We start from the raw sequence: 285,218 nt of genomic DNA, 5'->3' as shown, positions 1-285,218 counted from the left end.
GCCTGGCCTCTGATTCACTTTTTGAGGAAATACCAAACTTTTCCACGGTGGCAGCACCATTTTACATTCCCACCAACAGTAAACCAACGTTCAATTTCTCCACATCTTCACGTTCTTTACATCCTTGCCAATGCTTTTATTTTCTGTTGTTGGTTTTGCTTGGCTTTTTTTGATAATAGCCATCCTAATGCCTGTGAAGTGGCATCTCATTGGGGTTGATTTGCATTTCCCTAATAACTAGTGATGTTGGGCATCTTTTCATGTACTTCTTGGCCACTTGTATGTCTTCTTTGGAGAAATGTCTATTCAAGTCCTCTGTCTATTTCTTAGTTTTTTGTTGTTGAGTAAAGTTATGACTTTTCAAAACGTATTTTACCTTGATTTGTTTTGCCACCTATGATGTTTTATTTTGAACTTTAGAAGTGGAAAGAAACTAATAAGTCATATTTAAAGCCATGTTGTTCTTCCAGTCAGTACCATAATTCTTAACAAGAAAACTTGACATTTCATTTAAGTGATTAAATGTATAGAGGTTGGAGATTTGCATTTTCCTCTATAATCCATATAATAATCCATGGAAAATCTTTTCCAATAGTTAGCAATGCAGCAGAAAACAGCCCATACATAACGACAAAATGAAAACTCCCAGATCATTTGCATCCTGCCAGAATCTTAGCTTCCCTCACATTACTGCTATTCATGTACTCAAGCCACACGTTCTTATAAAGATGTGACCCTAACTTTGATAGTAAATGAATGGTTATCAGATCGAGGTCTCTCTCTTCCTCTCACAGCTTCAAAACAGTGACAGGAAATGGGAAAAGGGAAAACACCTCAGAGTTTGCAAACGGGTGACTGTGCGCCTCAGCAGCACAGGAAGGAAATGACCACGGGACACCTGTGCAGTGGCTAGAGCCAGGCCGGCCTCATTCGATGTCATGTGACGGGTGGAGATGGGGGAGCTGTGACAGCGGCAAGCACATCCCGGCCAGGCCCGGGAGAACATGGGCTCCACCAGCTCACCCCCTCCACAGCCTTTCCTTCAGAAGCCTCGCTGTGGACACAGACTGAAACAGGCAGTGAGATATAATGTCTGGGGTTTGCTTCTAATTCTTCCAGGGGTGGAGGTAGGGGCTGAGCATACAAGACTGGTGTGAATAGAGGCCTGTTGGAGCTGTGTGATGGGCCGTGTGGTGGGGGGAGGGGTGTCATTATATTATTCTATTTGTGTATACATTTGTGTGTTTTCATAATGAAGTTGGTATTTTTAAAAAAGAAGCCTATCCTCCCTTTTTTCTCCTTGGTATTTTAAACCATCCAAATATTAAGAATGCTCTCTAAAGACAATCAAAACAGCAAGCATCTCAACAGTAATAACTTCACCCCACTGAGCTGAATTAGGCCAGCAAAGGTCTCAGAAATGAACTCTCTATCTTCGTTCACTCAACACATCTTTGACCTTCGGGAAAGTACCCCGTGCCAGTGTGCCAGGCCCTCTTCTACCTCCAAAGAGCAGTGGAGACTGGGCGTCCTACTGGGCAGTAGATGTGGGCAGAGCCCCACAAAGAGCAGAGTCTGGCAAGGGGGGTCCAGGCCAGCCGGGGCAGAGGCCTTGCAGGCACTGGGACAGACTGTGGCCTGCACACAGGGAAATGGGACCCTGCCTGCACACAGGGCTGACTCACCACACACCAGCCACAGTTTGCTATATGACCAGAGGGTAAAGAGAGACCCCACCCAACCGGGGCCTTCGGGCACCAACTAGAGGACAGGAAGAACCCAGCTGGAGGCCCTCTTGCCTCAGCCAACAGGCGCCAGTGGTCAGCACAAGGAAGACGGAACACAGGCCATCCCCAGGGTGGGGACAAGGAGGAGGAAGCTCAGCCTCCAGCCCCAGGGACAGGGCCCCTTGAGACCCCAGGAGGCAGCGACCTAGTCTCAGGGTCCCTTTTCTTCCCAATTCCAGCAGTGTCAGAACTGCCAGGTATAAGAAGGAGCCACGCAGTCCTCTGGGCAGCAGAAACCCGAGGCTCAGTGAGAGCAGTGACCCAGGAGAGCCAGCTTTCCACGCGCAGGCTGGAGCCACTCGCTCCTTCTGGCCACACATAAGTTACTGAGCATCTGCTCACCAACAGCTTCCTTTTGTTAGGAAGTGTGGAATGGCATCTGAGCAGACTTGGGGGAAGTGAGTGGGTGTGGGGCCTGTTCCAGACCCAGAGAGCACCCAGTGCAAAGGCCCTGTGGCGGAAGCATGCCTGGTCTCCTGGGGACCGAGCAGCCAGGGTGTGGAGAGCGGCAGCAGGCCGCACAGGCCATGGCCACTTTGGGACCTTTGACTGTGAACAGAAGCCACAGCACGGTGTGGAGCAGAGGAGCAACATGATCCAGAGAGGTGGTTTTTTGTTTTTGGTTTTGGGTTTTTTTTTTAAGAGACAGGGTCTCATCTGTCACACAGATTGGAGTGCAGTGGTGCAATCATGGCTCACTGCAGCCTCGAACTCCTGGGCTCAAGCAATCCCCTCCTGCTTCAGCATCCCCAGCAGCTGGGACCCCAGGCACGCACCACCACACCCGGATATTTTTTAAATTTTTTGTAGAGACCGAGTCTTACTATGTTGCCTAGGCTGGTCCCAAACCGCTGGCCTCAAGCCATCCTCCTGCCTCAGCCTCCTGGCTACACAGAGTCACTTCTTATCTTGCACACAACTGGAGAGAAAATCCTTGACTGAAAGATGCCTGGCTTTGCTCTGTCTCTCACAGCGCTTCCCTTGCACAGCACCTGATAGGACGAGTGCCAGGATCAGGGTTCTTGTGACATTGTGAGGCCAATTATGAAATCTAAGGAGATTAGGGACTTCCAGTTTCATTAACTTGATTCTTCTGTTAGGAGGAAAGTACCTGGATTAAAATAATTCACCCTAAGATGTGAATGAATGAAAATGAATGTCAAAACCCTCTAGAGAACTTTAACAAGGCATCAATTCACGGAAAGCCTAACTGGTAAAATTAGTAGAATATATCTCAGACTGTCTACAGCATCAAAGGAGAAGCGTGTCTGTATTGAGGGAATGGGTTCAGGAGAGACACCAACAGGGGAGCTCACATTCCGGGTCTCTCTAGATTACAGGATCCAGAGGTTCTATGAGTGGCCATCCCTGATCACCCCCAGTTCCCAACTGACCCGGACCACGGCTTCCCAATCCCTGCGTTGGCCCTTGAAGCTCCCAGGGTGGCTGTGACTCCTTGGGTATCAGCTTGCTCGGCGTCCTGCCTCTGATGCCCTCCAGATGCATCCCTGGGGACCGCGGCTCATGGGCCCCACGGAGGCAGGAGGAACTGACCTCGCCAAACCCTAGCCAGGCTGTCACCTGGCCCAGACCGCCTTGGTCTGGATGTCTGCCGCAGCCTAGGCTCTGCTCGCCACTCTAAACACAAGTGGCCACATACCATCTGATTCCACTTACATGAAATGTCCAGAAAGGGCAAATCCATAGGGACAGAAAGTAGACTGGTGGTTGTGAGAGGCTGAGAGAGGAGGTAGGTGAGGGGGAAATGGGAGTGACTGATTCATGAGTACTGGGCTTCTTTTGGGGCCATGCAAATATTCTAAACTGGATGGTGATGGTTACACAATTCTGTGAACAGACTAAAAATCATGGAGAACTCTACTAAGGACTCTTCTTCAGAGGGGTGAATTGTAGGGTATGTGAATCATATCTCAGTAAAGCTGCTGCAAAGCAAGTAGAGAGAGAGGAGAGAAGTAGGAGAGGCTGGCGGCCCCAGGAGTAGGGCTCAGGAACCAGCTACGGAGGCTGGGAGGCGGGGCCAGAGCCAGACGGAGGCACAACCAACTGCAGGCAGCTTGGACAACCCTGAGGGCGCTTCCAGCTGAACTGTGGAGTGTTTGGCAGAAGCAGGAGCAGGGGGCCAAGCTTCTGGTGATGGCCTGGGCCCTAGACACCCCCTCCCCTAACAAAACCCATAAAGGAGTGACTGGGAGAGAAGGCATAGTCAGGAGCATCACTCCCACGCCTGGCCTCCCCACCACCAAGCCCGCCTGGCCTCCCCAGCACGAAGCCCACAGGCACGGCACACTAGCAACCACCCAGAATGACTCACACCTTCCTGTGACATTGTCCAATATGAACTGCCCAGGATCTTGAAGCACCGAGCACTGGGATATCCCTGTGTCCCCAGGAACTGTACTCTGCATTTTCAAACAGAACATTTTCATGATATGTTGATGGCCACTCTTTTCCCTGACTGGCCATCTGAGAAACTGAGCAGAGGTGAGGTTACGGCACCCCCCAAAGGTGACCAGAGAAGCTCACCATTGACAGCCCAGGGGAGCCCTTTTGGGCCCGACACAGAGTGTCACCCTCTGAAGCTGTCACAGAATCAGAGACTAGGGCTCTGTCACCTCACACCTCGGGAACACTGCAGGGGTGCTCTGCAGCAGCATGTTTCTCTCTCTCTCTCTCTCTTTTTTTTTTTTGAGACAGAATCTCACTCTTGTCCAGGCTGGAGTGCAGTGACATGATCTTGACTCACTGCAACCTCCACCTCTTGCGTTCAAGCAATTCTCCTGCCTCAGCCTACCAAGTAACTGGGATTACAGGCACCACGCCCAGCTGTTTTGTATTTTTGGTAGGGACGGGGTTTCCCCATGTTTGCCAGGGTGGTCTCAAACTCCCGACTTCAAGTGATCCGCCCGCCTTGGCCTCCCAAAGTGTTGGGATTACAGGCATGAGCCACCATGCCTGGCCTGCAGCATGTCTCTTTTTTTTTTTTTTTTTTTTGAGACGGAGTCTCGCTCTGTCACCCAGGCTGGAGTGCAGTGGCGCAGTCTCGGCTCACTGCAACCTCCATCTCCCAGGTTCACACCATTCTCCTGCCTCAGCCTCCCAAGCTGGGACTACAGGCGCCTGCCACCATGCCCGGCCAATTTTTTGTATTTTTAGTAGAGATGGGGTTTCACCATGCTAGGCAGGATGGTCTCGATCTCCTGACCTCGTGATCCACCCATCTCGGCCTCCCAGAGTGCTGGGATTACAGGCGTGAGCCACTGCGCCCGGCCCAGCATGTCTCTTAAACGCAGGGGCCACGAGCAGAGCTGTCAGAATGCTTCAGAGGAAAACAAGTGGGGCCTGGTGACAACTCACACAAGACACTGGGGGTGACAACTCACACAAGACACTGGTGGTGACACGGAAGAAGGGGACTCTCCAGGGCTGCTTTTAAGTTGGGGGCATTCTTAGAATTAAGAAGCTGTCAATCAGCTGCCAGATCCTGCAAAGAACTGTTTCAACTCCATTAAGGAAAAATAAAGGAAACCCAAAAGAAAAACAGACAGAGGATACAATGTTCTCATGAAGATTACCTGTAACCAATAAACATTTTAAAAGATGCTTAAAGTTGCAAGTCATGGATAGAATGTAAATTAAGGCATCAATAAGACAACCTTTTTCACCCAACAGATTAGGTTAAATCTAGTGCTGGTGAAAGTGTGGGGAAACAGGCATCCTCAGGCCACGGGGCAACATCTGTTAAAACTCTAAAAGGTTGGGCAGGCGTGGTGGCTCATGCCTGTAATCCCAACATTTTGGGAGGCCAAGGCGGGTGGGTCACTACAGGTCAGGAGGAGTTCAAGACCAGCCTGACCAACATGGTGAAACCCTGTCTCTACTAAAAATACAAAATCACCTGGGCTTGTTGGCGCATGCCTGTAATCCCAGCTACTTGGGAGGCTGAGGCAGGAGAATTGTTTGAACTCGGGAGGCGGAGGTTGCAGTGAGCTGAGATCGCGCCACTGCACTCCAGCTTGGGCGACACAGCGAGACTCCATCTCAAAAAACAAAGAAACAAAGAAACAAAGAAACAAACAAAAACCTCTAAAAGGTACATGCCCTTTAGCCAAGCAATTCCACTTGGAGGAGCCCAGCCTGCAAAACTACTCACAAATGCACACAAGTGAATACACACACTCAAGAACGTTCACTGTAGGGCTGTATTTTAACAGAAGAAAACTTACAGGCACCTAAATGTTCTTCCACAGAGGAATAATTATAAATAATGATTCATCTATATAATAAAATACTATATAGGTATAGAAGAAAACGTTCAAGGACTATGTTAACTATGATGTTATCTCTGGAGAATGGGATTTTAGGAGAGGACTCCCATTATACCTTTGCATGACATTTATAATCAGAAAACAAACCTTCAAAAAAATGAGTTGCTGGGATGATGGTATGATCTCATTTACATAAAAAGGAAAATAATATATATGCATATGTACATACGTGTAGCTGTGCTGTCTAGAAAAGTGTCTGCAAGTGTCTGCACCTGTATATAGTAGCCATGGCTTCACATCTTTACAACAAGCACACCTAAGTGTGGCTTGTTTAATTTTAAAAAGAAAAAACCCGAGCTGGGGCTCAAGAGTCTGCTGGAGCCACCTCATGTGGTCCCTGGGCTCATACCTCTCCCTAAGCAACTCCTCCACACTCTCAGTAGCGTCTGCATGCGGGCGAGTCCCTCAGACTCATTTCCCGGGGGCCTCCTCTGAGCCCCAAGTCTACATGACCAAGTTGCTTTGCAAAATCTCCCTCCAGATCCACCCAAGTCAGACACAAGGCTTCCCTTCCACATCAGGTCCTGTTCTGGTGTTCTATCTCTGCAATGGCTCCATCACCGTTTACGCTGACCCCTCCTCCCCATGACCCACGCCTAGACCGCCACTATATCCTCCATCTCTCTCAAACACACCTCTGCTCCCACTCCTGCCACCACACACCCCCAACAGCCTCAGTCTGGGGAGCTGTCATCTCTCACCTGGACGCCAGTGCCTGCCTGTGCCATCCATCCTCCAAGCCACAAATAAACGGTGGCTGGAAAACAGGAGCCTGATTTGTGGCTACTCCCTGCTTAGACGCCTCAATGGCTGTCCATAGCACGAATACCAAGGCCGATCCCCTAACCAGGCCTGGAACACCCCTCACCTTCCACTCCTGCCTCACCATCCTCCCCTCCCTCTGGGCTCCATCCTCTGGCCACCATCAGGCCCCAGGGCCACTACACAGGGGATTCCCACCATCTGAGACTCCCTCTCCCTCTCCCCCAATCCCAGTCCCACAGCACCCAGGAGGTTCCCAGTCATCCTTCGGGTCTCAGCTCAGTCCTCGATTCCTCAGTGAAACCAACTCCGACCCTCCCCTCAGTTCAAGGTTTCCATGATACCATCACTGTGCCTCAGAGATTTCATCTCTGTCCCTGCCCCTCAGCTCTGCATGCCAGGAAAGTGAAGCATTGTTGAACCCAGATGCCCAGCTCAGTGTGTGCACCAGAGCAGGAGTACAGCATCTGATGGGTCCTACATAGGCAGAAAAATGTTTGAAAACTGTCATGGCCTGGATGCCCCCAAAATTCATGTGTTGAAACTTAACCGCCAATGTGACAGCATTAAGATACAGGGCCTTTAGGAGGTGATTAAGTTCTGGAGGGGGAGCCCTGATAAACAGGATCAGTGACCTTATAAAACGGCTTGAAGGAACCAGCGAGGCCCGTTTTGCCCTTCTGCCTTCTGCCCTTCTGCCCTTCTGCCTTCTGCCCCATGGGGACACAGCAAGAAGGCCCTCACCAGACACTGAATGCTGGTGCCTTGGTCTCAGACTTCCCAGCCTCCAGAGCTGTAAGAAATAAATACCTGTTGTTTATAAACTACCCTGTCTCAAGTATCTTGTTACAGCAGCACAATAGACTAAGACAAATACTGTACATACTTAAAAAAAGAATCCTTTTATTCTGTCCGGGCATGGTGGCTCACACCTGTAATCCCAGCACTTTGGGAGGCCAAGGCAGGTGGATTGCCTGAGCTCAGGAGTTCAAGACCACCCTGGGCAACATGGTGATACCCCATCTCTACTAAAATACAAAAAATTAGCTGGGTGTGGTGGCGCGTACCTGTAGTCCCAGCTACTCAGGAGGCTGAGGCACGAAAATCGCTTGAGCCCCACAGGCAGAGGTTGCAGTGAGCCAAGATCGCACCACTGCACTCCAGCTTGGGCTACAGAGTGAGACTCCATCTCAAAAAAAAAGAAAGAAAGAGAAAAGGCCAGGCGCGGTGGCTCACGCCTGTAATCCCAGCACTTTGGGGGGCCAAGGCAGGTGGATCACGAGGTCAAGAGATGCAGACCATCCTGGCCAACATGGTGACACCCCATCTCTACTAAAAATACAAAAAAAATTAGTTGGGCATGGTGGCACGCACCTGTAGTCCCAGCTACTTGGGAGGCTGAGGCAGGAGAATTGCTTGAACCCAGCAGGCGGAGGTTGCAGTGAGCCTATATCATACCACTGCACTCCAGCCTGGCGACAGAGTGAGACTCCATCTAAAAAAAAAAAAAAATCAAAAAACAAAATAAAACCTCTTATTTTGAAAATGTTCAAATATACACAGAAGTAGAGAGAAGAGTAGAATGGATGCCCATGTGCCCAGCATCCAGCCCCTGCTGTTTTATTTTCTCTATTCATCCTTCACATCTTTTTTTCTCTTGTTTTACTCAGAAATACTTAAGTATGTAAGTAGATACACTTCACCCACATAATAGAGAATACTCTATACATGTATTCATGGGTCAAAGGGGTCCCTGAGATACACACAATTCATACTCATCCCTCTGAACACTGCAAGCGTCGTGTGGAGCCATTTGCTTTCCCACACACTCGCTTTCTGCCGCAGCAAGGCTGGACCCTGCTGGAGTGGTGATGTGCAGGAACTGCCTCATAGCTCAGGTGGTAAAGTTATTTGGCTGGGAACTGAGTCTCTCCCCACATGCTGTCACACCCTTCCCGGCCCTGACAAACACAAAGAGATGCATCCCATCAAGTCACCCACTTGGCTGAACCGTGTACCTGGTAACCTCCTTGGGAGGTTCTTTGGAGGGTATTTTTCTCCTCTACACAAAGCATGCCTGCGAAGTAAGCCGAGAATGACAAAAACAGGAAAGCCCAATCTTGCAGAGACAGAGGGGCCAAGGCCTGCATGATAATGCGGCCCAAATTCATAGCTCAGACCCAAAAGAAAACAAATGTTCCATTCTTTCTATGTCCACCTCTAAACTAAGCAATACAGTGAGGGCAGTAAATTGCAATTACAAGTAAGAACTTTAGCAGTTGCTGATCATAAAATGAAAAGGGACAAATACGTTTATCCTTAACAGGGTCACAAATAATTCCACAGCTGTTAATTTTGGCAGCCACGACTCTGCAGGCAGTATGGGCTCATGGTATACTATCTTCATTGTCACCTCGGACAAAGATCCTGTTGGCCAAAGGCACACAGGCATCTTCAGGAAAACTAGATTTAAATGGTAAGATTAAAAAACACAGTCATCATTTAAAAGCACAAGAAAGGTTTCTTTTTTAAAGTTCACTAACAAATCCAGAGAGTGATGAAAGCCAATGCTTTATCCACTTATCAACCCAGATCACATGACCACTTTCAGATGACTCACTTGGCCAGATTTACTGACCAGGACCCTGCACAAAATACTACAGAGAAGACCAACGTTGACAGAGGATGTCTATGTCCTGTGTTCTGCCCACATGAAACCAGCTACCTCCAACCCTCCCTGTCCCTCCTCCAAGGGGTGTGTCTCCGAGTCCCCCGAATCAGTCACCTTTGCTCCATCTCCACCACCATCAGACCTGAGATTCTCAAAGGTCAGAGACGGGCAAGCAGCAGCCACTCAGTGAGAGAGGGAAAGGGATGGCAGGCAGGCCCCAGCCTCAGACTAAGCCAGCATTGGAGAAACTCAAAGGTGTTCAGGTTACTGTCACTTATTTTTCAGAAAAAACAAAATAGGATTTAGAAAAGCTATCATCTGTGCACATACCAAATCATTCTTCATGAGCAGAGTTTTCACCCCAATCACCACCCTGACTGTGCCCTCCTCTGCTCGCTGTGAGATGCCATCTCAAACAGCTCCCAAATGGCCCTTCCTAGGACAAACACAAGCCTCAGCTCAAACAGGGCTGCACAATGTGCGTGTTCCCTCAACTTCTCCAGCAAATGCTCACTTCAGTTAAATTGAGGAGAAAAGCTGCTCCTTACTGAACAGCAAGAAGGGAAAGACAAGGCGTGCAAAAAACAGTATCACATCTTAAAAGTTACCCTCCACCTTACCCCAGCCTTACCCTAACTTTACCTCACCTTACTCCAACTGTAGGCCACCCTACCCCAACCTTACCCCACTTTACCCCAACCTTGTTCTATCTTATCCCAGCATTACCCCACCTTACCCCACTTTACCCCAACATTGCTCTATCTTATCCCAGCCTTACCCCACCTTACCCCATCCTTACTCCAACTTTACCCCAACCTTACTCCAACCTTACCCCAAGCTTACCCCACTTTACCCCAACCTTGCTCTATCTTATCCCAGCCTTACCCCACCTTACCCCATCCTTACTCCAACTTTACCCCAACCTTACTCCAACCTTACCCCAAGCTTACCCCCACTTTACCCCAAGCTTACTCCAACCTTACCCCCTTACTCATCTTACTCCAACCTTACCCCAACTTTGCCAAACCTTACTTCATCTTAGCCCACCTTACCCCAACCTTACTCCGCCTTACCTCAACCTTATCCCACCTTACCCTAACCTTATTTTACCTTATCCCAACTTTAGCCACCGTACACCAACCTTACTCCACCCTTAACCTCATCCTTACTCCATCCTACTCCACCTTGCTCCAACCTTACTTTCAGTAAAATGGCAATGATAATCATATCTAACTCATGGGGATGTTGTGAAAATCAAATGAGAAAATACATATGAAGCACTCAATAAATATTAACTATTTTAATTAGCCTTTGAAGATTTTAAATTTGGTGAAAATTTATAAACAAAAACTCCATGTTTATTTGTAAATTAAATCAGAGTAAACCGTTATTGTTACTTCACTTAAAACATTAATTTGCTATTTATTTATTAAGATGGAGTCTCTCTCTGTGACCTAGGCTGGAGTGCAGTGGCACGATCTCAACTCGCTGTAGCTTCCGCTTCAGTAGCTGGGACTACTGGCGTGTGCCACCACACCTGGCTAATTTTTTTGTGTTTTTAGTAGAGACAGGGTTTCATATATTGGCCAGGCTAGTCTCAAACTCCTGACCTCAAGTGATCCGCCTACCTCGGCCTCCCAAAGTGCTGGGATTACAGGCATGAGCCACCGTGTGGGCTTAATTTGCTATTCACATTGATCTGGCTAGAGCAATTAAACACCTCTGAGATGAAGCTCAGATAGCCAAGGAAAAGGCAGAGTCCTTCTGGCCACTGTGTAGTCTCTGGCAAGAAGCTAATTCCACCAGGCCTTCATCTTCTCAACCATAAACAAGGGGTGTGGTTGTTTATGGTTGAGAACAAAGTGAGTGTTGTCAAAGGGGTGTGTATTCTGAAGAGTAGTTATAAGGCATACCAACAACCGCTGTTCTTCTCTTGTGCAGCTAGTGAGTGCAGAATACATGCCCCTTTGATAACACTCATTTTGTGCTGAGAGCACCACTCAGCAGAGGAGGAGGCTCCAGGCTCCAGGCAGAGCTGTACAGCGGTATGAGGAGGCCAGTTCCAGCCCTGGGTCCTCCCATGAGACCCTGGGATCTTGGATGCACCTGGCTGAACACTTACCACCAGCTCCCTCTATCCACACAAACACTGACACATAGGAAATCCCCAGACGTTATGACACCAGTGCAAGAGCTTAGAGGGCCTATTCTCGAACTGCCACTTAATGATGGTTTGGCCAGACAGGATACGTGCCAGCCCCTGGCTCCTGCCAGCCAGCGCAAGGTGACTCTGCAGCCTACTCTTGCCTTGCAACTGGAAAAGTCTCTCTCTCTCTCTCTGCTCATCTCCCTCTTTTCTGGGAGTGTTAATATGGATGACAGTCAAATCTGTTCTAATTGGGCCCTTGATTTTTAGCTCAACCCATATTTCCTGTGTATTTTCTGCTGAGGCCATCCAGCTGAATCCCTGGCACCCAGAACACCAACAGATACTCAGTAAATACTCATTGAGTGAATCACTCCAACATTATGAGGTAGGTCTTGTCATCCACATTCTGCAATATGAGGCAAATCGCCAAGGCTAAGTGAACTGGTCAAGATGACTTGGCTAGTAAATTGCCATTAGGTACCTCCATGGAGATGCTCCCCAGGCCTCATGCACCTGGTGTGCAGCACTGACCTCACCTCGGCCCTCCCTCCTCATCCTGCACTTCCCCACCCCACCGTCCCCCAGCCCACTCTCCTACCTGAACTCCCTGTGTCAGCTCTAGCTTCCACTCTCTTTCACCAGCACTTCCTACAGCCACCTCTCTCTCCTAGCTTCTCGCCTTTACGACCGTTCTCCACGAGGCACCAGGGCAAGCTGCCCTAAACCCAAATCTGACCAGGCGCTTCTCTGCCTAAGGCTCTGCAATGGCTCCCCACCCTCTAGAGAATAAAAGTCAAGTTCCGGTTTTACACTCCAGCATCTGCTTCTAGTTCTCCAAACACATCACAAACTCCCTGGCCTTCCTGCTTGCGTTCCTACTGTACCTAGGGGACCCATCTCACACTGCCTGTGAACTCCCATTTCTGCCAAGCTCAGGTCCCACTTCCCTAGGAAGCCCCCCTGCCCTCACCCCTAGGTCCAGGTCAGGCAGGGACAGCTGTAATCCTCAACATCACAGGGTATAGATACAATTACCTAGTTATGTGTCCACCTGCCCTATTCAAGTAGAACCACCTGAGGGCAGAGACTAGGTCTTTTTTGATCTTTGGATGCTGAGTGCCTGGCACAAGGTCTGCACTTGGTGGACACTTCAGTGTCTTAATGATTCAATTCACCCAGTTTTCCAAACCTAGGCATCATCTTAGATTCTGCTCTAATCGGGAGCCTGTCAATTACTCTGCCCAAAATCTCTCTGGAATCCTTCTTTCTCCCTCCCCACTGCACTCCTGAGCTCAGGCCCTCATTATTCCCTGGACTGAGACTAACTTCCTTCCTCCGAAATCCCCTTTGTATAATTACAATTCCTGTCTGGTTCCTGTAAGTCACTTTACTGAAACACACATCTTATGTAAATTCCACGCCTAAAGACCCTCTGCAGCGTTTCAGGACCTGCAGGTGACGGGGGCTTTCAAGACACTCTCCATGCCTTTCCCACCTCCCGCTCCAAGCCCACCTCTTGCCTCCCTACGAGCCCAACACCGCTCTAGCGATCATTCCCAGAACTCTCTAGACACATCTATGCCCTATGCAGGCTTTCAGGCACCTGCTGTGCCAGGATGCTCCTAGGGCCATCTCCCGTCTCGGCCATCTCCCGTCTTATCCTTCAAGTTCTGGTTCAGAGGTCATCTACTTGATGAAACCTGAGCTGCCCCCTCCTCCCACTCAGAACTCATCCCCTGCCTCTCCTCTCTGACCCCAGGCACTTTCACCGCCACTCCTTACACCACAAGGTCCCTGCCCCACCTTCCTGGCACCAGGCTGCAGCACCCAACGCAAGCGCGTGCAACCAGTCATTAAGCGGCCGCCCCGTTTCCTTCCATTTAACCTTGCTGCGTCGAACATATCGTGCACCCTCTTCATCTCAACAATGGGAAGAAAGAGTTCCAGGGCTATGACGTGCCTGGCCCAAAGCCACGGTGTGGGGCAGAGCTGGGACCTAGGCCTTCTAATTGGAAATCTTATTTATGCGCAGCACTGAACGCGCGGGTCGGCAGTGAGGACCCCAGGGGTCCGGGGTTGAGGGGGCCGTGCCAGCTGCTTCCGCACCATGGCCACCCTGCTCATGAGGACTCAAGTCCGTGCATTTGCTGAGCATTTGGTCTCCTTCCACTCTCGGTTGACTAGAACGATTCTCTCCTTCCCGCAGCTCATACGAGAACTTGGGGGGCAGTTGCTGTCTCGTGATCCCCACGTCGGAGCGGAAGCCCGCGGCGCCACACACGCACCACGCACGCCTCGCACATGCGCAGCCCTCGCTCTCGCACGCAACTCGTGGCCACCTAGCCTAGTGGCGGCTGCCACGCGTCCTGGCTGAGGGATGGCGGGACCCCAGGCGGCTGGAGTGGCGAAAGTTGACCACCCCCGTCTTTTCTGCCCCGTGGGTGGCTACTGCGTGCCCCCAAGTAACCCAGAGGTTGAGGGCCCCCCAGTGCGCGGCGGCCGGGGGTCAGGATGCGGGACTCCCCTCCACCTTCATGATCTCGCAGTGTGGGGGAGCGCTCAGGGACAGAAATGAGGCCCGAGATGTGTGCCTTCTCCTTGCTCCTGACCGCTGACTTCGTTATTCCAAATACGCAGCCGAAACCATCGCTCTTGCAGGTGCAGCTTTTCTCTGCCTCTCCTATGTGGAAAGCAGCGCAGCGTGGACTCCAGCCAAACTCCCTCAGTTGGATTGCAGCTCTCTGGCTCTCTTTCCCTGTGACCTTGGGCAGTTTACCTCCTCTATGTCTCAGTTTCCTCAGCTGTGCAAAGGGGTTACTGATCCTGCTTAACGGGGTGGGTTGTTGTGAAGAGGAAATGAGTTAACATAAGTAGAGAAAGAGACTGGTGCCTGGCAAGCACTATGTGAGTGTTTTGATGTTATTATTGCTGTTTTTATTAGAGCTGTGTGTAACGGGACGTTTAATGAGCCTTTTCCTGTTACCCTGGAATTAGTGAGTCAGGGCACAAAGGTGAGTACCCAGAGGCATTCGGTATCCCACACTGTAAAGGCAGCACAACATGGCAGCACCCAGAGCTTATTGTTAGAGGGCTGAAGAGCCAGCCCTGCCATTCCGAACCACCACCACCCTACCCTCAGGCTTACATAACTGGGCAACAGGGGAGGGATGGGGCGGGAGGAAGGGTAAGAGTTTCCCTAAGCAGCCTCCTGGGTGCAGAAATAGGGAGGGTGCGGTGCTATTACTAAAGCCAACAGGGTGTAGCTCAAAGAGAGTTACCATAATGACTTCAGATGCCTAAAAAAGAGAGGCTGGCATCTTCCCTGATTGGATGTCTGCTTGGACAGTGTGAGCTTGCTAGACTGCCTTTATACCTGGCTTTGAAGAAATCTAGAAAACTCAGAGACCTCTGGGCAGGGGTCTTCAGGGGGCTTCCCTGTCATTGCTTGTGCTGTCCAATGCCAGACCCCATCCACTAGGCAAGAGGCTGTGGAGCAAACAGCAATAGGGAGTAACACTGATGGCAAAGCTAGTTGGAGTTGGGAGTGAAGGAGGTTGGGCTAGAGCTCGTTTCCCATACCAGAACACTCTATACTGAAGATACCCTGCAGAGCCTCTGGAAAAACTTACATGAACTCCCCATGAAAGGTCAGTGGGGCTGGGCGCGGTGGCTCATGCCTGTAATCCCAACACTTCAGGAGGCCGAGGCGGGCAGATTACGAGGTCAGGAGTTCGAGACCAGCCTGACCAGCATGGTAGAACCCCGTCTCTACTAAAAATACAAAAATTAGCCAGGCGTGGTGGCACTTGCCTGTAATCCCATCTACTCAGGAGGCTGAGGCAGGAGAATTGCTTGAACCCAGGAGGCAGAGGTTGCAGTGAGCCGAGATCACGCCATTGCACTCCAGCCTGGGTGACAGAGCGAGACTCCGTCTCAAAAAAAAAAAAAAAAAAAAAAAAGTTAGTGTACAGACTGGCCTCACAGAGATCAAAAACAGCTAGTTGGAGAATTTAAGTTACCTGATTTTAACACTGTAGGGAGGGATTAGATCGTGAGGACTCCAACTTCATGAATAGATTAGTGCCCTTATAAAAGGGCCCAAAGGAACCAGCTAGCCCTTTTATGCCTTTCCATCTGTTTCACTGTGAGTACACAGTGTTCATTTCCTCAAGAGGACACAACAAGGCACCATCTTGGAAGCAGAGAGCGAGCCATCACTGGACACCAAACCTGCAGGTGCCTTGATCTTGGACTTCCCAGCCTCTATAACTGTAAGTGATGAATTTGCTGTTTACAAATTATCCAGTTTCAGGTATTTTGTTATAGCAGCAGAAACAGACTAGGACACATAATTTTAAAAATTGATTAATCGTACTGCATCAAATTTTAAACTTTGACCACTTCAAAAGACACTATTAGACCAGTGGTTGGTTGCCAGGGGTTGCATTTGAGGGGAGGGGATTGACTAGAAGAGGGTATAGGGAAATTTTGGGAGGGTGATGGGAAAATTCCATATCTTGATTGTAGTGGTAGAATTCACAGAACTCTGCCTAAAAAGGGTGAGTGTTATTAAATGTAAATTATACTTCAATAAACCCAGAGAAAATTAATTTTTAATAAGACCTCATTTAGACAATGAAAGACAAGCTACAGACTAGGAGAATATCTAAACACGTATCTCATAAAGTATTTCTACTCAGAATACATAAAGAACTCATTTGGCTCTATAAGAAAATTGCAAACAGGCTGAATGCAGTATCTTAGCATTTTGGGAGGCCGAGGTGGGCAGATCGCTTGAGCCCAGGAGTTTGAGACCAGCTTGGGTAACATGGCAAAACCCAATCTCTACAAAAAAAAAAAAACAAAGAAGTTAACCAGGTGTGGTGGTGCATGCCTGTAGTCCCAGCTGCTCAGGAGGCTGAAGTGGGAGAGTCGCCTGAGTCCAGGAGGTAAAGGTTGCAGTGAGCTGTGATCACACCACTGCACTCCGGCTGAGTGACAAAGTGAGACCCTGTCTCAGTAGATAGATAGATAGATTGATTGATTGATTTACAAACAAAATAATATTTCACCAAAGAAGAAATACAATACAGATGACACATAAGTACATGAAGGATGCTTGGCCATCATCTGTTAGAGAAGCACAAAACCACCAGTGAGACATCACTAAACTAGTACATGTCCACTTGAATGACCCAAATTAAAAAGATTAACAATAGCAAGTGTTGATGAAGATGTGGAGCAACTAGAATTCTCACATATAGCAGGTAGGAATCAATGCAAAATGATTAGGCCAATTTGGAAAACATTTTGGTAATTTCTCATGAAGTTGTAACTGCTTAACCATTCAGCTCAGCAATCCTACTGCTAGGTAGTTAGCCCAGAGACATAGAAACATGTCACCACAAGACTTACCTATAGCAAAATGTTCATAGAAGCATTATTAATAACAGTCAAAAAGTGGAGGCTGGGCACAGTGGCTCATGCCTGTAATCCCAGCACTTTGGGAGGCCAAGGCGGGCAGATCACCTGAGGTCAGGAGTTCGAGACCAGCCTGACCAACATGGTGAAACCCGTCTCTACTAAAAATACAAAAATTAGCCGGGCGTGGTGGTGCATGCCTGTAATCCCAGATACTCAGGAGGCTGAGGCAAGAGAATCGCTTGAACCGAGGAGACAGAGGTTGCAGTGAGCCAAGATCGCACCACTGTACTCCAGCCTGGGTGACAGAGCGAGACTCCGTCTCAAACAAACAAACAAAAAGTGGAACAGGTAGATCCATACAGTGGAATAACACTTGGCAGAATAAAGGAACAGACTGCTGCTGCACACAGCAAGGAGTCTCACATTTGTCAGGCTCAGCAGGAGAAGCCAGACACCAAGGGCTGCATACTGTGAAATTCTAGAAAGGCAACACTGTGGTGAGAGAAAGCAGATGAGTACTTAGGGGCTAGGTGTTGGGGGAAAGGATTGACTGCATGGAGCACAAAGTGGGCTCAGCAGTGAAAATATTTTGTATCATAATTGTCGTAGTTATTTGTCAAAAATTGAATTGTGTGCTTAAAATTGGTGAACTTTGTTGTAAGTAAAGTATACCTCAATTTAAAAAAAAATTAAATTAGTGTTAGCCTGAGAAAAATACAGCCAGTGTACCCTGTACATGGAAAGACTTTTGCCGTTTTCCCTAATTCATTCTCCATGACCTGACATCAGAGAAGGGAGACCCTAAGGAGAGTGGTGGGAATTCAGAGGCAGCACATCCCACCTGTTCTCTTAAAGTGTCCTAAGCCATAAACCCACGTGGTGATGGGAGTGGGCAAAGGCTTACCCTGTATTTGAGATTGAACTAGCTGGACTTTGAATAACTGCTTGGGAACTTACGGGATCTGCCCAAAGTATTGTTAAGGGAAATATGGGAAATTTGACAGAGATTCATTGAAGGTAGCAATTAGAGAAAGTAATTTATACCTCCTGAGATGAGATAGCTCAGTAATTTGCATTTATCATTAAATTAGTATAACAGAGCTTCCACAGAGCATGTGGACACAGTACTGTATTTTCCGAATATATATAGATGCCATTGCAGTTAATAAAATACAGACTCAGCTGGGCGCGGTGGCTCACGCCTATAATCCCAGCACTTTGGGAGGCCGAGGCAGGCGGATCACGAGGTCAGGAAATCGAGACCATCCTGGCTAAAACAGTGAAACCTCGTCTCTACTAAAAATACGAAAAATTAGCCGGGGGTGGTGGCGGGCTCCTGTAGTCCCAGCTACTCGGGAGGCTGAGGCAGGAGAATGGCGTGAACCCAGGAGGTGGAGCTTGCAGTGAGCCGAGATAGCGCCACTGCACTCCAGCCTGGGTGACAGAGCGAGACTCCATCTCAAAAATTAAATAAATAAAATAAATTTAAAAAAATTAAAAAATAAAATACAGACTCACTTAAGATATTGCTGAGCTCGGCCTGGCATAGTGGCTCATGCCTGTAATCCCAGCACTTTGGGAGGCCAACGCAGGCAGATCACTTGAGCCCAGGAGTTTGAGATCAGCTTGGACATGACAAGACCCTGTCTTTAAAAAAAAAAAAATTATAAAAAAATACCTACATTGCTGACCTTATAATGCGCTTTTGTCATTATATATTTTCTTGATCAGCAGATACTGAAAGTGCAGCTGTTATACCAAGGAGTCCTTGGTGTTTGAGGGAGTGTCCCTACAGGGGTGATAGTACAGCCGATACAGTCCTTTGGAAACAAGAATGGAAATGGGGCTGGGCACAGTGGCTCACGCCTATAATCCCAACACTTTGGGAGGCCAAGACGGGTGAATCACAAGGTCAGGAGATCAAGACCATCCTGGCTAACATGGTGAAACCCTGTCTCTACTAAAAATACAAAAAATTAGGCAGGCATGGTGGTGGGTGCCTGTAGTCCCAGCTACTCGGGAGGCTGAGGCAGGAGAATGGCATGAAACCAGGAGGCAGAGCTTGCAGTGAGCCGAGATCGCGCCACTGCACTCCAGCCTGGGTGACAGAGTGAGACTCCGTCTCAAAAAAAAAATTAAGATATGGGCCGGGTGCAGTGGCTCATGCCTGTAATCCCAGCACTTTGGGAGGCTGAGGCGGGTAGATTATGAGGTCAGGAGTTCAAGACCAGCCTGGCCAAGATGGCAAAACTCCATCTCTACTAAAAATACAAAAAATTAGCCAGGCCTGTAATCCCGAGTAGCCTGTAATCTCAGCTACTCGGGAGGCTGAGGCAGAGAATTGCTTGAACCTGGGAGGCAGAGGTTACAGTGAGCCAAGATTGTGCCACTGCACTCCAGCCTGGGCAACAGAGCAAGACTCTATTTAAAAAAAAAAGAAGATATGATCACATGTTATTAACCCCACCCCATCTCCTCCCTCAATTCTCTGCCAATTACCCCCTGAAAACCCTAATTCCCAAATCTTTTTCTTCCATTAAGATCTCTCCTAAATTCCAGATGTCTAGCGCACTGCCTGCTGGACTTCCTCACTTGCTACCTCACAGGCACCTCGAATTCAGCATTTCCAAATTCTAGTTTATCACCTCTCCCAGTGCCCCGATTGGCTCCCTGACACGGTGTGATGCCACAAGTCGCACACTCATGCACATGCACAGAACTGGTAACCAAGGCCAGTAGCTCTTATCACCTAACTTTCTTTTTTATTTGTATGAATTTATGGGGTACAGGTGCAGTTTTGTTACATCCATAGATTGTATATTGGTGAAGTGTGGACTTTTAGGGTATCCAACACCCAAATATCTGTACCCATTAAGTAACTTCTCACCAGCCACCCCTCTCCCACCCCTCACCCTTCAAAGTCTCCATTGTCTATCATTTCACACTCTAAGTCCTTATGTACACGTTATTTAGCTCCCACTTACAAGTGAGAACCTGTGGTATTTGTCTTTCTGTGTCCAGCTTGTTTCACTTAAGATAATGGCCTCCAGTTTCATCCATGCTGCTGCAAAAGATATGATTTTATTCTTTTTTATGTCCAAATAGTATTCCATTGTGTATGTATACCATGTTTTCTTTCTTCATTCTTCCATCCATGGACACTCAAGCTGATTCTTTGTCTTTGCTATTGTGAATAGTGCTGCAGTAAACATACAAATACAGGTGTCTTTTTGATGTAATGATTTCTTTTCCTTTAGATACCCAGCAATGGGATTGCCAGATCGAATGGTAGTTCTATTTTCAGTTCTTTGAGAAATCTTCATACTGTTTTCCATAAAGGTTGAACGAATTTACATCCCCACCCATCACCTAAGTTTCAAGCTCATCCCCAATTTCCCCCCACACTACTTTTGCCTGCAGAATCCTTGCAAATAGCTGCCTGTGCAGTCCCCCTGCCTCCAGTTGCTGCCCCCTCCCCAAAGACTGTGGCTTTGTTTGGATGAGTCTGGCATACCCCATCACCCTTCCCACCCTGCAACGGAAGCTCTCCAGTGGGTTCCCACTGCTCTGAGGACAGAGTCCAAGGCTCCTAGCCAGGCACTGAAGGTCCTGCCTGGGCCAGCCCCAGCAGCCCCCACCCCCCACCCCAGCTCTAGTTCCTTTGTCATCCTGCGGCAGTTCAGCTGTACCCCCACACGGAGAGCACTGGAAGGTGCCCAAGGTATGCTTGTTGGGTGGATCAGTCCAATGTTATAAGGTAGGTATTGCCATCACCATTCTGTATATAACTAGATGAGCTCACTGAGGTTAAGACAACTGCACTTAGCTAGTAAATAGAACAGGTCTGGGATGAACCTAGGCCCATTGAACTGGAGAGCCTGAGGTCGTAAACTCTGTGCCAAAGACTTCTTGAGCATGCGAACTCACCGAGATCAGAAGCACACAGCAATGGCTGCACTGCCGTGTTGAGCGGGTGTGGAGATGTGCTTAAATGCCGCAGGGGCAAGGGCCAGAGCATGGGAGAAGCCACATGGTGATGGAAGGTGACTGGGGTCACATGGTGATGGCAGGTGGCCAAGACCAGTATGCAGAAAAGGAAGGCAGCACGTGGCATTGCCGGGGCTATGGACAGACTTGCAGGGGTGGGGTGCAGTTCTTAGTCTTCCAAGACAGGAGGGCAGCTGTGGGCCTGGCCCTGACAAGATTCCTTTGACTCAGAGAGGAAATCAAGCTGCATGGCCATCAACCCATGCGAGACAGAAACTGGCTCCTCCTTAGCGCCCTGGGGAACAGCACCCCACCAGGCTGAGCCCTTGAGCTGCAGGAGGAGGAGCTGGCCCAGGTGAGCGTGGAATACTCACCTCCCCGCAGTTTGAGGGGCCCGGCTCTTTCCTTCTGAGGCTACTTTGGGGCCTCACAAATCAGATGAAAGTTCAGCCGTAATCACACATGTGCTTACATGTAGTAGTTTGTGGAACATTTGCCCTAAACTTGTCCTGGGAACAATCTTTAGAAGAGTTTATTTGGCTGGGCAAGGTGGCTCACGCCTGTAATCCCAGCACTTTGGGAGACCAAGGTGGGAGGTATTGCTTGAGGCCAGGAGTTTGAGACCAGCCTGGGCAACCTAGTGAGATTCCATCTGTACAAAAAAATTTTTTTTTTTTTTTTTGAGACAGAGTCTCACTCGCTCTGTTGCCCAGGCTGGAGTGCAGTGGCACGATCTCAGCTCACTGCAACCTCCACCTCCCCAGTTCAAGCAGTTCTCCTGTCTCAGCCTCCCAAGTAGCTAGGACTACAGGTGCGTGCCCCCATGCCCAGCTAATTTTTGTATTTTTAGTAGAAACGGGGTTTCACCATATTGGTCAGGCTGGTCCTGAACTCCTGACCTCAAGTAATCCACCCGCCTCGGCCTCCCGAAGTGCTGGGATTACAGGCATGAGCCACTGTGCCCATCCCCCAAATTTTCTTTTTTAATTAGCTGGGTGTTGGCCAGGCGTGGTGGCTCACGCCTATAATCCCAGCACTTTGGGAGGCCGAGGCGGGCGGATCACCTGAGGTTGGGAGTTCAAGACCAGCCTGACCAACATGGAGAAATCCCATCTCTACTAAAAATACAAAATTAGCTGGGTGTGGTGGCACATGCCTGTAATCCCAGCTACTCTGGAGGCTGAGGCAGTAGAATGGCTTGAACCCGGGAGGCGGAGGTTGCAGTGAACCGAAATCATGCCATCGCACTCCAGCCTGGGCAAAAAGAGCAAAACTCTGTCTCAAAAAACAAAACAAAAAAATTAGCCGGGTGTGATGGCATATGCCTGTAGTCCCAGCCACTCAGGAGGCTGAGGCAGAAGGATCGATTGAGCCCAGGAGGTTAAGGGTGCAATGAGCTGTGATCCCACCACTGCATTCCAGCCTGGGTGACAGAGTGAGACCCTGTCTCAAAAATAAATAAACGAATAGTATAAAATTAAAAAAAGAGTTATATTTAGAAAACAAAAATGAGCAATTATTAAAAATAAGTTTTTACTTCTATTTTCTTTACTATTAACAATTCTCTAGACCATGGTTCAACAAAACAAATTTTTTTTTTTGAGACAGAGTCTCAAAATTTTTGTTGTAGGGGGGACAGGTTGAGCGATCACAGCTCACTGCAACATCTGCCTCCCAGGCTCAAATGATCTTCCCACCTCAGCCCCCAGAGTAGCTGGGACCACAGGTGCACACCACCACGCCCAGCTAATTTTTGTATTTTTTTTTTGGTGGAGATGGGGTCTTGCTGTGTTGCCCCCACTGGTCTCGAACTCCTGGGCTCAAGCAACCCTCCTGCCTTGGCCTCCCAAAGTGCTGGAATTACAGGCATGAGCCACCACATGTGGCCCAAATGGAGATATATATATATATTTTTTTTTTAATTTATTTTTTTTTTTAGTGTTCTGAAGTTTTAAAGTTTATAAATTAAGACTCTCTGGCCAGGCACGGTGGTTCATGCCTGTAATCCTAGCACTTTGGGAGGCCAAGGCGGGTGGATCATCTGAGGTCAGGAGTTCAAGACCAGCCTGGCCAACATAGTAAAACCCCATCTCTATTAAAAATACAAAAATTAGCTGGGCGTGGTGATGCATGCCTGTAATCCCAGCTACTCAGGGGGCTGAGGCAGGAGAATCGCTTGAACCAGGGAGGCAGAGGTAGCAGTGAGCTTAGATGGCTCCATTGCACTCTAGCCAAGGCGACAGAGCGAGACTGTCTCAAAAAAATAAAAACAAAATAAGCCTCTCCAAATTGTGATTCAATTAAGACCACAAATCTAGAACCTGAGAGCATTGTTTCTTGCCCATAATTTTCTGCACCCTCATCTCTTCTTTACTTTGGATTGCATTCCGCACCCTCCACCTTCATCAGGTCAGTCCCTCAGTGCGTTTTCTACTTTGCCCCAGTTGCGATGGAGCGCTCCTTGTTTCTGTGATCATATTGACATGGAGGTTTCCCAGGCTCTGCCTCCACACTCTCATCATGTGCCCTGCCAGGATCACCCTGCACCTTCCCATCGCTATGAAATGCCACCTTTACCACCCGAACTGGGCTTTGTTGTTGTTGTTAGAGACAGCGTCTCACTCTGTCGCCCAGACTAGAGTGTAGTGGCTTGACCATAGCTCACTGCAGCCTCGAATTGCTGGGCTCAAGTGATCCTCCCACCTTGGCCTCCCAAAGTGCTAGGAGGTATTAAGTTGCTAAATTTATGGTAATTTGTATGTCAGCAATAGAAAACCAGTACACATACTTTTGAGAAGAAGGAGGTGTGTGTTTTTGCCCATTCCTTTGGTGCATCCACACTGTTGTGGAATGTTCTGCCTCTTCATTTTGACCACCAGTTACTATGATTTGGAGACTAGTAGGTCATACTAACTTGGGTACTTGTCACTATTTGTTTTGTTGGAATTGCTGAGGACATGTCAGTGTCTATTAATTTCACTCTGTCTCTTGCAGTTATAATGACAGTCTGTTGTAGGTACCTGAGGTATGTGGGTACACATTTTCATTCTCTCATTCAGCAAATATACACTGGAATTAGGAGTCTCGCACTTTACTGGCCCCTGCAGCTGCAGAGATGACTGGTCACATTCTCATGGATGAAGGTAACGGCAGAGTAGCGAGGGGCTGTGAACCCCCACTGGAGCTGACTGCCCGCCTAGATCCTGACTCTGCCACTCTCAAGTCCCATGATGTGTCTCCATGACTTCCTTTCCACAGGGGTACGTGGATGGCTGGGGTTGCGGGGTAGCGTTGTGTGTGTGCATCCCTGGGAACCATGCCTGTCACTCAGCAGGTGCCAGGTGATGGTATCTGTTGCTACCATCATTGTGACTTCACTGGCTGGGAGCTAACACCAACTAAGACAGGAGTTCTTTTTAAAGAGCAGTGTTCATCTTGTGGACTGGGACCTGTCATGGCCTCCTTGGTGGGGTCAAATCTGGTGTTGCCTGTGGGGTTCCCTGGGCCTCCTAGAGCTGGTTTCAGAAGGCCTGCAGGGCCAGAGGCAAGATGGGCCCAGGTGGGGCATGTCACATCATTATATTTTCTGCCTGTTACAGCAAAGGATATGCCACCACCCTCCTGTGTCTGAAGCTTGCCCAGCCAGCAGGTCCAGCTCCAGTGCTGCGTCATGTGAAAGCCTTCCCCACTATCATGGCCTGCCCTGGATTCTCACGGAATTGTGAGAAAACCTCCAAACACTAACTCCCTACCAAGTCAGCCACTCAGCACATCAGAGTAGTGTCACCTCGGGCTGGGACTGTCCAGAACGCTGGAGTCCCACAGCCTCACTTCCCACTAACAGCTGCCTCCCTCCTCATCCCTGCCCACATGGATTCCAGGCACGGTGGAGTGGAGGAGAACGTTCCATGCTAATGCAGGACGCCTTGAGAGAGGAACGTCTCCACCGTGGGAGGGACAATGAGTCTCTGGCACTGGGGCTTTGGCCTGAACGGTCTGGATCACCTTCACCCAGAAAACAGCCCCCCAGAGCCCAGGGGTCGGGGGAGCCACATTCCCCCACAGTTCAGAGGGCACAGCTGTGACATGCCCATCCCTCCCTCAGAATCAGCCATCCCCACTTGGTTGTTCCAGACCTCTGGTTCCTGCTGGGCAGCCCTTCTGCCCAGACCTCTGAAACAGTTGGCAGATGAATTCATGGTATAAGCTAAGCCTGAGGCCAGCTTCCAAGCAAAGTGTTTTAGATTTATGCTTATTTATTTTATTTTATTTTTTAAAGACAGAGTCTCACTGTGTCACCCAGGCTGGAGTGCAGTGGCACGATCTCGGCTCACTGCAACCTCCGCCTCCCTGGCTCAAGCAATTCTCCTGCCTCAGCCTCCCGAGTAGCTGGGACTACAGGCACACACCGCCACGCTGGCTAATTTCTTTCGTACTTCAGTAGAGATGGGGTTTCACCGTGTTCCCCAGGCTGGTCTCGAACTCTTGAGCTCAAGCAATCTGCCCGCCTTGGCCTCCCAAAGTGCTGGGATTACAGGCATGAGTCATCCTGCCCGGCCTATGCTTATGTTTTTAAGCTCCAAAGACTACTGGTTCTGGGAAGGACTGGGTCACTATGTGACCTTGTGTAGGTCTCTTTTGGCCCTGAGTCCAGGAGGGCTCTGTGACTCCAGGTTGTGGCTGCGTCTGGCAGCTAACAATTGTTTAGTTTACAGTGTCCTTCCTCTTCATCTTGTTTGCATTCAGTTGCCCATGCCTGCCTCTGGGGGGAGGTGGGAAGGAATGTGGCTCCTGGGAGGAGCCCAGCTCCATGTGCCATTCTGAGGAGCCAGGCTGCACGCCCCTGGGCCATAGCTGCTGGTGGATGGATGAGTACACTGGCAGAGGCACTGGGAAGGGAAGACAGAATTGTTGGCCAATAGTCCCCTTTTACTGATTTTCTTGTCATTTTTGTGTTTGTTTTATTATAAAGATAACAGCTGTATTTGAGAAAGAAAGCTCAAACTATAAAGAAAATTTAAAATTGCCCTGTCTTACTCCAACTCCATTCCCTGAAGGTGGCCTGTCTTAACTATTTTTGTTTCTAGTTCTTACAGTGGTTGCCTTCGTAATTCTAAAGCATACAACTCACATCTTGATTTCTCAACTGTGTAGTTTCTTTTGGCTCTATTGTATGAAATCAATGTGAAGTTAACATATTTAGACAACCTCTCCTCCTCTCAACCTCTCAATTTGTTCATTACTTTTAGATCTTGTAATCCAGTGCTTTCAAAATGCAGGTTCCCAGGCCGCAGACAAACTCATTGGAATTTGTGGTGGGACCTAGGAATGTGTATTTATAATAGTCTCCCCTAGTTAATTGTGTTCACTAAAGTTTGAAAACCATCATCCTTATAACTAAATAAGTGTCTTAGGAGTTGGGGCATTTTTGTCTGCCCTATCAGAAACCCAGCTAAGGAAGGACATCAATGAAGATGGAGGATGAAGAAATACAAATTTCACCCCTCCACAAAAACAATGAAAAAAGGGAAAAAACTCAAAAATCAACTTTTTAAAAATAGCTCTGCATGTGACATGTTATCTCACTGTTGTTTTGTTTTGCATTTCTCTGGTGACTAATTATGTCAAGTATTTTTTTCATGTGCTTATTGGTCATTTATAGATCTTCTTTGAGAAATATCTCTACAGGTCCTTTGCCCATTATAAAATCGGGTTACTGATCTTTTTATTATTGAGTTGCAAGTGTTAAAGTGTTCTAAAATGGACTGCGGTGATGGTTGCACATATCTGTGACCACACTGAAAGCCATTGGATGGTGCACTTTGGGTGAATCGTGGGTATGTAAATTATATTTCAATAAAGCTGTTAAAAACGAGAAAAAAAAAATAGCTCTGGACATTAAAAGGCTTGCAGCAGGCCAGGCATGGTGGCTCATGCCTGTTATCCCAGCACTTTGGGAGGCCGAGTCGGGTGGATCACTTGAGATCAGGAGTTCGAGACCAGCCTTATAGTGAAATCCAGTATCTACTAAAAATACAAAAAACAAAACAAAACAAAAAAACAAACAAACAAAAAACAGGCATGGTGGTGCATGCCTGTAACCCCAGCTACTTGGGAAGCTGAGGTAGGAGAATCGCTTGAACCGGGAGGCAGAGGTTGCAGTGAGCTGAGATCATGCCACTGCACTCCAGCCTGGGCAACAGAGCAAGACTCTAACTCAAAAAAAAAAAAAAAAAAAAAGCAAGCAAACAAAAAAAGGTTTGCAGCAACATGAGGAAAACATTCAAGAGAAATGCCTCATTCTTAGTAAGAAATAAAGGCTGAAATCTTCCCAAATTTGATGAATTTGGAGTTAGTAGTTAAAAAAAAAAAAAGAAAGAAAGTTCTAGCAAGAAAAGCCTAGGATCAGACGGCTTTACTGGCAAATTCCACCAAATGTTTAAAGAGGGTTTAACACCAGTACTTCTCAGATGTGTCCAAAAAACAGAAGAGGAGGGAACACTTACTGACTTATGCTGTGAAGCCCGACAAAGACATCACAATAAAAAATACAGAGCAATATCCCTTATAAACTTGGATTCAAAAATCCTTAACAAACAACTAACAAACCAAATTCAGCAACATGTTAAAGGATTGTACACCATGACCAAGTAGGATCTATCCCAGGAATGCAAGGTTGGTTTAAAACACAGAACCTAATCAATGTAATACATCATATTAATAGGATAAAGGGACAGAACCACAAGGTCATCTAAATAGGCACAAAAGAATTTGACAAAAACCTTTAACAGGCAGGGTGTGGTGGTTCATTCATGCCTGTAATCCCAGCATTTTGAGAGGCCAAGGCGGGTGATCACCCGAGGTCACAAGTTTGAGACCAGCGTGACCAACATGGTGAAACCCCATCTCTACTAAAGATACAAAAAATTAGCGGGGCGTGGTGGCGGGTGCCTGTAACCCCAGCTACTCAAGAGGCTGAGGCAGGAGAATCACTTGAAACGGGGAGGCAGATGTTGCAGTGAGCCGAGATCACACCATTGCACTCCAGCCTGGGCAACAAAAGTGAAACTCCATCTCAAAAAAAAAAAAGAAAAAAATAACAAAGTCAGGATACCCTTTAGTGATAAAAATCATGCAGCAAACTAGGAATAGGAGGGAACTTGCACAGTCTGAAAAAGGGAATCTATGAAAAACCCACAGCTAACATCATACTTAATGGTAAAAAACTGAAAGCCTTCCCCCTGAGATTAGGAACAAGACAAAGATGGCCACTCTTGCCACTTACTTAACATTGTACTAGAAATTCTAGGCTGGGCAACTAGACAAGAAAAAATAACAAAAAGCCATCTAGATTGGAGAGAAAGAAGTAAAACTCCATTTGCAGATGACATGATCTTGTATAAAGAATACCCTAAAGAAACTGGGCATGGTGGCTTATGCCTTTAATACCAGCAATTTGGGAGGTTGAGGTGGGTGGATTGCTTGAGCCCAGGAGTTCAAGACCAGCCCAGGCAACCTGGCAAAACCCCATATCTACAAAAAATTAGCTGGGCATGGTGGCACACACCTGTAGTTCTAGCTACTCAGGAGACTGAGGTGGGAGGATCACCTGAGCCTGGAAGATTAAGGCCACATAAGCCATGATCATGCCACTGCACTCCAGCCTGGGTGGCAGAGTGAGACCCTGTCAAAACAAAACAAAACAAAACCCTAAAGAATCTGCACAAAAACTGGTAGAGCTAATAAGTGAGTTTAGTAAAGTTGCAGGATACAAGATTAATATACAAAACCAGTTGCATTTCTATCTACTGGCAATGAACAATTTGAAAATCAAATTAAGAAAATACAGCATCAAAAGAATAGTCTTGAAATACTTAGAAATAAATTTAATTTAAAAAGTGCAAGGCTGCTATACAAAATCTACAAGACATTGTTGAAAGAAAATGGAAAGATATTCTATATTCATGGACCAGAAAACTTAACATTAAGATCTTCAGATTTAATGCAATACCTATCAAAGTTTCAACGGCTTTTTTTTTTTCCAGAAATGGACAAGCTGATTCTAAAATTCATATGGAACTGCAAGGGACACAGAAGAACCAAAGCAGTCTTGGACAAGAACAATGTTAGAAGACTCACTTCTCCATTTCAAAACTTACTAGAAAACTATAGTAATCAGCCAGGTGCGGTGGCTCACGCCTGTAATCCCAGCACTTTGGGAGGCCAAGGTGGGCAGATCACTTGAGGTCAGGAGTTTGAGACCAGCCTGGCCAACATGGTGAAACCCCATCTCAACTAAAAAGACAAAAAAATTAGCTGGACATGGTGGTGGGCACCTATAATCCCAGCTACTCAGGAGGCTGAGGCAGAAGAATGGCGTGAACCCGGGAGGCAGAGGTTGCAGTGAGCCAAGATCACACCATTGCACTCCAGCCTGGGCAACAGAGCGAGACTCTGTCTCAAAAAAAAAAAAAAAAAAAAAAAAAAGTTCATAACAGCACTATATTTACAACAGCCCAAAAATGGAAACAACACAAATGACCACCAACAGATAAATGGATAAACAGAATAAAGGAATATTATTTAGCACCACAGATAATGAGGTGTTGAATGAGGCTACAGCGCAGATGAACCTGGAAACACTGTGCTAAGAGAAAGACACCTGACACAAAAGCCCACATACTGTGTGATTCCAGTTCTATGAAATGTCCAGAACAGGCAAATCTACAGAGAGAAAGATGCCAGACACAAAAGCCCACATGCTGTGTGATTCCAGTTCTATGAAATGTCCAGAACAGGCAAATCTACGGAGAGAAAGATGCCAGACACAAAAGCCCACATGCTGTGTGATTCCAGTTTTATGAAATGTCCAGAACAGGCAAATCTACGGAGAGAAAGATGCCAGACACAAAAGCCCACATGCTGTGTGATTCCAGTTCTATGAAATGTCCAGAACAGGCAAATCTACGGAGAGAAAGATGCCAGACACAAAAGCCCACATGCTGTGTGATTCCAGTTCTATGAAATGTCCAGAACAGGCAAATCTACGGAGAGAAAGATGCCAGACACAAAAGCCCACATGCTGTGTGATTCCAGTTCTATGAAATGTCCAGAACAGGCAAATCTACGGAGAGAAAGATGCCAGACACAAAAGCCCACATGCTGTGTGATTCCAGTTTTATGAAATGTCCAGAATAGGCAAATCTACGGAGAGAAAGATGCCAGACACAAAAGCCCACATGCTGTGTGATTCCAGTTCTATGAAATGTCCAGAATAGGCAAATCCACGAAGACAAAGTAGATTGGTGGATACCTAGGGCATGGGGTGGGGAGAAGTGGGGAATAACTGCCAACAGATTTGCGGTTTCTCTTGGGGAAATGGAAATGTTCTGGAATTACATCGTGGCGATGCATGTACAGCATAGTGAATATACTAAAGCCACTGAAGTATAAACTTTAAAATGATTAATTTTATGTTATGTGAATTGTATCTCAATAAAAAATGTTTTAAAAAGGAAAGAAACAGCTGGGCATGGTGGCTCATGCCTATAATCCCAGCACTTTGGGAGGCCGATGTGGGAGGATCACTTGAGGCCAGGAGTTCTAAACTAGCCTGGGTGACCATATCACGACCTCGTCTCTACAAAAGAAAAATTTAAAAATTCACCAGGTGTGGTGGCACGTGTTTGTAGTCCAAACTACTCAGGAGGCTGAGGGAGGAGGATTGCTTGAGCCCAGGAGTTTGAGACTGCAGTGAGCTATGATTACACCACTGCACTGCAGCCTGGGTGACAGAGTGACACCCTGTCTAAAAAAAAAAAAGAAAAAGGAAAAAAATCCAACTAGAACGGTCTTAATATAGCAATTTATTGGCTCATGCCAGTGGATGTTCAGAGGTAAGGCAGGCTCCAGGGCTGTTCAGCTTACAGGCTTTACGGAACCATCATAGAGGCTGGGCGCAGTGGCTCATGCCTGTAATTCCAGCACTTTGGAAGCCTGAGGTAGGCAGATCACCTGAGGTCAGGAGTTCAAGACCAGCCTGGCCAACATGGTGAAACCCCATCTCTACTAAAAATAGAAAAATTAGCTGGGGCCAGGCGCAGTAGCTCACACCTGTAATCACAGCACTTTGGGAGCCCGAGGTGGGCAGATCACTTGAGGTCAGGAGTTTGAGACCAGCCTGGCCAACATGGTGAAACCCCATCTCTACCAAAAATACAAAAAAATTAGCTGGGCGTGGTGGTGGGCGCTTGTAATCCCAGCTACTTGGGAGACTGAGGCAGGAGAATCGCTCGAACCCAAGAGGCAGAGGTTGCAGTGAGCTGAGATCGTACCATTGCACTCCAGCCTGGGCTACAAGAGCAAAACTCTGTCTCAAAAAACAAACAAACAAAAACTGTGATAGAGACCTGAGTACCTTCCATTGCTCCACCCCTCAGCTTTATCCTAAGGCTGGTTCCCTTAGTGATGGAAGGATGGCTGCCAAGCAATAGGACTGCGGAGTTTCCCTCTTTGTGTGTTGCTAGGAGCCATTTTTTCACATGGCTGTATCTTGAAAATAAGGACCCCGGTCCCAGAATCCCCAGCAATCTTGCACTGGCCAATTGCTGGCCCACACAGGGTCACATACGCATTCTGAGTCCATCTCCAGCACTAAAGGAAATGCATAGCCAGTAGGCTGGGGCCTAACCTCTAAACCTGTCATTGTCAGAGCAGTGGAGATGCTGTGATTTCAGGGACTAGTGACACCAGTGACTCGGGTCAGTCCAACAAGCCACCTTACAGCCACCTAGTGGAGCCTGGACCTGCCCCAGACCTCTATTGCTGTAGATATTTTATGACGGACCCCACTGTGCAAGATGAAGAAATCTTCCTGCTCTACCTCCCCGTTTCCATCAGCTTTACTATTATTTCACATCATCAAGGTTGCTTACGTTTTCCTTTGTTCTCGCATTACTATCTCCCATCTGGGACTTCCTGGTTGACAGGGTGGCAAGCTTGGGCTTCCTTTATGGTCATTTTGGCCTGCTGATCCTGGGGTCTCTGGTCCTGTGTTTGGAGGTGGCTGTGGGATGTGGGGGGTCCCATCCCAGGGCAGACTTCTTTGTAGGGTGCATGTAGTGGTTGCACTCCAAACACCCCAAACCTCAGTGGCCTGAAACAGCAACAGTCATTTCTGTCATCTCTCATGGCTCTGGGGTTGACTGGGCTCGCCTGGGTGGTTCTTGCTTAGATAGAGGCTGGGGTTGCTTGGAAAACTCTTTCCCTCTATCTGGTAGTTGATGCTGGCTGCCAGCTGGAACATCTACATGTGGCCTCTAAGTCTGGTCTGAGTTGCTCACAACATGGTGACTGGGCTCCAAGAGTGAGCCACTAAAGAGGATGAGGAGCAAGTTGTATCACCTCTTATGATCTAGCCTAGAAGTCACATAGCATCATTTCTGTCACAACCTTCCCAGGTGCAAGGAGAGGGAATATAGACCCCAGCTTTTGATGGGGAGCACATCAGCATTGTATCATAAGAGCAGCACATGCTTGTACACCCATGTTCATGGCACCATCATTTGCAACAGCCAATACAACTGTATTTTTAAAAACATTTTTTGAGGCAATCTCACTGTCACCCAGACTCAAGTGCAGTGGTGCGATCACTGCTAACTGCAGCCTCAACTTCCCAGGCTCAAGCGATCCTCCCACTTCAGCCTCCCAAGTGGCTGGGACTACAGGCATGCATCATCATGCCTGGCCAATTTTTTTTTTAGAGAAGGGGTCTTGCTATGTTGCCCAGGCTGGTCTTGAATTCCTGGGCTCAAGTGATCCTCCCACCTTGGTCTCTCAAAGTGTTGAGATTACAGGCACGAGCTACCATCCCTGGCCCCAAGTGGACTTTTGGTTGATGAATGGATAAACAAATGTAATATAACCATATAGGGGAATTTTACTCAGCCTTAAAAAGGAATGAAGGGGCCAGGCGTGGTGGCTCATGCCTGTACTTTGAGAGGTTGAGGCGGGTGGATCACCTGAGGTCAGAAGTTCAAGACCAGCCTGGCCAACATGGTGAAACCCTATCTCTACTAAAAATACAAAAATTAGCAGGGCGTGGTGGCAGGCGCCTGTAATCCCAGCTACTCAGGAGGCTGAGGCAGGAGAATCACTTGAACCTGGGGGGCGGAGGTTGCAGTGAGCAGAGATCGCGCCACTTCACTTCAGCCTGGGTGTAAGAGCAAAACTCTGTCTCAAAAAAAAAAAAAAAAAAAAAATGGAATGAAGGGCCAGGCATGGTGTCTCATGCCTGTAATCCCAGCATTCAGGGAAGCAGAGGCAGGTGGATGCTTGAGCCCAGTAGTTTGAGACCAGCCCAGGCAACATGGCAAAACTTTCTCTACAAAAAATACAAAAAAATTACCAAGGCATGGTGGCGTGCACCCATAGTCCCAACTACTCGGGAGGCTGAGGTGGGAGGATTGATTGAACCTGGGAGGTTAAGGCTGCAGTGAGCCATGATCAGGCCACTGCACTCCAGCCTGGGTGACAGAGCCAGATCCTGTCTCAACAACAACAACAACAACAACAAGGCTGAGTGTGGTGTCTCATGCCTGTATCATCCCAGCACTTTGGGAGGTCAAGGTGGGTGGATCACTTGAGGTCGGGAGTTTGAGACCTGGCCAACATGGAGAAACCCCATCTCTATGAAAAAAAAAAAAAAAAGCCTGGTATGGTGGCGCACACCTGTAGTCCCAGCTACTCGGGAGGCGGAGGCAGAAGAATTGCTTGAACCTGGGAGGTGGGGGTTGCAGTGAGCTGAGACTGTACCACTGCACTCCAGCCTGGGCAACAGAGTGAGACTGTCTCAAAAAAAAAAAATTCATGAAGTACTGATACATGCTACGAAATATATGAACTTTGAACTTTGAGGCCATTATGCTTAGTGAAACAAGTCAGTCACAAAAGGGCAAATACCTCATGTATGATTCCACTTACGTGAAGTACCTAGAGTAGTCAAATTCATAGAGACAGAGAGTAGATATGGTTCCAGGGACTGGAACAGGAGGGTACTGGGGAGGTAGTGTTTGGCGGGTATGGAGTATCAGTTTTACAAGATGAAAAGAGTTCTGGAGATGGGCGGTGGTGATGGCTGCACAACAATGTGAATGTACCTATTGCTACTGAACTGCATACTGAAAATGGTTAAGATGAGGCCGGGTGCAGCGGCTCATGCCTGTAATCCCAGCACTTTGGGAGGCTGAGGCAGGTGGATCATTTGAGGTCAGGAGTTCGAGACCAGCCTGGTCAGCATGGCAAAATCCCGTCTCTACTAAAAATACAAAATTAGGTGTGTGTAGTGGTGTGCACCTGTAGTGCCAGTTACTAGGGAGGCTGAGGCAGGAGAATTGCTTAAACCCGGGAGGTGGAGGCTGTAGTGAACCAAGATTGCGCCACTGCACTGCAGCCTGGGAGACAGAGCAAAACTCCGTTAAAAAAAAAAAAAAAGTAAAGTGCATGTCATGTATATTTTACCACATTCTTTTTTTAGACACAGGATCTCACTCAGGAGCGCAATGATGCAATCACAGCTCGCTGCAGCCTTGACCTCGTGGCTCAAGTGATCCTCCTGCCTCAACCTCCTGAATATCTGGGACTACAGACATGTGCCACCACACCTGGCTAACGAAAAAAAATGTGTTTTTTGTTGTTGTTTTTTGGTAGAGATAGGGTCTTGCTAAATTGTCCAGGCTGGTCTCAAACTTCTGACCTCAAGTGATCCACCTGCCTTGGCCTCCCAAAGTGCTGGGATTACAGGCATGAGCCAACGCGCCCGGCCTCATCTTAGCCATTTTCAGTATGCAGTTCAGTAGCAATAGTGTATTCACATTGTTGTACAGCCATTACCACCGCCCGCAATTTTTACAAAAGTAAAATGAAAAAGAGAATGTCCAATGGGTGATATCTTTGAATGTCTCTACATTTGGTGGCATCTTTGGAAAATACAATCTGCCACAGAATCATACAGTAGACAGTTCAGGGGCTTGTGCCTCTCACCTGCTGTTACCTTTATAAAATTCATACAAGCTGTGTGTTGCTCTACATTGCATGTATTCCACTGTGTGAATATACCACAATGCATTCATCCAGCCTATTGTTGATGGACACTTGTGTGCACACTAGTTAGCACTGTTAAGGAATTAAGGGCAATGCTCCCATGGATATTCTCGTATCACTACTCTGGCACACATGGGTCCTTGTTTTCTGGCTCATGGGCTACGCACCCGTTCTGCTTTGTGAGATACTGGGGAACTGTTTTCCAAGTGGTTGCGTCACCTCACACTCCCACCAGGTGTGTGGGAGACCTGTTCGTAACCTCCCCCACAACACTCTAGGACCACCAGGAGACCTCCTTTAACTGACTCTGCTTGGTTTCTTTCCTGGCAGGACCTGCCTTTCCGCCCAAAGCTGCACGGTGGAGCCAGTTTGCTGCCTCCCTGACCACTGTGGTGGGCCCTCCCGGGAACTGCTCTGCCTGCCTCACAAAGCTGCTCTCAGGGCTAAAGCTGGCAACTGCAGCCATCCCTGCCCTTGCCGGGGGCTCCTTCAGGGCCGTGGCTTCTGCCTGGGTACCCTTAACTATGCCCTGATCCTATCTGCTTCCTGTCTCCCAAAAATTCTTCAAACTCTTCCAAAATTTCTGGTCAACTGATGGCAGTCTCGAGTATTTCCCCTCTTACTGTGGGCTTATTAGTTTTCACTGTCTTCACAGTTAGATTAAATGGGACTGGGAGGGAGGGGAGTGAGTATGCAGGTTCTGTTTGCTCTCCTGGGCTCCTTCCCTGGCCAATGACCCTGGCCGTCCCCCTGGAGCCCAGCATGTGGCCAAGGATGCTCCCTGCCCCAGCAAAAATACAGGCCTCATGTTTCACTAGTCGTGGCCACCCAGCTAAAACATATTTCACCTTTCCTCCCAGCTAGATGTGGCCGTGCGACTATTGTTTTTTTTTTTTTTTTTTTTTTTGAGACAGAGTTTTGCTCTGTCACCCAGGCTGGAGTGCAGTGGCACAATCTTGGCTCACTACAAGCTCCACCTCCCGGGTTCATGCCATTCTCCTGCCTCAGCCTCCCAAGTAGCTGGGACTACAGGTGCCTGCCACCATGCCCAGCTAATTTTTGTTGTATTTTTAGTAGAGACAGGGTTTCACCATGTTAGCCAGGATGGTCTCAATCTCTTGACCTCGTGATCCGCCCGCCTCGGCCTCCCAAAGTGCTGGGATTACAGGCGTGAGCCACTGTGCCCGGCCGTGACTATTGTTCAACAGCCGCTTCTGGGAAACTTTGCAGCAATCTAGGCTCTAGGCTTTAGTCCTGCAAACTCTCTTCCAGGGCACTGGCTGGCCTCCCGGCACTGCACCCCATCTGACCCTCCCTGGGGTTCTGCTGTTGCCCCCCCTCCCATGCTGGTACTTTTTCCTGCTTTTAGCCAGGTCTCCCGTTTCCCTTCACCCTGGTGAACTCCTGCTTGTTTGTCTAAACCCACGTAAGCGGCAGCTACTCTTCCCGACCTCTTAGCTTGCCAGGTAGGTGGCTGTGTCCCCTCTGTCCCCAGCCCTTCTCCATCGCCTGTCACTTCAGTCTGTGGGGCCTGTCCCCGCCACCCCAGGCTTGGTCCGCCTGCAGGTGGAATGAGAACGGGTGAGCCCACGGTCTGCAGCAGCGCCTTCTGCACTGTGGATGTTCCTTCCACCAGCGTGTGCTACAGGGGCCAGGCCAGCCAAGGCCAGTCACAGGGCAGGACATCCCCACTTGTGCCTTTTCCGTAAAAGAGTGAAGAGAAAGGAGTGTCTGAAGGGGTCCAATGAGGAGAGCCAAGGGCTAGATATGTATGTGTCTGCATGCCCATGCACACTCCAGGCCCTGCCAGCCCCAGAGGGGTGTGGGTGGGCAGAGAGGCACTGCATATCCTCCAGGGTGCCTGGGCTGCCAAGAGCAGCCCCGGGAAGGGCTGCAGGCCCTGGGAGAGTGTCCCCATGCCCTCTGTGTGGTATGGTCTGGTCCTGGATGTCCAGCTCTGGCTCACTACTTGTTTGGACAAACGCCCACCCAGATCAGACCTGGGTGCCAAGTCCTGAGGGCTTGACAAAGGCAGGGTGAGAGCCAGATAGGATCTAAGGACTGGCTCCTGGGAACAGTGTGGGTGCCCGCCCTGTGTTTACACCAGCTTCCTGCTCCTGGGCTCTCCGTCTGGCAAGCTGGGTGGGGCCACAGTCTGAGAGGGCAGGGAGGTCGGGGGCCTTCTCCTAGCCCTCCCGTTGGACTCTGCACACCAGTCACACCCAGCACGTGTGCTGGGCAACAATAGCATGTGAGCTGGTAGCAGGCGACACATGCTAAGGCTCTGGTATTGGGAGAATACCCATTGGAATGGAAGGAGGGAAAAACATTAACCTCAGACATTAACTTTGGAGGGCATCCATGAAATAGGCACAGTAGTTATAAGTGCCAAACAGGCAGAAGGGAAAACAGGGAATAAAAGACACACACATGGCCGGGCGCGGTGGCTCACGCCTGTAATCCCAACACTTTGGGAGGCTGAGGCGAGTGGATCACTTGAGGTCAGGAGTTCAAGACCAGCTTGGCCAACATGGTGAAACCCTGTCTCTACTAAAAATACAAAAATTAGCCGGGCATGGTGGCGTGTGCCTGTAGTCCCAGCTACTCAGGAGGCTGAGGCAGGAGAATTGCTTGAAGCCAGGAGGCAGAGGTTGCAGTGAGCCGAAATTTTGCCACTGCACTCCAGCCTGGTGACACAGCGAGACTCCGTCTCAAAAAAAAAAAAACAAAAACAAAAACAAAAAAGACACATTCTCTCTCTCTCACCCAAAAGATGCAAGAAAGGAGGAATGAGTGGGAGAGCTGGGCATAAAATGTCACAAATAAACCCAAATGGGCTGGGTGTGATGGCTCGAGCCTGTAATCCCAGCACTTTGGGAGACCAAGGCAGAAGATTGCTTGAGGCAGGAGTTCAAGACCTGCCTGGGCAACATGGTGAGACCCTGTCTCTGCAAAAGAAAAAGAAGTTTGGTGTGGTGGTGTTCACCTGTGGTCTCAGCTACTTGGGAGGCTGAGTTGGGAGGATCACTTAAGCCCAGGAGTTGGAGGCTGCAGTGAGCTATGATTGCACCACTGCACTCCAGCCTCCGTGACAGAGACCCTGACTCAAAAAAAAAAAAAAAAAAAAAGGAAAGAAAAAGAAAGAAAAAGAAAAATTGAATGTCAAGGGAAAGAAAGATATACTGTGCAAAGACTAACCAAGAGAAAAATTGTTAATTTGGTCAATATCAGATTAAATAAAATTTAAGGCAGCAAAGTCAAACATTGATTTGTTGGAAATACAAATATAAAGCCAAGCTTCTGGAAGTATTAACAAGAAGAAGAGAGGATGCACAAATAAAAAACACCAGGACAAAACAGATTTAACATGGGTGTGTCAGCAAGTATATGAAAATGTAAGAGGCTCTTATATCAACTTTATGCCAACAAGTTTGAAAACAGATGAACTGGATAATTTCTTAGAAAAACACAGGTTTCTTTTAATGGAATAAAAAAGAAATAAACCTCAATTGTCTTAAGAACAATTACAGAAATGTAATCAGTAATTTAAAATATTCCCCTCCTCCCCCAAAAATGTTAAAACAACTTTGCAAGCAAATTCTGCCTTTCAAAAAACAGATAATTCCAACCTTGTACAAATTATTTCAGAGAATAGAAAAGTGAGAAACACTTTCACTTCAGTTTTACAAAACTAACATAATCTTGACATACAAACTGAACAAGAACAGGACAAAAAAATAAAATTACTGGTAAATTTCACTCATGAACAGAGATGCAAACTGAATCCAATAATGTATAAAAAAGATAAATCAACCAGGCGTGGTGGCTCGCGCCTGTAATCCCAACACTTTGGGAGGCAGAGGCAGGCAGATCACCTGAGGTCAGGAGTTCAAGACCAGCCTGGCCAACATGGTAAAACCCCATCTCTATTAAAAATACAGAAATTGGCTGGGCGCGGTGGCTCACGCCTGTAATCCCAGCACTTTGGGAGGCTGAGGCAGGTGGATCACCTGAGGTCAGCAGTTCAAGACCAGTCTGGCCGACATGGTAAAACCCTGTCTCTATTAAAAATACAGAAATTAGCCAGGCAGAGTGGTGGCACGCGCCTGTAGTCCCAGATACTCGGAGGCTGAGGCAGGAGAATCTCTTCAACCCGAGAGGTGAAGGTTGCAGTGAACCGAGATGGCTCCAGCCTGGGCGACAGAGTGAGACTCCGTCTCAAAAAAGAAAAAAACAACATAAATCATCACGACTAAGTTGGGTTTATCGCAAAAATACAGGGTTGATATAAAATTACATAGTGTGAATCACGACATTAACAGAATAAAACAACAACAGCAACAAAATTTCAATAGATACAGAAAAGCCCTATTTTGCACTCTGCCCCGCCCCCACCCCGGCAATCCCCATTCCGCTTTCTGTCTCCATGAATTTGACTACTCCAGGCCTCTCCCTCATGTCAATGGAATCATACGGTATTTGTCCTTTTGCATTTGGTTTATTTCACCTGGTATCATGTCTTTAAGGTTCATCTATGTTGTGGCATGTACTGGAATCTTCTTTCTTTTTAAGGCTGAATAAAGTTCCATTGTATGGATATGCCACTGTTAGGTTTGGTTATTTGTTTATCTTGCTATTCACTGATGGACATTTGGGTTTTTCCACCTTTGGGGTGTTGTGAATGATGCTGCTATGAACATTGAGGTACAAATGTCTGTTTGAGTTCCTGGTTTCGATTCCTTTGTATCATTGAATTGCTTGTACATGCTTGTCAAAAATCAGCCAGCTATACTTGTATGGGGCTGTTTCTGGGTTCTCTAGGTTGTTTCATTGAACAAATGTATCTATCCCTTCACCAATGCCAAACGTCTATACAAATCTTGAAATTTGGTAGAGTGACTCTTCCCACTTTATTCTTCTTTTTTGGAATTGTTTTAACTATTTTAATTCCTTTGCTTTTTCTTATAAATTTTAGAATAATCTTGCCTATATCTATAAGAAATCTTTCTTTTTCTTTTTTTTTTTTGAGACGGAGTCTCGCTTTGTTGTCCAGGCTGGAGTGCAGTGGCGTGATCTTGGCTCACTGCAACCTCTGCCTCCCAGGTTCAAGTGATTCTCCTGCCTCAGCCTCCCCAGTAGCTGGGACTACAGGCACGCACAACCACGCCCAGCTGATTTTTGTATTTTTAGTAGAGTCGGGGTTTCACCATGTTGGTCAGGCTGGTCTCAAACTCCTGACCTCATGATCCGCCCTCCTCGGCCTCCCAAAGTGCTGGGATTACAGGCATGAGCCACCGTGCCTGGCCAAGAAATCTTTCTAGAATTTTGAAAGGAATCGAACTATTCACATCTTCACCATGTTGAGTTTTCCAGTCCATTAACAGGCCATGCCTCTCTATTTATTTACATCTTCTTTGATTTCTTTCACCAGGGTTTTGTAGTTTTCAGCATACAAGTCCTTATCCATACAAACCCATATTTGGTTAGATTTACACCTAGTTCATTTTTTGAGTGATTGCAAATGATATTATTTTTTATTTTGGTTTTCATGTGCTCATTGCTAGTACATAGAAATAGCAATTGATTTTTGTATGTTGATCTTGAATCCTTGTATCTTGCTAAACTCATTTGTTGGTTCTAAGGCTTTTTAAAAGATTCCATGGGAATTGATTTATGTCATCTGCAAATAGAAACAGCTTTGGTTTTTCCTTTCCGATCTCTATCTCTTTCCTTTTCTCCCCTTTCTGTGATGTCTGGAACTTCCAGCACTATACTGAGTAAGAGTAGTGAAGGCAGAATTTTTGCCTTGTCCCTAATTTTCACAGAAAAGTATTCAGCTTTCCACTATTAAGTATATTTTTTAGCTGTAGGTTTTTTGTAGACACTGTTTATCAAGTTGAGGAAGTTTCTATTACTGGTTACCAGCAGCTTTTATCATGAATGGGTGTTGAATTTCATCAAATGCTTCTTTTGTGTCAATTAATATAATCGTGTGATTTTTCTTCTTTAGCTTACATTGGTATACATTGATTGATCTTTGGAAGTTGAACCAAGCTTGTATTCTAGGAATAAATCCCACTTGATCATGGTGTATAATTATTTTTATATACGGCTGAATTTATTTTATAAAATGTTAAGAATGTTTGCATCTATATTCATGTGGGATATTGGTCTGTAGTTTCCTCTCTCTTTTTCCTTTCTTCTTTTTTTTTGCTTTACTTTTGGTGTCAAAGTAATGTTGGTTTCATAGAATGGATTGAATTCCCTCTCTCTTTTTTTTCTTTTTCGTAAGAGAGTTTGAGATGGATTGGTGCTAGTTCTTTTTTAAACATTTGATAGGGCCGGGCGCCATGGCTGACGCCTGTAATCCCACCACTTTGGGAGGCCGAGGCGGGTGGATCACATGAAGTCAGGAGTTCGAGACCAGCCTGGCCAACATAGCGAAACCCTGTCTGTACTAAAGATACAAAAATTAGCCGGGCATGGTTGCAGACACCTGTAATCCCAGCTACTTGGGAGGCTGAGGCAGGAGAATGGCGTGAACCTGGAAGGTGGAGGTTGCAGTGAGCTGAGATTGCACCACTGCACTCCAGCCTGGGCAACAGAGCGAGACCCCATCGAAAAAAAAAAAATTGGTAGAATTTACCAGTGAAGCCATCTGGTCCTAGACTTTTCTTTGTTGGATTTTTTTTTCTTTTTCCTAACTCAATCCGTTTGTTTGTTATATTTGCTTGTGTTTTTTGTTGTTGTTGTTTGTTTGCTTGTTTGTTTTTGAGATGGAGTTTCGCTCTTGTTGCCCAGACTGGAGTGCAATGGTGCGATCTTGACTCACTGGAACCTTCACCTCCTGGGTTCAAGTGATTCTCCTGCCTCAACCTCCCGAGTAGCTGGGATTACAAGCATCTGCCACCATGCCCGGCTAATTTTTTGTATTATATTTGCTTGTTATAGATCTATTCAGATTTTCTATTTCTTTTTGAGTCAGGTTTGGTAGTCTATGTTTCTAAGAATTGGTCAATTTCATCTAGGTTAACTAGTTTGTTGGCATACAACTGTTCATAGTATTCCTCTAAAATCACTATTTTGGTCAGGTGTTGTGGCTCACATCTGTAATCCCAGCCCTTTGGGAGGCCAAGGCCAGTGGATCACCTGAGGTCAGGAGTTCGAGATCAGCCTGGCCAACATGGTGAAACCCCGTGTCTACTAAAAATACAAAAATTAGCCCAGATGTTGGTGAGCACCTGTAATCCCAGCTACTCAGGAGGCTGAGGCAGGAGAGTCACCTGAACCCGGGAGGTGGAGGTTGCAGTGAGCTGAGGTCACACCACTGTATTCCAGCCTAGGCGACAGAGTGAGACTCCATCTCAAAAAAATAAAATAAAGTAGAATAAATAAATAAAATCACTCTTATTTGTGTAGGCCCACAAGTGATATCTCTTCTTTCATTCCGGATTTAGGTAATTTGGGTTTCCTCCCTCTTTTTAGGTCAATCTAGCTAAAGATTTGTCAATTTTGTTGAACTTTTCAGAGAACCAACTTTTGATTTCATTGATTTTGAGGTTTCTTTATGGCCCAAGATATAGTTGGTTCTGTGGGCACTAGAAAAGAATGTGTATCCACTGCTGTTAGGTAGTGCTCTGTAAATGTGGAGTAAATCCTGTTAGTTGATGGTGTTGAGATTCTGTCTTCTTGTTGACTTTCTGTCTACTTTTTCTATCAATTTTTGAGAGAGAAATGTTGAAGCTTCAACTACAATTGTTCATTTATCTATATCTCCATTTAGTTTTATCAGTTTTGCTTCACATATTTTGAAGCTCTGTTGTTTGGTGCCTATATATTTAGAATTGCTGTGTCTTCTTGGTGAATTGACCCTTTCATCATTATGTAATGTCTTTGTTCTAGTAATTATTCCTTCCTTCCTTCCTTCCCTCCTTCCTTCCCTCCTTCCTCCCTCCCACCCCCCTCCACCCTCCCTCTCTCCATCTCTCCTTCTTTTCTTCCTTTCTCTCTGCCTGCCTGCCTACTTGCTTGCTCTGTCACAGGCTGAAGTGCAGTGGTGTGATCTCAGCTCACTGCAACCTCTGCCTCCTGGCCTCCTGCGTTCAAGCGATTCTCATGACTCAGGCACCCCAGTAGCTGGGATTACAGGTGGGCACCACCATGCCTGGCTAGTTTTTGTACGTTTAGTAGAGATGGGGTTTTGCAATGTTGGCCAGGCTGGTCTCAAACTCCTGGCCTCAAGTAATCTGCCCGCCTCCACCTCCCAAAGTGCTCAGATTATAGGCATGAACCACTGCGCCTGGCCCAAGAGTGCTATTTTATTTTTATTTTTTTGTTTGTTGTGTCTCTTTTTGTTCATTTCTCTTTACTTTTCCCTGCTTTCCTGTGGCTTACTTGAATATTCCTTAAAATTACATTTTGAGGCCAGCCACGGTAGCTCACACCTGTTAATTCCAGCACTTTGGGAGGCCGAGGCGGGCGGATCACAAGGTCAGGAGATCGAGACCATCTTGGCTAACACAGTGAAATCCCGTCTCTACTAAAAATACAAAAAATTAGCCGGGCATGGTGGTGGGGGGGGGGGGTGCCTGTAATCCCAGCTACTTGGGAGGCTGAGGCAGGAGAATGTCATGAACCTGGGAGGCGGAGGTTGCAGTGAGCCGAGATTGCGCCACGGCACTCCAGCCTGGGCGGCAACAGAGTGAGACTCCGTCTCAAAAAAAAATTACATTTTGAGTTATCTACAGTGTTTTTGAGTGTGTCTCTTTGTATAGCTTTTCCCCCATGTTCTTCCTTTCTTTTATTTACTTATTCTGAAGGAATTATATATAAGCTACAACTGTTCATTAAAGAAATAATAATTTTGTAGGTAAGATGTAAATACATTTATGTTGTAAACTTTCAAACAATATAGAAAGTCGTGAAATATAGAAAAAGTACAGAATACAAAGAAAGTAAAAAATCCCTGATGTCTCCCCCAGTAAATCCCAGAGTCTCCTACACATAGGCAATAATAGATATCAATTTGGCATCTATGCCTTAGACTTTTATCTGTCCATTTGTATTCATAAAAATAAACATAAAAGTCCATACTTGGGGCTGGGCGCGGTGGCTCTTTCCTGTAATCCCAGCACTTTGGGAGGCTCAGGTGGGTGGATCATAAGGTCAGGAGTTCGAGACCAGCCTGGCAAACATGGTGAAACCCCATCTCTACTAAAAATACAAAAGTTAGCTGGGTGTGGTGGCACACGCCTGTAGTCCCAGCTACTCAGGAGGCTGAGGTAGAATCGCTTGAACCCGGGAGGCGGAGCTTGCAGTGAATTGAGATCCTGCCACTGCACTCCAGCTTGGCGACAGAACGAGACTCTGTCTCAAAAAAAAAAAAAAAAAAAAGTGCATAGTTTTGGTCAGGTGGCTCACACCTGTAATCCCAGCACTTTAGGAGGCCAAGGCAGAGGATTGCTTGAGCCTAAGAGTTTGAGACCAGCCTAGGCAACATGGCAAAACCCCATCTCTACAGAAAAATACAAAAATTAGGCAGGCGTGGTGGTGCACACTTGTGGTCCCAGCTCCTTGTGAGGCTGAAGTGGGAGTATTGCTTGAACCCGGGAAGTCGAGGCTGCAGTGAGCCATGTTCATGCCACTGCACTCCAGCCTGGGTAACAGAGTGAGACTCTGTCTCACTAAAAAACAACAACGAAATGAAACAAAACAAAAAAAATTAAATAGTTTCATTTTTGTGGGAATTTAAGTTTACACAGTATCATTGTATATGTAATGTGATAAACTTGAATGATTTTTTTTCCCTAAATAAGATCTGTTAGAGATATGTCCAGGTCAGTGCATATAGATCTACCTCTTTTTAAATATACTTTTTAATTTTTAATTTTTATTGTTTTTTATTTTTATTACTTATTTTTATTTTTTATTTATCTTTTTTTTTGGTTTGTTTTTTGAGACGGAGTCTCGCTCTGTTGCCTAGGCTGGAGTGCAGTGGCGCAATCTCGATTCACTGCAAGCTCCGCCTCCCAGGTTCACACCATTTTCCTGACTCAGCCTCCCGAGTAGCTGGGACTACAGGTGCCCGCCACCACACCTGGCTAATTATTATTATTTTTTTTTTTTTGTATTTTTAGTAGAGATGGAGTTTCACCGTGTTAGCCAGGATGGTCTCGATCTCCTGACCTCGTGATCCACCTGCCTCGGCCTCCCAAAGTGCTGGGATTACAGGCATGAGCCACTGCACCCGGCCAAGATCAACTTTTTTAAGCTGCTACATATGAATAAGAACATGTGGTGTTTAACTTTCTGTCTTAGCTGTGTGTGGTGGCTCCTCCCTGAAATCCCAGCACTTTGGGAGGGTGAGGCAGGAGGATCACTTGAACCCAGAAGTTTGAGACCAGCCTGGGCAACATTGTGAGACCCTATCTCTAAAAAATAAAACATCAGCCGGGCACAGTGGCTCATGCCTATAATCCCAGCACTTTGGGAGGCCGAGGTGGGCAGATCATGAGGTAAGGAGTTCGAGACCAACCTGGCTAACGCGGTGAAACCCCGTCACTACTAAAAATGCAAAAATTAGCCAGGCATGGTGGCACGCTCCTGTAATCCCAGCTTCTTGAGAGGCTGAGGTGGGAGAATTGCTTGAACCCAGGAGGCAGAAGTTGCAGTGAGCCAAGATCATGCCATTGCACTCCAGCCTGGGCAACAGAGCAAGACTCTGTCTCAATAAATAAATAAATAAGTGAAAAATAAATAAATAAATAACCTTTCTGTTCCTGGCTCATTTCACTTAACATATTGTTCTCCAGTTCCATTTATGTTGCCATGAATGACAGGATTTCTTTTTTTTTTTTAATGGCTGAATAGTATTCATTGTGTATATGTACCAACTTTTCTTTATCCATTCCTCTGCTGTTGAACACCTAGGTTGATTCCATGTCTTGGCTAGTGAATAGTGCTGTGGTAAACATAAGGGTGCAGATGTGTCTTTGATAAACGGATTTCCTTCCTTTGGATTAATGCCCAGTCATGGAGTTGCTAGATGGTATGGTATTTCTATGTGCAGTTTTTATGAGGACCCTCCGTGCTGTTCTCTATTGTGGTTGGGCTAGTTTATGGTACCAGATGGGTGCACTTTCCCACCAAGAGTGTATAAGAGTTCTCTTTTCTCTGCAACCTCACCAGCATTTGTCATTTTTTTTTCTTCTTGATACCTTTGTATAGCTTTTTAGTGGTTGCTGTAGGATAAATATGTATAAAATGTATATTATATAATCAAAGTCTCCAGGTGTCAACATTTTACCAGTTGGAATGAAGTGTAAAAAACCTTATCTCCCGGCGGCGGGGCGTGGTGGCTCATGCCTGTAATCCCAGCACTTTGGGAGGCCAAGGTGGGTGGATCACGAGGTCAGGAGATTGAGACCATCCTGGCTAACACGGTGAAACCCCGTCTCTACTAAAAATACAAAAAAAATTAGCCAGGCATGGTGGCAGCTGCCTGTAGTCCCAGCTATTCGGGAGGCTGAGGCAGGAGAATGGCATGAACCCAGAGGCGGAGCTTGCAGAGAGCCGAGATTGCACCACTGCACTCCAGCCTGGGCAACAGAGCAAGATTCCATCTCAAAAACAAACAAACAAACAAACACAAAACAAAAAAAAACCTTACCTCCAAGCTGGGCATGGTGGCTCATGCCTGTAATCCCAGCACTTTGGGAGACTGAGGCAGGCAGATCACCTGAGGTCAGGAGTTTGAGACTAGCCTGGCCAGTGTGGTGAAACCCTGTCTCTACTAAAAATACAAAAATTAGCCAGGCCTGGTGGCGGGCGCCTGTAGTCCCAGCTACTTGGGAGGCTGAGGCAGGAGAATCACTTGAACCCAGGAGGCAGAGGTTGCAGTGAGCCGAGTTTGTGCCACTGTACTCCAGCCTGGATGACAGAGCGAGACTCCATCTCAAAAACAAACAAACAAACAAAAAACCTTACCTCCCTTAATGTCTTGTTACCCTCCCCCATTTATAATATAATTATATATCTTAGATATTTCCTCTACATACATTGAGAACCACTTAAGGCAGTGTAATAATTTTTGCTTTAGCCATCAAACATAATTTAGGAAACTCAAGAGGAGGAAGAAAATCTATTGTATTAATATTTACCAGTATTTTGCTTATCATGTTCTTTCTTCCTTCCTGATGTTCCAAGACTCTTATTTTACCATTTCCTTTCTGTTTAAGGAACATCCTTTAGCATTCTTTCAGCATATATTGCTGGCAATAAATTCTCTTCATTTTCCTTCACTTGAAAAAAAATATTTTCCCCCTTCATTCTTGAATAATATGCTCACTAAACATAGAATTCTGGATTGAGATTTTTTTTTTTCTTTCAGCACTTAAAAAATGTGCTACTTTCTTCTGGTCTCCCTGGTTTCTGAAGAGAAATTCTCTGTCATTTGATTCATTTTCTTCTCCAATAGGTGAGGTGTCATATTTCTGTCTAGCTGCATTGTCTTTAGGTTTCAGAAGTTCAATTAAGATGTTTTGGGCCTGGAGCGGTGGCTGCCGCCTGTAATCCTAGCACTTTGGGAGGCTGAGGAGGCCAGATCACCTGAGCTCAGGAGTTCAAGATCAGCCTGGGCAATACGGTGAAACCCTGTCTCTACTGAAATACAAAAAAATTAGCTGGGCATGGCAGCATGTGCTTGTAGTCCCAGCTACTCGGGAGGTTGAGGCAGGAGGATCTCTTGAACCCAGGAGGCAGAGGTTGGAGTGAGCCGAGATTGTGCCACTGCACTCCAACCTGGGCGACACAGCAATAATCTGTCTCCAAAAAAAAAAGATGTTTTAGTGTGGATTTCTTTGAGTTTATCATGTTTAAGGTTCAATTTAATTTTTCTCCTCTCTCTCTCTCGACAGGGGTCTCACTATGTTGCCCAGGTTGGTATTGAACTCCTGGGCTCAAGCGGTCCTCCCATCTTGGCCCCCAAAGGTGTGAACCACCGCACCCGGCCTCACTTAACTTCCTGAATCTGTAGTTTTTTTCTCTCTCTTTTTCTTTTTGCTAAATTCAGGAAATTTCCGGCTATTATTTCTTTGAATGCTTTGTTAACCCCACTCCCTTTCTCCTCTCCTTTTGGCACTCTCATGACATGGATGTTAGGTCTTTTGTTATGATCTCACATTTTCTGAGCCTTTGTTTATTCTTATTTTTTCATTGATTTTCTCTCTCTTGTTCAGATGGGATAATTGGGTTAAAATTTTGTTTTTAATAGAGACACGTCTCACTGTGTTGGCCAGTTGGTCTTTAACTCCTGGCCTCAAGCAATCCTCCTGCCTCAGCCTCCCAAAGTGCTAGGATTACAGGTGTGAGCCACTGTGGCTGGCCCAGATGGGGAAATTGCACTGTTCTAGCTTCCAATTCACCAATAGTTTCCTATGTCCCTTCCATGTTGCTGTCCAGCTGATATCCAATGACCTTTTTATTATTATTATTTTTTGAGACGGAGTCTTGCTCTGTCGCCCAGGCTGGAGTGCAGTGGCACAATCTTGGTTCACTGCAAGCTCCACCTCCCAGGTTCACGCCATTCTCCTGCCTCAGCCTCCTGAGTAGCTGGGACTACAGGTGCCCTCCACCATCGCCAGCTAATTTTTTTGTATTTTTAATAGAGACGGGGTTTCACCTTGTTAGCCAGGATCCTGACCTCGTGATCCGCCCGCCTCGGCCTCCCAAAGTACTGGGATTACAGGCGTGAGCCACCACGCCCAGCCCCAATGACTTTTTTTTTTTTTTAATTTTGGTTACTGTATTTTAGTTCTAATTTTTTTTTTTTTTTTTTTTCAGAGACAGAGTCTCGCTGTGTCACCCAGGCTGGCATACAGTGGCATGATCTCAGCTCACTGCAATCTCTGCCTCCTGGGTTCTGGAAATTCTCCTCTCTCAGCCTCCTGAGTAGCTGGGATTACAGGTGCACGCCACCACGCCCAGCTAATTTTTTTGTATTTTAGTAGAGACAGGGTTTCACCATGTTGCCCAGGCTGGTCTCGAACTCCTGAGCTCAGACAATGCATCTACCTCGGCCTCCCAAAGTGCTAGGATTACAGGCATGAGCCACCATGGCTGGCCTAGTTCTAAAATTTCTATGTAGTTCTTATTTCTTTGTAAGACTTTCTATATTTTCATTTGTTTCAAGCATATCTGTAATTGCCCACTGAAGCATTTTTATCATTTCTGCTTTGAAATCTGAACTAATTCTCACATCTGTGACATTGCCATCTTTGTCGATTTTCTTTCTTTCTTTTTTTTTTTTTGAGGCGGGGTCTTGCTCTGTTGCCCAGGAGGAGTGCAGTAGCACGATCTCAGCTCACGGCAACCTCCGCCTCCCGGGCTCAAGCGAATCTCATGCCTCAGCCTCTGGAGTAGCTGGCACCACCAAGCCTGGCTAATTTTTTGTAGAGACAGGGTTTCACCATATTGGCCAGGCTGGTCTCAAACACCTGACCTCAAGCGATCTGCCCACCTCAGCCTCCCAAAGTGCTGGGATTACAGGCATGAGCCACTGTACCTGGCCAATTTAGTTTAATATCTTACTGATACTTGGTATGGTGACTTTTCTTTTTTTTTGAGACAGGGTCTTGATCTGTTGCCCAGGCTGGAGTGCAGTGGCATGATCTCGGCTTACTGCAGCCTCTGCCTCCCAGGTTCAAGCAATTCTCCTGCCTCAGCTTCCTGAGTAGCGGGGACTAGAGGCGTGTGCCACCACGCCTGGCTAATTTTTTTGGATTTTTAGTAGAGATGGGATTTCACCATGTTGGCCAGGATGGTCTCAATCTCCTGACCTCATGATCTGCTGGCCTCAGCCTCCCAAAGTGCTGGGATTACAGGCGTGAGCCACCCCGCCCGGCCTGATGACTTATTTTCAATCAAAACTTGGATAATTTGGTTATTACAAGACTGTGGATCTTATTTAAATCTTGTATTTTAGCACGCTTCCTCTGACACCATTCTGGCAATGACAGGGGACACTTTACTGCCAGGCAGAAGTGGAAGTCCAGGTTCTCCACCCTACCTCCATTGACACCTGGGGCCACGGGGATCCTTGTGACTGCTGGGTGGGGCTGGGAGTTCCTGCTCCCCACTCGGCCTCTTGTGATACCCCAGGCATGGATGGGAGGAATGCCTGCTGCTGATCCCCACGTGGCCTCCACTGGCACCATGTGTGGGCAGGGAGAGCCTCATCACCTCTGGAAAATGATGAACATCCTTACCCTCTGCTAGGTTCCTCTGACAGTACCATAGTGAGGACCTGGAGGGGGCCCTTATTACCACATTAGGAGTGGAAGTCCAGGCTCCCCATGTGGTCTCCACTGACACTGTGGTCAGGGAGGGGGACCTATTTCCACCCAAGTCCTCCTTGGCCTCCTCTAACACCCCAGTAGGAGGCTGGAGCATCTCATTACAGCCTGGCAAGGGTAGGAGTCTAAGCTCCCCACTGGTCTTTGCTATTGAGGGCAGGGTTGGGGCCACAGTTTTTTTCTGTAGTAGTATAGCTTGAGTAGAGTGGTTATTGTCTAAAATATTTTTGTCTTGTTAGTCTGTCTTTGTCCTGATCTTTTGGCTAGACAGAACCGGCTTCGCTTGGGACTTATTTTTTGCCTGTACCCATTGGTGTTTCTGGGTGGCCAGCTCCTCTGTATGCAGTCTGGGATACATGAGTCAAAAAGATAACCCAGGAGGCTGGGCATGGTGGCTCACGCCTGTCATCCCAGTGCTTTGGGAGGCTGAGGCAGGAGGATCCCTTGAGACCAGGAGTTACAAGATCAGCCTGAGCAACATAGCAAGACCGTCTCTACAAAAATTTTTTAAAAGTATTAGGTGGGTGGTGGTGCATACCTGTAGTCCCAGCTACTTCGAGGCTGAGGTGGGAGAATCACTTGAGCCTAGGAGTTCAAAGTTGCAGAGAGCTATGGTTGTGTCCCTGCACTCCAGCCTGGGTGACAGAATGAGACCTGTTTCTAAAATAAATAAATAAAATAAGAAAAAAAAAAAACCAAAAAGGCAACCCAGAGAAACACCACCATTTCGTCCTTGGCTCTAAGTCTCTAGCTTGTCTGCCTTCTTTGTAACACTTAGCATCTTCTTATGTTTGCTTTATTTATAACATTTAGGGTTTTTATTTGTGGAAGGAATAGGGAAACATATGTTTATCTGTCTTCTAGGAAGCAGAAGTCTATTTTGTCTTTATTTTTAAAATTTTTTTTTGTTTTTGTTTTCTGAGATGGAGTCTCGCTCTGTCATGCCAGCTGGAGTGCAGTGGTGCAATCTCAGCTCACTGCAACCTCCGTCTCCTGGGTTCAAGCGATTCTCCTGCCTCAGCCTCTCAAGTAGCTGGAATTACAGGCACCTGCCACCATACATAGCTAATTTTTGTATTTTTAGTAGAGACAGGGTTTCACCATGTTGGCCAGGTTGGTCTCAAACTCCTGACCTCAGGTGATCCACCTGCCTCAACTTCCCAAAGTGCTGGGATTACAGGCGTGAGCCACCATACCCAGCTGCCTTCATTTATTTTTTTCAGGCTCATCCATGGATGTGGTATTGCCTTCATTTTTGGAATACATTTTTGGTGAGTATAGAATTTAGGTTAAGGCTGGGTGTGGTGGCTCATGCTGTAATCCCAGCACTGGGATTGGCAAATGGATCACTTGAGCTCAGGAGTTTGAGACCAGCCTGCACAACATGGTGAAACCCCATCGCTACAAAAAATTTAAAAAACAAAAATAAAATAAAATAAATTAGCCGAGTGTGGTGGCGCACGCCTGTAGTCCTAGCTATTTGGGTGCTTGGGCGGCTGAAGCGGGAGGATCCCTTGAGCTCGGAGGCTGAGGCTGCAGTGAACCATGTTTGTGCCGCTGCACTGCAGCCTCGATGACAAAGTGAAACCCGGTCTAAAAAAAAAAAAGAAAAAGTTTAGGTTACAGGGATTTTTTTCTTGCAGTACTTTAAAGATATTGCTACACTATCTTCTTGCTTGCACTGTTTCCAACAAGAAATCTCCCTCTTCTTGATTCCTCTGCACACAATGTGTCTTTTTCCTCTCCATGCTTTTTTTTTGTTTTGTTTTGTTTTTTAGACGGAGTCTCACTCTGTTGCCCAGGCTGGAGTGCAGTGACACAATCTCGGCTCACTCCAAGCTCCGCCTCCTGGGTTCACGCCATTCTCCTGCCTCAGCCTCCTGAGTAGGTGGGATTACAGGTGCCCGCCACCAAGCCCCCGGCTAATTTTTTGTGTTTTTAGTAGAGACGGGGTTTCTCCATGTTGGTCAGGCTGGTCTTGAACTCCTGACCTGAGATGATCCGCCCGCCTCGGCCTCCCAAAGTGCTGGGATTACAGGCCTGAGCCACTGCGCCCGGCCTTTCCTCTCCATGCTTTTAAGACTTTCTCTTTAGCACCAGTTTTACGAAATTTAGTTTATGATGTACTTTGGTGGACTTTTTTTTTTTTTTTTGAGATGGAGTCTCGCTGTGTTGCCCAGGATGGAGTGCAATGGCATGATCTCGGCTCACTGCAACCTCTGCCTCCCAGGTTCAAGGGATTCTCCCACCTCAGCTACCCGAGTAACTGATTACAGGTGCACACCACCACGCCCAGCTAATTTTAGTATTTTTAGTACAGACGGGGTTTCACCGTGTTGGCCAGGCTAGTCTCGAACTCCTGACCTCGAGTGATCCGCCCACCTCAGCCTCCTGAATGGAATTACAGGCATGAGCCACTGCGCTTGGTCTGGCTTGCCATTCTATAGACCCCTTGACCCTTCGTGGATCACACCAGAGCTCCCACTCCCTCACCCGCTGGGGAAGTTAAAGCCACAGTGACCTCCAATTCTGACTAACAGCCAGCGATGACTACCCTGAGGGGTGCGGCTGAGGTTGGATGAGCTGTGAAGGCCCAGGGAGCCTGGGTGGATGGCACTCAGGAATGGCAGAAGAGAACCGGGACTGGCATCGGCCTCCCCTGCAGCCTCGCAGCCTCCACCATTGGGGGGCTTCGTTACCAGTGAGGAACTAAGGCAGAGAGGCCACCTCACTAGTTCAGAAAGTTTCTTGCTTGCGGGAGCGAATCTGACTCCATGCCTGTGTTTAACCACAAAGAGTAACAACAATGCCTGCAAAACCGCCGAGTCTGGCACTGTCCACTCTGGATGCTGCTCACATCGTCACAGCCGCCCAGGGGTCCCACACAGGGTGCCTCGGGCACCTGGTGCAGTGGTCAGGGATGCAGGAGGACCCCAGCTGCTGCTCTCGGCCTGCAGGAGTACTGGCTTGTGTCAAGAAAGGGCACCAGGCCATACTGTGCTTGGAGGCTCTGCAAACATTTGCGGAAATAGGACACATCCTTAACGGTTTCAAAACTGAAAGATAGAAGAAACTCTGTTCTTCACTTCCCCTGAAATCAAATCTGTTAACTAGGAGTTTCCCAAACCCAAATCCCCAGGAATCTTGAGCCTAAATTTAGCTTATCCTTGGAAGGTCACGGGATTACCCTGGGGCAGGGTCAGCCAGCAGCTGCTCAAGATAAACTTGGCTTTTCTGCAGACTCAGGCTTTTCTCACACACAATTAATGAGATCCTGCCATACTTCCCCTGGGAAAGCAGAACAATGGCTGGGGGTGAGCAGGTGGCCTTGGCCAGCGCTCTGCCCCAAGGGCCCTTTACCAGAGATCAGGGGTTTGTGTCCCTGCCTAACCAGGACACCTCCTATCTCTACCTGCAGGCCCTGGACCACTGTGGCACTGTGGACACAAGGCCGCTTCTGCCCCTTGGACGCCGAGCCCCTTCCCACCTCTGGGATCTTGCACTGGCTATTGCTTCTGCTCTGCCTGGAACTTCTTCCCCGGATCCCTGTGAAATATCACCTCTTCAGAGAGGCCTTCACCACTGTCTTTCCTGCCCAGTTCTTGGTTGGTAGGTTCCTGTCAGCTCCTTCTAGGCGGGAGCTCCTTGTGCTGTGTGCTCTGCCTAGAGACAGTGCTTGCCACGAAGTAGGTGGGCAGACCCTCCATGAGTGGCAGGAAAGGTGGGTGCACCCTCATGCCCCTCCGGAGTCTGGCCTGGGCCACTCAGAGGCCAGCCTCCATCTGAGGTGGGTTTGTCTGGGGTAGCGTCAGCCCCTGCGGCCCTCTCTGGGCCTCTCTGCATTGGCATTGTTCCACTGCAGCCTGGGGCCTCGACCAACATAGTGGGGTCAGGGTAGAAACCAGATTGTGAAAGGTGAAGACTTAGACTCCTCTGCCACATCCCTGAGATGCTGTGAGGCTGCCGCCAAAGAAACATGAGCTTGCTGGGGCCACCCTAGGGTGACAGCTAGGAGAGAAGAAAAACAGGCAGCCAGGTGAGAAGGGAGAGCCTTGGGCTGGCTGCAGCTCCAAGCTGGCTAGAGGGCGACAGGCAACCTCCTGTGCAGGACAGACGCATGAAGACAGCCACCCTGTGGAGGTTATTCCTGGATACTGGGTGGGAAAGTCGGCAAGCAAAAGGACAGGTCCAGCTCAAGCTTCTAAAAGCAATGCTGGGGGACGGTGCAGCAAGGTGTTCCTGGAAATGACCTCGGCAACACATCTTAGAAGATGAGCAGGACCCAACCTGACAGATACATGCTGCGGGCAGAAGAGGCCAAGGTAAGAGACGGCCCATGTGAGGCCCATAGGCAGGTAAGTCTGCTGGGGCAGAGTGTGTGCTCAGGGCCGCACCAAACCTGGTGGCTGGACTGGCCAGTCCTAGCGCATGCAGGTACACATCAATCCAGCTGCTCTGGGAGTCGGCTCTTCGTCCATGGGCAATGTGAGCCATGGAGGGTCTTAGGTAGGGTGAGGCCCAGGAGAGGGGCCTGGTGGGGTGGCCTAGCTGGGCAAGGGCAGGTCCCTGATGACCTGAGGAGGCCGCAGCAGTCATCCCAGGAAGATGGTGGCATGGAAGGGCTGGGAGTAGGGGGATCTGGGGAAGTTCCCTGGGCTTGGGTTAGGGGGTACTAAGAGTGAGAGGGTGGGTGGGTCAGCTGTACCCCTGGAGTACACAGAGGAGGAGATGTCCAGGAGGGTCTGTAGAGGAAGGGGCATGGCCCATGGGTCTGCAGCAGGAGGAAGGCAGTGACTAAAGTGATAGCTGGGAGAAGGCAGTGGTCCTCAGAGCCATACCTGGTGGGGAGAGGCCACGTGGGGCTGAGCAAAGAGGGTACGATTTCCTTCCAGCCTCAGGGCTGGGCACACTTGCCTTCAGAACCTCCCCACACTAGGTGAGCCAGACGCTGGCCTTATCTCATTTACCATCTCAGAGCCATCTGAAGGGGGAGAAGGGAACCGGGCCCCAGGAGGGAGAAAGTCATCAAACCTCCCACATCTATGACCAGCCTCAGTGCCATACTTTTTCTATGGAGGGCCCTGTCCAATGGAACTGAGCACGGACCAGATAAAAGAACTGGGCACCCAGTGGCCTCAGTCCAGGGCCTGGAGTTCAAACTTTACTGGAAACAAAGCGGCCGAGAGAGACTGGGGAAAGAACTACTAGAAAGGGGCTGGTGCCCCCATGGGGCTGTGGGTTTTGGAGCCTGGTGCCCCCACCTGAGCCTCAGGGGGCCCGGAGTGTCCACCCCAGTGGACCTTTCGAGAAATGGCTGGGCCATTGTGCAGAAGAATGCCCGGAAATCCCGCGCCTCCCTCCTCCAGCAAGGATGGGGGCTCTTCCTCCTGGCCAGGAAACTCCAAGTTGGCTTCCGGAGGGTGGCCTGGGGGCTGGGGTGCCAGGGACACCATCGCCACTGGTGGGAGGGCAGGGCACAGCCCCTCCGTGTCCCTTTGTCTCTCCTGTCTGAAGGCCAGAGCAGGCTGCTAGGCCTGGGGCCACCACTGCCCCTGGGTGTACACCCAGTGTGCTGGGTCACTGGGAACTTCCTGAAGTGGTGTCACCTGAACTGGGCCCCCAAGGATGGGCTGCGGGCAGTACCGCAGGAAGACGAGCAGCCCCTGTGAAGACTGAGAGGTCTGGGAAGCCCCTGCGGCTTGGGAGAGTGGGGGTCGCCAGGCAGGGGGAAAGCCCCTGTGCCACCGCTTTTTGCCAGAGACTCAGGCTCCAGAGAGGCAGTGAATGGCATCGGGGGTGAGGCTGGGGCCCTGGGCCTGACCTCCACACGCCTGCCTGGCCTCTCTGTTTGCCATGGGATGAGAGAGACAGTGCTGGGACTCAGAGCGGGGCTGGAGAGTGAGAGTGCGAGAAAGGGCCTGGGTGGGGCTTGGACCCCGGGGCGGGCTTTCTGGAGAGCCCCCCTACGAGGGCCTCTACGGCGGTGACGGGGTGGGGGGCTGCTGCAAACCTTGGTCAGGGAAGTGGAGCTGGCTCGAGTAGAAGAGACCACCCGGCTCAGTCGGGGATGTGGGAGTGGACTGGGTGGTGCAGGCTGGGGGTCGAGTGCCTTCTGAAGTGACGGGGCCGGGACACGCAGGGAGGCGGCCCAAGAAGCGCGCCCTAGGCCAGCCCAGAATGCGCTCGGCCGCGACTAGGACAACGGCGGGTGGGGCTGGGGGCGGCTGCCGGGCGGGGAGCGGTCCGGCGCCCTCAGCTACCCCTCAAGAGCTGTTGTTTCCCTAACTTCAGCTGCCAGAGGCTCTGTGATTGGCTTCGGGACGACGACCCGCGCACGGATTGGCTGCTTCGGGCCGGGGGGCCGGGCCCGGGGGACAGAACCCGCCCCCGAACCTTCAAAGAGGGTACCCCCCGGCAGCAGCTGGCAGACCTAGGAGGTGCGACAGACCCGCGGGGCAAACGGACTGGGGCCAAGAGCCGGGAGCGCGGGCGCAAAGGCACCAGGGCCCGCCCAGGGCGCCGCGCAGCACGGCCTTGGGGGTTCTGCGGGCCTTCGGGTGCGCGTCTCGCCTCTAGCCATGGGGTCCGCAGCGTTGGAGATCCTGGGCCTGGTGCTGTGCCTGGTGGGCTGGGGGGGTCTGATCCTGGCGTGCGGGCTGCCCATGTGGCAGGTGACCGCCTTCCTGGACCACAACATCGTGACGGCGCAGACCACCTGGAAGGGGCTGTGGATGTCGTGCGTGGTGCAGAGCACAGGGCACATGCAGTGCAAGGTGTACGACTCGGTGCTGGCTCTGAGCACCGAGGTGCAGGCGGCGCGGGCGCTCACCGTGAGCGCCGTGCTGCTGGCGTTCGTTGCGCTCTTCGTGACCCTGGCGGGCGCGCAGTGCACCACCTGCGTGGCCCCGGGCCCGGCCAAGGCGCGTGTGGCCCTCACGGGAGGCGTGCTCTACCTGTTTTGCGGGCTGCTGGCGCTCGTGCCACTCTGCTGGTTCGCCAACATTGTCGTCCGCGAGTTCTACGACCCGTCTGTGCCCGTGTCGCAGAAGTACGAGCTGGGCGCAGCGCTGTACATCGGCTGGGCGGCCACCGCGCTGCTCATGGTAGGCGGCTGCCTCTTGTGCTGCGGCGCCTGGGTCTGCACCGGCCGTCCCGACCTCAGCTTCCCCGTGAAGTACTCAGCGCCGCGGCGGCCCACGGCCACCGGCGACTACGACAAGAAGAACTACGTCTGAGGGCGCTGGGCACGGCCGGGCCCCTCCTGCCAGCCACGCCTGCGAGGCGTTGGATAAGCCTGGGGAGCCCCGCATGGACCGCGGCTTCCGCCGGGTAGCGCGGCGCGCAGGCTCCTCGGAACGCCCGGCTCTGCGCCCCGACGCGGCTCCTGGATCGGCTCCTGCCTGCGCCCGCAGCTGGACTTCTCCTGCCACTAGCCCGGCCCTGCCCTTAACAGACGGACTGAACAGTTTCCTTTTCTGTGCGCGGCGCTGTTTCCATAGGCAGAGCGGGTGTCAGACTGAGGATTTCGCTTCCCCTCCAAGACGCTGGGGGTCTTGGCTGCTGCCTTACTTCCCAGAGGCTCCTGCTGACTTCGGAGGGGCGGATGCAGAGCCCAGGGCCCCCACCGGAGAGATGTGTACAGCTGGTCTTTACTCCATCGGCAGGGCCCGAGCCCAGGGACCAGTGACTTGGCCTGGACCTCCCCGGTCTCACTCCAGCATCTCCCCAGGCAAGGCTTGTGGGCACCGGAGCTTGAGAGAGGGCGGGAGTGGGAAGGCTAAGAATCTGCTTAGTAAATGGTTTGAACTCTCTCCCACCTGTGTCCTGTTCTCTGTCCAGCCATCTTCCGTGTCCAGCAGCCCCATTCATCACCCACCAGCCCCGCCCTCCCAAGGACTCCTGTGGAGACCTCCTCCCAGGGCTGGAGGCTGGAGCCCTTTTCCCCATCCTGCCTGCCACCTTCCCACCAGGTGGGAGACACAGCCACCACTTACTACAGCCCAGAAAGGCGGGATCTGCGGTCAGAAGAGCTGCTGCGTCATGGGGGCCCGGGATGGGACAGGGGCGGGGGCAGCGGCAGACCCCAGCAGAAGATGCGGGGTGAAGCGCCCTCAACACAGGCTGGTGAGTGGGGGTCCTGCGGTGTGGGAAGTGCTGGGGGTGAGCAGCCAGGCCGCTGGCTTCTCCCAGAAAGGGCCAAGCCCCACACAGCACAGGGCGAGGTTTTCCACTGCCCTCTCAGGGCTTGCCTAGTCCCAAGCCCCATCAAGTGGCCACAGAGGTCTGTAGAATCCCCGACCAGGCCCTTTCCAATGGTGGGTGGGGCAGGAACAGGGGTGAATGCAGGACACGCCGGTCAACAGTAGGGTTGCCATGGGAGGAGGTGCTGGCAGCTGGTTGCCCAGAGTACCACAGCTTGGCTCTAGCCCCTCGTCCTGGCTCCTCTGCCAGTCCCAGCGCAGCTCCCTACAGAGCCTGTACCCACCCTGCTGGCCTGGCAGCCTGCCCAGAATGGTGCTCACAACCAGCACCTGTGCCAGCCCCTGCTGGGGGCACTCTGGGTAACCTTCCTCCTCCAGAGGCTGTGTGGCCTGGGAGGGCCTGCCCCTGCCAGGCACCTCGGAATGGGGGTGTCTAGAGCCATCTAACATAGCCACTGAGCTCACTGTTTTTAGCCTTGTTCTAGGCACTTTGAATTAACACATTTTTAACTTTTGACATAAAGCTAGAAGCAGAAGAGAGCAGCTGATGAAGGGGGCACGCTGCAGGGAAGAGCTCTAAGCCCAGCCGGAAGGGAGACTTGGTATCTGCCCCAAACTGGACTTGGGGGCCCTGCCCAGAAATGTCTGGGTCACATCCAGTGGCAGGGAGTCTCCTAGGTCTGGCCAGGCTACCATCATGGAGCAGTGGGAGAACCCCAAGAATGCAGGCTCAGAGTGGCTTAGGGCAGCTGCTGGAATGTGTGGCAGCTTCCTGGGAGCTGCTGTGGAACCAGCCGGTGGGATGAGTTACAGGGAAAGGGGCCCCACGGTGCAGAGGTCCTCAGCAGGCCTGACCTGTGCCTCACCTGGGCCTGTACAACAGGGACCAAGAATAGTCCCCAAGCTTGGGAGTGTGTGATCCCAGAGCTGTGGCCCTGGGCAGAGCCAAAAACAATGGTCCTTACACTCTTGCACCTGGCCACCGGGACTGGGTAGTACCAGGTCTGGTGTGTTTGGTCAGAAGCCGAGGCCCAAGGCTGCCTGGGAGGGCATTCCTAAGAAAGCCTTTTCCTAAGAAAGGACAGGCACGGGGCTGGGCACGGTGGCTCACGCCTGTAATCCCAGCACTTTGGAAGGCCGACGTGGGCGGATCACAGGGTCAGGACATCAAGACCATTCTGGCCAACATGGTGACACCCGTCTGTACTAAAAATACAAAAATTAGCTGGGCGTGGTGGTGTGTGCCTGTAATCCCAGCTACTCGGGAGGCTGAGACAGGAGAACCACTTGAACTCAGGAGGCAGAGGTTGCAGTGTGCCGAGATCGCACCAACTGTACTCTAGTCTGGTGACAGAGCGAGACTGTCTCAAAAAAAGGAAAGAAAGGGCATGGAAAGGCAGCTGCACAGCCTTTGAATTTTCCCAAATGGCCAGGGTAGGCAGCTCAAGGGTCCCGGGAAGCTGTGCAAACCACCAGAGGTGAGGCGAGGGGCCCAGCCTCCAGTCCAGCTATCACCCTTTTGTGCCCACTGCCCTTTGCCAAGGGCTGCACCAAGACCAGCCCCACCTACCTGTGTGCTCTTTTCCAGGCCACTCTTTCTGAGCTTTTCCCCACTGACTTAAAACCTACCCAAATCACTCCTGCCTTCAAAGACCTGGAAAAGAGTGCTGGACGGTGAGACCCACAGGTGGAGGGATGGCTGAGAGGGGGACTTGCTATGTGGCTGAGGCCAGGTGGACCGGAGGAAGTGGTAGGTGGACAGAGCCAGGTGCTGGCTGGCACCACCAGGCAGTGGCCGCTGCAGGTGCTATGAGGAGGCGGGGATGCCGAGGGGTCCTGACCTCTGTCCACTGCCACCCGGAGGGCCTGGAGGACAGAGTAAGGAGATCTTGTCCTTGGGGCCAATCCCCATGCTGATTTCCTGCCAGGCGCTGAGGGCTCCTGGGGCCCAGGACCCACAGAAGGCTCAGGGCACACTCAAGCACTGGCCTCGAGACCAGAGCCACAATGGGGACGGAGCCTAAAATAAGCATTTTATTTAATAAAAAATGGCTTCTACATCTCAAATCATGTCCATAACTTACAATCTAAATGAAAGCCAGTTACATAAATAAGAAGGTCATTCCTGAAGAATCAAATTCTAGAAAAGAAAACAAGAAAAAACAAGTTTCAAACAATGTTGATGTGCCACCGAACTGAAGAAACTGCCCAGGCGTCCCCTCTGGGTAGTGCTGCTGAGTAGCCAGGACTGCTTGTGGGGGTGAGGCCACCCCAGACTCGGAGGCCCCTGCTGTCCTCATAGCACCCCTTGTCTGGGCTGAGCTGTCCTACATCAGAGCTCCTGCCCGCTGGCCCGGGCACCTTCTCACCTCACGGACCCTGCCCAGCTGCTCAGCCAGCCCCCTGGCACCCTCCCGTGGGGGCTCTCCCTCCATCCCTCGGCACTCTGCTGCTCAGCCCTCCTAGCCCAGGCCACCTGTGCCCCTGCCTCAGTGGAAGGACACACAGCAGCATAACATCATCACCAAGCAGGCTGCAGGGGAGGGGTTTGCCTCTAGCACCCACTCCACTGCCGGAGAGCCCCATCTCTGCCTCCGCCCCACCCTATGCAGTCCTGTGATGCTCACACTCATCGTCTAAGGAGAGAGTGGGCCCCATTTTTGGATGAGGAAACAGGCTGAGCCTGATTAGGTGGCTGGCCCAAGGTCACTGCTGATGACCCTACAGAACTTGCCAAAAACCCCGAGGGTCTGACTCAGAGCCCCTCCCCCAAAATGGGCCCCATGTAGCCCAGGCCACCCTGAGAGGAACTGTGGGGTCCCTGAGGCCCCCTATGCTGTTGTCAGCAGAAACCCCCACTCCAGCCCCAACAGGAGAACAGGTGCTTGCCCCTGGAGGGATGGACAGATGGATGGATGGACGGACGGATGGGAGAGTGGGGAGGACCCCAGGCCTGGCCCGAGGGACCTCCTGCAACAGAGTCTTGGCAGGGCCCATCTGCCACAGCCGCAGCCTCCAGGCTAGGGCTCTGGGAGATGCAGGGCTGGATGTGGCATTCCCTGTGGGGAACCTGGGCTGAGAGATGGTTACAAAGACACAAGGCAGGCCTATTTCCTGGGAACCCTTAAGAAAGAGGTAGCACATGGGGCAGTGGGAGGTGTCCCGGGACAGTGACCTGCCAGTGAATCCCAATGGGGCCCTCAGGACAGCTGTGTGCTGGTGAAGGCCCCAGCAGAACCAGCGCTTTGGAATTCCCAGCTAAGCGGCTGCCAACAGCTTTGCTTTCTCATGAGCCAAGCACACAAAAGCCCGGATGGCTGCTCTGCGGGCTCTTGCCCAGCGCCTGACACGAAGGCTGTGGGACAGGAGGCTCCAGGTGGCCTTCGAGGGCAGCACCAGGGAGTCTGTGTGTGACATGTGTCACACACGATGCCCAGCCCAAGTGTGGTCAGCAGAGGGTGAATACCAGCTCTTTCTGAAGGGATCACAGGGGCTTAATGAAATTAGCTGCCTCAAAATGCCCCATTGTGGCCCTGCTGGCAGCCTAAGGACAGATGTGCTTGGGAAAAATGTGTTGGCTCCAATCTCAAGAACCCTGCTTCGGTCTGAAACCCAAGTAAAAGCCTCCGTTGAGGGAGGACAGAGCAGGGCATCAGGGTCGGGCTCTGAGGGGGCTGCTGCAGCCACCCCTGCAGAACCCCTGTAACTCACCCTAGGACAGGAGGGAAATGAGTGCGTCCAGAAACTTGCTCCGATCCTCAGCTTTCAGCTCAATTACTGAAGTAATGAAAGAAAAACAGCCGTGAGAAGGGAGGAGTGGGAACACAAGACAGGGCACAGAACTCCCCTCCGCTGCCTGCGCTCCACCGCATTCCAAAGTGCGCGGCTCCTCCCGGCCTGTGGTATTCTGCACTCAGTGGTTGTGTCTGTCTCACTGTACTTCATCTTCACAACTGCTGTCTGCACTGCTAGAGAGGTCAGGGTTGGGGCCTGCAGGGAGAACTCCCCCCCGGGAAGACAATAGAGGTGACACAGGGAAGGGCCCTACAGACCTGGACAAACACGGGCCTGCCCACCCCAGCTGGCATGAACCCCCGTCCCCAGAGTGGGTTGTGGAAGTCCTTGGGTGGGGCAGGCCACTTTTGGCCGCACTCTGGCCAATTCCTCGGCTTCAGTGTTCTCTTCCACACAAGGGGACATGGTGCAAACTGCCCATATCTCACAGGGCCCTCAGGCTCAGCTGAGCACCCAGACCCTCACCACAAAGCAAAACCAGGCCCCAGGATGGGGCTGGCCTGGCCCTGGGAGCCATCTATGCTGCCAGCCACAGCCCCGAGAGCCCCAGACCCAGCCCACGCAGGTGGGCACTAGACATGGCCCACTCTGCACCCTCACCCCTGGCTCTCCACCCTCAGGGAAACCAAGCAGTTCCCAGCCCGAGTCCTCCCTGTATACTGAAGGCCAGATATTCTGCAGGCCAGTGGGTGTCCATCCACCTCTCCCACATCACAGACACGAGTTAGCAGGGGCTGCTGTGCAGGGTGAACCAATGCCACACAGTGCCACAGCCATGGCTGGGTCTGGCTCAAGGAAGGCAGCTCTGAGATGGCTGACACCACTTCAACAAAGGCTGGATCTCCCATGACAGTGTCTATCATTGTTGAGGAATCCGTGGTGATGAGGCAAGAAAATATCCTTTCTCAGAGGTGCGGGAAGTACTGAGGGTGTTATGAGCTGAACGGTCTCCCCCACATCTCTATGTTGAAGCCCTTACCCCCAGGACCTTAGAATGTGACTATGGTAATTAAGTTCAAATGGGATTGTTAGGGTGGGCTCTAATCCAATCTGTCTGGTGTCCTTGGAAGATGAAACGGTTTGGACACAGACACCAGGGAGGTATGCAGAGGAAAGACCACGTGAGGACACAGTGAGAAGGTGGTCATCTGTGTGAGCCAAGGAGAGAGGCCTGAGGAGAAGCCAGCCCTGCCCCGCCTTGACCTGGGCCTTCTTGCCTCTAGGACTGGGAGGAGACACGTGGTTGAAGCCACCCTGTCTGTGGCACTTTGTTATGGCAGCTTTAGCAAACTAACCCGGGGTGAAATATCAATACGTCTGTTTTACTTTAAAACCTGTCAACAATAATAAGAACGCCAACACAGCCGAATGTGAACCATGTTCCGTGCTGGTGCTGGGGAAGCAGCGGGCGGGCAGGCCCATCCATTCTGGGCTTATCTGACACACAGGTGGGGCCAGTGTCCCAGCCGTCTCACAGGTAGTACCTATCACGACACACACCCCGGCCTGTGGAGAGGGGGCTGGCGCAGCACGGGTTGGTGTCCTGGGTCATCACGGGCCCTGCTGTTCCCTCACCCCATGAAACAGAAACAACCCAACCCTGACAGGTGAGATCGGGGCACACGGGCCCTGGTGGCCAGTCCCCTAGGCTTGCTGGGAAAGTGATCCTTAGCACTGGCTGTAAGGCCACAGCCAGGCCAGTCATTCCCTGGGAAACACTTTTTCCCTCTAAGGGGCCTCAGGTTCACCAGAGCTCCCTGAGCCACCACGAGTAGCCTGTCCCAGGGCCAGATCTGGAAGGTCAAGAGGGCTGCTGGCCAGGCTCCTCCAGCCATGCCAACTTGCTTGGTTCCAGGGCCTGCAGTAGCCTCAAAGGGTCAGGTGGGAAAGTGTGGCAGAGTGGCAGGAGACTCTCACCTGAGAGGTCAAAATGGTTGTGCAGCATCCGGGAGCTGGTGCTTTCCGCTGCCTTCTCAAACGCCCTCCCAAAAAAGCTGCTGACACACAAGACATGTCGGGGGCCAGGCTGCCTGCAATGGACCCTTCCCACCCCCCGCCCCAGGACAGACACTAGAGGCAAATACCACTCTACTCAGCAGGGCTAATAAGCTGACAACCCCAACACCCCCGACCCTCCAGTCCCAGGACGAGTGGAAGCTGCTCACTTCTTCCTGTCCGAGCTGTCGGTCTCTGGGGGGATGCCCACCACGGTCACTGTGCCATGCTCCACGCTCAGGGGGGCAGCCATCACCAGAGGCAGCAGTTTGCAGCGCCGGTTCTTTGTCTATGGAGTTGGAGAGCACCCTCTGTCAGGGTATGGTGGGCCCCAGATCAACACTCAGAGCCCAGAGCTCGACAGCGCCCAGTCACTCCACTCCCCAAAGCCTCCAGGGACGCTGTCACCAGGAGACGCCTTGGTCCCCACCCAGCCACCCCAAGTTAGATGCCCAAGGCCAGTGTCTAACTCCCAGTCCAGGGAGCTCTCCAAGCACCTGTCCTCCCGTACCCACAGCATGGTACTGTGGCTGTGATGCTGTGTCCCTGAGCCTCCTTGTCTACCAGCCTAGCCCCACTGCCCCTTGGCTGTTTGTTGCAAGGAGCCTGCCCTGCTATCCTCTCCCTCACCTCCTTCAGGTCCTGCGGCAGCTGCCACCTTCTCCAGGAGGCCCCAGCCCACCCCGCCTCATCCTGCTCCATCCCCTGGCAGCACATCCCCTCATCTTAACCACAGCTGCCACTCCTCGTCCCCCCTCGCTGGCACGCTCCTTCAGGATAAAGGTTTAGGGTTTCCTTCTCTGCTGTGCCTGCTGCACCCACACCCTACAGCCCAGGTGACCAGTATTCCTGGTGTGTCTAGGACTGAGGGGTGTCCCAGGATGTGCACCAGGATGGGCAGTCACTCCACAACAGGGCCGGGCAGGTGGTGGATGTTCAATACATGTCTGGTGAATGAATGGATCCTGTAAAGTGGGTATGTGTTCACCCATTTCACGGATGAGGAAACTGAGGCTCAGGTCAGATCATCTACCTCACGTCACACAACTGGCAAATGAGGAGGCTGATCTTTGAACACAGCCTAGAGGACGTCAAGGCCCATGCTCTGTCCCTAGTTTATCTTTGACATTACCTGGTTGATAGAACACATGTCATCTGTCATCATTTTACTGGTTAGTTCAGCGGCAAAAGTTCAACTTCCTGTTAGCATATTTTGTTTGAAATAGCCCCCAGCATAAACTCTCATCCTCGAAGCAGAGGAGGACTTCAATTATTGACATGTCACATCTGGGAGGAGCCCCATGTCAGCTAGGTGAGACCCCTGCCCTAAAGCCAGCCAAGTTAGGAGTGTGTTCCACGCCAACGCAAAGAGGGCGTTAGGCCACACAGAAGACAAAGCCAGGCACAGGAAATCAGCCTAGTGGACAAGCTGTCGCTGGGAAGCCAGTTGGTGCTACAACCATCCCACTTTCCCTGACCTGCAACAACAGGACACAAGCCCCCGCCCTGTTCACTCTGCAAGGGCCCCTCCCTATTCGTCTGAGTGACTTAGACAGCCAGTGATGAATCAGAGCTTGAGAGAACTGGAAGGTTCCTAGGGGTTAGCTGAGAAAAAGACAGCTCAGAAAAAGTAATGGTTGTGCCTAGACCTTGCAGCTGGTCAACAGCCACAGGCACCCCAAGGCCAGCATCTAACTCCCCATCCAGGGAGCTCTCCAAGCACCTGCCCTCCTGTACCCACAGCACCCGCCTGGCCCCTCACCGAACACACAAAGGACTTGAGCAGGTGTTTGCTGAGCAGGCTTAGGGATGCCGGCCTAGAGAACAGCATGACATCTGGAGTGCCCTGCGGAGGCGAGACAGATGGTCAGACGAAGCCACTGGTGCTGTGACCAGGCACCCGTGCTCTGTGGGAAGCCTGACCTCCATGAGAGAGCAGTACAGGAAAGGCCCCTGGGAGATGACGAGGTTGGTGCAAAGGCAGCTGGCAATGGTCTGTTGGGTGGCTCGCAGCTGCTTCTTGGCGAGTTCCAGGCCATGGTACAGCTTGTCCAGGTTACTCCTGTAACAGGGCAGACACATGGCTTTGGTGGTGCTTGTCAGGAACTCTTGGTAAAATACCAAAGTCACAAATAGTTTGCTTGGTTCCTGGTTCAGGAAGAGGTTTGGGGGTAAGAATTTATCTTCTTTCCCTCCTGAGTTGTCTTTCACATGAAAGGAAAGAATTTTTTAAAATGTATAAACCCACAGTAATGCAAATGAGAGGTGGGGGGGGGGGGTGCAAGTTTCAGAAGACAGGAGACTAAAAGCCAACATAGGGAAGATCCTGAAGGCCCAGGAGGACTCTGACACAGGGGAGGCTTGGGCAAGGGCTGGAGGTTGGACAAGGGATCCCCTCAAACCCAACAGATAGATTTTTACTCTTCCCCACAAAAAGGGAGGCTCCCCTCTGAGTACATGAAATGTACCGTCTGTGAATAAGTAGAATCCTCAAACAAAGCCTCTGGGCCCTACAGTGGGGAGTCCCAAAGTGTCACAGTTGGCTCCTGCCTGCTAAGGTGAAACGATGTCTTATGACCAGTGAGCTGTGCCCAGATACCCATGGCCCAGCCAAGGGTCCACAATCCCGTTCTTGAATATGAAAGACATCAGACCATTTGAGAAATGCCTACGGCCTGAAAAAATACCCCTGAAGAAACAGATAATTTGGAGAACAAAAGAAAGTTAAACTGAACTCTAATTAGTATCTTCAGAGAGATGTGTGCAACTCTTACATTCCTAAACCAAGAAAAGGATGCTATGAAAAAGGAAGAGTTAAAAACTAGGAAATGTTGATGGAAATTAAAACAGTTGCAAAAGATAAAACATCCACTCCAAGTCTGGAGTCAAGAAAAACTTCCTCAACATAGATAACAAGACAAAGCTATGGAAAATGTAAGGCAAAAAAATAAGACAGAGCATCATCATTCCAGGAAGCCTGAAAAGCAAGAATAAAAAACATGGATGTTTTCTGTGGGGGGAATAGTAAAGAAATAGTAAAATAAAGATATTGTCAGATATATAAGAACTCAGAAAGTTTATCTCACATGCGCCCTTTCTTTGAATGTTACTTAAGAACTGTGCTCTAATTTAATGAGGGAGTAAATGAGACAAAGATGAAGATCCCAAGAAACATTGGACCAAACTAAGAGGCACAGCCAAGATTTGGACATCCATGGGGACAGTGGAAAGCAGGCCTAGAGAGCTGTAGGTCCAGGCTGTGGTGGGAAGACAGAACCCCAGACTCTCCAGCAAAAAGGGGCTCACAGAAAAACAGCTGGAAGGAGTCTGGAGGAGAAAAAAATGGATGTGATAAAGGAGGCAATTAAAAACAGCAGGAAAAACAAAGAGCTGTGCCAGATAGTAATCTATTACTACACATGATTGTCTCTGGAATAGTTTATTAGCACAATAAAGTAAAACTATTTGTTTACTTTCAACTTTTAAAATCAACCTATAACCAAAGATAAGACAATTTATATCTTTTTCTCTAACCCAAGATTGTTATCAGTCTTGAAAAAGTAAAAGCACAAATTTCAGAAAGTACTGAGCAGCACTGAAGAGCAAAGTAAGGCTGTTTCTACAGCTTGGATATTTGTCCCCTCAAAACCTCATGTTGAAATCTGATCCAAGATCTTCGAGGTGGGGTCTAGTGGGAAGTGTTGGGTCATGGGTGCAGACCCCTCATGAATAGATGAATGCTCTCCCTGGGGCTAGGGGGTGTAAGTGAGTTCTTACTCTATTATTTCCCGTGACAGTTGGTTGTTAAAAAGAGCCTAGTACCTTCCTCCTCTCTCTTCCTTCCTCCATTGCCACATGGTCTCTGCACCCACCAGCTCCCCTTCTGCCATGAGTGGAAGCAGCCTGAGGCCCTCATCAGATGCAGATGCCCAATCTTGAGCGTTCCAGCCATCAGAATTATGAGGCAAATACACCTTTTCTCTTTATAAATTTCCCAGCCTCAGGTATTCCTTTATAGCAACACAAAATGGACTCAGAGTGTTTTAAATATCCTTTTCTTACAAAGTAGGGAGACGAGATACTAGTGATGAAAGAAGACATAAATATGTTAAAGTTACAAAGAAGTTAAAAATAGTGGCAAAACTGTACCAACAGGAGGGAAGGTGGACAAGAGTGGGATAAATGCTCCTTTGTCATAGCAGGAAGTTGGTAGACAATGTCTAAAGCCTACCCATCAATGCTGGGATGATGGCAGCAACAGTGGTAAAATAATTTTTGGATTTTCCCAAATTTCTAGATAAAAGTAGAGCAACTAGATTGCAAAACCAAAAACCTAGGACCCACATTTGCAACAAATTAAGAGAACAAGGGAACACTTCAAACCCCAAAGTGTAAGCAGGTAAAAAGAGACCATGAACAGCCAGACAGGTATACTATCTACATCAGTGCGAGAGAAAGCCAAGAGGTAGTGAGACCTAAGAAGACTTAAAACTCCAGGCAACTGGAGAGCAGCGGCCCAAACTGAGAGTTTTGCCCTATGCAAGAGCAGGTGAGTGCAGTGGGCCAAGGGAAAGTTTAAGGAGCCTCCCTGGAGTGCAAGGAGTCCTGGTAATGAGCAAGGGGTCCTGTTAAACAGCAAGGGAGCCTGGTAAAGTATAAGGGGGCATGGTAAAGAGCAAGGGGCCTTGCTGAAGTGTAAGGAGACTGTAGTAAACAGTAAGGGGCCCAGCCTGACCAACATGTCTCTACAAAAAATACAAAAATTAGCCAGGTGCAGTGGCACATGCCTGTAGTCCCAGCTACCTGGGAGGCAGAGGTTGTTGCAGTGAGTGGAAATCATGCCACTGCATGCCAGCTTAAGTGACAGAGTAAGACCCTGTCTCAAAAAAAAAAAAAAAAAAAAAAAAAAAAAAAAACCTCCAGTGAATCATACTCCTAATGTAAGGCTAACACTATAAAAGTGTTAGTAGAAAAAATAATGTGAAATCTTCGTGACCTTGGGTTAGGCAATGGTTTCTTAGATATGACACCAAAAGCACAAGAAACAAAAGAAAAAGTAGGTAACTTAAATGTCATCAAAATTAACAAATCTTATACTTCACAGGACACTGCCAAAGTGAAAAGTCAGCCTACAGAATGGGAGAAAATACTTGCAAATTACTTATCTGATAAGGGATTTGTATGTAGAATATATAAAAGTTTTAGGTTGGGCACGGTGGTTCATACCTATAATCCCAGTGCTTTGGGAGGCCAAGGCTGGAAGACTCCTTGAGCCCAGGAGTTTGAGACCAGCCTGAGCAACATGGTAAGACCTCATCTCTACTAAAAATTTAAAAATTAGTAGGTGTGGTAGCTCATGCCTGTAATCCCACCTACTCAGGAGGCTGAGGTGGGAGGATGGCTTGAGCCAAGGAGTTTGAGGCTGCAGTGAGCCATGACTGCACTCCAGCTTGAGCAACAGAGTGACACCCTGTCTCAAAAAAAAAAAAAAAAAAAAAAAAAAGACAAAGGACTTGAATAGACAATTCTCCTAACAAGATACACAAATGACCAATAAGCACATGAGAAGATGCTCAACACTATTAGTCATCAGTAAAATGCAAATCAAAACCATAACGAGATACCACTTCATACTCACTAGGATGACTGTAATCCAAAAGATGGACAATAACAAGTGTCGGTGAGGATGTGAAGAAATTGAAACCCTCCCTCCTGGTGGGAATGTAAAATGGTGCAGCTGCTGTGGAAAAGTCTGGCAGTTCCTCAAAAATCTGGCAGTTCCTTGAAACCTAGTGTTACCATGTCACCCAGCATTTCCACATGTAGGTATATAACCAAAAGAAACAAAGACATGACTACACAAAAACTTGTACATGCAAGTTCACAGCAGCATTAGTCATAATTGTCAATAGGTGGAAACAAACCACATGCCCATCAACTTATGAATGGATAAATGAAATAGAATATATCCATCCAATGGAATATTATTTATAATAAAAAGACACTGGCCGGGCATGGTGGCTGATGCCTGTAATCCCAGCACTTTGGGAGGCCGAGGCAGGTGGATCATGAGGTCAGGAGTTCAAGACCAGACTGAACAACACGGTGAAACCCCGTCTCTACTAAAACTACAAAAATTAGCCAGACTTGGTGGCATGCGTTTGTAATCCCAGCTACTCAGGAGGCTGAGGCAGGAGAATTGCTTGAACCCAGGAGGCGAACGTTGCAGTGAGCCGAGAGCATGCCACTGGACTACAGCCTGAGCGAGAGTGAGACTCTGTCTCAGGTGGCGGACGAGGGAAAAGACATATAATCCCGATACATCCTGCAATACAGATGAGCCTTGCAAATATGATGCTAAGTGAAGAACCCGGTCACAAAGAACCATATCTTATATGATCCCATTTGTATGAAATGCTCAGAACAGCCAATTCATAAAGACAAAAGGGAGATTGGTGGTTGCCAGAGGCTGGGAGGATCTCTCTGGGGCAATGAAAATGCTCTAAAATTAGATAATGGTGATTGCTGCACAACCTTGCAAAACCTAACTGCAACCTACTAAAAGTCATTGCAGGCTGGGCACAGTGGCTCATGCCTGTTCCTCCCAGCACTTTGGGAGGCTGAGGTGAAAGGATTGCTTGAGCCTAGGAATTTGAGACCAGTCTGCGCCACATAGTGATACCACATCTTTACAAAAATTTTAAAAATTAGCAAGGCGTGGTGGCATGCACCTGTCGTCCCAGCTACTCAAGAGGCTGAGGTAGGAAGATTGCTTGAGACTGGGAGGTCAAGGCTGCTGTGAGCTATGATCATGCCATTGCATTCCACCCTGGGCAACAGAGCGAGACCCTGTCTCTAAAAAAAAACAATAAAATAAATAAAAGCCATCACATTGTACATTTTAAATGGGTGAATTGTATGGCATGCAAATTGTATCTCAATAAAGTGGTGGAAAAAAAAGTGTGCTTGGGAGCAGAACCAGGAAATCCCAGAAAGCAGGCCCCCATATATACATATGCATCTTTACCACTGCACAAAAGCAACAGAAGTGGCAGCTCTGTGAAGCCAGAAAAGCTGTCTGAATCATGCCTCCTCCTCCTAAAAAGTCAGGGAAATGAAATTTATACATAAAAAGCATGAGAGAAGTAGCAAAGTCAAATCCCCTCAAAGTCACTATCAGAAAAAAAGAGAATAAGGGACAGAATAACACCTCTCTGGATAATGAAAGTACACTAATGTGAAAGTTGCAGATCCCAGGATGAAATCACTTTTTGACAGGCCCAAACAAATTAAAGCTGGGAAAGCACCAAGGAGAGCTCCTGCTTGCATGTCTGGAATAAAGACTCAAAGACTTTCTAAATAACCCCACAAGAAATCCCTTCTTTAGGACTGCAACAATTCAGATAAGATGCTCTTAAAATATAACACTTGCCCAGTAATGCATCTTCACCATTGAACTGACGCCAACTCTGGCTTTGAGTCTCTGAAACCAATGAATTGTTTCCAAGCTAGCTTTCGTGAACTTCTCCTTTTGCCAATAAAAGTGTCCCCTTAGCCTCCTCTCTTTGGATGCATATTTCGCTTGCCATAGCTGTGCATCACAGACACTATAATCCTCTTTTCTAATTCCCAAATAAATTCAGTGTATTTGGAGATATTTTTCTCTGATGTCTTTAGTCTGACACTAGACAGATATGCTAAAAAAAAGATCCAAATTGTCACATTCCATTTCAAAACAAGCAAAAAGACATGGAAAAATATAGGACATCTCAGGAAGTGAGATAAGAAAGAATTGGAAAATTAAAAAATTGAGAAATGACAGCTATAAGATTAAACACAAGAATGAATATACATAACAAATAATGCCTTTTGTTAAGAGATACAAAAGGTAAAAAAAGAGAAAATTTTAAAAATCAAAACGAAAAAAAAGCCAAAAAAGATTCAAGAGAAAGTGACAAATACTGAAGAGGGGCAGGTAATGTGTCAGGTGCACACCACTCTGGCACTGTGATTCCAGTTCACCCAAGCAGTTTCTGCAGGACACAGTCACTCCCACAGCCCTGGGGTCCCCGTAACTGACCTCCCTGGGCAGTGTGAGAACCAGTGGTGGCCCCATGAGGCAAACCCACAGCCCTCCTGCTACCTGGAGAGGCTGTCCAGAGCCTGGATGAAGTGATCTGTCCCTGAGCCATCCTTCTCGGGGCTCTCCATCAAAGACATGGTGGCAAAGACCACGTCGCTGGCCAGGAACTTGTGCTTGAACCCAAAATGAATGCTGAAAGTCTGCACGCGCATGTCCTTCATCCTGTCACGGGAGCAAACACAGCTGTCACCCTCAAATTGTGGGCAAGCTCTCACTGCCAGGCAGGCCAACAGATGTGCTAATGTCCCTCACAGGCCCAAGTCAATGCTTCCAGCACAGCCATGCTGCTCAGAGGATGAGGCAGGTCAGAACGTCCAGACATACCAGCCCTGCAGCCCAGAGTGGCCGGGTGCCTTCTTGTCAACAGCTTTATGGCTGGCTTAGGTGGTGTGTGGGGTCCTCTCCCACACCTTAGCATGCCAGCTGGCTGGGGTGGGAGAAGCCAGGGGCCTCCAGGAGTGCCCATGGACTTGGTCGGGCAGAGTTCACCTGAACCTGGCCCTGTGGCCCATTTGCTGTCTCCAGTGAAACAGATGGGGGTCGACCTCACAGGTCCCACAGCAGCCCTAGGATCCTAAACCTCACAAGCTTGAAGAAGTCCTATTTTTAACCCAAAAAGAACTCAAGACTTCAGGAATGGCCAGACTCGGATAACACTCATTTGTACATTCTTGGGTTGTTGTTTTTTTTTTTGCATTATTTTAGGAGCACGTTGTTTTTTTTTGCATTATTTTAGGAGCACAGTTAAAGTACAACCCTTCACTTTAATGAACCTGGATGTAATGAAGCTAAATCCAGAAAAATGTGTGTTTACCCAAATTTATTTGCAGACTCTTCAATCATTTCCCGCAAATTCTCCTTCAAGGAGATGTCCATGGCCTGGAACTTCTGCTTCACCTGCTTCAGGGGAAGACTGGAAAGAGCAAGTCCAAGCCACATGAGTGAGGTCACCACACACCGACAGGGTGGAAAGAAACCCAAACCAAGGGCAAGCGAGGATGTCCCCACACCAGCATTCAGAGGATATTCTGGGATCTAGGGCAAGGAGCTTATGGCAGAACAGGCTGCATTTTATAACTAAGTTGGTCACAACAAAGCAGAGGGGCTTTTCCCTTGGGGGGTGGCCAGGCCTGGCACTGCAGAGGCCCAGGCAGTCACTCACCCCATGTCTGCAAGGAACTCCTGGAGCCGCTTCTGTCCATGCACAGACCACAGCTTGAACCTGGCTGCGGTATAGCTGGTGTTGCACAGGCTGTCATGGAGGGACCAGTGCTGGTAGAGCACCAGGCGGAGGCTGGGCCTGCAGTCAAGGAGCATGCAAGCACCCACTGGCCGCCCTGAGCACTCTCGTAACTCCAGCAGGTGGGCCACTCTGATGGCGGGGCCCTTCCTCACCAGGCCTGCCTGCGAAACCAGGTATCCCAAGGGTGACCTGGAGCCCTTTGACCTTCTTAGCTTAAGCTGACCCATACAGAGAGCCTGTGAAGTGACAGGCATAGACCACCATCCCTGTCTGACAGGCAGAGAATCCGGAGCACAGGGGTCTGCAGAGTCCAGGTGCTGTGGTCACATGGAGCAGTCATGGCCACACATGATGTAGGAGGCTGGGCGTTACCAGCTTGTCGTCCTGCACCTCCTGCTCCACCTAGCCCAGCCCTCCCTACAACCCATTCCTCCGGAGAGCCCTCCACTGGGACCCCATCCACGAAGCGCCCCCATCCTCAGCCCTTTTTTCTTTTTCTTTTTTTTTTTTTGAGACGGAGTCTCGCTCTGTCGCCCAGGCTGGAGTGCAGTGGCGCGATCTCGGCTCGCTGCAAGCTCCACCTTCTGGGTTCACGCCATTCTCCTGCCTCAGCCTCCCGAATAGCTGGGACTATAGGCACCCGCCACCATGCCTGGCTAATTTTTTGTATCTTCCGTAGAGACGAGGTTTCACCGTGTTAGCCAGGATGGTCTCGATCTCCTGACCTTGTGATCCACTCATCTTGGCCTCCCAGAGTGCTGGGATTACAGGCGTGAGCCACAGCGCCCGACCTCCTCAGCCCTTTTCTTAAACATATCCATCACTGCCCCTGGCACCGTGAGCGCAGTTGTGAGTGTGGACTGTCCCCCACGGTGGATTTCCCCTCTACAGGACGAGAGCCTGGTTCTGCCTGCTTCCTCGGCATGCTCAGTTCCCACCACTGCCCCTCCCAACTCCTGGGAACTCCCAGGCCTTCAGACCACCACGCTCCCTGCCCACACTCCAGCAGCTTCCTCAAGCCCCAGCGTCCTCAGCTCCCTGACTCCCTCCCTCCTGTCTCAGTCACACACTCCCGTGGTCCCTGGGTAAGTGAGCCCACCCTGCCACGCACATGATGGGACCGGCTCCAGTACACAGCGGCTCCCCTCCCCAGGAGTTCAGCCAGCTCCGCCCCGCTCCCCAGGCTTTGATGGCCACCTGACTACTGACGTGTCCACACTCACTCTTCCTCCTTCCCAGCCATCACAGTGCAGAGACAGGGCAGCTCCATCCCTGACATCATGCTATCTGACTGCTTACAGTCACTGCTGCAGTCTGGGCCAAGCCACTATTGTGTGGCCTTGGAAAGCAGTGACCATCTCCTTGCCCCCAACCTACCTCTACTGGGCAGCCAAGGGACCTTTTAAAAACCCTGACTCAAACTCTGGTCACTCCACAGCCTCCCGCTGCCCTTGGCTCACAAGGCTTGCTCTGGCCTCCTGACACCTGAACCCAGCCAGTCCCCCAGCCCCTCCTGTGCTCAGTACAGCAGCTGCCACACTGAGTGTGGCTGAGACTGTGTGAGATGTGGTCTCCCCATGGTCTTTCCTGAGCACTCCACCAATGTCCCATGTGCTTCTCAAAGACACATCACGCTGTGTGATTACATGGCAGCTCCCTTGTTTCCTGACTGCATGAACCACTGCCCGCACTGCTACCATGTCCAGAGCCAGGCCCACAATAAGCACTTTACAGGGATGTGCTGGAGAAGGGTGATACTTCCAAACTCAGCTCTGGCATTTAGAAGCCAAAGCCACACAGATGAGCTGGGGTAGCACACCACAGCCCCTTCCCCCAAAATTTCCTGCCCCACCTGCTTTCCCTCCTGGGGATGTGGCCAGAACCCACAGAGGGTGACAAAGCAAACAAGGCCTGCTGAGCAGAACCCTGGAGGCGGGGGTGCTGTCTGTGCCCCTCAGGCTGGGCCACAAGGATACTCATACTCAAAGGAGATCCGTGTGCAGTCCACGGAGAGTGTGTTCTCCTCATCCTCGTTCCGGTGGTTGTGGCGGGAAACGTGGCGCTGCAGGACACCAACATCAGTCACGTATTTCATTCTGGAAAAAAAAGTAGCACAAGCCTCGGCTGGTTCCCTCCAGCTCTTACCAGGCAGCCTAAGCCTAGGCTCCATTCCCGCTCAAGGCCTTCCTCAGGGGCCTGCTCACCACAGGAGCTGTTCCCATGCAGGGACTAAGGACATGCAGCCTGCATAGAAACCAAGCACCCAGGAAAACATGATTGGACGGAGCGGGGGGGGGTGTGGTCTCTAGCCTTGCCCACCTCCAGTCCTCATGGGTCTCACGCCTCCTGAGAATGGGCACCGCAGAGGCCACAGCCCATACAGCCAAGATGACAGACTCCGTAAGTGACAGGGATCCACAGTTAAGGGAAATGTTCCCTATAAACTTTACAAAATTAATGAGGGCAGGGGGAGGGGAGAAATGAAAATGAACCCAGCTCGCAGCACATCAGCATCAGTCACTAGGTCGGCGTGCTCTCTGACTGCTTCCTCGTAGCTGCGTGGTGTCTATTGCCTCAGAAGCATGTAGACCCTGTCACAAGATTGTAGTTCCCCTAACTGCTCCATAGATCACAACTTGAACCTTAGGAAATGCTGTTTTCCCTTTGAGATATTCCTTTGGGTCCTGTATACTGATGGAGCTACTGACTCAGCTGCTCCGAAGGACCCCACGAGGAGCTGACTAAACCAAGAGTGCAGTTTGTACACCCTGATGATTTCATCCCCCTTGCCCCACCAATCAACTATCCCAATTTTCCAGCCCCTCACCCTCCAGTCCCCTCAAAAGCCCCAGCCCAGGCCGGGCACAGTGGCTCATGCCTGTAATCCCAGCACTTTGGGAGGCCGAGGTGGGCAGATCACCTGAGGGCAGGAATTTGAGACCAGCCTGACCAACATGAAGAAACCCCGTCTCTACTACAAATACAAAATTAGCCGGGCGTGTTGCTGCATACTGGTAATCCCAGCTACTTGGGAGGGTGAGGCAGGAGAATCACTTGAATCTGGGAGGCGGAGGTTGCGATGAGCCGAGATAGCGACATTGCACTGCAGCCTGGGCAACAAGAGCAAAACTCCATCTCAAAAACAAACAAACAAACAAAACCAAAAAAGCCCAGCCCAGAACTCCTCAAGGAGATGGATTTGAGGATCTCCTCCCATCTTCTCACTCGGTGCCCTGCAATCATGAAACTCTTCCTCTGCTGCAAACTCTGCTGTCTCAGTGTAACAAGTCTGTTACTGCACAGCAGGCATACAAACCTGCTGGTCCTATAACACATTATGGTGAGTCTAGCCTCGAGCCCCTTGTGGGCATTTGCTTGCCTGCGGCTTGGTGCGCCTTCGCTGTTCAGTGGGAAGGACCCAGAGACAAGCCCAAAGCCCAAGCGGCCACTGGGTTCATTGAACTATATGGGCTGCCACCCGTGCCCTGCCTGTTGACAGGGCAATGTCAACCTTTGGTGCACAGACTGCTCGCAGCAAAGCAAGTTTCTGGTTTTGAAAGGCATCTTAGGTAAGTTTTCTCCGTGCAACCAGCACCCCTTTCTCCTCTGATTTGCTGGCCTCTTTGGAGGTCCTGTGGCCTCTTCAAAGGTTTTGTGGCTCCCTCTGAAGTCTCAAGGACTCTTCTGAGGTCTTGTCGACCCTCCCTAGTAATAGGAAGGGCCTCGTTTGAGGGGACTTCCTCTGCATTGGAAGACCAAGAGCACTGCTTGGGAGAAATCCTCTTGACTTCTGAAATTTGGAACTTGATTTCGGAAGGCCTTTTGTTTGTCTTTGTCTTGTTATGTAGGTTTATGTTTGTGAAAGGGATCCCTGAAGGAATTGCTAGCAGCAGCTCAGCAGGCCTAACTCAGGTTGACCATATACTTTTTCATCTTGCCCAGAGACCACCCGCTGAACTCCTGGTTGGAGGTAATTCCTCCCAACTTTGAGTAGATCAAAGGTGGGGGGCTGACAGGGGCAAGTATGAGCCTCGCCACGTCAAATCTGGGCACGGAGTGGAATGATTAGTGTCTGCATTTTTGTTGTGTGTATATCGTCTCAGCTGGAATGAGAAATATTGATTTGGTTACTCCAAGCTGGGCACTGGGCTGCATCTTGTGAAACTGGGAAGACAAGAGACGTACATCTTCATCAGGTTAGTGCAGTGGGTAACTTACCCACTAAAAGAAGAAATTCCTGTGGAAAAACTATGAGAAAGTTTCTGCCTGCTTTCTTTTTTTAAAACAGGGTCTCACTCTGTTGCCCAGGCTGGAGGACAGTGGTACAATCATAGCTCACTGCAGCTTTGACCTCCCGGGTTCAAGTAATCTTCCCACTTCAGCCTCCCAAGTAGCTGGGACCACAGGCATGCACCACCATGCCCAGCTGATCTTTTATTTTTATAGAGAGGGGTTCTATGTTACCTAGGTTGGATTCCTGCAATCCTCCCACCCCCAACAAAGTGCTGGGATTACAGGCATGAGCCATCACCCCTGTCTCTTTTCTGTCTGCTTTGAATCTGGTATTATTAAGCTACTGGTATTGAGAAAAGACTCACTGTTTATGGTATTATTCAGAGCTACTTGGAGATTTTGTTTTGCTTATACAGCTCAGCCAGTTGTAGCTAAAATGTAATCATTGAAAACTTGAAACTGGAGAAAAAAAGAAAGGGTAAGTTTTTAAAATCAAACTGCTATAGAAACTGCTTTATTCAAAATTTTAGTTCACAGCCTTCACTGAATTACCTATTGGGATAAACAAAGTTTATTTATGTGAATGGTTCCAATTTTGTCAGAAATAATTTGGATCCAGCCCTCTTTTATAAACTGGTGAGTTTGTACTGCTGTCACATGGCTAGAGTTCTGCAGTAAAAGCTGTACCTTTGTGTGTGTGTATGTGGGTTAAAATAAATTTAGATGTATGTACGTGCTGTGTTATGTGTTGTGCCTACATGGTACCAAATTGGCTTATAAATAAATGAGTGCTCATAAACAAAGTAAATAAGCTCAAATATTTTTCAACTTCATGTGACTTAAATGATCTTTAGTAAATAAGCTGGCTTTTAAATTATTGGTAAAATAAAAATAGAAACATCTTCAAAACTATCAGCGTACATCTTTTTTCTGAGTTTATTGACTGAACGATTTTATATTTGTCTCTACTGGATATTCAGGGTGTCAGGACTTTGCATAAAAGGTTTTAAGACTGTAAAACTAACCAAAACCAGAAAGATCTTTGTATGATTTTTTGACAAATAAGATGAATATTGTTGGTTTAATGATAACAGCTGAATCTTCTGAGTTGTCAGCAAAAATACACATGCATTTAACTTTAAGGTTCTTAGGTGAACATCTGATGGTCACAGGCTATAAAAATGATTAAGAAGGCCAGGTGTGGCAACTCACATCTGTAATCCCAGCACTTTGGGAAGCTGAGGAGGGAGGATTGCTTGAGCCTAGGAGTTTGAGACCAGCCTAGGCAACAAAGTAAGACCCCATCTCTACAAAAAAATCAAAAAAATTAGCCAGGCATGGTGACACATGCCTGTAGTCCCGGCTACATGGGAGGCTAAGGTGGTAGGATTGCTTGATCCCAGGAGGTCAAAGCTGCAGTGAGTTACGTTCATGCCAACACACTCCAGCCTGTGAGACAGAGCAAGACCCCATTTCAAAAAAAGAAAAAGGTTAACAATAAAATAATTTGAAATGATGACTAGTTTTGTCTCTCAGTTTTCATAAGTAATCTAGGCAAACTTAAAAATGCATGAAATGTAAATTGTATGAATGCTTCTAGGCAAACGTTCCATGCAGCTTAAAATCCTAAAATTATTTTAGATGCTTGTTGGGTGTCTGGGTCATTTCCAGTTAAGAAAGGGTTATAATATGCCACAAGATTCTGAGGAGGCCACAAGACCTCCAAGGAGGCCAGCAAATCAGAAGAGAAAGGGGTGCCAGTTGCATGGAGAAAACTTTCCTAATGCCTTTGAAAACCAGAAACTGTCTTTGCTGCGAGCAGTTTATGCACCGAAGGTTGACACTGCTCTGTCAACAGGCAGGGCACCAGCAACAGCCCACATTTCAGTGGAGCCCAGTGGCCACTTGGGCTTGTCTCTAGGTCCTGCCCACCGAACAGCGAAGGGGCACCTAGCCGCAGGCAAATACCCATAAGGGGCTTCAGGTAGGCTCTCCATAATTTTTTGTTTGTTTTGGTTTGGTTTTTTTTGAGACGGAGTCTTGTTCTGTTGCCCAAACTGGAGTGCAGTGGCACGATCTCAGCTCACTGCAGCCTCCGCCTCCTGGGTTCAAGCGATTCCTCTGTCTCACCCTCCCGAGTAGCTGGGACTACAGTACAGGTGTGTGCCATCATGTTCAGCTAATTTTTCTATTTTTAGTAGAGATGGTGTTTCACCATATTGGCCAGGCTGGTCTCGAACTCCTGACCTCAGGTGATCCACTCACCTCTGCCTCCCAAAGTGCTGGGATTACAGGGGTGAGCCATCGCGCCCGGCCTCCAAAATGTGTTATAGGACCAGGCGGTCCATATGTCCACTGTGCAGTAACAGACCTGTTACACTGAGACAGCAGAGTTTGCAGCAGAGGAAGTTTCATGATTGCAGGGCACCAAGTAAGGAGATGGGAGGAGATCTTCAATCCACCTCCTTGAGGAGTTCTGGGCTGGGGCTTTTAGGGAGACTGTGGAGGGCTGGAAAATTGGGATAGTTGATTGGTGGGGCAAGGGCGATGAAATCATCAGGGTGTACAAACTGCACTCTTGGTTTAGTCAGCTCCTCGTGGGGTCCTTCGGAGCAGCTAAGTCAGTAGCTCCATCAGTATGTGGGACCCAAAGAAATATCTCAAAGGGAAAACAGCGTTTCCTAAGGTTCAAGTTGTGATCTATGGAGCAGTTAGGGGAACTACAATCTTGTGACAGGGTCTACATGTTTCAGAGGCAATGAGACACCATGCAGCTACGAGGAAGCAGTCAGAGAGCACGCCGACCTAGTGACTGATGCTGATGTGCTGCGAGCTGGGTTCATTTTCATTTCTCCCCTCCCCCTGCCCTCATTAATTTTGTAAAGTTTATAGTGACAGTTTCAGGTACAGATCCTGTACAGGAAGTGCCACTGAGCACAATGAGAGCAGGAAGACCCCACTCTAGGTTCCAAAGGGCCACCAACCAGGACAGTGACCGTGGGGGCCTCACCTGAGAGACTGCTACAGACCAGGAACAGTGCCTATCAGTGCATGCACCATGGTGTTTGTAGCCCCTACATTATCTGTGCACAAATTCCATGCTACTCTTAACACACGAAGGGACTCAGGGCCCAACAGGGCAGTGGGCTGTGCCAAGGTGACCTGTCCAGGCAGTAGCTCCAGGCCTGAAACTTGGGCTTCTCCTGCCTTGTGGGCCTTATTGCAGGACCCAGACAGGAGCAGGGCTGGGGAGGCAGGAAATAGTGGTATGGGGCCTATTCAAACTGCATGAGGAGACCAGCACCCAATTGGAGGCTGTGCCTAGGGCTGTGCCAGGTGACAGCCTGGGGACATCTACATGGGTCCCCTAGGAGAGGACCAGCATGTTGGGGTCTAGGTCCATGCCAATCCCTAAGAGATTCTGCCTGATGGCCACTAGAGAAGGATGGGCCACTTCGTGCATTAACAGGGATGAAAGAAGAAGCCAACCACCGCTTCGCCCTGCAGCATCTGCATTCTGAGGCAGCCTTGCAGCTCACCGTCAGTCTATCAGATGGGGAGCCCACCACTGAGGGCAAAAGGGGTTCTGCTTCACACCAGACCCCTTACCTTTGGAGCCTTCCCCTTACCTTTGGGGTCAAACCCCTACTGCTTGGCAAGATACTCAGGGTCCTCACTAGGGGCTCTCATCCCGCCCCCAAACTGCTCCTGTGTTGTCTTCCCCCAACCCCCCACCTACTGCAAGGGCCACACCTCAGCACCTGCCTCTAAGCCTGGCCCTGCTGGTAGCACCCAGCACAAGCAGGGCACTGGGAGAGAACTGGGGAGGCTGGCTCTACCTGCCAGATGAAGACGCCACACAAGGCCACGGTCACTCGGCTGGTACTCAGTTAGACCTTCCTCAGTGACAAATGCTTGGGCCCAAGGAGGAGGGCCAGTCCTCACTTCTCAATAGGACCCTACAGGGACCCTGCTAAAAACTTAGTGGCTATGGTCAGGCTGTGCACCTGGCCACAGCACAGGGCTGACCCTGCAAGGCAAGGGAGTGTGTCCTTACTGAGTGATCTTGTCTTGCACCCACTGGTCCGTTAGTCCAACGATGGCCCACCTGGAGGAAGAGAAGGCAGTGGAGCCGGCCTATAGCCCACCTGGGCTTAATGAGGCCTGGGGTATGGAGTGAGATGATGGAACGGGCCCAAGCTCAGCACTCTGGGGAATGTCCTGCCAGTGGGGCCAGACCCTGGCTTGCCTCAGTCAGGTGGCCTCTCTCCTTGAGGTGAAGAGGTTAGAAGGGTAATTGGGGCCTCGCAGTGTAGTGTCTGCCACTGTGGGAGCTTTAGGTACTCGGAGGAGGAAAACCTCCCAGGACAGCCATGGCAGCTATAATAGGAGCCAGCACTCCCACCCACTCCTAGGCCACGCTCTGCTCTTGTCCTGCACTCCTGACCCCAACACTCGGAGTGGAGTTGATACAGTATCATGGCAGAGGCCTGTGCTGAGCTGTTGGTGACCCTGGTATCACTTCATCTCTCTGAGCCCCTCATGGCACATGCCCCCAGCACAGGGGGCCCTAGTTGTGTTCACATCTACTCATCCTGCAGCTTAAAGTAGCAGGATGTAGAGTAGCAGTGTTTAGGCCTCTGGTGAGCCTTCAAGGCTCCCATCTTCAGGCTCATCTTTTACCTGAGACCCAGGCAAGGCCTGGCTTCCCCAGCATGACAGCCAGCCCACCGCAAGAGTGACTGGGCCCCACTGGGCTCGGTCATGCCAGGTGCAGCCCACACAGCGGACTCAGAGGAGGGATGGTTCTTCCTACATCAAATTTTGCCACCGTGTGCCAGGACTGCAAGGATGCCTAGCAAGAGCTGCCTCCTTTTCTGCAGACAGCATCTCACTCTGTCACCCAGGCTGGAGTACGATGGCACAATTGTAGCTCATTGCAGCCCTGAACTTCTGGGCTCAGGAAATCTTCCTACCTCAGCCTCCTGAGTAGCTTGGACTACAGGTACACACTATGACACCTGGCTAATTTTTGAGACAGAGTTTCATTCTTGTCGCCCAGGCTGGAGTGTAATGGCGCAGTCTCGGCTCACTACAACCTCTGCCTTCCGGATTCAAGCGATTCTCCTACCTCAGCCTCCTGAGTAGCTAAGATTACAGGCACCCACCACCACGCCCGGCTAATTTTTTTTTTCTATTTTTGGTAGAGACAGGGTTTTACCATGTTGGCCAGGCTGGTCTCGAATTCCTGACCTTCCAAAGTGCTGGGATTACAGGGGTGAGCCACCATGCCCAGCCAATTTTTTTTTTTTTGAGACAGGGTTTCACTCCATTGCCCAGGCTAGTCTCAAACTCCTGCACTCAAGTGATGCTCCTGTCTCGGCCTCCCAAAGTACTGGGATTACGGATGTAGGATTAAGGATGTGAGCCACTGCAAAGGCTGCCTCCTTCAAACCTCACACTCCTCCTGTCACTTGAATTTACTGAGTACAGGCTGAGCAGCAGGAGTGGGGAGGGTGAAGCTGTACTGTATTCTCTTCCTCTGCATTCTCCGACACTCCAAGTCCCATGTTTGTGTGAAGCTCCCAGAGCTTCACAGTTAGGAAAAAGACCAAAATCACACACATACCCAGAAAGGGGCTGCATCTGACACTCCTGGTGGGGACAAGGGAAACACCCTCCCTGTGGGAGGACAGAGCTGCTTATGTGGCACTGACCAAGGCAACAAATACTCCCACACAGCTGCCGCAGGGGCTACGTACCACAGCATGTCATTCAGGTCCTTGGACAGCATCCAAGCCAGCTCAAACATCACCATGGCTGACTGTAAGGAAGCAGAGAAGTCTAAGGCTCATGGGAGGGGCATGTGCTGGGGCTGGGCCATGCAGCCAGACTGGACTTGAGCCAGAAGGGCCCTGGCAAACCCCTGCGGATGGTGGGTCTGCCTGGCCAGGGCATGTGGGTGGATTCCAGCCCAACATGTGGGATGAGTACACGCTAAACTGAGAAGAGGAAGACTGAAAGTAACTCCTTTGCTAGCTAAAATCATTACTGTCTGTATACTTTATCCTGTAGCAAGGGAAGAATTCACTTGGTAGGGGCAGCCCGGGTGCAGCACTGGCTGGGGCCTCTTTGCATCTCCCTGTGTTCCTCAGTGATGCCCAAGGCAGGCACGGAATCCCAAAGGCCAGGAGACCCCATCATTTGCCTGGCTCTGCATCCGCACACTCTTCCTGCTTGGCTGGCGTCCTCAAACACATTCCCAGGAAGGCCAGGTGAGGCAGAGCCCTGGGTCCAATTATTTGAATATTAAAGAGGGAGGGGCCTCAGCACCTCTCTTTCCAACAGGGCTGTCCACATCGGAGCATTTAACTCCCGTAAGCAGAGGGTCTCTATTTGGTAAAAGACCTTGAGGAAGACTGGTGTCTGACCAGAAGACCCTAAGATCCCCTTTGCCGTGAGATGCAGGCTTCCTCCAGGGAGAGAATTTCCAAGGGAACTGGCCCCATATATCTGGAGGGAGTTATCTTCTCTAAGCAAGCATCAGCACCCTCCCCACCAACTGCTTAGAATTTTCCATTAGCAAGGACTGAGCAGAGACAGCAAAAGGATGATCCTTCAAAGGACAATGGAACCTTGACAATGAAAGGGACACTGGAAATACAGTGCTTAGAGTTCAAGGTCCCAGTATTAAATTCTAAGACTAAATACAGGATGTTTTATTGAAACTTATTTTCTAGGGCTCCTTAAGGCCTTCAGCTCTGCTCAACACTATTGACATAGTAGGTTTTCTACACTAAATTCTGTTTTGTAAAAGACACACACTGATGGGCCGTTATAAGTCTATAGCGTTTTATCTTCTCGCACAGAGACTGGTACAAACTCATTCTGTATTTCTGATGAACAAAAATAAACGCTGCTCTTCTTTGATCACCTATTGGGTGCAAACGACCATCTTAATAATTACCTCTGAAATGAGGATTATTCTCTTTACAGAGGAGGAGATGTTTAAGGCTCAGAGAGCTTGCAACACCTGCCCAAGGTCACACAGGGGGAAGACATGGAGCTCAGATTCAAACCAGGCTTTTGTGGCTCTAAAATCTACATTTCTTCTTCACATTTGAGGACACTGACCCCTGGAGTCAGAACTTTATAGTGAGTTCCACCTATTCATACTTACCGATGTCCCATGATATTCATACTGCTCGTAGTCAAAGAGGATGTCTCTTCTGTAATGACATAAAATGCAGGTCTTCAACAGGAAGTAGCAGTACAGGAAGCCAAATATTTTGGAAAAATGCTAAACTTGACAGTATTCAATGAAATGCAAATTAAATCATGGTACTATTTGTTTTCACATATTGACTCTTGGTTTTTTCTTTTTTGTTGAGACAGGTTCTTGCTATGTCTCCCAGGCTGAAGTGCAGTGGTGTGATCACAGCTCACTGCAGCCTTGACATCCTGGGCTCAAGTGATCCTCCTAACTCAGCCTCCTAAGTAGATGGGGCTACAGGCATGTGCCACTACACCCAGCTAATTAAAAAAAATTTTTTTAATAGAGACAAAGTCTCACTATGTTGTCCAGGTTGGTCTCAAACTCCTGGGCTCAAGCAGTCCTTCCACCTTGGCTTCCCAAAGTATTGGGATTATAGGCATGAGCCACAACACCTGGCCACTTATTGACTCTTTAGCAGAATGTATATGCGTAACGTTGGGAAATTAACACAAACTGCCAGTGGCAATGTATGACGTAAAGTGGTATAGTTCAGAATTCCAGTTCAGAGAAATTGTCCCATAATTACAATTCAAAGGAAAAAGCAAGACAAAACTTGCTGTGTGCACAAAGTAATTCACTGAAGCCTTATTTATAATGGCAAAATATTGGAAGTAACCTACATTTCAAAAAGAAGGGAAATTGCCAATTAAGTACTAGGCTGTTTAGAAAGCCTGTTCAGAACTATTTTAAATGGTTATATTAAGTAGAAAGATGCAAAATCAGATGTATCATGTAAAATATGCACAAGTATGTATAACCCAGGAATAGAAACCCAAACCCTTCAGAATCTCTTTGAATTAGGCAGTGTGATTATGGATTATTTTCACTTTTCTTTCCTTATGCTTCCTGAAATGGTTTTATATTACCCTTTTTTGGTTTGTTTTTAGAGACAAGGTCTCACTCTGTCACCCAGGCTGGAGTGCAATGGCACAATCATAGTTCACTGCAGCCTTGAACTCTCCTGGATTCTCATGCCTGGGCCTCCCAAAGTGTTGGGAATACAGGCATGAGCCACCACACCTGTCTTACATTGTCCTTATCCGAGGGGGCAGCCTTCCTCCTGTGGCAGCAGCAGGAGTGCATGCCCTTAGCTGAAACAGGGGGAACATCAGCTGGATGGCCTGGGAGACCTTCCATGAGAGATCCAGCAAGGGCTTCCCCCGGGACCCACCTCAAGGGCACTGCTGCATGCTCACTTCAAGCTAGAATAACCTTTCCAATATTTTCATTTTAGAGCACTTCTTATAAATAATTTGTAAATCAAAGTATCTACATTGGAAAAACTTGATAAAAATAAAGAGCCAGGGCCATGGTCTCTAATGGATGGCATGTACCTGGGAGACTTTGGGGCTGTCCTGTCACTCATGGGACCGGGGAACAACCTGGAGCTCTTCTCCAATGCAGCGGCCACAGGTTCACTCCCAGAGCCACTGGCCCAAAGGTTCTAAACTCAATAAATTATCCTGAGACAGAAAGTCAGAGATATGGGTGGCACCACAGACCCCCAGGCAAGTGGGCTTCTGGTGCTGGGAGCAGCTGGAAGCACAGACTCACCTCCGGGCCTCCCACTCTCGCCGCTGCCTCCTCCGCATGGTTTGCTCCACTATCTCCTGATACAGGGACAAAGAGAACAAAACGTGGAGCAAATGCACCAGGAATTTATCCCCACAGCCCAAGAAGGTTCCAATTTGGCAGAAGTCAGTAGGCCCAGACCCCTGAGAGAGAACACGGTCACACCAGTGCCCCGAGCGCAGCCTGTTCCTACGGAAGAGAGGCATGGAGGCAAGCGATGGCTGTGACCCCTTCTGGCCCCCAGCTCTCCAGACACCATGGGCAGAAAGAGTAGGGGCTTCCCAAGCACCTGCTCCAGGCAAAACTGTGTTCGTCCACCCTAGCTGCTGTCACCCACAGCACTATGGGATCCAAGGTAAGCTCACACCCACTTTGTACCAGCTTCCACATCAGGATTGATGAGAGCTAACATTTCTTATATTCTACCATGCGTTAGGAACTATTCTAATGTTACAGGCACAACCTCGTTTAATCTTCACAACAAAGGCATGGCATAATGTGGTAGGTTTAGAAATCCATGGTCCCGAGACTCCTGCTTCTGGGAAAATGGAGTAGATATATTTTTCCCCATACATTCATTAAATATACCGAAAACCCTTCGACATCATAGATCAAACAAACAAAGTAAGGCTGGGCGCAGTGGCTCATGCCTGTAATCCCAGCACTTTGGAGACAGGTGGGCGGATCACATGAGGTCAGGAGTTAAAGACCAGCCTGGCCAACATGGTAAAACCCCGTCTCTACTTAAAATACAAAAATTAGCCGGGCGTGGTGGCACATGCCTGTAATCCCAGCTACTTGGGAGGCTGAGGAGGAAAACTGCCTGAACCCAGGAGGTGGAGGTAGCAGTGAGCCGAGATTGTGCCACTGCATTCCAGCCTGGGTAACAGAGCAAGACTCTGCCTCAGAAACATACAAACAACAACAACAACAACAAAAAACAAAGTAAGACTCTGAAAGGTAGAGGTGAAGGCAGAGCAGTTAGGGACTCTGGGACATGAGGAACAACACAGTGTTCCTTGAGTTTTCCTTCTGGTTCATATACGCCAGACTTGGAGCTGAAAAGCCAGCAACCTAGAAATACCAACAGGTGCAGACAACAAAACAAAACAAAACAAAACAAAACAAAACAAAACAAAAAAACCCCACAAAAGCTGCTCTGTCTAGTCAAAGGACTGGGAAGGAGCAACCTCCCAAGACAGAAAGCTTTTAGGCAATAGCCCATCTACTCTAGCCAACACCACCAAGAACATCCATATCCACCCCAGCAAAGGCCCAGTGGGAGCCTAGGCTCCCATCCTTGCGAAGCTGTAGCAAGGCACCCCAAGCCCTCTGTCTGGGGGTATCAGAGAGGCCAAGGAGGGAACTGAGACTGCAGCCCCTGCTGGTTGGTGACAAGTCCACACCCCACCTCTGGGTGGGAGAACCAATGGTGGGAGAACCCAGACTTCCACCCCCACCTTCTAGTAATGAGAAATTCCTCCCCTCCCTGCTAGGAGGGTAAGAGGCAGCAAAGTGGGAAGCCTGGACCTTCACTGCCCCAGGTGACAGACCTGATCTTTTACCTCTACCTGATAGGTGGGGAACCTGATCTTTTACCTCTACCTGGCATCACTCACTCTCCTTGCTGGAGCCGTGTCAGAGAAAGCCAACTAAAACAGAAGACTTAAAGAAGACATGAAATCTCATCACATAATACAAAAATCTCCTGGTTTCATTTGAAAATTACTCATCATACCAAGAACTAGGATGATCTCAAAATGAATGAAAAAAGAAAACCCACCGATGCCAACACCAAGATGACAGAGTTGTTAGAATTATCTGCCCAAGATTTTAAAGCAGCCATCATAAAAATGCTTCAACAAGCAATGACAAACAATTGAAACAAATGAAAGCCGGGAAGCCTCAGCAAAGAAATAAGAGATCTAAAGAAGAGACAAGTGTTCTAAACAAAGTTTAAGAAAGAAAGAAAGAAAAAGTATATATATATATAAAGAAGAAAGTTTAGAACTGAAAAATACAACTGGAATATTAACTCAGCAAATACGCTCGAGAGCAGAATGAAGGGGACAGAGGGAAGAATTAGTGAACTGGCAGAAAGACAGAAATTACCCAGTCTGAACAACCGAGAAAAAATAGACCAAAAAAACTAGAACCTCTGGGACTTGCGGGGCTACAACAAAAGAGCTAACATTCACGTCATCAGTGACCTGGAGGAGGAGAAAGAGGGTGCACTGAAAACACACTTGAAGACATAATGGCTGAAAATTTGGCAAAAGACATAAACCTGCTGGCTGGGTGTGGTGGTTCACACCTGTAATCCCAACACTTTGGGAGGCCGAGGTGGGCAGATTGCTTGAGGCCAAGAGTTTGAGACCAGCCTGGCCAACATGGAAAAACCTCATCTCTACTAAAAATACAAAAAAAGTAGCCAGGCATGGTGGCACATGCCTATAATCCCAACTACTCAGGAGGCTGACGCAGAATTGCTTGAACCCAGGAGGCAGAGGTTGCAGGTCCTCCAGCCTGGGAGACAGAGTGAGACTCTGCCTCAAAAAAAAAAAAAAAAAAAAAGACATAAACCTGCAGATTCAAGAAGCTGGGTAATGGGAGGTGGAGGTTACAGTGAGCTGAGATCGTGCCACTGCATTCCAGCCTGGGGGACAGGGCAGGACTCTGTCTCAAAAAAATAAGAGAAACAAATAGGATAGACACAAATCCACACCAAGACACATCCTAACATCCTAATTAAACTTCTGAACACTCAAACAAAACCAAAATATCTCAAAAACAGCCAAAGAAAAATAAGACTTTCATGATAGGGAAAAAGCCTGAATGACAGAGGATTTCTCATGAGAAATCACGGCAGCCAGAGTAAGTGGCACAGTATTTTCCAAATGCTGAAAGAAAATAAGTATTAACCCAGAATTCTACATCCAGTAAAAGTACCTTTTAGGAATAAAAAAAAAAAAAATCAAGAAATTCTCAAAGATGGAAAACTAAGGGAATTTATCTCCAGCAGCTCTCTCCCAAAGGAACGGTTAAAGGAGACTCTTAAATAGAAAGGAAATGGAAAAGAAACCTTAGAATACTGGAAAGGAAGAAAAAAATACAGTAAGTAAAAATGAGGTAAATACAATAGGCTTTCCTTACTTATCCTCTTGAGTTTGTAATTATGCTTAATTACTGAAGCAAAAATTATAACACTGTATATGTGGAGGAAATATTTAAGAAAATTATATTATAAATGGGGCAGAGTAAAAGACATTAAGAGAAGACAAGGCCAGGCACAGTGGCTCATGCTTGTAATTCCAGCACTTTGGGAGGCTGAGGCAGGTGGATCACTTGAGGTCAGGAGTTTGAGACGAACCTGGCCAACATAGTGAAATCCATCTCTACTAAAAATACAAAAATTAGCCGGGCATGGTGGCGCACACCTGGGGTCCCAGCTACTCGGGAGGCTGAGGCAGGAGTACTGCTTGAACCCGAGAGGTAGAGGTTGTAGTAAGCTGAGATTGTGCCACTGCACACCAGCCTAGGTGACAGAGTGAGACTCCACCTCAAAAAAAAAAAAAAAAAAAAAAAAAGAAGATAAGATTTCTACATGTGACTCAACTGGTAAAATGATGATACCAGTAGACTGTGATAAGTTATGGATATGTAATGTAATAACCTGAAACAACCACTAAAAAATCTATACAAGGAGATAGACTCACAAACACTAGAGGAAAGAAAAAGAAAGAAAACAGGCTGGACGCAGTGGCTGTAATCCCAGCACTTTGGGAGGCTGAGGTGGGCGGATCACCTGAGGTCAGGAGTTTGAGGCCAGCCTGCCCAACAAGGTGAAACCCCATCTCTACTAAAAATACAAAAAATTAGCTGGGCGTGGTGGCACGTGCCTGTAGTCCCAGCTACTCGGGAGGCTGAGGCAGGAGAATTGCTTGAACCTGGGAGGCAGAGGTTGCAGTGAGCCAAGATCGCACCACTGCATTCCAGCCTGGGCAACAGAGCAAAACTCCATCTCAAAAAAAAAAAAGAAAAAAGAAAAAGAAAAAAATAGAATAAAAAAACAGAGACCAGGAAACAGAAAATAAAATGTCAGACTTAAGCCCTAACATGTCAATAACTAAAATAAATGTAAGTAAGCTAAGTTTATCAATTAAGAGATAGAGAATGGCTTTAAAAAACATGATTTAAAAATATGACCCAACTGTATGCTGTTTTAAAAAATTCACTACAAATGTAACAATATAGGCAGAATGAAACTAAAGAATGTGAAGATATATCATGCAAACATTAATCAAAGGAGAGCAGGAGTGGCAATATTAATATCAGATAAATCACACTTCAGAGCAAAGCAAATTACCAGAGACAGAGTGGGACACTAAGTGAATAAAAGGGTCAATCCACCAAAAGGACACCACAATCCTAAATATGTGTGCACAAGAGAGCTATGAATACATGAAGTAAAAAGTGATAGAACTGGAAGGAGAAACAAACAAATCTATAATCAGAGTTGGGGTCTTCAATGTCCCTTTCTGAAGAGTTGTAAGTATTACTAGCCAGAAAAGCAGCAAGCAAACAGAACTCAACACCACCACCAACTCTCAGTACGTAAGTGACATTTCTAAAACACTCTACCCAACAGCAGACTATGCATTTTTTTGACTGACTGCAAATGATATTGTATTTTAAATTTTGGTGTCCATGTATTTATGGCTAGCACGCAGAAATAATAAATATTGTTTGTTTTTATGCAGGTATAAATCTAACAAAAACAGAAAATTTATACACTGAAAACTGCACAATGCTGATGGACAAAAAAGGAATGAGCCATTGATACAAGTAAACATGGATGAATCTCCAAGAATTATGCAGAGCGAAAAAAAGCCAATCCCAAAAGACTACATACTGTATAATTCCATTTCCATTTCCATAATATTGTTGAAATGAAATTACAGAAATGGAGCTCTCTAGTGGTCACCAGGCAGCAGACAAGTGGGTGTGGCTATAAAAGGGCAACAGAGGGATCCTTACAGTGATAGAAATGTTCTGTATCTTTTTTTTTTTTTTTAAAGCAATACCCATGGGTTATTTTGGCAGTTTCTGAATGCATAAATGGAATAGACATATTCAGTTTCTGGCAGAACTTTCACAGTGATTTCTAACCTTTAGAGTGCCAACTGAAAAATCACATGATTTATAAATTTAGAAAGGAGACTTTCTTTTCTTTAGAGATAGTCTCACACTGTTGCCCAGGCTGGAATGCAGTTGTGTGCTCACAGCTCACTGCAGCCTCGACTTACTGGGCTCAGGTGATTCTCCCACCTCAGCCTCCCGAGTAGCTGGGACCATAGGTGTGCACCACCACACCTGGCTAATTTTTGTAGTTTTTGTAGAGACAGGGTTTTGCCATGTTGCCCAGGCTGGTCTCCAACTCCTGGGCTCAAGTGATCCGCCTGCCTTAGCCTCCCATCCTGACCGTGATATTATACTACAGGATTTTACCATTGGGGGAAGCTGGGCAAAGTATATAAGTGATCTTTCTATATTACTTCTTACAACTACATGTGAATCTGTAATTATCTCAAAAGAAAAACTTTAATTAAAAAAAAAGCCATGGTCCTGGTGAGGAAACTTTTGGCGGGTAATGGAATTGTTCTCTATCATGGTGGGATGGTGGTTGCATCTTTATACATTTGTTAAATCTCATTGAATTGTACCACCTAGTGAATTGTGTAGACATTATGCCTCAATAAAGTAACAAAATTCCCACAGCCTGAGATTTCTTTGACCCTGCCACAATGCATGGTGGGGTCCTGTCCCCTCCCTTGTGGCTACAGGATGCTGAGGTACTCCAAGGCTGGTCGGGAGAGCCATGCAGTGGCTGCCCGGGTGACTGGAATATTCATGCTGGAAGCCTGAGCAGTCATGTTGTAAGGAAGTCACATTCAATGGAGAGATCCTGCAGGTGCTTGGCTCAGTAGTCCTGGTTTGGAGCCCTCCCAGCAGATGTCTGAGCCATGCTTCCAGTTCTTAGCCATTGAGTCCCCACCTGAGGGCCCAGATATCACAGATCAAAAAGATGTCATCCTCACTGGGCTCTGCCCAAATTCCTAACCTACAGAATCCATGAGCATAAGGAAAAGGTTGTTTTAAGCTGCTAGGTTCTGGAGTAATTTGTTAAACATCAGTAGGAACCAAAACAATTAAGTCTAGTTATTCTCCTTATTTTACAATGGCACACAGAGGTTAAGTCACTCGCCTACAGTCACAAAGCTGTTATAGCAGATACAAAATTTGAAACCCGTGACCTGAGCCACGATATTATAGCACCTGTAGATTAAGTATAATTATGGTTATCTTTATAGCGGAATCTCATCTTTGCTGGGGTCCAGCTCTAACATCCAACCTTTAAAAGACAAGTAAAAATGATTCTCGACCCCATGTCTCCTCTTTTCTTTACAGCAGAACTCTTTTTTTTTTTTTTTTTTGAGACGGAGTCTTGCTCTGTTGCCCAGGCTGGAGTGCAGTGGTGGATCTCAGCTCACTGCAAGCTCTGCTTCCTGGATTCACACCATCCTCCTGCCTCAGCCTCCTGAGTAGCTGGGACTACAGGCGCCTGCCACCATGCCCGGGAAATTTTTTGTATTTTTAGTAGAGATGGGGTTTCACCGTGTTAGCAGGATGGTCTCAATCTCCTGACCTCGTGATCCACCCACCTCGGCCTCCCAAAGTGCTGGGATTACAGGCGTGAGCCACCACGCCCGGCCTATAGCAGAACTCCTTAAAACAATTATTTATAACCTATTGTCTCTAAACCTCTTTGAATGTGCACGCCTATTAATAAAAATATTTCATTCTTTTCTTTTTAAGAGATGAGGTCCTGCTCTGTTGCCCAGGCTGGAGTGCAGTGATGTGATCATGGATCACTGCAGCCTCAACCAACCTCCTGGTCTCAAGGCATCCTCCCACTCTAGCCTCCCAAGTAGCCGGGCCTATGTGACCATGCTACCATGCCTGGCTAATTTTTATTTTATTTTTATGTAGAGACAGTGTCTTGCTATGTTGTCCAGTCTGGTATAAATATTTTCTTTTTTTTTTTTTTTTTTGAGACAAGAGTATTGCTCTGTCGCCCAGGCTGGAGTGCAGTGGCGTGATCTTGGCCCACTACAACCTCCGCCTCCCAGGTTCAAGCAATTCTCCTGCCTCAGCCTCTCGAGTAGCTGGGATTACCGGCATCTGCCCTTGCTCCTGGCTAATTTTTGTATTTAGTAGAGACAGGGTTTCTCCATGTTGGTCAGGCTGGTCTCAAACTCCTGACCTCAGGTGATCCACCCGCCTTGGCCTCCCAAAGTGCTGGGATTACAGGCTTGAGCCACCACACCAGGCTGGTAAAAATATTTCTAAGAATATACCTCTAAAAAGCAGCCGGGCACGGTGGCTCACGCCTGTAATCCCAGCACTTTGGGAGGCCGAGGTGGGAGGATCATGAGGTCAGGAGATCGAGACCACCCTGGCTAACACGGTGAAACCCTGTCTCTACTAAAAATATAAAAAATTAGCTGGGCGTGGTGGCAGGCATCTGTAGTCCCAGCTACTTGGGAGTCTGAGGCAGGAGAATGGCATGAACCCGGGAGCTTGCAGTGAGCTGAGATCGTACCACTGCACTCCAGCCTGGGCGACAGAGCGAGACTCCGTCTCAAAAAAATATATATATACCTCTAATATACATATACTAAGTTATAAATCATGCACAGGTTTTAATTATATAAAAAGTATTCTTCTCAAGAATGCTTGTTATTAAAATCAACGCTCTAGACCTAATTTACAGATCATAGAAAATGCAAGGATAGAGAAGCAAGTTAAAGTACTCCATGAAGAAACAAGTAGTAGTAAATATTAGAAAAGAGGACTGGCCTTCAATGTCATTAAAAACAAAACAAAAGAAAAAAAGAGGTAAGGTATGGTTCTAGGTTAAGACAGTAAAGAGGAATAGCTAAATGTCTTAACCTTGATTGGAGAATAGTTCAGAAATAAAAATAGCTGCAAAATATATTTTGAGGACAATTAAAGAGACCTGAATATGGGCTGAATATTACATGATATTAGGATATTATTCATTTCTTATGTATGACAATGGCATTGTGTTTATGGGGAAGAATGTCCTTATTCTTAGGAGCTGCTTATGAAAGAATGTGTAGAATATCATGGTTTCTGGCTGGGTGTGGCAGTGCATGCCTGTAATCCTAGCTACTTGGGAGGCTGAGGCAGGCGAATCGCTTGAACCCAGAAGACAGAGGTTGAAGGGAGCCGAGATCGTGCCACTGCACTCCAGCCTCAGTGACACAGTGAGACTCTATCTCAAGAAAAAACAAAATAAAAAATAAAAAAGAATATCAGTTTCTGCAATCTATTCTCAAATAATACAGAAAAAAGAATACACAGAAAGAAAGCAAATGTGGCAAATGTGAAAAACTGTTTTTGTTTTTTTGAGACAGGGTCTCTTCATGTTGCCCAGGCTGTTCTCGAATTCCTGGGCTTCATCAATCCTCCTGCCTTGGCCTCCCAAGTAGCTGAGACCACCTACAGTCATGATCCACTGTTGACTCTAGATTGAAGGTATATGGATATTCACTGTACTATCCTTTCAACCACTGTATACATTTCAAAAAATTTCAAAATAAAAAGTTGGTGGGAAATTATGCCTATTATAATCCATGAATATTATGTTAAACATTTACAAACACAAATTCCAAATTGATGTGTTAAGTATGTAAAAGGAAACGCTGATTATTTTCCTGTATCTCATCAAGACAACCTACCTTCTCTTTGCTGCCAAACCCACTGGTCTGTTCTCATTTGCCTGTTCCTTTGGCACTGCTGGCCAAGCCTTCCTTGAAACTTTCCTTCCCACCTCAGAGCTGCAGTGTCTATGGATGCTCTGCCCAGGAATCCTCTTGGCTCCATCCCCTGCTAACTCATGTTTGGTACCTGAAAGCTTTCCCTAATTGTGCTCATTTACATGATCAGTATCTGTCTCCCCCAATGGAAAGCTTTGCAAAGGCAGGACTTTGCTCTCATCCCTGCACCCCAGGGCCTAACTGGTACCTGGCACATAGTAAGTGCTTAAAAAATATTTGTTTATTAGTCAGAGTGGAAAATTCCAAGACTTCTCTGTAGAACATGAATGTTTCCCGGGAAATCCCATTGGATACCGACATTTGGGAACCAATGAAATGCAGCTCATCGATAGTTAAAAGAATGCTATATAAAAAAAACTCAGAGAACAAAAAGGACCCCTCATAAATCAAAGATTAGAAGATAAAGACCAAGCTGAGTGTAGTGGCATGTGCTTAGTCTCAGCTACTTGGGAGGCTGAAGTGGGAAGATAGAGTGAGCCCGAAGTTTGAGGCCAGCCTGGGAAACAGAGAGAGACCCTGTCTGGGGAAAAAACAAAAAACAAAAAGTCTTCCAAAAAATAGAACAAAGAGCTGGGCAAGAGGTAAGAAAATATAACAGTGGGTCCAAGAGGTTCCCTATGAGGCACCCAAACCTAGTGAAACGGGTGACAAAGGTGAGAAAGAAGAGAGAAGCATGCCTCAGTTTGAAGGGCATTACCCCTTCCCCAAATGGAGAATGTCTTGAACATCTCAAATATGGCTCAAAAAGGCTTCCCAAAAGCACATTACCGGGAAATGTCAGGCTGAGGATGAAGGGAAGACCCTAGAACATTACGGGGGCAAATTCTAGGTCACACACCAAGATCAGGAACCAGAGGGCATCTTCAAAAGCATCACGTGGCCCTCCGTGCTATGGGAACAACCACCTTCTGCCTGTCATTTTACATCTTGCAGAAGCCCTAGTGTTGGGTAGGCCACTAGGCCCAGCCCCAGATCACTAAGCAGCTCAGACCCAAGGTCCACATGGTGAAAACCATTGGTATCTTCACATACAAGATACCTCCCCTGCAGTAATTGTCTGGGACTGGGCCTGGCCAAGGGATGCAGACCCACATTGCTCCTCTGCAGTGACTGCACAGTAAGTGATGCTAGAAGACAGTAGAAAAGGAAGGGGTGGGGGTTACACTATTTATTGCTTCTCTACATTATTTTTTTGCTATCTAGCCGCAGAGCTGAGCTGTCCTAAATTTCATTTCTTCTGACAGGATCCTATTGGACAGATAAGCCACTATTTAGGGAAGTCCAGTAACCTGCCTGAGGCCACATAACCAGGGGACAGCAGAGCCCAGGGTCAGCATCCATGCCTGCTAACTTCTCCACTTCCCACTGCCCTCAGTTACACCTCGGCCTGGCAAGCTTCGGGATGACCTCCGACCTCTGGGAGTGCAAGTTCCTCTGGGATGGCTGTGAGAGACCCAAACTCACCTCTTCTAACCGTGTGCGCTTCTCAGAAGGCTCTGACCCATCGCTGTCATTTCCTGAATGCTCTTCATCCTCCTCTTCATCCCTGAAGATGTCTTCATAGGCGGGAACTTCAAGGTCATCATCTTGTTTAATGAGTAATTTGATCTAAGTTCAAAACAAAAAGGAATTAAGCCTCTCCTCTTTCTATGGAAAACTATACAATATGTTCTTCTGCAGAATCTTATCATTTCCTAATAAGCTGACTCAGTTTCCTGTTCATACAAATAGCTACCTATTTAACAAGAGTTCCAGGCTTCTAAGGAATTTTCTTGTTTTCATTACCAGTGAGGCACCAGAGTTACACCATACATGGTACGTAGAAATTATGAAAATCTGAAAACAATTCTTTGAGAACCATCTAGTCTTCTTAAGTCTGGAAACACAGCATCCTCTTACGTCATACACCAATAAAATGAACGCCCCACAACTTGGCCTCTGATATAGGACATGAAGATGTGTAACCCCTAAGTGACTAAAACTCCTGTCTAAAAGCAACTCCAGGCTGATTTTTCTTTTCTTTTTTTTTTTTTTTTTTTGGAGACGGAGTCTCGCTCTGTTGCCCAAGCTGGAGTGCAGTGGCACGATCTCGGCTCACTGCAAGCTCTGCCTCCCGGGTTCACGCCATTCTCCTGCCTCAGACTCCTGAGTAGCTGGGACTACAAGCGTCCGACACTATGCCTGGCTAATTTTTTGTATTTTTAGTAGAGACGGGGTTTCACCACGTTAGCCAGGATGGTCTCAATCTTCTGACCTGGTAATCCGCCTGCCTCGGCCTCCCAAAGTGCTGGGATTACAGGCGTGAGCCACCGCGCCCGGCCAAGACTCCATTTCAACAAAAATAAAAACAAATATTTGCTGGGCGTGGTGGCATGTGCCTGTAGTCCCACCTACTAAGGAGGCTGAGGCAGGAAGGGTCAGTTGAACCCAGGAGTTTGAGGCTGCAGTGAGCCATGATTGTGCCAGTGTACTCCAGCCTCTCTCTTAAAAAAAAAAAAAAAGATGACAAAGACCAGGTTCTTGTGTTCAGGCTGTTCCCAGTCCCACAGGGTAGTCAGACACACACCTTACCAAGAACACCAGGTGAGACATTGTACATGGCATAAAAAGTACAGACAGTTTGAGGGCATAGCACAAAAAGTACCTGGGTATCGTTGTATACATTGACGACATTGACTGGTCTATGGGTGTCACACACAAAGAATATAGTGTCTTCATCAGGTTGAAGAATATCCAGTAGGTCTACATTAGCTCCACAGTTTATGAGAATAAAATAATGAAACTGAAAAAAAGGAAGATATTGTAAAGTAGCTATATCGAGGAGGCCCCTTTTCCTTCATCACTAAGCCTCTGAGTTGTTCTGCTTAAACTCACTCAGTCCCTGACATGTGGCGAGGCCCACGTGGCAAGGGACTCCAAAAAATGGCCAGGCTGGTATGCTAAGTGCTTTAGCATGGTGACACAGCAGGGTGGGCCCTGGGGCTCCCAGTTTTCCCCAGGAGCACGCTGAGACTCAGCAAACCCAAGTCTCATGGACAGGCTCAAGAAACTAATGAGGAGGAGACCAAGACTTCGAGCACGTGATTGGGTCTCTCCAGACCTCACAGTACTATGCTGCGTGCCTCTCCAGGCTAATGGCATCGTACAGGTTTAAGTTTTTAGCAAATACTTTATGGGTACTTAAATATTAAGTCCTTTATCACACTCTATCACTATAGCATTTTCTTTCCTTATAAATACCGAGCTGGTGCGGGTCCTTGACATAATAACAGGAACATCAGGAGAGGATTTGTCTCTGCCAAAACAATCCTAGATATGGCTAGGGACTCCAGGGACCCTCTTCCACGTCCCATCCCCCCTCTGTGGGGTGTACAATGTCCCATCTCTCATTTGGCCCCATGCAGAGGTGGGAGGAATCCTGGCATCTATTGTTTAAATTTATTCCTGGATTTTAAGTTGGAAACCAGGATGCATTTTCTCAGAGAAATAACATAAAATAGTAGTGTATTCTAAAATAATTTTAACTAATTCCAGCACTTTGGGAGGCTGAGGCAGGCGGATCACTTGAGGTCAGGAGTTCGAGACCAGCCTGGCCAATGTGGCGAAACCCCGTCTCTACTAGAAATACAAAAATTAGCCAGGCGTGGTGGTGGGCACTTGTAATCCCAGCTAGTTAGGAGGCTGAGGCAGGAGAATCGCTTGAACCCAGAAGGCGGAGGTTGCAGTGAGCCAAGATTGCACCATGACACTCCAGCCTGAGTGACTAACGCCATCTGTATAAACATGGAAATATCTACACCGCCGTCTGTATAAACATGGAAATATCTACACCACTATCTCTATAAACATGGAAATATCTACACCGCCATCTGTATAAACATGGAAATATCTTCACCGCTATCTCTATAAACATGGAAATATCTACACCGCCATCTCTATAAACATGGAAATATCTACACCGCTATCTCTATAAACACGGAAATATCTACACCGCTATCTCTATAAACATAGAAATATCTACACCACTACCTGTATAAACATGGAAATATCTACACCGCTATCTGTATAAACATGGAAATATCTACACCGAAGCGAGATTCCGTCTCAAAAATAAATAAATAAAGGCTGGGCGTGGTGGCTCATGCCTGTAATCCCAGCAATTTCGGAGGTGGGCGGATCACAAAGTCAGAAGATCAAGACCATCCTGACTAACATGGTGAAACTCCGTCTCTACTAAAAATACAAAAACATTAGCCGGGTGTGGTGGCGGGTGCCTGTAGTCCCAGCTACTCAGGAGGCTGAGGCAGAAGAATGGCATGAACCCAGGAGACAGAGCTTGCAGTGAGCCGAGATCGTGCCACTGCACTCCAGCCTGGGCGACACAGCAAGACTCCGTTTCAAAAAAATCAAAATAAAAAAATAAACCAAAATAAAATAAAATAATTTTAACTAGACCATATTAAAAACTGCTAGATTCCAAGCACCTTACAATCAAATTTCTGCAAAACAAGTTCAAAGTTGGGGCTATCCACATTCATTATCTTTTTTCGCTGTCAATTTTGCTTCTACAACTTGGGTGTGGTAAGTCACCAGTATATACAGCATGTTTTTCTCTTCCATATTGCCTAATGTAGCTGATACTTAAATACACACTTAATCTATCGTGGAAATAGAATGCTGTGTCAAGAAATTACAATTGAGTAAAAAGCCACGCTATTCTAAAACGCATCTTCAATACCTGTTCTTTATGCTCAAGAAATGCAGTTTCAAGTTCTTGCCACCCAGAAACTGGAACCAGCGTATATTGCACGTGGTCACACTGGAACAAGGCCTGGAGAGAGAGTGTTTTCAAAGCCTATCTTGTTTAGGACATTAGCAATTTACCTTGAAAAGAAACTGAGGAAGATTAGACGGGTTGAGAGACAAAAGACACGGGATAACATTAAAGTTAGTGAAATGCTTACGGGAAAAGCTAGGTGCTAGGGATATGAGCATTTACCATACCATTCTGTGAATTTTGCAAATTACCAAAGTAAAACATCGGGGAGAAATGCCGATTTAACTTCCAGGCCTTCTGAAAAGCTCCTGATCCAAGGGCCTGACCAAAACAACGTAAATACTATGCCCTATTCAAAACCAAACTAACGATCTTCCCTAATAGACTAGGGGCTCCCATATTCCCAGCAACACCTATGACACGACTATACCCACAGTTGTCACAGATTCCTCTCTCTCAAATCCCCCATTTGAGAGGCCACTACAGATCCAAAGTTTCCCCCAAATGCAACTGCTTTGTTCACCTATTAATATTAATAGCTTATTGCAAAAATACAAACTAGTCTCTTTACCTTTTACTTAATCCTTTATCCCACCCCACACCGTTGGGACAGGGAGGCAACCTCTCCTCCGAGTCTCTCTCCTCTCACTTGCTGCTCACCTCCTGCCCTGCTCCCTCTCCCACCCTAAGCCCTCAGCACCCATCCTGACACTCTGCCCGCCCTGCGCCCCCACGCAGCACCCTCACCTCTCGCGCCGGCTCCGCCCTCCTAGGGTCCGCAGAACTCACCTGAAGGATCTTGCACGCACACAGAGCATCCACGTCCGAGGCCACGAAGAGAAGGACCCTCTATCGGGGAAGAGCAGACCGGCTGAACGCGGCGACCCGAACCCCGGCCCTCCCCTGCCTCCCAGTCACCCACGGCCGCTCCCCCTCATCCCTTCCCCACAGGCAACGCCTCGGCGGGGGTCCCGGACTGGGCGTCACCTGGCTCTGGACCACCTCGTAGAACTCTTTGCGGAAATCGGACACGAACATAGCCACGGCGGCCGGACGCCTGGCGCTCGCGCTGAGGTACCAAGAGCCCGGCGGCGGTCAAGACTCCCGCCAAATCACGGCTCCTCCGATTGGTCCAGGGATCACCAACCAATAGCTTCTTAGTTCCCAGCCTTCCTTTCTTTCTGATTGGGCCACATTGGAGGCGGCCATTAGCGCTCTGCCATTCACGGCCAGAAAACTCCAGCCCGCCCCCAAAGAAGCGTCACCTCTGAGGCCGAACGCAAACACTGTTGCCCCCTTCAACTCTGACTCGCTTTTACCCAGAAACGCGACGCTGGGCGGACATCTTTACTTTGGGAAGAGAAGCCTACTGCCTCCCACTGGGAACCCTCAGGGAAAGTATACTCCTAACCATACATTAAACTCAGTCACATACCCAATGGGGCAGCATTTACGTTTGCAATAGGTTTTTGGTGTGGTTTGAAGAAGGATTTGTAGCTTAGTTCCGCCCGAATCCTCGATGGCTGAAGCAGAGGCAGTCTGGGCAGTGCATTGTGGGTAGTGTAGTCTTAAGGACAATGGGCCCTACTAAATTCGTCTGGAGGGGAATACTGTCAACACGTAATTTAAAATAACTTTTAAAAGTACCTATAAAAGGGGAAATAAATCACGAAAGGGCATTTTAATGCTTCTACTGAGGGTGTTTTAGAGCCTAGCGTCTTCGCCTGGCCTTTTCTCTTTTGCAGCCGACGCTTTGTCCCGGGCACCCCCCCTCCGGGTCTCGGGTCCGGCACTTCCGGTGAGCCTCTGGAGCGTACCGGCTTGGCGCGGCGGCAGCGGCAGCGGCGGCTGGGAGAGCGGTCGGCGGGGTTTCTTCGTTGCATTGCCTGAGAGGAGCGGAGTCTGCGAGGTGGTGTCCATCATGGTAAGCGCTGACGGGCAGCGGGCGGGGGCTGGGCCTTGGCCCGGGGCCTGAGGTAGGGCCCGGCGGGGCGGGGCGGGGCGGGACGGCGGCGGAGGTGCCGAGTCACCCGGGCCTGAGTCCGGCCTGCAGGCTCATCGGCCGCACCGGGCACAAGCAGGACCCTTGACCACTAACCGCCTGTGGTCGCGTCCGCCGGTCCTGAACGTGGCTCGCATTCCGTCTCAGCCGGACTTGCCCTCCTTGACGAAAGAAAGGAAGGTTTGTGTCCATTCACGGGTTTCCCAAGTGCTGGACGCGCAACAGGTTTCCATAAACACAAAGTTAGTTGCAAGGTTGCTGGGGATGGGGACAGAATCAGGCGCTCCCCAGGGAGAATCCGTAGCGGGCATCCCCGCTCTTGGGGGACACCCAGCTCTTGCCCCAGCTCCGTGAGCTCCGTGCCTACGAGTTCGTGCCTTCGAATCTGTACAGCGGTGTTGTGTTCGGTAATGATAACGATGGAAGCTAATACCTGCTGGTACATTTCCTGTTACACAGCTTTTAACACCTGTACTCTTTCATCACGCCTTATTTCTTTTAATTCCTACAATCCCTTTGGAAGCAAGGATGATGATGATTTTAAACATGAGAAAAATAACGTTTACAGAGGTACTTTATTCGAGTCACAGAAGTAGGGAGTGGAGAGTTGAAGCCAAGTCTGTCTGGCTGCAAAGCACTCTACGGTATTGTCTTCCTGTCACCTGTTTATTTTAGTAAAGACAAGGAATGATTGTTAGATTTTATCCCAAGTGTGTCACTATCAAACCCTGGCTTATTTCTATTCTTGAGTTCATCCACTCAAGAATACCTGGTATGTTCCAGGCAGTGTGCTAGGTCTCGGGATTGAAAAGGAAAGTGAGAGATGGGATCGGGAGCAGCAAAGAAGGGGCAGAAGGTCGGGTTCATGGGTAAACTGCAGGCAGGTTGTTAAGTATGTTGCCCCTTTGTGCGGATTTACCTTTTATATTCAAAGAGAAGAAATGGCTTACATAAGTTGGCTAGTGAGAAGCACTCAAGGGAAGCAAGCCCCTACCCTGTTCTGGCCTTGTTCACCCAGAAACGCTATTTCATGTGTTATGGTTCTGGCCAAGATTTAGTTGAACAGTTATGCTGCTTAAAAGAAGAAAGACAAAAGATTGGAAATTACTGTGTTAGAGTGCCAGGGAGTAAAGAATCATCCCAGGTTTTAGGCGGGAACATGCTATGTTTGCATTTTGGGAGATGGCTAATTCAGCTTGCTAATTTTGGAGTTGCTAGTAAAGTGCTTTGTCAGTAGGTGGCATTCCTTCTACTAAATATATATTTGGAATCAAGTCAAGAAATTTTCTCTAATACAGATTTTTTTTTTTAGTTGTGGTTAAAAAAACCAAATTTTTATCATCTTAACCGTTTTTCAGTCTATAGTTCAATAGTGTTGAGTACATTCACGAGCAACAGATTTTCAGAACTTTTTCATCTTGCAAAAGTGAAACTCTACTCACATTAAACAATAGCTCTCCATATCCTGCTCCTCACAGCCCCTGTCAATCTCTGTTCCGCTTTGTCTCCATGAATTTGCCTACTCTAGGTACTTCCTAGAAGCGGACTCATAAAATATAAGTCCTTTTATGACTGACTTACTTCACTTAGCATGATATCCTCAAGGTTCATCCATGTGACAGGATTTCTTTCCTTTTAAAAGCTGAATAATATTTCATTGTATGTATATACCATTCCACAATTTGTTTATTCATGCATCTGTCATTGGACACTTGAGTTGCTTCCACCTTTTAGCTATTATGAATAATTGTGCTATGAATACGGGGTGTACAAAAATCTCTTCTTGATTCTGCCTCCAGTTCTTTTGAATATATATCCTACTGTGAGATTTTAGGTGGTTTCAGTTACCCGAGGTCAACCATGGTCCAAAAATATTAAAATAGAAACCACATTCACATAACTTTTATTACAGTATATTGTTGTAATTGTTTTATTATTAATTGTTAATCTCTTACTGTGCCTAATTTATAAATTAAACTTTTTTTTTTTTGAGATGGAGTCTTGCTCTGTTGCCCAGGCTGGAGTGCAGTGGCACGATCTCGGCTCACTGCAACTTCCGCCTCCTGGGTTCAAGCGATTCTTCTCCCTCAGCCTCTTGAGTAGCTGGGATTATAGGCGTGTACCACCACGCCTGGCTGATTTTTGTATTTTTAGTAGAGAGAGGGTTTCACTATGTTGGCCAGGCTGGTCTCAAACTCCTGACCTCAGGTAATCCACCTGCCTCTGCCTCCCAAAGTGCTGGGATTATAGGCGTGCGCCACCGCACCCAGCCTATAAATTAAACTTTATTGTAGATGTGTATAAGAAAATTGTAGATATGTATAAGAAAAAACATAGTATGTATAGATTTCAGTATTATCTGTGGTTTCAGGCGTCCACTGGGGATGTTGGAATGTATCCCCTGTGGATATGGGGGTGGGGGGTGGGAGGAATACTGTACTTTGAGAAAACCTTCAAATTGATACATGTTTGCTAAGCCTCATCTTAGTCTACAGTTTAAGATCTAGGATCTTATCTTTTTAATGGCATCATGTTTTAGCTTTGCTTGTTGCTGTAAGAAAGCATCATAACATAGTGTAACGTGTACCTACTTTGTGCTGTGAGAGCACACTGGAGAGGCACTAGACCTGACCCTCAGCAGAGCAAGAGAGGCTTCCTGGGGAAAGGAAAGGATGGTAATTGGAACCCAGGGGAAGGGGTGCAACCACTGGGTACCTGTTCTTCCTGCTGCCCGGAATGTCTTTCCCTCTTTTTTGCCTGGCTCCCTCTCATAGCATTCAGGTCTTTGTGCAGAGTCCCTTCCTAACCACCTATTTAAAATAGCATTCCCAGGAGCCCTGTGTCTACTTACCCTGCTGCTTGTCTTCAGAACTGCCAGACACACGTGTGTGTGTCTGTTGCTTTGAGTGTATATATCTCTTGCTTTGAGTGTCATTTTCACCAGGACAGGGGTGGTATCTATTTTGTTAGTGGACAGACATCACTGGAGTGGTGTTTCCCTTGTGCTCGTATCAGAGCCTGGCAGACAGTAGGCACTCAATAAAGAGATGTTTCAATTAACAAATATTGTTTAGGTTAATGATAATAGGAAAAGTGTTCAAGGCAGAGGAACTAGCCCAGGCAGGAGTCTGTGGGGCTGTCAATACAAGTCTCTGAGGTATGCAAGAGGTTGGGCCTTGATCCTGAGGATGAAGATGGGAGCACAGCCCTGAAAAAGGTTCAGGACAGGCTTGGCATGGCCTGTTTTGTATTTAGTAAGATTACATTGAAGATTTCAGTACATTGTGTTCTCTGACAATGTTTAGTAGCATTAATTACTCTGACATGTTTTGGCTTTTGACATGAAGAAATGTACCTTTGTTTTAATACTTGTTTCTCTTTCCTCCTTCTAGTTCTCTTTCAACATGTTCGACCACCCTATTCCCAGGGTCTTCCAAAACCGCTTCTCCACACAGTACCGCTGCTTCTCTGTGTCCATGCTAGCAGGGCCTAATGACAGGTCAGATGTGGAGAAAGGAGGGAAGAGTATGTGCTTGTTTTTATTTGAATAGTAACTTTTCCTGCCCTAACTCTGCAATGCTGTAGCCTTCAACAGTACTTACTTTGCATGTGGGAGTCAGAAGCTAGTGTTACTGTGAAAATGGTGCTGGGATTTATCCCCGACTTGCTCTGTTGGGGTGGGGTGCTAATTATGGTTAGGTTTATGGCTGATAACCATTCAGTTCCCAAAATAAATTACATCAAGTAAGATTCTTTATGAAAGATCACTGGGACATTCTGGCTACCGTAAAAACAGTTTAAGGCTTTTTGTTAGATATAAAGAAACTGCATCTTGCCTTTGGTCTGTCCTTTTTATTTTTATTTTTATTTTTTAATATTTCTTAAATATTCTTTCCACAGTAATTATGCCGCCCTCAGCCCTGGACCAACTCAGTAAGTATCTTCTGAGTGACTTAAGGACTTAGATAATGTACATATGGACACCAAGAGTCAGCATGGGCTCCTCAGTACATCCAGACACCAGTGCCCTTTGTCAGCATCTGGTTGTGAATTGTCCCTGGAGGGCATGCGCTGGGCTGGGAGAACCTGGGTCACAGGTACCTAGGGCGAGGCCAGGGCCCCCTGAACCTCAGCTTCATCACTGCCCTGGGTGCTTCAGGTTCCTCCTCTGTGAAGGGGGTTCCCTTCCCCTTCCTGATCACCACCTCCACCCACCCCCCAACTTTTCTCAGTATTCTGTCAGGATTAAGTGAAGGTACAAGTATCAAGTGCTTTGCACCGTGCCAGGGCAGCTGATGCCATTGGCTGGACTCACTAGATTTTTTTCCTAAAGGAAGAATTGGTCAGCTCACAAGAGGGCGCTGTGAGCAGGTTCCTCATCCCCTCACCAAACATCTTTCCTGAGCTCCAGACCCCCATTTCTTTTCTTTTATTTATTTATTTATTTATTTATTTTTGAGACAGAGTTTTGCCCTTAGCGCCCAGGCTGGAGTGCAGTGGCACAATCTCGGCTCACTGCAACCTCTGCCTCGCAGGTTCAGGTGATCCTCCTGCCTCAGCCTCCCGAGTAGCTGGGATTACAGGCACCCGCCACCACGCCGGCTAATTTTTTGTATTTTTAGTAGAGACGGGGTTTCGCCATGTTAGGCAGGCTGGTCTTGAACTCCTGACCTCAGGTGATCTGCCTGCCTCGGCCTCCCAAAGTGCTGGGATTATAGGCGTGAACCACCATGCCCGGCCCAGACCCCCATTTCTAATCTCCAGTGCACCAATGCACCAATGCATCCTCAGCATGTCAAAAACTGAGCTATTGTCTTCCATCCAGAAGCCACTCCTCTTGCTGGGTTCCTGCCTCTTACCAGGAGTGAGATAGGCCCACAGGGGTTCTAAGAGTGGCCACATTCTTCCTCCCTTTTCTCTGACCCCTTATCCCACGAGAGCAACCTGGAAACCCATGTCCTAGCCCCATACTACACAGGCACAGAAAATCCCAATCATGGACAACCCAATCAAGGATGCAGTCATTGCCTTCCAGGCTTAAAGAGTGTTTCTGGTGTGAATTCTTCCTGTGTGAGGCAGGAGACTGGGGTTGGCCAGGAGGACAGGTTCATGCTTGGTTTTGGGGGCCTCTGGTGGCAGCAAGCAGAGAACAGGTGCTGGCTGTGGTGTAACTCACCTTGGGCTCTTTGCCCAGCCTGACTCCAGAGTAGCAACTTGACCTCTCTGAACCTCAATGTCCTCTTCTTTAATTGGGGATATCTACAGTGTCTGTGCATCAGAAGTACTGTAGTGTCTGTGACAACCTAAGCTATCCGATTCCAACCACAAGGTGGAGGTAGCCCCTGAGCCAGCACCGGCTGTGCTATACCCAGTGGAGGCCTCAGCTCAACCAGTAGGTCAGCAGAGCTATGGAGTTCACAGTTCTCACGAAGACCCTGTCATTACAGAGGAGAGAACAGGCTTCCTAAAAAGGTCTTCCTTTCAAGTCATGCTGACCCAGGAGCCAGACACCAGGGGTGACCCTTGGCACAGGTGTCCAGAAGAGACTCAGGGGCTGGGTCATTGAGGTGTAGCTCAGATCAGTGTTGTTCAAATCTTTTAAGTGATGGGAGAAACTCTTTCTGTCTAAATCTTATAGAAAGTCCTCTAATTCATAAAATGAAGTTCTCTGCTTTTTTTGGAGGAAGTGAGGGGGTACAGAGGGACTGGGAGCCCCAGGGCACTGGGAGCCTCTAAGTCACAAAATGCAGTTTGAGAGTCAGTGGACTGAGGGACATTGGAGTCTCTTTCACTTGCAACAATCTCAGACCCTTGGCTGAGCCCAGTCCAGTTTACTGTGGACCAGCTGTATGTCAGCTCCATGGCTCTAGCTGAGAGGTGGACCGGGACAGAGGTCCTGGCCCCTTTACTGCCAGTGTGAGAGTCACCCTTGGTGATAGGAGGGAGTGCCCACCCCTACTGTACCTCCATGCTACTCTCAGAGGTTTTCTGTAGCTTCCTGCCCAAGCTTTTAACTTGATTTGCTTTATTAGAATTTTTAGGGAGATCTCAAATGGAATCAGCGTTACTTCCTAACAGTGTGATTTTTGTTGGAATATTTGCCTGAACTAACAAGCTAAATTCTGCTTTGATGGTTGAATCCCTGGACTTAAGCCAGCAGCCTTGGTTTGAATCCTGGCATCACCACTTGTGTGCTGTGAGGTCTTGGGCGTGTTACTTAACCTGTGGGCCTTAGTTTCCCCATAGATAAAAGGGGATAATGATAGTACCTACCTGACTGTTCTGGGAAGACTGAACAAGGGCCTTACACATGGCAAACACCATCACTACCATCAGTTCCTTCTCGGTCTTCTCCTGGGGGCCCTGTGTCTCCTGGGTTTTCCTGCCTCTTTTTGCCAGCCCCTCCTTTATGTGCCTGTGCACCTCTTGGGTCAGCATGTCACCAGTCCAGCTTACTTGCCTCTGGCCTTGCTTTCAGCCCACACCTCAAGGTCCATCAGAGAGAGGGGGCGTCCTATGTCATGACCCTGCTGACAGCTCACACTGCCCGCTGGGCCCAGGCCCTAGGTTCTAACCCGTGTGGTGCCCCTCCCCTTCCCAACCACTCGCACACCTGTCCCCGGCCTGTCTTGCCTAATTATCCACCATTTCTGAACTGCCTGGGCTCCTCTTCCCTTCCACGCCTTTGCTCAGGCTGCCACCTCTGCCTGGATTTCCTCCCAGGTCTGCCCGCCCAGTGCCCAGCCTAAAGAACTCGGCCTCCAGGAGCCTAGCCCAGTAGCTCTGCCCCCTCCTGCCAGCTCTTCCCACAGCACCTGCGGCATCTGGTTGTGGTTGTTTTCTTTGTTGGAAGGTTTCTACCTTCAAACTAGAAACCTTTGAAGGTCGGGATTTTGTCCAGGGCATGGTGGGCACTGAAATTATTTATGAATAAATGAATGAACACATCACTTTTTAAAATGTTGACTTCAGAAAATCACAAGTCTATGCCAGTGCTGTGTTACCAAGTTGCCAGGTTCCTCCTTGAGCCGTGCACTGTGCTCTCACAGAGGGGGATTCATCTGCCAGAGGAGTGTGGGGTTGAGGGCAGGATTGTGGGGAGTCTCCTTCTATGGGAAGGCATGGGCCGAACAGGTGTCCCTTCATAGGAGTTGTGCCTCATAGTCTCTCTCTTATTTTCAGGCCGACTTAACATTACCTATCCCATGCTGTTCAAACTGACCAATAAGAATTCGGACCGCATGACGCATTGTGGCGTGCTGGAGTTTGTGGCTGATGAGGGCATCTGCTACCTCCCACACTGGGTGAGTGGGGCTGCCAGGGTCTCTAGAGAGCAGCCACTTAGGCAGAGACATCCCCTGCACTCTAGAGTCCTGGCCCTGGAGCAGGTGGCCCAGCCTACTCCTCCTGCTCAGCGTCTTAGCCTGAGCCGACCCAGCAAGAGAGAAGGGATCCAGAGCAGTGCACTGTGCCTTACGCGGGCTGGTGGGCTCTGGACGCACCTGTGGGCCACTGTGCTGTGGGAGTGGCCTTTTCTTTGATAGTTGCGCAGCTGGTTGTCCAGAAACCACAGCTGAACTGTTCATCTGTGATTTCCTGGGTGAGGCTTTTTTAAAAATAATGGAGCAACAGTATTTTTTAGGTGGTCTAGTAAGTAGGGTGTTTGAGGTTTTTATGCTTTTCCCCTACTTTTAGTAGTCTGTCACAGCATACATGTTTTCAGTTACCTCTGAGTTAGTCTCCCAAATCTCTCAACTGAGCTGCCATAGGAGTGACGTCTTTTTCCTTACAAGCAGGCTCTCTTTGGAAAGTTGACTTGAAGGATGTCATTGCAGATCTGGGCTGGGATATCCAGGGCGTGTGAGCCACCAGAGCCTGCCCTCAAGGCTGTACCCCTCAGAGCAGTGAGCAGAACTGTGCCAGTGCTGTAGGGAGGAGCCTGCAGCAGTGAGAGTTCCACACAGGTAGCTGTGGCCCACTTGGCTCCTTCTTCTCACTCCTCTCCCCAGCTCTGGCACATTAGGGAAGTTCACAAAGGGACCTGCTTGTCCTTCTCTTTGTGCTTGGATTACATCAGGCATACTGAGAGACCCCGCAGTGAGCTGTGGGCTGGAAACTCTCAGGAGTGCTTGCTTGGCTGCCACCAGGGAGGTGGTCTGAAGCACAGCCCACCTCTCCTGCTGATGCCCTATCATGGTGGCCGCCAGACGTTCAGAAGGGATGGCCTTAACTAATATTTTCTGAGATTAAATATGAATTGAAATTCTGGCCAGGTACGGTGGCTCACACCTCTAATCCCAGCACTTTGGAAGGCCAAAGTGGGCAGATCACTTGAGGTCAGGAGTTCGAGACTAGCCTGGCCAACATGGTGAAACCCCGTCTCTACTAAAAATACAAAGACTAGCCGGGTGTGGTGGCACATGCCTGTAGTCCTAGCTACTTGGGAGACTGAGGCAAGAGAATGGCTTAAACCCAGGAGGCTTAGGTTGCAGTGAGCCGAGATCACGCTGTTGCATTCCAGCCTGGGCGACAGAGCGAGACTCCATCCCCCCAAAAAAAAAAATAATAATAATATGAATCAAAATTCTGAAGGTCTCTTTCCTGCTGTAGCAGGTGACCTTGCCCATGCTGCCATGGTAGTGGCGTCCTCTTCAGCCTGGGTCCCAGGGTCCTTCCCAAGGTCTGGGCCTGGCCAGTGTCTCCCCGACAAGAGCCCTGCACTCCCATTGCACCTCCTAGTGCCTGGCCTTCCCATGCTGCCTCCTCAGCTGACCAGGCCTACCCAACCTGGCCTGTGGGGGGCTTTTATGCCTCAAAGCCCTGATTGGCTCACCTGCCCTCCCCAGTATTTGCTGCTCAGCCCCTTGCTATTCTTGTGTTTGTCTGCAGGTGCCCCCAAGGGCCTGAGGCCACATTGTGCTCATCCGGTAGAACACCTGGTCACCGAAGCCACTCTAGGTAGCTGAAGTGTCAGGCAGTGACTACTTCTCCAGTCCCTTCTGTGGCTCACCTATAAGAGGAGGTGGTGATGCTGGGGATACACTGTACCTCGAAGGTTCTCCTTTAACCCATAGACTTGAAGTTTGGGTGGCCTCTTGTCCAAGCTGTTGGACTGCTTTAGACCAGGAAACTAATTGAACCCTTTCTCCCCTGGAAAGCCTCTTTAGGTAGCCTGGAGCTGGTTTGGGGTGTGAAGCCATCAGGCCACCTCTTCCCCTGAGCTGGCCTTCCAGCTCCTGGCATGGGCAGGCGGGTGACAGGTATCCCCCGTCTGCTGTCTTGGAGGGCATGTGAGCCAGTGCTTTTTCTGGGCTGGCTGGTGGACTCCATCCCACCCATGCTCCCAAGCTTCTTCAGGGCGATCCAGCCTGGAATAGGTACTGGCCTTTTTCCTTGTAGCCAAGGCTTTGTCTGCTGACCTAGATCCGAGCCCTGGACTAGCTGTTTGTGACATGTGGGTACTCGGCTGCCCGTTGTGCTGTATGCTCTAAAATGCTGCATGGGGAGGGCCAGGCATCAGCTCCTCCTGCCTGCTTAGTGCTCTCAGGCCTCTTCCAGCAGCCCATTTCTCACCTCAAGCCCTAGTCTGACCTCTCTGCCTCTCCTCCTCACATCACCTATGGCAGTGTCCTGCCTCTGGCTGAGGAAGCCACCCCCCATCCCTGGCCAGCCTTCCCTCAGGCTTGCAATTGCAGCCCAGTATCCTTCCCCTTGCTGACAAATTTCCCACAAAAATCTACCTAGGGACAGTGCGCCTGGCCTGCGACTGGCTAACTCTGAGCCTTAGAATACTTCCTGTTAGAACATCACTCCTGGGGATGCCAGACCCCCATTACCAAAGCCAGTCACCTCTGCATCCTTCTGTGCCTGCCTGTGGCATTTGGTAGAGTGACCACCCTCTATTTCTGCCCTTACTAGCCTGACAAGCAGCTGTCAGCGTGAGTGCATGGGGTCCTCTGCAAGCCTATCCATACGGCCCACCACTCAGGCTTCACTCATGGCCTAGGTACGGCTTCCCAGGCACAGCCTCAGCCTCAGCATGCCTCTCCCTCCTCATGAGTTCCCTCTCATTTGTGACACAGCCCTCAGCCCCCTTTTCCCTTGGCTGTTAAAGTCACCTTCTCACTGCCACTCCCAATGAAACATTCTTGAAGGGATGTGATACCTGGGATTTGCTTCAGGACATCTAGTGTGGCTTGGGACTGGGTGTGAGGTAGTGCTGATCGATGGACTGAGCCACGACGTGAGCACTGTCCAACCGTCAGGGCTCGGTGCATGAGAGCTCTCTTCTACGGCTCTTTCTACTGGTGTATATGTCTTACACCCCTTTTAAGACGGTTTCAAATAAGACAAGCAAAATTTCATTGCAAGAGACATAGAGCCTCTGACCTGAGTCTGGACTCCCTGCACACCCAGTACTCATGGGCATTGTTTATCTCTTTCCGTCTCACTTCTCAGCCGTCGTCTACCTGGCTGGGTTGTTTAATAGAGACATGTGGAGGCTTTGTCAGATTTTTATAACCTCCTTAGCAGAGACCTCTGGGGTCTGTCACCATCTTGCGGCCTCAGCTGTGGTGGGCCATTCCATTGCCAGGTCAGCCTTGCCTTGTGCTGCTTTTGTCCTACCTCAGGTGCAGCCCTACTTGACGCAGGGCCTTATAATTTGCTTGTGGGACAGCTTGGAAGTACAGTGAGTGACTATTCCAGGAAAATGCTCTGCCCCTGGGAAGCCTGGAGCTAGTGAGTAATCCGGGCAGCCCTGCAGAGATGCGTTCACACTGTGAGCTGTACAGCTTCAGTAGCACCCCTTTATTGGCCTTCTTCCTTCCACATCACTTGATTTTTCCCTCCTTCCTGACATAGTATCACGAATTACTTATCTTGCCTCAGGTTCCTCTTCCAGGGACCCAAGTAAGACGGGCCTGCCCAGTGTATAGGGAGCAGTGGTTGTGGAGGCTACTTCATCTCTAGGAGTCTCATGTAGCCTCTTCTTCCTTTCAGATGATGCAGAACTTACTCTTGGAAGAAGGCGGCCTGGTCCAGGTGGAGAGCGTCAACCTTCAAGTGGCCACCTACTCCAAATTCCAACCTCAGAGCCCTGACTTCCTGGACATCACCAACCCCAAAGCCGTGTATCTTTTTCAAATAAGCGGAGTTCTTCTAGACAAAGGAGAGTGTGCTGGCGGTTGTTAAACATCATGTACTGCATTGAATCTGTGCCTGCTTTGGGGATCACACATTTGTGATTCAAGTTGTGATTTGAGAATAATGGGGTTCAGCTAGCACATCTGCGTGGCCCTGGCCAAGTGCACTGGGTGCTGTCTGGGCCACCTCTGTCACTTTCCAGACACTTCCTGGAGACCACAATGAAGCCCTTCTTTTAGTTGGTCTGTGTCACCTGGCACAAAGCCAGGATGCACAGTATGTCCAGTGGAAGGAGGGAGCAGCTCATCTGCCTTCAGCTCCAGCCCCTTCTGTGGCTCCCTAGTACCTCCGCCCAGCTGTGCACTGGCCCGTCAACCTCACTGCATGCCAGCCTGAGAGCTGATTCACTCCAGGCCAATAGGTAGCAATGACTGCAGTTTCTTTGTCACCAAGCAGAAAGCAAAGGTATCAGGTTCTAGTGGATTCTTTTTGTTCACCTCTGAACTTAAGCCAGGTGTATGTGTTGACAGCATCAGGAAGTAGGCAGTGCAGGTACGGGACGGTGCTGTGTGCACCAATCAGGATCTCTAGCTCCATGGCCCTGATTTTTCCTGTTACGATCATGGCATAAGAGTGGCCACTCCATTCTACTTCTTTTTTTTATTTTTTTTTAATGCATACTTGAAAAAAAAAAAAAAACAGTCGAACAACACAGACAGATAGAAAGTTAAGAAAAGCTGCCTCCCTTCCCAGTAGCCCTCTCTCCGCATGTTTTCTTAGGAGCAAGGCACGCTGGTTGTGCTCTGGATGCATATGGGCCACGTATATTCTTTGCTGCCCATGTTCTGGACACGATGGCCTTGTTGAGCCTCCTGTCCCGCAGGCAGGGGGATGTCCTATGGGAAGAGCTAGTTAACTTGTCCTTCAGAGCTCTGACCTAGACGTGCTTGTTTGGCTGTCAGTGACCAGGAATGGGCCATGCCCATTTTCTCAGGGTTTTTACATGTGTTGCAATGCAGACTTTTTTTTGAGACGGAGTCTCACTCTGCTGCTCAGGTTGGAGTGCAGTGGCACGGTCTCAGCTCACTGCAAACTCTGCCTCCCAGATTCAAGTGATTCTCCTGCCTCAGCCTCCTGAGTAGCTGGGATTACAGGTGTGCACCACCACACCCAGCTAATTTTTGTATTTTTAGTAGAGACGGAGTTTCACCATGTTGCCTAAGCTGGTCTCGAACTCCTGACCTCAGGTGCTCCACCTGCCTCAGCCTCCCAAAGTGCTGGGATTACGTGCATGAGCCACCGCGCCCTGCCCCAATGCAGACTTATCAGGTTGATCTCAGATGCTGTTTTGTCAGCACAATTAACTTGTTAGTGTGTGGAGAAAGAGCGTCACTTCCATCAGTTGAGAGCCTGGTGTTTTCTGGTCTGGCTGAGGTCTGGATGAAAGCAGTCTTGGCACCGAGCAGAGAAAGTGGGAAGCTGGTGCTGCAGCAGGCGCCAGAGTACGCAGAGGCCATACGGGGAGCCCGTCCTGCCTGCAGAGGCCTCGTGTTCTCAGCCTGAGGGCTCTGGCTCTGCTCCTCTAGCTGCTGCAGTGGAAGTCAGAGAAGATGCCCTGGCAGGGTCACTAGAGGAGTGGAGGGAAGGGCACTCCGTACCGTGGCACTTCATGTTTGGGAGCAAAGAAAGCATCCACCACATAAGGCACTTTTCACAAAGTTGCTCTGGTTCTGGAAAGCTGTTTGACCTAGCGAGGTGAACCTAGATAGCCTCACCCTTTCACCCTCAAGTTGGACTCACAGTGGCAGGCTCTGGAGCCACATTTCATGTGACCTTTTTATGTAAAGTCCTTCAGCAAATTGATGAGGAAGACATGGTAAAATATTCCACATGAATAGATATTTCCTTGTGTGGGTATTTGGTTTCTACAGTTTTACTGTTATAAAAAGTATTTGCTGGTTTCTTTATTTTAATTTCTATTAACTAAAGTTATCAGCTCAAAAGATAGAAACAACAGAAGTATAAACGAAAGCATCTTTGATTTTGAGGAACTTTTGAGAGGACCTATCTGACTCATTAAATCTTTTTTGTTCTTTTGTACTCCCATAGGATTTTTTAAAATCCCATGGTATAATTTGTATACAATAAAATGCACACAGTTCAGCCAGTTTGAAAATGTATACACCCATGTAACCAGACCATTTCCATGTCCCCAAAAGGTCCTTTCCTGTCAGTCCCCACCTGATCCCCTGGCCCAGAAACGTCTCAGCTACCTCCCATCCTCATAGATCTGTCTTTCTCAGGGTTCCATGTGGATGGAATCTCACTGCCCTTTTGTGGTTGGTTATTTCCCCTTCCCCCAGCTTGGCATTTGTTACCCCAGCTTGGCATTTCATCCATATTATTGCATATTAGGAGTTCCATCCTTCTTTATTGCCAAGTAGTACTTTATTGTATTAAAAGCTTCGTGTTTCAAGTACCATCATGGTACAGTCTCTACCTACCAGTAATCATCTAACCCCTCATGGAAACTTGTTTCAGATTAAGGTATCCATCTTGCCATGTTGCCTTGACAGAATGTGTCTGCAGATTAGAAAACGCACTTAGGAACTTTGCATGTCTGACCACCGGGGATGTGATTGCCATCAACTATAATGAAAAGGTGAGCCCAGTTCATGCAGGTCATTCCTGACAAGAGCCACCTGCAGTGTCCATTCTAATGTTTGAATGGGGCTTCTTTTTAAGGAGCGTATGCCTGGATCTTATCGCCTAATTACTGCCTACTGTTTGGTTATTAAGTTTTCCCGGGTTCATATTTAGAGCCCTAATTCATTTGGTAACTCTGTTTTGAGGATAGATTGCATTTACAGGGGAACATTGATAGACTTATTAGTCATACCTGTGTGTACCTTGGTGGCAAGGCTGCTGGTTCTGTCTTGGTTTGAAAGGTCCCCACTGCACCTCTAATCTGAGCTAAGCCCTTTGCAGGGCTGTGGAGACACAATAACAACCCTGCTGGGTCCTTGTCCTTGGGATCCCTGCCACACAGAAGCTGACAGGCCTTTCAGTGGGGCCAAGTGCTGTGTGGCATCTGAGAAGCAAAGCCTGGCTCTGCCTTAGGGCAACACCTCCTAGGCTCACCTCTCCTCCTGGGAGCCCACATCCTCCTCCACCTCCTGTTTTCTTCAGCTTCCATTTTCACTTAGCAGCTTCTCTAGGCTTGACGTTTCTGACACAAGTCTCTCAGGTCTGAATGCCTCTGTTTTCATCCCTGATTTTATGCTGTTTAGGTGTCTGGATCTAGACAATTTAACTGTAAAGTGAAATGACAGGACTTACTCCAAAATTCAAGAAAGCATTCACTTTCCTATTACCTATGGGAATATGCCTGCAGGAGGATGTAATAGTTGGCAATCCTGCCATCAGGCTGTCCCACCACAGGCATGGAGCACAGTAATATGGGTGCCCCTGTTCACTGTGACTGTTGACAATTGACCCTCCCACAGAGCTGTTGCCAGGGCTAGCCTTAGTGTTCAGGAGTGACCACAGCCTGGCTTGGCTGGGCTTTCCCTGAAGCTAGCACTTAGCTCCTTCACAGCACTCTCTGGTCCCCTCGGGGACTGGGCCTTCACAGCTGTGTCACAGCTGCCTGTGGTTTAGCCAGTTACACTCTTGGTGTCAGTGCAGGGATCCAGCTTATTCTCTGGCAGTTTCCTCATATTTGAGGCATCTGACCTTATTTTTCAGTTTCGTGGGTTTTGAATCACACTTTCTTTTTTCCTTTTAATAAACTAAGAAATAATCTTGTTCCGTTTAGCTTTGTGGAGAACATTTTAGGTATCGTTTACCTTAACTGAATACTCTAAGCTTTTATAATTAATTACAGGCAGTTTAATGTTATTGTTTTTAATGTTAAGGTAGTAATACTAAATATAACTCCTAAACTGATGATAAAGGATAGTACTGATACTTTGCACTGTAAGGGAGGGTACATTATATAAGAGTGTATGTAAAATTGAAACACAGGTTTGAACTTCCACTTTTAGAAGTAGGGAGAACTAGATACTCTAATGGGCCCTTCTGATTAATGTACTGTTGTGCTTATAGAGAATTTTAAACACTCTAAGCTGGGTTGCCCTGAGGGCAGATGGCCATATCAGTGCTCTAGTGGGAGATCTGAGTCAGAGATCAGGATTGAACTGGAACCCTTAAAAGCAGTAAAATATACACAGAGGTGGGTGTTGTCATTGTCTCAGGAGAAATAAACAGATCCTCTCTGGAAAAAGCACTCCAGTTTAGTTACGTCTTTGGGATTGCTGTCAATTGAACAAGCAAAGAACACATAATTAAACTACACCAAAGCAGAGACAATAAAAATTAGATCCCTAAGGAAATCAGCATTACAATTTCTAGATACAAATGTAAAATAATTACATATAAAATGTTCAAAGATATTTTTTAAAATGGAATTATAATAGCGAGCAACAAAAGGCTATCAAAAATAACCAGAAAGATTTGAAAAACAATGTTAAACAACAGCTATAAAAGAGTTAATGAAAGATGAATCTGAAGAAATAACAGAATTTCACACAGAGGAGCAAGGGGATGGAACATGAGAGCTTGAGATGTTGAAGACACTGAGAAAGTCAAACATGCCCATTGCAATCCCAGTAGGAAAGAATGGAGGAATTGCAATAATCTGAAGAGATGGTAACTGAAATTGATTTAGAATTGGTGGTCAGCCCATCATGACAGGAAATTTATAATGTATAACAAACAGAATAAGCTACAGGTAGAAAATACCAAATACAGAGAGGTAAGCAGGGAGAAAACACAGTACCTTCAGAAGAACAGCAAGTAGCAGGTCTTTGAACAGCAACAGTTACAGCCAGTATCAAGTAACTATCATCAAAACCTTCCTTAAAGAATAAGGGCAAAGTGAAAATATTTTCAGATGAACCAAATCTGAGAGAGGTTATTTACCAATGGAATTTTAAAAGCATGTACTTTAGGAATAAGCATTATCCTAGAAGGAAAGCAAGACGGAATAGGGAATAAATAAATTGGCAAATATGAATCCAGGGTAAATGTTGCCATATAAAGCAGTAATAATGTTTAATGTATGAAGCTTAAAAAATGACATCTAAAATGTTGGAGAAGAGTAAGTCTTTAGACTTACTCTCTTTTTTTTTGAGAGAGTCTCTCTTTGTCCCACCCTGGCTGGAGTGCAGTGGCGCGATCTTGGTTCACTGCAGCTACCACCTCCTGGGTTCGAGCAATTCTCCTGTCTCATCTCAGCCACCTGAGTAGCTGGGACTACAGGCGTGTGCCACCACTTGCGGCTAATTTTGTATTTTTAGTAGAGACGAGGTTTCACCATGTTGGCCAGGCTGGTCTCGAACTCCTGACCTCAGGTGATCCATCAGCCTCAGCCTCCCAAAGTGCTGGGATTATAGATGTGAGCCACCGTGCCTGGCCTAGACTTACTCTCTTGAGAGAGTTGTTTAGAATTAAAGTGTTCTCTGTTTACAATTCAATCAAGTTAATAAAAAAGATAGCTGAAGCTGGGTGTGGTAGCTCACACCTGTAATCCCAGCAATTTGGGAGGCTGAGGTGGGCGGATCACTTAAGTCCAGGAGTTTGAGACCAGACTGGGCAACATGGCAAAACCCCATCTCGACAAAAAATACAAAAATTAGCTGGGCATGGTGGCATGCACCTGTAGTCCCAGCTACCTGGGAGGCTGAAGTGGGAGGATCACTTGAGTCCGGGAGGCCGAAGTTGCAGTGAACAGTGACCGTGCCACTGCACTCCAGCCTAGGTGATAAAGCAAGACCTTGCCTCAAACAAAAAAAAAGCAAACCCTGAAAAGTCTACATGCATATTGAATGTTTAAAAACATATAAAATGACTTAGATAAAGCAAATATCTTGAAAGATAAAACTGTGAAAAATTTTATACTAAGAAATGAGCCAACTTTATTTGACATTGATAAATTATTTCCTAGAGAAAAGTGTAATTGAAGTTTGACTAAAGAAAAAAAAAACAAACAGCCTAAATAATTGTATAGCCAGTCAAGTAATTCAATCAGAAAAATCTTAATCCAGGAAACACAGGCCCAGATGGTTATATATGCAAGTTCTTCCTCACACTCAAGCAATAAATTGCTCTTGGATATTCTAAAAATAGAGAAAGAACATATCCCCCAACTCATTCTCTGAGGTCGGTATAACCTTGATCACCAAAACCACACAAGGATAGGAGAAAGGTAAACTACAGATCATTGTCACTTGATACAGATACATGGATTGTAGATCAAATATTGACAAAAGAATCTGGTCATATATAAGGAAGATTCTATATGGCAGCTGAGTGTAATAAAGCTCCAGTAGTTAAGACGCCATATGGCATTGGTTCTAGAGTAGACAAGTAGGCCAGTGGAAGAAAGCTTTATATACAAAGAATCTTGGTCCACCACTGAGGCAGCATTGATGTCACCAGGCAAAGGAGATACTGGGGTTGCGGAATCTGGGATATTGACTATTCCTAAGATGAAAAAACAAATTGAGTTCCTAACTCACACCATAGTCAAAAATAAATTGCAGATGAATGGGTAAATAATATGTGGTACACACATATAATGTAATATTATTCAACATTAAAAAGGAAGGGAATTCTGACACATGCTACCACATGGATGAACATTCTGCTCAGTGAAATAAACCAGATGCAGACAGACAAACACTACATTCCGCTTACATGAGTACTTAGAGTAGTCAAACTCATGGGAGACAGAAAGTAGAATCACCTGGACACCGTGGCTCACACCTGGCATCCCAGCACTTTGGGAGGCCAAGGTTGGAGGATTGTTTGAGCCCGGGAGTTTGAGAGTAGCCTGGGTAACATAGTATGATCCTGTCATTACAAAAAATTAATGAAAAAATTTTAAAATTAGCTGGGTGTGGTGGCATGTGCCTAGTTACAGCTATTCAGGAGGCTGAGGCGGGAGGATCAGTTGAGTCTGCAGTGAGCCAGGGTCATGGCACTGCACTCCAGCCTGGGGGACTGAGCAAGACCCTGCCTCAAGGAAAAAAAAAAAAAAGAATGGTGGTTGCCAGGGCCTCGAGGAAGCAGGAATCAAAAGTGAATGTTTAGAAACGTATAGTAATTTGGCATTGTCATAACCTCCACACACATGGCCACAGAACCAGTACTTGTCCTGGTGAGCTCTGGGCGTCTGGTGTGTGTTGTGTCTTGCTTCTGTGCAGGAGGACCACATGGCAGTCCAGCAGACTGCACATTTTTAAAAACTAGGTCTTCCCAGGTAGTTTGAGGAGCACCAACCTAGAAAATTGGTCCCATAGTTTAAAAAAAAAGTATTTAATATTATGCCAATACATAAAAGTAAATGGAAAATGTCACAGGAATATTTATCCTTACTAAATGCAATACATTCTGGTACTTCTAGGGTACTGTCTTCCAATTCTTTCCTTTTCAGTTCTGCTTGCAGCCCTGTTGGTTTTATGACCCACTGATTGGTTGTGGCCTGCAATTTGAAAACATGAAAACGGTAGAGAAGCATGAGCCAAGCCCTAGGAGACATGTTTGAATGTTTATAGTAGTGTCATTAACATAGCAAAATGATTGGCAACAGGCCGGATGCTCAGTGGATAAGTGGTAGTATATCCACACAATGACAGATCCTTTTTTTATTCCTTGTCTATTCAATAATTATGACACTTTTAAAAGTAGATTTGGCCCTGCTTAGGTTTTTTTTTTAAATGGTGGGACTATCCAGACTTTTTAAAATGGTTGTAAAAGCAAGACATACTGGCCGGGCATGGTGGCTCATGCCTGTAATCCCAGCACTTTGGGAGGCTGAGGCAGGCGGATCACAACGTCAGGAGTTCAAGACCAGCCTGGCCAACATAGTGAAACACCATCTCTACTAAAAACACAAAAATTAGCTGGGTGTGGTGGCACGCACCTGTAGTCCCAGTTACTTGGGAGGCTGAGGCAAGAGAATCGCTGGAACCCAGGAGGCGGAGGTTGCAGTGAGCTGAGACCGTACCATTGCACTCCAGCTTGGGCGCCAGAGCAAGCCTCCATCTCGGAAAAAAAAAAAAAAAAAAAAAAGCAAGACAGACTTTAGATAAAAAGCAAAGAACCTGAAATGATGCAGGAAAAAGTAGATAGGGCCACTTTTAATTTCTATGCTTCTGGAGTTTGTTTGTTTGTTTGTTTGTTTGTTTGTTTGTTTGTTTTTGACACAGACTCTCGCTCTGTTGCCGAGGCTGGAGTGCAGTGGCGCGATCTCAGCTTACTGCAAGCTCCACCTCCTGGGTTCACACCATTCTCCTGCCTCAGCCTCCCGAATAGCTGGGACTACAGGCACCTGCCACCACTCCCAGCTAATTTTTTGTATTTTTTAGTAGAGACGGGGTTTCACCATGTTTGCAAGGATGGTCTCATTTGCCTGACCTCGTGATCTGCCCTTCTCAGCCTCCCAAAGTGCTGGGATTACAGGTGTGAGCCACCACGCACGGCCCTGCTTCTGGACATTTTTTATGTGCCTTTTTTACATAGGTGAGGTCATCTTAGACACAAGCAACATGACTGGTTTTACAATTATTTTCCTGTTGGCTGCGTAGCATACCATTGTATAACTGTAAATTTACATATGAAGAAATATAATTCAGCTGTATTTTGAGTATACAGACAGTCCCTGACCATAGTTCTACCTAGAATTTTTCAACTTTATTATGATGCAAACATGATACACATTCAGTAAAAACCATACTTTGAATACCTATACAACCATTCTGTTTTTGATCTTCAGTACAGTATTCAATACATTACATGAGTTATTCAACATTTTATTATAAAATAAGCTTTATAGTAGATGATTTTGCCCAACTGTAGGCTAATGTATGTGTTCTGAGAATGGTTAAGGCAGGCTGCACTATGATGTTTGGTAGGTTAGGAGTATTAATACATTTTTAACTTATAAGTTTATGGGACTTGGTTCCATCGTAAGTCAAGGAGCATCTGTACAGTGGTATTAGTAACGTTGGTATGAGCATTCTTAGAATTTTCTCATTGGGTATAGCTAGTTATTTACTTAGAATAAATTTCGAAGGCCGAGTGCGGTGGCTTACGTCTGTAATCCCAGTTCTTTGTGTGGCCGAGGTGGGCGGATCACCTGAGGTCAGGAGTTCGAGACCAGCCTGGCCAACATGGTGAAACCCCGTCTCTACAACAATACAAAAATTAGCCAGGTGTAGTGGCACATGCCTATAGTCCCAGCTACTAGGGAGGCTGAGGCAGAAGTGCTTGAACCCTGGAGGCGGAGGTTGCAGTGAGCCGAGATCGCACCACTGCACTCCAGCCTGGGCGATAGAGCGAGATTCTGTCTAAAAATAAATAAATAAAATATGGTGGGGTTGGGGGAGGGGGCAGGGATAGCATTGGGAGATATACCTAATGCTAGATGACGAGTTAGTGGGTGCAGCGCACCAGCATGGCACATGTATACATATGTAACTAACCTGCACAATGTGCACATGTACCCTAAAACTTAAAGTATAATAAAAATAAATAAATAAAAAATAAAAAAAGAAAAAAAGAAAAAAAAGTGCTTGGCAAATTGCTAAGTGCTATACAAATAAAATGCCTCTTTCTCATCACAAAAAAAAAAATAAAAATAAGTAAATAAATAAATAAAATAAATAGTAAAGTTCCAGAAGTGAACTTTCCCGGTTAAAGGTTGTTAGTGTCTTTTGCAGTTAGCTGTATAACTACCTTGTCTAATTTGAACCATATCTGGGGAACACCATCTCTTCAGCGATGGGCACAGGGCAGCCTGTCCCCTATGGCAGTGTTGTCACAGCAAGAAGTGCAGTTGTAGGTTGTGTCATGGGCATGAATGCTGTGTCATTCGCAGGAGCCAGTAGAGCCACAGTAGCATGGACAGCGACAGCTCCAGTGCTGCCAGGAAACCATCCAACTGATTTCTGTGTTTGCCCCACAGATCTACGAACTGCGTGTGATGGAGACCAAACCCGACAAGGCAGTGTCCATCATTGAGTGTGACATGAACGTGAGTGGCTCTGTCCAGTTACAGTGAGCCTGGGCCCTGGGAGGATGGGCAGTTGGTGACCACTGCAGGCCAGGGTGTCAGGAGGGCATCAAACAGCCCCTGGGACTCTGGGTAAAGAGGAGGAAGATGCTGTCAGAACATCATGAGGAGACTGTGACCTTGTGATCTATCTCAGGGCCAGTTGGGGCAACAGAGTTTGCTGCCAGTGCTGCCATGGTTAGCTCTGACCCGTTGAGGAGTGAATATTCTTTTTTTTTTTTGAGACTTAGTTTCACTCCTGTTGCCCAGGCTGGAGTGCAGTGGTGCGATCTTGGCTCACTACAACCTCCACCTCCCAGGTTCAAGCGATTCTCCTGCCTCAGCCTCCCAAGTAGCTGGGATTACAGGCATGTGCCACCACGCCCGGCTAGTTTTGTATTTTAGTAGAGACGGGGTTTTACCATGTTGGCCAAGCTGATCTCAAACTCCTGACCTCAGGTAATCCACCCGCCTTGGCCTCCCAAAGTGCTGAGATTACAGGTGTGGGCCACCGCGCCTGGCCGAGGAGTGAATATGCTTAAGAGCTAAGGAAGCGTACTGAACCTTCTGAGTAGGAATGAAGTGCTGATGCACACAGCATCCTGGTTGTATTACTAGGGAATACTGCTGAGCAAAAAAAGCCAATCCCAAAAAGTTACTTCGTTATATAACATCCTCAAAGTGACAGAACTTTCGAAATGGAAGACAGACCAGTGGTTGCCAGGGCTTAGGACTGGTGGAGGGGGCTGGGAGACAGCTGGGTATGGTTATAAAAAGACAACATGGGCAATCCTAGTGGTGGTGAAACTGTTCTACATCTCAACTGTGGTGGATAGATGCCCCACACAGTGATTACATTGTGTAGAACTAAAGATACCCATGAACAAAAACATGTAAAACTGGGGAAATCTGAATAAGAGCAGTGGGTTGTGCCAGTGTTGATAAACCTGGCAGCAATACTTTACTGTAATTTTGTAAGATGCTACCGTTGGGAAAACTGGGCAAGTGTACAAGGCATCTTTCATATTATTTCTTAAAACTGCATGTGAATCTACAGTTGTCTCAATTAAAAACAAAAAAGGAAGCCAAGGGTGGTCATGTCTCAATATTTTACTTTTAAAATCCTGGAAACACAGGTGGACTTTGATGCTCCTCTGGGCTACAAAGAACCCGAAAGACAAGTCCAGCATGAGGAGTCGACAGTAAGTGTTATCCTCAGTGTCCTTTGCTGTCCTGCTGCATGCTGCTTTTGAGTTCCTGGCAGTGGCTCATGGGTGGCCTCTGCTGGTGTTGGTGTAGTCATATCCTCTGCGTCCCTTCCAGCCATGCTTCCGGGGGACATCCTAGCCGGGGGTGGGGGTGAGAGGGAAGCTGGGTGTCCCCGCTGACGAGCTCACCTGTTTTTCTTTTTCCCTGTCAGGAAGGTGAAGCCGACCACAGTGGCTATGCTGGAGAGCTGGGCTTCCGCGTGAGTACCAGACCACTTGACTTATATTGCTGTGCCCTCTGCTCCTTGAAATTAGAGCACTCACTCAAGGTGTTCTCCACGATGCTCAATGGACATCAGCAGGGGTTAGGCCTCTGGGTACCTGTGCACATGCAAATCTGCCACTCGCTCAGTTACCAAACCCTTTTGTATCCACTCTCTCCTGGAATCTTCCCAACAGCCCCATAAGGCAGCCCAGATTTTTAAGAATTTCTAACCTACCAAAGAGTTTAAATAGTACAGTAGACATATACTCTTCCCTTAGGTTCACCAAAAGTTACCACATTTGCTTTCTCTCTCTTGTAAATATTTCCTTTTTTCTTTGCCTGTACCATGTAGGTTGCAAACATGACCCTTAGCATAACCACTGGCAAGGCTCCATGGGAAACAGGTGGAGGTGGTTCATGTGTGGGCACTGAGGTGGCAGGAGGTGCCAGGAAGCAGCAGAGAGGGGAGAATGATGGGAAGCTGAGCTATGGGGCAGTCACAACAGTAGCCTTAGCCCATCCATAGAGCTTGAACTGAGTGGCCCTGCAGAGGCAGGGATCAGGTCTTTTAACCCAACACTGACTGCTGGCTGCCCTTGGCCAAGTGGCTGTCTTCAGCTCATGGCCACCCCCTGAGGAACTGGGCAGAGTTCTTAGCTGCCAGCACCCCAGCAGTTGAGGAGTCAGGGCTTCAGTCCTGAAGGGGTCTGCACAGCACCCGCAGCTCACATCCCTGCAGTGATATCCAAGCAAAGGACATATCGTCCTCACACTTGGGCTTATTATATGACTCACCTACTTCCTGTCTAGGCTTTCTCTGGATCTGGCAATAGACTGGATGGAAAGAAGAAAGGGGTAGAGCCCAGCCCCTCGCCAATCAAGCCTGGAGATATTAAAAGGTAGGTCTGTCCTGGCTCTCCTCCAGGACAGGAGGAGGATCTGTGCCAGCCCGCTGGGGTCGGGCAGCCTCACCCCAGTTCTGGAGACAAAGCCTGGGTCAGTAGTCTCCCAAGGGACTAAAACCCTTAGCTGCTTTCCTTGGTGGGGTGGAGCACAACATGTCCCTCCTTCCACAGTGCCACCCCCAGTACCACTGTGGTCCAGCCTCTCTCCATACCTCTCCATACCCCCAATTCAGCCTCTTCTTGCCCCCACTGGCTTTCCTAAGATGCGCGTCTGATCAGATCTGTCTCTTACTCAAAACCTTTCTGGTCCCTATTTGGTGATCTGCCTATTTTCCTGTTTTGTGACTTTGAATTATTAATCAGGTCACATTATCTCAGTTCCCCTGAAAGTTCCCTGAGGAGCTACCTCAGATGTGCTTCTGTTGCTGGGTCCAGGGACCCACAGCAGACCCTTCCTCTGGTGGCCATCATGGCAGGGGCAGGGCTGAGGTGTGTCAGTTGTCTGTTGTGTGTGTGAAATCAGAATACTGGAGTGAGAGTCTAGCCACCTCAGGGGGTTCTGTGAAGCTCAGGACAATGACAGTGAGGGCTTCCCAATCCTTCAGATGACCCCTCTCCATAGACAGGTACAGAGCCTAAAGCCCCTGGCCCTATACCCAATATTGATACCAAACCAAGAAGTCAGTTACTTTCTGCTTCCCTCCTGGGAGGATGCCAGGAAGCACCAAAGGGCCCAGGTGGGGTGCAGCAGCATCTTTTCTGCGTTCCTCTTGACTGTCAAAAATGAATTTTAGTCCTTTTTTCCTGGAAATAACATTTCTCTGTCTCTGTCTCTTCTTACAGAGGAATTCCCAATTATGAATTTAAACTTGGTAAGATAACTTTCATCAGAAATTCACGTCCCCTTGTCAAAAAGGTTGAAGAGGTGAGTGTATTTCCTTGTATTTCCTTGGTTGGTAATGAGGAGATTTATTTGCTAGTGATGACTGAAGTTCTTGGCATTCTGAGTAGGGGTGTGCATTAGTCTGTTTCCAGGCTGCTGGTAAAGATGTACCTGAGACTGGGCAATTTACAAAAGAAAGAGGTTTAATGGACTTACAGTTCACATGGCTGGGGAGGCCTTACAGTCATGGCAGGGGGCAAGTCACATCTTACATGGATGGTAGCAGGCAGAGAAAAAGCTGGTGCAGGGAAACACCTACTTATAAAACCATCAGATCTCATGAGACTTATTCACTATCACGATAACAGCACGGAAAAGACCCGCCCTCATGACTCAGTTACCTCCCACCGACTCAGTTACCTCCCACCTGGTCCCTCCCACAACACGTGGGAATTCAAGATGAGATTTGGGTGGGGACGTAGCCAAACCACATGAGGGTGTCTGTCATGTTTTCCCTTTCCTAGGGTCCCTCTGCTCCCTGGTGTCCTGTTTTTTTCTGTAGAGCTGGTGTGGGGTGTGTGAAACAGAAGACTTGCAGCTTGGGGGTCAGGAGCTCTGTCTTGCTCTAGAGCCGACTCCAGGCTCTGTTATCACAGAACTGTGTGCCCTGGGTGGGCTTCGTCTTCCAACAGAGACCTTGAACTTCAAATATAGGCAGCACCTTCTAGCTGAGCAGGGTGGTGGTGGGACAGAGGAAGGCAAGGGCTGAGCATCCTGTAGACATGCGCACTTTGTGGGAGTGTGGCCAGGCCTGGCAGCAACTGGAACGCAGTCACCTCTGTGTGATGAGGATTTCTACAACACCAGCGCTTCAGACCCATCGCTCTCCTGGTTCCTTTTCTCAAAGGATTGGACCCTTGAGGATCCAGGATTAGGGCAGAGGGCAGATGTATTGAGCCACCCATTCAGGACCAGCTGCTACATGGGACCCATCCCAATTACTGAACTCTTTTCTCTAGCACTTGGGGTGGTTGGGGACAGAGACCACTGTGAAGTTTGCACACCTGGTCCTACTCACAACCACTTCTGGGCTCAATGTTCAAGTTGAAACAGCATTGGGCATTGGGACCTTTCAGGCTCAGAGGAGCAAACATAGTGGCCAGTCAGACCTCACCCTCCAGCTCCTCCTTCAGGCACCATCCAGGCTTCACCAGCTACAGGCTGCCTTTCTCACTAAAAGCCAGTGCCTGACTCCAACCTAAGACCTCAGCATGGGACGTCCCCCAGGCTGACTGTGACCTGACTATTGCAAATTTACAGAAGGCAGGGGAGGCCAGTGGGCACAGCAGGCCTGTTTGACCATAAATATGTATTTAAGAAGTATATGTTTAAAGGTGGGATTGAAGACATATTTAGCTCTACTCCATCCTGCAGCCCCACTAAGGCTGTGGCTAAAGGTCATGAGGTAAGAAAGACAGTGGAAGAGGAGGCAACTACAAGGCTTTGGAAGCCCCAGGTACCTTAGTAGACCATAGAAAGCCTAGAAGCAGTTCTGTGTAGATTGTAGAATTCTCAAAAGGCACCTCTAGAAAGGAGGGACTAAAGACAGAATTCTGTTACTAAGCAGTTAGAGCTGCATTACCCTCCCTCCCCCACCCCAGAAGGCTGGAGGCTCGACTCCAGTAGGTCTCTAGACTACTATCTCTGAAGTGAAGGCCACAGTCAGAAAGCTTTCCATTCCAGCATCTAAATAATAGAGGATTTGTGGGAAGAACAGCCACAGAAACCAAAGGAGCAGAAATCATCAGGGAAATAGTTTCCCCAAAGATGGGCACAATTTTGCAGATTTGAAGGGCTCACTGAGTTCCAGCAAAATGAATGAAAATAGCCCCACTTTGAGGCAAAGAAAGATCCTAAAGCTTCTGGAGAGAGAACAGAGGTATCACCATGCATTAAGGACATCATCAGCCAAGCGCCATGGCTCACACCTGTAATCCCAACACTTTGGGAGGCTGATGCGGGAAGATCATCTGAGCCCAGGAGTTTGAGACCAGCCTGGGCAATATAGGGAGACCCTGTCTCTACAGAAAATTTTAAAAATTAGCCAAGCATGGTGGCACGCACCTGTAGTCCCAGCTACTTTGATGCTGAGTTGGGAGCATCACTTGAGCCTGGGAGGTGGAGGCTGCTGTGAGCTGAGATCACACCACCGCACTCCAGCCTGGGTAACAGTAAGACCCTGTCTCCCAAAAAAAGGGACATCATCTTAGCAGGACACAGAGGAAACTAGAAGATAGTGGAGCAATATACTCAAAATTCTGAGGGGAAATTTTTTCCAACCTAAAATTCTGTACCAACTCTTATGAGCTGGATTGTGTCCCTCCAGTGTTTCTGTGTTGAAGCCCTAACCCCCAGTAACTCAGATAGGGCCATTTAAAGAAGCAATTAAGTTAAAATAAGACCATTAGAGTTGGCCGTAATTCAATCTGGTGTCCTTTTAAGAAGAGGAAATTTGGACATAGGAAGGGCCATGTGAGGACACAGCAAGAAGGCAGCCATCTGCAAGCCAAGGAAAAGGGTGTCTGTCAGAGGAAACCAAACCTGCTGACCTCTTGATCCTGCACTTCTAGCCTCCAAAACTATGAAGAATAAATTTCTGTTGTTTGAGCCACCCTATCTTTGGCATTTTATATGGCAGCCCTAGCAGACTAACATACCAACCAGCCTATCAATGAAATATGAGAGTAGAAAAAAGGAACTCACAAGAAGATAATCCTCATGCATCTTTTCTCAGGAAGCTCCTAGGAGGTGTCCCTCACTAAAATGAAAGAATAAGGTAGAAATAAGAAAGTCATAGAATCCAGGAAATAAGGAGCCCCCACTAACATGTACGGCACCTAGAGAAAGGCCAGTCCAGGTACGGCAGGGCGAAGGCCCAGGAGACACAGGTTTGTCAAAACAGATGAACTCCATGCAATGCAGGCTGTGATTGAATAGAGAAAGAAGCCAAACACAGCTATTGACACCAGGATAAATGGAAGGCTGTGCGGCAAAGGAAGACTAAATGCAGCTGTGACTCAAATTTACATGAATGTGACCACATAAATACTAAACAGTGCTCTATTGCAGGTATAACATGCTACAGTTAGTGGGGAGCCAGGTGCAGGGATGTGTGTTGAACATTCCAGAATCCTCTTCTTCCTAGGGAAAAGTTGAGATAATGCCTCAGACTGACTAGCAATAAAAGCATGTGAAAAAAAATATGTGCAGTTTTCAAAGGCTTGGGAAAAAACAATCCCTCTTTCTGCTGATGGAAGGATAGCTTAGTGGAATGTTTCTGAGGGCTGGTTGGTCTCTATATGTTAAAAGCATTAAAAGTGTGTACACACTTTGACCCAGGAATTTGAGCTCTAAAAAAATATCAGAGTTGTGTGCAAATACCTTAAGCTGCTTACCACAGCAATGTCCACTGGTAGAAAACTGGCCCTCCTACATGATGGAATTCTTTTTTTACAGAATTCAGTTCTGTAGCCTTGGGAGTATACTAGACAGGAAGTTTATTGGCATGAGATTTCAGAATTAAGTGGGAAAACAATTCTTTAAGCATGTACAGAAAAGTGACCTGAAATGTTTTTGGGTGATGAACTTAAAGATTTTTTTTTTTTTTTTTTTTTTTTTGAGGCAAGGTCTTGCTCTGTTGCTCTGCCATCCAGGCTGGAGCAGTGGCACGATCATAGCTCACTATGGCCCTGGCTCAAACCATCCTCCCGTCTCAGCCTCCCAAGTAGCTGGGACCATAGGCACATACCACACCGAGCTATTTTTGGTAGAGATGGGATCTCACCATGTTGCCCAGGCTGGTCTTGAACTCCTGGGCTCAAGTGATCCTCCCACCTAGGCCTCCCAAAGTGCTGGGATTACAGGTGTCAGCTATCGTGTCCAGCCTGATATATTTCTTATGAGTAATGTGGATGGTACGTGAGTCCATAGAGTAAGGCATTTATTGTAAACCTCCAGGGAGTTTCTGAAAATAGTATCTTCTCTTCAAACCTAGGATGAAGCTGGAGGCAGATTCGTCGCTTTCTCTGGAGAAGGACAGTCGTTGCGTAAAAAGGGAAGAAAGCCTTAAGTGAGGACTTTTGGCTGATTGGAAAATAATAAAAGAATCATTTGCAACATCCTGGCTTTTAGTTACTGGCACTGACAGGGATGAGCCTCATCAGAGAATACTCTGTTACTTAAGATTTATTTAGAGTTACCTAAGAATTATCAAGTTTGACTTGGAAGTGGAGCAGCAGGACTTTGCAGTTGTATGCTTGATTTGGGGAAAGACAAAGAGCTGTCCCTGAGGGCCTGTAGATAGCTGCCTTCTCACCTCTTCACACTTTCAGCTTGAGGGGAGCTCCCACTGCCTCAGCAGGAGCAATTCTGCATCCCTAATTCTGTCAAAATCTATGAAGGTGACTAAATTGTCTAACATGAAGTGTTCTTTCTTTTTCTTCATTTATCCTTTTTTTTCCTAGGTCAATTGCATAGGTGTCAGTCTTTGGCCTAAAAAAAGGGTTTAAATAGACATGTGTTCTATAAATAGCGGCTGTCCCACTACTGTGCCTGCAATTTAAGTATTTGACAAAGAATGTTTCTATTTTTATTTTACATATTTTTTTCAAAAACACCACTCAGAAGAACCTGATCTGAATGAGTTTGCACTTTTATTCTCATTTCATATGGACATAACTGGCTCCTTAGTGAACCTGTTCATAGTGAAACAACTCCATGGAGAAGCAAACATGTGAATGTTAGAATGAACAAATGCTGAAGAGATGTTCCTCTCCTTCTTCCCTACTCCCCCACTCCCAATTTTAATTTATTAAATCATCCAAGCTTCTGCTGGCCTGTCTTTATTTTTTATCAGTATTTATTTGGTCTTAGATCTTCACTTTCTATAACGTGAGATCTTTTGACATGCTAATCTGATTATTTTAAATTTGTTCCCATGAGCCACTGTGCCTGGCCCCATTGGGAATAATTCTAAGCCAAGAATTTCAAGTAAAAACAGGCAATAACTAAAGCCTAAATCTAAATGTTTGATTAGGTACTAACACAGACTGGTGGTTGGGCCTCTGACCATAACTGAAGGCCTGTTGGCAGGTGCTCCGTGTTCCATCTCACCATTAGAAAAGTGTCCCTCTGGGGCTTCTCCTGGAGAAAGTAGGAAGAAACAAGGCTGCCTGATCCCTAGGTGGCAATGGCTAAGCCCAGCAGGGTCCCCCATGAGCCAGGGCTAACCCTGCTTCCAGGCATGGGGGTCCTGCCCTGGTCAGGGCCCCTCCAACACTCCAGAGAGGAGAGAATGGTGGCCCTAGGGTCTATCCACATGTCTTCAGTGAAGAGTGTCTATGAGTGTCATGATGTTCAGTACTTGGCCTGTGGCACAAACCATCATCACTGGAAATGGGCGTGGTTTTGGAAGGCATGAGCACTGTGGGGACTTATCTGAGCCTCCACTGACAAAGTCTCAGTTTTACTAGCAGAGGGAGAAACCCTCCTTGGTGGGTAGACAGCCTTCATTTGCAGGATCACATCAGCTAACAGATTGTCACTTTATGCATAATGAAGAATGTTACAGTACCTCTGGCTCTGGGTTTTTGTCTTCACTAAGCAACACCTGCTGTGTATGCAGTGAAACGCCTGGTCCTTTGCTGGAGGTACACTCCCCTGCCTGGACCAGGATGGATTCTATTGCAGAGCCTTTTAATGACACAGTGGGGCCAGTTGGAGCACTGATCCTGGTCATTACTCCTGCACCCTGGCCTGCAGCCTTCCTCTCAGTGTCTTATTTGGGCTTGGTCCTTGAGCCAGCTGCCTCAACAGCAGGACCCCTGGTAAAACTGCAGCTTTCTGATCCACCTCCAGGGAGTCTGTCCCAGTGTCATTCCTGGGACTGGCCCAGCAGTCCCAGGATTTGTATCAGTGGATACTGAGGATTTGTTATCAGTGAAGTGGGAGAACCGCAGCATAGGTACTGCAGGGCGTTTCTGCAAGCCCACCAGCCTCCTCTTTACTTGCCTTTGTTGCCTCTTGTGCATTGCTCCTTTTTATAAACGTCCCAGCCAGGCACTGGCGCTCCGCCTATAATCCTAGCACTTTGGGAGGCCAAAGTGAGAGGGTCGCTTGAGGCCAAACTAGCCTGGGTAACTTAGCAAGACCCCATCTTTACAAAAAAAAAAAAAAATTAAAAATTAGCCTGGTGAGGCTGTGCATGCTTGTGGTCCCAGCTGTTCGGAGTCCAGGAGTTTGAGGTTGCAGTGAGCCATGAACACGCCACGCCACTGCACTAAGCCTGGGTGACACAGCAAGACCCTGTCTCGAAAAATGAATAAGGTAAATGTTACATGTCTCCCGCACCCTTAGAATAGAACTACAGACATCCAAGCCACTCCTACCCCGCTCACCCCTGCTACACACCGCCTCCACGCCTTTGACCGGCCTATGGCTGTACTCGGATTGCATTCTCAGCCTCCACTTCAAGCCTGCGTTCCCTGGGGAGGTCATTCAACCCTAGATCCACCACATGTCATGCCCAACCAATCTCAGTTACTTTGCGAGTTCACCTCCATCCTGAGTGGACGCTCAAGCAAGACTGCTGGAGCTGCAGATCTGGGAGGTTCGCTGCACCACCTTGATGCTCAGTATGTACTTTTGAAAATATACCGGATTGTTGAGATTTGAGAAAATCTCATAAAGCTGCTGAAAAGAACTGGCCAGAGCCGTGTGATTTGAGAGGCGGCTGACGTAAGGTAGCTGCGCGGCCCAGGATGCCCGCCTGGCCCGGGGTGAATTGCGCTGTCGTCGCGGTGGTCGCGTAGGCTCCACGCCAGGCCTCGCCCCGGACTTACCCTGCGACCCCGGCCCTCCGCGCGCGCCGCAGCCGCCCTCGGTTGCTATTGGTTGCTCGTCCTGTTTGTCGGCGCTTCTCGAAGAAGGGGGCGAAGACGTAATTGAATGTGTCGGTGCTCATTAGTTCTTCTGTCAGTCGATCACGAGGTGCCGTTTTCTTCATTCTTCATTGGCTGGCGGGCTGAGGGGCGGGCTTGGCGCGCCGGTCGCCCAGACATGGCGGACGGCAGCGGCTGGCAGGTGAGTGTGCTCCGTCGGAGTCGGGAACCAGCGTGGTCTTCCGGAGGGAGGGAACGGGACTGGCTCGGGGCGTGGGGCGCGGCCGCCGGGCCCCGCTCAGGCGCCGCCTCTCGCCGCAGCCGCCGCGCCCCTGCGAGGCCTACCGCGCCGAGTGGAAGCTCTGCCGCAGCGCCAGACACTTCCTACACCACTACTACGTCCACGGCGAGCGGCCGGCCTGCGAACAGTGGCAGCGCGACCTGGCCAGCTGCCGCGACTGGGAGGAGCGCCGGAGCGCCGAGGCCCAGGTGCGCCGGGAGGGAGCGGGGCGGCGCTTCGGAGCGCTTTGCAGGGCCCAGCTTTCCCCACCCCTCCACGCCCCAGGCCCCGCGACCTAGCCGGGGACTGACGGGGTCCCCATCCTCCTCACGCTTCCTTTCTTTTGAGAGATTGTGTAAATTAGCATATCAACAGGACTTTCAGAGGGCGTGAAAGACAACGGAGGAGACCAGCGAGGAGGGTGTAGAATGGTTTAGAGAGGGAAGAGGGCAGCCGTCCGGTGTTAGGGTCATCAGCTGGCCTACGCAGGAGGTGATGTTGCTGAGTCCTGAGTGACCAGGAGCCAGCCTTCATCCAGCCCCGGTAGACACCGCTGAGAAACAGATAAGGCCTGGGTTCCTGAAGCAGAGAGTAGGTGGATGGTTGGAGAGCGGTATACCAGGGACCTGGCGGGCCTTGATACGGAGTTTAGAGTTTAGTCTAAAGTGTGCTGGGAGGCATAATTCGATTTATATCTTTAAAAGATCAGTCTGTTAGCAAAGTGTGGTGGCGTGCACCTGTGGTCCCAGCTACTCGGGAGGGTGAGGCGGGAGGATCGCCTAAGCCCAGGAGTTCAAAGCTGCAGTGAGCTATGGTCACACCACTGCACACCAGCCTGGATAACAGAGGGAGACCTGTCTCAGGGGGAAAAAAAAAGAGAGAGGGTAAAAAAAGTTCAATCTGTTTGCTAGGGTGTAGAGAATATATTACAGGAGCAGAGAGACCGGTAAGGAGGTGGTTCTAGTGGTTTTTTCGTCCAGCAAATATGTACCACATTGGGTGCTCTTGGGGATGCACGAGTGATAAGAAGAGTCTCTGCCCCCCTGGCACCCACACTGTAGTGTAGAATACAGTGCTACGGTGGACCCCTTGTGGGAGAGGAGATGGAGAGAAGCCAGCCGAAAGGTGCGAGGCTCATGGGGAGTGCCAAGGAATGAGAATCAATGGGACTGATCAACACTTCAACATTATTAAGTGTATACAGTGATCTGAAAGAGATGAACTGATGTGGAAACCAGACTGCTGTATAAAAGAAAATGATGACTATTCCATAATATGTGAAAGTCAAAAAAAGTAAGAAAGCTGACAGCTTATATAGCAAGAGATTGATAACTTTAATGTATATATATGTGTGTGTGTGTGTATAAAGAGCTGTTATATATATATCAATAAGAAATATAGGGATTATTTGAGAATGGAAAAATGGCCAAAGGACACAAAGAAGCAATTCATTAAAAAAGAAAGCCAGCTGGGCATGGTGGTGGGCACCTGTAATCTCGGCACTTTGGGAGGCCGAGGCAAGGGGATCGCTTGAGCCCAGGAGCTTGAGACCAGCCATGGGCAACATGGTGAGATTCCATCTTTATAAAAATAATAAAAAAGGAAAAAAGCCTGGGCATGGTGGCTTATGCCTGTAATCCTAGCACTTTGGGAGGCCGAGGTGGGCAGATCACCTGAGGTCAGGAGTTTGAGACCAGCCTGGCAACATGGCGAAACCCCATCTCTACTAAAAATACGAAAATTAGCCACGCATGGTGGCACACACCTGTGATCTCAGCTACTCGGGAGGCTGAGATAGGAGAATTGCTTGAACCTGGGAGGCGGAGGTTGCAATGAGCCGAGATCGTGTCACTGCACTCCAGCCTGGGCAACAGAGTAAGACTCCCTCTCAAGAAAAAAAAAGAAAAAATCAAATGGCCAGGTGTCAGGTATATAAGTCTAAATGACAGTAACAGCAGAAAGTGGTAAGTGTTGATAGAGGTTTGAAGAATTCTGGGTAGTTGTGCAGTGTTGGTGGGGGTGTCGGGTGTTCTGATTATGTAAATGTCAGATACATACCTTTTGACCTTAAGTTTTACTTCTGGAACTTTATCCCAGGGAAGTAATTGGATAACAGTGTACAGTTAAAAGTTCAGAATGCTAATTATGTTTTTGATACTGCAAAAGCTGAAAACAACCTAAATTTCACTAATAGACATTTGACCAAATAGCTTTTTCCACAAAGTGAAATACCAGATAGCCTTTGAAAAGAATGGTCGGTCATCTCCCTGGGTATGGAAAAGTGCCTACAGTGTATTGTTTAGTGAAAAGAAAGCAGGAAGTAGACTAGCCAGCAGAAGATTATCCTATCTTTAGGGAAACATGTTAGCTCTAAAATGTGGACCAAAAAAAGATATCAGGGAAGCTGTTAACTGCCGCATTGGGAATGGACATTTGGGAATCTTTAATATTCTGTACTACATTTCTGATAGCTTTTTAAACACGATCAAAATATTTTATTTGAGGCAATAGAGCTTGAACAAAGACAGACATGTGGACAGATTAAGTTATCTGTGTAAAGAGGCTCACATAGCACCTGATACCTACCAAGGGCCGACAGCAAAGGTCACCCATGTTGTGATACACTGACTTGTGTCTGTATTGGGAGACAGTAGCCAAGAGAAGCTGATGGGTTAAGTGGCACTTGTGGCACCACTCAGGCGGGTGGTCTGTCCTCTGGACTCTTCCCACCCTTCCAGGATACCCAGGACATGTATTTCTTCCCCGTCTTCCTCCCTTCTCCCTAACACACTCCTCCCTGCAGCTCCCCACAGCTGCTCTCTCAGACTCTTCTCTCCTTTCCACTCAGCACCCCCAGGCTCACTCTCAGCAGGTGAATATGCCCCAGACTCACGAGGTCAACCAGAGCCATTGAGCCCTGAAGTCCAGGAGAAGATATTTAAAAATTCCTCAAATTATTATGACCTATTCAGTAGTTTTTCACAGTAGCTTGTGAGAAAAAAAATGATCTCCATCTCTGTGCGCTAATATGGAAGAATCGCCAAGGTATAGTAGGTGGAAGCAGCTGTGCTGCAGAGTGGTGTGTACCATAGGCCCTGCCTGTCCATCTGTGTTTCAGAGGGTGATGAGAGGGGGGAGATACAGGGGTCTTGAGGGTGCTCAGAGCCTGGGGAGTGACTAGAGTCTCATTTGCACAGCAATCCCTCTGTGAGAGCGAGCGGGCACGAGTCCGGGCTGCACGGAAGCACATCCTGGTGTGGGCCCCGAGGCAGAGCCCCCCTCCAGACTGGCATCTCCCTCTGCCGCAGGAGAAGGACGAGTGACAAGCATCCCTGCCATTGGCCTGTGCAGCTTCCTCAGTGTGTTTCAAGTTGCTGTTGCACAGCCCTGGGGACTGTGACCAGCCTACACAGTCTAGTGGGTCCCTGTGAGCTCTTGCTCACAGGAACATGGAGCAGGACGTTGCTAGCCCTACTTGCCCACCCCTCACCTGCATGCAGGATACCCTGACACTGCGATGTTCTGCAGGACAATTGCACCGCTTTAGAGCTTCCAGGAGGCCAAGCATTATGGCAGGTACTTGTGAGCAGCCAGGTCAGGCTGGGCATGGTAGCATAGGAGATGGCGGTCCTGAGGTCTAGGCTTCTCAGGTAAACTGAAGGGTAGCCCTGACCTGTGTGGACACACAGGTGGGTCATAATGAGGTAGCTAAACAGTTGTGCCACTGTGAATGTCTTTCCTAGTCCTTGGGAAACTGCCTGCCACGTCCCAGGTTTGGTGAGCATTGTGAGTGCTCACACTCTGCTCCACTCACTCAGTTCCACTGCACATGCAGGCAGGTGTGCCGAGCAGGTAGGGCTTGCTGGCCCCTCTGCACCAGCAGGCTTCACTTCTTAGGCTCCCAGGTCGGCCCCTGGAGACTCTGGTTTTTAAGAAATGCACACAGCTACAGAACACATAACCTTGCATAAAGAGGGTTTGTGGACTCAGCTGAAGAAATCCAAGTCCAAGACATATGGAATTAAGGACTCCTTCCCTCAAAATTTCCCCTGGTGGTTAATGTATCAAAAGCCATTTCATCTGATTTCAAACAGAAGCTGAAAATTAAGTTCACATTTGTTAGATTTTGTGTGTAACAGTGTTGTACCTGGACAGTATTAGAAATTTGTATGCTTATTCTCTTGTTAAGTGTTTTAAAATGTATGAACCACCAAAAACACTATTTCTTGAAGAGGTCTGTTTATTACTAATAGAATGGTTTCTCATCCTATGGTGGCCCTGTTGTGTGATGCTGAGGGCTAGGCTGGGTCTGTGCCCAGCACCCTCCCTGCTCTCTTCCTGGACACAGGCAGCAAGTTGAATATCTTTTAATTTGTTCTTTGGGGCAGAATAATCTATCACGTCAGAAGGGTGTCCATTAAAGAACAGTATTTCCCTGCTTGAGTGTGTTTTCTCCTGTGCTCCCTAAGAGCCCCTGTCTGTGTCTGTGAACAGTGGGGGTGGGGGTGGGGGTTGTGCTCACGGGATCTCAAGAGCAGGAGCATCTAAAGAGGAGCCAGCGTTCCCCCATCATCGGGGAGTACTGATGTGTCTAAGGCAACCAGGGTGCCTCCAGCATGGCTGTGGCTGGTTTAATAATGAGCATTTCCACCCAGTGAGGGAAGAGAGGAAGACTGCTAGAGATCTACAAGGTTTTTCTTACTCTTAAACACAGGGACGGGGCATCTGAATTTGCAGTCTGCTGTAATCCCAGCACTTTGGGAGGCCAAGGTGGGTGGATCACTTGAGGTCTGGAGTTTGAGACCAGCCTGGCCAACATGGTTGAAACCCCCCATCTCTTAAAAATACAAAAATTAACTGGGCATGGTGGCACGTGCCTGTGATCCCAGCTACTCGGGAAGCTGAGACAGGAGAATTGCTTGAACCCCAGAGGCAGAGGTTGCAGTGAGCTGAGATCGTGCCACTGTACTCCAGCCTGGGCGACAGAGTGAGACTCTGTCTCAAAGATAAAATAATAAAATGAATTTGCAGCCTGCATGTGATGCCTGGGATTGCAGCAGCTGCCTTCAGGTTCCTGGGGCGGAGCTGGAGAGTGCAGCAAAAGCCAGGGCATGCCAGCCAGCACCCCAGTCCATGAGGGGCCTCCCCTCAGTGCAGCCACGCTCCCTGCCACCTGCTTGTTTAGCAAGGTATGCATTGTGCGGCTGCATGCTCTGTTAGGAAGCATTAAGTCCTGCCTCTGTAGTGTGACTATCATATTTTGCCTCCTTCTTCACTACTCAAGTTCCACATCAACAGATAATCTCTCTGGAGAGGATGTTCCTGTATTTGTTTCTATGTCAATTCCTTCACAACATCTGAGTGTCCACATGTTGGACAGGGTTTGAGGCTTATAAGACCACAGTTTTGAAACAGACAAGTTGTCTTCAAAGAGTTTCTGTTGTAGTTTGGGTAAAAGACAGACATTAAACATCAATAAATAGGAATTTAAAACAGTGGCTGGATGTGGTGGCTCACGGCTGTTATCCCAGCACTTTGGGAGGCTGAGGTGGGAGGATTGCTTGAGCCCAGGAGTTCGAGACCAGCCTGGGCAACGTAACAAGACCCCATCTCTACAAAAAATAAATGAGCTATGCATGGTGGCATGCATTTGTAGTTCCAGCTACTTCGGAGGCTGAGATAGGATCGTTTGAGCCCAGGAGTTTGAGGCTGCAATAAGCCATGATTGTGCCCCAGTGCACTTCAACCTGGGTGACAGAGCGATATCCTGTCTCAAAATAAATTAAAATGGTGGTAATTTCTGAAGCAGTTTGGTATTTTATGGTGGTGGTATGAAGAAAACAAATACTATAATAAGAGCAATATCTTTCAAACTTTTTGGACAGGTGCTAGGTGTGGTGGCTCACACCTGTAATCTCAGCTACTTGGGAGGCTGAGGCAGAAGAATCACTTGAGGATAGGAGTTTGAGGTTGCAGTCAGCTATGATCGTGCCACTGCACTCCAGCCTGGGCAACAGAGCAAGACCCTGTCTCTAAATAAATGTTTTAAAAATAAAAATAAATGTTTTGGATAAAACCCCATATTAATAATAAGTATTTTACATTATTATCTGGCATAGACTGTTATATATAGCATATTATTGTTGAAATACAAAACAATATGTATCCGTACTGTATGTGATATAGTGCCATTTTCAGTAACTGCTGTACACACAGCAACTCAGATGAAACTCAAGGAAATTCTTCAGAGCAAAAACAGCCAATCTTGAAAACATACATGTAGCAGGATTCCATTTATGTAACATTGGTGAAATAATGTAATTATAGAGATGGAAAAGAGATTAAAGGTTACCAGGGGTTTAGGTTAGGGATGGTGAGGGGGTGGTTCATACGAGGGAGTCCTGTGGTGTTGAAAACCATCTGTCAGCCTGACTGGTGGTTACACAGGGCTATACATGAAGTTAAAATTGTGTAGAGTTAGGTACACAAAGGAGTACAGATGTAACTGGGGAAACTGAGTATGTTCTGTAGACTGTACCAATGTCAATTTCTGCGTCCTGACGCTGTGCTGTAGTGTATAAGGTGTTAACATTGGGGGAGGCTGGGGCAAGGGTACCCAGGACCTCCCTAGACAACCTCCTATGCAACCTCCTGTGAATCTATAATTACTTCAAAATAAAAAGTTGAAAACAAACTGTCGGCCATGACCTACCGAACTGATTTTACAACCTAACAGGTGAAACCTACTGTTTTAAAAAAGCACTGCTATCAAGCACCTGTGCTGGACACTTACCTTGGGCGGGGAGGTGGGGAAGGCCTCAGTGTCTGAGCCCAGACCTGGATGAAGAGGCTTAACTCCTGTCAGGCAGAGAAAGGGACCCACAAAGACAGAGGGACCTGACACCATGTTTTGACCAGAGCGGGTGCTGTGAGCTGTGATCAGGAATCTGGGTATGAGATTCTCTGGGTGGCAGGTAGCCAAAGACCTGACCTGACCTGGTTCTAGAGACCTCTGGCTGCTGTGCAGAGAAGGGGTGGGGTGGTTAGATCAGTTGGCCACTGCAATAGAACAGGCAAAAACGATGACGATGACGTGGACCTCAGAGGCAGCAGTGGAGGTCATGAAAAGTGGTTCCATTCAGCATTTGTCTCAGGTGGGGCCAAAGGACGTAGAATCCTTAGGCAACATTTTTATCCAGGACTGATAAGAGTTTTAAAACAAAGTTTTTTTTTTGAAAAAAGCAGTAGTCCCAGCTACTTGGAAGGCTGAGGTAAGAGGATCGCCCAGGCTATGGAAAGGACAGTCTTTTCAACAAATGGTTGATGCCTGGAAACTGGATATCCAAGAGTGAAGTTGGACCCTTACCAAACATCATATACAAAAGTTAACTCAAAATTGACCGAAATTGTAAGAGCTTAAAATTAAATATAGGGAATATCTTCACAACGTTGGATTTGGTAGTAGTTTCTTGGATATGACACCAAAGTCATCAACATTAAAAAGAAAAAAATAGATAAATTGGACTTCATGAAAATTAAAGGCACTAAATTTCACATCAAAAGACTATTGGCCGGGCATGGTGGCTCACTCCTGTAGTCCCAGCACTACTGGAGGCCGAGGTGGAAGGATCACTTGAGCCCAGGAGTTCAAGACCAGCCTGGGCAACATAGTAAAACCCTGCCTCCATTCCTTCTAGAAAAAAATTTTTTAAAAAACACACTATCAGGCCAGGCACCGTGGATCATGTCTGTAATCCCAGCATTTCGGGAGGCTGACATAAGGGGATTGCTTGAGGCCAGGAGTTCAAGACCAGCTTGGACAATATAGCAAGACCCCATCTCTACAAGTTAAAAAAAAAAAAGTAGCTGGGCGTGGTGGTGTCTGTCTGTAGTCCTAGCTACTCAGGAGGCTGAGGCAGGAGAATTGCTTGAGCCCAGGAGTTTGAGGTTACAGTGAGCTATGATTGCACTACTGCACTCTAGCCTGGGTGACAGCGCAAGACCCTATCTCTTAAAAAAAAAAAAAGACACATCGACAGAATAAAAAGGCAAGCCACAGAATGGGAGAAAATATTTGCAAATCATATCTCTAATAAGAGATTAATAGAATTATAGAGAACTCCTAAAACTCAATGAGAAAAAAAGTTCAAAAATGGGCAAGGGGCCGGGCACTGTGGCTTAGGCCTGTAATCCCAGCACTTTGGGAGGCTGAGGCAGGCGGATCACCTGAGGTCAGCAGTTCGAGACCAGCCTGGCCAACATGGTGAAACCCCGTCTCTACTAAAAATATAAAAATTAGCCAGGTGTGGTGGCATGCACTTGTAATCCCAGCTACTTGGGAGACTGAGGCAGGAGATTTGTTTGAACCCGGGAGGCGGAGGTTGCAGTGAGCCGAGATTACGCCACTGTACTCTAGCCTGGGTAACAGGGTGAGACTGTTTCAAAAAAAAAAAAAAGACAAGGACTTGAATAGACATACAGATGGCCAAAAAGCACATAAAAAGATGCTCAACATCACTGACCATTAGGGAAATGCAAGTCAAAACCACAGTGAGATACCACCTCACACCCATTAGGATGGCTACTATTAAAAAAAAAAAAAGTGTGATAAGGATGTAGAAAAATTAGAACCTTGGCTGGGTGTGGTAGCTCACATATGTAATGCCAGCACTTTGGGAGGCCAAGGTGGGCAGATCACCTGAGGTGAGGAATTCAAGACCAGCCTGGCCAACATGGTGAAACTCCATCTTTACTAAAAATACAAAAAAAATATTAGCTGGGCGTGGTAGCACACGCCTGTAGTCCCAGCTTGGCAGGCTGAGGCAGGAGAATTGCTTGAACCCGGGAGGTGGTGGTTGCAGTGAGCCAAGATCATGCCACTGCATTCCAGCCTAGGCGACAGAGTGAGACTCCGACTCCAAAAAAAAAAGAAAAGAAAAATTGGAATCCTTGGGCACTATTGGTGGGAATATATAATGTTACAGCAGCCATGGAAAGCCATCTGGCACTTCCTCAAAAAATTAAAAATAGACTCACCATATGATCCAGCATTTCCACTTCTGGGCTTATATCTAAAAGAAAGCACAGTCTTGAAGAGATATTTGTACTCCTGTGTTCATAGCAGCATTATTCACAATAGTACAATGCGGAAGGTAACCCAAGTGTCCATCAACAGATGGATAAGGAAAATGTGGCGTACGTACAATGGAACATTAATTCAGCCATGAAAAGGAAATTTGATACGTGCTATATAACATGGATGAACCTTGAGGATTATGCTCAGTGAAATAAGCCACTTACAAAAAGACAAACACTATGATTCCGCTTCTGTGAGGTACTTAAGAATAGTTAAAATCACAGAAAAGGTAGAATGGTGGTTGCCAGGGGTTGGGGGAAGAGGGGAACAGGGAATTATGGTTTAATGGGTAGAGTTCACTTTTGCAATGAAGACCTCTGGAGATGGATGGATGGTGGTGATGTTGTCTAATGGTATGAATGTCCTCAATACCATTGAGCCATACAGTTAGAAATGATGAAGATAGTAAAGTTTATGTGTATTTTACCACAATTTTTTTTTTTTTTTTTTTGATGGGGAGTTTTGCTTTTGTTGCCCAGGCTGGAGTGCAGTGGCGTGATCTCGACTCACTACCTCCACTTCCCGTATTCAAGCGATTGTCCTTCCTCAGCCTCCCGAGTAGCTGGGATTACAGGCATGTGCCACTACACCTAGCTAATTTTGTATTTTTAGTAGAGACGGGGTTTCACCATGTTGGTCAGGCTGGTCTCGAACTCCTGACCTCAGATGATCTGCCCACCTAGGCCTCCCAAAGTGCTGGGATTACAGGCGTGAGCCACGGTGCCTGGCCACCACAATTTTTAGAAAAGGGAAAAAAGTGAACCACACGCTAGGAAGACAACCTAAGTTCTTATTCCAACGAAATGTTTCCCTGGTTTACCTGCACTAAGGTGGTAAAAAAAAAAAAAATCCTTTCTGAGGTTGTGATCCAAGCCACTGGGGAAAATGGCTCTATTCGTACACTGGGCTTGTACTGTGACAGGCTGAATTGTGTCCCCTACAGTTCCTATGTTGAAGTCCTACCCATATGACCCTCCCACTCCCCCCAACCCCATACCTCAGAATGTGACTGTATTTGGAGGTATTTGGAGGTAGCATCGTTAAAGAGATAATTAAAGTTATAATGAGGTCATTAGGTGGGCCCTATTCCAGTATAACTGGTGTCTATAAAAAATTAGGAAACAGATTGGGACGACCATGTGAGGGAAAAGGCAGCCATCTGCAAGCTAAGGAGAAAGACTCAGAAAACAAGCCTGCAGGTACCTTGATCTCAGGAGTTCTAGCCCCCAGAATTGTGAGAAAATAAATGTCTTTTGTTTAAGCCACCCAGTCTATGGTAATTTGTAATGGCAGCCTGAGCAGACTAATACATTCACATTCTAGACTAAGCACTTGAGACAGAGTCCGCTGCCCCAGCCAGGCCTCACACCCTCTTGGGGGCCACAGCATCTTTATTAACTAGTATGTCCCTGGCCTGCTCCACACTCTTCTGCCTCCCCCTAACCCCAGCTGAAAACACAAAGGTGGCTCCTTGGTCTTTCCCATCAGGAAGGCCCTGCTTCTCCACATGCCTTTCCAGCTGGCAACTTCCTTTCCCACCACTCCTCTGTTACTCTGACTCCTGTTGGTATTTTCACTATACCCTTGGGATCTTCTTTTTACACATTTTTTTTTTCCCCATTTGAGGGCAGCAGTTGATGTCTTTGTCATCTTCTTCCCATTACCTGGCGAAGGGCAGCATCTGTCACCTCCATCCATCTTAGGTGAATAAACTTTTTTTTTTTTCTTTGAGATGTAGTCTCGCTCTTTCACCCAGGCTGGAGTGCAGTGGTGTGATCTCGGCTCACTGCAAGCTCCACCTCCCAGGTTCACACCATTCTCCTGCCTCAGCCTCTTGAGTAGCTGGGACTACAGGCGCCCGCCACCATGCCCAGCTAATTTTTTTTTGTATCTTTAGTAGAGATGGGGTTTCACTGTTAGCTAGGATGGTCTCGATCTCCTGACCTCATTTCGTGATCCACCTGCCTTGGCCTCCCAAAGTGCTGGGATTACAGGCATGAGCCACTGAGCCCAGCCTGGTGAATTAATTTTAATTCTGGCTGGGCGTGGTGGCTGATGCCTATAATCCCAGTGCTTTGGGAGGCCAAGGTAGGCGGATCACTTGAGGTCAGGAGTTCCAAACCAGCCTGGCCAACATGGCAAAACTCTGTCTCCTAAAAATACAAAAATTAGCCACGCGTGGTGGTGCACACTTGTAATCCCAGATACTCAGGAGGCTGACACAGGAGAATCGCTTGAACCAGAGAGACAGAGTTTGCAGTGAGCCGAGATTGCGTCACTGCACTCCAGCCTGGGCAAGAGTGAGACTCTGTCTCAAAAAAAAAATTAAAAAAAAAAAAATTCTAACACAAGACAAAGGAGCATTTTGATTAAACCAGTATTTATTAACAGCATGCCTGATTCTGTGGAAAGCAGACTTGAACCCTGGTCATTCCTACTCTCAGGGGCAGCATGTTAAGGATAGCAGCCTGCAAGTCTATCTCTTAAACTCCACTTGTGTGTACACCTTGGTGATGTCATTGTACCTGCCTTCAGGGGGTTGGTAGTTAGGGATCGGTGGTGTGTAATGTGGCCCTTCCTTCTCAAAGGGGAACAGGTTAGGATCCCGCTTGATGGCCTCAGCATGGAGCTTCGGGGACTCCAGTCGCAGTTCCTCCAGAGCTTCCTGCTGGGCTTCCAGCATAGCCCTGATGGTGTCCCTCTCCATCTTATGCTCTTGCTGCTTGTACAAGGACCACTTCCTCAGAAGCAGAGCTCTCCTCTCAGTCTCCTCAAAGGTGAGCTCCACCTGAGGCCGCTCTCTGCAAAGAAGCTAAGGGTTACCAACCTCACTGGCATGTAAGTCTGTGACTGCAACTGACACAAGTATTCCCATTGACAGACACAGACAGGACTCAGGAGATAAAACAAGTTTGGGACAAATTAAGAAATGGAATGTTGAATGTGGCTGCAGCTGCAACTGATGCTTGGAACCAAGGTCATTTGCTCTCTGTCAGAAGAACAGATGATCTGAGGAGACTGGTAGCACTTCCTCTGCCCAAGCAAATACTCCCTTGGGTGAGAGAAGACTTTAACACCTGCCCCTTTATAGATGGTGCACACTGCTTACAAAACGGCAGCAGGAGCTGTTAACCCTGCACACAGTAGAATCCCAACAAATACCAACTAAAGATATCTGCATGATAAAACAGGAGGCCAAGGGTTTTCTACTGTTAGGATGAGGCGAGGGCTCCAGACTCCAGGCCCAAGGGATCAGAAACAGCCAAGACTCCTCATGCATGACAGCAACGACATGAACTCCAGAGCAGTGCTTAAGCATCTGGATTATTAGATGTCTTAGGTTCTTTCCCACCCAGAGCCATTCAAGAGTACCATCCAAGGATGCTTTCTCCTGCTTCCAAAAGGAGCAAGGACTCATTAGGGCCAAGTCAGCTCAAGCCTACTGACCAATGACTATCACAGGTGTGAACTACAGACACAACTACCTGAAGTTGATATTACTCCTTTGTCCTGAGGACTTCATCCCTAGAGAAGGATCCTTACCTTGCTTTATCCAAGAACTTTAGAGGGGTAATAAAATCTTCAATAGGAATTAGCTCTTGAGTAGCCTTTTCCAGTTTTCGGATCTTCCTTTTCAAGCGCTCCTTTGCTTCTTGGTCTTTTTTAGGATCTACCTTCTTCTTTTTTCGAAGAGGTTCTGATCTAATATATAAAGCAAATATTAAACATTTTCCTCTTTGGTCTCATGAACCTACTGAGAGACAAGATGGTAAGTACCCCATATTGACCTCTCCACTGGGGGAAGGAGCTGTGCATGACTAACTCATGAGCTCAGCGTGGTGAGGAGGTACTCCACCCCACAGTACTTGTGAGAACTGTGTGGGTGCCATCAATTACAAGAAACAGTACAAAAGCAGCCGGGTGCAGTGGCTCAGGCCTGTAATCCCAGCACTTTGGGAGGCAAAGGCGGGCAGATTGCCCAAGGTCAGGAGTTCGAGACCAGCCTGGTCAACATGGCGAAACCCTGTCTCTACTAAAAATACAAAAATTAGCTGGGTGTGGTGGTGCGCACCTGTAATCCCAGCTTCTCGGGAAGCTGAGGCAGGAGAATCACTTGAGCCTGGGAGGCGGAGGTTGCAGTGGGACAAGATCGCGCCACTGCACTCCAGCTTGGGTAACAGAGTGAGACTCTGTCTCAAAAAAAAAAAAAAAAAAAGTACAAAAGCAACAAGAGGCATCAGGGTATAAAATCGGGAAGTGTTTCTCTTTATTGCTGGGATTCAGGTGTGCCTTGGGATTACACTCAAAACTGAAAATACCAAACTGTTAGATTAGAAGCTTATTACTATTAAAATTGATTTGTGGACTCGGTGTGGTGGCTCAGGCCTGTAATCCCAGCACTTTGGGTGCTGAGGTGGGTGGATCACCTGAGATCAGGAGTTCGAGACCAGCCTGACCAACATGGTGAAACCCCGTCTCTACTAAAAGTACAAAAATTAGCCGGGCATGGTAGTGGGTGCCTGTAATCCCAGCTACTTGGGAGGCTGAGGCAGGAGAATTAGTTTAACCCAGGAGGCGAAGGTTGCAGTGATCCGAGGTCACACCACTGCACTCCAGCCTGGGTGACACAGTGAGACTCCATCTCAAAAAAAAAAAGAAAAATCAAATCCTTTACTATCAAGATTGACTGAATCAAGTATCTACAAAGAGTCGAGAGTGCCAGATGGAAATACCTTTAATACCTGCATCTTCCCCACACTCTCCAGGGCCTCAGAATGGGCAGGGAAGAGGAAGGGTCATGGAGAAACAGAAACTTAAGCTGTGTCCTTTAAAACACACAAGAATCCCTTCAAGGAGAATACTTACTTCTTGAGAAACTGCTCAAATTTTAAAAATTACAAACAACAATTACAAACAAAATTACAAACAATCTATGGTTTGGAAAATGTTGGAAAAACAGAAAAGCATCGGCCTAAATTTAACTGAGAAACTTTGTAGGCTGTTAATTTTGCAAACCACACATCCAGCATTCTTGCTTTGTTCTCTACACATCGATGGACACCTTTACCCCCAGAGGTCAGGCCCTCGATTGAGTTTTACCTCATGGGAATGAGTTCCCAGAAAGACAACAATGACGCTCGCTGGTGAGTCTCTCTAAGCTGCGTCTGCCAAGTTCCCAGAAGCCTGAAAGATACAAGAGTATGTATAAATATCTGCTTCTCCAGGCTAGGCGCGGTTGCTCACGTCTGTAATCCCTGCACTTTGGGAGGCTGAGGCGGGTGGATCGCGAGGTCAGGAGTTCAAACCAGCCTGGCCAACATGGTGAAACCCCGTCTCTACTAAAAATACAAAAATTAGCCGGGCGTGGTGTTGGGCGCCTGTAATCCGAGCTACGCGGGAGGCCAGGGCAGAACTGCTTGAACCCGGGAGGCAGAGGTTGCAGTGAGCCGAAATCGCGCCACTGCACTCCAGCCTGGGCGACAGAGCGAGACTCTGTCTCAAATAAATAAATAAATATCTGATTCTCTCCCACTTCACAGGAAAATAAAAAATTGCAATGCTGCCAAACCCGGGGCACTTCTAACTACTTGATATGACAGCAAGGTCAACGTGGAAGATTTTTCAAAATCTTTCGTTCAGACCACAGAGGACTTAAGCAGGACCCCTGCTCGCCAGGGTGCTCAGATTTTCATGCATAAGAGTCACGACCAGATGGCTCATCCCTGAGATATTCGTGGACTGGGAGGCGAGCAGGGAGCACAGGCGAGTCCTGGCGGACAGTCGCGAAGACCCCGCACGCGCCCTGGGCACTCCGCTATCCGGCCAGCGTCCGCACTCACCCGCTAGTCGGGCGCAGGGCTAGCGAGATACTTCGCAGCACAGAGGCCGTCATGGCTACCCTCGCCGCTTCCAGGCGTGCGCCCCTCCGCAGTCCGGCCCGCGGTGCCCCCTGCTGAGGTCCGGCAGACCAGGCGCCCAGCGCACAGGCGTTCCGGCTGCGTAGGCTGGGACGCGCCTGTCCCCGCCCCCGACGCAGCCCCGCCTAGGGCGTCAGCTGCGCACACACGAGGGCCTTGCGTTTCACGCGGCTCGGGGTCCTCCCTTCCGTCCCCGCCCTGGGCTGCGAGCGCGCCTCTGCAGCGGGCAGAGTCCAGCCAGTCAGGCCCTAGCCGGTTGGTCGGTCTGCGCCCTCGCGCGGGCCTCGGCCCCGCAGTGCAGCCGGAGCGGCCGAGGGGGCGTCCCTCTGCTCCTCCGAGTCCAAATGTTCATGTCTAGGCAAACGGCCCCGATCTTCTAATAAACGCGTCCGCCCCAGCCTCCCCCACCAGGGTTGGCTCGTCCCCCGCATTCGTTCGAGTCCGAAGCCCGGATCGCATTCCGGCGCCGGCGCGGAGCCCGGCGCTCGCAAGATGCCCAATAGCGCGTGTTGAGGAATGGCGGAAGCTAGTTAATAAGTCGGACTCAGACTGGCGAGGCAGAGCTGGTGACGGGCGGTCCACGCCACCTGGGCCCCGCCTGCCTCTGCGGGCGGCCCGGGTTGCAACTGCAGGCCCCGCTCGCTGTCCGCCGTCCAGGCGAACCGCCCTTTCTGGGGCGCCCGCGCCCGGGCCCGACCCGAAGCCCCTGCCAGCGGAGGAGCCGGGGCGGCCCAGTCCGCGTGGGGAGCGGTTTCCCGCCGGGGCGATTTGGCAGGTGCGCGCCGTGACTTCCGGCGTTGCCCGGGAGCCGCCTGAGGAGGAGCGGCGCAGGGGATGCGGCTGTGGTGGCGGCGGCGGCGGCCGAGCGCGGGTGGCGGCTGTGGCGGCGGAGGGGGGCGCGGGCCGGCGATGGCGCGGCGGCCCTGAGGGCGCGGGGCGGGCGGCGGCCGGAGGGCGGGCGGCGCGGGAGGAAGCGGCGGCGGTGGCTCCATGGCCCGGGCGCGCTGAGGGACCCGGCGCTCGCCTCAGCCCGGCGGCGGCGGCGGCGGCGGCCGAACAATGAAGCTCCTGAAGCCGACCTGGGTCAACCACAATGGTGAGTGCGCGCAGGGGTCGTGGGAGGCCGAGCCCGGAGTCGGGTCGGGGTCTGGAGTCGAGTCGGGGCGCGCGCAAGTCCTGCCTGTCTCGCCCCTGACGCCCGGTACCCGGTGCCCAAGCCAAGAAGCCGGCGGGAGCGGACTTTGTCCTCAGCGCGGAGAGGCCGGTGAGCCCCCAGCACGTGCCCCGGGTTGACCGCAGCGAGGGCCATCTTCGCCCCTGGCCCTTGCTCTGAGTCTTCCGCTGCCCACCTGTGGTCCTTGGAGGGGCCGCGGCCTGGCTCCCAGGAGCGGGCCTTGGTGCCAGCCAGTGCCTTCCACTGGTCTGCATCGCCCGAGAAGTGCTCAGACGGTCCTGAAGGTGAAACCGGGATGAAATCCCCCTTGTGGCCTTTCAGTGGCAGGATGAAGATCCGAAATCTGCAAGAGGGACTGTTACTGCCCCTCTGGATCTGGTGACAGTGCCCCCAGTTGGGGAATTGTGGTCCCTAAGTAGGAGGGTTTGGGGGCCCCGGGCCCCCGCGAGGGATCCACGATTAATGCTGAGCTGGGACATCCGGGTGAACTAGGGTTGGGCAGATAGGGCACAGGTGTGTTCTAGGAGAGGGGCTTCCTTAGCTCTGTGGCAGTGGCTCCAAAGCACACCCTTGGGGAACGGACTCATCCACCCCGTATCTTGACTCTGATACAGAGAGGCTAGTGGTAATCAGTTTCGTCATAGTTCTGCCTTGTTGGCAGAACTGCTGCAGGAGTTGGTGTTTGTTCCCCGGGTAGATGAAAAAAGCGCGCCTCCCCCTCCCCCACCCCACTCTGCTGACAGCGCTGTAGCACAGAAATCAACCCAGGGAGACTCCTCCAGCCCAGGGCCTGATTCTGGCCTGTCTGACTGTTGACAGGCAAAGGGTCACCCTGATGCTGTCTTGTTCCTCATTTCTACTTTGCAGTGCGACTAGAGGGTGCTACCGTTTTCTTTAGGAGCGAGAATAGATATTTTAACATGTGGCTTTTTCGTTTTGAATTTGGTCCCAGGATGCTCTCTACTACCACAACTAAACTGAACTGATAATGTGTGTGTTCTCCTCCTGCCACCTCTCTCTCCTTCCATCTTGTGTGACATCTTTCCCATTTTTCAGGGACTAGGTTCACGTGTTTCTTTTGAAACTGTTCATCCTGAGTTACCCCGGTAGATGTGCTGTATCACTGTCTGTGTGTTTTGCCTTGCGTGGAAGGTGTGAGGGTACTTTCCATATGCCCCCAGGGTAGGGACTGCCTCAGTCCCTTCTGTATGCCCTACTGCATTGAACAACCTCTTCCACATGATGGGTATGTGATAAATATTGGCTAAAACAGGTAAGAAAGCTGAGGTTTTCATAATTTATCAAGATGAAGTTAGGTTTACTGTGCATGAAAGCCGAAGCCTTGAGTTTTAGTTTCATTTCTCCTGTTGATCTCCAAGAGCATTTCCTGATGTGTACTGTGCAGATCTTTCCCTGGAGAACTGGACAAATATTGTAATTATGAATTATGATGCTTGTGATTAGGAAAGGAAAAATGTTATTATGAACTAGTTTACTGTGTGAAGGTCTGATAGAATTTTTATTTTAAAATGCTTTGCCTAAATCAGTTTTTGTGAATAGCCTACCCTTCTCCAGCCTCTCTTCTACTGTCATATAACTTGTTCCTTTTTGATAAGCTCCTTTGTAGGCCAAAAGTTTTATGCTATGTAAACATAAGTAAGTCAAGATGCTTAAGTGATGAACTAAGTACAAATGAATAAGAGACTACACTCAGATCAGTAGCCAAGTGCATCAGCCTGGCAGAGCAAGCACAACAGTGGACCTTATTGCTGAGGGCCTCTCTACAGCCCTAGAATGGAGCATGATAATATCTATTCTAACCACTTCATAGTATGCTTGTGATACTCAGTTGGGAGCGTAGATATAAAAATGCTCCCCAAACTGTTAAGTGCTTTAGAAATCTGAGATAATAAGTAATAATAAAAAGAGGCTGGGCACGGTGGCACATGCCTGTAATCCCAGCACTTTGGGAGGCTGAGGCGGGCGGATCACGAGGTCAAGAGATCGAGACCATCCTGGCCAACATGGTGAAAACCCGTCTCTACTAAAAATACAAAAATTAACTGGGCGTGGTGGTGCGCACCTGTAGTCCCAGCTACTCGGGAGGCTGAGGCAGGAGAATCGCTTGAACCCGGGAGGTAGAGGTTGCAGTGAGCCGAGATTGCGCCACTGCACTCCAGCCTGATGACAGTGAGACTCCATCTCAAAAAAAAAAAAAAAAAAAAAAAGATATGGCAACTCTGGCAGGATGGGATTTAACTTCTTTTAAACTTGTTCTTTGTTAAATTTCCTTTCTTTTAAAATCTCATGGAATGTTCAGAAGGATTGTCAAGAGGTAAATTACCACTGCCCTGGAGGAGATGATGCTGGTCTGAATCACTACCGAGCAGGCCTTTAAGTACTGTAGGAGTATTGGTGGCTGCTGGGAGCAGGGGCTGCTCAGCCAGAAGCCGGAGGGGTGGGTAGTGGCCAGTAAAATTGTGCTTGCTTTTGTAAAGCCATCATTGCACTTTCTGGCTTCCTTGTTCTATATTCATGTCTCCAATTTTGTGAAGCACAAACATAACTTTTTTTTTTTTTAATAGAAATGGGATCTTGCAATGTTGCCCAGGCTAGACTCAAATACCTGGGCTCAAGGGATATTCCTGCCTCAGCATCCTGAGTATCTGGGACTACAGGCGTGAGCCACTGCACCCAGCATGAAAATACTTTTTCTGTTTTTCGAGAGTCTAAAGGGGGAAGTAGCAGACAGCTCAGCATTTTCCTCTGGTGTGGCAGGGAATCCATTCAAAGTGGAGAGGGTAGCTAGAACAGGAGAAGAAGTATTTATTGAAGTGTGGGTGTACTTTGGTCTTAATTTTCTTGGCTGATAATAGAGACACCTCTAAGGTAGGGTTTCCCAACTTCAGCAGGTTGACATTTTGGGCCATAAAATTGTGTGATTGTCATCTGTGTTATAGAATGTTTCTAGTATCCTTGGCCTCTACCCACCAGATGCCAGTAGCACTTCACAAACACCTTCTTAGAGTAAGTTGATACAACTTCTAGTTGTATCAACCAAAAATATCTCCAGTCATTGCCAATGTCCATTGGTAGCCAAAATCACCCCCAATTGAGAAGCACTTGTCTAAGGTTATCAATAAGTTAATCTTGAAGTTGTCACGTTGTAGTGAAATGAGCCTTGAATGTGGAATCAGACTGGGTTCAAAACTGCATCATTTACTAGCTGTAAATTCTTGGACTTATAACTCTACTTCTGGGCCTTGGTAAAATAAGACTTACCTCTTCCATTTTATCCTGGGACCAAATATAAAAGATTGTTAAATTGAGATATAATAGCTATCATTTATATAGAAGATGTGTCAGTTATTGTTCATACATACACATTTTACTTTGTGTTCTTGGATACAGTATTCTCTATATATTTTATTTTAGAATTGACCAAAATAAGCTTTATTTCTAAGTTAGGTTAAGGTCAGAAAGTAAAAACAACTAGGTTTCTGGTTTTAAAGTTTGTAGAAATATGGAGTTTGTATGTTTAGAAAATCTCGTTGAGATTCATGGCTCTTTCCAACTCTGGGCCTTTGCTCCTGAGTTTTTTCTGGAATTCTCATGCCTGGGCAGACAGCGCTCATGCTCAGCTCTTTGGTGAAGCCAGTTCTAACCAAGAGGGCCAGGACTGAAAGAGCTCTTGTCCACCTTTGGCCTTTGGTTCACACTTTGATGGCAGTGTTATGAAAAGGGATTTGGGAAATTTTCAAGAACAGGGTAATTTGCTGGTAATCACATGGCCTTATGGTGTGTATTTTCTCCTGTCCTGCGATTGGATTATTTTTACCCCTACCTTGTGTCATTCTGAAAAGGATTTGAAGCTGTCCTACTGAGACATCAGCATGAAAATTAAATAATTCAGCTTGAAGGGAAAATGTAGGCAGAATCATATAACGATAAAGTTAGGAGTGGGTGGGTAAGGTCCAGCCTGCTGCCGGAGGGCACTGCAGACCTGTCTGAGAATTGGCAGGGAAAGGATCCTAATGGTGAGGTTATATGATTGCAGTGGTTGAGAGATAAACATGGCAGTTGCTTTAGATCAGTGGTTCTACAGGGCAATGTCTAGAGACATTTGTGGTTGTCACAACAGGGTTGGGCAGGGTAAGTGCTACTGGTATCAAGTGGGTAGGGGACAAATCTGTTAAACATCGTATAGCATGCAGGACAGCCCACTCATGGAGAATTATCTAGCCCCAAATATCAATAGTGCTAAGGGTGAGAAACCCCGCTCTGAATAAGTTATTTGCCTTTTGGTGTATTTGTCTTACAGTTCCGACTAGACTGTAAGTTTCTTGAGGACAAGAATTTTGTCTTCTGTTTTTGGAATCAGATATCCTGCTCTGGAGTCTCTGTGCCCTGCTGCTTACTAAATATGTGACATAAAAAGTTTTTCCATCTCTTCCTAATCTGTTCATGAAGTCAGTAATTCTTGCCTCACCTGCTCCATGTGGTAGCTCAGAAAATGCAAATTCTCTCAGCAATTTCTCTCCTGACTTATGCCTGAAGACAGTAGGTTGATTTACGAAAATAACCAGAGTACATCTGAAGAGTCAGAAGAAAACCGGGTGAGATTTTGCTGTGGATTTTTCACTGATTTATGCAACAAACATTGAACCTTTCTGGTAAGAGTTCTGTGGGGACCAGAGGTAAATAAGGCTCTCTCTCTGAACAGAAAGCTGTGTGGAAGATAGATGAGAGAGATTGACATACAAACCGTATTCTAGAATGCAGGGCAGGGGAAACAGGAGCTAGAGGAATAAGCGTGATAGCCCAAGGAGGAAGGGCACTTCACCAGCAGAGTCGGGTTTGTGGATGTGTCCTTGGACTGAACCTTGACGTGACTAGAATTGTGATGGCAGAGAAGGCGCTACAGCACATGAGACCATCAGGAGAAAAGGCCCAGAAGGTGAAAGCATTTAGGAGAAGACATAGAACATGTTAGGAGGGAGGCTAAACAGGGCAAGAGGGAGAATGGGACTGGGAGGCAGAGCCTTGCCAGAAGCTTGAACTTCCTTCTTGGGGTTAGGGGAGAGAGGAGAACATTGAGGCTTCTGAGGAAGCTGGATAAAACACCCAACCTGTGTCTTAGGCAGGCCCTAGAGGAGTTAGGAATTTCTAGTCTTGGTGAGATGCTCAGGGAGACAGGGAGATCACAGGTGATGGAGGTGAGAAATAGAGAGGCACTAAAGACAGGGTAGAGGTAGAATTAATGGGACTTGGCCATGTAGGCAGGTGACTGTAGATTTGGGCCACTCTGAATGTATTTATTTACTTATACTTATATATTTTATTTATTTATTTTGAGACAGAGTCTCGCTCTGTTACCCAGGTTGGAGTGCAGTGGCGTGGTCTCAGCTCACTGCCACCTCCACCTCCCGGGTTCAAGTGATTCTCCTACCTCAGCCTCCCGAGTAGCTGGGATTACAGGCACATGCCACCATGCCTGGCTAAGTTTTGTATTTTCAGTATTCGGTATTTAGTGTTTTCGTATTTTTAATACACATTTTCGCCACGTTGGCCTGGCTGCTCTCGAACTCCTGACCTCAGGTGATCCACCCGCCTCGGCCTCCCAAAGTGCTGGTATTACAGGTGTGAGCCACCGCTCCCAGCCTCTCTCTGAATTTATTTCTTTAATATGCTGCAGAAAGAATATGGATGAAGGCCAGGAAACGGGATTTTCTTAAACATTTGTTTTACTCTAAGAAGTGGTTGAAAAGCTATTTTCACTTTATGAGCAGAATCATAGTTACACAGCTGGGAGGGACTTCTGAGGAGCGTCTGGCCTTGACCACTGAAGCCAAGTAGGAGACCTGCTTCCACTGTGCTGATCTTGGGTCCTGTCAGTGACCAGGAAGAGGATGCTCTGTGTCTGGCTTGACCCCTCCCTTTCCCCAGAGGTTGCTAGCATGTTCTATTCATCCGGGGTGTTTGCCTATGGACTGCAAAAGTGTCTAGCACATGAACCAGAGGTATGGAATGAGCCCTGGGGACCAAAAATTTATGCAAAGCACATTTTATCATCCTGCCAGAGTCAGCAACAACACCTAGAAGTGAGTGGGATTGTGAACAGTGTGCATATTGTCAAATAGCACAAAGGGAGTGTTGCAAATATTGTAGGGTTGCCTGCCTTGTTCCTTGTTAGCAGAACCCCAATTTTTTTGGTCTGCCTTCTGCAGGCCAACCTGCTGATAGCCCTAAGCTGATGTGTGGGTAAATGCCAAGGATTTGTTGAGGAACAGCCATGTGATGCCATTTTGGCCCTTGAGACTAGGAGGGGACGTCTGCTGGGACCTCCTAGGGAATTAAATAAGAGGAGATGCTTGACAGGCTAGTCTCTTCTGCTGGACTTTACTAGGTCTGCGTGTAAAAGCCAGCTTGGAACAGGGCCGACACTGATGACAGGAGAGGAAGACAGAGGGACATGTCTCTTTAAGTTGCTAAATTAATGCACCCTGAAGCTGACCTATCTCAGGACTTGTTATATACGATAGAAGATTACCCTCGAAATTCTCTATGACTTGCAGCATTACAGTTCGCAGATGGAAACTTAGGCTGAGTGAGATGAGGTGACCCCCTGGCACCAAGATTCCACTAGATGTGGTGGAGATGTGTTGAGAGTCACACTTAGACTCCAGCCCAAGCCCAGACTTACCCTTTCTAATTTGCTAAGCACTGGTCTCTGTGCTGAGGCTGGCCACTCTGTCCTGGAGAGCTTCAGGCCCATTTCCTCCTCAGAAGGACAGCTTTCAGAAACCACGTGGTACAGCATGGGACCAGGAGTCTGGTCCCTGGAGCTTGTCCTCTGACTGCTTCTGTAGCCATTCTGAGTGCCTTGGGGCTTCTAACCTGGTAGGTTTCTCTTGAAATGTGCTTGGTGAGCCTTCTCTGGCATTTGGTTTTCAAGAGTTCTCTGGTTGTGGGGTATCGAGAATGTTTTCAGTGAGAAGCAGAAGGGAGAGGTCTGTGCCCCAGCCTTGGACTTTGGGTCTTCCCCATTGGCTGATTGGTCCAACTAGGTCATGTGCCCTCTCTTGCATCAATCATCGTTGCCTACTGGCTTACATAACGGGCAGAGTGGATATCTGAATAAAACGAGTTCTATTAGACACCTCCCCGGGGGAGCATATGCTCCTGGAAAACAGACTTTGTCTTTGCTCATGCCCTTTTCCCAGGGCCAGGAATGGTACTTGGTACACACCATAGTAGTCACTCAGTAAATGTTGAAGGAGTGCTGAGTGCTGGAAGTTGGTGATGGAAAGTGGCTGATGGATGGGCAGCTAACAGTGTCTGTTGTCCTTGGCTGGTAGAGTTGATGTACTGCAAATAAACTTCTTGTTCATCCTGGCTGGCTCTTTCTAGTGGAATCTGCTGGCAATTCCAATGATGAGGGGAAACACTCTGCCCAAGCCTTACCCAAGGAGTTCATTTACATGATTCTGTCTTCTAGAGCCTTCCATTTTAGGAAAGGAAGTGGATGAAACAGATAGCAAATGGTTTTAAAACACTCCTGGCAAAAAGAAAACCCATTTAGATTAACATTTGTTGCTCCTAAAAGCATTATCTGCCTCGATGCATTAACAAACCTAGGGTAGGCCAATTCCCTGGGAGGCTACCCTGGCAAAAGCTGCTGTGGTGAAGACCAGACAGAAGGGACAGCAGGCCTTATTTGAGGTCCAGGGATAGACCTGTGTTGGAGCAGACTCCAGGTCTGCTGCATCCTCTAACAGAAGGTCTCACATGGAAAAAACACTTGATAAATTCACTGCTGTTTTAAGAGCTGAAAATGTGTGTGTGTGTCTGTGTGTGTGTGTGTATGTGTATGCATGTGTGTGAGTCAGTGTGTGTATGTTTTCAGCTCTTAAAACAGCAGTGAACCAAGCAGCATGCCAGGCTCTTGAGGAGCAGCCTGTTATGCATCCTGGCCAGTGAGACTGGGATGGGATCTGCTGGGGGTTTCCTGTATAAGTGGAAAAGAGGAGATGTGGGAGGGGAGCTTCCTGGTGAGACACAGCGGAATCACAAACAAGATCCTGTGAATTGGAGAAACAGCAGACTTAGAGATGAGGAATGCTGAGGCAGAGGCGGGGGATAGACGGGTTTAAGTGGGACGCTTTGGCAAAGCCTGAGTGAAAAGGTAACATTTGAGCAAAGGCCTTGTTGCAGGAGTCAGATTCTGAGCTGCAGATTTTTGCATGCAGGATTATTGGGGAGGGCTCTTGGGATCCACACCATTGAAGGAGTGAAGGAAGCAGCACCAGACAGAGGGAGAAGGCAAGCTATGATGTAAGCACAGAGAAAGCCGCAGCCAACCCTGCTGGGAGTTCTGTAGCTGGGGAGGCCCTTCAGAATTGTCCTGGATTGGGGTGGGAGACCAGGGCCCTTTACTCCCGTGTCCACAGCCTGGATATAGGCTCTTTTGGAAAGGAGACCTGACCCTGCCAAAAGAGTGCTTCCACTGAGGGCAGGTCTGAACTGGAGAAAGACTACAGGGAGCTGTTGGGGCTGCCAACTCTCCACAGATAGCTATGGGAGTGTGCTTTAGTCCCTGGAGGGTAGGGACCTGGGCATGATACCACAGCATTCGCTGCAGGCCTGATGGAGTTGAGGAAGGTGCCATCTGAGGGAAGAGCATTCCAGGCAGAAAGAAGAGCTGGAACTTGCCTGGAGGGTTTGAGCAGAAGCACGGATGTCATTGTGGTTGGAGCAAGGCAAGGGCTGTGAGAGAGGAGGCCAGAGAGTGAATAGCAGACTGATTGGGAGAGCCTAGTAGGCTACTAGAAGGCCTTGATTCTCACTGCAAGGGGAGCAGAGGACTACTGTGATCTGACTTGAGTTTTAGAGATCTTTCTGACTGCTACGTGGAGACTAGATTGGTTGTGGGGGACCAGAGGGAGGGAGGAGCCAGGAGACCAGTTATAATGCCAACTACTGGTAGTAATCCAAGCAAGAGATGGTCTGGATCAGGATGGTGATGGCTGTGATGGCAAGAAATGGTTGGAGCTGGTGGGGGAGACTGTGTGTGTGTGTATGTAATACATTACATGTATATATGTGTTTATATGTATATGTAATATACATATGTATATATATGTGTATGTGTGTGTGTGTGTGTGTGTGTGTGTATATATAAAAACACATTCTTTTCAGGTGTAAATAAAATGTCCAGACCTTAAATGTATAATGTGTTGACTTTTGACAAGTTAATGTACTTTGTAACCTGTTCCCTGATAAAGATAAGGAACATTTGCATCTCTCCAGAAAGTTTGGGTTATGGGTATGTTGGGAAGGTAGGGTCAAATATGGGGTATGAGATAAGATAGAACAGGCCGGGCATGGTGGCTCACACCTGTAATCCCAGCACTTTGGGAGGCCAAGGTAGGCAGATCACTTGAGGTTAGGAGTTCAAGACCAGTCTGGCCAACATGGCAAAAATGCGTCTCTACTAAAAATACAAAAATTAGCCAGGTGTGGTGGCATGTACCTGTAGTCCCAGCAACTCGGGAGGCCGAGGCAGGAGAATTGCTTGAAACCCAGAGGGGGAGGTTGCAGTGAGCTGAGGTCGCATCACTGCGGTCCAGCCTGGGTGACAGAGCAAGACTCCATCTCATACACACACACACACACACAAGAGTTAAGAGAGAACAGAAGGATGAGTTCCAGTCTAAGGGCAGAGTTGCTATCTACTGAGCTCAGTAAGACTGTGAAAGAAGTTAGGAAAAATTAGAAAATGCACAAAGGAAAACACATTGTTAAAACTTTTAATGTGGTCTTTCAACCCATTTGGAAAAAAACAACTGGGTGATTTTGTGATTTTTAGAAGACACATTTAGTGTATGCACATTATACAAGTGTCTGAATTTTTTTAAGATTTTAGCCAAATCCCCATCAGTCACCATAGCAAATCCAATGTCTTTGGTGTGTAGCCTCCCTTACAGACCTTGCATTGTACAGATAACTGGCATAGCTAAAATGTTGCTGTGCATTTTTTTTTTTTTTTTTTTTTTTGAGACGGAGTTTCGCTTTTGTTGCCCAGGCTGGAGTGCAATGGTGCAACCTCGGCTCACTGCAATCTCTGCCTCCAGGGTTCAAGCGATTCTCCTGCCTCAGCCTTCCGATTAGCTGGGATTACAGGCACGTGCCACCACACCCAATAAATTTTTTGTATTTTTAGTAGAGATGGGGTTTCACCATGTTGGCCAGGCTGGTTTTGAACTCCTGACCTCAGGTGATCCACCCGCCTCGACCTCCCAAAGTGCTGGGATTACAGGCGTGAGCCACTGCGCCCAGCCTGCTGTGCATTTTTCACTTAAATAGTATTGTAGGTTTGTTGTCTTCTTAACTGTGGTTATTGTTGAGCTAGCAGATTTTTCCCACTATGGAAATGTAGCTTTTAATTTTCTAATGGAAGTAGGTGGAAGGGACTAGATTTATAGGAGTACATTTTGCAGATAACTTTTTGTTGTTAAATTTAAGGGATGTAAGTGCAGTTTTGTTACATGGATATATTGCTTAGTGATGAAGTCTGGGCTTTTAGTGCAACCATCACCTGAATAATATACATTGTACCCTTGCAGATAACTTTTTTTTTTTAAAGACAAGGTCTTACTTTGTCGCTCAGAATGGAGTACAGTGGCATGACCATAGTTCACTGCAGCCTTGAGATCCTGGGCTCAAGCAATCCTCCTGTGCAGATACTTTTTAGGGAATACCTCTGTTCTGCAAAATGAGGGGGGAAAGAAGTATTAAGAAACAGAAATGCCTTTTGTCAAAACTTTTTTGTTTTTTGGGGTTTTGTTTGTTTGTTTGTTTTTTGTTTTGGTTTGGGTTTTTTTTTTTTTTTTTGAGACAGTTTCTTTTTGTTGCCCAGGCTGCAATGCAGTGGCGTGATCACGGCTCACTGCAGCCTCGACCTCCCGAGCTCAATAGATCCTCCCACCTCAGCCTCCTGAGTAGCTGAGACTACAGGCTTGCACCACCACTACTGGGTAATTTTTGTTTTTTGTTTTTAATTTGTAGAGATGGGGTTCACCATGTTGCCTAAAGTGGTCTCAAATTCCTCAGAGCAAGTGATCTGCCTGCCTTGGCCTCCCAAAGTGCTGGGATTACAGGAGTGAGCCACTGCGCCCAATCTCAAAACTTTGTTGATTATATGTTGGCAGATGCTTCAGGAGAAGTGATTAAGGTCTCCTAAATGATATACCTGTGACACTTTTCCACTTTAGTTTGTGGCGCGTGTGCACACACACACACACACACACACAATGGTTGTATGGTGCAACAGCTTCCTTCCTGGGCTATGTTTTCAATCTCTTAGGCATCTGACACCTATGAGATGTCATTGTGTCATGCTTACTAAAGAAGATGGGGATAAATTTTTGTGGTCGAAAGTGGTAGAGATAACAGCAGCAGATGGCTGTGAACCAGCCAAGGGTGTGCTTCCCACCTGCAGGCAGTTGGCGAAATCTGAGTCCCCACAGCAGGAGATCAGGAGCCTGCCTTCCAAAGATTGTTACACCAGTGATACTGAAGGTGTTTGAATGTAGTGCTTCTGTCATGAGCTTTCTCCAGCCATTCAACAGCAACAAGTTTTTATTGTTGTGCCTGTTATGTGCCAAGCCACAGCTCTGGGTCCTGAGGATGAATTAGTGAATAAAACAGACAAAAGAGCTGATCTACTTACTGGAGTTTACATTCTAGTGGGCAGAGTAGACAGACATACAATAAAGGAAATTAATATGTAAGAAATTCCCGAGGAAATAAATAGATCAGGACTAAGGGGATTTGTTGTGCCATGTTGGGGAAATAATCCTTTAAATTAAAGTTGTTAGAGTAGGCCTCAGTGTGAGGGTGACATTGAGCAAAGACCTGAAGGAGGCAAGGAAGAGTCAGTACAAGGCCCAAGATAGGAGCGCACCTGGTACAGTCCAAGAAAAGAGGAAGACCAGCGATGGTGGGGGTTAGTAGGAGATGAGGTCAGAAAAGTCGTGGGGGCGGGGTGGCCATTGTGCAAGGATTGTTGGCCTCTCCTCTCAAGGTCTGGCCTTAACTGTGTTGGGGCAGACAGTGGGTAGAGCAGGTTTCTTGGAAAGATCAGACCGTTATACAGAAGATCAGGGTGAGGTGTCTAGAAGGCAGTCAGCCATAGGAGTTACTTGCATATAGGTCACATTAGTGTGTTTGGCTGATGAGTTTCTCCAGAGGGATTGCTTGTTATAGAGTGTGCATATTGTCACCTGCACATGAAAAGAATCATTTTTATTATGACCTAACCTCTGGTGTTTGGATATTTACCTCTACTGCCTTATATATTAGTACACACACATATATATCGTTTTTTAAAAACAGGCCTTGTGTGTGTGTGTGTGTGTGTGTGTGTGTGTGTGTGTGTGTGTGTGTTTATTTCTTATCGAGATGATTATAGATTCACACCCAATTGTATGAAATACTGAGAAGGTACTTCTGGACTTAGTCCAGTTTCTCCCAATGTTAACATTTTGCAAAACTATAGTTGACATTGACATATGCTACCTATTTTTTAAAATTTATTTCCCCAGTTTTGTTTGTACTTATTTGTGCATGTGTATGTTTAGTTCTATACAATTTTGTCACCTGTGCAGGTTCATGTATCTACCACTGCAGTCGAGATGCTGAACAGTTCCAACAGTTTTTATATATTTTTTATTTTTATTTTTTTGAGACAGAGTCTCGCTTGTTGCCCAGGCTGGAGTGTGGTGGCACGATCTCAGCTCACTGCAAGCTCTGCCTCCCAGGTTCATGCCATTCTCCTGCCTCAGCCTCCCGAGTAGCTGGGACTACAGGCGCCTGCCACCACCATGCCTGGCAAATTTTTTTTTTGTATTTTTAATAGAGACGGGGTTTCACCGTGTTAGTCAGGATGGTCTCAATCTCCTGACCTCATGATCCACCCGCCTCAGCCTCCCAAAGTTTTGGGATTACAGGTGTGAGCCACCACACCCCGCCAACAATTTTTATAATTACACCCACCTCCCTCCTACACTCCTCCATTTTATTTATTTTTATTTTTGGTTTTGTTTGGTTTTTATTAGCATTTTAAAAATTGTGGTCAGATATTCACAATATAAAATTTACTATCTTAATCATTTTTAAGTATGTAATTCAGTACTGTCACAATTCACATTATTGTGCAGCCAGTCTCCGGAACATTTTCATCTTACAAACCTTTATACCAATTAAGCAACAACTCCCTATTTTCCCCTCAACTCAGACGTAGGCAACCACCATTCTACTTTGTGTTTCTATGAATTTGACTATTCATAGATAGCTCATATAAGTGGAATCCTATGACATTTGTCTTTTTTCACTTACCATAATGTCTTTGAGGTTCATCCACATTGTAGTGTGCACTACTTTCCTTTTTAAGGCTAAATAATATTCCATTGTATGGATATATACCACATTTTGTTCATCCATTCATCGGTCAAGGGACACTTGGGTTGCTTCCACCTCTTGGCTGTAGTGAATAGTACTGCTATGAACATGGGTGTACAAATAGCTCTTCAAGACCCTTTCTTTTGGTTATATACCCAGAAGTATAATTGCCAGGTCATATGGTAATTATATTTTTAACAAGAGTTACAATTTCTGTACACCCTCATCACACTTATTTCCTGAGGTTTTTTGTTAGTAGCGATCTTTTTATTTATTTATTTTTTTTGAGACGGAGTCTCACTGTGTCTCCAGGCTGGAGTGCAGTGGCGGGATCTTGGCCCACTGCAACCTCCGCCTCCCAGGTTCAAGTGATTCTCCTGCCTCAGCCTCCCGAGTAGCTGGGACTACAGGCACACGCTACCATGACCAGCTAATTTTTGTATTTTTAGTAGAGATGGAGTTTCACCATGTTGGCCAGGATGGTGTTGATCTCTTGACCTCTTGATCCGCCCACCTTAGCCTCCCAAAGTGCTGGGATTACAGGCATGAGCCACCGCACCCGGCCATTAGTAGCCATCTTAATGGATGTGAGGTGATACGTAATTGTGGTTTTGACTTGCATTTCTCTACTGGTTACTGATGTTGACATCTTTTCATGTGCTTGTTGGTTATTTGTGTATCTCTTCTTTTCTTTTTTTTTTTTTTTTTTTTTGGACAGAGTCTCACACTGTCGCCCAGGCTGGAGTGCAGTGGCACGATCTCAGCTCACTGCAACCTCTGCCCCCTGGGTTCAAGTGATTCTCCTGCTTCAGCCTCCAGAGTAGATGGGACTACAGGCACCCACCACCACGCTTGGCTAATTTTTGTAGTTTTAGAAGAGACGGGGTTTCACCATGTTGGCCAGGCTGGTCTTGAATTCTTTACCTCAGGTGATCCACCCACCTCAGCCTCCCAAAGTGCTGGGATTACAGATGTGAGCCATTGCACCGTGCCTCATTTGTATATCTTCTTTGGAGAAATGCCTGTTCAAGTTATTTGCCCAATTTTGAGTCATGTTGTTGAGTTTCAGGATTTCTCTATATTCTGGACGTTAATCCCTTATCAGATATGTAATTTGCAGATATTTCTCCCATTCTATGGGTTGCCTTTTTATTCTGTTGATATTTTCCTTTGATGCACAAAAGTTTTTAATTTTGATAAAGTTCAGTTTATTTTTCTTTTATTGTCTGTGCCTTTAGTCTCATATCTAAGAAATTATTGCCAAATTCATGGTCAGATGCAGTGGCGCACACCTATAATCCTAGCACTTTGGGACGTAAAGGTAGCAGATCGCTCGAGCTCAGGAGTTTGAGACCAGTCTGGGCAACATGGTGAAACCCCATCTCTACAAGAAATACAAAAATTAGCCAGGCGTGATGGTGCGCACCAGGGGTGGTTGTGCCCTCAGTCCCCAACTACTCAGGAGACTGAGGTGGGAGGGTTGCTTGAGCCTGGAAGATTGAGGCTGCAGTGGGCCAAGATCATACCACTGCACTCCAGCCTGGGCGACAGAATGAGGTGCTGTCTCAAAAAAAAAGAAAACAAAGAAAGAAAAAAGAAAAAGAAATTACTGCCAAATCCAATCTTGTGAAGCTTTTCCCCTGTGTTTTCTTCTAAGATATATATGCAGGTCTTTGATCCATTTTGAGTTAATTGTATATGGTATGAGATAGGGATCCAACTTCATTCTTTTGCATGTGCAGTTTTCACAGCACCATTTGTAAAAGAGAGTGTTCTTTCCCCATTGAATGGTCTTGGCCCCTTGTCAAAATCATTTGACCATATACACAACAGTTTATTTCTGGGCTCTGTATTCTGTTGTTCTAGGTGTCTGTCTATGCCTGTACTTCACTGTTCTGATTACTGTAGCTTTATAGTAAGTTTTGAAATAAGGAAATGCGAGATCCTCAACTTTGTACTTTTTGAAGATTCTTTTGACTGTTCAGGGTCCCTTAAGATTCCATGTGAATTTTGGGATCGATTTTTTTTTTATTTCTGCAGAAAGTACCATTGGGATTTTCATAGGGATTGCATTAAGCCTACAAATCACTTTTAGGAGTTTTGACATCTTTTTTTTTTGAGACGGAGTTTCACTCTTGTTCCCAGGCTGGAGTGCAATGGCACAAAATTGGCTCACTGCAACCTCCACCTCCCGGGTTCAAGCAATTCTCCTGCCTCAGCCTCCCAGGTAGCTGGGATTATAGGCATGTGCTACCATGTCCGGCCAATTTTTGTATTTTTAGTAGAGACAGGGTTTCTCCATGTTGATCAGGCTGGTCTTGGACTCCCAACCTCATGTGATCCACCCACCTCAGCCTCCCAAAGTGCTGGGATTACAGGCATGAGCCACTGTGCCCAGCCTAACATCTTAAAGTTATTAAATCTTCTAGTCCATGAGTACATATATAATGTTTTTTCATTTATTTGTGTCTTTGATTTCCTTCAGCAATGTTTTATAGTTTCAGTGTACAAGTCTTTCGCCTCCTTGGCTAAGTTTATTCCTACAAATTTTATTCATTTTGATTCTGTTGTAAATTGAATTGTTTTCTCAATTTCCCTTTCAGATTGTTAATTGTTGGTGTATAGAAATGCAGATGACTTTTGTTTGTTGATTTTGTATCCTGCAACTTTGCTGAATTCATTATTAGCACTAATAGTTTTTCTGTGGAATTTTTAGGGTTTTCTACATTTAATATTATGTTGTTTGTAGCTGGGCGGGGTGGCTCAAGCCTGTAATTCCAGCACTTTTTAGCCAGGCATGGTGGTGGCACACACCTATAGTCCCAGCTACTCGGGAGGCTGAGGCAGGAGAATCGCTTGAACTTGGGAGGTAGAGGTTGCAGTGAGCTGAGATTGCGTTACTGCACTCCAGCCTGGGTGACAGAGTGAGATTTCGTCTCAAAATAAATAAATAAATAAATAAATAAATAAATAAATAAGTTTGTGTTGTTTGCACCCACCTTATATATTTTTTGTTTTGTTTTGTTTTTTGAGACAGTCTCACTCTGTCACCCAGGCTGGAGTGCAATGGTGCGCCATGTTGGTCAGGCTGGTCTCAAACTCCTGACCTCAAGTGATCTACCTGCCTTGGCCTCCCAAAGTGCTGGGATTACAGGCGTGAGCCACCATGACCGGCCCCACCTTATATTTTAGTATTGTTCTGTAACTGTTTCATTTAATAAATGTTTCAAACATTTTCTTATTTTTAATTCTAAATTTGTCAACATTGGTTAAAACCAAGTTCTATTGGGCAGTGCAGGAAGTGTTCCCAGGAGCAACATTCACTGGGCAAAAGCCTCAACTTTCCCAAGCTTCATTCCAAAAGGACGTATGCACATGTGTTCCAGTCAGCTCTACCCAATGAACTATCAGAACATAAAAGCCCAGAGACTTTTTGGAGCCAAACCAAAGGTCTGTGGGACTGCTGAGAGGCAAGGGCCAGCAGCTCTCCATTGTGCCCTCTCTGCTTTGCCTCTGGCCACCTCTCTGTGCTCAGAGTTTAAGTTCCCATGTTTAGTCCTCTTCTAGGAATCTTTCCCCTAGTGTGAAGGAGGGTACGATTCTACCTGAGCATGCCCTGTCATAATCCCAGCTTCCTTAATGTATTCTTTATTCCCTGCCAGGTGGAAAGCATTTGTGCTGCTCTTGTCAAATCAGCAAATCCCCAGACAGTAGACAGTGACTGACTATATTGGCTGTGTATTGGGTGTGCAGGGACAACATTCTGATCTGGAGTTGATCTAAGGATAGGTGATTGCTTGGTGTCTCTAGAGTCTAGGGTGTGTTAATTTGTCTTTTCTTTCTGTCTCTATTATAAAGAAAGGCCAGACACTGGAGGTAGTTGGGAACTCATCTTTGTCATCATCATGCTGTGCCACAGGAAGAGTTCTCTAACTAGCTCAGCCAGAAGGTCCCTTTCCTCAGCTCCACCTCAGAGAGCCCTTTAGAAGAGGTTCATTCCCAGCCGGGCACGGTGGCCGGGATTACCCCTGTAATCCCAGCACTTTGGGAGGCTGAGGTGGTCGGATCATGAGGTCAGGAGATTGAGACCATCCTGGCTAACATGGTGAAACCCTGTTTCTACTAAAAATACAAAAATTAGCCGGGCGTGGTGGCAGGCACCTGTAGTCCCAGCTATTCAGGAGGCTGAGGCAGGAGAATGGCGTGAACCTGGGAGACGGAGCTTGCAGTGAGTGGAGATTGCGCCACTGCACTCTAGCCTGGGCGACAGAGCGAAACTCTGTCTATAAATAAATAAATAAATAAATAAATAAATAAATAAATAAATAAATGAAGAGTTTCATTCCCACTAATGGAATGTGAGTGACTGCTTTCCTTGGGACGGAAAGGCCTAGTGCTGTAAGGAGGCGGGGAGCCAGCACTGCGCTGGTATCTGTGTAGGTCCCCTACCATATTTCATCTAATCTGCACAGCACTAAGAAAGGAAACCTGGTGCCAATGAACCAGGCACGCCTTCTCAAAATAATAAAATAAAAATAAAATAAAATCTCAAGGCTTTGTAGCTGGGTAAGTGGCAGGGCTGAAGATTCAGCCCATGATGTTTAATGCCAAAACCCAAACTTGTTGCCAGCCTCCATCTCTGCCTTCCCCTGGAGTCTTGAGGCCCCCACCCCCATTTTCCACACTGCTATTGTGGAGCCAGAATGTGAATCTGACCTTGGCATTACCCTGCCTTGAAAGTACTTTTAGAGAAGTGTCTGAGCTCCTTACTGATGCTTGCTGAGCCATCTCTGTCTCCTCTTCTTTCTCACACTCTCTACCTGCAGTCTTCTCTGCAACATTACATCAGCCTATTTCTTGATTCCATGCTGTGCGTCCCCTCAGCCTGAAAACCCTCTCCTTCACCCGATCTTCTGGCTAACTCTTACTCAACCCTTGGGACCCAATTCAGTTATTATTTCTGCAGGAAGCCCGAGGCTGAGTCAGGTGGCTTTCTGCTTGTGAAGTGTCCATCAGTGGACATCTTACTAGGGGAGTTTGTATGATTATGTATCTTTACTTTCTCATCGCTTAGCCTAATGCCTGGCACATAGTAGAAATCTGCAAACAGAGACTGAGTGAGAAAACATGCAGTTGATGCTGTGAGTGGCATGATCTAAAGCGCATGGGCTGTAATTGGTTACTTGTGCAGCTGAGCCCTTAGCACGGCCTGGCTCAGCCTGTATGTGCTCTTGGGTAGTCAGGGGAACTGTGACTTGCAGGTAAGGGTTTCTGGTGTGCTTCTTGAGGGGACTGATATCATACAATGTCTCACAGACTTATGGAACTGAAAAGCACTCCAAGGGGAGGGGAATGTTCCGCCCTGATTGCCTGTCAAGACCAAAGCTGTCAGCTAGAACATTTTTTGTTAAAATGACAAATGCCCAGCTCAAGCTGGCTTAAGCAGAAAAGCAAATGAATTGGCATTTTGGGTTATCTCTTATATGACAAACCCCTAAATTTGCTGGCTTAAACCAATAACAGTTTTATTATTTGCTCATAATTCTGCAGCTTGTCAGGACTTAGCAGGTTCAGCTCATCTTGGCTCTATGGAATCTGCTGGGATGGCTCGAATAGCTTGGGGATAGAACACCTCACCAGGCCTGTGTCTGTGGCCTTGATTCTCACTTGTCCGGGCTCTTTGATGCTCTACATGTGGCCAGCTTGGGCCTCTTCAAAACATGGTGGTCTCAGGGTACTTGGACTTCTCACATGACAACTGGGTTTCTCCAGAGAGCCAAAGTTGAACTGCTAGATTCTTAAGGCCTACACCTGGAACTGGAGCAACATTGCTTCTGTCATTTCCCTTTGGTTAAAACGGGCCCCAGGTGTTTCAAATAAGGGATACTCAACCTATACTACATAGTGACCAGTAAGAAGGAAAGTGTATTTTCTCTCAAGTTCATGCTTGATTTGACTACATGGCTGCGGCTCTCCACAGCTGGGTGCTGCCTGGGTCCCATGCTGGGCAGTGCCTTTTGGGCACCAGCATTTAATTTTCAACACTTGCATGGGAGCCCTGGCAGGACTTCACAGTTCTCAGGCAGCCACTACCTGCCCACACACTCCTGATCCCAGTACTTGCTGAGTGATTCTAGGGCTGGTGACTCTGGTACTGTGTCCACGTTGCCTCCTCTTGGGTGACAGAGACAGAACATGTTCAATTAAGAGACTCTTGGCAACAGCCCATCTATATCAGCAATTGTTGATGCTCAGATCATTGTCATGTATCTCCTTTGTCAATGAACAAATATTACTGCGCTACTGTGCACTGGGTACTGTGCTAGAGGCTGAAGATGTGATGAACTCAACAGCAACTGACATGCCACTTGTAGCTCTTAAACCTTTGTCCTAGAAGCAGGGAGCTGGACAAATGCCCACCAGGCGTGAGTGCCTTCTATGGTCTGCTGGGTTTCAAGCTTCTACAGTGCTTTTGCCAGTCTGATCCACCCACCCAGCCAGCCAGCTAGCTTCATGGGATCCTAGTGCAAGCCTAGGCCCATACTGGGCTCTTTGGGGCTTCTAAGAACTAATAGCCACAGTCCTTTCTCCTGGAGGAGTTGAACAGCTAATTTAACATAGAGTACAAACTGTGAAGGAGGTTCAGCCAGAGGAGATGCTGAGATGGCAGACTGTATGGGAACTTCACAGCACAAACAAAAGAGGGCTGTTTGGAAGCAGAAGTATGACAAGCGAAGCAATGCTCCTTGGTTGCAGCCAGCGCTGGTCCTGCTCAGCTGTCAGCCAGAAAAGACAAATAGTACTCCTTCTGTCTAGGCTGCCAGTCAAGTGCAGATCCATACAATAGGGAGATGTCTGGAGTTACAGCTGTGTGCCCTTTTCACTAAGTACCTGTGACTCAGAACTTCAATCATGAACAGCTCATAGCCATTACAAACACACATCCCTACAAGATGGCAGACAAATGCCCAGGCATCCTATGGGCTCAGCCATTCTCAGTGATGGAATGCTTTCTCCCACTGTTGGACTTTCAGTTGTCTGATGTTTGGAGAATCTTCTAGCAGTTTAGACTTTAACTGAATCTGTTGAGTTTGATACACTTCAATGAATAAAAGCCAATTTAGATACTGTATTTTTTTTTCTTTGTTTCCAGGCAAGCCGATTTTTTCAGTTGATATTCACCCTGACGGGACCAAGTTCGCAACTGGAGGACAAGGTATGTTTATGGAATAAAGAAAGGGAAAGCTTAACAGCCCTGCCACCTTGCTCTTCTCCTGCTGTCCATTTAGCTGTAGAGGGAATACTTGCTATTTTTCAGGATGGATGCAATGCTGTTTAAAATGTACAGTTATAATGTGTTATCTGAATGAATAAAATCAAAATCCTTTTATGGCTTTAGTGTGCTCTCTGTAAGTATTTTGGCAGCAGATGTATCATTCTAATTTCTGTTTATTGAGTTAATATTAAAATCAGTTTGTATCCCCAAACTTGTAGAGCATCGAGAGTGGTAAGTGGTCCAGTGGGCAAAGCCCAGCCCCAGAGGCAAGGGCTCTGTCAGCATTTTTCTCATCTGAAAAAAGGGAATGAGGGTGGTTTAAGCTTCTAAAGCAATCATGTAGTTATTAGGCCCGTTTTCTCGTCAAAGGAATTCAGTTAGGTTAAAGAGAAAGCACACTGTGGGCAAGTAAGAAAGCCCACACCATTTGAAACCGTTATTGGTAGTATTGCCCTTATGCTTCAGCCAGCATCTTTTGCAATGTTGCATGGTTCTATTTGGAAAGACAGAGCTGTTCTTCATGCCACAATACCAAGATGTATATATAGTGACAATGTAGCATTCCACAGAGCGCAGCCCTCTGTCATCTTTACCCCAGAGCGGGGCCTCCCTCCAACCAGGCCTCCCCAGGCAGCACTTAGAGAGTGCCTTTGTGAGCTCTAGGTCCTCAGGCCAGGTGCTGCAGGGTGGGTTTCCAGCAGATGCTTCCACCCAGAATCCAGGAGCTGGAAGGGAGTGTAGGGAAGCTGTGGGCAGGGAAGCCTTTCTCTCCTTCCATGCTGTGGACTGCACCTGAGAGGAGGAGGTACAGCACATGAGAGAGAACACATGGACTTAGCTGAAGGAATCAGACGGTTCGCACCTGTACCCAGAAGACACACATTTTGCCACCTTGGTCCAGCAGAGATGTTTTGGAAATACTTTTACATATTGGCCAAGAGGCGGTTTCAAACATGCTTTATGGTAATTTTGGCATGTTCATTGGATTTGGCCCCATTATAATAGGAAATCAAGTGAGGGGCTAAACTTTGTTAGATATCAGTAATGGAAAGCTTAGAAATCATTACTAAGGCTGGGCACGGTGGCTCACGCCTGTGATTTCAGCACTTTGGGAGGCCAAGGCAGGCGAATCATCTGAGGTCAGGAGTTCGAATCAGCCTGGCCAACATGGTGAAACCCCGTCTCTACTAAAAATACAAAAATTAGCTGGGTGTCATGGTGTTCGCCTGTAATCCCAGCTAGTCGGGAGGCTGAGATAGGAGAATCGCTGGAACCTGCGAGGCGGAGGTTGCAGTGAGCCGAGATCGTGCCACTGCACTCCAGCCTGGGAGACAGAGCGAGACTCCATCTCAAGAAAAAAAAAGAAAGAAAAGAAATCATTACTAAAAGGCATGGGTATATTTTTTAGCCGAGCAATACATCAACTCATGACCACGGGAGCCCTAAATCCCCTCTTTTGGTTGGTCTCTCGTCTGTAGGTAACTGCAAAGGGTGAATAACAAGATAATGAGCCATTTTTCCTGTGTTCAGGGTACATTTGGGTCTCAAAACAGTCGGCTCTGGAACAGCCTAAATTCCAGGCAGCACCTGGAAGGGGAGGGAAACCCCACTAGGTTGTGCTTTTCTGTTTGCTTTTTAGGGTGTACACAGAACAGAAAAGGTCTTATGACATTGACTTTCCCTTCTCCTCATTTCACAGATGAGGAGTCAAGGAGTCGGAGTCTAGGTGCTAGGCAGGGATGAAGACCTTTTAGGGACCCCTGGTGGATCCGTGTTAGAGGCCAGATCAGAGCTCAGTTCCCTCCTGATTGCTAGTCTAAAGTTCTTTTTGTAAAGTCAGGTTGACTTCTGCTGACTGCTAAGTCTGCTCCGTTTGGTCCCCATGAGTACTTATCATCTTTTCTGTAACTTAAATTAGTAATTTAAATTCAGTCTCCTTAGATCTAGTTAATTATTGTTTATGGAAGCTAAGTGAGGACTTCTCCTAATTTAATTTGACATTAAATATTAATATCAAATTTCTACTCCTTGCACACTCAGCCATTTCTGCTCCTTCGTTCCAGGGCAGGATTCTGGGAAGGTTGTGATCTGGAATATGTCTCCAGTCCTCCAGGAGGATGACGAGAAGGATGAAAATATTCCCAAGATGCTTTGCCAGATGGACAATCACTTAGGTATTACAGAGTGGCCCTTTGCAGGCTTTGCGTGTTGGCAGAGTGCCCAAGGTTAGCACATGTGTTTGTAATTAGAAAGATAAGGCCCCGTGCGGCGGTAACTCCCCTCGGCCTGCTGTCTGAAGGCACAGATGTTGGCTGCACACCTGGGTGAGTTATTCAGCAGAAGACTCGGCCCGCCCACAGAACCATCTTTGGACAGTCTGCAGGTACCTCTGGTGATTTCCTGCTCATGAGTCGTTACTGCCTGATTCCATGGGGCTTTGGGGCCAGCGACCTGGACGCAGTAGGGTTCTGGGGAAGGGTGCGCAAGAGACAATTTGCCAAAACATCTCAGGTTGGCACTGTGTCACTCTGAGGCTCTCTGCCAGGACCCTTTTGGCCATCAGACAGTGTGATGGTTTCCTTTCCTGCTGTAGTGCCTTAGTTTCCCACCCGTGAGATGCTTAATGAACAGTCACTGGCCTTTGGACGTCAGCTCCTTCCTTTCCTCTGTGTGTTCTTGTCCTCTCAACATGCCTCTCAGTGTCTTCAGACCTGGAGCATGTTACTCACGGGCCATGTGGGGGCTACAACTTTGATAGCCATCTTTCAGGTCTTCCAAAGGCCAAGTTTTGAGTGCTCTTGGAGGCTCTGGCTCATCAGGGGCCTGGGGGAATTTCTGCTGATCTTAGCTTATAAGCGCAGAGTCAGTCAATCTGCAGTGCTGGCGAGTTTGGAAAATCTGAATGTGACAGGGCTGGCTCTGACAGATGAGATGAAGTCAGAGTTTTATACTGTAACAGACTGTTCATCTGAAAAATCTAGAAAAAGCATCTGACCCTTTTTAGCACATACTCTTTTTTTGAGAATAATCTCTACTGAGAAATATGTCTCATTAATAGATGACCCTTTTGAAATAATGAGATTTGGTTATCATTTTTTGATTTTCTTGGAAAGAAGCCTTCTATTGACTATGTCATTCAGCACTAACGATTCTCAGATAATGTATCTTTTTCCCCCTCCAGACTGTTCTGGTAATTTGTTTTTATAGCACAAGTAGGTTAGTGCTTAAACTGAATTGTTTTTCTGGGGCTCTCACCCAGTAGATGCCTTAAATAGATTAGATAGATTAGATTTTATAAACCCTTTACATCTTGCCAAACTCTACATAAAGCAAATGGGCATGACTACTGGATTTTCATCACCTTATTTTTTTTTCTTCCCAGCATGTGTGAACTGTGTGCGGTGGTCAAACAGTGGGATGTATTTAGCTTCTGGGGGAGATGACAAACTGATTATGGTGTGGAAGCGGGCTACGTAAGCATCATTTTCCTTTCTTCACATTTTATTTTTAGAAGCTGCTTTGCTGGTCTTTATCAAAGTCACCTTTCCCTACCCTGTCACTGAAGTTCCCATAGCCCTGACCTCATAAGTAGTAGAAAGTGCATGTAGGTCAGGAGCAGGTGGAGCCTGACCAGGAATTCAGGAGACCTGGTCAGCTGCCCCCTCACAGGACTGCAGGCTCTCACCTGAAAAGGAAAGTCTGATCTCTTCTAGTGCCGATGTGGGTGGGGCTTCGTTGCTTTTGTTTTTTCAAGTGAAATTTCACATGGAAGCCCAATATACAAAATGGTTAAAAGTCAGGGTGCTCTGGTTCTTGCCCAGGATCTGGGGCAGGGGATCCAGAGTCCAGCCTCTTTGCCATTACTTTATTCTCTGTTGGTCCCCACCTGGGGCAGCCTCTGCTCTACTCTCAAAAGGAGCTAACCATCACCTGGAAAACTGTTGCTCCCAGGTCTCTGGGCCAGTCAGTCTGGGGCGCCAGACCCTGCACCATTGCTCACCAAGAGTGGCCCTGTGGCTGTGGCTTCAAGAGCAGAGGCAGAGGCTGTCTCTTCAGCCTACTTGGCTATCTCAGCACACTCTCTTTCTGTGGATTTGTGATGAGCTCTACAAGAGCAAAAGGTGTTATCAGAGGCTCTGATCATCGGTGTGTCAGCACTGCCTCCACCAGGCCCCAGGTGACTGATGCTCCTCTGGCTCCTCTGGTGGGGCTAATACCTATAGATCGCATGGTTTCTCTGCCTCAGATGTCAAAGCCATTTGATTCATTGTGAGATGCTTAAAAATAAAATACTGTTGATTTTGCTTCTTTAAATAGCCAACATAAATAACATTTAGTATACAATTTAGAAAACTAAAAATACAAAAGAAAAAATATCCCTCATCACACCACCTAAAGAAAGCTACAGTTAATATTTTGACATTTTGGGGTGTGTGTCCTTCTAATCCATTTTCCATGCATAGATGCTATCCATGTCATGTGGTTTTTTTTCCTTTACATAAGTGATATCATATTGTATGTGATGTCCTGTGGCCTGCTTCTTTCACTTATTGTGAACGTTTTCCCATGCAAGATTTGTAATGGCTGTGTAGTATTTCATCAAGTGCATGGATCATAATTCACCTAACCAGCCCCTTTTATTCAGCAACCCAGTGCTTTCCAGTTCTTGTTTGTTTTTGCTTTGTTCTGTGTGCCCTGATAAGCTGGCTGCAGGGAGCATTTCTATGCAGTGCCCAGAGCACTCCATGAGTGCCTTTTTGGCCCCTTTCTCACACAGGTACATCGGCCCCAGCACCGTGTTCGGCTCCAGTGGTAAGCTTGCCAATGTGGAGCAGTGGCGGTGTGTCTCTATCCTCCGGAATCATTCAGGCGGTGAGTGGGACTGCCTGTTGGGGTGGGTGGGCCCCTGACACCTGGCTCAGATCAGCAGCACCGCCACGTCCCCTGTGGGACTGTTTGGTCCTTAAAGCAGCCCTATGTCTGGGCTGTCCCACCCCATCACAATCAGTCACACCCTGCCTGTCCCTTAAGATCTGTGCAGTCACCGGGTCCACTACCTGTCTCCAGCTGCATTCAGTCTCCCCACTCTTGCCCTCATGGGGTATATGTTTATATCTTTAATGTAGAACTTCCCACGTTCTGCTGTTTGTCCTGCTGAACAGAATCAGTACCTTCATCAGCGGATCACTAAGTCCGTAAGCACACTTTGTTTATTCCCCAGAAATCAGCTCACAGATGCCCATTGAAAAGTTTCTCAACTTGACCTTGAGTATGTTTGCAGTGTTTTAAATAAACTTGGTATGGAAAGAAGCACATTTTATGAATTTAGACTGAGGGGGAAGGTTGCCCATGCACTGTACACTCAGGTGTCAAGGATACCAGGTTGAGTGCAATTTAGACTTGACTTAGGAGTCTGAGTCCGTTTGGTCCAGGAATGGACCAAAGGGTTTTCCAGGCAGGGTGGTACAGCATAAGTGAGAAAGTCTTGGTGTGAATGGGGATTTGGAGGCATTTCACCATGGCTGGATCTTTATAGACAAGGCAGGGAGCAGCACAAAGTGAGGCTGGTCAGGTATGCCAGAGTCGGATCATGGAAAGCTTGTGCTCCCTGTTACTGAGGGAGTCCCTTGTCATGGAAGAGATAGGGAGCCATTAAAAGCTTTGAAGCACAACAGAGAGGTCGTTGTGACAGCTCAGTGAAGTGGAGGTTCTTCCAGTTGTTTAGATGGACACTGTCAGGGCCTGAGCTAGGCCTGTGATAATTGAGGTAGAGAAGAGGAGATTGATTTGGGAATACTTAGGATAGGGCACAGAGAGGTATGAGATAGATTCTTGGCTGGATGCCTAGATAGTCAGAGGTATCACCTCTGCTGAGACCCTAAGGACAACAGGCTTATGGGGACAGATACCAGTTCAGAATGGGGTTGCCCCTGGCTTGAGGGGTAGGGGAAGAAATGTCAAGAAACCTTCAAATTGAGCCTGGAGCTCTGGGCAAGGGCAGGGCAGGAGTGAGAGGTGTGGGAGGTGGCATCAGCTATAATCCATTGTTAGTGTATGCTTAGCAGATTCTCTGTAGACTGTTTAAAGGAGAACAAACCCATCTTGGTGGCGGCCATAGATTGAGTCCACATTTGTGAAAGCTGAAACGGTTAGTGTTGTGTTATTGTTTGATAATTAAATTGTGTAATTGGCCCTTACTTGTGTCACAGTACTAACAGTGAAGTCTTTGGACTTTTCTGGAACTTGGTGCACATGTCTATGAGGGTGCCCAAGTGTGGGGTAGGCCTCAAGTGAGGACTTTTACAAGGCCCTAACCAGAGCCTTGCATTCTCTTTCCTACCCACCGCCCAGTGGGGCTCCTTTACCAGACAAGTAGAGTTGACCACCTTCAGCTGGGGACCTGACACTCATTACTCACTGGTCCTGGTAGCAGGTGTAGGCAGAACCATTCAAGAAGAAAAATCAATGAAAAGCAGAAGTAAATGAATAAGAAATAACCGGATCTTTGAAAAGCAAAGTGTGAGAAATATATACTTGGTATATTTAATTAGGGGTTGGGAAGAAAAAACCTAGACAAAATTAGAGGTTAAAGATCTAGAAAAACATTTAACCCAGACAGAAAAAAATCATCAAACAGTACAATATAATGTTTGTACTATTAAGCTAAAGAACAAAATACTAAAAAATAATTTTCTAGAAAATAGGAACTTTCATAATTGATACCATAGGATTAGGAAAAACTGAACAGAATAGTAACCAATGAAGAAATGAAAGGCTGTCTTCAGAAATGCTTCTTGGTCCTAAATTACTTGTAGGTGCATTGTTTTGAGCTTTTAAGAAAAATTATACAGAACAATAGCAATATTTATAATTGAAAGGAAGATATAAGCCAGGGTTATTGTATCTGGAAAATACAAGAAAACCTAAGAAAAATAATGTAACAAAAGCATAGAATAATATGAATAAAGATAGAAAAATCAGAAACAATACTAGTAAATATAATAACACTTGAAAGCAGTTACTCATTTATTTATTTATTTACTTGAGACAGAGTCCTGCTCTGTTGCCCAGGCTGGACTGCAGTGTTACGATCTCAGCTCACTGCAACCTCCACCTGCCGGGTTCCAGCTGTTCTCCTGCCTCGGCCTCCTGAGTAGCTGGGACTACAGGCATGTGCCACCACACCCGGCCAATTTTTTTTGTATTTTTAGTAGAGACAGGGTTTCACTGTGTTAGCCAGGATGGTCTTGATCTCCTGACCTCGTGATCTGCCTGTCCTGGCCTCCCGAAGTGCTGGGATTACAGGCATGAGTCACCATGCCCGGCCAGAAAACAGTAATTTATTATGATTAAATGTGACTTGTAAGTGTAGTACAAGGGAATCTATTAATATAACTTTACATACTAGGAAGTTAGATAGGAAAAGCTACAGTCATCTTAGGTGTTTTAAAAGGAACATTAGACAATTCAACATCAGTTCCAATTAAAAATGCTTTTTTAAAAATGCCCATAGGAAGATATTTCTTTTTCTTTTTCTTTTTTTTTTTTTTTTTTTTTTGAGACTGTGTCTCACTACGTCACCCAGGCAAAATGCAGTGGTGCAATTACGGCTCACTGCAGCCTTGAACTCGTGGGCTCAGGTGATCCTCTTGCCTCAGCCTCCTGAGTAGCTAGGACTACAGATGTGCATCACCATACCTGGCTGATTTTTTTAATTTTTTGTAGAGATGGGGTTTCACTATGTTGCCCAGGCTGGTCTTGAACTCTTGGGCTCAAGCGATCCTCCCACCTGCATCTTCCAAAGTGCTGGGATTACAGGCATAAGCCACCACACCTGTCCTAAAGCTATTTCCTTAACATGGTAGAGTCCTTAGTCTTTTTCAAACCAGTGGCAAATATTACAGTTCACAGTTAAGCCTGGTTGTGGTTTATATCAAGAAAAGACAATGATGGGTGCTGTCATTTAATTTGTTGCTCTGGAATTTCTGCAACACAGTTAAATAGAAACTGGAAAATAAGGCAAAAAGGAAATGAAGGTGACATTATTTCGTATTAGGAAAAACCATAGGGGGATAAAGCTCTTGGAACAAATAAAGCACTGAAAAATACTTAGAACTAATAAAATGAGTCTTTATATTGGCCTCATAACAGAACAATTTTAAATTATTTGTCTTTTGCTACTAATAGCCAATTAGAATATCTAATGATAAAAAGAGAATTATACAGAGTGGGATCAAAAGTTATAAATATCCAGGAATAAGTAATCTTACCAAGAAATGAATTAGATTTCTAAGACTTAAATCACAAACATTTTAAGATACAAAATGACATTGAGAGATAGAAAATGGCTTCATAAATTGAAAGGCTAGATGAAATACATTTTTTCCCAAATTAATATTTACTTGTCCACATACCAAACATTTATTGAGTGCCTGCCATGTTCCAGGCACTGTTCTTCTCTCAAGGAGATTTGTTCTTGTAAAAAAGACAGACGAGTGATAGTATAGGAGATTTGAAGATGAGCCTAGAAGGCAGAGTCCTGTAAGGAGTTGGAAGATGAGTGCTGGGGGCCAGTGAGGAGATGACATTTGAGGGAAGACTGGACGGCAGTGAGGGGACAGCCAGTGCGAAGGCCTTGGAGCATGGACATGTGCTTACTGTGCCCAGTGAACCCCTGGGAGCTGGGGCAGGGGAGGAGGGTGCGGGAGGCAGCGTGCCTTCGAGACCGTGGCAGAGGCTCTTCTCTGAGCAAGAATATGAAGGCTCAGCAGGGATCTAGGCAGAGGAGTTAAGACCTGTGGCAGCAGTGTGGATTCTACCATGGGGGTCTCAGGGCTGCACTGGGAAGACTAGTAAAGGAGCTGCTCCGAAAAACAAGGGAGAGACAATGGTGGTTTGGAGTCATAACATGGAAGTGGTGAGAAGTGATCAGAGGCAGATTTCATGGTGCATTGAATATGGGATGTGAGATAAGCAGAGGAGTCAGGATGGCTTCCCGGACTATGGTCCAAACAGTGGAAAGGATGCAGTGGCTGTAACCTGAAGCAGGAAGTCTGCAGGTGGGACAGAAATGTTTGTTAAGGGAAGTGTTTTCGGAGTTTGGTTTTGGATATGTTAAGTTTGCCAGTGTAAATGAACATATTGTGTAGACATTTGGAAATATGAATCTTGGAAACATGAGGTTCTGGGTATGAGCAGAGTCCAAGGATGAGCCTAGGGACTGGAGAGCTGAAACCAGCAAAAGAAGCTAGAAGGAGAGGCCAGTTAAGACAGTGAAAAGAAGCGAGGCATGAGGATCACTTGAGGCCAGTAGCTCAACAGCCTGGGCATCATAGCGAGACCCTGTCTCAGCAACAACAACAAAACGGACAGTGAAGAGAGTATTTGAAGGAGAGGGGAACAGGCAGCGTATTGCTTATTGCTGAGGGGCAAAGTGAAGACCAAGGATAGACTGCTGGACTTGACAGCATGGAGGGTGCTGGGGGCCTAGGCAAGTGCAATATTCATGTGGTGTCATTGGGCCAAAGGTGTCATTGGAGAGTACTCAAAAAACACTGGGAGAGGAGCTGAGCTTTGTCAGGCGTGTGGGAAGATGGAGGAGAAGAAAAGGGGGAGTGGTGGTGGGCTCTCAGCTGGAGGAGAGAGGTAAGGACCAGGTGGTTGGCAAGTGGTGAGGGGACAGCAGCATCAGTAGATCAGAGTTCCTGGTGGCGTGAAAGTGCTGTTGGAGCTGAGGGTGAGCTAGGAGCACGGGGCTGATGGTTGGCCTGTGGGAAGGTTGGAATTGAGACAGATTGCAGTGATTTGTCATGGAAGGCCTCTGGACATGACCGTGGGGTGAAAGTAGTGGAAGCCAAGGTCATCAGAAGGGAAGGAGGAATTTAAGGAACCAAGAGCCTGGAGTGTTAGAAGAATCATCCTCTTGGAGTCACCAAGAATGATGGTGAGAACAGTGGCCAGAAATGTAAATCTACAAGTGAGGGGAGGGTCTCCTGTGTGTGTAGATGCACCATAAAAAGGAGGTGCTATATAGTCTGAAGACAGAAACTCCAAACTGGGAGTTTAGGAGGAAATTATATCATATATGTGGATTTACTCAGCAGTGATTCTAAAGGATCATATCTGGAAGGGTAAGAATGTTATGGATGAAAACATTCAAAGTTCCAGTGATAGAAACATCATGGGTTTGAGAGTAAACTCGTAACACTGAAAGAGGCTACAGTGTACCTAAGAAGTTGGTGTGTTGTGAAAGGAGGCATCGCTTATCAAAATGGATTCTTCCTCACGTGGAGCATAGTAACTGTTAAGCAGTTAGTGAGGAGAAATTAATTTCAATCCTCACCAAATACAGCACACACCAAACCAGATACTAAAGAGAGAAACATTCTAAATAACTACACAAGGAAAAAATATAATTGAATATTTACCAGACCTCTAGCAGAGAGAATATTTTTCAAGGTTAACAAGGCAATAGAAGAAATCACAAAGGAGAATAACAGACTTTACTCCATAAAACTCCTACAGTATAAAAAAGTGGAGAGGTGAAATTTGCAGTTAATAGCTGCATTATATGTGTCTGTGGAGATTGCTAAGAAAATCCCTTCTCCTTTCTGGGCTCCCACTTAACCACATATTCTCTGTTCTAGGATGTGGGCACTCCCCTGCTGTCCTGGCGTTTGCATGTGTGCCCCTCCAGGACTCTCAGTTACTAGAGAAAGTTGTTGTTTTCTTCATTTTTGTAGGCACTGCATTTATGTTGTTAGACCCACTGCCTGAAACACTTCCCAGTAAATGGTCACAATAAGTCAGCAAATCAGTCCAAAAAGACATTAGATAAGAGACAAACGCTTTCACTAATAATCTAATTAAAAATTTTAAATATAAAATTGTACTTAATAAATAAGTCAGAAGGGGAAAAAGTCATCATCCTCAATGCTAATAAGGGAGTTTTGAAGCAAACAGTCTGCATGTAGAAATGTAAAACCACAGGGATCTTGGAAAAGCAGTCTACAGTTTTATGAGAATCCAGACCTATGAGGATGCTCAGATATTCTGCCCAGGATTCCCACTCTGGGGTATGCGTCTCAGAGTAATAATCTGGAGTATGGAGAGTGACAAATACACACGGGCCCAAAAAACCAGAATCCAGTTAATCTTCAGTGTTAAATTAGGTCAATTAATAGTAGTGAATACTCTCAACCACATAGAATGCAGGGCAAAAAAGGAAAGAAGCTGTGAAGATCACATAGGCATTTAGAATACAAAATGTGAACCACAGCATGTGAGACAATTTGAAAAAAAAACAAACCTGTTAAGCTGTTACTATAGTTTTTTTTTAACTGGAAAAAATACAATAGATATTTGGAATATTTTGCTTAAACCTCTTGTACAAAGAAAGGACTTGATAGCTATTACCTTGCTGCTATGTTTGTTTCTTCAACTCACCAATCATTCTTCTGTATACCTAGCACTGCACCAGGCGCTGAGGTTAGAGAAATAACTAAGACTGCGCCCTTCACCCCTGATGGCAGGATAGGCAAGGTTGGCACCATCGTCACAGCGGACCCTCATCGATGCCTTGGTGTGTGCCTGGCATGGTGTTGCAGCAGTTTATCACATTTAATCCTTACAGTGACCCTATGAGGATAGGTTTTGGGGTTTTTTGTTTCATTGGTTTTTTTGTTTGTTTTTTGAGACAGGGTCTTAACTCTGTTGCCCAGCCTGGAGTGCAGTGGTGCAATCATGGTCACTGCAGCCTTAACCTCCCTGGGCTCAAGTGATCCTCCCACTTCAACTTCCTGTGTAGCTGGGGATACAGGCATGTGCTACCACGCCCAGCCAATTTTTTGTAGAGATAGGGTTTTGCCATGTTGCCTAGGCTGGTATTGTACCTCTGGGCTCAAGCGATCTGCCCACCTCAGCCTCCCAAAATGCTGAGATTACAGACGTGAGTCCCTGCACCTGGCCTAGATTTTGTTTTTTAATCTGCACTTGACAAATGATAAAATGGAGTCACAAAGAAGTGAATGTGAATAATTCTGTTTGGAGGCTCCATAGCGAAGGGGTACTCCTGTCAGGGTCTGGGAGATGAGACCCAGTCCATGAACCAGACGAGGGCCTCAAGATGACTTGTGTTCAGTTGTCAGCAGCCCTGGAGTTCTAACTGTGCCAGGCATTCTGCCATGTGCTTTACCCACTGTGTCTCATACTCAGAACGCTCTCGGAGGAAGGCCCTGTTATGATTGGCAAAGCAAGTCAGCAGGGCTGAGGAGCATGCTCCAGGCCACAGACCCACAAAGTAGCAGGCTCTCATGCATGGGTGTGGTGCCATATGGTGCCCAAGCTCTGAACCATGCCCTCAGTTGCTTCGTCTGTAAAAGGAGTGAGGCACTGGGGTCGGTTAGATGCTTTAAATTTATGACCAATTGAAAAATTCTGGGGGGAGTTTTTTCAGGTTGGTTAAAAAATACCAGAGTGGTTATGATGGTCCCAGGTCCCAGGGGCACTGGCCAAGCTAATAGACAAGGGCATTGCCAGGTAAGAGATCTCACCAGAACCCTCTGTCTTCTTTCAGATGTGATGGATGTAGCATGGTCTCCCCACGATGCCTGGCTAGCCTCATGCAGCGTGGATAACACTGTCGTCATCTGGAATGCTGTAAAGTTCCCAGGTCTGGGGCCTCCTCTGACTGATTAACAGCAAGCAGTACTGCCTGTCGGTTTCTGGAACAGGGGTTGGGCTGTCTCCTTAGTCTTGGTGGCAACAGATGTGTCACAGTGGCCTAGGATTTATGTGTCTTGTCAGTTTTTCTTTATCAGTTACATTTGTTTAAGCTTTAAAAAGAGATTCATGCTTAAGAAAAATGGTAACTGAGTGCTAGCATGGCATGCCACAAATCAGGAGGGTAATGGATGGGCAGCTGTTGTTGGGGACCCTGATGCTCCTAAACCTGCTGTGTGCACCCCCACCACTGGGCTCTGGGCTCAGCTCAGTCACCATCTCCTCTGTGAAACCCTTGAGCAGATATGGGCTAACACAAACCCAGTTTTGCAAAAGATTGATTTTTCTTATTCATTGTGTTTAAAGTCACAACAGATGGCATAACCTGGCACAGTGCTGCAGTTTATAACTAGTAAAATTCTTCTCATATTTCAGCTCTGTATTTGAAGTATGCTTTCCTTATGGATCCAGGTCATTTTAACTCTTTGAAAGCCACCAGCATGTGTGGAAACACTCAGTCTGGCTATGGAGAGGGAAGCTTTAGAGACTGGAGTAGCATTTGGATTACAGATCTATATGGGGTACCGTCGTACACACCTTTGTCTTCAGCCATAACTTACAAAAGACTCAGCCACAGTCAGGCCCTTTGAGCTAGTAGGCCTCCTCCTTATCAGGGAGCTACCAGGGAGGCTAACGTCAGAAGTGCTGGTGTCACAGCCCAGGAAGGGCAGCCATAGGCAGGGCCGCTAGATACAGATAAGACCTGGATCAGAACTAGCCCCTTGGTGCCTGCCTCCTTGATGCTGTCATTTCTTCAATTGGCTTTTGCCTTGGTGGAGATCAAATGAGGAGGCCCTTCTGCTTCTGCCTGGTGTGGGGGCTGGCCATGGCAGACTGCTGAGTCCCCTCTCTTGCATATCCATCCCATGGCCCATGGATTGCAGGTCATGTTTCCCCCAGACAACACCTCTCCACATTCCTTTTTTCTTCACAGAAATTCTAGCTACTCTGAGAGGTCATTCTGGCTTGGTCAAAGGGTTGACATGGGACCCTGTTGGTAAATACATAGCTTCTCAAGCTGATGACCGCAGCCTAAAGGTGTGGAGGACGCTGGACTGGCAGTTGGAGACCAGCATCACCAAGCCTTTTGATGAGGTAAGTGGGGAAGCTCAGGGAGCTGAGCCCCAGCAGCTGCCCCAGCCCCTTCCTGACTTCTGTGTACAGAGAGGGAGCTGGCCATGGGCCAGGCCACCTGGGGAATGCACAGAGTCCGGGGGCCTGAGCGGATTCACCAAGGCTCTCTGGGGTGGGACTCTGGCCCTAAGAGTCAGATAATACAGAATCCTTCATTTCTGAGACGCTGTTTAATTTCCAACTTTGAAATGAAAGGGATTTATAGTTTTGCTGTTTTTTGTTTTGTTTTGGCGACAGAGTTTCGCTCTTGTTGCCCAGGCTAGAGTGCAGTGGCACGATCTCAGCTCACTGCAACCTCCGCCTCCCGGGTTCAAGCGATTCTCCTGCCTCGGCCTCCTGAGTAGCTGGGATTACAGGTGCCCACCACCACACCTAGCTAATTTTTGTATTTTTAACAGAGATGCGGTTTCGCCATGTTGGCCAGGCTGGTCTCGAACTCCTGACCTCAGGTGATCTACCCGCTTCAGCTTCCCAAAGTGCTGGGATTACAAGCATGAGTCACCGCGCCTGGCCCGGATTTATAGGTTTAAAGTTGAAGTGAACCTTAGAGATGTCTCCACATCATTCTGTCACCCAGCTCACTCCCACAGACGTGGATAAAACTGCTTCTTGTAGTGTGAAGTTTACTCTGAACCTCCCGCAGAGCAGCTTGTTGGGGGCCAGGGCAGGATGGAGGAGACTCTTGTGCCATCCTCAGCTGTGCTGTGCTTGTTGATATGCACCCTGCAGTTCAGGGGCCTTTTTTCCTGGCTGGAGTTAGCAGTACAGTTTGCACATGTTGGGAGATCAGACTGCAGTAGCTTCTCTGGTATTTTAATCTCTCTTCCTTTATTTGAGTTCTGATTTCAAATGGAATGAGAGCTCAAGATCACCATTGTTCATTAGACATTTATTAAGTGTCTACTGTATAGAAGGCAATAACTGGGCACAGGGAAATAAAAGTGGATTGAGATGGAGTCTCTCCTCTTGAAGCTTAAAGCCCCATAGGAAAGACAGGCATTCCCATTAGTTGCATGATGATGGAGTTGTCCAGAGTGCAGAAACAGCCCAGGAGAGGTGAGTGCATCAGGAAAGACTTCACGAGCGAGGGACACATGAGGGAAGGTTTGCAGGAAGAGCACGCATTTGCCCACTGGTCAGGATGGCTGCAAAAGTAAAGTGATAGTCATATGTTCAGTTCTTCCCACACAACACCAGCTCCTGGGCTAGGTATATGAGTACTGGTTTTTACCTTACTTAGTCTTGCCCTAAGGAGCTTTTGCTCCTTCTGGAGTTCCTCAGGGCTCTGACTGCCAGGCAGTGGGGTCCCATGAGGTGGACTCCTAGGGACGGCTTTAGGAGTGTCTTGAGTACCAGCAGGAGGTGGTAGTACTCTTCAGCCTCTACTGGGTGGGCCCATCCTTCCAGGTAGGGGGTGGTTCTATGGCCTAGGCTGAGAGCTGAGGTGGGTGATTTCACTATACTCAGGCTCTGGTTTGTCATGTCCTGCTCTAGAGCTGTGAGGTCATGATCTTAACCCTAAGTCTTTAGAGCTGCCCTGGGCCCACCTTGAGCTTCAAGGAGCTGGCTCTGGACCCATGTCATCTCTTTTTGCAGGAGGGATAATGTGGAGGGATGCTCTGCCTCAGCCCCCAGTCCAGATTGGGGGAGCAGTGCCTTTCTACTGTTCCTTTTATAGTTTATAAGGACGTTACAAACCTCTTCTCCCTTGCGGGTGTCCTCACCACCCTTTGGGTGAGGCAACAGGCTCTAGAGAGTAGGTGGTGCCTCACAGTCATCAGCTACATTACAGACACAGGCTTCTGCCAGCCTCCTGGGTTAAAAAGGGCTTTTTCTCCACCAGAGTATATCTTGAGGATGCTGTGCAGATGCCATGCTGTGGGTTAACAGGTGCTACACAGAAGAATTGAGTCAGTGGCCAGAGAGATTTGGCCCATGCAGAGGCTATGGTTCAAACAGGTAGCCTTCCTGCAGATCTCCTCAGGGCATACACTTCTGTACTATATTTCTTTGTTCAGCTCCTCTGGGGGAGTGTAGGATGCTGCAGTTTCCAAATTCGTTTCACAGAGCCCTTTTTGGTTGGGCCATCTGGTGAGACAGAAGCTGTCAGTGTAGCCAGAAGCTTGGGGTGCATGCTCCACCATCACACATTTATAAATTGAAGTTTAACTTTATCCTTGAGGCCAGAGTTTTGGTCACAAAGGTGGCCTTGAGCTCCTTTCAAGTGCAGATGCTTCTTTCAGTGTGGAGGAACGACCCATGTGTTGCGGCTCAGCTGGTCACCTGATGGGCATTACCTGGTGTCTGCCCATGCCATGAACAACTCAGGCCCCACTGCCCAGATCATCGAACGGGAGGGATGGAAGACCAACATGGACTTTGTTGGGCACCGGAAAGCTGTGACTGTCGTGGTGAGTGCCCACGGAACTAAAGGGAGATGGGCTCCAAGATTCAGCAAATATTAATTCTTGGTTTATTTTGAATAGTTATACTTAAATATTTAAATGCTAATTTTACAAAATAGAGTATGTACTTGGTTGATTTATTGGCAAACTTTGCATGTGAACATCACCAAAATCAGTCTTGGGTTAGGAACATCATAGCTCCACATCAGCCTTTTACACACTCAGGTATGCTTGGGGTGCCCAAGCACGGTGCCACCCTCACCTGGCTCCAGTGAATACAGGTACAATTCTGGTATACCCACCAAGCACTGTGCTTGTCCCCACACCTGGCAGCATCAACCACAGGTGCAAGGCCATGCCATGGATCACTGAGTTGGGAGCTGCTGCCAGATCTTGCTGCGGCAGGTGAAGAGCTCAGAGGCGTGAACTGCTGTCAGTCCTTAGGCATGAGAGTTGTCTGGCCACTCGTCTTATGCTTCTCCATGACTTTAATTAAATAGTGTCCTGACAGAGCCCAAGGCAAGCTGTTAAGTAGTTGTGAATAATCTGTGAGAACCAGGATTTTCTCAACACTGGGCAGCCAAATAAAATAAACAGATTGGTGGGCTAAGGTTGATAAAAGTGAAGGATCATCCAAGACCCTGATGAAAATGGACTCACTTTTGCCCGTGTTTAAATAGATAATAAGCATCGGCCGGACACGGTGGCTCATGCCTGTAATCCCAGCACTTTGGGAGGCTGTGGTGGGCGGATCATGAGGTCAGGAGTTCGAGACCAGCCTGACCAACATGATGAAACCCCATCTCTACTGAAAATACAAAAATTAGCTGGGCATGGTGTCATGTGCCTGTAATCCCAGCCACTCAGGAGGCCGAGGCAAGAGAATCACTTGAACCCGGGAGGCGGAGGTTGCAGTGAGCTGAGATTGCGCCACCGTACTCCAGCCTGGGCGACAGAGCAAGACTCCATCTCAAAAAAAAAAATAAAAAAAGATAATAAGTATCATATATTGTACCTTAAAACACAAATTTTGTATGAATACAATATTACTTATTAAATTTTTTTGTTTTGGAGTCCATGTAGGGTTTTGTTTGAACCAGAGCTTTGTTGCTAAAGTCTTTGGAAATCAGTGCTTCATGGTTAGTGCTCTACGTGATTCTCCCATGCAGTCCTCACAACCACTTTATTAGCAGCTCTGGGAGATCACGACGCCTGCCTATGGCTCACAGAGCTCCCAAGGCCCTGCAGCCTCATTGGTGTTAGAGACAGTAAGCCCAGGGACACGCCTCTGAGTTCCATCTTCTCCAGTCTCTGTGCACCCCGGCCATTCCTGCCTGCCCTCTGGAATTAAAACATCTCTAGGCTACCTGACACCAGGCTTTCAGGAACCCTCCTTCCTCTGCCCTCAGTTGTCCTAGGTTGGGGATTCCCAGAGCGCCCACCCCTTTAAATCCAGGAAGGTGTCTGGGAGCTCAGTGACTGCTTTCATCCTTTCCAGAAACAAAGACAAGTTACTCTCGGGGTAGTTCCAAGGACTAAGCAGCCAACCAAGCACCTTTGTGTGATATTGCCATGGTCACTGGCCCAGGGAGACCACAAATGACTCTCTGACTGAGGAGATCTCTGCTAGACGGTTATGACTGAACAACAAATGCAGTGAGGCAAGAAGGAATTCAGAGATTCACACCCCTCCTGCCCATCCCCTTGGCCTCCCTTAGGAGATAGGGAGTGAGTAGGTCTTTGTTTCTGAAGCCCCCTTGCAGGCTCAGCTTTTCTGCAGGTCCTAGGGCTGGCCCTGCCAGGCCAGAGGGAATTCAGAAGGCTAGTTTCAGTAGCTACGCATCCCCTCTGCTTGGCAAGCTCCAGAAATGGAGAGTTTGGTAGCTCTAGTTTCAAATCTGCATTTCCCAGCTTACTCATTTGGTGCCTCCGCACATACTTTCTGACCTCCCTAAGCTTCCTTTCCATCATCAGCCTGATGCCTCATAGGTGGTCAGGAAGATGAAATGCATGCTGAGTGCCTGGGCTCAGAGAATGTCTGTGGGAGACTCCCTTCAGTGGGCTGGGACTTGGGCACAGGGGACATGCCTGATGCTTGATTAATTATTTTTAACATCTGTTATTTGGCTTTAGAAATTCAACCCAAAAATCTTCAAAAAGAAGCAGAAGAATGGGAGTTCTGCGAAGCCCAGCTGCCCGTACTGCTGCTGTGCTGTTGGCAGCAAGGACCGCTCGCTTTCTGTCTGGGTGAGCCTGCTATCCTGAGCTTTTGTTGCAGGACGGGAGGTGTAGGTTGGTAAAGTAGCAAGTGGAGGAAAGAGACCTGCTTTGGGTGATGCTGAGAGTGTATTTCTACTCTGCACCTGGGGTCAGCCCCTCCTTGGAAGTTCACAGGCTCTCCTACTCTCCCAGAAGGAAGTGCTGAAGACTGGGTCTGTGCCCAGCCAGGAGAGGCCACCTTGACCCCCAGCTAGACCAGCTCTTGTGTCCAGACTCAGGCAGCACCCTCAGTGGTCAATGCCATGAGCAGCATGTTGGGCTTGCTTCCTATTAGAAAAATCTTTATATGGCTGGGCGCGGTGGCTCAAGCCTGTAATCCTAGCACTTTAGGAGGCCGAGGCAGGCGGATCACAAGGTCAGGAGATCGAGACCATCCTGGCTAACACAGTGAAACCCCGTCTCTACTAAAAATACAAAAAATTAGCTGGGCGTGGTAGTGGGCACCTGTAGTCCCAGCTACTCGGGAGGCTGAGGCGGGAGAATGGCGTGAACCTGGGAGGCAGAGCTTGCAGTGAGCTGAGACCGCGCCACTGCACTCCAGCCTGGGCAACAGAGCGAGACTCCGTCTCAAAAAAAAAAAAAGAAAAAGAAAAATCTTTATATAAAGTGTATTCACCTGAAAGGTACAGCTTGGTGAGTTGTCATACATGTTTACACACCAGTGTCATCACTGCCTAGAGCACTCCTTTTTGTCCCTTTGTCCCTCCCCAGTCAAGACCTCCTTCACCACCAAAGCAACCACTCCAATGGCCTCTGTTACACTGATGAGTTTTGCCTGCTCTTGAACTTCTTATAAATGCAATTGTGTGGTACTTGCTTCTTTGTGTCTTCATTTCTTTTGCTTGGCACAGTGTTTTTGAGATTCGTGTATGTTGCTGCACTTAACGGTATTTTATTCCTTATAATTTCGGTGTAGCGTTCCACTGTATGACTATACCACAATTTGTTTATACAGTCTCCTGTTGATGGACATTAAGATTGTTCCAGTTTTGAGATATTATGACTAAAGCTGATATGAACATTCTTGTATAAGTCTTTATGTGGACGTACGTTTTCATTTATGAGTACATACCTATGAGTAGAGTTCTAAAATTAAAAAAAAAACAAAAAAATAGTACCAAGTGTCAGCAAGGACATGATAAGCTGGAACTGATACATTGCTGACACGTGTTGCTGACAGGTGTTTACACTGGCATGAGCACTTGGGAAAACTGTCTGGCAGTTTCTACCACAGCTAAGCATATGACCTAGAGCACTTCCACTCCTAGGCATACAACCAAGACAGATAAGTGCTTATGTCCACAGAAAAAGACACACAGAAAGCTGACGCCTCCATTAATTAGTCCATTTCACCCCTGGGTGATGCTGTGATGGGTAAGGTTGTGAGCCTAGTACTCCTCACTCACTGGATCCCCTGAGATGAGGCGATGTCTTCAGCTTTTTTTTTTTTTTTTTTTTGAGACGGAGTCTCCCTCTATTGCCCAGCAGGCTGGAGTGCAGTGGTGCAGTCTTGGCTTCTTGGGTCACTGCAACCTCCGCCTCCTGGGTTCAAGTGAGATTCTCCTGCCTCAGCCTCCTGAATAGCTGGGATTACAGGCCACCACACCCGGTTAATTTTTTTGTAATTTTAGTAAAGATGGGGTTTCACCATGTTGTCCAGGCTGGTCACAAACTCCTGACCTCAGGTGATCCGCCTGCCTTGGCCTCCCAAAGTACTGGGATTACAGGTGTGAGCCACCACACCCAGCCCGATGTGTCTTCAGTTTCATTGTTCCCCTCACCTTCCTAACTCAGTGCCCTCTACAGAGCAGGTTCTCAGCAGATATACTCAATGGTAGTTGGCGAGTGAGAACCCAAGGGTAAGAACTGTGGCGATTTCTAAGTGAGGGCTCCTGAAGGGTTAAGTTTCTCACTGCCAGGGGCTGGTGTGCTGTGACCTGACTGTGTGGTAAGAGACACCTCCGCATGCAGTGCAGGGAGCAGTCTTGGTGCTGAGCATCAAGGTGCCAATATATTTAAAGTTTGATAAAGCAAAGTGCACACACATTAATTTTTTTTTTTTCATTTTGTAAAAAAGTGTCCCTATAAGCAGAGCAAGTTGGAAGTTCTGGGTTTGAAGGTTATCCTCTGGCTGCATTTATTAGTTTGGTATAGAGAAATATATTACTGTGTGCGTTGTGATTTTTTTTTTTTTTTAGGCCAAGTATTCACTTAACACCCATTCTGGAACCTGAACCACAGTACCACAGATTGCCGTTCAGGGGACCTTCCCTGTTTCCTCCCAGCCAGAGGCCCTGTTTGTGGTGCTGCAACCAAAACATCACTGACTATGATGCCCATATTTCTTAGAATGCTCAGGTTAGGCAGTCACACGGCCTGTAGATTTCTGAGGGGTCTGTAGGCACATTTATGAGAGGAGGGACAAGGCAGCTTTTTCTAGAAGTGGAATTAAGGTGGAGGCAAGATTCTTAATGTGGGTTCCAGATAGTTCAGACTTCAGCCCCCTGTCCACCACTAGGGTAGACACAGCTTCTCCTTCCCCACATAGCAGTCTCAGGCTGCACTGGGACGCTCAGCCCCACAGCCTCCCAGAAGCTGCAGCAGCACCTATGGGAGCCCACCATCCCGTGAGGAAGTGTGTTTCTTCCCAGCCCATCGTCCTGCAGTTCAGGGCCAGCCAGCAGGGTAGCCAGGCACTTGTGCACAAGAGGAAGGGCCTACCATAGTTGTGGGAACGTGGAGTCAGAGTGTATGCCAGCAATTGAGTGACTCGATAGAGAATATGCACAGTGCATGCTATGCAGTCATCCAGAAGAGACTTTTACAGGATATTTAATGACATACTTATTGTGTGTTAAATGAAAAAACAGACACAACTATGAAGAATAAAATAAATTCTTACTTTGAAGAATAAAATAAATATTTGCACAAAATAGAAGATAATAATTCATCAAAGTATTAATAGTCGGTAACTGGGCCCAGATTAAGGGCCCAGGTGTGTATTTCTGTACTACCTACACATAGGGTAGAATGAGCCTTGGATAAATGTGTACCAGAGTCCCTTGGGCCCAGGGAAGATGTGTTGTGTTCTCTCTCAGGGTGCCTCATCCCCTGTCTAGGCTTTGGCATCGTGTCTCCTGCTCCATAGACCCTCTCAGAGGTCCACCCTGGGACTGTCCCTCTGCTCCGACCATAGCCCTTCAGAAACCCACTCCCACTCTGCCTTCTCTGTTGCTATTTATCTGTGTATAAAGCTATTTCCCCTGTCAGACCACAGCAAGCCCTGGAGGCAGGGTCCACTCTAGGTAGCATGCACATTTTTGGCAGGCTTTGGTTCCCACAGTTTGGGATCTCTGCAGCTGCAGTTTGAATAGAGTTGAAGATGCCTTAAATATCAGCAGCCACTTTGACCCAGGCTTCTAGGTTGGTTATGTTAACTGAGCTGAATACAGAAGGAGATTTCAGTAATTTCATTAACCTTGACTGTCTTTCCTTCCAGCTCACCTGTCTGAAACGGCCGCTGGTGGTCATCCATGAACTGTTTGACAAATCCATCATGGATATTTCCTGGTAAGGTGGATTCTACTTACAGGAATAGGTTAAGAAAGGAGAAGCCACACATTGGAACATGAGGCCTTCTGGGTGTGACTAGGGTCAGGTGGCCAGTGGCCCCTCCCCAGGTGTCATAGTAGCGCAGACCAAGAGTGCTATTTGCACGCGATTTGGGAACTGGCAGCGGTGTACCTGCTGCTGCGAGAATGTCCTGCCTGTGTAGAATTTGCCACTGGAAAATGCCTTTTCAGGATTTGTCTAAGACGAGGAGAATGACGTGATCCTAGTATGTTCCACTTTACTCCGTCAGTGCATGAACCAAAGTCAGAAGCACACTTTCTGCTTCTCAGTGACCTGATTTATATGTATACTTTGTCAAGTTTTTTTTATTTTAATAGTTTCAAAAGTAAGATAAGTAAAATTGAAAATTCTTACAGAACATATGGTAAAGGAGATACTTTGTACACCTGCTTAGAGCTAAAGAACACCAGGGCCCTTTGGGATACAATTGTCGCCCCCCCACTGCCCCTCCCAGGCCAAAGAAGGGAACCAGGCCACAGAAGGGAACCAGGAGTTTCCAGCATCTCCCTAGAACACTGCCCACCATCCTCACAGGCCAGCTACTGCGGCACATGTGTCTGCCTGGGGCTCTTGCTACCAGGCTGCTGATGGCCATGTCTTTCAGGACTCTGAATGGGCTGGGCATCTTGGTATGCTCTATGGACGGCTCTGTGGCATTCCTCGACTTCTCCCAGGATGAGCTTGGCGATCCCCTGAGCGAGGAGGAGAAGGTAGGCTGACGGCCCTCGTGCTGCTGGGTGCTCTGTGGCCATTGCCACAATAGCTCTGAGAGACCCCTTTGACTACACCCTCTTCGTGTGAGATACACAGACAAGTCATTTCTTAACATGTAATGGGGTATTCATCTTTTATATCTTGTAATCCTTCTTTACAAAATAGATTAATTAAAAAACGAGTCCCCATTTCAGAAATAAGTCCTGGAGTTAAGAGTAGAACTATTTTAGGCATCTCTTTTTGAGCTGATAATAGGCCATCCACTGGGAGGTTTTTGCCCTGGGAAAGAGCTGAAGTGACTCCTCAGGGGCCCCTGCTCATGTCACTTTCACCTTCATGGTAGTAATATTGGTCATTTCTTAGAATGCATTGTCTGCCAGGCTCTGGGAATGTGTTTTGCACATATGATTTCATTTAAATTGCACAAAACCCTTCAAGGCAAGGCTCATCCATTTCGTGGATATGGAAACTAAGCCTCAGAAAATAGCATGGCTCTTTACCCAGACTGTATGTGACCCTTAGGTCAGAAGAGTGAACAAGGCCTGCTGCCTCTGGGCCAGGCTGCCTCCCCTCTGTGCTCTGCTGGGGTGATGGGGTCTCTGTGCCCTTCTGCCAGGCTTTGAGAAAAGCCCTGCTTCACCTACCATAGGCTTAGAAACCTGCCCCCACTTGGTGGGTTGTGTGTATGTGTCTGAAGGGAGCTCTGTGAAAGCCCAGAGCAGGCTGGCAGCTCTCCTCATGACCTTATTTGCTGGTGGAAGCTTCCTCTTAACCTACAGTGTGACCTCCCCACTAAAATGTGAACCCCTTTGGGGGAGAGGTCTGCCTTAATGACTACACTTAGAATGGGGCCTGCCACCCCATCATTTTTCCATGAAGGAATGAGTATCTCTGAGGCCTCAGGTCCTCCTCCAACCTTGTCACTGTCATCAGGTACCTGGGATCACTATGCACTCCCTTGGAGTCACTCTGGGAGCCTAATAACCCATCTGCTTACCATTTCCCAAGTCAGGCTGGGACTCCATGTTGGAGGAACACTAGGGAAACCCTGGCCAAACGCTGAATTCTGCTTCGAGATTCCAGGGGATAGACTCAGGAGAGAAGGGCAGGAGCCAAGATGGCAAGAAAAGGAGGTTCCTGGCCACATTCAAGCCCTGCAGGAGCAGGTCCCAAGGCACGTCTGTTGGAACGCTGCCTCTCAACCCATGCTCTGCTGTAAAGCAGATGTCCTGTTAACCACAGTCCCTGTTCTTGAGCAGAATCCCACATTGGACATTTGCACATCCCATGGAAGTCTGTTCCTCATGCACTTTCACGTACAGCAGTCACTACAGTGTGCTGGGGACACCATCTCTGCTCTCATGAGGCTCCTGTCTAGCTTGTTAGGGCACAAGACTATGAGGGCCTGGAAGGAGGGGAGTATGATGACATACTAGGAGGGGTGGGAGTAAAGGAGGCTCCCCAGCCCTGCTGTGCCAGGCCTTCCCATACTCTTAGAGACACTAAGCAGGCCAATGGGGACTTCCAACCACAGGGCTGATGGCTGCAGATGAGCTGTGAAAGTAGACTTTTGTTCTAGGATCTGATTCCCAAAATCATTTGGGTCCTAGGAGTGATTTAAGAGCCTTAAGTTAGCACCTTGAGTATCTTCCTTTCCACTGAAGCACTATGGATTGTCATTTGTTCTGCACCAGACTGTGGGGCAGGTGTTGTCTTGTTGGCTGTCTCATTTACTGTCATCCCAGCTACAGATACAAGGGAGGCCATAAAAATCAAGGGTAGGCATGAGACATCAACAGAGCTGTCGAATGAGGGACAGGCAGAATAGGGTGGGAGGCGATGGGGAGTTGGCCTTGGGTCCCTTCTCCACTCAGAGCCAGGAGAGCCCTGCTGTAGTTTGCCTGCTGGTGGGCAGCACTGGCCACACTGGCACTCACGCTGGCATGTCATGCCTCTCCTTGCTTCCCCAGAGCCGCATTCACCAGTCCACCTATGGCAAGAGCCTAGCCATCATGACCGAGGCCCAGCTCTCCACAGCAGTCATTGAGAACCCTGAGATGCTCAAGTACCAGCGGAGGCAGCAGCAGCAGCAGCTGGACCAGAAGAGTGCTGCGACCAGGGAGATGGGCTCAGCCACCTCAGTCGCAGGCGTTGTCAACGGGGAGAGTCTTGAAGATATAAGGAAGGTGAGAGCCCTGCCTGGTGGCGCTAAAGACATGGACATATGCCCAGGGACAGGGTGAGGGGCAGACACCGGTGGTGGGAAGGAAGGGGTTTGTTTAGAGTGGTACGGGATCTGTGGGTTAGCCAGCCTCGGGCCTGTTGGCCCCTTGCCCACTGCTGCATGATGCAGTAATGGGGCCTGGATCCTCTTTATCAAAGGCCTCCTTATCCCCAGGAGCCCAGAGGAGGTCATCTCTTGTAAGAACTTACGAATTTTATCCTGCTGGTCTTTCTAGGAAATCCTAGATGCTAACAACAGTGGATTTCAGGCTCTGCCCTTAGGAGACTTCTATGGGCTCCCCTTCTTCATCTGGAAGCCATGTTTGATGAGAAGGGGTTGGAAATGGGGCAGGAAAAGGGTAGGGAACGTTATTGCCTGGGGAGTATAAACCATCTCCAGGAGCCTATGTAGGCTGACAAACCTCCACCAGGCAATTCAGATATAAAGTATGAGAGAAAACCCCTAGTTACAAGCTTTCTGTGGAAGGAAGGATTCTATTTTGAAAGTCAGTTTGAAAATCTCTACCTCAGGCCAGGCGCAGTGGCTCACCCCTGTAATCCCAGCACTTTGGGAGGCTGAGGCAGGCGGATCACTTGAGGTCAGGAGTTCCGACCAGCCTGGCCAACATGGTGAAACCCTGTCTCTACTTAAAAAAAAAAAAAAATAGCCGGGTGTGGTGGTGCATGCCTATAATCCCAGCTACATGGCAGGCTGAGCAGGAGAATTGCTTAAACCCAGGAAGCAGAGATTGCAGTGTGCCGAGACTGCGCCACTGCACTCCAGCCTGGGAGACAGAGTGAGATTCTGTCTCAAAAAAAAAAAAGAAAGAAAGAAAATCCCTGGCTTAGTGACAGATGTGTGGTTCACAGGTACAGAGCTCAGTCCTTTAGCCCTTTCATTGGTCCCATTGGCTGTTGTGTGGGGTGGCCAGTGTGGCATGTACCCACTGCTTGTTCTTTGCTTGGGTGTCTTATTTAGTTGTACCAGAAGGACAATTTAGAATACATTTCCTTAAAAGCCTTATTATTTTTAAACCTACCATGTTGAAGTATAATTGACATATAAAAAGTTATACATACTTAATGTGTACAAATTAATGATAAGCCAGACACAGAAGGACAAATACCGCATGATATCTCTTTTTTTTTTTTTTTTTTTTTTTTTTGAGATGGAGTCTCGCTCTGTCACCAGGCTGGAGTGCAGTGGCGCAATCTTGGCTCACTGCAACCTCCGACTCCCTGGTTCAGGCGATTCTCCTGCCTCAGCCTCAGCCTCCTGAGTAGCTGGGATTACAGTTACACACCACCACGCCCAGCTAATTTTTGTATTTTTAGTAGAGACGGGGTTTCACCATGTTGGCCAGAATGGTCTCTATCTCCTGACCTCATGATCTGTCCACCTCGGCCTCCCCAAAGTGCTGGGATTACAGGCGTGAGCCACCGTGCCTGGCCTGCCTGATACCTCTTATATGAGGAATCTAAAATAGTCAAACTCACAGAGACAGAGAATAGAATGGTGAATACTGGGGTCAGAGGAAAATGGGAGTTATTAGCCAAAGGGTATAAAGTTTAAGTTATAGAAGATGAATAAGTCCTAGAAATCTCCCCTACAGCATAGTGCCTACAGTTCACAATATGATATTGCATACTTAAAACTTCGCTAAGAGGGTGGATCTTATGCTTAGTGTTCTTATCACCAGGAAAAAAAGAGACTTTATTTTTTAATATTTGGAAATAGTTGGCCGAAACTTTTGCATTCATTTATGTAACTCTGCTTTGCCAGAATCTTTTGAAGAAACAAGTTGAGACTCGGACAGCAGATGGCCGGAGAAGAATCACGCCTCTCTGCATAGCACAGCTGGACACTGGGTACTGGTTCATTCCACTTTCATGATCTTATCTGGAGAGATCTTCCTGTCTTCTTTCAGCGGTTAACACTTTCACAGTGAGGATCTTCACGGGCCCTTCACAACCTGACTGGTAGAACGTGGAAGCAAGGAAGTCAAGCTCAGCTTCCCGCAGTCTCAAAGCCCATACTCCTCCTGGAGCCCTTGTGCACACCTGAATCGTGAGGGGTGGGAGTGCTAAGGCGGCCAGCACATCTGCTGCACTTCACTGTTGCCAGGGCACCAGAGGACGCACAAGGAAAGCAGTCAGTCAGGCTGATTTTTTTTTTCTTTTTTTTCTTTCATAAAGTTATTTTTATGATTATGAAAGGTATATTTACACATGGTTAAATTTAGAAAATAGTAAAAGCCCAAAGAAGAAAAAAACATTATCCATAATCAGATACAGTCACTGTTAATGTTTTGATATCTGTATTTCCAGTCTTTTTTTCCCCACTCGTTACTGTTTCATGCCCATTCATCCATTTTAATAACTAGTCCTCTGAGGTGTTTGCTATCTGATTATCCAGATTCCTGTCCTAGGATTTGCTTAGCCAGCTCACTGTAGACTTGTGTTTGTGTCCAGTTTCTCGTGATTGTAAATGAGTCTTTGAGCTCAACTGTGGTTGTTCTCTCAGGATAACTTCTAGAAGTGGAATTACTGGGCAGAGAGTAGGGCTCCCAAACACATTTCCCTGTTGGGGACAGAGAAGGGGGAAGAGACTCATTCACCACTTGCTGTTGTCCCAGTGTATATAGTGAGGATTGTTTTTGAATTGGTTATTCTTCCCAAAATGATGTGTGTTGATTCAAAAAAAAAAAAAAGAAAAATGATAAAGCACTGTGTGAAAGAAATAGACCCCCACTGTCAAGGCAGTTCACTCTGGGTTTTATTCTCATTCCATCTATCTGCTCAGGGCATTTGTAAGCCCTTCATGGAGACCACACACTTTAGGCCTCTGCGTTTTGCAGTTGTCCATCCACGAGCTATTCCAAATCTTCCTTGGTGTCTAAAGAAACCTTCACTCGTACAGTGTACAGATCCAGTCTCCTCATGTTAGATGTGCAGGCTCTGAGGTCCCCGCGAGTAGAGCAAGAACCAGGTCTGCTGGCTCCCCACAGAGCACTCATTTTCTTTTGACTAAGTCTTTTTCCTATTGTGACCCTGTAGGGGGTAATGCCCCTACCTACCTTTTATTGAGACCAAGTGAGACCCAGTGTGTGGTTGAGCTCTGAACATACTGGGCCTGTGGGATGGGGAGGTGGTGGTGGTGATGGTGGCACTTTGTTCTGTGGATCCTTCCAGGCGTTACCTGGTGAGAAGGTGTAGGTGGCTTCCTAACTGGTCTGGGGCCAACTTTCTGACATAGGATGCTTATTTCTAGCATCAGGACCTGATCCTTTTGGTATTAAAAGCTTTTTGCCCTCCTGATTCCCACGTTCTAACAAGTAGCAACAGAATAGGTCCTTATTAGCTTAGTTAATCAAGAAAGAAGAGAAAAAGCATAAATATACAAAGTAGGTATAAGTGAGAAATAATAGACAAATCAAAAAGATGAGAGACTTCTTTGCTGAACTCTGTGCAAATAAATTTGCACAGAAAGTGGATGGTTTTTGAAGAAAATAAAATTACTAAAAGTGAAAAATTATTGTGGAAGAAATAGAGGACAGAGTTAACCCCACCAAAGCCACCAGACTAAGATGGCTTCACAGGGAAACTTCAGGAACTTTTAAGGAACAGGTGACTCAGGTAACTGTTAATACCATTTTAAATATTCTAGTGCATGGAGAAGAAATGTGCAAATTTTTATTTTGAAATGAACATAATATATCAAAATCTTACAAGGATAAAACATAATAAATTCAAGATCATTCTCATTTCTGAATGTCAGTGCAAAATCCTAAGTAAAATAGTAACAAACAGAACCTTACTGCTTGTTAAAAGGCTGATATACCATGACCAAGTGAAGTTTGTTTTGGGAAAGTAAGGAGGTTCAAATTTTAGGTAACTATTTAATTCTACGTATCAGTAGATCAAAAGAAAAAAAATTATATGATCTCTCATCGATGCTTAAGAGGCATTTTGGTAAAATTCAACGTTGTTTTAAAACTCAGTTAAATGGGAGTAGGTGGATGCTTCCTTAACTTGATAAATTATCTTATTTCAAATTAAGTTCAAAAACTAAACAAATGCCTACTCTTGCAACTATAATTTAACATTGTTCTATAGGTCCTAGCCCATGTAGTTAGTCAAAGGAAAGAACAAATTGGAAAGGATAATTATTTAAGGATGATATGGTTTATAAGAGAATCAACTGGAAAAGCTGCCATAGGCAATGAAAGAAGACAGTCAGGTGGCTGGATACAATCAACATGAAGTCAGGTAGCACCAACTACCCTCAGAGCACATAAAGAAATAAGTCATATTCACAAACAAAATAACTAGGATGCAACCAGAGATGCATATCTTAATGAAGAAAAAATTAAAAACCCTACTGAGAGGCTTCAAAGAAAACTCAAAGAAATAACTGGAAATTCATGCCATTGATTAGCTAGGATGGCATCATAAAGATGTCAGCTCTCCTGTAGCCTATAAATTTAACCAGTACAAATAACCGTAGGAATTTTGGGAATCAGACAAGGTAGCTATAAAGTTATGTGGAAAAATCGACTGGGCACAGTGGCTGACAACTGTAATCTCAGCACTTTGGGAGGCCGAGGCAGGCAGATCACCTGAGGTCAGGAGTTTGAGACCAGCCTGGCCAACATGGTGAAACCCTGTCCCTACTAAAAATATAAAAATTAGCTGGGAGTGGTGGTGCCTGCCTGTAGTCCCAGCTACTTGGAGGCTGAGGCAGGAGAATTGCTTGAACCTGGGAGGTTGCAGTGAGCCAAGATAGTGCCACTCTCCAGCCTGGGTGACAGAGTGAGACTTTGTATCAAATAAATAAATAAATAAAATAAAGTTATGTGGAAAAATAAATAGGAATGGCTGAAATATTTCTGAAAAAGAAGATTAGCCAGGGAAGACTAGCCCCACCAGAAATTAAGACTTAAAAGCTGTCATACTCAAAACAGTGAGATACTGACACATGAGTAGATAGTGCAGTGGAATATGATAGAATATGAGGAAACAGGCCCGAATATTTATGGGAATTTTAAAGGTAGCATTTCACATCAGTGATAAAACATTGGCTAATTCGGTAAATGGAAGACAGGACTACATGGCACCTCCTAGAAACAATGTTGGGTCCCAACCTCATAACTTATCATTACATACATTCTAAACAGCTTAGAGTTTGTTTCTTTTTAAATTGTTGTTTAAAATATTTTTGTTTAAAATTTTAGAAGATTCCCTGGAAGAATATTTTTTATAATCTCAGAGGTCAAAAAAGTGTTTTCTGTAAATGACAGAGTACACAAAAATTTTAAAATTTTAGTGCATTTAAAAGATAGGCTGTCTGGGCGTGGTGGCTCACACCTGTAATCCCAGCACTTTCGGAGGCTGAGGCAGGTGGATACGAGGTCAAGAGATCGAGACCATCCTGGCCAACATGGTGAAACCCCGTCTCTACTAAAAAATATAAAAATTAGCTGGGCGCGGTGGCACGCCCCTGTAGTCCCAGCTACTTGGAAGGCTGAGGCAGGAAAGTCACTTGAACCCAGGAGGCAGAGGTTGCAGTGAGCCGAGATTGCGCCACTGCACTCCAGCCGGGCGACACAGCGAGACTTCGTCTCAAAAAAAAAGGCCATAAATAGTTGAAACACAACATCCCAGGTAAAATATTTCCTACCATATAAGGAATGTTTTTTTAATATGTAAATGATTTTTACAAATCAGTAATAAAGACCAATAACAAAACAGTAGACAAAGCATATGAACAAGCAGTTCACAAAAAAAAAAAAAAGAAATCAAGTATTTCTTTTTTTTTCTTTTTAATTGAGGCGAAGTCTCACTCTGTTGCCCAGGCTGGAGTACAGTGGTGTGATCTCAACTCACTGCAGCCTCTGCCTCCCAGGTTCAAGAGATTCTCCTGCCTCAGCCTCCCAAGTAGCTGGGATTACAGGTGCCCACCACCATGCCTGGCTAATTTTTGTATTTTTAGTGGAGACGGGGTTTCACCATGTTGGCCAGGCTGATCTCGAACTCTTGACCTCAAGTGATCCACCCGCCTCGGCCTGCCAAAGTGCTGGGATTACAGGCATGAGCCACTGCGCCTGGCCGGAAATCAAGTATTTCTACTTTGAAAAACTGCCGGCCGGGCACGGTGGCTCACACCTGTAATCCCAGCACTTTGGGAAGCCAAGGCGGGCGGATCACGAGGTCAGGAGATCGAGACCATCCTGGCTAACATGGTTAAACCCCGTCTCTACTAAAAATACAAACAATTAGCCGGGCGTGGTGGCGGGATACTCGGGAGGCTGAGGCAGGAGAATGGCGTGAACCCGGGAGGCGGAGCTTGCAGTGAGGCGAGATCGCGCCACTGCACTCCAGCCTGGGCGGCGGGAGAGACTCTGTCTCAAAAAAAAAAAAGAAAAAGAAAAAATGTCAATGTCACTCATATCAAAATAAGATACCATTTTTCTTCTGTCAGATTGTTAAATGTCAAGAAATTTGATAAAAGTGTTACTAAGCACCTATGTGGAGAAATAGGCGCTCTCATACATGGCTTGTAATTTAAACCTCTGAGGAGGGCACTTTAGAAATATTTATTCCAAATCATCAGTGAACATTTCATTTGCTGCTACAATTCCACTTCTAAGAATTTATCCCATATATTATATGAATCTTAGGTGTAATGACAATTATTAGAATTTCATAATTCTTTGAGCAGCCAATGTGTGTTTTAAGAGTGTCCTACACCAACTGCTTTAGTCCTGACAGCAACCCCATGGGGAGAGTCCTGGCACTTTGTATTTTGCAGTAATGACTGGAGGCACAAGAGTAGTTAGAGCAAGTCACAAGCTTACAAATGGCAGAGGAGTCAGACCTGGCTGTCCCAGAATCCTCAGTTCTGACACTGCAATACCTTGCTTCCTGGTGCAGCAGCATCTGTTCTAGAAAAAGCTGGAGACAGTCTTGTGGTCCCTCAGTAGAGGCTGGGTTAGGTATATTATGGCACACCCATCTAGTGGCATGCCCCATGGCCCTTCATGAAAGGGAGGCCCTTTCTGTATTCCTGCATTTCATTCCTCCTAAGACATGTGTTTGCACAGTTTAACACCTCTGAGATTTGGGTGTGTTGTACAGTCAGTGGCATCTGACAATTAGTAGCATTGTTTTCTTTCTTAGTAGTACATATAGAACCTGTAAATCCTAGATTCAATTAAATATAGTATATTAAGTGGCTTTAATTTTCTTTTTACTTTTCTGTAGCTTTGCAGATTTTCTATCATGAAAACATACTGCCTTTGGACCTAGAAAAAAGTTATTTGAATGTATAAAGTACTGGATGTGGCACCTGACTTTCAAGGCTGACTTTTGTTCTTACTTGATGACAGGGACTTCTCCACGGCATTCTTTAACAGCATCCCCCTCTCGGGCTCCCTGGCGGGCACCATGCTCTCTTCTCATAGCAGTCCACAGCTACTGCCACTGGACTCCAGTACCCCTAACTCCTTCGGCGCCTCGAAGCCTTGCACAGAGCCTGTGGTGGCTGCCAGTGCCAGACCTGCAGGCGATTCTGTCAATAAAGACAGGTTAGTGGGTGCCAAGGCTTGTTCCTGTCCCTGGGGAAAGTTCAGGTTTGCACATAGTTTTGAGGACAGAGAATTTTATTCTGTTTGCACTTTGTGGCCCCTTCAATCAAAAAAGAAAGAAAAAAATGCGTGATTTGAAATGGGGACTTCTCAGAGGGGAGGACTTGTTCAGTGAGTCTCTGATGCACAGGACTGTTGAGGATTTCACAGAGTGTATCAAGGCTGACCGAGGGTCAGGCTGCTAAGGGTGGGAACTACCAGTGAAATGCTACGTGCTGCAGGGTCAGCCCCACCTGGCAGCTCTACACTGGAGGTGCTTCACATTTCTGGGGCCTCAGCCTCCGCTTCACTCTGCTGAGCACATCACACAGCATTCATCTTAGGCAGGGTTCTCCTGTGGGAGGGCACAGACTCCCCTTATACTCTCAGAATTATATTCACTCACAGAGCCTGTGTCCTCACCCATTGTTACTTGGAAACCAAATTAGAAATCAGAAAGAACCACCAAGCACAAATGAAAGCCAGGAGTGAACGTTTGCTCAGCACCTGCTCTGGGTTATACACCCTGCTAGGCCCCAGGCATCGCAGGGGCTTAATGGGTGGGTCCTCATCCTCAGGGAGTGTGTAGGCTGGTGGGGGAGAGGTAGCCACAGGGTTGCAGGTGGCCCCTCAGGTCCCCTGGGTAGAAATGGCTAGCCATCCAAAGAGGGGCTGGTATCTCAGGGATCAGGGAGGTGCCTCAGAGGGTACCCTCCACAGGGCTCATACAGGCCTACCAGGGGATGAAGCCTGGGGATTAGGGGCAGCAGCCCCCCAGTCCCCTGAGGAAGGCCAAGAAGAGGGAGAAGGCCAAGGTGTCTGTGCTGGATCAGGTAGTCTGGGCTTTTCCCCAGAGTGGAGACGTAGAAGGCTTTGAGATCTCCGTTTTAGGAAAGTGACTCTATTAGGCGGTGGTGCCCCAAATAGGCCACTCCCTGGCACATACAGCTGATACCGTCAGAGCGATTCTCCATTGGTGGAATGGAGTCTTGTGTTACTGCAGCCCCCTGCTTCTGGGATACAGCTGATACCGTCAGAGCAATTCTCCATTGGTGGAATGGAGTCTTATGTTACTTCAGCCTCCTACTTCTGGGTGCTAGCACCATGGCTGCGGAGGCATGCCCAAACATTAGGTCACTGCCCTGGGGGAACCCTGAGAGGGTAGGAAGAGAAGACTGAGCAGCAAGACCAGTGAGGAAGCAAAGCATGCCAGGAAGAAGGGAGCCTGGGAAGGACAGACCATGCCAGATCTGAGAACTCTTTGGGGATGGCCCATTCTAGTGGCCACAGATCATGGAGGAGAAGAATGGGGCTGTCCAGGGTGACTACCAGGCATGTGGTGTGGTGTCTGGGCAGATAGGAGTGGAAGGTGTTAGCCTGGGTGTGCTCAGGAGGAGGTCCAGTGGCCATGGTCCCAAAGCGTGTGGTGTGGGCTTGGACATGAAGGATGGACCAGGCAGGCTTCTGCCTGGCCTCTCTTTTCTCTGTGGAATAGAAGATGAAAGTTGTGTGATGAGCACTTGGAGCATAATGCTAAGAATGTGACACTGTCACAGGGAGATATGGGAGGGGCCGCTCAGGATGGAGGGTGCCTGACTAAGGGTAAAAGCAGACCATGGCTTCAGGACCCCAGGTGCAGGCTTATCTCATGAGACTCATTGTCAAAGTGGGAAAGGTGAGCGGCTGGAGTGGTTTGGGGTAGAGGTGCTGTATTTAAGTTGTGGAGATAGGGCAGTGTGACTAGAGAAAAGGGTTGTAAGAACCATGTTCTAGGCCTCATTCTACCCCCAAAAGCTCTCAGAACAGTGCAAAGGAAGAAATGTGAATGCATTTGCTCACAACCTTCTAGGTGTCCATAATTTTGACACATGAAAATTTTAAAGAAATGGGAGTAGTAGATTGTATCTTGAAATTTTTTGTGCTTATGGAAGTTTGATATTTGTGCCTTTTTTAGTAGGCTCCAAATAATGCAAATACTAGACCTCCAGATCCTTTCAGGATTGCGCTTGACATGCCTCCCCTCTTCTTCACCCCAGTATGAATGCTACCTCTACTCCTGCTGCATTGTCACCTTCTGTGTTAACGACCCCGTCCAAGATCGAACCCATGAAAGCGTTTGACTCCCGGTTCACAGAGCGGTCCAAAGCCACACCAGGTGCTCCTGCCCTGACCAGCATGACTCCGACAGCTGTGGAAAGGTAGGTGGTAGCTGCAGGACCCTGAAGGACCAGGCAGGGTGCAGGCATGGGTCAACAGCACAGTGGCAGTGTTCCCACCAAGCAACCTGCCTTCCTGTTGGGGAAAAGACTCTAGCCACTCAATACATGGGAGCAAGACTGCAGAGTCCTTAGTGAGCCACCAGGAGAAAGAGGTGGTTCCTTCAAGTGGGAAGGTGGCTGGAAGGAGTCGTGGGGGAGGACGCGGCAAAAGAACCACAAGGGCAAAGGCACAAGGATTGGTCAGTGCAGAGGCTGAACTGAGAATAATGGTGTTTGGATGGAGCCCAGAGTTTGCCTGGAAGAGAGCATGAGATTAGTTGGAGAGGTGGAAGCCTCTGATATTGATACATCATGGAAGTGACGGCCTTCCACTCAGAAACTGACCAGAGGTAGAGAGCTGCAGTAAAAATGATGTAAGTGAGGTCTTTGTCAAGTCAGATTGGCTTCTGAGCTCTTGTGGACACTATGCTGCTTATCCATTCTCTGGGTCTCGCCTCAAACACAGCTGTGACATCACGCAGGTTGTAGTTCTTTATTTCTTGGAGTTTTGCGGTAGTGCATCCTCCTGAGGTGGCCAGAGCGAATGTCTGCAGCCTCTGCCATTGGCACTGAAGTTCTCTGCCTCCTGAGAGGGCCCCTCCCTCCAAGCCTAGCTTGACAAGGAGCTAAGTTCACATCCCAGTGAGTCAGAGCCTAGGAGAGGAGAGGCAGATGTGGGCTGGACTTTGGGGGCTTAAGAGCTGTCCCTTAAGAGTTGCACCCCATTGCGAGGTTTATAGGGCTCAGCAGCCCTGGGCAGACACACCCTAGCCTGTGCCACCATCAGCCAAGTACAAGGAGACTGGTCAGAAACTTGCAGTAGCCACACAACCAGCAGGTGCCCAATGAAAGGAGCATTTGTATGTGACCTGTCCTTGCAGTAGATGGTGATTTGGAGCTAAAGCCACAGCATGCTACCTCTGGGGCTTTGCTTATGAAAAGCCCTGTCCAAAACTGCATGTCTGGACAGGATTTATTCTCCTTGGAAAACAGTTCCTGCAAGCTAGCATGGGAGGACTCTTTCTGCAAGTTTGATGCTGTATCTATAAACTTGGTGTGGAATCTTGTAGCCTGCTCTGTAATCTAATCATGCTTGTTTCATAATTAACTCAGTGCAGGCCACATGCGATAGCTCATGCCTGTAATCCCAAATGCTTTGGGAGGCCAAGACAGGAGGATCGCTTGAGGCCAGGAGTTTGAGACCAGCCTGGGCAACATAGTGAGACCCCTATCTCTACCAGAAAAATTATCCAGGTGTTGTGGCATATGTCTGTTGTCCTAGCCACTCTGCTCACTGCAACCTCCGCCTCCCAGGTTTGATTGATTCCCCTGCTTCAGCCTCCCAAGTAGCTGGGATTACAGGCGCCTGCCACAACACCCGGCTAATTTTTGGTAATTTTAGTAGAGATGCAGTTTCACCATGTTGGCCACGCTGGTCTCAAACTCCTGACCCCAGGTGATCCACCCGCCTCAGCCTCCCAAAGTGCCGGGATTACAGGCGTGAGCCACCGCGCGCAGTCTCCGTGCTTCTAAATACTTTGAAATGCTGGATTAAATGCAACCCTCCTCCCTAAAATGAATAACTAGTTCACAGGAAAGGGCAGTACCCAGAGTCTAAAATCTAAGAGTGAACAAAAAAGCCAGAGCAGCGAGCAGAACTGCACCATGGGTGCAAGGCTAGGGGTCTTGACTGAGGACCTTGAGTTTTAATGACCACATCGACTTGAGACAAGGCCTGGGGTCTAAGCCATGTAGGAGTTGGAATTAAGTCACCAGCATAAAGTCAAGCTGCTTAAAAAAGGACTGAGGCAGACCTGGGAAAACCCAACTGACAGCACAAGAACTAGCAGAGAAGTTGGAATGTCTCAGCCTGTTTTTGGGTTGGGAGAACAGTCTTCCCTTGAGACTGTGTAACCACAGGTCTGCCCTCATGTGGATTCAGGGCCAGTTTAATACTACTTGTGTTGTATAGAAATCGCCAAGCTGAGAAATGAACACAAACGAAATCCTGGTCTAATTGACATCCAGAGGCACTTGGCAGAGATGCGTATCCACCATGCAGTGACATTCCTTGGGCCAGGGTGTACAGCATTACCACTGATAAAGCACTGTTTAGATGATCATAAAATCCACAGTCACAAGAAGAAAGAGCCTGTCATGCACAAATGTCAGGAGACATACTTACTGGGAGACTTAGGTTTCTATAAACCTGTGATCATAGAATTGTCAGATGGCACTATAAAATATGCTTAAGTCTTGAAAGACATGAAAGCTAAAACAAAATTGGAACAAATTTTGAAAGACATGAAAGCTAAAATAAAATTGGAACAAAAGCTAAAACAAAATGAGGAAAGATTAATACTCTATTCTATAAACAAAAATTAAAAGGGAACAAAGAACTAAATGTAAGAGCAAAAACTATAAAACTCTTAGAAGAAAATATAGATAGAAATCTATGTGACCTTGGATTAGGCAACTGTTTCTTAGATATGACACCTAATGCACAAACAACTAAAGGAAGGAATCGATAAATTGGACTTCATCAAAATTTAAAACTTTTGGCTGGACACAATGGCTCATGCTTATAATCTTAGCACTTTGGAAGCCCGAGACAGAAGGCCCAGTAATTCAGACCAGCCTGAGCAACATGGCAAGACCTCATCTTAACAAAACCATGTTAAAAATTAAAAGCTTGGCCAGGCATGGTGGCTCACGCCTGTAATCCTAGCACTTTGGGAGGCTGAGGTGGGTGGATCACCTGAGGTCAGGAGTTCAAGACCAGCCTGGCCAACATGGCGAAACCCCATCTCTACTAAAAATACAAAAATGAGCCAGGCATGGTGGCAGGCGCCTATAATCCCAGCTACTCAGTAGGCTGAGACAAGAGAATCACTTAAACTCGGGGGACAGAGGTTGCAGTGAGCAGAGATCACACCACTTCACTCCAGCCTGGGCAAAAGAGCAAAACTCCATCTAAAAAAAAAAAAAAAAAAAAAAAAATTTAAAAACTTTTTTGCTTCCAAAGCACTATCAGAATTGAAAGACAACCTACAGAATGGGAGAAAATATTTGCAAATCACATCTAATTAAAGTCCAGAATTTAAATTATATAAAGAACTTTTACAATTCAACAATAAAAAGACGAATAACACAGCTTAAAAATGAGCAAAAGATCTGAAGAGAAACTGCAGAGAATATATACAAAGCACAGGTACATAAAAAGACAGTCAACATCATTAGCCATCAGGGAAATACAAAGCAAAACTTCAATGAAATACTTCATACCCATTTGGAGGTCTGTAATTAAAAGATCAGATAGTCAGATAATAAGTGTTGGTCCTATAAACCTGTGATCATAGAATTGTCAGATGGCACTATAAAGTATGCTTAAGTCTTGAAGGACATGAAAGCTAAAACAAAATGTGAGGAAAGATTAATACTCTATTCTGTAAACAAAAATTAGCTCTAAAGGGAACCCTCATATACATGCTGGTAGGAATGTAAAGTCTTTTAGCACCTTTGGAAAACAGTCTGGAAGTTCCTCAAATGGTGAAATATAGAGTTATCATCTGACCTAGCAGTTCCCACACCTAGATACATACCCAAGAGAATTGAAAACATATATCCATGCAATAACTCATACATGAATGTTCACATCTGTACATAATAACCAAAAAGTGGAAACAACCCAAAAGTCCATCAGGTGATGAATAAACAAAATATGGTTTACCCATACAATAGAATATTATTCAACAATAAAGAGGAATGGGATGCTTACATGTGCTACAATAACGATAAACCTTAAAGACATTATGCTAAGAGAAAGAAGCCAGTCACAAAGGATCATAGGTTGTATGATTCCATTGATATGAAATGTCCAGAATGGAAAATCCATAAAGAAAGTAGAGTAACAGTGGTTGCCAGGGTCTGAGGGAGGGAGGATAAGGAGTGATTACCAATGGGTACAGAGTTTCTTTTTGGAATTATGAAAATGCTCTGGCATTAGACAGTGATGATGGTTGCTTAACCTTATGAATATGCTAAAAGCTAATGATTCTATACTTTAAAGTGGCGAAGTTTATGATATATATATCTCAATAAAAATTAAAAGAATAATACACTATCAAAAAAAACCAGATTTGGAAATGAACCAAAAAAAATACTTCTGGAAAAGAAAAATAATAATCATTGCAGTTTAAAAGTCAACAAGCATTTCAGAGAGCAGATCAGAACCAGCTGAAAAGAACATTCAGTCTACAAAATTGGCCAGAGTGGCACAGAGGTGAGGAGGTGGAGCTGAAGACAGGGCAATGGAGAGGAGTCCCCCCAGGAGGATGTGCTGCGGGGTAGTTGTCAAGAGGGAGTTAAGAGGCTTACCAGAAGGTGAAGAAACCTCAGATTTTGAAATGGAGCAAGTTCTGAACAAAATAAATAAAATGAATTCCCCACCTGAGAGAAACTACAGTGTGCCACAGACAGTCCTGCTTATTGAGGAAGACACTCATGTTTGCTTTGTGGCTTTCTGTGGCCCTTATCTCTCATGTAGTGCATACCCTGAATGAGAAGCCAGGAGGATAGCCCTTAGATTGGCTTCTGGAGACAGAATCTTGACTGTATATCCTGGGTCCTGGTGCCACAAGGGTTGGTTCCTCAGCAGCTGTGTCCACAGGGTCTCACAAGACCGTCCAGCCATAAATACAGCTCTAGCAAGATCTGTATAATAAGGGGCCACCATCACATTTGTCATCCTCAGTTTCTCACTTGAAAGTGGCAGTGAGTGAGCATTCACTTGGGGCTGAGCTTCCTGCTTTCCAGACAGAATGAATATAGTGAGCTTCTAGGAGCCTGGTGCTAAATTCTCAGGCTGGGTTGGGTCCTTATATGAGGAAAATGAAATAAAACAAGTCCCAGTATCTTTAACAAAGGCCTTACAGAAAATGCAGATACTTTCTTGATGTGGCTGTTTTCTTGTATTGATTCTCAATGAAAACCAGGAGGAGCCCTTTAAAACACCCATCACTGGAGGCCTGGTGCAGTGGCTCATGCCTGTAGTCAATCCTAGCATTCTGGGAGGCCGAGGCAGGTGGATCACTTGAGTCCGGGAGTTTGAGACCAGCTTGGTCATCATGGTGAAACCCCATCTCTGCTGAAAATACAAAAATTAGCTGGGTGTGGTGGTGCGTGCCTGTAGTCCCAGCTACTCAGGAGGCTGAGGTAGCAGAATTCCTTAAATGCAGGAAGCAGAGGTTGCAGTAAGCAGAAATCACTCGACTGCAGCCTGGGCAACAGAGTGAGACCCTGTCTCAAAACAAGAACAAAAACAAAACAGGCCAGGCGTGGTGGCTCACGCCTGTAATTTGGGAGGCCGAGGTGGGCAGATCACCTGAGGTTAGGAGTTGGAGACCAGCCTGGCCAACATGGTGAAACCCCGTCTCTACTATAAAAATACAAAAATTAGCCAAATGTAGTGGCGAGAGGCTGAGGCAGGAGAATCGCTTGAACCCAGGAGGCAGAGATTGCAGTGAGCCGAGATTGTACCATTGCACTCCAGCCTGAACGAGACTTGTCTCAAAAAACAAAAACAAAATGAAACAAGAAAACACCCATCAGTGGAGATTTTCTTTGTTTGTTTGTTTTTTGAGACAGAGTCTCGCTGTGTCGCCCAGGCTGGAGTGCAGTGGCGCAGTCTTGGCTTACTGCAACCTCTGTCTCCCAGGCTCAAGCAATTCTGCCTCAGCCTCCCTAGTAGCTGGGATTACAGGTGTATGCCATGACGCCTGGCTATTGTATTTTTAGTACAGACAGGGTTTCACCATGTTGGCCAGGCTGGTCTTGAACTCCTGACCTCAAGTGATGCGCCCACCTCGGCCTCCCAGTGTTGGGATTACAGGTGTGAGCCACCGCACCTGGCCTTCAGTGGAGATTTTCTTTGAGGCACAGTGTCATGCAGTGGTTAGGGGTGGTGTGCAAAGTAATACACCTTGCAAGTTAGGCCCAGGTCCCCCACTTCCTCAGAGAGGGAGGAGGGATAATCTTGAGACACATATGGTCTTTCTGAGTCCATCTCCTCTCAGGCAGAATGGACCTCCCAGGAAAACCCTCCTCATAGGAGGTATCCCTTAACCTTAGGCCTGTAAAGCCGTATCTTGGTCCTTGCCTCACGGTGAGCAGCACATGTCAGCTCCTGCTGTTGTTCCTTCATTGTGCGTCACAGTAGTTGGGCAGTGAGACCCCTGCAACCTGACTGGCACTTCCTAGCCAAGAGCCTCAGGTGGATTGGGAGCCAAATGCTAGCATCCCAGGTACAGGGTAGCAGCCCTGGGTGAAACTGTGGGTCTTCTGCTCCACCCTCCCCTAAGGCCAGGTGTCAGGCAGAAGCACGTAGGGACCTGAGGTAAGTGACTACAGGGCAAGTAGGCCTGAGCAGACAGAACCTAGGATGGAGCCCATTTGTAAGGGGGGGCAGCCCTGGCCAGCTGTGCTCTTGCTTCACAGATGTCTAGACCCATTGGGCAACTGCTGTAGATCGATTTACCTGGTGCTTCCAGGGATATTGTAACAACTGATACAAGCCCACATGCAGGCTGGGGAGGTGCAGTTCCCAGTGGGCCACTGGCCCCAGGGTCCCTGAATGGGGCGTCTGGCAGAGGCAGGAGGTGGGGAGACTCCTAAGGGCTCTCAGGGGTCCCAACCAGAGAGGGTGGAGCAGCTGGAGCTCGGCAGCGCCAAGCAAGTATATGTCATGGGCCAGTGCTGTGGTGAGCTCAGGAAGCCACCGCCCGCCGTAGAAACTTAGATGATAGTTGGACGTTGCTGTGACATTCTCGCTGTATTTTACAAAACGATAGTTACATAAAAGTCTGACTTTTTTTCCATGTTTCACAATAGGATTCTCCCATTTTAATACATGAAACCCTTTCAGATCAGTCTGAACCAGGAAAATTCATGTTAGAAAAAATTAGAACAAGCTAATATTCCATTTCCATATTCAGAACATCTGAGAGAAAGCATTTTTGACTGTTCCAAAAGCTTATTTAACAAAAAATTTAATATGAAAATGTACATGATCTGATTTTTACAACATAGTAAAACAAGCTCTTTGAAGAGGCAAATGTCTGACATTTAAAAAAAAAATTTAAAAAGGATTTTGAGGAGCACTGACTCAGGACTTCCAGAATATTAAGCTACACCCACAGGTGGATGCTTTGCCCTGTTGTAGGACATTAGAAGAAAGGGGAACAGACTCTTCAGTTTCACAGAGCAGCGTCATGGGCCTCTTGTCTTCCCAGTTTTTCACATGGATACAAATGAAAAGAATCCAGGATTCTACACGCTGGTGTGTGTATCTGCCCACATTTGTTTGACTCAGGTGACTAGCAGGGAAAACAGCTGAAGACAGTGCCCAGAGGAGGGGCTAACAGGGCAGAGGCTGGTTAGCAGTGGGAAGGCAGGCAGGGATGAGGGCTCTTGGATACTAGACAGGAGTTCACTCATGGTGAACTCCTTGAGGAAATAAGATCAGTGATAGCACCTGTGATCCAGGGAGTCTATCATATTTAGAGATGTTTAACACAGCATTATGAGAAACATTTACCAACTTCTTCAAAAAAGAGGTGTGGAGGAAGTAAGCTGTTCATTATGTTGTGCCTCTCTTTAATGTTTATAAGGACCAAAGTACAGGCGCCCCTCTGTATCCATGGGTTCCACATCTATGGATTCAGCCAACTGTGGATCAAAAATATTTGGGAAAAGAAATTCCACAGAGTTCCAAAAAGCAAAAACTGAATTTGCTACATGCCAAGTACTACTTTGAATCCATGCAAATGAAGTTATTTTTAGGCATTGTACTATGTATACGTGATCTAGAGATTATTTAAAGTATATAGGAGGCTGGCCGGGCTCAGCTCAGTGGCTCATACCTGTAATCTCAGCACTTTGGGAAGCCAAGGCAGGCAGATCACCTGAGGTCAGGAATTCGAGACCACCCTGGCCAACATGGCAAAACTTCGTCTCTAGTAAAAATACAAAAATTAGCGGGGCATGGTGGTGCGTGCCTGTAATCTCAGCTACTTGGGAGGCTGAGGCAGGAGAGTCACTTGAACCTGGGAGGCAGAGGTTGCAGTGATCCAAGATCACACCACTGCATTCCAGCCTGAGCAACAGAGTGAGACTCCGTCTCAAAAAAAAAAAAAAAAAAAAAAATGGTACATTGGAAGCTGTGCCTACATTATATGCAAATACTAAATCATTTTATATATGGGACTTGAGCATCCTTGGATTTTGATATCTCCTGGGGGTCCTGGAATCAATCCCCATGCAGATACCAAAGGATGACTGTACTATGGAAAAATAGTTCAGATGGAATGTTATTTGAAAAAAGCCCGACATACAGTTGTATTAAAGTATGATTAGTATATAAATAAATACAATCAGAAATGAAAGGAGGCATTAATACCAACCTTACAAAAAGGATTTCGATGGCATGATATTTCAATGTATGCCAATAAAGGCCAGGTGCAGTGGCTCACACCTGTAATCCCAACACTTTGGGAGGCCAAGGTGGGTGGTTCACCTGAGGTCAGGAGTTCGAGACCAGCTTGGCCAACATGGTGAAACCCCATCTCTATTAAAAATACAAAAAATTAGCCGGTTGTCACAGTGCATGCCTGTAGTCCTAGCTACTCGGGGAAGCTGAGGTATGAGAATCCCTTGAGCCCAGGAGGCGGAGGTTGCAGCGAGCTGAGATCGTGCCACTGTACTCCAGCCTGGGCAACACAATGAGAACCTGTCTCAAAATAAAAATAAATAAATCCCTTATTATTTCAACAATATGCACAGCATCTTCACCAGGAGATTCTATCTTAAGAAACTACTTTCTTTGCTCTTCCCTAACTAGCACCTCCTCATTTGTTCAAGTTTTTTATGAGATTGCAGCAATTTAGTCCCATCTTCAGGCTTTACTTCTAGTTCTCTTGCTGTTTCCACCACATGTGTAATGACTTTTTCCACTGAAGTCTTGAACCCCTCAAAGTCATTCATGAGGGTTGGAATCCGCTTCTTCTAAACTCTTGTTAAGGTTGATATTTTGACATCCCATGAATCACAGATGTTCTTAATGACATCTAGAATGGTGAATACTTTCCAGAAGGTTTTCAGATTACTTTGCCCAGATCTGCCAGAGGAATCTGATATAGCTTACAAAATGTTTTTTTGAGACGGAGTCTCACTCTGTCGCCCAGGCTGGAGTGCAGTGGCACGGTCTCGGCTCACTGCAAGCTCCACCTCCCGGGTTCACGCCATTCTCCTGCCTCAGCCTCCCAAGTAGCTGGGACTACAGGCGCCCCCCACCACACCTGGCTAATTTTTTGTATTTTTAGTAGAGACGGGGTTTTACCGTGTTATCCAGGATGGTCTCGGTCTCCTGACCTTGTGATCTGCCTGCCTCAGCCTCCCAAAGTGCTGAGATTACAGGCGGGAACCACCACACCTGGCCCACAAAATTTTTTAATTATTATTTTTAATTTATTTAAGAGATAGTGTCTTGCTATGTTGCCCAGGCTGGAGTGCAGTGTTATTCACAGGCACAGTACCACTACTTATCAACACAAGAGTTTTTACCTGCTCTGTTTCCAATCTGGGCAGTTCACCTCTCCTTAGGCAACCTGGTGTGGTCTCTTGCTCTCAGAAGGTCACTATACTGATGCCAAACTTAGTGTGGACACCCAGTTGGCACAGCACACTATAACTCAGAACTTCTGGACTTAAACAGTCCTCCTGCCTCAGCCTCCAGGTAGCTGGGACCACAGGCAAAAATGTACCTCTTAAATAATGAAACTTGAAAGATGAAAATGCTCCTTGTTCATGGGCTGCAGAATGTGTGTTGTGTTAGTCGGTATGAAAACAACATTCATCTCTGTCAGAGCTCTTGGTTGACCAAGTGCATTGCCAGTCAGCAGCGATCTTTTGAAAGGAATCTTTTTTTCCAAGCAGTAGGTGTCAACATTGGGCTTCAAATATTCAGTAAACCATGCTCTAAACAGATGTGCTGTCATCTAGGCTTTCTTGTTGCATTTATAGATTTAGAATAATTCTTAAGGGCCCTAGGATTTTTGGAATAGTTAATGAGTATTGACTTCCACTTAAAATCACCAGCTGCATTCACTCCAATAAGATAACCAGCCTGTCTTCTGAAACTTTGAAGCCAGGCATTGACTTCCCTTCTCTAGCTAGGAAAGTCCTAGATGACATCTTCTTCTGATAGAAGGCTGTTTTACCTACACTGACAATCTGTTGTTTAGTGTTACCACCTTCATCCATGATCTTAGCTAGATGTTCTAATACCTTGCTGCAACTTCTACATTAGCACTTGCTGCTTCACCTTGCCGTTTTATGTTATAGAGGCAGCTTATTTCCTTAAACTTCATGAGCCAACCTCTGCTAGCTTCAGACTTTCTTCTGCAGCTTCCTCACCTCTCTCAGCCTTCATAGAAATGAAAATAGTTAGAGCCTTGCTTTGGATTAGGCTGTGGCTTAAAGGAGTGTTGTGGCTGGTTTGATCTTCTATCCAGAGCACTAAAACTTTCTCCATATTAGCAATAAGGCTGTTTTGCTTTCTTTTCAAACATGTGTTCACTGAAGTAGCACTTTTAACTTCCTTTAAGAGCTTTTCCATTGCATTCACACCTTGGCTAACTGGTGCAAAAGGTATAGCTTTTGGCCTGTCTCAGCTTTCAATGTGCCTTCCTCTTTAAGCTTAATCATTTTTAGCTTTTGGTTTAACACTTACTTAGAGGCCATTATAGGGTTATCGATTGGCCTAATTTCAATATTGTTGTGTCTCAGATAATAGGGAGGCCTGGGGAGAGGAAGGGAGACAGGGGAACAACCAGTTGGTGGAGCAGTCAGAACATAAATGCCATTTATTGATGAAGTTCAGCATCTTACATGGGTGTGGTTCACAGTGCCCCAAAACAGTTATAATACTAACATGAAAGATCACTAATGGCAGATCACCAAAACAGATACAATAAGAATGAAAATGTTTGAAATATTATGAGAATTATCAAAATGTGACACAGAGACACGAAATGAGCACCTGCTGTTGGGGAAATGGCGCCAATAGACTTGCTTGATGCAGGGTTGCCACAAACCTTCAACTTGTAAAAAAAACATAGTCTCTGCGAAGCACAGTGAAGTAAAGCACAATAACACAAGGTATGCCTGTGTACTTATTCAGAATTGTTCTGTCTTCTTGAAGAATTGACTCCTTCATCTTTATCACTGTGTAATGTCCCTCTTTACCCTTGATAACTTTACTGTCTCTGACGCCTGCTTTGCTTACGTAACTACGCCAGCTTTTTTTGATTAGTGTTATCATGGCATGTCTTTCTCCAGTCCTCGCTTTTTTTTTTTAATAGACTTTATTTGTTAGAGCAGTTTATGTTCACAGCTAAATTGAACAGGAAATACAAAGAGTTCCCATATGCCCGCCTCCCCAACATACCCATAGCATCCCCCACTTTCAGCATCCCCCACCAGAGTGGGGCACACCGTCACCCAAAGTTTGCATTTGGGTCTACTCTTGATGTTGTACGTTTTATGGGTTTAACCAATGTATAATGACATATATTCATCATTATCATATCTTACAGAATAGTTTTTTGGGTTTTTTCGAGACAGAGTCTCGCTCTATTGCCCAGGCTGCAGTGCGGTGGCACAGTCGCATCTCAGCTCACTGCAACCTCCGCCTCCCAGGTTCAAGCAATTCTCCTACCTCAGCCTCCCAGGTAGCTGGGATTACATGTGTATGCCACCACATGTGGCTAATTTTTGTATTTTTAGTAGAGATGGGGTCTCACCATGTTGGCCAGGCCAGTCTCAAACTCCTGACCTCAAGTGATCTGCCCACCTTGGCCTCCCAAAGTGTAGGAATTACAGGAAAGAGCCACCACACCCAGCCAGAATAGTTTCAATGCCTTAAAAATTCTGTGCTTCATATAGTTACCTTCCTTTCCCCAACCCCTGGAAACCACTGATCTTTTTATTGTCTCCATGGTTTTGCCTGTTCCAGGTTGTCATATAGTTAGAATCACCCCTTTTCTTGTATTTATTTATTTACTTATTTTTTATTCTTAGAGATGGGGTCTCATTATTTTGCCCAGGCTGCTCTCAAGCCTCTGGGCTCGAGCAATCCTCCTGCCTCAGCCTACCAAGTAGCTGGGACTACAGGCATGAGCCACTGTGTCCATCTACTATTAATCTGTCTTTGTCTTTTGTAGTTAAAATTAAATTTTTAAAAACATAAACCCATTTCTTTTTTTTGTTTTTTTGTTTTGTTTTGTTTTGTTTTTTGAGACAGAATCTCACTTTGTCACCAGGCTGGAGTGCAGTGGCACGATCTTGACTCACTGCAACCTCTGCCTCCTGGGTTCAAGCAATTCCCCTGCCTCAGCCTGCCGAGTAGCTGGGACTACAGGCACACGCCACCACACCCGGCTAATTTTTTGTATTTTAGTAGAGACGGTTTCACCGTGTTGGCCAGGACGGTCTCAATCTCCTGACCTCAGGTGATTCACCCACCTCGGCCTCCCAAAGTGCTGGGATTACAGGCGTGAGCCACAGCACTCGGCCACATAAACCCATTTCTTAAAAACATTTTGCCTTTTTATCCATTTTGTCAGTCTTTGTCTTTAATTGGTGTATTTAGGGCTTTCACATTTAAAGTTGATGATATAGTTGTATTAATATCTGCCATATTTTAGCACTTATTCTTTTTTTTTTTTTTTTTTTCCCTGAGACGGAGTCTCACTGTTGCCCAGGCTGGAGAGCAATGGCACCATCTCAGCTCACTGCAACCTCTGCCTCCCGGGTTCAAGTGATTCTCCTGCCTCATCCTCCCCAGTAGCTGAGATTACGGGCGCCTGCCACCATGCCCAGCTAATTTTTGTATTTTTTAGTAGAGATGGGGTTTCGCCATGTTGGCCAGGCTGGTTTTGAACTCCTGACCTCAGGTGATCCACCCACCTCAGCCTCCCAAAGTGCTGGGATTACAGGCGTGAGCCACCGTGCCCGGCCTTATTCTTTTTTTTCAATCTTCACTTCTTTTTATCTCCTTTTTCTGCCTTCTCTGGTTTTAGTTGAGTATTTTATATGATTCAGTTTTCTCAGCCAGGCATGGTGGCTCACGCCCATAATCCCAACACTTTGGGAGGCTGAGGCGGGTAGATCACCTGAGGTCAGGAGTTCGAGACCGGCCTGGCCAACATGATGAAACCCTGTCTCTACTAATAATACAAAAATTAACCAGGTGTGGTGGCACACACCTGTAATCCCAGCTACTCGGGAGACTGAGGCAGGAGAATCACTTGACCCCAGTAGGCGGATGTTGCAGTGAGCCAAGATCACACCATTGCATTCCAGGCTGGGCGAGAAGAGTGAAAATCCATCTCCAAAAAAAAAAAAAGATAATAAAATAAAAATAAATTTTCTGTCCTCTCAGCATTATTAATTATGCTTTAAAAAAATTTTTTTAGTGATTGCGCTAGAGTTTACAATAAACATTTATAACCTAACTCTACTTTCAAATAATATTATACCACTTCATGGGTAGTAGAAAGAGTTCCCCACTCTTTCCTTCCGTGCCCTATGACATTGGTACCACTTATTTCACTCATTCATAAACTATAGTAATTCAAGACATGGTGGCTGTTATTTGTTTGAACAGAAAGTTGTCTCTTAGATCAGTTGGGAATATGAAATATAGAAGATTCTATTTTATGTTCATTGTTTTTTTCTCTAACATCACTCTTCCTTTCTTCATGCAGATGTGAGTTTCTGGCCTGCATCATTTATCTTCTCTCTGAAAGACTTTTAACATTTCTTGCAAGGCAGGTCTTCTGGCAACAGATTCCCGTGTCTCTTTGTTTATCTTTGTCTGACAAAGTCATTATTTCTCCTTTACTTTTGAGGCATAATTTCACTGGACACAGAATTCTAGGTTGGCAAGAGGTTTGTTTAAGCACTTTAAATATTTCACTTCACTCTTTCTTGCATGAATGGTTTCTGAAGGGAAGTGTGATGTAATGTTTTTGTGCAGGTTAAAAGAGCAGAACGTTGTGAAAGAGCTGAGGCCCCGAGACCTCCTGGAGAGCAGCAGTGACAGCGATGAGAAAGTCCCTTTGGCTAAGCCTTCCTCACTGTCCAAGCGAAAACTTGAGCTTGAGGTAGAGACAGTAGAGAAGAAGAAGAAAGGGCGGCCTCGGAAGGACTCTCGTCTCATGCCTGTGTCTCTGTCTGTCCAGGTGAGGCCAGTGGGCCCATCCTGCCTTCTTTAGCCCACCTTTCTGTACTTAGAGCTTGAAGGCCCTGTGTGCATGGTAAGCCTCAGCTGGGTGGGTCACCTTGGGAACCAGCTGGCTTAGACATGCAGCCCCTGGAATGTAGCATGGAGGCCACGCTCTCCCTCAGACGTGCCCTTGACTCACCCAGGGCCCTTGAGCAGGTTCCCTGGCATCAACTGGCTTGTCCATGAGGTTAGGATCCTTGTAGCATTCCCCTCTGCTTCCTCCCTCCCAGGGTGGAAATGCTCTGGTTGCAGGCCCAGCCTCACTTCTGGGTGACCTGCCTTTACCAAATGCTACCCCGTAGTGTTAGAGCAAGGCTCAGGAACGTTTCTGGCTCTTCCAGTCTCCAGCTGCCCTAACCGCAGAGAAGGAGGCCATGTGTCTGTCTGCACCAGCACTTGCACTGAAGCTGCCAATTCCAGGCCCCCAGAGAGCATTCACCCTCCAGGTAAGTTCTAGGACCCTGCCAGTTCTCCCTCAGGCACACCCAGACATTCTCTGTCCCCTACCGCATACAAATCCTATCTTGTTACTTCCTTGGAGATTGGTTTCCAGTGGCTCTCCATCACCTTCTGGGAGAAGTCATAGCAGATCGGGGTACCCACCAACTCTTAGCGAAATTGCCAGCCTCCACTCTCACTCACCCATAGCCTCTGTCTGGCTTTGCCCTTGGGGTCCCAGCTGCTGGGGCTGCCATTACCACCACATGTTCTGGTGCTCTTCAGGACTCCTCTCAGGTGTCCTGGCTGGAAGCCACCTCCACCTCCACACACAGCCCTGGGCAGCCTCAGGCTTGGTGTCTGTGGGACTGTGTGGTCATGGTCTATCTCCCAACCATCCTGCTAGCTTTGTCTACTCAGTGTCTGGCACAGTCAATCATCAGAGTTGTTTGAGCTCTTGGAAAGGAAGCTTGTAAGCATGTGGTTATCCAAAACACAATTCTGGAGTAAATAATCCTTTATACCCAGAGCCCTCCTGGTCACTTGGCCCAGCGTAGTATCTAGGCCTCTCCTGCCATGGTGCCGTCACACACACTGCTGCCTCTCTGCATACCCTTGTACCTCAGCTCAGGTGCGTGTCCTCGAGCAGCCTTCTTGGACCCTGCGTGCGGGTCACTTCCCACTGGCTACACACTGCTCTGAGCCCAGGCTGGTCCTCACAGGGCACCAGAGAGCAGGCGTCAGCCCTTCCTACCACAGGTCCTTCTGGGCCACAGTGCAGAGGAATGAAGCAGGGAAGCCAAAGGGTAGGAACCCATAGGGTTTGTTCTTATTGCTGGTGTGAACGGAGGCAGGGGCCCTCCAGTGGTCAGCAGCGCTCAGACGTGCTCTTGCACTCAGAGGTGTTCTGACTTAGGTTCCCTCCTGGGTGCCCTGCTTCTCAGCACAGAACTCTCCCAAACTCCTCCAGCCCTTCCCCTAGGCATCTTCCCCTCCGAGCACTGCTTGGGACTGTCGTTTCTGGGTCTGTGAAGGGGGCAGTCAGCCCTCGGCCCAGCTCACCCACTTGAGTGGCCACACAAGCACAGACTGTTTGGTGGTTCTGCCTATTTTACCACAGGGAAAATCTGTTGGTCAGCTCCCCACACACGCGTGTGGCTGAGCCCATTTGGTGCCAGACACTGAATTAGGTGCTTCTCATACATGCTGTGCCATAAACACCCCTGCCAGTTTAGTCTCAGTTGAGCAGACCAAGTCTCACCACCACAGGAACTGGAGAGCCCCTTTGGGGGTTTTCTAAACATTCCCTCCAAGCACTGACATGGTCTCTAATCTTGCCAAACACTGCCGTCTTTGAAGATTCTTCAAGTAAGAGGCTAGAAACCCAAGTCTCACTCCCAGCTCAGTGTGGTTTTGGGCACATTACTCCCTTGTGAGATGAAGTGGCAGGGTTGGGAGACTTTGGGGTCTTTAACCCTGGCACCGCTTCTCTTCTCTGGCTGTTCAACTACACAGATGACAGGGTAGAAACCAGCTCCCAGCATTCTCCCTGCCTTGGGGGCCACATGTCTGGCCCTCTGGGCCTCCCGCTCAGCCCCTTTGCCCCACCTGCCCTCCCTCTCCTCTCTTGGCCAGCCAGTCTGCCTCTGTATCCTGCTGCTGCCTTGGGGCCCCAGGCTACAGAGCCTTGGAGCATGTCACCTGGGCTGCGGCCCTTGTCTGAGCAGACCCGTGTGTTTACTTCATCCAGGTCAGCTCCGATCCCTCCATGTACATTGAGGTGGAGAATGAAGTGACAGTGGTGGGGGGCGTGAAGCTGAGCCGCCTGAAGTGCAACCGGGAAGGGAAGGAGTGGGAGACGGTACTCACCAGCCGGATCCTCACTGCTGCGGGCAGCTGGTAAGGGTGGGCAGGTCCTTAGCCGGCCCAGGTGACACAGGCACACATGCCATCATTCTGGGCCTGGGCCTGTCTAGGGGAGGTGTATGATCCTGGGAGCACCAGCTCCCACAGAGGCTCACACCAGGCTTCACTCCAGGCCAAGCATATGTGCTTGTCATCTCAGTCCCTGCAGCACCCAGCAAGGTCAGCATCAGTATCCCCGTGTTACAGATGGGGAAACTGAGCCCTTGAGGGTTACCCAGGCCAAGCTTTGAACCTGATGGCCTGATTCCCTTGTCCAGCCAGATCCCCAAAGTCTCGAATTCCACACTGAGGTGTGCCTGGCTCACTTTGACCTGGGCTGGTTCCTTTTTTGGATCCCAGATTTCCATCCAAGTTGGTCAGGATGGATTTCTGACTGTCCCTGAAGTCCCCATCCCAGCCCATTCCAGATTCTGCACTGTGAGGGGGACCTTGATTCAGTGATTAGTCACCCAGTATCTTCCCCTGGGTTCCTGGAACTGTACGTGAGCCCTGTCCCTACCTGTGTTCAATGTGGAAGGGGAACCAATGTTTCTCCTCAGGTTCCTGCCTGGTGTAGCATCCCAGTCAGGACCAGATACAGTCATCATAATTACACCCTTAATCATCTGCCGTGAGGTCCCATGTAAATGCTTTTACTTGTGTCAAAGCACATGGCCTTAGGTCTTAGACCACAATTCTTGTGGGCCCTGAGTGAGTTTTGTGTTTTTAGGCCTAGGGGACCCCACTGTTTGTTCTGTTCCTCCCTCAAATTCCCCCTCCGGATGAGCCATTTAAATTCCCAGTCCCAGGCACCTGTGTATCAGATGCTTCCACAGGCTCCCACTCTCTCTCCCTCCCCCCAAGGCAGGTGGCTTGCCCAGCTGAGGGCTAAGGGGTGTCGGCACAGCCTCTCCCACAGTGACGTGGCAGCTGTGGGGCAAGCCTGCTGGACCACGTGGGACCTCTCCTCCTGCTTAGTCCTGCCCAGTTCAGGCCCAGCCTGCAGACCTGTTCCCCAGTGTTACAGCCCAAAAATGATGGCTTTCTTTGCAGTGGGCTGGCTTGAGCCAGGCAGATAGAATTCAGTCACAGTACCAGCCTGGCCAACATATTGAAACCCCATCTCTACCAAAAATACAAAAATTAGCCAGGCGTGGTAGCGTGTGCCTGTAATCCCAGCTACTCGGGAGGCTGAGGTAGGAGAATCGCTTGAACTGGGGAGGCGGAGGTTGCAGTGAGCCGAGATCACGCCACTACACTCCAGCCTGGGTGACAGACCGAGACTCTGTCTCAGAAAAAATAAGAATTCAGTTACAGCACTGCAGAGAGCTCCCTGTTGCCCGTGCTGCTTAGAGTGTTCTCTGATTCATACTCTCCAAGTAAACATTTGTAAACAAAAGCATCTCACTTGCCTCTCCCTTTTTGGAGCCAGTAGCAATAGTGGCTCATTAGGAAGGCAGTTGGCAGAGCTCCTTCCTTAACTGACCTCCTTGAGCCTGCTGGAGTGACTGGCTCACCAGGATAGAAGTGACACAAAGCGGGGCTCTGGGTGGCCTACTGTGGCCAGGATCTCACTGTACTGGCTGTACATCTCTTACTGCTGCCTGCGTCTGAGCTCCAGCCTCACCCTGGGCCTGTGGCTGTGCCTTAGGGGGCTCTGTCTGGGAAGGCAGCAGCCTGCTTGTGCAGGGCCCACCCAGGGGCCTGGTGGTCACTCGGGAGAAGCTGGACAGTGTCCAGACTGTTCTGTAATGCACTCCTTGTTTGGGAGCGACACACATCTCCCACGCCAGCCAGACAGCCTCCTGGACACAGAGGTGCATGCTGTCATCCCCATACTTCTCTTAGCCTGCCTTGTTAAGAGACCTTCTCAGGACTGGTCTGACTAGTTGCAGCCAGGAGACTGTCCTGTGGGTACTATGTGGCCTTATCTGATGAGCAAGGCATGTTTCCTGGGTGATCATCAGAGGCATTGGCTCTCCAAAGCCCCCACACCCCTTGGTCAGCATCAGCATGAGCTCAGGAAAGCGCAGGCAGCCTGTGGAAATAGGACAGAAGCCTCTTTCATCCAAGATCTCAGGGAGGCTCCAACAGCCCCACCAGCCCCACCCTGACCCAATCCACCTTCCCCTCTGGCTGTACCTGCTCAGGGGAGGCCCTTGTTGGGCCCAGGCAGAGGAAAGGCCCACACTTCCAGGGCTACTGTCTTGGCTGCAGCACTCAGCCCCCATGACACCTGCCCCCACTCTGCCTTCTCAGTGACGTGGTGTGTGTCGCCTGTGAAAAAAGGATGCTGTCAGTGTTCTCCACCTGTGGTCGCCGTCTCCTCTCTCCCATCCTCCTGCCATCCCCGATCTCTACTTTGCATTGCACAGGCTCCTACGTCATGGCGCTCACCGCTGCAGCCACACTCTCTGTCTGGTGAGAGGCAGGCACAGGGTGGGGTGGGCTTCAGCCAGGGCAGGACAGGGCTGTGTAGGCCCCACCTCACTGCAGGGGCAGGGAAGGCAGTGGACAAGGCTGGCCATCAGGCCCCAGAAGAGGCCCTGAGCAGTTAGTGATATTGCTTGTGTTGGGTGCCCTGGGTAGGCTGAGGGCTGAGGGGTAGTGTGCAAGGGGGATGGAGGCAGCTTGCCTGCTCGATTATTTCCTTACTGGAGCAGCCCATGCGACCAGTTGCACTGCCAGGGTCCTATGCGAGATTCATCAGAAATGGAGTCTTAGCTGGCAGAGTGTGGCCATGTTCCTGATGTGGCTGCTGTGGCCTGGCTTCCCCCAAAGTGGTGTGGGTGCTGAGGGTTCCCCATGGCTCTGTTGCCTGGGCTTTGTGCTGCAGCCTTACACAGAGGGAGTGTAGTGGCACATGGAGAGCAGAAGCCACTCGTAGCCCAGAGCCCCTCTCACTAGGAGAGGCCAGGGTTAGGGTCGCATGCAGTAGGGCCAGGGTGTCTGAGCAGCCAAGGCACACTCTGATGTGTTTACCTGGGTTGGTGAGTAAACTGTTCCCTGTCTCCCTCCTAGGGATGTTCACAGACAGGTGGTTGTGGTGAAAGAAGAGTCTCTACACTCCATCCTGGCAGGTAATGCAGGCAACAGGCTGTCCCTACTCTTTTGGGGGCCCAAGTTCATGTCTGATGCTGCAGAAGGGCCCCGCTCAGAGAGCCAGGCTCTGGCCTCAGCCCAGGGCTCTCAGTGAGGCAGGAGGTGTGGTTATGCTGCAGGAGACACACACTTTTTGGGGGCATGTCTGAATGGGTCCCCAAGAGGTGACAAAAGCCTGGTGTGTGGCAAGGAGAATGGCTTGCCCTCCCTATTTGCCAAGGCAGTGTTGATGCATTTGCTGCTGGGACTGTGGGAGCCTAGAGTACAGATTTCTCCTTTGATATGTTTGAAAACACTTGCTGATCAGAGCACACCCAGAACTCATTCCCATGCTGTCCTCAGGAAGTGATATGACGGTATCACAGATCTTGCTGACGCAGCATGGAATCCCAGTAATGAACCTGTCCGATGGGAAGGCGTACTGCTTTAATCCGTCACTTTCCACATGGTAAGCAAGCTGACCCCCAGTCCTATTCCCTGGAAGAGTGTCTGTCTGCTCTAGACAGCAGAGCAAAGGGTCGTGGCCTACAGGGCTGCCTAGCCCTGCTTTTCCTGAGAATCAGGCCCTGGAGTGCAGGCTGCATTAACTATCTGTGCATGCTCCCCTGTCCCAGCAGGACACTGCAGCCTATGGCCTCTGCCCTCAGAGCCTGTGTGCAGGAGCACTGTCCTCCTGCATTATTTTCAGGAGGCACTTTTTGAAAAAGCCCCAAAATTTTTATGGTTTTTGCTGTGGCCCCCTTAGCCACCATGAGCATAGGTTAGTGGGCTTTACAGGAGCCTTAACAGGACTAGTCAATTTCTGTGAGCTTAGTAAGCACTTCAGACTTCCTCAGTGAATTAGTAAGGATGCTTATCCACTTACCCAGGCATGATGGTCTGTACTTTTCCTCTGTCCACTCAGGAATTTGGAGCCCTTTTTTGTACTTGCAAAATAATTTATACATCAGAGCTCTTAACTCAGACACGTGAATTATGTACGTTGTGTTCCAGCCACTCCAAGTTCTTTTCTTCTGTCTATACCTTTGGTCCTTAAGAACCAAAGCTTGCTACCTCCTAGCCCCTTTTCTGTTAAGAACTGCCATGCAGAAGTCTACATTCACACTGAGACTTCTTTCTTGAATTTGGAAAAAAAAAAATCTGCTGGGTGCGATGGCTCACACCTGTAATCCCAGCACTGTGGGAGGCTGAGAGGATTGCTTGATCCCATGAGTTTGAGACCAGCTTGGGCAACATAGTGAGACCCTGTCTCTACCAAAAAAGAAAAATTTTAAATAAGCCAGGTGCGGTGGCACACATCTGTAGTCCCAGCTCCTTGGGAAGCTGAAGCAGGAGATCCCTTGAGCCCAGGAGGTCGAGGCTGCAGTGAGCTGTAATCACACTACTGCACTCCAGCCTGGGCAGCAGAGTAAGACCCTGTCTCAAAGGAAAAAAAAAATCTCCACTGCCTGCTCCCCCAAATTGCAAAATGTTGTCTATTATATATGATTGCTGTAATAATGGAAATAAGCTGATTATTTAAGAAGAGAAATATTGACTATAGGCATCTTTGTATTTTGGACACATTTACAAAGACATCTAGCTGTTCTAAAAGTGTGTGAAGAGTCTTTTCTTCACAAGGATGAGAAGGGTCCAGAGAAGGTGGAAGGACTGCCAGTCTGGGATAGTTGTAGAAATACAGGCAGGTAGAGGCCTGGCATTGCTCGCCAGCTACAGGGCCCAGGCCATGTGGGCCCGTGGGCAGACCATGGCAGTGTTTGAGCTGAGCATCAGAGCACACTGCACACAGAGGCCTGCAGTCGTCAGGAACCAACATATGGAGCTGAAGTGTTCCCAGCAAGGGCCCTATCCACAGCCTTCGCCTCACTCATTTTTCCTTTGGAACAGTGATCTATCAGACCCATTACCATGAAACCTGTCAGTGATAGGCGCCTGTGCGGAAGTGCAGGGGCGCTCAGCCTCTACTGGCTTTCTGTGTCGGCAGGGGCTGCTTCTCTGTGGCCTCTTTGCCAGCCTTCTCTGGTTGGCAAAGAGGCCAACCAGATCTCTTGGTTTTCCTGAGCTCTGCTCCTGCCTTTGCCTCCCCAGGAACCTGGTTTCTGACAAGCAGGACTCACTGGCTCAGTGTGCAGACTTTAGGAGCAGCCTGCCATCCCAGGACGCCATGCTGTGCTCAGGACCGTTAGCCATAATCCAGGGCCGCACCTCCAAGTACGTGACCTGAATGCCATGGCTACTGTCCTTAGTCCTGCCCTGGGGAAGTGCCTGGGTCAGTGCACGCACAGTCCCTGCCCAGGCCTGGTCTTCACCTGCCCTTCCCCTGTGCCCCAGGTGGTGGTCAGCACAGGCAGGCTGGGCAGGACGGACTAGGGGTGCTGAGGGTAGTGGTCCTGCATCAGGTAATATCTTGGGGTTGGGGGCAGCAGTCACTGGCCCTGTCACTTCAGGGGCCCAGATGGCAGGTGCTGGGTGAGATACCCCAAGGGTGCCAGGAGGCACATGGCTGGGGTGTGGGGATGGGCAGACAACAGATCTGGCATCTGCCAACAGACTGGCTAGTGGATGGGAGGCCTTGGCAGCCCTGGTGCCTGCCTCCTGCCAGCTCCTTGCCTGTTGCACACGGGGGCAGTTCCTGACTCTGTGTAGTGCCTGCTGCCCCATCATGGAAACTCTCCTGGTCTCTGCAGCTCGGGAAGGCAGGCTGCCCGGCTCTTCTCCGTGCCTCATGTGGTGCAGCAAGAGACCACCCTGGCCTACCTAGAGAACCAGGTGGCAGCAGCACTCACCCTGCAGTCCAGCCACGAGTACCGCCATTGGCTCCTCGTCTACGCACGGTACCTCGTAAACGAAGGTGAGGCTCCTGGCAGCCCTGAGCAGCCTTCTCCTTCTGCCCCTCCATCCTCCCAGGCCTCACTTAGTCCCTGTGAAATCAGGGAAAAGATGTGATGGCCCAGCAGCCTCTACCTCCCAGCCTGAGCTGCAATCAAGGCAGCTCAGCAGGCACCCAGCCCCTTATAGGCTCTGAAGCTCTGAATAGAGTGGTCCTGAGGGTGTTCCCGCAGAGTAGCAGCAGGACAGGCAGCAGGATGGAGGAATAGATGCCTGGGTGGAAAGACATGGTCTGAAGGAGCAGATTCTATGTTCTGGCTCCTGCCCTGCACCACGCCTTGGCAGTGCTGCTAATCAGTGAGGGCATCTTGTAGCAGTGGTTCTCTTCCTCCTCCCAGCCCTTCCTGCCCTGGACAGGCTTGCCTGATGTCCTGCACTTACTGAGGCCCTCCGTTTCTGGCACTTCCCGCCAGAGCTCTCACTCTGCTGCCTCCCCTGCAGAAAGCCAGGTGTGCTGGAAGAGGTGGCTGCACTGTCCTCACAGTGACTCCAATAGCCTTACCAACTTTTCCTCCCACTTGAGTGCAGCCTTCAGGGTGCGGCATGGGGCAGGCCCTCCCAGAGCTCTCTCTGTGCAGCTTCCTGGCCTTTTTGCTTTATTTTTGTCATCACCCTCCCGATTTTGATTATAATTTAGAAAAAAATTTAAGTACAGAAAAGACAGAGAAAATCATAATCAGACCTTCACGAATGTAATTCCCAGAACTAATATGTCACATGTGCCTCTGGCTGTGTAAATACGAGTGTATGTGTGTGTGTGTGTGTACATACACTTGTAAACGACAGCAAATATTACTGATCAACTTGAAGCCTCCCCTCCCTCCCTGCAGACCGCGATGATGAATTTCATGTTTACTCTTCCCACCAGGTCTATGTGGTTGCCATTATGTGTGGTCCCCAGCTTTTCTGAATACTCAGCCTTCCCAGGCCCTCATACCTCTCCTGTGGTGCTCTAGTCACGTCTTCCCTGGGAGCCCCTCCTCTTACTCCACTCTGGTTTGCTTCATCCTGGGTGTTGACTGGGACTTGCTCTGATGCCCTGCATCAAGTCCCCACCTCCTCTCCGCCCCGCCACCCATCTTGGGATGACTTCTGCTGCTTGCTTCTCTTTCTTCATCTTCCACCTGCCTGTTCTAGTGTCCATACACCAGTTACCCACCCTCCATTCTGTCCCTTGTTTCCTTGGCTATAAAAGGAGGAATCTAGTGTAAAAGTGGACCCCATTCACTTCCAAAATTCCTCAGATTCCAGTTTCATCTCTCTTACTCCACCCTTTTCTTTGGACAGTTTAATCCATTCCCTATTGCTTTAGCTGCCCCAAGTGCTGACAAACCCTGACACTCTACCTCCAGCCTTTCTAGCAGCCCTACTGGGTGGTGCCCATAACCCTTGAGTTAATGGACCTATGCCCCCTCCACTCAGTTGCCCCTCTTCAGTCATGCCTTTGCCATCTCTTACCTCCTGCGAGCTGGCCATCCCACCCTCCTGACCTCCCCTCAACACAGCTGCCAGCGCATCTTCTCAAAGACAGATCTCACCAGCCCACAATTTCCCATATCTTCCCATCACCTTAAGGAGTTTATCACAGAACTGGCCACATCTTGTTTTTCCTCTGGGCCCAACACACAGAGGAGGCACTACAGATGTCAGGGGAGTGAGCAAGTGAGTGAAAATCTGTGATTATGGGTCTCAGTGCCCCCCGCTGAGAGACATGCAGGGGCGTCTTGCCCATAGTAGGCAATAAAATACGCATGTGTTTATTCTGATTTGATAGACACAACAACATATTCTTGATTTTTATTTCTTTTTGTAATGTGTTCCTATTTCTGTTTTGTTTTTTGTTGTTGTTGTTTGTTTGTTTTTCTGTAATTAGGGTTTGAATACCGACTTCGAGAAATATGCAAGGACTTACTGGGTCCGGTTCACTACTCCACTGGAAGCCAGTGGGAGTCAACAGTAGTGGTAGGTGCTTCTTTCATTGTTGCTGCAAGAATTCTTTCTTGAAACGTGAAGGTGGAGATTTTTTAAATAAGCCAAAGTGCTTTGAAATTGTGTCCCGTTAGACTTCTCCAGCACCCAGCCTCAGGTCCCAGCATCAGTGAGAGGGTGACATGCCGACGGCCCTCCACAACCTGGCAGGAGCTGGGCCCTGGACATCAGGAGCCACGGAGTGCTCCGCCACGTGCCTGTGCTGAGGGAGGCTGCCTGCAGGGGCTCTGGGCTTGGTTGTGAAGACAAAAGACGGAAGGTACTTCCCTGCCTTCGTGGAGCTCGGTCTGGTAGGGATGCACACATAAACAGGGAGGCAGTTAGGTCAACAAAATATTTTCAGACTAGATTCAGACTAAGAAGGAAGTAAGCAGGGTCTTCAGATGAGAGTGCCTGGGAAGGAGTGACCAGGAAGGCCTTGTGAGAGGACACTGCGGATGAAACACAAGGAGAAGAGTGAGACAGCCATACAGAGACCTGGAGAAAGTGTTTCCTAGTAGAAGTGAGAGTAAAAGCAAGGAGTGCTTGATCTGTTTGAAGCCACTGTGGCTGGCACATAGAAGGCAAAAGGAGAGGGTGGTGTGAAATGAGGCAGGAGGTGGACCACAGAGACCTTTACAGGAGCTAGCGTTTTCTTCTTGGCAGAGTTGGCGCAGAGGTGTCATGAACTAAAATAGAAAAACAGTCAGGGAGTATCTTCTGTAACAGTCCCAGGAAGAGATGAAGGTGACTTGGATCAGTGTGGTGGCCATGGAGAGGGGAAAGGAGACAGATTCAAGATGTATTTTGGAGGCAGAACCAATAAGATTTGATGGGTGGTTGGATGTGGAAGGAAAAAGCATAATGAACATGTGGCACCTCCAGGTTCAGCTGCAAAAAATGGATGCCAGAACCATTCATTAAATCAAGAAGGTAACAGGTTGGTGGGGGATGGGAGAAGGTATGGATCTAAGAGTTAGCTCACAGCTTCATTCAATCATTGAGCAGTTACTGATGGGGCACCTCCCCTGGCCAGGCATGTTATAGGCATAGGGCAGGCAGCAGTGAATGGGGCAGGCAGCAGTGAATAAGGCAGACTGAGTCCCTGCATTCATGGATCTGCTTTCTTATGGAGAGAGACAGACTAAGCAAATGAGAAGAGGTATCTGTAGTGTCTTGAGTGGTGATGGATGCCATGGGAAAAAAATTAAAAGGGCAGGGAGATATAGAATACTGGCAGGTTGCTGTTTCATGCTGGGCAATTAAGAAAGGCCAGGCTAAGCTTTCAGTGAGCCAAGATCGCGCCACTGCACTCCAGTCTGGGCAATAGAGCGAGACTCCGTCTCAAGAAAAAGGAAAGGCCGAACTAACAGATAAGCAGAGACCAGAAAAGGTGAGGGATGAAACCATGCATATATTTGGGAGAAGAACATCCAGGCAGAGGGAAAGTGCAAAGGCCTGAGGTGGGAGAGCTTGAAGTTTAAAAGGAACAGCCCAACGGGATGGTAGCAGAAGGGTGAAAGGAGTTGACATCAAAAGGCCAGAGGGTCAGCCCTCACAGGCCTTGGTGTGTACAGAGGCCTAATTTTTTATTCCATTCTTAAATTTGACTGTGGTGTACCTTAATTGACTAGGTACTTTGAATCCTGGGTTCAAAGTCAAATCCCCTTAAGTCCCTGAAGGCATTGTTCCATAGACTTTGCATCCAGTGTTATTGCTAAAAAAATCTATTGTAAATCTAATTTCCATTGCTTTGTAAGTACTTTGGGATCCTGTCTTGGTGTTTTGAAGATTCAGAAAGCTCATTCATTCTGTAGAAACAGAGACAGAGACCAGTGATTTTCTTCGGTTTTCCTATTTGATTATTTCTTCCCTTTCATTTTCCCCATCATCTGAGAGATGTAATATCCTCTCTTTTTAAAATCAGCTGTATCGCCGGGCACAGTGGCTCATGCCTGTAATCCCAGCACTTTGGGAAACCGAGATGGGTGGATCACCTGAGGTCAGGAGTTCAAGACCTGCCTGGCCAACATGCTGAAATCCCGTCTCTACTAAAAATATAAAAATTAGCTGGGTGTGGTGGCACACTCCTGTAATCCCAGCTACTGGGGAGGCTGAGGCAGGAGAATCGCTTGAACCGGGAGGAGGAGGCTTCAGTGAGCCAAGATCACACCACTGCACTCCATCCTGGGAGACAGAGCAAAACTCCATCTCAAGAAAAGGAAAATTAAAAAAAAAAAGTAAAATCAAGTATCAGGCCAGGCACGGTGGCTCATGCCTATAATCCCAGCCTTTTGGGAGGCCAAGATGGGTGGATCACCTGAGGTCAGGAGTTTGAGACCAACCCAGCCAACATGGTGAAACCCCGACTCTACTAAAAAAAAAATTAGCTGGGCTTGGTGACATGCGCCTGTAATCCCAGCTACTCCGGAGGCTGAGGCAGGAGAATCGCTTGAACCTAGGAGGCAGAGCCGAGATCGCGCCATTGTACTCCAGCCTGGGCGACAAGAGCGAAACTCCATCTCAAAAAATAAAAAATAAAAAGGCCAAGCGTGGTGGCTCACTCCTGTAATTCCAGCACTTTGGGAGGCCAAGGGGGTCGGATCATGAGGTCAAGAGTTTGAGACCAGCCTGGCCAACTTAGTGAAACCCCATCTCTACTAAAAATACAAAAAATTAGCCAGGCATGGTGGCGGGCACCTGTAATCCCAGCTACTCGGGAGGCTGAGGCAGGAGAATCACTTGAACCCAGGAGGCAGAGGTTACAGTGAGCCGAGATCGCGCCATTGCACACCAGCCCAGGCGACAGGGTGAGACTCTGTCTCAAAAAAAAAAAAAAATCAGCTGTATCATTTTTCATGCTTTCAGTTCTTCACCAGATTTTTAATTTAGGCTTTTATCTACTTTAGCATAATAATCTTAGTTATTTTAAAGTTTTATGTCTGATAATTCTAGTATCAGGAGCCTTTGCAGATCTATTTCCGTTGCCTATAAATATGTCTGCTGTTTCTCATTCAGATTGTCTTATCTCCTTATGTGCCTGGTTATTTTTTACTATCTGGTGGACATAGTATTTGAAAAATTTATTGTAGAAATAGTTTGAGGCCTAAGATGATGTTATCTTCTTCTACAGAACACTTCTATTTGCTTCTGCCAACTTCTTGGGAGTAGCACTGTAGGGACTCCATGATCCCGTTCAGGGACTGAGGTTTTCTAGGCTTCCTGGAACTCAAAGCTGGGTGCCAGCTGGTATAAAGGCTAGTTTACTTCCAGTTGACGCTTATTCTAGGTTGCGTACCTTTGGAATACCAGGACAAAGGAGGGGTAAGTTAACAGGGCCCTAGCCCCTGCTATGGTCCCCCTAGGCCCTCAAGTTGTTTGTTTGTTTTGTTTGTTTATTTTAAGACGGAGTCTCGCTGTCACCCGGGCTGGAGTGCAGTGGCACAATATCAGCTCACTGTAACCTCTGCCTCCTGGGTTCAAGCAATTCTCCTGCCTCAGCCTCCCAAGTAGCTGGGATTACAGGCACACACCACTACACCCAGCTAATTTTTATTTTTTTAGTAGAGGCGGGGTTTCACCATGTTGACCAGGCTGGTCTCAAACTCCTGACCTCAGGTGATCTACCCACCTCAGCCTCCCAAAGTGCTGGGATTATAGACATGAGCCACCGCTCCCAACCCAGGCCCTCAAGTTTGGTAGAAGTTCTGCCTAGCTTCTTCCTCATGGATAAATATTTCCAAAGCAAAGGCATTCCTCTTTGGATTTCTGTCTTACCCACAACATGGCTCAGTCATTTATCATTAACACATTAGCTCTCAGAAGTTTGCTGCTATTTGTCCACCTTTTTTTCTTTGTTGTCAGTGAGGAAGGCTGTTCTGAATTGCATGGTCTATTAATGGAAGGAAAGGCTTGTGATATCTTCTCAGATATCAGCTGCAGATGCTAACATTTTCTAAAATAATTTGTTCCCTGAATTATCTGGCTTTTCTGGGTTCAATCTTTGATTTGTTCATTGCGGTCTTTACTTGAGGACATTTTACCCTATCTGGAAATCCTTGGTTATCAGGTTGTAGTTACAAGTGAAGAACTCAGATTGATAGTGGCCTCAGGTTTCCTTTTCAAGAGTACAGCTGTTTGCTTAGCACAGCTTAGCACATCTCACCTCCAGGACAGGCCGATGAGCCATCTACTAGAGTGGGAGGCAGGCAGAAACCTGCCCAATGAGTCCCCCTCATGGGCAGGTTGTGGAGCTTCATTCTGTCAGCCTTAGCCCAAGATGCCAGCCAAAGCTCACCATAGTAGTTCTCTTTCTCAGCCTGAAAGTAAGCACTCTGGGCCATGGTGGTATAGACAGAAGGAGCCACAAACAGGCTACCATTTGATGGCCATGATTTCTTCTTCTCCCCTCCTTCCTGCTGATTGTTCTTACCAACTCCAAACAGGACACTTCACTGAGGCTCTGCCTAAGAGAATCTGTGGTTCCCCTCCCAGAGTCACCTGTCAGTATGTACCACCCGCTTACCACCCTCTGTAAAGGTCTCCTAGCCCTTCCCTCATGGTTACAAGGTGGCTTCCATGTCCAAGATCAGGGAAGGAGAGAGAACAGGAGAAATCTGGCAACAGCAACATTCACCCTCTCATCAGAAAAGAAACGCTCTCCCAGAAACTAGTCTGTGCCTCACAGGCAACCATTAAATCACTTGGGCACCCACCTCTACTGCAAGGGAGGCTGGGAAAATGAGCAGGTTTTCTGCCTCTGTACAAAGAATATGTAAGAGAAGAGGATTTAGAGCAGACGTAGACATAGCCAATCCCAGTGTCTTCTGCCAGGTCCTCTCCTGATCTCAACACTATTCTGAATTTGTTCCTTTTTTTTCTGTATGTTTACTGTCTTTTCATCTAGATGTTGGGGCAGAGGAGATGAGTGAGCATGAGCCTTCTGTGCTCTTCTTGGGTTTATTTATCAACACTCTTTTATTTTATTTATGTGTTTATTTGAGACGAAGTCTCTCTCTGTCACCCAGGCTGGAGTGTGGAATGCAGTGGCCCACCTAAGCCTCCCAAAGTGCTGGGATTACAGGCGTGAGCCACCGTGCCTGGCCTTATTTATCAACACTTATGGTGAGAATTGGTCATTCAAGTGGAACTGATCCTTCAAATAACTGGGAAAATATAGCTGTGGTTGGAGGGTGGACTTCCAACCAGCCATGCTGACTCAGCGGCCCTCCCAAGAAGGCTCGTTAGGAGAGCATCATTTCACATGCTTAAGAGCCGCTTGTGTTTCCCTTTTTTTGAACTATCTATTGAAATACTTGTTGCCATTTGTTTTTCTCAATGGTTTGTAGGAACTCTATGTATATTATAGGAGCTCTTTATATACTCTTATTTGAGCTGCCAGTGCACCACACGGACACCAAAGGTTCAGGTTTCTTTCAACTTCAAGGATCCTTTGCATGGTTCAGTGTGCACGGGAGGAAAATGAGAAGCAGAAGGTTGGGGCACTAAGCAAACACCTTTCAGGTTCCTGGGCTTTGTTCTGGCTCCAGCCTCCCCAGCCAGGCCCTGTTCTTAGGAAGCCTCCCTTTGCTGTGGTCTTCAGTGTAAGACAGGGGTCCCCAACCTCTGGGCCACAGACCAGTCAGCAGCAACATTAAATTCTCATAGGAGCACAAACCCTATTGTGAACTTCACATATGAGAGATCTAGGTTGTGTGCTCCTTATGAGAATCTAATGCCTGATCATCTGAGGTGGAACAGTTTTATCCTGAAACCATCTTCCCCTCCCCCACTGGTCCATAAAAAAAAAACAGTCCTGGGTGCCAAAAAGGTTGGGGACTGCTGCTGTAAGACCTGTGGCAGTGGCCAGAGAGGTGGTGATTAAGTTGTGCGTTGCAGGCCGTACAAAGAGCTATACATCGCATCCTGAAAGAGTGGAGAAAACCATCCTTTACTGAGAGCTGAAGGGTGAGGAAATATCAATAATACTTGGTTGCTCTTTATATTGCCTTCAGGCCAGAGGGCAAGTCCTCTTGCAGCTTCTTCCTAGTACCACAGGCAGGCAGAATGTTTTGCTTTGTTTATAGCAGTTTTTCGCTGAATCTTTAGGGTTTTCCATATATAAGATCATGTCATCTGTGAACAGAGATAATTTTACTTCTTTTTTCCCAATTTGGTTGCCTTTTATTTCTTCTCCTTGCCTAATTGATCTGTCTAGGACTTTTAATACTACGTTAAATATTAATGCTGGAAGCAGGCATCCTTCTCTTGTTCCTGATATTAAAGGAAAAGCTTTTAGTCTTTTACCATTAAGTACGATGTTAGCTGTGGGCTTTTTATTTATGGTCTTTACTATTTCGAGATAGTTTTCTTCCATTCCTAGTTTGTTGAGTGCTTTTATCAAGAAAGAATGTTGCATTTTCTCAGGTGCTTTTTCTGCGTTAAGATGATCGTGTCATTTTAAAATTTTCTTTTATTTCATTAATGTGATGTATTACAGTGATTGGTTTTCATATGTTAAACCATTCTTGCATTCAAGGAATAAATCCCACTTGGTCATGGTGTATAATTCTTTTAATGTACTTTGGAATTCTGTTTGCTGGCATTTTGTTGAGGATTTTTGGGTCACTGTTTACAAAGGATATTGATCTAATAGTTTTCTTGTAGTATCTTTGTCTAGCTTTGTCAGGGTAATGCTGTCCTCATAGAATGAAATAGGAAGTGTTCCTACCTATTTTGGAAGGAGGATTGGTGTTAATTCTTTAAGTGTTTGGTAGAATACATCAGAGAAACTATATGATCCTAGGCTTTTCTTTATGAGAGGGTTTGTTTTATTGATTCAGTTTTCTTGCTCATTAGAGATCCGTTCAGATTTTTAATTTCTTTATGAGCCAGTCTTGGTAAGTTGTTTCCATTTTATGTAGGTTATCAGATTTATTGTCATATAGTTGTTCATGCTGTTCTCTTATTTATAATCTTTTTTATTTTTGTGGCATTGGTTGTAATGTCCCTGCTTTCATTTTTGATTTTCATTATTTGGATCTTGTCTCTCTTTTTATTATGTAGTCTAGCTAAAAGTTTGTCAATTTTGTTCATCTTTTCAAAGAATCAACTTTTGGTTTCATTGATTATCTCTATTATTTTCCATTTATCTTGTCCCATTATCTTTATTATTTTCTTCTGCTAGCTTTGGGTATAGTTCTTTTTCTAGTTCCTTAAGGTGTAATGTTAGATTATTGATTTGAGATCAGCTTTCACTGCATACTGTAAGTTTTGGTATGTTGTATTTTCATTTTCATTTGTCTCACTTTGTTTAATAGTGTGTTTTTTCAGCCAGGCGTGGTGGCTCACACCTGTAATCCCAGCACTTTGGGAAGCTGAGGTGGGAAGATCACTTGAGGTCAGGAATTCGAGACCAGCCTGAGCAACATAGCAAGACTCTTTCTCTCTCTGTCTTTTTTTTTTTTTTTCTCCTCACTGAGGCCTCAACCTTCTGGCTCAATCAATCCTCCTGCCTCTGCCTCCCGAGTAGCTGGGATTACAGGCGTACACCACCACACCCAACTAATTGTATCTTTTGTAGAGATGGGGTTTTCTCCATGTTGCCCAGGCTGGTCTCAAATTCCTAGGCTCAATCAATCCACCCGTCTCAGGCTCCCAAAGTGTTGGGATTACAGGTGTAAGCCACCACACCCAACCAACTCCATCTCTTTTTATAAAAATACATGAAATTTAAAATAACAGTGTGTTTTCCAACTTCCACAATGTTGTAGATTTTTGGAGACAGAGTCTGACTCTGCCACCCAGGCTGGAGTACATTGGTGTAATCTCGGCTTACTTCAACCTCCACCTCCCAGGCTCAAGTGGGCCTCCCATCTCAGCCTCCTGAGTAGCTGGGACCACAGATGTGCGCCACCACGCCTGGCAAATTTTTTTTTTTTATTTTTTTTCTTGGTAGAGGTGGGATTTTGCTGTGTTGCCCAGGCTGGTCCCAAACTCCTGAGCTCAAGCAATCCACCTACCTCAGCCTCCCAAAGTGCTGGGATTACAGGTGTGAGCCACTGCACCTGGCCTCTTTCTTTCCTTTGAATATGTCATCCCACTGACTATGCTGATAATCTTATTGAATATCCTATTTACATGAGTTGCTTTTCTTTTTTTTTTTTTGACATTTTAGTGCACCCATCACCTGAGCAGTGTACACTGTACCCAATGTGTAGTCTTTTATCCCTCACCCTCTTCACCCTTCCCCCTGAGTCCCCAAAGTCCATTACATCATTGTTATACCTTTGCATCCTCATAGGTTAGCTCCTACTTATAAGTGAGAACATATAATGTTTGGTTTTCCATTCCTGAGTTACTTCACTTAGAATAATGGTCTCCAACTCCATCCAGGTTGCTGTGAATGCCATTATTTCATTCCTTTTTAAGGCTGAGTAGTATTCCATGGTGTATATATACCACATTTTCTTTATCCACTCATTGGTTGTTGGACATTTAGACTGGTTCCGTATTTTTGCAGTTGCAAATGGTGCTGCTATAAACGTGTGTACAAGTGTATTGTTCACATAATGACTTCTTTTCCTCTGGGTAGATACACAGTAGTGGGATTGCTGGATCAAGTGGTAGTTCTACTTTTAGTTCTTTAAGGAATCTCTGGCCAGGTGCAGTGGCTCATGCCTGTAATCCCAGCACTTTGGGAGGCTGAGGCAGAAAGATCACCTGAGGTCAGGAGTTCGAGACCAGCGCAGGCAACATGGTGAAACCCTGTCTCCACTAAAAATACAAAAAATTAGCCAACCGTGGTGGCGCATGCCTATAGTCCTAGCTACTCAGGAGGCTGAAGGAGGAGAATCACTTGAACCCAGGAGGCAGAGGTTCCAGTGAGCCGAGATCGCGCCACTGCATTCCAGCCTAGGTGACAGAGTGAGACTCCATCTCCAGAACGAGTCCCCATACTGTTTTCCACAGTGGTTGTACTAGTTTACATTCCCACCAGCAGTGTAAAAGTGTTCCCTTTTCACCACCTCCATGCTAATATCTATTTTTTTTATTTTTTAATTATGGCTATTCTTGCAGGAGTAAGGTGGTATGTCATTGTGGTTTTGATTTGCATTTCCCTGATAATTAGTGATGTTGAGCATTTTTTTCATATGTTTGTTGGTCATTTGTATATCTTCTTTTGAGAATTGTCTATTCATGTTCTTTGTCCACTTTTTAATGGGGTTATTTGTTTTTATCTTGCTGATTTGTTTGAGTTCCTTGTAGATTCCAGATATTAGTCCTTTGTCAGATGCATAGTTTGCAAATATTTTCTCCCACTCTGTGGGTTGTCTGTTTACTCTGCTGATTATTTCTTTTGCTGTGCAGAAGCTTTTAAGTTTAATTAGGTGCCATCTCTTTATCCTTGTTTTTGTTGCATTTGCTTTTGGGTTCGTAGTCATGAACTATTTGCCTAAGCCAATGTCTAGGAGAGTTTTTCCGATGTTATCTTCTAGAATTGTTGTGGTTTCAGATCGTACCTTTAAGTCTTTGATCCATCTTGAATTGATATTTGTATAAGATGAGAGATGAGGATCCAGCTTCATTCTTCTATATGTGGCTTGCCAATTATCCCAGCACCACTTGTTGAATAGGGTGTTTGTTCCCCACTCAGTATTTTTGTTTGCTTTGTTGAAGATCTGTTGGCTGTAAGTATTTGGCTTTATTTCTGGGTTCTCTATTCTGTTCCATTGGTCTGTTTGCCTATTTTTATACCAGTACCATGCTGTTTTGGTGGTAACTATATCCTTGTAGTATAGTTTGATGTCGGGTAATGTGATGCCTCCAGCTTTATCTTGCTTTGGCTATTTGGGCTCTTTTTTGTTCCATATTTTTTTTTTTGAAACAGGGTCCCACTCTGTCACCCAGGTTGGAGTGCAGTGGCACAATCTCGGCTCATGGCAAACTCTGCCTCCAAGGCTCAAGTGATCCTGCACCTCAGCCTCCTGAGTAGCTGGGACTACAGCATGTGCCAGCACACCCGGCTAATTTTTGTATGTTTTGTAAAGATAGGGTTTCACCATGTTGTCTAGGGTGGTCTCGAACTCCTGGGCTCAAGTGATCTGCCCATCTTAGCCTCCCAAAGTGCTGGGATTACAGACGTGAGCCACCACACCCAGCTGATTTTTGTATATTTTGTAGAGACAGAGTTTCGCCATGTTGCCCAGGCTGGTTTCGAACTCCTGGGCTCAAGTGATCTGCCTACCTTAGCCTCCCAAAGTGCTGGAATTACAGGCGTGAGCCACCACACCCTGCTGTGGTTTCTTGTGAATTTTAGGGTTGTTTTTTCTAGTTCTGTGAAGAATAATCATGGTAGTTTGATGGGAATTGCATTGAATCTGTAGATTGCTCTTAGCAGTATGGTCATTTTTAATTTTACCTACCATGAGCATTAGATGTGTTTCCATTTGTTTGTGTTGTCTATGATTTCTTTCAGCAATCAGTTTTTCAGTTTTTCTTGTAGAGATCTTTCACATCCTCGGTTAGGTATATTCTGAAGTATTTTATTTTATTTTATTTTATTTGCAGCTATTGTAACAAGAGGTTCTTGATTTGATTCTCAGCTTGGTCGTTGTTGGTATACAGCAGTGTTACTGATTTGTGTACATTGATTTTGTACCCTGAAAGTTTACGGAATTCATTTATTAGATCTAGGAGCTTTTTGGATGAGTCTTTAGGGTTTTCTAGGTATACGATCATATCATTGGCAAACAGCGATATTTTGACTTCCCCTTTACATATTTGGATGCCCTTTATTTCTTTCTCTTGTCTGTTTGCTCTGGCTAGGACTTCCAGTACAATGTTGAATAGCAGTGGTGACAGTGGGCATCCTTGTCTGTTAGAGTTCTCAGGGGGAACCCTTTTATCTTTTCCCTGTTCGGTATAAAGTCGACTGTGAGTTTGTCATAGTGGCTTTTATTACCTTGAGGTATTTCCATTCTATGACGGTTTTGCTGAGGGCTTTAATCGAAGGCATGCTAGATTTTGTCAGATGCCTTTTCTGCATCTATTGAGATGATCATATGATTTTGTTTTTAATTCTGTTTATGTGATGTATCTCATTTATTGACTTGCGTACGTTAAGTCTTCCCTGTATCCCTGGTATGAAACCCACTTGATCATGGTGTATTATCTTTTTGATACACCATTGGATTCGATTAGGTAGTATTTTGTTGAGGATTTTTGCATCTATGTTCACCAGGGATATTGGTCTGTAGATTTCATTTTTTGTTATGTCCTTTCCTGGTTTTGGTATTAGGGTGATACTGGCTTCATAGAGTGATTTAGGGAGATTCCCTCTTTCTCTGTCTTTTGTAATAGCTTCAGTAATATTGGTGCAAATTCTTCTTTGAATGTTCAATAGAATTCAGCTGTGAATCCATCTGGTCCCAGACTGTTTTTTTGTTGGCAATTTTTAAATTACTGTTTCAGTCTTGCTACTTATTATTGGTCTGTTAAAAGTTTCTATTTTTTCTTGAATGAATCTAGGAGGGTTATATATTTCCAGGAATTTATCCATTTCCTCTAGATTTTCTAGTTTGTGTGCATAAAGGTGTTCATAGTAGTCTTGAATGATCTTTTCTATTTCTGTGGTATCAGTTGTAATATCTTTAATTTTGTTTCTAATTTAGCTTAATTGGATCTTTTTTTTTTTTTTTTTTTTTTTTTTTGAGAACAGAGTCTCGCTCTGTCGCCCAGGCTGGAGTGCAGTGGTGCATCTCGGCTCACTACAACCTCTGCCTCCCAGGTTCAAGCAATTCTCAGGCCTCAGCCTCCCAAGTAGCTGGGACTACAGGCATGCGTCACCACACCCAGCTAATTTTTTTCTATTTTTAATAGAGACGGGGTTTTGGCATTTTGGCCAGGCTGGTCTTGAACTCCTGACCTCAAGTGATCCTCCTGCCTTGGCCTCCAAAATTGCTGGGATTACAGACACGAGCCACCGTGCTTGGCCTTTTTCATACTTTTTGATGTAAGCATTTAATGCTATGAACTTTCCTCTTAGCACCACTTTTGCTGTGTCCCAGAGGTTTTGATAAGCTGTGTCATTATTCAGTTCATAAAACTTTTTAATTTCCATCTTGATTTCATTGTTTACCCAAAGATCATTCAGGAGCATATTTTTTAATTTCCATGTATTTGTATAGTTTTGAGGGTTCCTTTTGGAGTTAATTTCCAATTTTATTTTACTGTGGTCTGAGAGGGTACTTGATATAATTTCGATTTTCTTAAGTTTATTGAGAGTTGTTTTGTGGCCTATCATATGGTCTTTCTTGGAGAATGTTCCATGTGCTGATGAAAAGAATGTATATTCTGCAGTTGTTGGGTAGAATGTTCTGTAAATATGTGTTAAGTCCATTTGTTCTAGGGTATAGTGTAAGTCCATTGTTTCTTTGTTGCTTTTCTGTCTTGATGACCTGTCTAGTGTTGAAGTCCCCGCTGTTATTGTGTTGCTGTGTATCTCATTTCTTACGTTGAGTACTAATTGTTTTATAAATTTGGGAGCTCCCATGCTAGGTGCATATGTATTTAGGATTGTGATATTTTCCTGTTGGACTGATCCTTTTATCATTATGTAATGTCCCTTTTTGCCTTTTTCAACTATTGTTGCTTTAAAGTCTGTTTTGTCTGATATAAGAATAGCTATTTCTGCTCGCTTTTGGTTTGTATTTGCATGGAATATCTTTTTTCACCCCTTTACCCTCAATTTATGTGAGTCCATATGTGTTAGCGGATATTTGGTTGGTGGATTTGTATCCATTCTGCCATTCTGTATCTTTTAAGTGGAGCATTTAGACTATTTACATTCAATGTTAGTATCGAGATGTGAGGTACTGTTTTATTTACCATGCTTGTTTTTACCTGAATACCATCTTTTTTTGTTGGTTTTTTTTTTTTTCATTTTGTTATTGTTTTATAGACCCTGTGAGTTTTATGCTTTAAGGAAGTTCTATTTTGGTGTATTTCAAGGTTTTGTTTCAAGATTTAGAACTCCTTTTAGCATTTCTTGTAGTGCTGGCTTGGTGGTGGCAAATTCTCTCAGCGTTTGTTTGTCTGAAAAAGACTTTATGCCTCCTTCATATATGACACTTAATTTTGCTGGATACTAAATTCTTGGCTGGCAGTTAGTTTGTTTGAGGAAGCTAAAAATAGGAAACCAAACCCTTCTGGCTTGTAGGGTATCTGCTGAGAAATCTGCTGTTAATCTGATAGGTATTCTGGCCAGGCGCAGTGGCTCATTCCTGTAATCCCAACACTTAGGGAGGCCAAGGTGGGTGGATCATTTAAGGTCAGGAGTTCAAGACCAGCCTGGCCCACACGGTGAAAGCCCACCTCTAATAAAAATACACAAATTATCCAGGCCTGGTGGCAGGGGCCTGTAGTCCCAGCTACTTGGGAGGCTGAGGCAGGAGAATTGCGTGAACCCGGGTGGCAGAGATTGCAGTGAGCCAAGATTGCACCACTGCACTCCAGCCTGGATGACAAAGCAAGACTCCGTCTCAAAAAAAAAAATCTGATAGGCTTTCGTGTATAGGTTACCTGATGCTTTTGCCTTACAGCTCTTAAGATTCTTTCCTTTGTCTTGACTTTAGATAACCTGATGACTATGTACCTGGGTGATGATCTTTTTGTGATAAATTTCCCAGGTGTTCTTTGAGCTTCTTGTATTTGGATGTCTAGATCTCTAGCAAGGTCAGGGAAGCTTTCCTCGACTATCCCCACAAATACGTTTTTCAGACTTTTAGATTTCTCTTCTTAGGAACACCATTTATTCTTATTCTTAGGTTTGGCCATTTAACATGATCCCAGATTTCTTGGAGGCTTTGTTCATTTTTTTAAAAAATTATTTTTTCTTTGTTTTTGTCTGATTCAAAGTCTTGTCTTTGAATTCTGAAGTTCTCTCTTCTACTTCTTCGATTCTATTGTTGAAACTTTCTAGTGCATTTTGTATTTCTCTAAGTGTGTCTTTCATTTCCAGAAGTTTTGATTTTTGATTTTTTGATTTTTTCTTTACGATACCGATTTCTCTGGAGCATTTTACATCCATATCCTATATATTTTTTAAAATTTCTTTAAGTTGATTTTCACCTTTGGTATCTCCTTGAGTAGCTTAATAATCAGCCTTCTGAATTCTTTGGCAATTCAGAGATCACGCCACTGCACTCCGGCCTGGACAACAGAGCAAGACCCTGTCTCAAAAAAAAAAGAAAAAGAAAAAGCCAAAAAGTTCTGCCTTTTTAAGCCAAATAATGAAAATGTACTTTGTAATTATTCTTGGTTTGGATCCATTGCTGAGGAGCTAGTGTGGTCTTTTGGAGGTATTATAGAACCTTGTTTTGTCATTATTGCCAGAATTACTTTTCTGATTACTTCTCATTTGGGTAGACTACTTCAGTGGAAAAATCTGAAACTCAGAGGCTGCTGTTGAGATTATTTTGTCCCACAGGGTGATCCCTTGATTTGGTGCACTTCCCCTTCCCCTAGGGATGGAGATTCCTATGAGCCAGACTGCGGTGATTATTATTGCCCTTCTGGGTCTAGCCACCCAGTGGGGCTACCAGGCTCTGGGCCCATGCTGGGGAACCTCTGCAAAGAACCCGGTGATGTGATCCATCTTCAGATCTCCCAGCTGTGGATACCAGCACCTGCTGTGGTGGTGGTGCCAGGGGAATAGAATAGACTCTGTGGGAGTCCTTGTTTGTAGATATGTTTAGTGTGCAGGCTTTCTCAAATGCTGGTTATGCTATCAGTGAAGTCATCATGTGGACACACTCAGGACCACTGGTTAGAAAGGATGTTGCAGGCAGTGGAATTAGCTGTTGTTTTTCTCCTTCCTTGGAGCAGGGTTGTTCTGTTATGAATTGCTGTAATGTCCTGAGTTAGTTGGCCTCCAGCCAGGAGGTGGCACTTTTGAGAGAGCACCAGAGTTTTTCACCTGTCTTGTGGAATTTGCAGCAGCCTGCCACTTCTTTCAAAGGATCTGTGATTTCTTTTGGTCTTCCTGGTGTGCTTTTGCAGTGGTTCCTGAATTCTCTACTCAAATTACTGGCCAGATGAGATCACCTAGGGTTCAAGGTCCTCTTCCAAGCTCAGTCGTTATTGGAATAGCAGAATTCATTTCCTTGTTAGCTTTCCACCTGCCTCCTCCATCTTTAAGCCAGCAGTTGTGCGTGTAGTTCTTCACAAACTTCAAATCCCTCTCATGAGTCACTTTTCTTTTGCCACTTTCAAGATTGTCTCTTTTGAGAATTATAAAGTATCTAAGAATAAATCTAACAAAGGATGTACATAGCCTATATGCTAAGAATTATAAACGTTTACTTAAAGTCGTTAAAGAAAACCTGGACAAACGATGAGAAAGTGCAGTACAGTAAAAGACGCCAACCGTTTCTAAACAGACCTACTGACTCAATGCATCTCTAATCAAATGCCCACTAGAGGTTTCAATGAAACTTGACAAGCTAATTCAACAATTTATATGAAGCAGTAAAAAGCCAAGAATAGTTAAGACATTCACTATGCTACCAGATATTTGGGTTTATTATGAAGCCAGAGTAATTTAGATACTTTGCTATATGAGAGAGAAGACAAAACAGATACAGTGGGAAAAATAGGGGGGCTATTCAATAAATGGAGTTTGGGAAACTGGTTATTTATATGTAACTAAGTAAAAGCAGATCTTCAGTTCATAAAAATATACCTCCAAAGGGTTAAGAATTAAATGTCAAAAGTGTTCATCTAAATGTCAAAATGTAAAAAAGTTCTGGTTCGGCACGGTGGCTCACGCCTGTAATCCCAGCACTTTGGGAGGCCGAGGTGGACAGATCACTTGAGGCCTGGAGTTCAAGACCAGCCTGGCCAACGTGGCGAAACCCCATCTCTACTAGAAATACAAAAATTAGCCGGGTGTGTTGGCACATGCCTGTAGTCCCAGCTACTCAGGAGGCGAAGACACAAGAATTGCTTGAACCTGAGAGGCAGAGGTTGCAGTGAGCCAAGATCACGCCACTGCACTCCAGCCTGGGCAACAGAGCGCAAGACCCTGTCTCAAAAAAAAAAAAGTCAAAAAGTTCTGCCTTTTTAAGCCAAATAATGAAAATGTAGTTTGTAATTATAACATATGTAGAAGTGAAGTGGCATGACAGCAGTATCACAGACGCCAGGAGTGGGGATATGAAAGTATACCATTAAAAGACTTTTACACATTATGCAAAGTGATATCATAATACTTGAAGACAGACTATGATAAGTAAAGGCATATACTGTATGTTATATGCCCTAGAGCAACCACCAAAACCAAAAAATAAAACTCATGCACATACACATACAAATCCCAAAGCAGTAAAAAGAATCGTAGCTAAAAAACTAACAAATAGATAAAATTGAATGATAGAAAATAATACATTCATTCAAAAGAAGGCAAAAAAACATACATAGGATGGTAGATTTAAACCCTAATATATCAATAATCATTAAATATAGGTCTAAAAGGCATAGATTATCAGATTAGAATTAATAACAACCAGCTGTATGCTGCTTATAAGAAACCCAGCTTACATGTAATAACATAATGGCTTAAAAGTAAAAGGACTGCCGGGTGCATTGGTTCATGCCTTAATCCCAGCACTTTGGGAGGCCAAGGCAGGTGGATCACCTGAGGTCAGGCCTGGCTAATTTTAGTATTTTTAGTGGAGATGGGGTTTCGCCATGTTGGCCAGACTGGTCTCGAACTCCTGACTTCAAGTGATCCAGCCGCCTCAGCCTCCCAAAGTGCTGGGATTGTAGGCATGAGCCACCGCGCCTGGCCTAATTTTTGTATTTTTAGTAGAGATGGGGTTTCACCATGTTGGCTAGGCTGATTTCAAACTCCTGGCCTCAAGCGATCTGCCCGCCTTGGCCTCCCAAAGTGCTGAGATTACAGGCATGAGCCACTGTGCCCATCAGACATAAGACTTTAAAATAAATGTCTTAAAAAATGCTCAAGGAGAATACAGACAACTAAACAAAATCAGGAAAACTATATATGAAGAAAATGAGGGCCGGGCGCGGTGGCTCACGCCTGTAATCCCAGCACTTTGGGAGGCCAAGGCGGGCGGATCACAAGGTCAGGAGATCGAGACCATCCTTGCTAACATGGTGGAACCCCGTCTCTACTAAAAATACAAAAAAATTAGCCAGGCGTGGTGGCCGGCACCTGTAGTCCCAGCTACTCGGGAGGCTGAGGCAGGAGAATGGTGTGAACCCAGGAGGCGGAGCTTGCAGTGAGCCGAGATCACACCACTGCACTCCAGCCTGGGCAACAGATCGAGGCTCCATCTCAAGAAAAAAAAAAAGAAAATGAGAGTATCAACAAGGAGATAGAAATTCCAAAAAAAGAGCTAAACAGAAATCTGGAGTTTAAAAATACAATAACTGAATTGAAAAGTTCACTAGAAGGGTTCAACAGCAGACTCGAACAGGCAAAAGGGAAAATCAGCAAACTTGAAAACAGGTCATTTGAAATTATCAAGTATGAGGAGCAAAAAGAAAATAGAATGAAGAAAAGCAAACAAAGTCTAAGAGACTTACCAGACACCATCCAAGTATACCCATGAATCCATAATGGGAGTTCTGGAAGTGTAAGAGAGAGAAAGGAGTAGAGAGCTTATTTGAAGAAATACTGGCTGAAATTTTCCAAATTTGAGGAAAGACGGGGGGTCTACTAATACAAGAGCCTCAATGAACTCTAAGTAGGAAAATCCCAAAGGAACCTGCACTGAGACACATTAGTCAAACTGTGGGAAAGGAAAGACAAAGAGAAAATCTCATCCTTGATGTCAGTTTTAAAATAGTATTCCTGATGTTTTCTTTATGGTATAATTAACTTTTCCTTTCTATTTCTTTTTGAGCTAGTTTTGATAAATTATATTTTTCTAGGAATTTCTCCATTTTATCTAAATGTTCAAATTTCTTAGCATAAAGTTGATAGTAATCATATCTTTTTCTTTCTTCTATATCTGTAGTTATGTCTCTTTTTATTTCTAATATTATTTCTTTAAGCTTTCTCTCTCTTTCTTGATTAATCCTGCCAGACGTTTATCCTCAAGAAATGACTTTTGCCAGGCATAGTGGCTCATGCCTTTAATCCCAGCACTTTGGGAGAACAAGGCAGGAAGATCACTTGAGCTCAGGAGTTTGAGACCAGCCTGGCCAACAAGGTGAAACTCCGCTCTACTAAATATATAAAAATTAGCCAGACATGGTGGCACACACCTATAGTCCCAGCTACTCGGGTAACTGAGGCAGGAGGATCACTTGAGCCTGGGAGGTTGAGGCCGCAGCGAGCTGTGATTGCACCACTACGCTCCAGCCTGGGCAACAGAGCTAGACCCTGTCTCAAAAAAATAAATAAAATAAAATAAAATTGTTTTTCTAAATCTTCTCTATTAAATCTTTGTTTTCTATTTTATTTATTTCAATTTTTATTATCTCCTTTTTTAAAAAAAAATGTTTTTTTCTCATGTCCTTTTTTTCTTTAGTCTTTTTTTTTTTTTCCTTTCCCCTGATGGCTTTAGGTTGGAGTCTTGGCTTGTCATTCTTTCATGTTCTCTAATACAGTATAAGCTGTTGTTTCTAAATGCATCTAAAGTGCCCACTTTTGCTGAATCTTACCACTTTTGGAGTATTTTGTGTTGGTTTTTTTTTTACCATTCACTTGCAAGTCATTTTTAATTTCACTTAATTAGAATTCCCTTTTGACCCATGAGTTTTACTCAATTATTTTAGTTAGAAAACATGATCTATTTTAGGAGTTGACAAACTTTTCTGTAAAGGACCAGATAGTAAACATTTCAGGCTTTGCAAATCCATACAATCTCTGTTCTGACTACGGCACTCTGGTGTCAGAGCCTCCCTGTTGGAGTGTGGGCTGCTCCTCCATCAAACTTGGTCGCCAACAGCAGCCATTCTCCTGCTTATCCCATCTCTAACAACTTCTGTGTTACTCAAACCTAATATTTACACTTATTCTTTACTGTTACTTCTAAACTTGTTGCAGGTGTATCTGTCACCGTTAATTCAAGATCTTAGGCCTTCTCGTCCAGTGTTAAAGTTGTCTGGCTGGTAGTTTTCCCTTTGGAGCAGCCGTACTGCTCAGGAGTCTGCTCTTTTGGTCTGTGCAGCAGAGACCCCAACTGGCAATGCTTGTTTCAGACTGTGGTGCCAATATGCCCTGACATGGAGGATGTTTAGGCAACTAAGCATAGTTTGGTCAGCATCCGAACATCCTCCACATCAGGGGATACTGGCACCTCATTTGCGTTGCTGGAAAACTAAAGCCAGTCGCTGCCCCCCAGGTGCATCCTTGCTCTGGGGCTTGACCTCAAACCCCTGGCAAACATCAGCATGAGGGAACAGCCCCTCCTGAATGGCCAGCCACCTGACCCTCAGCCTTGTTCTACTCTCATCCTGCCCTGGATGGTCAGGGAACTGCTCAGTCACTATAAGGTCAGCAGTGGCTGTGCCCACGGATGGAGGAGCAGACCCTGCACTGGCCTCATCCTCCTTTATCCCCACACTGTGTTGCTCCCATTCCACCTGCCGCTTCATCCTGCACATTTGCCCCACAGCTCTCTCACAGTTTCTCACCTGCAGAGGAATTGTTCTTTCCTTCTCCCGTGAGCAGACACAAGGTTCTCTGCCAGGCCAGGAAAGTCCCCACAATCTAGGTCTCTTCACTGACACTTGCACTCAGCTGTCACTCTGTGTCCACAGGGTCTGCGGAAGAGGGAGCTGCTGAAGGAGCTGCTACCAGTCATTGGGCAGAACCTCCGATTCCAGCGCCTCTTCACCGAGTGTCAGGAACAGCTCGACATCCTGAGGGACAAGTAGCCTGCCCAGGCCTGCCCTGGCTGCAGCAAGGGCAGGGCCACACTCTCGCCGCTGATGACATGCAGGACCACCTCTCACCTGACCAGGCTGTAGGGGGAGGAGACACTGGCAGGAGATGTGCTGTCCTGCACCAGCGCCAGCCCAGCTCCCTGGGCAGATGTGCCCTGTGTCCTGGGTCTGACATTGCCTCAGGAGGGGGAAGCTCGTCCCTCCCTCCAAGCCCCCGATGCGGAGCTAGGGCTGGAGCTCTGCCCAGGTGCCCTGGGGCCAGCAAGGCAGTCCCAGGCCTGCCGTCTCCAGCACGGCCCCAAGGTGGACACTAGCCCCTGCTGCTGCAGGCGCCATGCTGCTTCAGCAGTGACGATTGAGCCATTTGTGAGAGAGAATCTGGAAGCGTTAGGTATTACAGCAGACTGACCTGAGACCTATGTAAAAGGAAAGCTGTTCCAACACACGGACTATTTTTGTACTAGAATTTGCTAACTTGTAATATTGAATTTCCTTTGGCCGATAATCAGGATTTCCCTATAAGTCACTTGGACATTGGTCACTTGTAGGAAATTTAAACTCTAATTATGACAGCTACACTGAAAAATAATTGTACTGAAATTAACTTGTCTATCTTCATTTGGTTTTAATTTTTAAATGTTTGTAAAAAGAGACTGTTTTGGGGGAATGGGGCAAAGGGGTGGGCGATTTCTTTTGTAAGTGTAAAATAAATGAACACGCATTGAATACCAAACCCTCCTGATTTCTCTTGCCTTTTCCTTCTAACTTTCATCCTCCCCACACAGTGCATCTCTCTCCTGAAGTAGATGGTGACAGAACATGAGAGCCAGAAGGGATCCTTTGTGTCATGTCATTCCCCCCTGTCATGGTTAATACTGAGTGTCAACTTGATTGGATTGAAGGATGCAATATTGATCCTGGATGTGTCTGTGAGGGTGTTGCCAAAGGAGATTAACGTTTGAGTCAGGCTGGGGAAGGCAGAGCCACTCTTAATCAGGTGGGCACCATCTAATCAGCTGCCAATGAATATAAAGCAGGCAGAAAAACGTGAAGAGATGAGACTTGCTTAGCCTCCCAGCCTACATCTTTCTCCCATGCTGGATGCTTCCTGCCCTCAAACATCGGACTCCCAAGTTCTTCAATTTTGGGACTCGGACTGGCTCTCCTTGCTCCTCAGCTTGCAGATGGCCTATTGTGGGACCTTGTGATTGTGTAAGTTAATACTTAATAAACTTTCATATATATCCTGTTAGTTCTGTCCCTGTAGAGAACCCTAATATACCCCCCATGCAGAAATTCATTTCACAGTGTAGAGTGGTCACTTCTGTGGTCATGAAGCATCATAGGTCACCTTGCACACGTCATCTCACAAGTGAGGAGTCATGGTTCATGGTTCTGGTCTTGCTGTGCCCCAGGTGCAGATCATACTGTGCACCAAGGGCTGCAGCTGTTTGGACAATTTCATGAAATCAGAATTTACAGTCTTGGGTATATTGGAGAATTATCAGCAAAGTTGGAATTTTATTAGAAAGTGATCCAGACGTTGATCTACAGGAGAAGAAACAGAATCACAGAATCTAAGCACAGTGAGGGCTGAGTACCACCCACTCCTGGGTCCTGATCTTTGTCACCACCACCCAGTGTGTGGGTCTGAGCCTGGGGAAGGAGCCTTGGACTTGGAGTCAGAGGCCGGGGTAACTGACCACTGATCTCTGGCCTAGCAGCCATTCCACTCCATGTCTCACTCGGATGTCAAGTGGCTGGATGAGATCCAGGCATGTGTGCATGCCAAATAAAGCCAGGATAGTTTGTGTGAGTGTGTGTGTGTGTACACATAAAAAGCCAGGCTGCAAGTGGGACTCTTCCTTAAGGAATGAAGAGCCAGAGACTTGCTGTGCAGGTGAGGCAGCTCCCTTAGCAACTATGCAGCAAGACATTGAGAGCTTTGTGGAGCTCCAGGAAGCAATATATGCCAACAGGCCTGTCTGGACTCCAAACCAGCAAACATCTGGGCCTCAGTTTTTTAGCTGTCAAATAGAGATTGAGACTAAAAAAATCTGCACTGGGGTTGGGCACAGTGGCTCACACCTATAATCCCAGCACTTTGGGAGGCCGAGGCGGGCAGATCACGAGGTCAGGAGTTCGAGCCAGCCTGACCAACATGGTGAAACCCCCGTCTCTACTAAAAATACAAAAATTAGCTGGGTGTGGTGGCACACACCTGTAATCCCAGCTACTCGGGAGGCTGAGGCAGGAGAATTGTTTGAACCCGGGAGGCAGAGGTTGCAGTGAGCCAAGATCGCGCCACTGCACTCCAGCCTCGGCAACAGAGCAAGACTCCGTCTCAAAAAAAAAAAAAAAAAACTGCATCGTTATGAGGACAAATTGGGATTGTGTGGGCAAAGTCTTGGCACGTTTCCTCCCTTGAAGGAAACAGCAGTCGTGAGTGACTTTACCACCACCGTTTGGAGATGATGAAGAGATAAGCGGAAAAACATCAAGGCCTTCAACTTACAGACAAGATGGAGTAACAGGGACCAGGTTGACCCTTCTGCCTGAAACAACCAAAGGAGCCCGTCAAAAATACATGCAATGGTGGTTTCAAGACACTGGATACCATGCTGGGCACAGTAGCATGCACTTGGAGACCTAGCTACATGGGAGGCTGAGGTGGGAGGACCACTTGAGGCCAGGAGTTCAAGGCTGCAATTAGCCATGATCACGGCACTGCACTCCAGCCTGGGCAACACAGGAAGATCCCATCTTGAAGAAAAAAAAGAAAAAGAAAAAAACAGAAAAAGACACTCCAGGTAGTACGCTTGGGCAATCGTGGGGCTCACCTTGTTTGTATCCCATCTTGGCAGGGATTACTGTCCTTTGTTTTCTGATATCCAGAGAGAATTTCTAGGCCACAGCAAGAGGAGGCAGAACTGAGGTAGAGCCCAGTGGACTACTTGAGCTGAGGAAATGGAGCTGAGAGTCCAAGGAGACTAAGGCAGCACTGCTTCAGATCCACCTACCAAAAAATAAAAGCAAGACCCAAAATGATCACACTGTTTCCAGCCTGACCAACATAGTAAAACCTCCTCTCTACTAAAATACAAAATTAGCCAGGCGTGGTGGCGCATGCCTGTCATCCCAGATACTTGGGAGGCTGAGGCAGGAGAATCACTTGAACCTGGGAGGCAGAGGTTGCAGTGAGCCAAGATTGCACCACTGCATTCCAGCCTGGGCAACAAGAGTGAAACTCCGCCTCAAAAACAAAAAATTAGCCAGTCATGGTGGTACACACCTGTAATTCCAGCTACTCAGGAGGCTGAGGCATGGGAATTGCTTGAACCCAGGAGACAGGTTGCAGTGAACCGAGATCACGTCACTGCACTTCAGCCTGGGTGACAGTGCGAGACTGTCTCAAAAAAAATTTAAAAAGCTGGGCGTGGTGGCTCACGCCTGTAATCCCAGCACTTTGGGAGCCGAGGCGGGCGGATCATGAGGTCAGGAGATCTAGACCATCCTGGCTAACACGGTGAAACCCCATCCCTACTAAAAATACAAAAAATTAGCCCAGCACAGTGGTGGGCGCCTGTAGTCCCAGCTACTCGGGAGGCTGAGGCAGGAGAGTGGCGTGAACCAGGGAGGCAGAGCTTGAAGTGAACCGAGATAGCGCCACTGCACTCCGGCCTGGGCAAAAGAGCGAGACTCTGTCTCAAAAAAAATAAAAAAATAGAAAGAAAGAATTTATGACTAAGGACTCAAAAGCAAATACAACAAAAAAGTAGACAAATTAGACAAACTAAAAAGCTTCTGTACAGCAAAAGAAATAACAGTAACAACACATATCTATTAGAATGGCTTACATTTTTTAAAAAGACAGTAATGTGTATTAGTGAGGATGTGGAGCAACTGGAACTCTCATGCATTGCTGGTAGGAAGAATAGTTACTTTGATAAACAGTGTGATTGTTCCTCATAGAATTAAACATATACTTGCTCTATAACCTAGGTACTCTATTCCTACGTCTGTTGGTTTTTCTCAAGATAGAGTACGGTTTCCTCAGGAGGAGGATGGCTCAGGACAGGTGCAATGGCTCACGCCTGTAATCCCAGCACTTTTAGGAGGCCAAGGCAGGTGGATCACTTGAGGCCAGGAGTTCGAGACCAGCCTGGCCAACATGGTGAAACCCTGCCTCTACTAAAACTACAAAAAAAAAAAAAAAAAAAATTAGCCAGGTGTGGTGGCAGGTGCCTGTAGTCTTAGCTACTCAGGTGGCTAAGGCAGGAGAATCGCTTGAACCTGGGAGGCAGAGGTTGCAGTGAGCTGAGATTGTGCCACTGGACTCCAGCCTGGGTGACAGAGCAAGATTCCATCTAAAAAAAAAAAAGATTATGGCCAGGCACAGTGGCTCACGCCTGTAATCCCAGCACTTTGGGAGGCCAAGACAGGCGGATTACTTGAAGTCAGGAGTTCGAGACCAGCCTGGCCAAAATGGTGAAACCCTGTCTGTACTAAAAATACAAAAAATTAGCCAGGCGTGGCAGCACGCACCTGCAATCCCAGCTACTTGGGAGGCTGAGGCAGGAGAATCACTTGAACCTGGGAGGCAGAGGTTGCAGTGCGCCGAGACCATGCCATTGCACTCCAGCCTGGGCAACAGAGCGAGACTCTCAAAAAAAAAAAGAAAAGGATGGCTCATGTTTTGCTTAAAAAAAAAAAAACAGCTTTACTGAAATAGTTAACAGCATGCGATTTACAATCTAATGATTTTCAGTGTAGTCACATCATATGTGCAGCCATCACCACAGCCATTATTAAAATCTTTTCATCACCTCAGTAAGAAACCCCATACACTTTATCATGCCCTATCCCCCGATCCCCATCATTCTGAGGCAACCATCAACCTGCTTTCCGTCTCTATAGATTTGCTTATTCAGAACATTTCATATAAATTGAATCAGAATATTGCTCTTGTCTGGCTGCTTTCACTTAGCATAATATTTTCAAGTTTCATCCATGTTGTAGCATGTATCACTATTCTGCTTCTTTTTATGACCAAATAATATTCCATTGTATGCATCATTTTGCTTACCTGTTCATCTGTTGATGGACATTTGGATTGTTTCCACCTTTTGGCAATTATGCATAATGGTACTATAAACATCTGTGTACAAGTTTTTATGTGGAAATGTGTTTTCATTTCTCTTGGATATATAATATATAGACCTAGGAGTGGAATTGCTGAGCTGTATGATCACTCTATAACTAACTGTTTAACAAACTACCATTCTGCCTTCCAGTGTGGCTGCTCCATTTTATATTCATATCAGCAGTGTATGAGATTTCCAATTTTTCCACATCTTTGCCAACATTTCCTATTACCAAGTATGTATGTATGTATATTTATACTTTTTTATGGAGACGGGGGTCTCGCTGTTGCCCAGGCTGATCTTGAACTCCTGGGCTCAGGCAGTCCTCCTGCTTTGGCCAACCAAAGTGCTGGGATTACAGGCGTGAGCGACCACATTCAGCCTATCAGGTTGTTTTAAGTAAAGGCATCCTAGTGGGTATAACGTGATATCTCAGATTGGTTTTGATTTGTATTTCCCTAGTGACTGATATGTTGCTCAACCTCTCATGTGCTTATTAGTCACTTGTGTGTCTTATTTTTCAGATCCTTTGCCAACTTTTCAATTGGATTGTCTTTATCATTGAGTTTGTGAGAGTTTTTATCTATTCTGGATAAAAAATATTCCTTATCAGCTGGGTGCCATGGCTCGTGCCTGTAATTCCAACACTTTGGGAGGCTGTGGCAGGTGGATCACTTGAGCCCAGGAGTTTGAGACCAGCCTGGACAACATAGTGGGACCCCATCTCTACAAAAAATAAAGGAATTAGCCAGAATGGTGGTACACGCCTGTGGTTTCAGCTACTAGGGAGGCTAAGCTGGGAGGATCACTTGAGCCCCGGAAGTTGAGGCTGCAGTGAACTGTGACGACACCACTGTACTCCATCCTGGGTGACAGACTAAGGCCCTATCTCAAATGTTTTCTTTTGTTGCTCACACTGTTGATCTCATATTTAAGAAACCACTACCACATCCAAGTTCATACACATTCACCCTTATGTTTCTATTAAGAGTTTCATAATGTTAGCTTTTACATTGAATACTCTGATCCATTTTGAGTAAAGTTTTGTATATTATGTGAAGAGTTCAATGTCATTATCTTGTGTGTGTCCATCCAGATGTCCCAGCATCATTTGTTGAAAGACTATTTTTACCCCATTGAATGGTCTTGGCACCCTTGTTGAAAATCAGGAGACCAGAGACACATGGGTTGTTTCTGGACTCTCAGTTGTATTGTGTTGAAATATGTCTATGCTACACTGTCTTGATTACTGTTGCTTTATAGAAAGTTTTGAAATAAGGAAGTGTGAGTCCTCCAATGTAATTGTTCTTTTCAAGGTTGTTTTTGCTATTCTGGGGCCCCTGAGTCTCCTTATAAATTTTAGGATCAATTTGTCAATTTCTAGAAAGAAATCAGCTGCAGTTCTAGGGGTTGTGATGATCTGTAGATTAATCTGAGGAGATTGCTATCTTAACAATATCAGGTCTTCCAATCAATGAACATAAACATCTATCCATTTAGTTAGGTTTTCTTTCATTTCTTTCAACAATGTTTTGAAGTTTCCAGAATGTAAGTTTTATAGTTCTTTTGTAAAATTCATTCCCAAGTATTTTATTCTTTTTGACACTATTGTAAGTGGAGCTGTTTGGTTTTTTCAAAAGATGGAATCTTGCTATGTTGTCCAGGCTGGTCTAGAACTCCTGAGCTCCAGCAATCCTCCTACCTCAGCCTCCCAAGTAGCTGGGACTACCAAGTCCACATATCACACCTGGCTAAGGAAGTGTTTTTAAAATTTCACTTCCATTTCATTACAAGTGTATACAAATACATTGATTTTTGTATATTGATCTTATATCCTGCAATCTTGCTGAACTCATTTATTAGTTCTAATAGTTTTTTCTGGACTCTTTAGAATTTTCTTTACATAAGATCATGTCATCTGTGAATAGAGAGAGTATTACTTCTTTTCCTACCTGGATGCCTTTTTTTTTTTCTTGCCTAATTGCTGTGGCCAAACCCTTTAGTACAATGTTGAATAGAAGTGCCAAGAGTGGGCATCCTTGTCTTAATACTGATTTCAGGAGGAAAGCATCCAGTCTTTCACCATTAAGTATTATATTTAATTGTGTGCTTTTCACAGATGTCCTTTATTAGGTTGAAGAAGTTCCCTTCTAATTCTACTTAATTGATTTTTTTTTTTTGAGATGTTGTCTTGCTCTGTCACTCAGGCTGGAGTACAGTGATGCTATCTCAGCTCACTGCATCCTCTGCCTCCTGGGTTCAAGCAATTCTCCTGTCTCAGCCTCCCAAGTAGCTGGAACTACAGGTACTCACCACCATGCATGGCTGAATTTTGTATTTATTTTAGCAGAGACGGGGTTTCACCATGTTGACCAGGCTGGTCTCAAACTCCTGACCTCAGGTGATCCACCCACCTCAGCCTCCCAAAGTGTTGGGAATACAGGCATGAGCCACCGTGGCTGGCTGATTTTTTTTTTTTTTTAAAGACAGGGTCTTGCTTTGTCACCTGGGCTGGAGTGCAATGGTGCAACCATGGCTCAGTTGCCACCTCGACCTCCTGGGCTCAAATGATCCTCCTGCTCAGCCTCTCAAGCAGCAGAGACTACAGGCTTGTGCCACCACGCCAAGCTAATGTGATTTTTTTTGTAGAGATGAGGTCTCACCATGTTGCCCAGGCTGGTCTCGAACTCCTGGGCTCAAGTGATCCTCCTGCCACAGCCTCCCAAAGGGCTGGGATTACAGGCGTGACCACTGCACCCAGCCTAATTGACTTTTTATGCTGAACCATCTGTTCCTTCCTGAGATAAATCCCACTTGGCTATGGTATACAATACTTTTACATGTCATTGTATTTTTCAGGGTTTTCGTGGGTCCACATTTATAAAATATATTGTCTAATGAGTTCTTTTCTTGTTAGGTCTTTGGTTTTGGTGTCAGGGTGATGTTGCCTTATAGAATCCGTGAATGAGTTGGTAAGTATTCCCTCCTTTTCTATTTTTCTTTGAGGAGTTTGTGAAGAATTGGTATTTAAAAATAATATTTGGTGGAATTCAATAGTAAAGCCATTTGGGCCCGCAGTTTTTTGTGGGTAGTTTTTTTTTATTACTAAAGCAATCTCATTATTTGTTATTATAGGCGTATTTGGATTGTCTGTTTCTTCTGAGTCAGTTATGGAAGCTTGTGTCTGTCTAGAAATTTGTTCATTCATTTCTTTCCGTCTTTCTTTCTTTCTTTCTTTCTTTTTCTTTCTTTCTTTCTTTTTAAACAGAGTTTCATTCTTCTTGCCTAGGCTGGAGTACAGTGGTGTGATCTCGGCTCACTGCAACCTCTGCCTCCCAGGTTCAAGTGATTCTCCTGCCTCAGCCTCTCAAGTAGCTAGGATTACAGGCGCCTGCCACCACGACCGGCTAATTTTTTGTTTGTTTTTTTTTAGTAGACACGGGGTTTCATCATGTTGGCCAGGCTGGTCTCGAACTCCTGACCTCAGGTAATCCATCCGCCTTGGCCTCCCAAAGTGCTAGGATTATAGGCGTGAGCCACCACCACACCCGGCCTTGTTCATTTCATCTAAGCTACAATTGTTTATAGTATTTCTTATTTTTTTAACCCTCATTCTCTATATATAATAGTATTTCTTTAATTTTTAATTAAAAAGTTTTTTTATAAAATTTCTTTTGAGATGGAGTCTCACTCTGTCACCCAGGCTGGAGTGCAGTGGTGCAATCTTGGCTCACTGCAAGCTCTGCCTCCTGGGTTCATGCCATTCTCCTGCCTCAGCCTCCTGAGTAGCTGGGACTACAGGTGCCCGCCACCACACCCAGCTAATTTTTTGTATTTTTAGTAGAGACGGAGTTTCACCATGTTAGCCAGGATGGTCTCGATCTCCTGACCTCGCGATCTGCCCGCCTCGGCCTCCCAAAGTGCTGGGATTACAGACGTGAGCCACTGCACCCGGCCCACAAAGTATTTTCTAATTTCCCTCTTGATTTCTTCTTTGACCCATTGGTCATTTAGGGTGTGCTGTTAAATTTCCACACCTTTGTGAGTTTCCCAACTTCTCAACTTTCTTTCTGTTATTGATCTAATAGTATTCCATTGTGTTTTAAAAAATACTTTGTATTATTTCTATCCTTTACATTTACTAAGGTTTGATTTACAACCTAGCATATGCTGTACCCTGGAGAATGTTCCTTGTCTACTTGAGAAGATGTGTATTCCACCTAAGTGGGGTTCTGTTGCTCACGTATGGCCACACCACTTCCCTTTCACCATTCCACTTTCTTAACCCATGCTAACCACCAATCTGTTTTCCATTTCTGTAATTTCCTGATTTCAACAATGTTATGTCAATGTCATGCCTACCTAACCTACTGGAATTTTTTTTTCACTCAGAATAATTATCTGGAGTTAATTCAAGTTGTTGTGTATATTATTACTTCATTAGTTTTTATTTATTGCTAATGAGTATTTCATGGTTTTGCTGCACTGTTGATTTAACCATTCATCTGCTCAGGACATCAGGGCTAATTTCAATTTTTGGTGATTACAGTTAAACCCTGATATTAAATTTTTTGTGTGAACATAAGCATTTGATTTTGTGGAATAAATTCCCAAGAGGGCAACTACTGGGTCTTATGGTAGCTGCAAGTGCAGTTTTTTTCAAGATGACAAAGTATTTTCCACAAAGCTGTACCATTTTACATTCCAACAATGGATGAGTGATCAAGTTTTTCCACATGCTCACCAGCATTTGTTGTCACTATTAATTTTAGCCATGCTGACAGGTGTAACTTTAGTTTGCATTTCCGTAATACCTAATGATGTTCAACATCTTTTCATGTGCTTATTTGCAATTCATAAATCTTCAGTCAAATATAGTAATTTTCATGTCTTTTCCCCTTTTTTTGAGACAGTCTTACTCTGTCACCTAGGCTGGAGTGCAGTTGTGTGACCACAGCTCACTGCAGCCTTACCCTCCAAGCTCAAGTGATCCTCCCAGCTCAGCCTCGTAAGTACTGGGACTACAGGCAGGCACAGCCATGCCAGGCCAATTTAAATTTTTTTTGTAGATGGGATCTCACTACACTGCCTAGGCTGGTCTCGAACCCCTGAGCTGAAATGATCCTCCTGCCTTGGCCTCCACAAATGTTGGGATTACAGGTATGAGCCACCATGCCCAGCCTGTTATGTCTTCTCGAAGAATGGATCCCTTTGTCATAGGGATCATGCCCCCTTTGAGCATAGAGTAGTTCATAATATTCCTTTACTATCTCACTTTCCACTGTGATGTAATGTGTTGCGGGAAGTCAGGGACCCTGAACGGAGGGACTGGCTAAAGCCATGGCAGAAGAACATAAATTGTGAAGATTTCATGGACATTTATTGGTTCCCCAAATTAATACTTTTATAATTTCTTACACCTGTCTTTACTGCAGTCTCTGAACATAAATTATGAAGATTTCATGGGCACTTATCACTTCCCCAGTCAATACCCTTGTGATTTCCTATGCCTGTCTTTACTTTAATCTCTTAATCCCATCATCTTTGTAAGCTGAGGATGAATGTCGCCTCAGGACCCTGTGATGATTGCGTTAACTGCACAAATTGTTTAAACAATATGAAATCTGGGCACCTTGAAAAAAGAACAGGATAACAGCAATGTTCAGGGAACAAGGGAGATAACCTTAAAGTCTGGCTGCCTGTGGGCCGGGTGGAACTGAGCCATATTTCTCTTCTTTCAAAAGCAAATAGGAGAAATATCACTGAATTCTTTTTCTCAGCAAGGAGCATCCTTGAGAAAGAGAATGTGTCCCTAAGGGGAGGCCTCTGAAATGGCCGCTTTGGGGACGTCTGTCTTTTACGGGCATAGATAAGGGATGAAATAAGCCCCGGTCTCCCGTAGCGCTCCCAGGCTTATTAGGATGAGGAAATTCCCGCCTAATAAATTTTGGTGAGACCAGTTGTCTTTTCTCAAACCCTGTCTGCTGATAAATGTTATCAATGACAATGCATGCCCAAAACTTCATTAGCAATTTTAATTTCACATTGGTCCTGTGATCTCACCCTGCCTCCATTTGCCTTGTGATGTTTTATTACCTTGTGAAGCATGTGATCTCTGTGACCCACGCCCTATTCATACACTCCCTCCCCTTTGAAAATCACTAATAAAAACTTGCTGGTTTTGGGGCTTGGGGGGCATCACAGAACCTGCTGACATGTGATGTCTCCCCCAGACACCCAGCTTTAAAATTTCTCTTTTGTACTCTTTCCCTTTATTTCTCAGACCAGCCAACACTTTGGGAAAATAGAAAAGGACCCAGGTGAAATATTGGGGGCTGAATTTTACCTGATAGTAATGCCCCTTTTATCCATGATAAAAATATTAGCAAATCAAATCCAACATTGTATGAAAAAAATACAACATGACCAAATGGGATGTATTCCAGATATGCATACTTGTTTAATGGTTGAATATGTTATTGTAATCAATCACATCAATTAAGTTAAAAAAGAAAATCATGATTATATCAATACATTTAGAAGAAGCATTTGACAAACCTAACACCTGTTCATGATAAAAACTCTCAGCAAACTAGGAATAGAAGGGAACTTTCTCAATTGATGAAGAACATCTACGATAATTCCACTATGTATGTATGTATGTATGGCTAACATCATACACTACTTAATGGTGAAAAATTATATGCTTTTCCCCTAATATCAGGGAAAAGGCAAGGATGTCTCTTGTCACCACTCCTATTCAATATTGTACTAGAAGTCTTAGCTAATACAATAAGACAAAAGAAGGAAATAAAAGTATAAAAATTAGGAAGAAGGAAATAAAGTATAAAAAATTGCAGATAACATGACTATCTATGTACAAAATCCCAAAGAATCAACAAAAAACTCTGAGAACTAGTAAGTTATTATAGTTACATTGCAGGATATAAGGTTAACATGCAAAAGTTGATTGCTTTTCTTTAACCAACACTGAACAATTGGAATTTGAAATTGAAAATTTAATACCTCTTACATAAACACCAAATAATCAAAATACTTAGGTATAAATCTAACAAAATACATACAAGCTTTATATGAGGGAAACTACAAAACTCTGATGAAATAAATCAAAAATCTAAATTAATAAATGGAGATAAGTTCCATGTTCATGGGTAGGAAGACTCAACATTAATGTGTTAGCGCTTCCCAATCTATAGATTCAATTTAATTCCAATAGCGATTCCAGCAAGTTATTTTGCAGATATTGACAAGCAAATTCTAAAGTTTGTATGGAAAGTCAAAAGATGCAGAATAGCCCACTCAATATTAAAGACAAGCAGGGCCAGAGTACTCACACTACTCAACTTTGAGACTTACTATGAAGCTACAATAATCAAGACAGTGTGACATTGGTAAAGGAACAGAGTAGAGAACCCATAAATAAACCCAAACAAATGAAATCAACTGATCTTTGATGAAGGAACAAAGGCAATTCAATAGAAAAATATTAGTCTTTTCATAAATACTGCTCTAATAAATGCACCTGTAGTCCCTTCTACTCAGGAAGTTTTGCATTTTACACATGCAAACATAAAAAAAAAAGAATCTAGACAGAAATTTTTAACTGCTGCTCTGAGAACATCATTGCTAAGAGAATGAAAACCCACAGACTTGGAGAAAATATTTGCAAATAACTTTTCTGATAAAGGATTTGTATCCAATATATACGAATAACTCCTAAAATGCAAAAATAAGAAAATAAGCATTCCAGTTTAAAAATGGACAAAATATCTGAACGGAGCTCACCAAAAAAGATATACATATGGCTATAACCATATGAAAAGACGCTCTACATCATATGTCATTAGGGAATTACAAATTCAGAACACAATGAGAATTGGCTGGGCATGGTGGCATATGCCTGTAGTCCAGCTTCTTAGGAGGCAGAAACAGGAGGACCTCTTGAACCCAGCAGTTTGAGGCTGCAGTGAGCCATGATCATACCACTGTACTCCAGCCTGGGCAACAGAGTAAGAACCCATCTCTAAAATAAATACATAAATAAATACATAAATAACAAAAACAACAATGAGAAACCACTATACACCTATTAGATAGGCTAAAATCCAAAAACCTGACAGTATCAAATGCTGACAAGGATGTGGACATAGAAAAACAGGAATTCTCTTTCATTGCTCTTGAGAATACAGCCACTTTGGAAGATGATCTGGTAGTGCCTTCCAAGCTAAACATAGCCTAACCATATGGCCCAGCAATTTCACTCCTAGGTATATACCAAAATTAGTTGAAAACTTATATACACATAAAAACCTACACATGAATGTTTATAGCAGCTTTATTCAAAACTGCAAAAACTGGAAGAAATCAAGATATCCCCTCAATAGGTGAATGAACAAACTGACACATTCATACATTGGAATATTATTCAATGATAAGAAATGAGCCGGCTGGGGGCGGTGGCTCAGGCCGGGCATGGTGGCTCATGCCTGTAATCCCAGCACTGTGGGAGGTCAAGACAGGCAGATCACCTGAGGTCAGGAATTCAAGACCAGCCTGGCCAACATGGTGAAACCCCTTCTCTACTAAAAATACAAAAATCAGCTGGGTGTGGTGGTGCGTGCCTGTAATCCCAGCTACTTGCGAGGCTGAGGTAAGAGAATTGCCTGAACCCAGGAGGTTGAGGTTGCAGTGAGCTGAGATCGTGCCACTACACTCCAGCCTGGGCGACAGACCAAGACTCCATCTCAAAGAAAAATAAAAAAGAAAAGAAAAGAAATGAGCTACCAAGCCATGAAAAGACATGGAAGACCTTAGATGGATATTGCTAAGTGAAAGAAGCCAATTTGAAAAGGCTACATACTGTATGATTCCAACTAAGTGACAATTTTTTTTTTTTTTGAGACAGGGTCTCACTCCGTCACCCAGACTGGAGTGCAGTGGCATGATCTCTGCTTATCGCAACCTCCACCTCCCAGGCTCAAGCAATTCTCCTGTCTCAGCCTCCTGAATAGCTGGGATTACAGATGCATACCACCACACCTGGCTAATTTTTGTATTTTTAGTAGAGACGGGGTTTCACCATGTTGGCCAGGATGGTCTCGAACTCCTGACCTCAAATGATCCACCCGCCTCAGCCTCCCAAAGTTCTGTAATTACAGGCATGAGCCACCACGCCCCACCTAAGTGACATTCTATAAAAGGTAAAACTACAAAGACAGTGAAAGATCCAGTGGAACTGTTGTGGGAATCAGGAGACTGGAGAGACCAATAGGTAGAACCGGGGGATTTTATTGAGTGCACTCTGGCCTAGTGGATTAACATCCAAAGACTGGGCCTAGAACAAAGACAGAACTTGACTTTTATACACACTTCTGAAAAGGGGTTGGCTAGTTTGAAACAAGGTTACAGTGATGTGAAGGGTAGTGGTGTGAAAGCAAGTGTATAGAAGCAGAACAAAGGCAGTTAATCGAACTATGACAGTTAGATTATGCCTGCTCAGGCATGTCTCATGACCTTTGCTGTGCTGCTCAGATAAAAAACAGAATACTTGAGGTTACTAGTTACAGAAAACAGGAATCTGGCCAGGCGCAGTAGCTCACGCCTGTAATCCCAGCACCTTGGGAGGCTGAGGCAGGTGGATCACAAGGTCACGAGATCGAGACCATCCTGGCTAACACGGTGAAACTCTGTCTCTACTAAAAATACAAAAAATTAGCCAGGCATGGTGGCGAGCGCCTGTAGTCCCAGCTACTCAGGAGGCTGAGGCAGGAGAATGGCGTGAATTCAGGAGGCGGAGCTTGCAGTGAGCTGAGATTGCACCACTGCACTCCAGCCTGGGTGACAGAGCGAGACTTCATCTCAAAAAAAAAAAAAAAAGAAAACAAAAGAAAAGAAAATGGGAATCTATAAAGTCATAAATGTACTCATACCATAGGGGAAAGGAAAATAAGGAAAATTTGTTTTTCTTCTCCTTATGTGGAGGGAGTGCTGGGAGAGTCTCCAGAGCACATTCCTTTGAGCCCTGGCTTCTTAGATAATGTTATCGAGACTTTGCCTGGGTCTGGGCTTTGCCTGTTACTGACTTTGGGATGAGCCAGCCTAATACAGAAAGCTTGTTTTTTCGAACATATTTTTCTCTTTTTAATTTTATTTTTCTTTCTTTCTTTAATTCCCACCTCAGAACTGTTTCAAAACTTTTTAGCTATTCTAGGGCTTGTATGTTTCCAAACAAATTTTAGTATAAGTTTGTCTGCATCTACAACAACAACAACAAAGTTGCTTGGATTTTGATACTAATTGTGTTAAAACTGTGTACCATTTGGGGAAAACGGGTGTCCTTACAATTGAGTCTTCTAGTCCATGAACATGCTATGCCTTTCCATTTATTTAGATCTTGTTTGATTTCTTTCATCAGCATTGTCTAGTTTTCATCATATAAGTTCCGCACCTGTATTGGCAGATTCACACCAAAGTATTTTTGTGGAGCAATTATAAATAGTATTATATTTTAATTTCAGTGCCCACGTGTTCCTTGCTAGTATATAGAAATACAATTAATTTTGATATGTTGATATATCCTGCAACCTTGCTAAATTCACTTATTAGTTTTAGGAGTTTTTTGTTTGTTTTTGTTGTTTTATTCCTTTGGACTTTCCATATAGTTAAATCATGTCATCTCAAAATAGGGACAATTTTTTCTTCTTTTCTGATTAGTATGCCTTTTAATTATTATTATTATTATTTTTTTTTGAGACAGAGTCTTGCTCTTGTTGCCCAGGCTGGAGCGCAATGGCATAATCTCAGCTCACTGCAACTTCCGCCTCCCAGGTTCAAGCGATTCTCCTGCCTCAGCCTCCCAAGTAGCTGGGATTACAGGCACCTGCTACCATGCCCGGCTAATTTTGGTATTTTTAGTATAGACAGGATTTTGCCATGTTGGCCAGGCTGGTCTTGAACTCCTGACCTTGTGATCCGCCAGCCTCAGCCTCCCAAGGTGCTGGCATTACAGACATGAGCCACCGCACCTAGCCTAATTCTTTTTTAAACTTAATTATTTTTAATTTTTATGAGGACATAGAAGGTGTATATATTTATGGGGTCCATATATTTATGTTGATACAGGCATTCAATGTATAATAATCGCATCAGAGTAAATGGGATATCCATCATCACCTCAAGCATTTATCATTTCTATGTGTTACAAATATTTCAGTTATACTCTTTTTTTTTTTTAATTTTTTTGAGATGAAGTCTCGCTCTGTCACCCAGGCTGGAGTGCAGTGGCACAATCTTGGCTCACTGCAAGCTCCACCTCCCAGGTTCATGCCATTCTCCTGCCTCAGCCTCCCAAGTAGCTGGGACTACAGGCACCCGCCACCATGCCCAGCTAATTTTTTTTGCATCTTTAGTAGAGATGGGGTTTCACCCTGTCAGCCAAGATGGTCTCAATCTCCTGACCTTGTGATCCACCCACCTCGGCCTCCCAAAGTGCTGGGATTACAGGCGTGAGCCACCGCGTCTGGCCTCTTTTAGTTATTTTTAAATGTACAATAAACTATTATTGATTGTAGTTACCCTGTTGCATTATCAAATACTAGATCTTATTCATTCTAACTAAATTTGTACCCATTAACCATTCCCACTCCCCCCAACCCCAATGCTACTACTCTTCCCAGCCTCTGGTAACCACCATTCTATTCTCCATAAGTTCAATTATTTAAAGTTTTAGCTCCTGCAAATGAGTGAGAGCATTTGAAGTTTGTCTTTCTATGCCTGCCCTATTTCATTTAACGTAATGTTCTCCAGTTTCATCTATGTTGTTGCAAGTGACTGGATCTCATTCTTTTTTATGGCCGAAAAGTACTTCATCATGTATATATAACACATTTTCTTTATCCATTTGTCTGCTGATACACAGGTTGATTCCAAATCTTGGCTATTGTACCTTTGATTTCTTTTTCCTTATTGAAATAGAAATCTGCATCCCCAGATGGTTTCACTGGATAATTCTATCAATTGCTTAGATAATTAACACCAATTCTATATAATCTCTTCCAGAAAACGGAAAGCAAATCACTTCCAAATTTATTTTAAAGTTAAGAAAAATAGTACATGCTGGGCCTGGTGGCTCACACCTGTAATCCCAGCAGTTTGGGAGGCTGACGTGGGCAGATCACTTGAGCTGAGGAATTTGAGACCAGCATGGGCAACATGGTGAAACAATGTCTGTACAAAAAACAAAAATTATCCAGGCATGGTGGCATGCACCTGTAGTCCCAGCTACTTGGGAGGTTAATGTGGGAAGATTGCTTAGACCTGGGAGACAGAGGCTTCGGTGAGCTGAGATCACACCACCGCTCTCCAGACTGGGTGACAGAGTGAAACTCTGTCTAGAACTTGCAGTGTTTTGTTGAATAGTAGTAATGAGTGCCTTGTTGTTGATCTTAGAGAAAAAGCATTCAGTCTTTATTAAATATGATAGCCACATGATTTTTCTTTAAATATTTTTTATTCAGTTGAAGAAATTCCTCTCTAAGTTTTCTGGTAGTTTTTATCATGAATGGGTGTTGGACTTTGTCAAATGCCTTTTCTGCAGAATTCAATTGATAATCTCATGTGATTTTTCTTACTTAGCTTGTTAATATGGTGGATCACATTGATTGGTATTTGAACATTGAACCAGCCTTACATTTCTGGGATAAACTCCACTTGGTAATGGTGTATAATTATTTTTATATATTGCTGAATTCCATTTATGATATCTTGTTAAGAATTTTTGCACATATATTCATGACTCATGTTGGTCTATAGTTTTCTTTCTTTGTACTGTTTTCCTTTTCCTTTTTCTTCTTCTTTTTTTTTTTTTAAGACAGAGTCTCACTCTGTCACCCAGTCTGGAGAGCGGTGGTGTGATATCAGCTCACCAAAACCTCTGTCTCCCAGGTCTAAGCAATCTTCCCACATTAACCTCCCAAGTAGCTGGGACTACAGGTGCATGCCACCATGCCTGGATAATTTTTGTTTTTTGTACAGACATTGTTTCACCATGTTGCCCATGCTGGTCTCAAATTCCTCAGCTCAAGTGATCTGCCCACGTCAGTCTCCCAAACTGCTGGGATTACAGGTGTGAGCCACCAGGCCCAGCATGTACTATTTTTTCTTAACTTTAAAATAAATTTGGAAGTGATTTGCTTTCTGTTTTCTGGAAGAGATTATATAGAATTGGTGTTAATTATCTAAGCATTTGATAGAATTATCCAGTGAAACCATCTGGGAATGTGGATTTCTATTTCAAAAATTATTTAACTACAAATTCAATGTCTTTAATAGTTATATGATTAATTGGATTATCTATTTCATTATAGGTGGGTAGTGGGAGTTTGTTTTGTCTTGCTTTGCCTTGAGGAATTTGTCCATTTCATCTCACTTGTCAAATTATGTTTGTACAGGTGTTTGTAGTATTTCCTTATCTTTTTGATGTCTGCACGCTCTGTACTGATAACTCCTATTAATTTTTTCTTCACTCTTTTTCCCTTTGTCAGTCATGCTAGAAGCTTGTCAATTTTATTGATCTTTTAGAACTAGCTTTTAGTTTAATTTTCTAAATCTTTTCTGCTTTCAATTTTCTTTCTTTTTTTTTTTTTTTTTTTTTTGAGATGGAGTCTCACTCTGTCCTCCAGGCTGGAGTACAGTGGCATGATCTCTGCTCACTGCAACCTCTGCCTCCCGGGTTCAAGTCATTCTCCTGCCTCAGCCTCCCAAGTAGCTGGGACTACAGGCACACACCACCATGGCCGGCTAATTTTTGTATTTTTAGTAGAGACAGGCTTTGACCATGTTGGCCAGGCTGGTCTCGAACTCCTGACCTCAAGTGATCCATCCACCTCAGCCTCCCAAAGTGCAGGGATTACAGTCATGAGCCTCTGCACTCGGCCTCTATTTTCATTGATTTATGTTCTGATATTTATTTCCATCTTTCAGCTTGCTTTGAAACAGAATTGCTAAGTAAGAAGGTTAACTTTTTTTTTTTTTTTGAGACAGAGGAGTCTCGCTGTGTCACCCAGGCTGGAGTGCAGTGACACCATCTCAGCTCACTGCAAGCTCCGCCTTCCGGGTTCACGCCATTCTCCTGCCTCAGCCTCCCAAGTAGCTGGGACTACATGTGCCCCCGCCACCACGCCCGGCGCGTTAGCCAGGATGGTCTGGATCTCCTGACTTCGTGATCAGCCCCCTCAGCCTCCCAAAGTGCTGGGATTACAGGCATGAAGCCACTGTGCCCGGCCTTTTTTTTTTTTTTTTTTTTTTTTTTGAGACAGAGTCTCACTCTGTCACCCAGGCTGGAGTTTAGTGGCGTGATCTCGGTTCACTGCAACCTCTGCCTTCCAGTTCAAACAGTTCTCCTGCCTCAGCCTCCCAAGTAGCTGGGACTACAGTCGCATGCCACCACACCCAGCTAACTTTAGTATTTTTAGTAGAGACGGGGTTTTATCATGTTGACCAGGCTGGTTTTGAACTCCTGACCTCAAGTGATCCAGAAATTGAGATATTCCCAGATAACTAAAATCTGAGTGAATTTATTAACACCAGAGCTGTCCTGCAAGAAATGACAGAGGAAGTCCATACAGAAATGAAGGAATACTACACAGCAACTCAAAGCTGTATAAAGAAATAAACAGGGAAGACATGGTGGCTCATGCCTGTAATCCCAGCACTTTGAGTGGCCTAGGTGAGTGGACTGCTTGAGCTCAGGAGATTGAGACCAGCCTGAGCACCATGGCAAAACCTTGTCTCTACAAAATATACAAAAAAATGAGCTGGGTGTGGTTCCCATGCACCTGTAGTCCCAGCTACTCAAGAGGCTGAGGTGGGAGGATCGGATCACTTGAACCTGGGAGGTTGAGGCTGCAGTGAGCTATGATGGCGCCACTGTACTCTGGCCTGGGTGACAGAGCGAGACCCTGTCTCAAAAATAAATAAATAAATAAATAAAAATTAAAAAGAAATAAATATCTCTGGTAAAGGTAAATACATGGGTAATTATTATAATTATGGTTAATAACTCCACTTTTTATTTTCTACATGATTTCTGAGACAAATGCATAAATATAATTATTAGTCAATGTTATTGAGCACACAATATATAAAGATGTAATTTGTAACATCAATAAAAGAAAGTAGGAGGAATGAGCTGTAAAGAAGCAGAGTTTTTTTGTTTTGTTTTGTTTTTTGTTTTTTGCTTTTTGAGACGGAGTCTTGCTCTGTCTCCCAGGCTGGAGTGCAGTGGCACAATCTCGGCTCACTGCAACCTCCGTCTCCCGGGTTCAAGCTGTTCTCCTGCCTCAGTCTCTTGAGTAGCTGGGACTACAGGCGTGTGTCACCATGCCCAGCAAATTTTTGTATGTTTTAGTAGAGACAGGGTTTCACCATGTTGGCCAGGATGGTCTCAATCTCTTGACCTCAGGATCCACCCGCCTCGGCCTCCCAAAGTGCTGGGATTACAGGCGTGAGCCACCACGCCCTGCCAGAAGCAGAGTTTTATACAGTATTGAAGTTAAAATTGTATTCAAATTTAGGATGTTAAAATAAATTCCCATGGTTATCTCAAAAAATCTATAAATTGTAGACAAAAGGAAATGAAGGCCAGACACAGTCGTTCATGCCTGTAATCTCAACACTTTGGGAGACCAAAACAGGCAGCTTCCTTGAGCCCAGGAGTCTGAGAACAGCCTGGGCAACAACGTGAAACCCTGTCTCTACAAGAAGTACAAAAATTAATCAGGTGTAGTGGTGCATGTCTGTAGTCCTAGCTACTCAGGAGGCTGAGGTAGGAGGATCACCTCAAGGAGACTGAGGAAGACTGAGGCTGCAGTGAGCCATGATCATGCCACTGCACTCCAGCCTGGGTGACAGAAACTGTCTCAAAAAAAACAAAAAAAAGGCTGGGCGTTGTGGCTCACGCCTGTAATCCCAGCACTTTGGTAGGCCGAGGCAGGTGGATTGCCTGAGCTCAGGAGTTCAAGACCAGCCTGGGCAACACAGCAAAACCCGGTCTCTACTAAAATACAAAAAAATAGCCAGGCGTGGCGGTGGGCACCTGTAGTCCCAGCTACTCAGGAGGCTGAGGCAGGAGAATCGCTTGAACCCTGGAGGTGGAAGTTGCAGTGAGCCAAGAGCACACCACTGCACTCCAGCCTGGGCGACAGTACAAGACTCCATCTCCAAAAAAAGGGGGGAAAAAAGCCAGCACAGTGGCTCACGCCTGCAATCCCAGCACTTTGGGAGGCCAAGGCAGGCAGATCACTTGAGGCCAGGAGTTTGAGACCAGCCTGGCCAACATGGCAAAACCCTGTCTCTACTAAAAAATATATAAATTAGCCGGGTGTGGTGGCACACGCCTGTAATCCCAGCTACTCAGGGGGCTGAGGCATGAGAATCACTTGAACCCGGGAGGTGGAGGTTGCAATAAGCCAAGATTGTGCCATTGCACTCCAGACTGGACTACGGAGTGAGACTCTGTCTCAAAAAAGCAAAAAAAGGAAATGAGAAGGGAATCAAAATGGCTCACTATTTAAAATAAACTAAACAAAGAAGATAGCAATGAAGGAAATGAGGTACAAAAAAAAAAAAAAAACAACTGTAGGGCATATAGAAAACAAATAGCAAAATACCAAGAATTAAAATTCCCAATTAAATGAGAGATTAGCAGAAGAATCGAAACACATGATTTTTATTTTATTTTATTTATTTATTTATTTTTTGAGACAGAGTCTAGCTCTGTTGCCCAGACTGGGTGGCAGTGGCATGATTTCCACTCACCGCAAACTCTGCCTTCCAGATTCAAGCGATTCTCATGCCTCAGCCTCCTGAGTAGCTCACACTGAAGGTGCGTGTCACCACGCCCAGCTAATTTTTATATTTTTAGTACCAATGTGCTTTTGCCATGTTGGCCATGCTGGTCTCAAACTCTTGGCCTCAAGTGATCCACCCGCCTAGGCCTCCCAAAGTGCTGGGATTACAGGCGTGAGCCACCATGCCTGGCTAGAAACACATGATTTAAATACAGGCTGCCTACAAGAGATGTTCACTTTCCATCAAAGATGCAAATAGGTTAAAAGTAAAAGAATTGAAAAAGGTATCCTATACAAATATTAAATACAGGACAGCTGGACTGGCTATGCTAATATCAGATATAATAAACTTTAAATTAAAAAGATTACAAAAGATAAGAATATTATATATTAACAAACGGTTCAATATATCAATAAGATATAAGAATCATATAGATTTACACACCTAATAACAAACCCTCAATATATATGAAGCAAAAGTGGACAGAAATGAAGGGAAAAAGATAGTTCTGCAATAATTGTTAGAGACTTCAATTGCCAACTTTCTTTTTTTTTTTTTTTTTTTTTGAGACAGCGTCTCACTCTGCTGCCCAGGCTGAAGTGCAGTGGCACGATCTCAGCTCACTTCAAGCTCCGCCTCCCGGGTTCACGCCATTCTCCTGCCTCAGCCTCCCCAGTAGCTGGGACTGCAGGCACACACTGCCATGCCTGGCTAATTTTTTGTATTTTTAGTAGAGATGGGGTTTCACCATGTTAGCTAGGATGGTCTCAATCTTCTGGCCTCGTGATCCACCCGCTTCCACCTCCCAAAGTGCTAGGATTACAGGCGCGAGCCACCACGCCCGGCCTTCAACTGCCAAATTTCAATGATAGGTATAGAGCAATCAGATGAGACGGTAACTAAAGAAACAGAGGACTTAACACAATAAACCCCAATTAAACCTAACAGGCGTAAACAGATTACTTCACCCAAAACATGGCATTAACAGAATGAATGGGAAAAACTACATGATTATCTCAATGATGCAGAAAAAGCATTTGATAAAATTCAACAGTGTTTTATGATAAAACACTCAACAAACTAGTAATCGAAGAAAATTGCCTCAACATAATAATGGCAAATTTTCCACTAAAATCAGGAAGAAGACAAGGATGCCTACTCTTGCCACTTCTATTCTACATAGGAAGGAATTTCTAGCCACAGCAGTTAGACAAGAAAAAGAAATATAAGGCATGCAAATTGGAAAGGAAAAAAGATGATCTGTGTTCACAGATGACACAATCTTAAATCAAGGATTACACACATGCACATACACACACACACACACACACACATGCATACACAGTGGTTACAACTAAGAAGTGAATCCAGCAAAGTAGCAGGATACCAAATCAATAAACAGGCATGAACAACCATGTCTGGCTCGTTGGGTCATTTCTTATGGTTAACTGTTCCATGAAGATATTTTCTAGTCTCTCTTATTAAAATACTTTTGAGGCTGAGTGTGGTGGCTCATGGCTGTAATCACAGCGCATTGGGAGGCTGTGGCAGGTAGATGGCTTGAGCGCAGGAGCTCGAAACCAGCCTGGGCAACATGGCAAAACCCTGTCTCTACAAAAAATTAAAAAATTAGTCAGGTGTAGTGGTGCATGCCTATTGTCTCTGTTACTTGGGAGGCCAAGGTGAGATGATCACCTGAACCTGGGAAGTTGAGGCTGCAGTTAGCCATGATCATGCAACTACACTCCAGCCTGGGCAATGTGAGTGAGATTCTGTCTTTAAAAAATCACGTTTTAGTAAATACAGATGTATATATTTATAAGTATGTTGTAAATATAAATATATCACAAGGAAACCTATACACATGTTGTAGCAGTGTTGGGTTTTTTTGAGAGAGAGTCTCACTCTGTTGCCCAGGGTGGAGTGCAGTGGCGCGATCTCAGCTCACTGCAACATCCGCCTTCCAGGTTCAAGCGATTTTTGCGCCTCAACCTTCTGAGTTGCTGGGACTACAGGCGTGCACTACCATGGCTGGCTAATCTTCTTCTTGTATTTTTAGTCAAGACGGGGTTTCACCCTGTTGGCTATGCTCGTCTTGAACTTCTGACCTCAGGTGATCCGCCTGCCTTGGCCTCCCAAAGTGCTGGAATTACAGGTGTGAGCCACCACACCAGGCCAATATACATGTTGTAGCAGTTTTTAAAATATTTCCACAAATACTTTGATATTTGTGATGGTTATGTGTCAACTTGCTTGACTGGGTCACACAGTGCCCAGATATTTGATTAAACATTATTCTGGCTGTGTATGTAAGGGCATTTCTAGATGAGATTAATGTGAGGAGTGGGGTCCTGTTTGTAATAAATACCTAAAAAATGTGGAAATGACAGGGCGCAGTGGCTCATGCTTGTAATCCCAGCACTTTGGGAGACCAAGGCGGGTGGATCACCTGAGGTCAGGAGTTCGAGATCAGCCTGGCCAACATGATGAAAACCCTGTCTCTGCTAAAAATACAGAAAAATTAGCCAGGTGTGGTGGCTGAGGCAGGCAGGAGAATTGCTTGACCTGAGAGGTGGAGGTTGCAGTGAGCCAAGACTGCGCCACTGCACTCCAGCCTGGGCAACAAGAGCAAAACTCCATTCACTGGGAGGCTGAGGAATGAGAACTGCTGAAGCCCGGGAGGAAAGGTTGTAGTGAGCCGAGATCACATCATTGCACTCCAGCCTGGGCAAGAAGAGTGAAACTCTGTCTCAAAAAAAAAAAATAATGACAACTAAAATTCAGCAGAAAGTACGGGCAACTTGTTTGGCCCATACCATACCTCATCTTTTGGGGAATCTATTCCCCCCCTTTTGTTTCCCAATCTTTTTGTTCTGATTTTAGGGCTCTGAATTGAGCTAATTTTATGTCAAATTCAGGTCCTTCCTTAAAAGTTAACACAGGTTGGTTTTCTTGTTTAGATGTGTTTACAGCAGCTCTATTTGCTACTTATCATCTAGCTGATATCCTCTGCTTTCTGGAGTATCTGATTTGGAATGACCCAAAATTTTAATAATGGCCAGGGATTTTTTCTAGTAGTCATGAAATAAGAAGTTTGTTTTTTATGGATTGGCCTTAAGAGGTTACGAACACTCTTTGCTTCTATAACATTTCCAAATCATGGGCTACTCCAAAAGTATGTCTACTGTCTGTATAAATATTAGCACATATTCTTTTTGCCAATTGACAGGCCTATTCAATGCTATTAATTCCTTTTGTTGAGCTGAGATGGCTTTCAGAAAATAGGCACTTTCTATTTCCTCACTTAAAGACACTATAGTGCAACCTGTTTGGTAGATTCAAGATTCATCCTTCAAGTAACATCCATCTGTGAACCAACTAGCATCAGTATTCATAAAGGGAGTCTCTTGGAGGTCTGACCTAGAAGAAAAATGTTGATCACTTAGAGCTATGCAGTTGTGTGGCATTTCATGTAAAAATGAAAGCAAAAGAATGCAGGGCTTACATCGTTACACTAGAGATGATGATATGAGAAGCTAAAATAAGCAAGATCTCATATGAAGCCAGTCTACTAACTGAATAATGTTAAGTATGGCGTGGGTATAGCAATACCTCCACAGAATAAGGGATGAAGATAGTAAGGGGTGTTCCCATGACAATTTCTTCAGTTGCCCTAATGAACAAATGGTGGCTGTTATGGCTCTCATACAAGGTGGGAGTCCTTTTGCTACAGTGTCTAATTGTTGGCTCTAATACCCTATAGGTCTATTTTGAACTCTTTTTTTGAGTTAGTTCCCCTAAAGTGTTGTTTCCACCACTTTCATACACAAATAATGAAACGTTATAATTTGGATGCCCCAAAGCTGGAGTGTTAGCAAGGTCATTTTTGATCATTTCTCCTTTCTTTTCTTTTTTTTTTTTTTTTTTGAGACAGAGTCTCACTCTGTTGCCCAGGCTGGAGTACAGTGGTATGATCTTGGCTCACTACAACCTCCATCTTTGAGGTTCAAGTGATTCTTGTGCCTCAGCCTCCTGAGTATTTGGGACTACAGGAGTGTGCCACCACACCCCACTAATTTTTGTACTTTTTAGTAGAGACGGGGTTTCATCACATTGGCCAGACTGGTCTCAAACTCCTGACCTCAAGCAATCTGCCCACCTCGGCCTCCCAAAGTGCTGGGATTACAGGAGTGAACAACCACGCCCAACCTATTTTTGATCATTTCTAATATTAGTTGAATTTCTTCTGTCCAATCTAGAGAGTCTGGCATGTCTTATCTTAAGAGAGCATGTAAGGGCAGAGCTTTTAAAGAAAAGTTTAGAATATAATTTCTACAAAATTCTGCTAGTTCCTAAAACCTTAACTGTTTCTTGGTTCTCAGTGTCAGAACAGCTACAATTGCATTCAATCTATTGGGATTAATAGAAAGTCATTCCTTGGATATTAGGTGGCCTAAGTAGTTGTTTTGGTTTTTTTGTTTTGTTTTTACTAAATTGAAGTTTTTCTTTAGACACTTTATGATCCATTAGGGCCAATTGTAACAGGTGTATTCCATCTACTGTGGAAGCCTATTTGTTATCTAAGCAAAGATGTAAATCATCTATGTATTGTATTAAGACAGGCTTCTCAGCCAGGCATGGTGGCTCATGCCTGTAAGTCCAACACTTTGACTTTGGGAGGCCAAGGCAGGAGGATCACTCAGGATCAGTCAGGAGTTTGAGACCAGCCTGGGCAACATAGTGAGAGCGCATCTCTACAAAAAGTTAAAAAAGTAGCCGTGCATGGGGGTGCATGCCTCTGGCCCCAGCTACTTGGGAGCCTGAGTGGGAGGATCACTTGAGCCCAGGAGGCCGAAGCTACAGTGATACATGATAGCGCCACTGCACTCCAGTCTAGGCGACAGAGTGAGACCCTGTCTCAAAAAAAAAAAAAAAAAAAAAAAGCTGTGGTATGCCTATAATCCTATGCCTATAATCCCAGAACTTTGGGAGGCCAAGGCAGGCAGATTACTTGAACCCAGGAGTTTTCTTGAGACCAGTCTGGGCAACAAGGCAAACCCTGTCTCTACAAAAAAAAAAAAAAAAGACAACCAGAAATTAGCCAGGCATGGTGGCTTGTATTGTGTAGTCCCAGGTACTCTGGAGGCTGAGGTGGGAGGATCACTTGAGCCTGGGAGTTCAAGGCTACAGTGAGCTATGATTGTGATACTGCAATCCAGCCTGGGCAACAGAGCAAGACTGTCTCAAAAAAAAAAAAAAATAGACAGGCTTCTCAATGAAGTTATCATCTGAGAGGTCTTTTATTAATGTTTGTGAAAAGTAAGTGAGGCTTTCAGTGTATCCTGGAGCATGAATGTCCAAGTATATTGTCTGTCTTCCCAAGTAAAGGCAAAGAGAAATTGGCCAGTTTTATCTATAGGAATGCTAAAGAATGCACTGCATAAATCTATGACTGTAAAAAGTTCTGCATTCACGGTGGCTCACACCTGTAATCCCAGCAATTTAGGACGCCAAGGCAGGCAGATCACGAGGTCAAGAGATCAAGACCATCCTGGCCAACATGCTGAAACCGTCCCTACTAAAAATACAAAAATTAGCTGGGCATGATGGCGCATGTCTGTAGTCCCAGCTACTCGGGAGGCTGAGGCAGGAGAATCACTTGAACCCAAGAAGCAGAGGTTGCAGTGAGCCGAGATCACACCACTGCACTCCAGCCTGGCAACAAAGTGAGACTCCGATACATGCACACACAAAATAATAAATTCTGCATTCAATGGAATAGATATGAGCAATGTGTGAGGATTAGAGGATTAGGCACTACCGGATGCTGTGGAATTATGTTGTTTATTGCTATCAAATTCTGTACAAGCCTCCATCCTCTACCATTTGGTTTTCTTACCGGGGAATTGGTGTATTATGAGGGCTTGTATAGAGAATGATCAGTCCTTTTTTTTCTTTCTTTCTTTCTTTTTCTTTCTTTTGTCTTTTTCTTTTTTTTTTTTTTTAGGTGGAGTCTCACTCTGTCACTAGGCTGGAGTGCAGTGGCACAATCTCGGCTCACTGCAACCTCTGCATCCCAGGTTCAAGTGATTCTCCTGCCTTAGCCTCCCAAGTAGCTGGGACTACAGGTGTATGCCACCACACCTAGCTAATTTGTTTTTTTTTTGTATTTTTAGTAGAGATGGGGTTTTGCCACATTGGCCAGGCTGGTCTCAAACTCCTGACCTCAGACTAACTGCCTGCCTCAGCCTCCCAAAGTGCTGGGATTACAGGTGTGAGCCACCGTGCCCAGCCTGATCAGTCCTCTTTTTATATAATCTGAAATTATAGGTTTTATCCCTTCTAAGGTTATCGTGGGATAGTATCTGATATTTGGAAGGGGTTTTGATGAATATTATGAGATGTTATTGAAGTAGCTGAAACAATAGTTTCTGTATCAGTGAAGGACTTTGACCACAATCAATCAAGTACTACCTTTAGTAGGTTTTCTAATTCTTCATTGCTTAATAATTCAGTGTCCTCAATGGCGAGATGGATAGTAACTGGATTAAATTTTGAAAAATTTTTTGCTTGTGTCTGTTAATTCTGTTGTGTCATCCATACCATCTAATTCTAAATATATTTCCCACTTCTGGGAGAAAGAAATATAGGCATTATATAGTTCTAAGAAGTCTCTTCCTATCAGATGGATGGGGGCTGATGGAACCAAAAGGAAAACATGATTCCCTTGTAAGATACCTAGTTGAGAAGTTGCAGGGCAAGACTTGTGTGCTGATATGGAAGTATTTGTGACACCTACCATTTAGACTGAGTGTTTACCCTGAGAAATGTTTACCCCGACTTTGTGATAAGGTTAGATTTATTACAGATAATGTTGCTTAGTATCAACAAGGACTTGGTATTGTTCTTTACTTAAAATAATTTCTATTGAGGCCAGGCATGGTGGCTCACACCTGTAATCACAGCACTTTGAGAGGCTAAGGCAAAACGATCATGAGGCCGTGAGTTTGAGATCAGCCTGACCAACATGGTGAAACCCCATCTCTACGAAAAATACAAAAATTAGCTGGACATGGTGGCACACGCTTGTAATCCCAGCTACTCAGGGGGCTGAGTCAGTAGAATTGCTTGAACCCAGGAAGTGGAGGTTGCAGTAGCCCGAGATTACACCACTGCACTCCAGCCTGGGAGACAGAGCGAGACTCCAGCTCAAATAAATAAATAAATAAATAAATAAATAAATAAATAAATAAATTCTATTTTTCCCAGAATATTAGTAAGCAGAAAAGGAAAGCTCCCTTTAAATTTCTTGGAGCACCTCTATTCCATATTTTCCTCCTTCATCTGTTGTCATTCCTTCTGTTTCAGTTTTCAGTAATCTTTTTTGGAAAGTGGCCAGTTTTATTGTAGTTATTACAGATTGAAGGATTAGACCTGTTCAAAGGTTTATTGGGGTATTTTGACTGTCTACACTTGGTGGATACTTGTTTTAGTTGCAAATTCATAACTTTACTCACTTTATTCTTTGGTATGGCCTCTTTATCTTTTTCTTCTTTAAAGTACACAACGACCCGTCAGCAAGATTAATCAAATCATGGGTTTGAGAAGTGGCCCAACTAAGGCACTGTCTCTTTACTATTAGAGTGAATTCTTTATCTAGAACATTCATAAAGTTGGAGTTGAGGAAAGTATCTTTTTTTTTTCTTTTTTTGAGATAGAGTCTCCCTCTGTCACCTAGGCTGGAGGCAATGGCGCAACTTGGCTCACTGCAACCTCCACCTCCTGGGTTCAAGCGATTCTTCTGCCTCAGCCTCCCAAGTAGCTGGGATTACAGGTGCATGCCACCATGCCTGGCTAATTTTTGTATTTTTAGTAGAGATGAGGTTTTACCATATTGGTCAGGCTGGTCTCGAACTCCCGACCTCAGGTGATCCACCCACCTCGGCCTCCCAAAGTGCTGGCATTACAGGTGTGAGCCATGGCACCCAGCCCAGGAAAGTATCATTTTTATGATTAGCATCACTCACCTCACATAAGCCTGAATATTGTCTAAAAGTCTTTTTACATCTTTCAAAGTATAACATAACTGACTCTGGATTTTGTATATATGGTTATATTTTATACCAGTTGACTACCTTTTTTTTTTTTTTTTTTTTTTTTTTTTTGAGACGGAGTCTTGCTCTGTCGCCCAGGCTGGAGTGCAGTGGTGCGATCTCGGCTCACTGCAAGCTCCGCCTCCCGGGTTCACGCCATTCTCCTGCCTTAGCCTCCCGAGTAGCTGGGACTACAGGCACCCGCCACGACGCTCGGCTAATTTTTTTTTTTTTTTTTTTTTTTTTTTAGTAGAGATGGAGTTTCACCGTGTTAGCCAGGATGGTCTCGATCTCCCGACCTTGTGATCTGCCTGCCTCAGCCTCCCAAAGTGCTGGGATTACAGGCATGAGCCACCGTGCCCCGCGCCAGTTGACTAACTTTTGGAAGACTAAAGAAATGGCTGTAAACAGAGCCTTTGTAGTTTCATGGGCATTCCTGTGGTCTTCTCCTAAACATTTATGGAAATCTTCCAGGGGGCTTACCCATTGGACTTTACCCACTCATCTTCAGCTTTACTTTCTGACACTAACATGTGAACTAGTTGATGTAAATCAGAAAAGCCAGGGTCATAAGTTTGAACATTTAGTTCAAATTCCCTGGCAAAGCAAATAGGGTCCTGATGGGGGTAGGACAATCCTTATGCCTGTAAGTTCTACCTTTGGCCATGGTTGATAAACCAAGGCAGGTCCCCCGCTACCAGACACTGGCTGTTTGTGAAACAGAGCCAGAGCAGCAGGGGTGGGAAGTGGAGGAAGAGAAGGCAGATGAGGACAGATCAGTAAGAATAAAAAGGAGCTGAGGAAGAAAGAGAAGTTTTGGCAGCCTTTTAAATTCAGCAATTGTTTCAGGCAATCTTTTTTTTTTTTTTTTTTTTTTTGAGATGGAATCTCGCACTCTCGCCCAGGCTGGAGTGCAGTGGCACCATCTCGGCTCACTGCAAGCTCCGCCTCCGATGTTCACGCCATTCTCCTGCCTCAGCCTCCTGAGTAGCTGGGACTACAGGCGCCTGCCACCACGTCCAGCTAATTTTTTTTGTTGTTGTTGTATTTTTTTAGTAGAGATGGGGGTTTCACCGTGTTAGCCAGGATGGTCTCGATCTCCTGACCTTGTGATCCGCCTGCCTCGGCCTCCCAAAGTGCTGGGATTACAGGCGTGAGCCACCGTGCCCAGCCTTTAGGCAATCTTTTATTTTCCTCCTGCAGTGAAGTAACTTTATCAGAACCTCTTCTGGATGCTTCTAACTACCTCTAAAAATAAATCTCCCAATTATTCTATTTTATCCTAGAACCCGATTTTTCTTTTTCTTTTTACTTTTCTTTTTTTTGAGACGGAGTTTCGCTGTTGTTGCCCAGGCTGGAGTGCAATGACGCCTAATCTCAGCTCACCGCAAGCTCCGCCTCCTGGGTTCAAGCGATTCTCCTGCCTCAGCCTCCTGAGTAGCTGGGAATAAAGGCATGTGCCTCCGCACCCGGCTAATTTTTTTTATTTTTAGTAGAGATGGGGTTTCTGCATGTTGGTTATGCTGGTCCTGAACTCCTGACCTCAGGTGATCCGCCCGCCTCGGCCTCCCAAAGTGCTGGGATTACAGGCGTGAGCCACCGTGCCCAGCCAGAACCGGATTTTTCTAATTGAGCACACAAATAATTTAGTTTAGGCATTTCAAAGTACCCTACTTTGGCCATTGCAATTTTGGTTCTTCGTGAGTTCTTCAAGAGACAATTTTTCTAAATAATGACAAGAAGTAAAACCGTAAGTATTGTACAGGTATCCAGCTGGAGTCTCTAAAGATGGACCTCTCCACAAGGAGGACTCTATTTTAGATGGCTGATCGCCTATAATTTGTATTCTCCTCTTAAGTGAAAGGGAAAGATGTTTTGGATCAAATGTATTATTTATGGGAATAGCTCCCCAGTGTGTTACCCTTGGATCAGTTCTTTCCTCTTATGTGTCTCAGTGAAACCCAGAAATTCTGGGAGCTTAAGGCACTGGGACATCAGTACCTTATATATATTTACTGAATTTAAGCAAATTTCCCTGTATGTTCTTCTTTGGGGATCCCCTGTGTGACCATTTCTCATCACAAGTGATAATCTCTGGCACTCCTACAAGACCTCAGTCACCTAAGATGCCTTTTGGTCAGGATGAACAGTGTCCGTTGCCTTCAGGACTTATCACATTCTCATAAAGATTTTTTTTAATTAATTTTTTTTTTTTTTTTTTTTTCAGAGACAGGGTCTCACTATGTTGCCCATGCTGGTCTCGAACTCCTGGTCTCAAGTGATCCTCCAGCGCTGGCCTCCCAAAGTGCTAAGATTACAGGAGTGAGCCACTGTGCCCAGCCAAGAAAGGTCTTTTATAAATTTTTGGTCACTCAGAAAAGAATTTAAATGTGCCAAATTGAACTGAGCTTCAAAACCTGGCTAGTTTAAGGTCACAATTTTGCTTAAGCCACAGAAATTCACATCTTATTAAAGGGAAACTGCTTTTCCTTTAACCAGATTTTGCATGAGAGAAAAGGTTGCAAACTTTAGCAAGTAAGGCAAACAAAACCTTAACCTTAAAAAAGAATGAAACCATAAACCTGCAAACAACGGAATCTCTAGAGAGATAAGAAATGAAACTCCTACCTTAAAGCTTTAAAGTAGAACTTTAATTCCAGCCCCATTGAGTATGGAATCAGGTCATTTGAACAATATACGAATCTCATCTAAGCCAGGGAGATTCAAAATGCAAGAGGGGTCTCACTTAGGGCTCCCATAAACTCCAGCAACAGTCTGTACTGGTACCACCTATCTGTTAGCAAAACAGCAGGAGTCAGTGGCAGAAGCTAACTTCAGGTCCCATCTGGGTCACTAGTATGTCAACCTGAAATAATTTAAAGCATCAGAATCCAGTTTAAGAGTTTATTCAAGCACAAAGTTGAGGATGAACATCCGGAAATACAGACCCCAAAGGAATGGGGTCAGTGATCCAAAGCTGAAAGATTATGGTCTTACTTATATAGGCAGCAAACAAAGAAATTTAACAGAATTACATTTTTCATACAAGGGTAGTTTATGAGTTACTGCAACTTTATTAGTTATAGCTTGTTTTCTTTCCCAATTTAAAGGAGTATAAGAGTATATTTAACATTTTATTTTAGACAATGTGATAGTTGTGAGGTCATTGTGTAAGAGAAGAAAGAAGGAAGCTAATCTATAATGAAGATCAACAGTTAAGAGAGAAAGGGTCTTCTCTGGCATCCTTTAGTCTTTTACAACATTTTATAAAACAATGTAGGTAAAGAAAAAGCTAATCCATAATTAGAGGAACAAAGGTTACAGCTGCCTAGGTTACAGCTGCCTATTGTATGACTTGGGCCTCATAACCACATTTCTTTAAGGTTCAAAATAATTTAAAGTTCCAACCGCTTTGATTTTGAATTTCTTATTTTCACATAACAAACAACCTCAACATCTCTGTAGTTTATAATCTCATTTACTTATTTTTTCTCACTCACAGGTCAGTGGTTCAGTTGGAGTTTGGCCAATCTTAGCTAATCTTGCATCCAAGATACAGACTGGGCTGAGATCTACTTTATACATGCCATCCTGAGCTCCAAGCTCAAAAGGCAATGGCTAGGGGGGACAAATTGTACTCACGGACACAACAGAAGTGCAAGAGTGCAATCCAAACAATGTGGGACAGTTAAATTTCTGCTTATATCACACTTCTAACATCCAATGAGCTGAAGCAAGGCACAGGGTGAAACCTGGAACCAAGGGGTGAAGAAGCACCCTCAATCCACTACAAAGCCATGGCAAGAGTGCAGAGGAATAGAACTCTTACAAGGCCTTAAGACTTGGGACCAATTATTCAATCAACTACAAATCTAACCTTTTTTATACCCCTTTCTCAGATGATGCCTGGATTACCCCAGTTCTGACTTACTATAGATTTTATATATTTAAATTCTGACTTTTTTTTTTTTTGAGACAGAGTTTCACTCTGTTGCCCAGACTAGAGTGCAGTGGCATGATCTTGGCTCACTGCAAGCTCTGCCTCCGGGGT

The 285,218-nt window shown here is 46.6% G+C and overlaps 6 protein-coding genes and 1 long non-coding RNA gene across 26 annotated transcripts; 5 read left to right on the top strand and 2 right to left on the bottom strand.

Annotated features, from left to right (window-relative positions):
- The first annotated feature begins 15,748 nt into the window (after window positions 1-15,748).
- Window positions 15,749-30,409, top strand: LOC129529572 (uncharacterized). 2 transcript variants are annotated; one of them, XR_008675118.2, is made up of 3 exons: window positions 15,749-15,986; window positions 24,186-24,386; window positions 29,172-30,409. It is a non-coding gene; the product is annotated as an uncharacterized lncRNA (long non-coding RNA). The 2 variants fall into 2 exon arrangements; XR_010133106.1 differs by lacking the exon at window positions 29,172-30,409 and adding an exon at window positions 24,726-25,308.
- A 25,654-nt stretch (window positions 30,410-56,063) lies between these two features.
- CLDN5 (claudin 5) lies at window positions 56,064-58,387 on the top strand. Its single transcript, XM_055374957.2, has one exon. It carries the CDS (start codon window positions 57,155-57,157, stop codon window positions 57,809-57,811), a length of 657 nt encoding a protein of 218 aa, XP_055230932.1. The 5' UTR covers window positions 56,064-57,154; the 3' UTR covers window positions 57,812-58,387.
- A 2,404-nt stretch (window positions 58,388-60,791) lies between these two features.
- Window positions 60,792-102,280, bottom strand: CDC45 (cell division cycle 45). Of its 8 annotated transcripts, XM_019018366.3 has the most exons (21): window positions 102,171-102,278; window positions 101,723-101,916; window positions 101,525-101,584; window positions 100,697-100,789; window positions 98,603-98,740; window positions 97,423-97,566; window positions 87,017-87,072; window positions 86,797-86,892; window positions 85,367-85,415; window positions 83,949-84,010; window positions 82,244-82,294; window positions 75,930-76,049; window positions 73,873-74,004; window positions 73,525-73,623; window positions 72,711-72,872; window positions 66,491-66,629; window positions 66,330-66,413; window positions 64,738-64,856; window positions 64,490-64,566; window positions 62,489-62,554; window positions 60,792-60,917 (listed from the first exon to the last, which is right to left on the bottom strand). In XM_019018366.3, the coding sequence occupies exons 2-20, from the start codon at window positions 101,771-101,773 to the stop codon at window positions 62,490-62,492; spliced, it is 1,797 nt and encodes a 598-aa protein (XP_018873911.1). In that variant the 5' UTR covers window positions 101,774-101,916; window positions 102,171-102,278; the 3' UTR covers window positions 60,792-60,917; window position 62,489. The 8 variants fall into 8 exon arrangements, 7 of the variants coding, with proteins under 7 accessions (XP_018873911.1, XP_018873909.1, XP_055230921.1 ...); XM_019018364.3 differs by lacking the exon at window positions 86,797-86,892 and having other exon boundaries at window positions 102,171-102,280; XM_055374946.2 differs by lacking the exon at window positions 86,797-86,892 and having other exon boundaries at window positions 64,490-64,614.
- Window positions 102,281-102,304: 24 nt separating this feature from the next.
- On the top strand, window positions 102,305-132,148 carry UFD1 (ubiquitin recognition factor in ER associated degradation 1). Of its 4 annotated transcripts, none has more exons than XM_004063023.5 (12): window positions 102,305-102,659; window positions 106,130-106,262; window positions 106,638-106,670; window positions 109,920-110,041; window positions 113,739-113,869; window positions 116,472-116,544; window positions 123,913-123,981; window positions 125,136-125,201; window positions 125,420-125,467; window positions 126,283-126,371; window positions 127,221-127,302; window positions 131,315-132,148. In XM_004063023.5, exons 1-12 carry the CDS (start codon window positions 102,657-102,659, stop codon window positions 131,387-131,389), a joined length of 924 nt encoding a protein of 307 aa, XP_004063071.2. In that variant the 5' UTR covers window positions 102,305-102,656; the 3' UTR covers window positions 131,390-132,148. The 4 variants fall into 4 exon arrangements, with proteins under 4 accessions (XP_004063071.2, XP_055230929.1, XP_055230931.1 ...); XM_055374954.2 differs by having other exon boundaries at window positions 102,524-102,659; window positions 125,136-125,205; window positions 125,424-125,467; XM_055374956.1 differs by lacking the exon at window positions 102,305-102,659 and adding an exon at window positions 102,740-102,917.
- A 1,325-nt stretch (window positions 132,149-133,473) lies between these two features.
- Window positions 133,474-141,172, top strand: C23H22orf39 (chromosome 23 C22orf39 homolog). 2 transcript variants are annotated; one of them, XM_004063020.4, is made up of 3 exons: window positions 133,474-134,400; window positions 134,520-134,687; window positions 140,364-141,172. In XM_004063020.4, exons 1-3 carry the CDS (start codon window positions 134,266-134,268, stop codon window positions 140,412-140,414), a joined length of 354 nt encoding a protein of 117 aa, XP_004063068.1. In that variant the 5' UTR covers window positions 133,474-134,265; the 3' UTR covers window positions 140,415-141,172. The 2 variants fall into 2 exon arrangements, with proteins under 2 accessions (XP_004063068.1, XP_004063066.1); XM_004063018.5 differs by having other exon boundaries at window positions 137,676-141,172.
- A 4,805-nt stretch (window positions 141,173-145,977) lies between these two features.
- MRPL40 (mitochondrial ribosomal protein L40) lies at window positions 145,978-150,110 on the bottom strand. Its single transcript, XM_004063017.5, has 4 exons — window positions 149,455-150,110; window positions 148,715-148,798; window positions 147,158-147,316; window positions 145,978-146,415 (listed from the first exon to the last, which is right to left on the bottom strand). The coding sequence occupies exons 1-4, from the start codon at window positions 149,505-149,507 to the stop codon at window positions 146,091-146,093; spliced, it is 621 nt and encodes a 206-aa protein (XP_004063065.1). The 5' UTR covers window positions 149,508-150,110; the 3' UTR covers window positions 145,978-146,090.
- Window positions 150,111-150,191: 81 nt separating this feature from the next.
- On the top strand, window positions 150,192-251,794 carry HIRA (histone cell cycle regulator). 8 transcript variants are annotated; one of them, XM_004063015.5, is made up of 25 exons: window positions 150,492-150,628; window positions 171,321-171,383; window positions 173,507-173,617; window positions 174,826-174,916; window positions 176,221-176,315; window positions 184,018-184,113; window positions 185,158-185,318; window positions 187,601-187,768; window positions 189,896-190,009; window positions 193,542-193,612; window positions 194,280-194,385; window positions 196,360-196,575; window positions 198,396-198,481; window positions 204,001-204,198; window positions 206,274-206,435; window positions 220,591-220,795; window positions 221,181-221,285; window positions 223,028-223,176; window positions 225,442-225,603; window positions 226,204-226,262; window positions 226,627-226,732; window positions 228,373-228,495; window positions 228,972-229,135; window positions 231,047-231,135; window positions 250,936-251,794. In XM_004063015.5, the coding sequence occupies exons 1-25, from the start codon at window positions 150,592-150,594 to the stop codon at window positions 251,050-251,052; spliced, it is 3,054 nt and encodes a 1,017-aa protein (XP_004063063.4). In that variant the 5' UTR covers window positions 150,492-150,591; the 3' UTR covers window positions 251,053-251,794. The 8 variants fall into 8 exon arrangements, with proteins under 8 accessions (XP_055230920.1, XP_004063063.4, XP_018873905.3 ...); XM_055374945.2 differs by lacking the exons at window positions 150,492-150,628; window positions 231,047-231,135 and adding an exon at window positions 150,192-150,307; XM_019018360.4 differs by lacking the exon at window positions 231,047-231,135.
- Window positions 251,795-285,218: the final 33,424 nt, after the last annotated feature.

This window comes from Gorilla gorilla, chromosome 23 (genome assembly GCF_029281585.2).
Source record: "Gorilla gorilla gorilla isolate KB3781 chromosome 23, NHGRI_mGorGor1-v2.1_pri, whole genome shotgun sequence".
Taxonomy (NCBI): domain Eukaryota; kingdom Metazoa; phylum Chordata; class Mammalia; order Primates; family Hominidae; genus Gorilla; species Gorilla gorilla.
Note: the sequence above shows the minus strand (reverse complement) of the source record. Positions and strands in the feature narration are given on the sequence as shown.

Bases quoted from the DNA above. Each gene is read 5' to 3' on its own strand.
- CLDN5 (XM_055374957.2), top strand. From the start codon at position 57,155: ATGGGGTCCGCAGCGTTGGAGATCCTGGGCCTGGTGCTGTGCCTGGTG.
- CDC45 (XM_019018366.3), bottom strand. From the start codon at position 101,773: ATGTTCGTGTCCGATTTCCGCAAAGAGTTCTACGAGGTGGTCCAGAGC. The intron at 66,630-72,710 runs GTAGCAGGAGGG...GCCCTGTTACAG, and splicing joins GCTCTGGACAGCCTCTCCAG to GAGTAACCTGGACAAGCTGT. The intron at 64,857-66,329 runs GTGAGGGGCCAG...CCAACTCCATAG, and splicing joins TCAAGTCCTTTGTGTGTTCG to ACAAAGAACCGGCGCTGCAA.
- UFD1 (XM_004063023.5), top strand. The intron at 106,671-109,919 runs GTAAGTATCTTC...TCTTATTTTCAG, and splicing joins CTCAGCCCTGGACCAACTCA to GCCGACTTAACATTACCTAT. The intron at 126,372-127,220 runs GTAGGTCTGTCC...CTCTTCTTACAG, and splicing joins AAGCCTGGAGATATTAAAAG to AGGAATTCCCAATTATGAAT.
- C23H22orf39 (XM_004063018.5), top strand. From the start codon at position 134,266: ATGTGTCGGTGCTCATTAGTTCTTCTGTCAGTCGATCACGAGGTGCCG. The intron at 134,401-134,519 runs GTGAGTGTGCTC...CTCTCGCCGCAG, and splicing joins CGGACGGCAGCGGCTGGCAG to CCGCCGCGCCCCTGCGAGGC. The intron at 134,688-137,675 runs GTGCGCCGGGAG...TCATTTGCACAG, and splicing joins GCCGGAGCGCCGAGGCCCAG to CAATCCCTCTGTGAGAGCGA.
- MRPL40 (XM_004063017.5), bottom strand. From the start codon at position 149,507: ATGACGGCCTCTGTGCTGCGAAGTATCTCGCTAGCCCTGCGCCCGACT. The intron at 148,799-149,454 runs GTGAGTGCGGAC...TGTATCTTTCAG, and splicing joins GCCCTGCGCCCGACTAGCGG to GCTTCTGGGAACTTGGCAGA. The intron at 147,317-148,714 runs GTAAAACTCAAT...TTTATATATTAG, and splicing joins TGGGAACTCATTCCCATGAG to ATCAGAACCTCTTCGAAAAA.
- HIRA (XM_019018360.4), top strand. From the start codon at position 150,592: ATGAAGCTCCTGAAGCCGACCTGGGTCAACCACAATG. The intron at 194,386-196,359 runs GTAGGCTGACGG...TTGCTTCCCCAG, and splicing joins CCCTGAGCGAGGAGGAGAAG to AGCCGCATTCACCAGTCCAC. The intron at 206,436-220,590 runs GTAGGTGGTAGC...GTTTTTGTGCAG, and splicing joins ACTCCGACAGCTGTGGAAAG to GTTAAAAGAGCAGAACGTTG.